Source organism: Martes martes (genome assembly GCF_963455335.1).
Source record: "Martes martes genome assembly, chromosome: 16".
Lineage (NCBI taxonomy): Eukaryota > Metazoa > Chordata > Mammalia > Carnivora > Mustelidae > Martes > Martes martes.
This window is the reverse complement of record NC_137904.1, coordinates 2,090,859-2,327,233: the sequence shown is the minus strand read 5'-3', so window position 1 is coordinate 2,327,233 and position 236,375 is coordinate 2,090,859. Positions and strand designations below refer to the sequence as shown.

Here is a 236,375-nt window from a genome sequence, read left to right as displayed (position 1 = left end):
CTATTAAATAAATAAATAAAATCTTAAAAAAAAAAAAAAGATACGAATCCCAGAAAATGAGTTTGAATAAAATGGAGGGAGGAAAAGAGGGAAAATATCTTAGAAACAGATAAGAGATCATTTCCAGAACTGAAAGGCTTGTCCTCATTCTGGAAGGTTCTACCGTGTGGGCTCAAGAGAGTGAATGGGCAGCAGCTCTTTCTGCCCTCAGGTCCTGTCCCTGTGCTTTAATAAAATCACCCTTTGGGGCACCTGGGTGGCTCAGTGGGTTAAGTCTCTACCTTCGGCCCAGGTCATGATCTCAGGGTCCTGGGATCGAGCCCCGCATCGGGCTCTCTGCTCGGCGGGGAGCCTGCTTCCCCCGCTCTCTCTGCCTGCCCCTCTGCCTACTTGTGATCTCTCTGTCTGTCAAATGAATAAATTAAAAAAAAATCTTAAAAAAAAACAAAAATGACTAGATTTTTCACCAACCACACTGAATCTTGGAAGATTGAAGGGAGAAGTGCCTGTAGTTTCCGAACGAGGGCCTCATCCACCTCCATGTTGACCTTGAACTTTCCAGCTGATAGCGTTCTCCTTTCCAGCCCACCTCTTAATCGGGCAAAAGGCCTGGCGGCCAAAGCATCCCCAGGACGGAACTGAAATTACCCCTCCAGCGATAAGGACTGCCGGGAGCCCGCCAGACCCCACCTATGAGTGGCCCCCTGATAGTGATCGACCTTGACCTTCACACCCCGACCCCAGCCCCACCTCTTCCTCACCTAACCCTACAGGTATTTTCGAAGGCTTTGGGAGACAGTGTCTCCCAAAGACGGGGTCTCCTGTCTTCCTGTCTTCCTGTCTTCCTGGTGTCCGGCTCATGGAAATCAAGTCTTTCCTTATTTCCGCACTGCTCAGCTCTCTGCCTTTGGATTTTGTCAGCGGTGAGTGGCCGAACCTGTTCTGTTGGGAACCCCCAGAACCCGGTGTTCACGCACCCCTGATTCTCTCTCTCACATCTGTATGGAGCCAAAGGACTGTCAAGTATAAGGACAGAATAACGGCGCGTGCTGACATGCAAAGTTGGCCTCTCCCCACCCTTGCCTAGTAAACTGTGGCTGTGTTCCCCAAAATGTTGGGAGTACACCAGAAAAAAGGCAACAAGATATTCAGGAAACAGTGGCTCTAATTCATGGGGGCGCCTGAGTGCCTCAGTGGGTTGAGGCCTCTGCCTTCGGCTCGGGTCATGATCCCAGCCAGGGTCCTGGGATCGAGCCCCACATCAGGCTCCCTGCTCAGTGGGGAGCCTGCTTCTCCCTCTCTCACTGCCCGGATTGTGTTCCCTCTCTTGCTGTGTGTCTGTCAAATGAAGTCTTAAATAAGAAATAAGAAATAAAAAATTAAAAATAAATAAAAAAAATAAACCCAAAATACATGTTTTTTAAAGGTTTTATTTATTTATTTGACAGAGAGAGAGACTGAGAGCAGGAGTGAGGAGGAGAAGGAAAAGCAGATTCCCTGCTGAGCAGGGAGCCCAATGTGGGGCTCGATGTGGGGCTCGATCCCAGGACCCTGGCTTCATGACCTGAGCCAAACACAGACGCTTCACCAACTGAGCCACCCAGGCGCCCCCCAAAAAACAAAACTATTTATACAAAGACTCATCATTGGGACGAGTGGAAGAGAATGGAGCTGACTAAATGCCTCATGCATCGTGTTGGAAAGTCGAAATTAACTACAGATAATATAGATATGGGAATCGAAGAATGCGCATTTTAGCCAGGATTTTGGAAATAACCTCTCCGCAAGAAATAGGAACAGAAACCCTTACCAGGGGCTGCTTCTGGGCTGCAGGGGTGGAGTAGGGTGGGACAGGATGGGAAGGGGTGAGGCAGCTTTGTTTCTGCAGGATCTGCTCTCAAGCGAATGCAGCAGTTGGGTTTGTCAAAAGAAAAAAAGTGGTGAAGCCAGATGCCTTGCGGAGGGGAGGGGAGGGGAGGGGAGGGGAAGCCGTTCAGCCTCCTCCAGGCCTGGGCTCACACCTGCTAGTGGAAAAAAACAAGGACTGGACCCTTGGAGACCTCGTCCTCAGAGCCCTTAACTTTGGCTTGAAAAACTAATTCAGTCCGCTTAACCTTTCTGGTCTTGGTTTGCGGCCAACATGAAAATTAACTTGCATTTTTTTGGACACCGATTGGAAGTGACTTGGGAAAAGCGGGAAGCGTAGGAAAAATACTGAGAGGAAATCCGCCAGTGTGATTTGTTTTCTTCTGCCTTTTCATGCTTTTCTTCTTGAATTTTCCACCATGATAACAAGAGAAAATAAGGCCTTTTTTTTTTTTTTTTTTTTGAGGCCCGGTTTGGTTCATACCGCTCACGTGCAGAGAAGGATTTCCCACGGTCTGTAAGGGCAGGGGTGCTGGGAAGCCTCCGCTGGCGGTCCTGTTTTCAGGGCCTGCAAAACTTGGTCGAATGTGTTTTTAAAAAAAGACATCAGAGGCCCCAAATGGTATCACGTAGACGTCCCAAAGCAGGACTCCATACACCGTCTCAGGGCCGTTCAACCTCCCCCAGAAATGTAACCCAGCCCTCAGCCTGGGAGTTTTCGGTCTGCGCCCGAGTGGGCCACCTGGGCTGTCCCCAGCGCCCTAGCGGGGATGAGGCCACATGCAGGGTAAGACACCTGGCTTCTCCCCTAGAAAGCTGGCCTGCCTGGAACAATCCTTTTCTTTTCCTAGTACCTCTCTGGCCCCACTCTCCTCCTGTAAGTCAACCCCTTGGAGAGAGTCTCTCCCTGCTAGATGGGGTGCTCCCGTCCCACTCACCATCCTTGAATAAAGCCAAGGAGAGGGGCCCCCGGCTGGTTCAGTCGGTGGAGCGTGTGACTTATTTTTTTTTAAGATCTTATTTATTGGACAGAGAGAAGAGAGAGGAACACAAGCAGGGGGAGAGGCAGAGGGAAGCAGGCTCCCCGCCGAGCAGGGAGCCCGATGCGGGGATTGATCTCAGGATCCCGGGATCATGCCCTGAGCCAAAGGCAGATGCTTAACCGACTGAGCCACCCAGGCGCCCAGGCATGCAACTCTTGATCCCCGGGTGCTGAGTCTGAGCCCCACAATGGGCAAAGAAAAGTCAACGAGATCTTCCAATGTACTTAGTCGAATTTTGTTTTTACGGGAGTTTACACAGACACTCCAGAATTGATCACTGAATTCACCGCAGGATTATCTTCCATGGGGAATACTTAAAAAGAAAAAAAAAACCTTTTATTTTTAATTTAACGTCACCTCTGCACCCAAGGCGGGGCTCGAAGTCACAACGCCGAGATCAAGACTCACACGCTCCACCGACTGAGCCCGCCGGGTGCCCCTGGGACATGGGAATTGCAGCGCTCAGGTCACCTGCGTTATTAAATGTGTAAAGGACGACCTCCCTTCCCGCGTGGGTCCCCTCCTCTGCTGTCAGTGCTTTACTCCCAACACCAGGTATGGGGGTTTCCACACGCCGATCCCGTGACACCAGCTGAGCGCCCCACGACCGCGTCCCCCGCTCCACAGGGAGGTGGTAGCCGGGATCCTCCAGGAGGCCGGGCTGGGTCCTACAAGGCACCCCCCCACCTTTGCCTCTGCCTCATTATAAGCACAGGCTCCCACGACTCCCTCCCCAGGTTTGATTCATCTGCTGGAGCCGCTCACAGAACTCCAGACGACAGTGTCCTTACTAAGACTTTTTAGGACAGAAGGCGACAACGACACCCGGCCACAGTGCCCGGGTCAGCGTCACTCACTGGACACTGAGCTCGTCCGCAGCTCCTCTCCCCTCCCTGGAGGCTGGGAGGTGGGGGTCGACGTCCCAACCCTCCAATCGCGAGGTCGACAGCCCGCGCCACCCGCCCAGCATCGAGAGCCCCGCGAACAGGACCTAATTAACATAATCTCATTAGCATAAAGTCGGGTGTGGTTCACGGGCGCCTTTCACCTGGTTCCGGGGATTTCAGGATCCCAGACGCGCGAGCAAATCGCAGAACAGATGTTGCCATTGTTCTCATCGGTCGGCAGATTCCCAGGGCTTTAGGAGCTGGGGGCCAGAAATGGGGACAAAAATGAAACCTGTGTTTTTATTATAAATCCCAATCCCACCGGGGGGTCCCGACGTGTTTTTCTTATGGTTAAATTGCCGTTGCACGTTTTTGGCAGGGAAGCCCTAGAATCGCTATTGTGTCCTTGCCGGCGTCTCAAGGCAGGAGACAGGACATCAATTCGTCCCATCCCTGGCGATGTTCACCGTGATCCCCTTGGCCGGGCTTCTCTACCCTCAAGTGACGGTTTTGGTCTTTGTGACCTACAGTCTCCGGAGAGACATGGGAGACCCTGCTCCAGAACCCCGTCCTCCAACAAACAACCACCGAAAAATGCTAGCATTGGTTAATGCTTCTTTCCTGCATCGGCTGTTGCTGTCGGTTTCAAAATAGTCGCTTCATTCTGCATTTCTTAACTGCGTTCTACTGGGATTTCCGTTCTCCCCCATTTATTACTTTTTTTTTTTTTTAAGTACACCCAGGCACTCCTTATGCATGTATTTTTTAATGTAATATAATCTATTAAGTCATGATCCATTTTAATACTTAAATGGTTCCAAATTTATCCAGCGGGAGATTTTTCCATCTGGTTCCCGGGTTTCTGAGCTCTTTTTTCCCCACTTCCTGTCCTCCTCCTCCTCCTCCTCCTCCTCCTCCTCCTCCTCCTCCTCCTTCCCTGTCTCTGTGTCTGTCTGTCTCTCTGTCACAATAAGATGTTCCAGGCATACTATGTCCTTCCTCAACAGCCGCCCCGGGATCAGCAACCATTTTTGCAAGGAACTCTATTTCTTGTCTTTCTTGTCACAGACAAGGGTACTGGGAAGCCAAGGTCACAGGAGAAGCCCATACTCCTGGAAATGGTGCTGATTCTCGGGCCCTTTGTCAGAGGTAGGATATGTAAATATTACAGAATAAATTTGTAATGTTACTTCTCATTCTGGTCCGACACCCCAAGGTTCATACTCATCTCCCCTGTGCCCCCCACTCCTACCTCTGTGTCCCCGCCCCCCGTCTTCTTGTTCACGACAGTTTCCCTCCTGGCCTTGACCATAATTTATATCTGTTGCCTGTGTCCCCTCGCTGGGGTGTAAAATTCCCCAAGTGTGGAGGCTAAGTCCGCCTTGTACACTCTTGTATGTCCGGTGGCCTGCTTGGTACCAGGCACACAGCAGGCACTTTGTTTATTTGATGAGTGAATGGCTTCTTTCCCTTGGTTGGTCCCAGGAAATCTCCCAAGGGACCTTTCAGGGTCTCTGCCCATACTCTCCCCGGGCGAGGGCCTCCCTCTGCATCCTAGCTGCCCCGAGCTCACCCTGACCATCATCACGTCCCCTCAGGTCACTCGACTCCCCCATTGTCAGTTTCATGGGTGTAGGAACTGTGACTCATTTACCTTTGTTTCCCAGAACCTGGCCAATGCCTTAGGCAAAGCAGGCAACTCTGTAAACATTTCTTGCCTCAAGGAATTATTTTGCTCCCGAGGCCACAATCCAGAAGCAGAGGCACCAGAATGCAAACCTGAGTTCTAAACCAGAATTCAGACCTCCTCTCCACCGCCCCCCACCCCACACCCCCCCCCCCCGCATGTTCTATTACTTTCTGAAAGACAGACCAGGAAGCGGACCTAGCTGGGAAGACTAGGGAGGGTTTGGTAAACAGGGAGGAGGGGTCAGCATGTCAAGGCTAGATGGACATTCACCAGCCTGACCCTCACCTGCTGCTTTGCCCCTGAACCTTTCTCTATTTCAGAGACCCTTGGGGCACAAGATTTTTACTTTAATCCTAGCTCTCCATCCATATCATACCTGCCCCGAACAAAGACTCAGCCCAGATGGTAACTGAGTGTCAGGAGGGGGCCAGACCCTCAGATGGGGTAGGCACTGGACACCCCCGCCTCCCGCCACTCGTTCTCTGTCCCCAAGATCAGACCTGGGTGTGTTGGCCCCCGGCCCTTGGCACCTGCCTCCGTCTTGGCCCTGAGCTGCAGCTGGATTCAGGTCTAGCTTGGCTGAGACGGGCTAGCCTCCCTTTAAGCAGGAGAGAATGTGGTAAAAGCAAACACACATCCTGACACTTCAGGGGCAGCTGCCTCAAACCCTTCTGGGATGTCAAATGTAAATGCACAAATTAGTTTAAAAAAAAAAGGGGGGGGCGTTGTATCTGCCAGCAGCCGCTAACCCCTTGGTCAGGAGTGAGTTGAGAAACACAAAACCTGGCTCTGATCTCCCCTGGTTTCTGGCCTCGGGTGGGCCACCCAGCGATCCCGGGGTCAAGTGGGTAAACGGGCTAGAAAGTCAGGCCTGGCTGGTGGCAGGGTTCTGCGGGAATGCGGAGTCGGGGCCACCCCGTGACCCACTTTAAAGTGGAGCGTTGGGGCGCCTGGGGGGCTCAGTGGGTGAAAGCCTCTGCCTTCAGCTCAGGTCATGATCCCAGGGTCCTGGGATCAAGTCCCACGTCGGGCTCTGTGCTCAGCGGCGAGCCTGCTTCCCGTCCTCTCTCTCTGCCTGCCTCTCTGCCTACCTGTGATCTCTGTCTGTCAAATCAAATAAAATCTTTTAAATAAATAAATAAAGCGGAGTGTTTTTTTCATGCTACAGTTGTTTCTGGCAGAAAAACAGGACAGAACCTAATGCACCCATTGCAGCCGTTTAAGAACCAAGCCCTAACATACACGGTTAAGCGGAAAACAAAAGTAGGAAACATACAGACGCGTCCCGTACCTGCGCAGCCGATGGGGTCTGGAAGGAGACACGAGAAAGTGGTACCAACAGTTTCTTTGGCAGGAAATGAGTCGGGTATCTGGGGGTCTGTGGTAAGAGAGAGAACTTTCACCATATACTCCCCCCACCCCACCAAGATTTATTTATTTATTAAGATTTTTTTTTAAAGATTTTATTTATTTATTTGACAGACAGAGATCCCAAGTACACAGAGAGGCAGGCAGAGAGAGAGGGGGAAGCAGGCTCCCCGCCGAGCAGAGAGCCGGATGTGGGACTCGATCCCAGGACGCTGGGATCATGACCTGAGCCGAAGGCAGAGGCTTAACCTACCGAGCCACCCAGGCGCCCTATTTATTTATCTTAGAGAGAGAGCACTTGGGGGAGCACGAGTGGGGGAAGGGCAGACAGAGAGAGATAATCTCAGGTAGATTGTTTAGAATTTACTGAACACAAGGTCTGCTGCGGGGCTCGACCTCATGACCCCCGAGATCCCGACCTGAGCTGAAACCAAGAGTCAGATGCTTGACTGACAGAGCCACCCCGGCGTCCCTCTTCTCTTTTTCTCACATACGCTCCACACCCAGCATGGCTCGAACTCACGAGCCCCAGACCAAGAGTTACAGCCTCCCCTGGGCTGGATATTTTTTTTTTAACTCTTGCGTTTTACTCCATGCTGTATAGTTTCATGTTTTAGCTCAGAGAAAACACCGCTTTCCTGTTTTATCTTCCTTGATGTTTTCCGAGGAAGGCTGGGAGGCCAGGGCTGTTATCTGCATGTTGCAAAATAAAACAATAAAACGAGGCCGAGAAGCTGGGGGCCTCGCCCCAGTCTGCACAGCTGTTCCACTAAGGGGACGGGTTACGAGCAGTGGTGAGGGTGACGGTTGACATTTCCCGGGCCTTTGCCATGTCCCAGGCATCATGCTTGGCACCGCACGTCTACAGACACCAAAGGAGTTTGTCCTAAGGACCCGATTAAACGAGAGTGTAGACAGACTCCTTTGGTGATCCTACAATGCCCGTTTTGTGGATGGAAACGGCTGACTCGGCACGGTAAGGGAAATGTGCAGAAAGCCAAGGAGCCAAGGGCTGGACCCAGGTCTCTGATGTCTGTCTGTTGCCCTTTTGGCTGTGCGTGGCCCCTCCCTGAAGCTGGAGGGCAGATGTTAGGGTGCATCTGAATTAGCCAGAGGCCTCCTGCCCACGCTCCCCCCCACCCCGGCCCAGAGTTTCTGATTCTGCAGTTCTGGGAAGGAGATCGGGACCTCGGGTCACTCCAGGCGGCTGGTGTGGGCCCATCGCTCTGAGGACGGAGTCCGCTGCCTCCGTCCCCACAACTTCTGGTCCGCTCAGGCCCTGCTGCGGGGTGGGGAACCCCCTGGGCCGAGGCGGGGCCTGAAACCGAAGCTTGGCCCTCAGACCAGCAGGCCTTAAAGCCTCCGCCTTATCTGCGGCCAACCGAGTTCTTACAATAAAACCCACCCCTGGCATTCACGAGCACAAAATGAGTTTATTGGGTGTCTGTGAGTCGCTGCTGGAATCAGCGAGGCTGGATAACCAGGGCTGGGTGGAGAACCTGCCGCACGGACAGGGGCCAAAGCTCACTGCTGAGCTGCCGGGAGAGGACACGCCCACCACAGGCCCTGTGCGCGGGCACGCGCGCGCGCGCACACACATGCACACATGCACACATGCACACATGCACACACACACACGCACATGCAGCCGGGAAGGCCTGGCCCCGTCAGCCCCGGGCAGGAGCACAGCTGGCCCCGGGCTGGGTGATGCTGATGCTTTGTTGCTCTGCCTCACTGGCCCTCAAAGTCAAACTCAAGTCCACGGGGCTCAGCCTGGGTCATGCCCCCCCCTTGCCTCCACCGTCAGCTGCCAGGGATGCTGGGAAAGTAGCCCTCGGCTTCTGAGGCCTCCAAGGGTGGGAAGCCCAACCTGGGACCGAAATACCCCCTGGCAAAAACCTACCAGACACGATGATTAGATCGTAGGCAGCCAAAGGACCCCAGATGTCGGCACTGACGGTGGCTTTGTCCTTGGGCTTTGGCAGATGCTGACACTTGCTTGTATCTTCCGTTCTTCGGTCCCGCTTGGGCTAATGAGCCAACGGTTACCGAGGAACTCTGTTCCCTGCGAAGTGGTATTACAGAGCCCTCCCCCTGCACGCACGGAGCTGTGCGAGGCAATTTCCAGATGCAGGACTTTTTTTTTTTTTTAATGTTTAAAGTTTATTTATTTGATAGAGACCACACACAAGTAGGCAGAGAGGCAGGCAGAGAGAGGAAAGCGGACCCCCTGCTGAGCAGAGAGCCCTATTCGGGGCTCGATCCCAGGCCCCTGAGATCACAACCTGAGCCGAAGGCAAAGGCTTAACCCACTGAGCCATCCAGGCGCCCCACAGGAAAATTTTTTAAAGATTATTTATTTATTTGGCAGAGCGAGGAAGAGAACAAGGCGGGGGAGGGGGGTGGGCAGTGGGCAGAGGGAGAAGGAAAAGCAGGCTCCCCACTGAGCAGAGAACCTGATGCGGGACTGGATCCCGCGACCCTAGGATTACGACCTGAGCCGAAGGCAGACGCTTCACCAATGAAGCCCCCCAAGCGCCCCCATATACAGGCGATTATAGTTGGATACAAGGAATGTATTCCGAGTTCGGTCTGACCAGGCTCTGTTCTGAGAAATCCTATCAGGCTTCTCCCCTAAACCACCACGGACGGGCAGGCCCCACGCTGCAGGGAGCTGAAAGGAAGCCTACCCTAGAGCCTTCACTCACCTGCCCCGTGGGCTCGGGGCCCGGCTCTGTGGGGCGGGGATGGCAGATGACAAGGACAAAGCCAGCGTGTGTGCATCAGCAAGTACACCTGCGTGACCAGCTGTCGTAAACAGGTGCAGGCCAGGAAGCCTGAGCCGCCCCCACTTAGCTCTGCCCCCCGGGGCATTCGGAGCCAGGAGCTCAGCAAAAGCTTGAAAGGCCACAGCACGGAAGGCAGGAGCTCGGTTCTCAGACAGTACGGTGAGAGGTTTCAAAGGAGCAGAGGTTTCCATGCTGGCCTCTGACCCTCCGGCCCCTGCCCCACTCACACCGTCCTGCACTGTGCTGCCAAAGAATCTTCCAGAAGCAGCATTTTACCAGGTCCCAGGGTGGTACCCCTCGCGGGTTCCCCTCATCCGTCTGCTCAGGCTCGTGTGCCCGGTATAAACGGGGCCCACCCGTCCTCTTGGGTTTGCTGCAAACAGGCTGGGCACCCGCTGAGGTCGGACGGCTTTGTTCTTCCCCGTCTCTGGGAACCTGCTGTTCCTTCCAGCCAGATGTCCTCCCCCAACTTCTTTTCTCTCCTAACCTTTCCCGGCCTTGCACGCTTAGCTCAGATCTCCCCGCTTTCTGACCACCCCTGTGGCTGGCTGTCCCGTTGACTTGACCCGCTCATCCATCCATCCATCCATCCATCCAACACTCAACGAGAACGTGCGGAAGCCGGGAGGTTCCGCGTGCTGTCCTGGGCGTTGGTCCTACATCGAGAACCAGAGGCTCCATAAATGCCCACCGAGGTAAGACCTCACTACGTTTGTGCCAAGGGCCCTGAAGGGGCATATGTTCCGTGTGGGCTGTAAGAAAATGTCACAGAGCAACGGAGTGCGGCCTCCCAGGAAGGAAATTCATTACGCAGCAAAACCAGAGCGACGACGAGCCAGGAAGAGAGACGTTTCCGAGCACTCCCAGCTGCAACTATGAAACTCTCGGAAGAAAGAGCCAGGGAAAAGCTTGGCAATGATTTCTAATCGTTAGGAAAATGCAGCGAGATACCACCTCGCCCCCACTAGGAAATCCACAAAAGGCCTGCGGGATAACAGGTGTCGGTGGGCCGGGATGCAGAGATGGTGGGACCCTCGTGCACGGCGGGTGGGGAGGGAAAATGGAGCGGCTGGCAAATTAAAAATAGAATTCTCCCATGATGCAGGCATTCCACTCTTGGGTCTACACCCCAGAGGATTGCAGGGAGGATCTTGGAGAGACACGCGCACACCAGGGCTCACAGAAGCAGCCTGCCTAAGAGCCAGAAGGAGGGACGCGGCCGGGATGTCCATGCGTGGGGGCTATGTGTACAAAATGCAGGACATGCACACCACGGAGTATTATTCAGCTTTAAAAAGGAAGGACGGGGTGCCTGGGTGACTCCATCAGTTAAGTGTCTCCCTGATCCCGGGGTCCTGGGATCGAGCCCCGCATCCGGCTTCTCCCTCCCCTTCCTCCCCCTCGTTCTCGAAATCTCGCTCTCTTTTTCTCAAATGAATAAATAAATTCTTTAAAATAATAAAAAATAAAAAGGAAGGACGTTCTGAAACACAGTACAACACGAGCGAGCCCTGGGGACACCGTGCTGAGTGATCAACCAGTCACAAGAAACACACATTCTGCGCGATGCCCCGGGTGTGAGGTGCCCCGCAGGGTCTGAGCCCGGGAGACACAGGGTGGACTGGTGGGTGCCGGGGGCTGGGAGGAAGGGGGTGGGGTGGGCCCCTGGTGCTTTAGGGGGAGAGAGCTTCGGTGATGGTAAGATGAACGGTTGTGGAAACGGATGGCCGGATTGGGGAAAAACCAAACCAAACCAAAAAAACCCCATTAACGATGATAAGTTTCACGTTCTGTGTATTTTAACCACAATTTAAAAGCGTTCGAAACCAATGAGAAATATTGGTTATTGAATTTAATTTATTAATTAAATTAATTAAGTCATTTAATTCTTCAATCACGTATATTTTCGGCGGCTCTGCCCCTGGCGGGCGGGGGGCGGGGCGGCCGGCGATGCCCCGGGGGCGGGACGCGGCGGGAACAGAGGGTGCGGGCGGCCCGGAGGAATTCGGAGAGGGGCTCTCCGCGGGAGCATGGGGCGGCCGCAGCCGCGAGCGCGCGGGGACACCGGGACCTCCCGGGCTGAAGAGCTCTGCTGGCCCCGCGCCCGCGACTCGGGAGGGGACCAGGGGGGGAGGCGGGACCCCTGGAAGGGGGCAGCCCGGGGAGCAGCAGGAGGGAGACGGGGCCGGCTTGGGGGGAGGCGGGTGGGGGTGCGGGGGGCGGCATCCAGGCCACGGGGAGAAGGTGACGTCGGACTGAGACGGCAGGTGTGGAGGGAGGCGGTGGCTGCAGGGGGGGGGCACGGGTCTGAGGTGAGGGGGTGGGAGGGGGGAGTCCCACCTGACAGCTGCCGTTTTATTCTGTGGACTGGGGTGAGGTCCTCAGGACAGAGCAGTGTAAACAGGAGGCCACCTGCTTGCTGCAGTCCCAGCATGGGTCCCTGTGGCCCCTGATCCCGCACCGACACTCCAGTCCCCCAGCCTGTGCCCCTAAAACATTCCGTCAGACCACATCACTCCCCCAGTCCAAACCCTGCAGTGGTTCCTGTTGTCACCGAGAGTGAAGTTCACGCCCTCACAGTGCCTCCCTGCCCTGGGTCAGCAGACCCATCCCCTCCAACCCGGGCTCTCGTCCTCTCCTTCCAGCCGCCAGAGCTCTGAGCGCCTCTGCGAGCACCGGGCACACATACCACAGGCCCTTTGCATGGGTTCCCTGCACGAACCCAGAGTTTCTCAAGTTGGCGGGTAATGACTCTTCGGGCCACATGATTCCTTGTTGTAGGCGCTGTCCTCTGCCGTGTAGGACGTTAAGAGCCTCTCCCTACTAGACCCTCCCCACCCTCGGTTGTGACCAGCAAAACTCTGTCCAGACATGGGCAAAAGTCTCCTCTCTGGGGTAGGAGGGTGGACTCAGCACTGTCTGAGGACCACCGGCCTGCCGTGAGCTTTCCCTGGCTCCCTCCCTTACTTCTTTCAAGACTTTACTCAAATCAGGGGGGCCTGCCTGGCTCAGCATGTTGGGCATGAGACTTCCTTTTTTTTTTTTTTTTTTTCAAGTTAGCTGTATGCCCAGCATGGGGCTTGAACTCACCACTCTTGACCTTGATGCCCTAACTGCTTTGCGTGAGGGGTGCCCCACAAACTTGCATCAGACACCCCAGAAGCTAACGGAGGAGGAGACACTCGGTCACGGTTCCAAGGGTCCCTGACATTCACAGCACACCTGCTGCTCAGGAAAAACTCCTCCTGCTCTGAACGGTGGGAGGGCCATGGAGGAATTTCTCTTGAAATCCTCAAAGAGTGGGATAAAGAATGACTTCCTCACCGGACTTTCGACAGCAAGAGTCTCGGGGGCACGGCTTCAAAAGACCTTTCTTCTGAGCATCCCGCAGCCCTGGGGGGTAGGGGCCGAGCCCTGACCTCTCACCGAGCTCTCTGCGTCTGCAGCTTGGCTCCGGGCTTTGCCCCAGGACAGCCGGTGTTATCAAAGGCCCAGGGAGGAGTCCTGCCTCCCTGCCGTGTTAGGAGCCTGAGGACCCAACCCGGGAGGTGGGGACAGGGGCGCCTGGAAGTCCCCTGGCGGTTGGTGGAGCAGGGACCCTGCTTCCTGGTGCACGGGCTTTGGGAAAAGCTGAAAGCATGACGGAGACTCAGTCCTGGGCAGAGGCCCCCGCCCCAAGCCTGTCCTGGAGCTCCCAGGCTAGGGTGACCCGCCAAGCACCCGGATGGCCTGGGACTGACGTGTCTCACGGGAGCCTGGACTTTCCGTGCCGGACAAACAGAAATGAGCTGGTCACCAATGAAAGGGTCTCCTTCAGACAAAACCAACTGCACGAGGGAACCCTCCTGTTAAAGGGATCGGGGGCGGGGGGGCGCCTGCGTGGCTCAGTCCTGTTAAGTGTCTGCCTTTGGCTCAAGTCATGATGCCAGGACACTGGGACCAAGTGTCATGTGCGCCTCCTTGCTCGGCAGTAGCCTGCTTCTCCCTCTGCCTCTGCCTGTCCTGCCCTGCTGGTGCTCTCTCTCTGTCAAATAAATAAATAAAAGCTTAAAACAAACTAGTATATGTTATTTTTTTTTTAAGTAATCCCTCCTTCCAGCGTGGGGCTCGGACTCAGAACCCTGAGATCATGATCCAAGCTGAAGGCAGAGGCCCCAACCCACTGAGCCACCCAGGCGCCCCAAGAATAGTGTTTTTAACAAACGGTGCTAGGCCCAGTGGGTAGCCATGTGTAAAGAATGAAGTTGGACCCCGACCTCACACCATATACAAACGTTAACTCAAAATGGATCCCAGATCTAAATGGAAGAGCCAAGCCTCTAACACTCATAGAAGAATACATGGGCCTAAATCATGGTGACCTTGGAGTAGACACTGGTTTCTTAGACGTGACACCAAAGGTTCAAGAAATCAAAGAATGGGGGGGCTCCTGGGGGACTCAGTCAGTTGAGCCTCTGCCTTCGGCTCAGGTCATGATCTCAGGGTCCTGGGATCGAGCCCTGCATGGGGCTCTCTGCTCAGCGGGGAGTTGGCTCCCCACCCACCCCCCCATCTGTCTCTCTGCCTACTTGTGATTTCTGGCTGTCAAATAAATAAATAAATAAATAAATCTTAAAAAAAAAAAAAAAGTGACACCACAAAGAAAGTAGAAAGACAACCCATAAACTGGAGAAAATATTGGCAACTCCTGTCTGATAAGGGGCTTCTACGCAGAATATACAAAGTTCTCTTACAACTCAACCATAAAAAAGGCAAATAACCCGATTCAAAAATGGGCAAATGATTTAAACAGACATTTCTCTAAAGAAATGTGCCAAACAAGCACAGTCCCTCCAAAGGTTAAACACAGACTTCCATATGACCCAACGAGTCCACTCCCCGGTGGATACCCGAGGAAATTGAAAACATGATTACACAAAAATGCGGCACATAACAGCATTATTCATAACAGACAGAAAGTAGAAACAATCCAAGTGTCCGTCCACCGATGAATGAACCCACGGAATGCAGCAGAGTCACACAACAGAATATTATTTGAGCATCAGAAGGAAGTCTTGGGGCGCCCGGGTGGCTCAGTGGGTTAAAGCTTCTGCCTTCGGCTCAGGTCGTAATTCCAGGGTCCTGGGATCGAGCCCCGCATCAGGCTCACGGCTCAGCAGGGAGCCTGCTTCCCCCTCTCCCACTCCCCCTGCTTGTGTGCTCTCTCTCACTGTCTCTGTCAAATAAATAAATAAATTCTTAAAAAGAAGTCAAAACACCAGTGTGAAGAGACAGAGAGCAAGCACCAGATCCAGACTCACACAGCCCAGATGTGAACATTTAAAACCGTGACCAGCACCCGGAACTCTGACTCTCTCTTTCCGCGTCCCATGAGGATTCCTGGGTGATGTCGCAACTTGGGAAGTTTGGACACAGGATAGGCAAGATCACATTTTTGGTGCCTTCTGTGGGAACCCGCCAGAGGCCAGCCTGTCTCCCGCATAGAACTTTCCAGTAGAGGAGGCACGGACACTTTGTGTGAGTCCTGTGTTCTGTCGTCTGTCATGCGAGTCACACAAAGGTCACTGAGGACCGTGACCATATTTCCTTTCTGGGACAGAGAATAAAAGCGGTGGGAGAGGTCATATTTGCCTCATTCCAGATCTTAAGAATGTTTCTCCATTCTGTTTTCTTTCTTTCTTCCTTCCTTCCTTTCTTTTTTTTTTTTTTTTTTTTTACGATTTTATTTATTTATTTGACAGACAGAGATCACAAGGAGGCAGAGAGGCAGTCAGAGAGAGAGAGGGGGAAGCAGACTCCCCGCCGAGCAGACAGCCCGATGCGGGGCTAGATGTGGGGCTCGATCCCAGGACCCTGAGATCATGACCTGAGCCGAAGGCAGACGCTTAACCCACTGAGCCACCCAGGCGCCCCTTTTATAACTTATTTCTTGACATTAGGTGTAGGTGCACGAAATTTGATTATTCATGACAAGTTGTTATTTTTGTTCCGTGTATGACTCTATTTTGGGGTGATTTGGGGGTGATTTTTTTTATTCTTTTTTTTAATTTTAAAATTTTATTTTAAAAACATCCACTGGGAGCCCTCCTGTACTGGTGGGAAGGCAAGCTGGAGGAACCACTCTGGAAAACAGCACGGAGGTTCTTCAAAAAGTTGAAAATAGAGCTACCGACGACCCAGCCATCGCACTACTGGGTATTTATTCCAAAGATACAAATGTAGGGATCCGAAGGGACACGTGCACCCAAATGTTTATAGCAGCATTGTCCACAATAGCCAAACTATGGAAACAACCTAGATGTCCATCAACAGATGAATGGATAAAGAAGATGTGAGACACACACACACACACACACACACACACACACACACACGAATACTATGCAGCCATCAAAAGTGAAATCTTGTCATTTGCAACGACATGGATGGAGCTAGGGGGTATTATGCTAAGTGAAATACGTCAATCAGAGAAAGACAATTATCATATGATCTCCCTGATATGCCGAATTTAAGAAACAGGCAGAGGATGATAGGGGAAGGGAGGGAAAAATGAAACAAGATGAAACCAGAGAGGGAGACAAACCATAAGAGACTCTTAATCTCAGGAAACAAACTGAGGGCTGCTGGAGTGGCGGGGGTTGGGGGATAGGCTGGCTGGGGGATGGACATTGGGGAGGGTATGCGCTATGGTGAGCGCTGTGAATTCTGTAAGACTGACCATTCATAGAACTGTACCCCTGAAACCAATAATACATGATACGTTAATAAAAAAAATAAAAATAAGGGGCGCCTGGGTGGCTCAGTGGGTTAAAGCCTCTGCCTTTGGCTCAGGTCATGATCCCAGGGTCCTGGGATCGAGCCCCACATCTAGCCCCGCATTGGGCTCTCTGCTCAGTGGGGAGCCTGCTTCCCCTTCCCTCTCTCTGTCTGCCTCTCTGACTACTTGTGATCTCTGTCTGTCAAATAAATAAATAAGATCTTTAAAAAAAAATCAAATTAAATTAAATTAAAAAAATAAAAATAAGCAAAAACAAGGGGCACCTCGGTGGCTCAGTTGGTTGAACATCTCGTCTGCCTTTTGTTCAGGTCATGATCCCATGGTCCTGGGGTCAAGCCCTGCATCGGGACCCCTGCTCAGCGGGGAGCCTGCTTCTCCCTCTCCCACTCCCCCTGCTTGTGTTCCCTCTCTCCCTGGTCTGTCTCTGTCAAATAAATAAATAAAATCTTTTTAAAAAAGATGATTGACAGATGAAAATTATATATATTGAAGGTATGCAATGTGATAATTTGATATATGTGTACACTGTGAAATGATCCCCACAATCAAGCTAATTAACACATTCATCACGTCACTTAGTCTCATCCTCGCACGTGGGTGGTGAGAACGCACGAGGCGTGTTCTCTCGGCAAATTTCAAGTACACGATACATCACAATCACTATTAACTACAGTCACGAGGCTGAGCAAGGTCTCCAGGACCTGTCCGACTTATAACTGAAACTTACTACCTTCTGGCTGACGTCTCCCCATTTCCTTCTGCCCCCGGCGGCCACTGTTCTATTCTCTGCTTCTAGGAGTTTGAATTTTTTTTTAATTTATTTTTTGAAAAATTATTTATTTATTTATTTATTTTGAAGATTTTATTTATTTATTTGACAGACAGAGATCACAGTAGACAGAGAGGCAGGCGGGTGGGGTGGGGAGCAGACTCCCCGCTGAGCAGAGAGCCCGATGCGGGGCTCGATCCCAGGACCCTGAGATCATGACCTGAGCAGAAGGCAGACACTTCACAGACTGAGCCCCCCAGCCGTCCGTACAGTTGCATTTACTCTTGAATTTCTTTTCTTCCAACAGTTTTCCTCCTGGAACTTCCCAGGATTCTAGAGTTCTGGACTCCCACACAGATACTCTCATTCCTGGGTGGTTTTCAAAATCGATGTTCTGTGGGAGGATGACATAGAAAACCCCTCCCCTGCCAACTTGCTGATGTCACTTGGAATGAATGACTGTCTCTTGCTTTTACCGCCTATATGCGAAGTGCTACAATATTGCTTAATTTTAGTTAAATATTAGCTTTACAAAAAACGGTATTGTGTTATCTTCTGAGATTTTTTTTCATTTAACATTAGATGGCAAAGAGTCGCTAAGATTCAATTGTGTCGTTGTAGGTCAAACGACTGTATAATATTCCTTTTTGTGAATATGCCACTTTTATGTATTCATTTTCCTGCCCGTGGACATTTGAGATATTTCCATGGCTTTGCTATTGTAAACACAGTTTACATGAACATGTTTATACGTGCCTCCTGGTGCCCAGAAGAAAGTTTCTCGGGGTACATAGCTAGGATTGGAATGCTAGGTCTCGGGGTACGTAGTAACCAACTTTGCGAAGTACCATTAAACTGTTCTCTGTACAAATTTACGCTCCCTCCCTTGGGCAGTACGGACCCTGGTGTCGATATCCAAATTCTTAATTGTGCCAATCAGTTGGATGTAAGTAGTAGTTAACTACAATTTTGTTTTTTTTTTTTTAAGATTTTATTTATTTATTTGACAGACAGAGATCACAAGTAGGCAGAGAGGCAGGCAGAGAAAGGAGAAGCAGGCTCCCCACCGACCAGAAAGCCCGATGCGGGGCTCGATCCCAGGACCCTGAGATCATGACCCGAGCCGAAGGCAGAGGCTTTAACCCACCGAGCCACCCAGGTGCCCCTTAACTACAATTTTGACTTGAATTCCCTAGTTACAAAGAAAGTTGAACATCTCATTATTCATTGCTTGTCTCTGAAGTCCCTAGTCACGGCTTTGTTTTTTTTTTAAAGAGAGAGAGGCGGTGTCTCTCTCTCTTTTTTTTTTTAAGATTTTATTTATTTATTTGACAGGCAGAGATCGCAAGTGGGCAGAGAGGCAGGCAGAGAGAGAGGAGGAAGCAGGCTCCCTGCTATTCAGAGAGCCCGATGCGGGGATCGTGACCTGAGCCAAAGGCAGAGGCCTTAACCCACTGAGCCACCCAGGTGCTCTCCTAGTCACGCGTTTTGTCCACTTTTCTATCGGGCGGTTGGTTCTTTCCTTACTTATTTTTATTTTTATTTTTAAAGATTTTATTTTTATTTATTTGACAGACAGAGATCACAAGTGGGCAGAGAGGCAGGCAGAGAGAGAGAAGGGAGGATGCAGGCTCCCCACGGAGCAAGAGAGCCCGATGCGGGACTCGATCCCAGGACCCTGAGATCATGACCCGAGCCGAAGGCAGAGGCTTTAACCCACTGAGCCACTCAGGCGCCCCTCCTTACTTATTTTTAGAAGCATTTAATATATTCTTTGTCAGTGCATGGGTTGCAAACCTCTCTTCCCAGTTTTGCAAGTTATTTTTTCCCTTTCTCCGTGGTGTCTTTGGATGAAAAGATGTTCTCAATTTTTTTGAAGTGATCTCTGCACCCAACACGGGGCTTGAGCCCATGACCCTGACATCATGGTCGCACGCTCTACTGACTGAGCCAGCCAGTGCCGCTTAACTTTACTTCTTTCAAAGGTATTTATTCTTTCATAGTTAGCACTTTCTGTGTGTCTCACTTAATCAATTTTTCCCTAGCCCAACCTTAGAAAAACACTGTCTGTTTTAACCACAAGTTCAACTTTTTCTCTTGACTTTTCGATCCTCAGTCCAACTGGGGTTGGCTTTTGAGTATGAGGTAGGAACCCGGTTTCATCTTCCTTCCGCACTTGGCCAGTCTTTCCCCCTGGTGAGTGGACGAGCGCCTCCTCTCCCCGCTGATCTGCCTGCATCGCTATAATGTTCCAGAATCCGCACCCGTGTCCGTCAGCGTCCGGCCTCTCCGATCTGCTCCAGCGGTCAGGGCCTCCCACGCTCCAAGAGTCCTGAGCCATCTGATTTACAATGAAATAAATATGCATTTTAAAAAATACAGTAAATCTCGATCTTTCATTGGGCAAGTCCCCCTTTCTTACTCATCTGTTCACAAGGATCTCCGCTATCGATGGCCCTTTGCATTTCACTATCAATTTCAGAGTTAGCATGTCCCGGTCCCTGCAGAAACATCTTATTATAGATACAGAAAGCAAATTCGTCGTTGTCAGGGGTCAGGACAAAGGAGAATAAGGAGGAACTGTTGATGGGTGCAGGGTTTTCTTTTCCTTCCTTTTTTCTTCCTTTTTTTTTTTTTTTTTTTTAAGATTTTATTTATTTATTTGACAGAGATCACAAGTAGGCAGAGAGGCGGGCGAGGGAGAGGGGGAAGCAGGCTCCCCTCGAGCAGGAACAAAGATGTGGGGCCCCATCCCAGGACCCCGAGATCATGATCTGGAGCCAAAGGCTCCGCCCAGTGGACTGAGCCCCGCAGGCGCCCCCGGGGTTTTCTTCTGGGAACAATTTCTCCATGCAGCGTTCAATGCCAGGAGAAGGTTATGATGATTAATTTCTGTGACGGTTAGACCGGCCACGGGGCCCAGACTCATCACGATTTCTGAGTGTGTCTGCGAGGGTGTTTCTGGATGGGGTGAGCCTTTGAATGGTGAATTGAGCAGACCAGACGGCCTACCCCAGCGCGTGTGGGTGTCATCCAGCCACTAAAGGCCTGAAGAAAACAAAAGGCAGAGGAAGGAGAAATCCACCCCTGTTTTCCCCTCACTTTTTTGGCTTGAGCTGGGACAATTCACCTCATCTGCTGTGGCCGCAGGTGGGCGTTGACACCCCCAGGGCCCCTGGTTCTCAGGCCTTCTAGACTTGAGCTAAATTATAGCACCGGCTTCCTTGGTCTCCAGCTGGGGGATCGCAGATCGTGCGACTTGTCAGGCTCCATCGTCTTGTAAGGGAATTCCCGACGGTAAATCGGCTTCGGTTGTCTTCTGTTTCTCCGGAGAACCTGACGACCAGAGTAATCAAGCAATGTCTACAAAATTCTAAGGGAAAGAAATATCCAGTCAAGCCGTGGCCCATTTTAAATGCTACAGGAGGGGCCCCTGGGGGGCTCAGCGGGTTAAGCCTCTGCCTTCAGCTCAGGTCACGATCCCGGGGTCCTGGGATCGAGCCCCGCATTGTCTGTCCTTCCCCCTGGTTGTGCTCCCTCTCCCTCTCTCAAATAAATAAATATAATCTTAAAAAAATGCTATAGGGAGATATTCTCAAAAATAAATGAATTCAAGAAACATAACAAAGCAGTAATGAACACTTTCTGAAAAATGTACTAGGCCCAACAGGAAAAAAGACAATAGTGGAGAAGCTGTGGTGAGAGGAGGAGAGATGAGCCACTTATTTTATTTTTCATTAAGATTTTATGGATTTGGGACGCCTGGGTGGCTCAGTTGGTTAAGCAGCTGCCTTCGGCTCAGGTCATGATCCCAGAGTCCTGGGATCGAGTCCCACATGGGGCTCCTTGCTCAGCAGGGAGCCTGCTTCTCCCTCTGCCTGCCACTCTGTCTACTTGTGCTCACTCTCGCTCCTCTCTCTCTCTCTCTCTGACAAATAAATAAATAAATAAATCTTTGAAAAAAAAAAAAAAAGATTTTATGGATTTAACAGAGAGAGTACGGAAGAGAGCACAAGCAGGGGGAGCAGCGGAGGGAGAGGGGGAAGCAGACTCCCCACTGAGCGGAGAGCCCGATGCGGGGCTCAATCCCAGCACCCTGAGATCAGGACCTGAGCTGAAGGCAGAGGCTTTAACCCGCTGAGCCACCCAGGCGCCCCTACACTATCACATCTTAATACAAAGTTTCAGTTGCCCCCTTACATTTTGTGCCCGCGGAGAGTGAGGGCATGGCTGAGGCAGAGACTTCACTTGCTCTGATTTCCAGAAACAAAAGGCCAGTTAACGCCGCTCCCAGCGAGCAGTATTTTCATGTTTCTCCTGCTGCGGGAGAATCGTACTCCGCCACCCCCTGAAAGTCGGGCTTGACTTCCAAGGGGATGCAATTGGAAATGAGAAGCATCGCATTTCAACAGAAGCCTTTGCAACCCCTGTGAGCTCGCCCGGCTCTTCTTCCCTCTACCAGGACCACCAGCAAAGTGGCCCCCAGGCCTGTCCCATCCGCCGAGGGCCTGGAGTGAGAACAATGACATGGAACAGAGGCCCCGGCCAACCTACAGCAGCGCAGTCTTGGTTGCGTAAGGTAGTAGACGTTGGGATCGTTTGTTACCGCAGCATAACCTGGCCTCGCCAGGCTGATATGTTTAAAGGCGTAAAAGAGATCCTTGAATATGAGCAAGTCGGTGAAGCACCCTCCTTTGGCTCGGGTCATGGTCCCAGGGTCCTGGGATCAAGCCCCGCGTCGGGGCTTAACCCACTGAGCCACCCAGGTGCCCCCAAAATAGAACTTCTAAAAAGGAAAGACTAAGATGGTCAGCAGAGGGGGAGGCGTGAGGGAAGGAAGGGATGAAGAGGGGGAGGGGACGTGTCCCGATGAGCCCCAAGGCACACGTGCACGTGCTCAATCACTGCTGTGAACCCGGAACCAACACCACACTGTATGTTAACGGCACTGAAATGAAAATGGAAAAATAAACAAATAAATAATAATAATTAGGGAAAAATGTAAAAATGGAAATGAACACAGTGGAGGAAACAAACAGGTTAGCCAAAGAAAATGGTGACTCTCAGGGCAGAGCTGAAGAAACTGGGTGAGGTCACAGAACACAAAAGAGAGAAGAGACATGAACAACCCCAACTCACGGACTTCCCCTCCCCTCGGCTCCCAAGCAAGGTGTCCAGTGGAAAGAGGCTTTTCCCAGGTCCGGCAGGCAGGAGCCCTGAATCCCGGTTGTCATGGCCCCCAAGGCTCCGTGCTGGGGGAAGATGGGCTGGAGAGAGCAGAGGCCACATCGCCACCACCCAGCGCCCAGAGGAGTGGCTCGGAGATGCAGCCCCAGCAGACAGGGCGGCTCTAAGAACAGAGATCTGACCCCTGCAGGCGGAGCTGACTTTACTTGAAACAGAACACGTGAAGTTCAAGACAAAGGGCACGCTCTTAAACAATGGGGATTGGGGCGCCTGGGTGGCTCAGTGGGTTAAAGCCTCTGCCTTTGGCTCGGGTCATGATCTCAGGGTCCGGGGATCGAGCCCCGCATCGAGCCCCGCATCGAGCCCCACATCGAGCCCCACATCGAGCCCCACATCGGGCTCTCGGCTCAGCGGGGAGCCTGCTTCCCTTCCTCTCTCTCTGCCTGCCTCTCTGCCTACTTGTGATCTTTGTCAAATAAATAAATTAAAAAAAAAAAAAAGTAAAAGGAAGCTATGATGACAATGTCTCATTAAACAGAAAATATCGGTAAAGAGGGGCACCTGGTTGGCTCAATCAGTGGAGCCTGTGACTCTAATTGGGGTCATGAGTTTGAGCCCCATGCTGGGTGTAGAGAGTACATAAAGTTTTGGTAAGGAGATAGAAATTATATATATATAGTATTTTATAATAATATTAATATTAATAAATATTAAAATATTTTATAATAATATAAAATTTATATATATGTAAAATCTAGTTCTTTTTAAGATTTTACTTATTTATTTGACAGAGAAAGAGAGAGGGAGAGAGACGGCACAAGCCGGGGTGTGGAGGGAGCAGCGAGGTAGAAGCAGGCTTCCCACTGAGCAGGGAGCCCAACAAGGGATCCGATCCCAGGACCCTGGGATCATGACCTGAGCCCGAGGCAGACGCTCAACCAGCTGAGCCCCCCCGGGGCTCCTGTGAGTAATAGCTCAGCGTTCGCTGATTCAGTGCTCACAGTGACTTCATGTAACACAATTATCACAAGTAATGAGAATCCACTGTACATACCAATGAAAAGTCTGGAAAGGAAAAATGTTAGCATCTCATAGGAAAAGTCCACTGGATAGGCTTAAGGAATAGCAGAACGTAGATAGCAGAAAAAAGTCAGTACACTCGGAGATGCGTGAGTAGTAGTTATCTAAGAACAGAGAGAGAGAAACATAAGAGACTGAAAAAATTAGTAAGAGCCTCAGGGACACATGGACCAAAATCAAAAAGCCTAATGTTATTGACTGTCAGAGGAGAGAAACGAATGGAACAGAAAAAAAAATTTTTTTGAAAGAATGGTATCTGGAAAATTCCAAATGTGGTGAAAGACATATATTTACAAAATAAAAAATTTCAGGGAAAGCCGATCAGGATAAATGTTAAAAGTGTGAAAAAGAAAAAAAAAAAAGAAAAAGAAAAAGAAAAAAAAAGTGTGAAAAGTATGCCAGTGCACACCAGAGTCAAGTAGTTGCAAATCATAGATTAAAAAAAAAAAAAAGTCTCAAAAGCTTCCAGAGAGAGGTATCTGGGGGGCTCAGACCGTTCAGCGTCCCGGGATCGTGCCCCGCATTGGGCTCCCTGCTCGGTGGGGAGTCTGCTTCTCCCTCTGACCCTCCCACGCCTCATGCTCTCTCTCTCACACATTCTCTCTCCCTCTCTCAAATAAATAAATTAAAAAAAAAAAGAGGTTCATACCCAAACCATATAAAGAGTTCATACATCTCAATGGAAATCAAACCCAACCCAGATAGTCCGATTAAAAATGGGTAAAGACCTGAATAGACGTTTTCCTGAAGAAGGTATGTGACTGGCCAATGGAATCATGGGAAGTTGCTCAACACCCCTAGTTGAGGGGAAAAGCAAATCTAAACCACAATAAAATCTTTAAAAAACAAACAAACAGGGGAACGCCTGGGTGGCTCAGTTGGTTAAGCGGCTGCCTTTGGCTCAGGTCATGATCCCAGCGTCCTGGGATCGAGTCCCACATCGGGCTCCTTGCTCGGCGGGGAGCCTGCTTCTCCCTCTGCCTCCGTCTACCACTCTGTCTGCCTGTGCTCGCTCGCTCTCTCTCTAACAAATAAATAAATTTAAAAAAAATTAAAAACAAACATACAAACAAACAAACAAAACATGGGCTCGATCCCAGAACCCAGAGATCACGACCCAAGCTGAAGGCAGAGGCTTAACCCACTGAGCCACCTGGGCGCCCCCCAGTAAACCCACTTCTGGGAATATATCTAAAGGAAACCAAAACACTGTGTCAAAGATCTGTCTGGACCCCCATGTTCACTGCTGCATTATTTGCAATAGCCAGGACATGGGAACAATCCAACCGTCCACTGGCAGATGAGCGGATAAAGAAGTTGTCTGTATCTTAAGATTTATTTATTCATTTGAGAGAGTGTGTATGAGAGAGTGTGGGTGAGGGGTGGGGGATGGGAGGGGAGTGGCAGAGGGACAGGGAGAGAAGCAGACTCCCTGCTGAGCGCAGACCCCCCCCCCCCCCGCCAGCTCAGGGCTCCATCACAAGACCCTGACATCAGAACGTCAGCTGAAATCAAGAGTTGGACGCCCAACTGAATGAGCCACGCCGGAGCCCATATATACATATACGTATATGATGGAATATTGTTCAGCCATAAAAAAGATGATCGTGCCATTTGCAACAATCTGAGTGAATTTTGAGGGCATTCTGCTAAGTGACTAAGTCAGACAGAGAACGATACTGTATGACCTCACTTATAGTTAAATCCGAACAAACCAAAAACAAAATTCATAGAAAAAGAGAGGCAGAGGCAGAGGGGAGGGATGGGGGGACTGGAGGGCGATGGTTGAAAGGTACTAACTTCCAGCTCTAAGACAGACGAGCAACGGGGCCATAATGTACAAACGACCACCATTAACACTGCTGCACCGTGTACTGGGAAGTTGTTAAGAGTAAATCGTAAGGGGGTGCCTGGGTGGCTCAGTGGGTTAAGCCTCTGCCTTCGGCCCAGGTCATGATCTCAGGGTCCTGGGATCGAGCCCCGCATCAGGCTCTCTGCTCAGCGTGGAGCCTGCTTCCCCCTCTCTCCGCCTGCCTCTCTGCTTACTTCTGATCTCTCTCTGTCAAATAAATAAAATAAAATCTTTAAAAAAAAAAAAGAGTAAATCCTAAGAGTTCTCATCACTAGGGAAAAGAAACATTTCAAAAATCTGTGTGAGATGATGGATGATGATGGAATTTACGATGGTGATCATTTCCCAATATATGTAACTCAGGTCACTATACTGTACACTTTAAACTTCTACTGTGCTCTACGCCGATCTCATTTCAGTAAAATCAAGGAGGCTGGGGGTGGGGGGAAGAATGGGAGAACAGAAAAAAAAAAGTGCTAAAATAAAAATAAAAAACTCACACCAGAATCTAATACCCAATGAGGATATCCTTGAGTAATGAAAATGAAATGGACATTTGCAGACAAAAGAAAACTAAGATCCCATGTTGCCAGCAGCTTGGATCTGTAAGAAATTTTGAACGAAGTTGTTCGGGCTGAAGGGAGGACACCGGGAGGAAACGCAGACTTTGAGGAAGGAGAGGGCATGGGCAATGCCACAGCACTGGGTAAATGTGAAAGACCCTTGTTTTTCTCTTAACTTCTTTAAAATACAACATCAATGTTTACAGCGAAAAAGCATGCCCAAGCTAGTGAAGCCATGAAAATAGTGGAATAAATCCAAAGAAAGTAGAAAGGGAGGGAACAATATAGCCTAGAACAGATATTAACTAATTAGAATCAATTAATTCAAATCAACAAAGCCAGAAGTTCATTGTTTCGAAGTGACAAGAGGGACCCCTGGGTAGCTCAGTGGGTTGGGCATCCAGTTCTTGGTTTTGGCTCAGGCCCCGATCTCGTGGTTTACAGGATGGGGCGCCAAGAGGGCCAAGGGGGCGCCTGGGCGGCTCAGTCGGTGGATCAGGTCATGATCTCAGTCCTGGGCTCGAGCCCTGCATCGGGCTCCCTGCTCAGCAGGGAGTCTGCGTCTCTATGTCCCTCCCCAGTGCTCGTTCTCGCTCTCAAATAAATAGAATCTTTAAAAAAAAGGGGGGGAGGGACTTAATGAAACTTTAACACAAATCTTTGGTGGGTTATTATTATGGACTAGACCTCAATATTACGTGGAAGAACAAAGCGTCCCAAATACCCAAAACATTGTTGGAGAACAAGGGTGGGGGAACGGTGCTTTACCAGATGTTCAAAATCTAACTAAAAAGCATAGCAATTAAATGTAATGTGGTTAAGGGGCAGCTGGGTGACTTGGTCGGTTCAAGTGGCTGGCTCTTGATTTTGGTTCAGATCGTGATCTCAGAGTGGTGAGGTAGAGCCCTGCGTCAGGCTCTGCGTGGGGCATGGAATCTATTTAAGATTCTCTCCCTCGCCCTCTGCCCCTACTCCTCACTTGCATGCACGCTTTGAAAAAGATATATATATATTTAATAATAATGTGGTAGTAACAGGGGAAGAGAAAATTTAAAAAACAAACAAACAAAAAAACAGAGGAAGAGAAAATAGACCAAAGGGACAGAAGAATCGAGAAACATTTGGAAGTACCTACAAAAACGCGTTGGTAAAGAATGTCATTTGATCAGGATGAGTCACTTCACCAATTTTGCTGGGACCACTGGTTATTTATGTGGAAAACAATGAAGCCACTTCTATCCACCAGATAAGTCAATTTTAAGTGGATTAACATTCACCTAGATGTGAGATCCCAAGCTATAAACGTCTGCAGGATACTGGCAAAGAGTAATGAATAGGGATGCATTTCTCTCTTTTAATGTTTTATTTATTTAAGTCACCTCCACACCCCGCGTGGGGCTCGAACTCACAATCCCGAGCTCCGGAGTCGCAGCCTCCCCTGACCGAGCCGGCCGGGCGGCCCGAGGATGAAGTCTACAATCTGAACAGTGTAGAAGGTAAAAAAGAACGAGTAGCTAAAAACCTCAGCAGGACGAATCTCTAAAACAATGTTGACTAAAAGCAGCAGGTCACAAAGGTCACACGCTATGATTTCATTAATATGAAGTTCCAGTACATTAAATAACATTCTGAAAGGCACTGAGATCATGACCTGAGCCGAAGGCAGATGCGTTACCCACTGAGCCACCCAGCGGCCCCTGAACTTTTAATGTTTTAAAAAATAACCCAACATTACCAACTGCGATAGTTTTATGATGTATTTATCAAAGCACAGTTGACACGCAATGTCACGCCGGTGTGAGGTGTGTGACGTAGCAAGTGGATGACTGACACGTGCCGCTGTGCTCACCCCTGTGCGGCCGCCACCTGTCACCTGGGGAGGCCACCAGGATCCCACTGGCTCTAATCCCTGTGCCGTGCCTTTCATCCCCAGGTCCTACGCGTTCCATTAGGGGAAGCCTGGACCTCCCCTCCCCGCCTCCATCATCATTTTGTTCTCGGTATCTATGGGTCTGATTTTGCTTTTGCTTTATTCGTTTTGTTTTCCTAACGTACGCTAACGTGGAGGGACCTGTCAGGAATGCTGCTCACGGAGAAGGAGCCATTTGACATTTGGCAGATGGGTGACTTCACTTAATTTTTTTCTCCTTAAAAAATTATCAAATTTATTATGTAGCACAAGCTATGGACTTAATGTTTGTCTCCCCCCCAAATTCCCATGGCTGGCAACTAGTCCCTAGTGTGACAGTGTCTAGAGGTGGGGCTCTGGGGAGGGGCTTAGGGCGTGGAGCCCTCATGATCCGGATCAATGCCCTGAGAGGAGCCCAGAGAGCTCCCTCACCCCTTCTGCCCTCTGAGGACTCAGGAGAAGACGGCCATCTGTGAACCAAGAAGCCAGTGGCCTTGACCTTGGATCCCGCCGCAGCCTCCAGAGTGGTGAGAAATACTGGCTGTTTGTAAGGCAGTCCATGGTATCGTCACGGCCCGAACTCAAGCAATCCCATTCCCCTTCAACAATTTCTAACCTTCTATCACTCTGTGATCGACGCAGGAAATGCCTGGGATTCCGTTCACCACGGTGGTGCTCGCTTCTCGGTGGTGGGATTTGGGAAGACTTGATGTTTCTTTCTTTCTGCGGTGCTTGGATCTTTTATAACAAACATATAACCTTCTTATAAGAACAAGTCATTTCTTTTGAAACAATTTAAGATTGGGGTTCAATACGGCAAAATGGCATCTATAACCTGTAACCTCAGTGATCAAGTTAGATCTTGGGCTTAACATTCTATACTGTTCTCTAAAATATTCTGATTAAAAAAAATTAATTTAAAACATCCGAAGTAAAGCAGAAATACGTAGCAGGGAATGGAAGAAGCTGATACACACGTTAACAGGAAACTAACGAAAGAAAATATGGAGTGGCCAAAAGTAATAAATTATCCCTGAATCCTTTCATGGTCACTTTCAAACCTATTACAGGATCCAGAACCTTCTCACTGTTGGTTTGAGGCCAAAACAAAAACTGGTTAGAAGGGACTTGAGAAACGCGCAGGAGAAATACCGGAAGAAAATGTGCCTCCTGGTGGTGGTGTGGAGGACAGGGACGCTTCCGCCCCTGCGGCACGTGGACCTTTCTGGACTTTTCCAAATCACGGTAATAAAAGGTTAAAGAGCTGTTACGTCCAACAGTGCCTTAACAGAGGGCAAGGGCCACCCCTGGGGGACCAGAACGCTGGCAGAAAGCAGCACATGGCCCGTGGTAGGTGCTTGTCCAGAGAATAAGGAGCCGTCAGCTCTGGGTTGCCTGCCTCTTGGTGACAGGGAGTGGCCCAGGCAGGTGGCGGCCCAGGTGTACTGCCCACAATGACACACCCCGTGTGACGCACTTTTGGCCAAAATTAGTAAACTTTATTTAAACTTCAAAAAATAAAATAACAGACAAAAGGCAGCTTTAGCTTTGTTCTTCCCGAGGATCAGCTAGAACGACCCACAGCAGGAACTACCCCTATGAAGTTAAAATCCCCTCTACCCCCAATCAAGCCACAGGCAAGGAGGGAGCCTCGATGTGGGGACAGGCCTGGGGCGGGTGGGGCGGGAAGGAGACCCCCAGAGCCAGGAGAGTGGGTTCTGAGTCAGCACAGGTGGAGAACAAGACAAGAAGCCCCAGCGGAAACGGGACCAGAACGTCAACAAGAACTTTGTCACAGGCGCTATGTACAAGGGAGGCGGGCCGGGGGCCTGTGCCCCACGAGGGCACCGCTCGGGCTGCCCCGCGCCCCACGCGCCCTCAGTTCTCCTCATCGCTGTCGTCCGGGCTGATGGCCGGACTGGTGAGGCTGTAGGTGGGGCTGGTGGGCGAGTAGCCCGGGGAAGTGGGTGAGTAGGTAGAGCCTTTGGGCGAGGTGGGCGAGTAGGTGGGGCTGGTCGGTGAGTACTTGGGGGAGGTGGGCGAGTAGGTGGGGCTGGTGGGCGAGTACTTGGGGGAGGTCGGGGTATAGACTGGAGAGGTTGGCGAGTAAGTAGGAGATGTGGGGGAGTACTTTGGGGTGGTGGGCGAGTAGGTAGGGCTGGTGGGTGAGTACTTGGGGGAGGTGGGCGAGTACTTCGGGCTGGTAGGTGAGTACTTGGGAGAGGTCGGGGTGTACTCTGGGGAGCTGGGGCTGTACGAGGGGCTGGTGGGGGTGTACTTCGGCGAGGTCGGGCTGTAGCTGGGGGAGCTGGGGCTGTAGCTGGGGGAGCTCGGGGTATAGGTCGGAGACTGTGGTGTGTATCGTGGGCTTGACGGGGAGTAGCTTGGCGAGGTCGGGGAGTAGCTGGGTGAAGTTGGAGAGTAACTTGGAGAGGTTGGGCTGTAGTTCGGACTCGTGGGTGTGTAGTTGGGACTAGTCGGGGAGTAGCTCGGTGACGTCGGACTGTAGCTGGGAGACGTCGGGGTGTAATTGGGACTGGTTGGAGAATAGTTAGGGCTGGTTGGCGAGTAGCTTGGGGATGTTGGCGAGTAGCTTGGGGACGTGGGAGAGTAGCTTGGGGACGTGGGAGAGTAGCTCGGGGACGTAGGCGAGTAGCTGGGAGAGGTGGGCGAGTAGCTGGGAGAGGTTGGGGAGTAGCTGGGAGAGGTCGGGGAGTAGCTGGGAGAGGTCGGGGAGTAGCTGGGAGACGTGGGAGAGTAGCTCGGGGAAGTTGGAGAGTAGCTGGGAGAGGTTGGGGAGTAGCTAGGAGAAGTTGGGGAGTAGCTGGGTGAGGTCGGGGAGTAGCTAGGCGAGGTCGGGGAGTAGCTGGGTGACGTGGGGCTGTAGTTGGGACTGGTTGGAGAGTAGGATGGAGAGGTGGGGGAGTAGGAAGGTGAGGTCGGGGAGTAAGAGGGACTCTGAGGCGTATAGCCTCCAGGGGAGCGAGGCTCATAGGCGGGTGATGTCGGGGAGTAGCTGGGAGACATAGCACCACCTGTGGGAGAAAAAAGCCAGGAGTTTAGGGACGGAAAGTCACCCCGAAGGAATGATTGGGGGGGAAAGAACTTGGCCCCGACTGACAAGGACAGCTCACCTGGCGAGGGGATGTACGGGCTGGAGGGGCCGGGCGAGCCCGGGGAGCCCGGCGTGGGAGACCAGGCGGGCGAGTAGCCGGGGCTGAAGCCGCTGGCGTCGGAGGCGGCGCTGGGGGAGAAGCCGGCTGCCCCCGGGGTCATTCCACTCCCTGCGAAGTGCAAGAGGAGTTCAAACCAGAGCTGGAGCCCAGCGGCGTCCCCAGAGCTCCCCGACGGGGCGCCACCTCAGCCCCGCAGCCCACCCGCCTCTGACAACCCAGACAGAGGCCCTTCCTCGCGGGCCGGGTCACTCACCGACACTGGGGGACCAGGCGCCGTAGGCCGGGGTTGCGCCCTGGTTCCAGGGTGTCATGGCTGGAGAAATCCCTCCCATGGGGCTGGGCGCCGAGCCGAAGAACATGCCAGTGGCTGGGGAGAAGCAGGGGGAGTCCTGAGCACCGCGCCCGGGGACCGGCCTCCCCCCCCACCCCGCCAGGTCTGGGCAGCGGGGGCCCAACTACTCACGTCCGGCGGCCCCCAAGCCGGGGATGTTGGTGGGGATCTCCATGCCGTACTTGCACTTCTCGGCGTCGAGCAGGAGGTCGAAGCAACCGGTGCCGGCCGGGGCGAGCTGGCCCAGCATGATGTTCTCCGACACCCCCTTCATGGGGTCGCTTTCTCCGTGCGCGGCGGCCTCCATCAGCACGTCCACCTGCACCACCGGCCGACGGGGGGCCCGTGAGACAGCGCCGCACCCCGTGCTCCGAGGGGCCGCTGCCCAGGTCACTCTGGCGCAACCCGTCTTCCTACAGCGCTCCCCGCCCCCTCTCCATCCGCCCCCCGCTGCTCCGTCGTTACCGTTTCCTCAAAGGAGCATTTCATGAGAGGTCCGGTATCCTGGCGGTTGACCCCATGTCGGGTGATGGCCATCAGGTGGCCGCGACAGGTCATGGTGTCACACAGCAGAGCCAAGTGGCGGTAATTGACGTAGGAACCGTCAAAGGAGATAACGTGGTACAGCTCCCGCTCCAGAGCCTTCCGCACGGCTTCAATGCCCAGCACCTGGCACGGCGAGGGGGGGAGTGAAGGGACAAGACTGAGCAGCTCTGCTCTCCCCCAGCTCCTCCTGCCACCCGGACCCGCGGAGGGACAGTCAGGGGTCGCAGCCGCCCGCACTCAACGCGGGACTCAGCTTTGGACAAACTTGAGCGAGCGAACGCCCAGAGAGAAGGTGGGGGCCGCTTCCTGTCGGACACCCCGGGATCCCGGAAAGAGAGCGGGGCAGCGGCGCGTCGGGGGCTCACCGTGAAGATCTCCACGATGTCGTTGGACGTGGTGCGCACGGGGTCCACGTCCTTCTCACTCAGCACGCGCATCAGGCTCACGCCGTCCGTCTCCAGGATCCACTCCTGCAGGGCCTTGAACTCCCCGTCCTCCGTGATGATGATCTTCTTCTTGTTGTCCGTCTGCGGCAGGTGCATGTACACCTGCAGGGGAGGGCGTGAGCGGCGGGGAGAGGGGGCGGCAGAGAGGGGGCGGGGGCGGGGGCGGGGCGCGCGCTAACCTTGCTGATCTGCTCAATGCCCTGCAGGGTCATGTCGGTCAACATGTTGGACTCAATGCAGCGCAGGAAAACGTCGTCGTCCATCTTGTCCACCACCTCCTCCTCCTGCAGCGAGAGCGAGGACCCGGTCCTGGACCTCTCCTCCTCTGTTCCCACGCTTACCCCGGACCACAGCCGCCCCGGGAGCCTGAGAGGCACATCAGGCCCCAAACTCTGCCCTCCGTGGTCCCCCTGACATTACTTTTTAGCCAGTTTTCGTGATCCTGAGAGACCCAGGGAAGGCTCCCGCAGCCCGCCTTCCCGACAGGCTTTCCAGAGCCGGGGCGCTCCAAGGGCCCTGCTGGTGCCTGCGGCCCCTCCCAGCTCGCGGTGGCCGCCACCTGGGCAGCAAAGGGCTCCCGTGGGCAGCCGTCCTCTCCTCCCGCCGAGACCCATCACGACCCCTGGATCTCCTCTCCCACCGTTCAGCGCGTGTTCGTGCCCCAGGCAGCCGGGAGCCGTGCCCAGGACTGAAGCCACCGCTCCGGTGCCCTCTCCGGGCCCGCGGCACCTGCTGTCACCCGCCTTCCGCAAGACGCACTAGCCCTGCCCTCTGCCCTTTTGAGGGACCCTCGCGGAGGGACAGCCCAGGGCCTTCCCTGCTTCAACGCCACCTGTCGGGGCCACACAGCTGCTACCTCGGCTTTCCAACATTTTTGCTGCTACGAGTTTCGGAAATCCCGGCCGGCTTCCACGCCGCTTTCACGCCTCTGGTCACCAGACAGGCTGCCCGGCACCGTCCCGCTGCCCCCCGGTCTCCTCACCTCTTGCATCTTGTTCTCGTCGCTGTTCATGATCCGGATGCGCAGCACCAGCTTCTCGGCGTTGTCGTCGTTAAAGATGCAGTTCAAGTCGTCGCCGAAACCTGGTGCGGAGGAGGGGCTGTGAGAAGGGCGGCGGCCGCAGGACTCTCCCCGATGGCGCTCTTCCAGCTTCCCCTGCCCCTCCCAGAACCCTCTAGAAGAAAGCTTAACACGGAGCAGGCCCCATGAAGGCGGAGGGTGGGGGAGGCTCACTGGGGACCAGCAGGCGGTGCCGCGACAGATGCGGAGCCCGGGCAGACTCTGAGCTGCGCCCGCCCTCCCGGCCTTACCCGCGTTGATCTTCTCGGCAATCTGCTCCATGGTCAGCTTCCGGTCGGTCATGTGCTTCCGGTCCAGCTCCACCCGCAAAAGCCAGGGGGAGATGCGGGCCACGTCAAAGTCAGGCATCTCATAGTAGACATTCACCCATTCCTGATCCTCTGCCACCACCGTGCTCTGGGGGTTGGGGTCGTAGTAGATGGCCGTGTTGGCGGTCACCTTCCTCAGTGTCGTATGCTCCAGACGGCACAGAATGTCCTGGGAACAAGAGGCGGTGGGGACACAGGCATGTAGGGGGCTCTGGAGGCTTCTGCGAGCCCTCCCTGCAGAGATGAGGCGTTCAAGGGTGAGAGCGCTCCCCCTCCGGCTCCCGCCAGAAGCCGAGCCACCCAGCCCCTACCTTGGCCCTCTCAGCGTCTCGAGCGGACTGGCCCAGCAGGAAGACAGTGAGCGAAGGCGTCTTCGGCTTCTTGGAGATGTTGATGAGCTCCTTGAGACGGGGCACACCCAGGGTCACGTTCTTGGCAGACACGCCGGCATAGTGAAAGGTGTTCAAGGTCATCTGGGTGGCAGGTTCCCCAAGGGACTGTGCGGCCAGGGCGCCCACCATCTCCCCAGGATGGGCCTACGGAGCAAGAAAAACTGGCATCAGAGAGAGCGAGCACCTCCCTTCCGGCGAGGGACGACGAGCGGCAGTCAGGACGGCGACACGGGTGCTGGGACAGGAGAGGAGCCCGACACAGCGAGTCGGGATTCTCGCGCCCCTTCCTCCTCACCTTCCGCTCCACACGCCCAGGGGGCGGCCCTGGGCCACCTGAGACCCTAACTTCTAGAGCGTGCTCAAGTCATGGGCTGAACACTGGGTCGCGTCAGTGCTCCAAGTGGGGCGCTCCCCGAAGTTTCTGTTCACTGAGGTCACGACCACACGCCATCAGCTCTAACCTTCACACGAGAGAGAGTCCTAGTGCACACGGCCAGCGCAGGCGGCAACCGAAGGCTCATCGCCGTCTTCCGGCTCGGCACCTCGCTGCTCCGACCACAGAGCGCTCCTCTGTACGGTGCCGGCAGTCCTGCTTACCCGTCCGCGGATGGGTGTTCTGGCTGTTTCCGCAGTGTGGCTGTTATGAACAACGGGGCCACGATCGTCTGTGTGCTGCGTTTTTGTGCACACGCTGTCCAGTCTTGGGTATGTTCCTAGAAGTGGATCTGCCGGTTCAAACGGTACCTGTGTCTACTCAGCCGAGGAGCAGCGGGCTGTGACCCCCCAGTGGCCCCGCAGTGGCTGCACCACCTGCAGCAGCGGCCCAGGAGAATTCCCACGGCTCTATGCCTCGCGCACAGCCTCTTTCCATCCTAACTCAAGAGGCATGAGGTGGTGGCTCACTGGGCTGCAGCTGCATTTCCTGGGCAGCTCATGACGCTGACCACCTCTTCTCGTGCGTTTACTGGTCACTTTCATATGTTCTTTGCGGGAAGGTGTCGACCTAAGGCTTTAGCTCTCTCTTTGTTGCTAACTCGCAGCAGTCCTTTACGTATTCTTCACGTGGGATGTGCAAAGCTTTCCCCTGGTTCTGGGTCGTCTTCTCACTCTCTTGCCAGTGTCCTCAGCACAGGATTTTCATTTGGCTGAAGCCCCATCTGTCTTGTTTTGTGCTCTTTAGCCGGATGCTTTCCGTGTCAAACCAAAGACTCTGCTGTCTAATCAAAGATCATGAAAATTTACCCCACGTTTCCTTCTAGAACTTTTTACAGCTTGAGCTCTTATATGTAGATCTTCAACTTATTTTGAAGCAATTTTTCTACACAGCGTGAGGTAGGGATCCAACTTCAACATTTTGCACCTGCATGGCTAGCTGTCCCGGCACTATTATTTTTTAAAGTTTATTTATTTGAAAGAGAGAGAAACGGAGCACGCGTGGGAGAGGGCAGGATAAGAGAATCCCAAGCAGAGCCCCCAACCCCCCGAGCTGAATGCAGAGCCTGACATGGGGCTTGATCTCACAACCCCTGAGACCATGACCTGAGCTGAAACCAAGAGTTGGATTAATGGGCTGAAGAACCCAGTGAGGCCCCCAACATCATTTGTTGCAAAGACTTATTTTCTCCCGTGCAAGGACTTGGCACTCTCGTCATAAATTTAACAACTGGAGGGGCGCCTGGGTGGCTCAGTCATTGAGCGTCTGCCTTCGGCTCAGGTCATGATGCCAGGGTCCTGGGATCGAGCCTCGCATCGGGCTCCCTGCTCAGTGGGAAGCCTGCTTCTCCCTCTCCCACTCCCCCTGCTTGTGTTCCCTCTCTTGCTGTCTTCATCTGTCAAATAAATAAATAAAATCTAAAAAAACCCAAAAAAACAACTGTAAACGTGAGGGTTTAACTTGCAAGCCGTCAACTCGAGTTCCGTGCACCCGTCCCTACATCCTCAGGTGAGCACCGCGCGATCCGGAGACGCGCAGCTCTACGGGGATATCTGAAATCGGGAGGTGGGAGTCTTCCAATCTTGTTCTTTTTCCAAACTGTCTGGCTACTCTGAATCCTCTGCAATTCCCTATACATTTTAGAATCAGCTTATACATCTCTGCAAAAAAGGCAGGTGGGCTCTGACAGGGACAGTGCCCGGTCTGTAGATCACTTTGGGGATTATCGCCATTTAGCAGCACAAATCTTGTAATCCGCGAACACCCGATGTCCTTCTGCTCACTTAAGCCTTCCTTCTTTCAATCACGTTCTATGGTGTTTCCTGATGCGTTTTAACTATTTGATTTATAAAACCGGATTACCACGCACGTACTCAGAGCCATGCCTGTAAGACATTTCTATCTTCCCACTGCCCTGTAAAAACCTCCCTTAGAGACAGTGACGGTATATCCCAGTATGTCTGAATCTCTTTCCTGCTCACTCCCCCAGTCCCTTACCTCCACCTAAACCGGAATTCCGCACACACCAGGCACTTTCAGAAAAGAAAGAACGACCCTCCCATTTCCCATCTCAGCCACGTGGCTTCTTTCCGGTACGACTGCCCGTCCTGGAGTCGTCACCCATCTGTCCAAGGCCCAATGTCTGCGTCTGCGACATGGAAACAGCCCGCCAGGGAAGGAGGCACAAAGCCCCCCACACGGGACTCGGCAGAGCACAGACCCTCAGCGACCGAGAACCACACCCAGGCACTGGTGGGCGAAGGCAGGCTGTGCTCAGAGCCCAGCTGAGTGCACAGGTCAGAGGAGAGGAAAGCAAGGCTGGGCTGAGACCACCACTTACGATGGCTTGGTTGAACTTGGACTCGATCTCCCCGAGCAGCCAGTCGAAGGCCTCCCCGCTGAGCCGGAACTCCTCGGCCATGCGGCGGGAGCAGAGAGTGGAGCGCAGGTGGATGTTGAAGAGGAGCGTGGCGTTCTCCTGCGCCTGCCGGCTCAGGGGGTCGTCCCCATTCACGATCACCAGCTTCTTGCTCAACTCCTTGACTCCTGGGGGCCAACGGAGGTCAAGAGAGGGTAGACCGTGGCCCGGCTCACTCCGGTCCCGCAGCCCGGCCCAGGGGTCTCCGGTCTCCGGGCCGCTACTCACCCTCTACGACCTTGATGGGGTGCAGGTCGGACGGCAGACGGGGGTTGATGTGGAAGATTTTCTGAGCGTTCCAGATCATGCGCAGCAGGTTACAGGGCAGCACCACCTGAAGGGGGGCGGCCGGGGGTGTCACGAGCGGGGCACGGCCGCACAAGGGCAGTGGCGCCCCGGCCCTGCCTTCCCGCCTCTCGCACCTTGCTGTCGCCGGTTGGGAAGATGACCCTGAGCACCTCCCGGTCCTCGCGCATGCGCTCGAACTCCCGCTCCAGCTCGTTCTGGATGTGTGCGTTGCTCAGCACGTCCTTCACCAGGTCCTCCTGCAGGGTGCGCCGCAGCGCCCTCTCGTTCGTGTAGTCGAAGCGGAACCTGCCGGCGGCAGGAGGGGTCAGGGGCAGGTGGGCCCAGGCCCGATCCCTGCAAGGAGCACCACGAGGCTCCGAGCCGCAAGGCCTGCAGAACGGGGCTTTGGGGCAAGCGTCCGGGGCAGAGAAATTCAAGGTCTAGGCCCTAGGACTGCCAGCAGGACCCGAGCTGGGGCAAGGCCACCTGAGCTTGCTCGGACACCATTGGGCACCGGGCGGGGCGGGTCTTATGTCGGCCCCCAATGTGCACCTGCCGTCACCAGGAGTGACAAAGGGCCCTAAGAGGGCAGGTGGCCGCAAGGCACACGCTGGGCAGGCAGCGTCTCTGCACGCAGGGAGGGGTGTCCTAGGAGGCCAGCCAAGAGCCCCAGGGTCAGGACCCGCCCGCCGCAGCCTCCTCACTTCTTCTCAAAAGCCTTGTGCGACGGCTTCAGGGTGGCCAGGTTCTGGAACTCGACACTCTCGCCGGCCAAGCCGTCCTCGCCGTAGCGCAGCTGCACCACCTGGTTGATGGAGTTGCGCACCGTGGCGTCGTACTTCACCATCACCGACTCCATGGACTTGATGAGCCGCCGCTGGATGTACCCTGTGCGGGGGGAGGGGTATGGGCCCGTGTGTAGAGGGCGCCGACGCCGCCACCCACCAACCCTCACAAGAGACAGCAGACCCCGGCCCCCATGGCCCCTCCATGAACGCTGCACCCACCACCAGCTGGAGGCAGGGCCTAGAGGAGGCCCCCGGGAACCAGCCCCCAGGGGACAAGTCGCCAGAGACCTTGGGCCCTGTCCCTGCCAGGGAGCGCTGCAGGGGGCCGTGCGTGTCCCTCGGGCCGCCTCCCCAGCTCCGGGGCTCCAGCTGCTACTCTTTCCAGGAGAGACAAAATCCCGGGCCCAGGAACTCCTCTCCCCCCCCGGCCCCCCCCGGCAGCAGTGCAGGCCAGAAGGCCTCACCAGTCTCAGCAGTCTTGACGGCCGTGTCGATGAGCCCCTCGCGACCCCCCATGGCGTGGAAGAAGAACTCGGTGGGCGTGAGGCCGGCCAAGTAGGAGTTCTCCACGAAGCCGCGGCTCTCGGGCCCGTAGTCGTCCTTGATGAAGTGAGGCAAGGTCCTGTGCTTGAACCCAAACGGGATCCGTTTCCCTTCCACGTTCTGCTGTCCGACGACGGCAATGACCTGGGGAACGAGGGGGGATGCACCTGACTCCCTCTGCTCAAGGAGCCCGCGCTCCCAGCATGCTGCCCCGTCCCACCTTCCCCACCCACGGCCCGCATCTGGAAGGACGAGGCTCCCCACCTGGGAGATGTTGATCTTGGAACCTTTGGCCCCAGACACCACCATGGACTTGAAGTTGTTGTACTCAGACAGGGACTTCTGGGCAGAGGAGCCGGTCTTGTCTCGGGCGTCGTTGAGGATGCGGTTCACCTGGTTCTCAAAGGTCTGTCGCAGGGTGTTCCCGGGGGTGGGCTCCAGCTCGTTGTTGTGAGCCTTCTCGATGACCTGGGTGCGAGGGAGGCGGCAGGGCTCAGCGTGGGCTCTGTTCCTCCTCCCCTCACACCCACCCGGCTGTCACTGACGTCCCCTCCAAGTGTGGGAGCGACTGTCACTGGGTCTCGGCCAGCCTTCCTACTCACCTCAATCACATCCTGCTTGGCCTTCTTAATAGTGTTCTGGATGTCCTGGTAGGTCTTGGAGTCGGCAATGGAGTCCCCAATGCCAATGGTGTGACCTAGGGATACGGAGCGGCATCACCAACACCCTCCTTACGCTCCCCCCAAAACCTGGAATGGAATCACAGCCAAGACACTTGGCGGTGGGACCCCAAATCCAGGCAGGAAAGCAAAGGATGGAAGAACGGAAGAGGCAGTCAGGACTCCAGGAGCGGGCTCGCCGGAGCCCTCCGCTCACCCTCGATCAGCAGCCAGTTGTTGATGACGGTCTGAATGTTGGAGTAGAAGAGGCGAGTGACGTCGTGGCCCATCTCCAGGTAAGAGATGTGCACCAGCGAGCCGGCCGACGTGCCCAGAGACTTCTTACACAGGATGCCCATGATCAGCTCCCCGTTCTCCACCACCACCTGCGCACAAAGCACCCCATTCGAGGCCCCCGCGGTGGCGCCCCTGTCCAAATCCTGCCCCCACCCCCGTGGTGGCACCCCTGTCCAAATCCTGCCCCTACCCGGGCGGAGGCCGGGTCCCACCTTGGTGTCCCCGGGAGAGATGTGTTTGTAAGGACCGCTGTCCTCGTCATCGGGATGGGTGCTGTGGGTGCGGATACAGTTGATGTGGCCAGGGATGATGAGGGAGAAGATCTGTTTGCCCGTCCACAGCGGCCGTGGCTTCAGGATGGCTGGCTGTGGCACCTTCCCGTCCCACGTGGACAGGAACATCAGCAGGTTCATCACCTCCCCCTGCACCAGGACACGCAAGGGCAACTTTCAGCCCCGGGGCCACGCCGGGGAAGGTCGCAAGCCCGCAGGGGAGCGCGCACTGGGGAGGCAGACGCCAGGGAGAGGGTTTCCCAAACTTTTAATGACAAATTCATTATAACCATGAGACTCTGCCTCTCTCTTCTCTTGAACGATAAACATAAGCTACTTTTAATAATTATAAAACGACTGGAGTGCCTGGGGTGCTCAGTGGGTGAAGCCTCTGCCTTCGGCTCTGGTCACGATCTCAGGGTCCTGAGATAGAGCCCAACACCGGGCTCTCTGCTCAGCGGGGAGCCTGCTTCCCTCTCTGACTCTGCCTGCCTCTCTGGCTACTGGTGATCTCTGTCAGATAAATAAATAAAATCCTAAAAAAAAAAAAAAAAAAAAGACCAAAGGAAAAAAAAACAAGTAAAACGGTAACCAAATTATCTGTTTCCCTTCACCTTTGCTTCCTAACAGTAGCTGAAATTACATATCTTAAGAAATTAGATGGGGAAAAAACAAAATAAAATAAAAAGCTGAATTGGGCGCTAAAGCCACAGACCCTTTCTGGCCCCTGACCTTCCTAACCGCCTCCCCTCTCCCTCCTGGCACACAGGTCAACACACACATCCCAGCTCTTCCTCCCCAGCATCCCCTCGCCACCCCGATCACAGCGCCTGTCCGAGCTGGGGCCCCTCCCTAGGAGCACGTACCCGTTCCAGAAAGACGTCCCTCTTGGTGAATTTGCGCACCGCCGTGAGCGTGTCCTGCACGATGCCCATGACGGGCCGATTGCTCTGCGGGGTGACGATCATGCGCGGCACCATGGCCAGCTCCTGGATCTCTGCCCGCGTCTCCAGAGACTGGGGCAGGTGCAAGTTCATCTCATCCCCGTCGAAGTCCGCGTTGTAAGGAGTTGTCACGCTGCAGTGACCGAGAGAAGCCGGGCTCGGACCCGCCACAGGGAAGCGTCAGGCAGCCGCTTGGCCCCACCCGCCGCCCACGGCCAGGGGACGGACCTCAGATTTAAGCGAAAAGTAGACCAGGGGAGGATGCGGACCCGATGCCCCATCATGGACATTTTGTGCAGCGTCGGCTGGCGGTTGAAGATGACGATGTCTCCGTCGCACATGTGCCGCTCCACCTAGGGAAGCAAGCAGAGACTCAGAGGAGGGGCTTGCCACGAGCAAAGGCCGTGGGCCGGAAACGCCCTGCAGGCGGAAAGAGACGACGGAAAGGAGCACCTTCACGTGGAACCCGTAGCGACTGGCCCTCTGGGCCAGATGCCACAGGATAAAGCACAACATCCCCCAGCCTCAAGGGACTCTGGCGCGGGGGTGGGGGGGGGTTCCCAGACACTCCGCCCGCGAAGGCTTCTGCTCCGCTCCTCCCTGACTGGCCATATACACGCAGGGTGCCGCACCCGGGCCAGCGCGTTCCCCGCCCCAGCCACCACAGATCGCTGAGGACAGCAGGGGTCTTTCAGAGACGCCCCAGGCCTGGACCCTAGGGAACAGGACAGCCTCCGAGGGGCCCTGGTCCAGAGAGCTTCCTGCTGGGGGCAGGGAGAGAGGCCCCGGCCTGCCACGTGCCTTGTAGCCGGTCTGCAAGTGAAGGTCACTGGGCTTGGGGTGGAAACGCAGGTCGATGCGGTCGCCGTTGTCCCGGATGATGTACTTGGCCCCCGGGTACTGGCTGTTTCCCCTGCGCACCAGCTCCTGGAGTCTGCAGAGGGCGGAGGTGCGCTGAGCACAGAGCTCCCCGAAGCCGTTGCCGCCCGCAGCCCAGACCCCAGCGGAAGCGCTCTCTGCCCCGGGCTCCCAGCTCCCCGCATGTGTCCCCACCATGCCCCTTTGCCCCCTCCCCCCACCTGCATCCCTGCCCCAGCCGGAGGCCAAGCCCACCTGTCTATGTTGAAGGGTGTGACAATCTCCGCGAAGGTCATGTTGGCGGCGATGGAGCGAGGCACGCCCACTTGGTCGATGGAGAGGTTGGGGTCGGGGGTGATGACGGTGCGCGCCGAGAAGTCCACTCGCTTGCCCATGAGGTTCCCTCGGACCCGGCCCTCCTTGCCCTTCAGCCGCTGCTTCAAGGACTTGAGGGGGCGCCCCGACTTCTGCATGGCCTGTGAGGAGACGGGGTGGGCGCACCGCACGGTCAGCCCGGGCTCCCCCCGCCGCCTCCCGCTCGGGCGCAGGGCGGGCGGTGCGGGGACTCACGCGGGGCAGGCCGGGCAGCTCGTTGTCCACCATGGTGGCCACGTGGAACTGCAGGAGCTTCACATCCTCGGCGATGACGTGCGCCGCCGCGCCGTTCTGCTCATTGCGCCGCAGCTGGTTGTTGATCTTCACGATGTCCGCCAGCTTATGTGTCAGGTCATCCTGCGGCCGGAGGACCGCACGGTCACCGCCCCGCGGGCCCAGCCGCTCACCTCCCACACACGGAAGCACTGCCGTGATCTCCAACCGCACCCCGGGCCTCGTGCGACGGCACGCGGCCGGCAGGCGGCTCGGTCCCCTGGGCCCCCGCGCTCCACCCCGGGGCTCCTGCCTGCGTCCGCCCACAGCCCGGGAGCTCCCTGGACTCGGGCAGCCCGCCACCCCGCGGAGAGGCGTGGTCCGGGAGCCGCTGACCTGGTTGCGGGCGGAGCCCTGCATCACCACGGCGGGCCGCACGGACAGCGGGGGCACGGGCAGCACGGTGACGATCATCCACTCGGGCCGTGCGTAGCGGGGCTCCATGCCCAGCACGAAGCACTCCTCGTCCGAGATGCGCTTGAAGATCTCGTGCACTCGCTCCGGACTCAGCAGGATCTTCTTCTCCTGGGAGTCCTCGTTGACGTGCTTCCACTCCGCGTACAGCTCCAGGCCCGAGCGCCGGATCCGGGGCTGGTACCGCCCGCAGCCACCGTGGCCCTGCCGGGGACAGAGGGGGCCGTGAGCGCGGAGACCCCGCCGGCCCTCTGCCAGCCTCCCCCCGGGGCCGGCGGTCCCGCCAGCCGCTACCTTCTCTTTGGTCAGATCCTCGTCGCCCTCCTGCTGCTCCACCCCGAACTTGTTGTCCATCTCCTCGCCGCCCTCGCAGATGTTCTTGCCCTTGCACAGGTCGTACACGTGCGTCAGCCGCTTCTTGGGCTGCCCCTTGGACTTGGCCAGGATGTCCTTGATCTTTGGGTTGTTCTGGGGACAGAGAAGAGCAGGGTCGGCCGGGCCGTGCCTCGGTGCCCCCACGGAGCGACCCCTCCCCCAGGCCAGGGCCCAACCCCACTCACGGAGTCCACGAGCAGCTTGGAGCAGAAGAAGCAGACGCAGCGCAGCACCTTCATCGTCTTCACCAGGAAGCCCACGTGGAACACAGGCTTGGCCAGCTCGATGTGCCCGAAGTGGCCGGGACACTCTGTCATATTTCCTGCGGGGACACACACCTCACACCCTCGTCCTGGCTGGCACCTCAGAGGTCCCCAGGGGTCCCCGCCCCTGGGCCTGGTGGTCAAGGACCCGAGCCTCCCGCCCTCCCGTGGGAACCCCATGCCAGCCCCCAGCACGCACCTGCACAGGTCTGGCAGCGGCCGGTCCGCTCGATCACCCCCTGCCTCGGGTCCATCAGCCCCCCAAGCTTGGGGCGGCCTCCCTCTGTGGTCTCGGGGTATTTGATACCGCCCTCTGTCACAGACATTCGTTTCTACAGAAAAAAAAAAACACACAAAAAAACCCAGTAACAACTACATAGGATTCCTGGTTTCCAGCCTTCACATACAAAGGCCTCAAAGGAGAAGGGCGCACGAGTGGGTCTGTGCTTCTGGGGGTGCCAGCGCCGAGTATCGGGGGTCCTGGTCTCTGTCCAGGTGGGAGAGGGTGCTCAAGATTGCGTGCAGCCGACCCTGGCCTCCATATAAGCCGCCAATCTCCCGGACTCAAACCCCACACCCCTCTGGTTCAATGCCAGATCGCTGACATCTATAGGATTTATCAGCCCCCCCAAAATAAGTTGTTTCAAGGAGGGGTTAAAAAAAAAAAAAAAAAAAGGCAATGCCTTGCTTCTTCCCCAAAGCTGAAATCAAGCCCCAAACCCGTCCCTGGCAGGGGACAGTGCTGCAGCCTGCCAAGTCACGCCTGGCCCCTAGTTGCAGCTCCTGAAGCCCGCCACTGCTCGCCCCTGTCCTCGTCACCTCCTCCTTCCCAAGGGCCCAGCAGCCTGAACCCATCCTTGCTCAGATGGAGATCCTGGGACAAGATGGGGGGGCAGGTGCTGGAGCAGAAGGGTGCCCCAGGAGAGAGGCAGAACCGAAGGTGGAATCCTGAGAAAGGTGGGGCGTCAGACTTGAAGGACCCCCTGGGGGAGGGAGGCTGGGGCTGGGGCAGGTGACGGAGCTCAGAAGCAGGTCTGGCCTGAGAGGTGGGATGAGAAAGCCTTAGTTCTCGCACACCGAGAGCCAAGGACTTTGACATTAGCTGGGTCTGACCTACTAAACTTCCAGAGGGACGAACTTGAACTTAATAAAAGCTTCGCCCCGCGTGTCCCCTCGTGCCAGGCCAACCATCCTCTGTGCGGCTTGTTTCCCTACGCCGACCCGCTCACCTTCTAGGAAGGAGGTCCTGTCGCTCGGACAGGAGGAGCCCGAGGCTGCGTCAACTGACTTGTCCAAGACCTCCACCTCCGGGGGCCAGGAGGACTCAAACCCAACCCTGTCCGGGCCCAACACACATCTGTCCCGCTGCTCCGAGCTGCAGCGCGGACACAATGCTCGCCTCCCTGGGACTCGCCTTCTGGGGCCCATCGCAGCACTAGGGGACTCGTCTGCTCCGCACGGCTAACTGGTAAAACACACATCGCTGTCCGCATCTCACAGATGACGACACCAGAGGCCCAAGGACAGGCAACTAGAAAGCGGCAGAGCCAGGATCGCTGTGCACTGCTTCCACGGCATCACAGGGGGCAAAGGGAAAGGAGCCCCTGCCGGCCCCCCGCAGTGATCTGTGCCCCCCCCCCCGCCGGCGCCGCAGCCCTGAAAGCAGGCCCGAAAGACCAAGGAGCGGCGCCCTGCCCGGCACACCGCCCCACCCCGAGCTCGTCCTCCTGGACGTGGGGGACCACCTGCACCTGCATGGGAGCCCCTGCTGCCCTCCCACCTTCGTCTCCTTCCCGCTGCCCCTCGAACTCCGCTCTGCCCCTGGGTTTCTGCTCACCCACATCCTCGAGGCAGCGGGCCTACCGTCCGCAGCGCTCCCTCTACCCCGGTGACACCCTGATCTCCGCCTACAGGCCTCCCCTTTCTCCGAAACTCCGGATTCACGTATCAAACTACCTACTGAATCAAGAGGCGCCTGGGGGGCTCAGTCAGTTGAGCGTCTGCTTTCAGCTCAGGTCATCATCTGCAGGTCCTGGGATGGAGCTCAGCAGGGGCTCTGCTTCTCCCTCTCCCGCACCCCTCCTTGCGCTCGCTCTCTCTAACAGACAGACCGGTTACTGGGGCGTGGGCTGGAGCCGGAGGCCTCTGGTTCGCCATCCCGGCTCTGTCACGCGGGACCATGTTACGTCGTGGACCTGCTTAAGCCCAGGGCGAGGCAGGTGCTCAGGAAAACACCTGCCCTGATCCCATCTTGCCCCCAGCACCTGGCACGGGTGGTCTGCGCCTCCCACCAGCCTCGGAGCCTCGGCCTCTTCTCCAGGCCTCCAGCCACTGCCTCAGGCCGGGCCTTCCCGCACAGCTGGGCTCTCCTTCTAACGGGGAATCCAGTCTTCACACCCTCCTGCGCTGGACAGGACAGCTCACGAGAGGGTTTCAGGATGTTTCCACGTTCCTTTCTTTTTCCACCTTAGGAACGGAGTCCCCTGCGGTCCTGCGTCACCGGGTCCTCATACCTGCTCTTAGCTCGTCCACACGCCCTTCCCCAAGGCCAACTGCTGTTTAAAGACTCAGCTCAGGCCCCGCTCCTTCCGGAAAGCGTTTCGGGAGGCCCCTGCGCTTCCCTAATCCTCCACCACTGCCTCCCCGGAGAGTACCAGCATCTCCCGGCGCCGGCCTCTCTCTGTCCTCCCGGGTCCCACGGCTCCTGGCAAACTGTCTGTTAGACTGAACTCAACTGCCAAGGCCCCCGGCTGCCGGGAAGCGCCTTCAGAGAGCCTGGAGAAAAGACAGACGGCTGTGCCCAGCCAGCCAGGCCGGCAGTGCCCCCGTAACGGATCAGAGTGGCCACTGCGGAGCAGAAACCAGATGCTCTCTCGATGCGGGAAGTTCCGAACGCGCTCACCTAGACGACCTGACGAAGCCGCAGGAAGGCAGGCCGGGGTGACAGTCCACACAGCCGGCGCCCCAGCGGCGCTGCGTCTCCTGAGACACAGTAAAGCCTTCGCTCCCCTTGACGGGCACAGGAGGGCAGAAGCAAGCCTGACTCCGGCTGCCAGGAAGGTCACCGGCGAGGGAGCGGAGGGAAATCACGCTCAGAGCTCCGCACCTCGCCCTGCCGCAAGGCCGTGCCCACCAAGCCACCCACCTGCTAAGGACTCTTCTGCTTCCAGGCATCAAGATGGGGCCAGGGGCTGTCCTGGAAGGTTCTGGACTCTCTCCCTACCACAAGGTAACAAACTGTCACTTCGGATTACATACAAACCACGTTAGCCCCCAACCCTTCCTCTCGCTACCGGTGTGAGAGGGGTTCGGCGCCCAGTGTCGTCTGACAAGGGCTAGGGTCCTGAGGGGCGGCTGCTCCCAGGGGCTGCCCGAGGCCACAGGACAGACGCCTGCCACAGATTCCCCGCAAATATTCTTTCTCTTTAGGGGCACCTGGCTGGCTCAGGGGAGGAGCGTGTGACTTGACCTTGGAGTCCCGAGTCCAAGCCCCACTCTGGGCGTAGAGATTACTGAAGAATAAAATCTTAAGGGCACCCGGGGTGGCTCAGATAAGCGTCTGCCTTCGGCGCAGGGCACGACCCAGGGTCCCGGGATGGAGCCCTGTCCCACCCCACACGCCAGCAGGGCTCTCGACCCCACCAGCCGTTCCTGTTTACTCGGCTGTCTCTCCCACTGGACTGCAAGCCTCGAGGGCAAGGATCAAGGCTTCGTTCGCTTTCTATCAGCACCTAGCACCGCGCCAGTAAACACTTGCACCGTGTGCAGGAAATCCCACCCTTAATCCCCCCCCTTTTTTTTTAAAGATTTATTTATTTGTTAGAGAGAGAGAGAGGGGGGCACGGTGCAGGCACGGGGAGCAGCAGGAAGAGGGTGAAGCAGGCTCCCTGCTGAACAAGGAGCCCAACGAGGGACTTAATCCCACAACCCTAGGAACATGACCTGAGCCGAAGGCAGTCGCTTAAGGGACAGAGACCCCCAGCCACCCCCCCGCCCCACCGATTATAAATAACTTGAAGACAAGAATAAGCTTCTGGTCCGCCAACATACCGCACATCTAGAAGGGTATAGAATGTTCTAAATTCTTCTTGGAGTAAACTGGGGTATAAATAAATAATCTGGTGCTCTTCACGATTGACAATTGCTGTAATGAACAGGAGCCAACTTCTTCCAGCGTGGCCGGCTCCCTGCTCTGCTGACTTCCTAGCAGCTCTGCACAGAGCCTGAGCGCGGGACCCTCCCCGCTCCCTCCCCCTCAGGACTCCGGAACATCCAAACCGCAACATCCAAACCAACATCCAAACCGCACTTTGGCGGAGAGACCACAGCTCTGTCTTGCAGCAAATTCAAGAGCCCTCAGGACTTGACACACACCCTCCCCACGACTTCTAGAACACACAACTCTTAAACGCTCTTAAACACTGCCTGTACCAGAAGAGGCTCCTTAGCCACCCCACTACGCCCAGCGGAGTGATCTGCTCTTCCCTCAGACATAGGAGCACTGTCCCAGCTGCGAATGCCACAGGGAGAAATTAAAGGGCCCCCCCCCCAGCGCCCCCACCAGAGATGGCCTCTGTTTTGTGAACAGCCAGCCCCGGGTTTGTAAAATGCAGACACGTTCTCACTCTTCCAAGAACACGGCCTCACTCTGCATCCTGGCAACTTCCTTCTCAGATCCCTGCACTTCGGTTCACAGGGCCCTTGGGGGCTCAAGTGCGTCAGCAACTTTGCCAGCACTCCCGGGGTCCAGGGCCAGACGACTTAACAAATATCTATGTCCCCTACCACTTCGTAGCCATCTCCAAAAACACGCATAAACAGAGATTTCAGGGGCGCCTGGGTGGCTCAGTGGGTTAAGGCCTCTGCCTTCAGCTCAGGTCATGATCCCAGGGTCCTGGGATCGAGCCCAGCATCGGGCTCTCTGCTCTGCGGGGAGCCTGCTTCCTCCTCTCTCTCTGCATGCCTCTCTGCCTAGCTTTGATTTCTGTCAAATAAATAAAATAAAATAAAATAAAATAAAACAAATAGAGATTTCAACATATTAAAGAAATATCGCTTTTATTTCCCAAATAACCACAATGACACTTCCGACACCTGTCGGGCCGGAACAACCTAGCAGATCTTAGAATCCGATGGGACAGCACCACCCTGATTTTTTTGGCCCGTGTTTGGGAACTGCTAAAGACCCAGCTTCCCCGAGATAATGACGTCACTGAAAGAGATTTGGCGCCACCTAATGTCGAAAGGGAACTATCAGGAACTCCCAGTTTCCAGGACAGCGGACCGCAGCTCATCTTGTACTTCTCTTGGAAATTTAAAATCTTTCACTGGGCCTGAGAGCCTGCTGCGGCGGCACAGCACGGTCTGGGAACAGGGGACTTAGCCTGTTGGGAAGATCTGTTCTAGTCTAAGAGCACACCCCGAGGTAACTCCACAGAACTCCTCTATCAGTAAATACGGAGGCAATTTACAACTTCCAACAGTATCATATCCAAACAACGTTGTGATGAAAACCCTTCTACATATACCTTTGTGTCCTTTCCAATTACTTCCTTCACTCACTAATTTAACTCATTCTCATTACACCATGATTATGTACCAGGCACACTTTGAAATCCTGAAATTACACAGAGGTGAGCATAGGGTCCCTCGTGAAATTTATGTTCTCCTGAGAGCAAGAAACAGAAAAACAGATCCTTTCAGAGAATGCCAGACTACGCACTAAAATAAAGTCAAGACCGGGGTCAGAGGTCTCCCCATGGGCTCAGTCAGAAGAGCACGCAACTTTTTCTTTTTTTATAATGATTTTTAATTTATTTGACAGAGAGAGAGAGCAAGAGAGGGAACACAAGCAGGGGGAGTGGGAGAGGGAGAAGCAGGCTCCCTGCTGAGCAGGAGCCTGATGTGGGGCTCGATCCCAGGACCCTGGGACCATGACCTGAGCTGAAGGCAGATGCTCAACCATGGAGCGGCCCAGGCGCCCCGAGCATCAACTCTTGATCCTGGGGTTGTAAGCTGGAACCCACGCATGGTGTAGAGATTACTTAAAATAAAGACCAGGGGTTACAGGATGCAGGGGTGATGCTATTTAAACAGGGTGGTCAGGACAGCCGTGCTAATGATAGGACAGAAAGGAGTAAGCCTGGGTAGGTCTGGGCAATGCTGTGCTAAGCACCAGGAACAGGGAGTAATAAAGTCCTTGAGGCAGGACCGAACTCTCGGTGTTGGAAGAACAGGCAGGTCGTGGGCTTAAAGACCCAATGAGGAGTTTGGTTGGTAAAGAGCTGGAGAGGCAGGCGGGGCCAGATTAGCCAGGACCTCACTACAGCTCCGAGTAAGCAGTGTGGATCCTCTGAGAGGATTCCATGCAGGGGAGACACGATAAAAAAAGGGCTCTCTAGCAGCTCTGCGAACTGTGGAAGGAACAGATAAGGGCTAGGGCTAGAGCAGTACCCATGGGAAAGAGGATGGTGGGCTGGGACATGGTGGTCCAGATGGACGTGGTCATAAATGGCCGGATTCCAGGCACGTTTGGAAGGCAGAGCTGACAGACTGACAGATGGACCAAGGGGAAGTTGTGAGAAGAAGTAGCAAAGATGCCTTTTCGGTGTCTGGCCTGAGTTAGCGGGGGAATGGTATGGCCACTGTGTGTTTGCTAAACCAGGCAAGACCCAGGGGAGGGCATGCTCGAGAGGAGAAATTCAGAGCTTTTTCTTTAAGGACAAAATTTCAGAAGTGGTAATGCTGGACCAAAGAACAAACATCAAATGACGGACAGAACTGTCAGACTGTCCTCCAAAAAGGCTGTTGACAGTTTATCCTGCTATCAACCATATGTTAAGCATGCCTATTTCCCAATACTTTGGCCAGTAGAGAAAAATCAGATAAAGGAAAAAACTTTAATTTGCGTGTCTTTATTAGTATTTTCTTATTGGCCGTTTGTAACTTCCGGGAGCTGCTGATTTGTATCCCTTATCTGTTTGTCTAGGTGTGTGCTTTTCCTACTGATTTGTAACTGTTCCCTGTGTATCAAGAAACCTAACCCTGACTATCACAGTGCAAATATCGTTTCCCAATCTGTCTCTTAGCCGTCCATGGTGCCCCTGAAAAAGACAAGTGACTCTTATTTTTACACAGTGAAATGTGCCCTGTTCTCCCTTGTATACAAAATGCTAGGGCTTCTGACTGGCTCGGCCGGAGGGGCATGTGACTCCTGATCTCCGCGCTGTGAGTTCGGGCCCTTGCTATGGTGCAGAGATTACTTAAAATCTTAAAGGAAAAAACGCTTCACTCAGTGCCTGGCCACATGGTAGGCACTCAAAATTTACCGCTAATTCATTCATTCATTACCACGAAGGGGTTCTGCCCCTGGAATCAGCCCCCACAAGCCTTCTCTATTGCGCTGGAGCTCTGCAGTTTCACTTTTTGGATTTAAAGCTTAACTACACCTGGAATTTATGCTTTGGTATGATGTGAGCTCAGGAGGCTCGTAACTCTCAAGCGGCTATGCCTTGTCCTACAGCAAAAGGGTCTCCAGCCACCTGGCTCCAGCCAGCTCACTCCACAAAGGAGTGGGAGTCAACAGCAGCTCTCCCCCAAAACCCCCTCCGCCCTGATCTCTCCCGCCCTCCTCCTTAGCCCTCCCCCACAATCAGCTTTTCAGAGGGCAACCAAAGCACTACTAGTTTTGTTTTGCTTTTAACGTAAACTTGAGGTCACTCTCCGGCTTACAATTCTCCAAAGGCTTCCTCTTCAAAATGAAATTAAACTCAGGTTCCTTACTATGACTTACAACATCCCACCAGGCCCGCCCACTCTCACGTCTCTCCAGCCCATTTTGCTAACTCTCCTCACCCTTCTAAACCCCAGTCGCACTGGCACTTCTTCCCGCCCCTGGGACACACCAAGTTAGTACATGGCTCCCTCGGGCCCTTTGCACCTGCTGTCTCCTCCGTCTGACAAGCTCTCGGTCTGGGATCAGAGGGGGCTTCCCGCACCCTGACAACAGCCGGCCCACAGGAGCCTCACTCCTCGGTAACTCCCCTTCCCGCCATCCAAAGCACTAGCCAAGAACTCAGCTGTCTGGTTTGCTCCTTTATTTGTATGTTGACTGTCGGCCTCCCCCGCCCCCCCCCCACGGACACTGCCCGTGGGAGGCAGGGTCCTCCTGCGTCTCGTCGGGTTCTGCAACCTCCGTGTCTGTCGCGTCTATCACACAGCGGGCGCTCAGTGAATAGCGGTGGAAGGCGGCGGGGCAATAGAGATGTGGGGTCCCGCTTCGCATCCGAACTTGCACAGCGCCCCGCCACCCCACCCCACCCCGGGGCTGACCAACTGTCGTTCGGAGTCGGGGCGCCGATGGCGGCGGCCCGGCCCCCGTCCCGGACACAGCGCCGAGCTCGCTCACCCTCGCGACACTCGGCTCCGGCGGCCCGTCCCCCTGGCGGCCACCGTCGGGCCCCGCCCGCGCCGCGGCAGGGAGCAGAGGGCACGGCCGCTTACCAGTTCATCCGGACTGAGGACTCCGAACTGCACTCGCTTGATGGTGCGCAGCGGGCATGCGCTGTCCCCGGAGGGGGGGCCGCCCCCGTGCATCGCGGAGGCCGGCGCGCTGCGCAGGCGCAAACCTCTCTACAAAAACCCTGCGCCGCCTCCGCCTAGGTGCTCAGACCCCGTCGGGGCGGCCGCCGGGAAGGACCTCCCCGAGTTAGGAGGAAAAAGCCGGAGGAGGGAGAGGTGGGGGAGGGAAGGAGGCGGGGAAGTGAAAAAGGAGCGAAAGGAGCTCTCCTCCCCCTTTCCGGAGATTTTTCGTCTCCCAAAAAGGAAAAAAAAGAAAGGGGGGGAAGGAAAAGGTTTCGGGGGGAGGAAGGAGAAAAGGGGTAACGAATAAATAAGTAACCGGGCTCCTGAACGGCAGAGGTTACGGCAGTTTGTCTCTCCCCCTTCCGGGAGCCGCCTTCTTCTCCAACCGTCCCGGCCGCGCTCTCGGCGCTTCTGAGGAGCGAACTGGCCGAATGACGCCCTTTATAGACTCGCCCCTACATCCCCGCCCCTTCCTTTCCCGCCCTCCCTTGCGCTACGGGGTCGCCTGCGCCGGCCTGCACGGAGCGCGCGCCGGAGTCGTTGGTCGGCCCTCCCCGGCTCCCTGGTTGGGCGACCTTTAGAAGGGACGCGGGGGAGGGGAACGTGTTTTACCCCGCCGCCTGCCCGCTCTGCTCCCTCCCGCCCTGAGATTTAAGTCTAAAGAACCGAGGTGGAATACAGGCCGCTTTTATTCTAGTTTGGACCGTGCTTTCGTCCTCAGCAAAAGTCTCCCATGAATATTTCCCCCCCTTCCCTCCGCTGGAAAATGGTCTGTTCTGCGAATCGGTAATGAAGGAGGCGGGGCCGGCCGGATCCTCCCAAGAGGGTTCCGGGAGGGGGGAGCGCCGGGGGCCGTCCTCGGTCATGAATATGCAGTAGCCACGCTGAATATGCATGAACCGATCAAGATGGCGAGGCCAATCGCTTGTCCGGAAGTAGCTGGTATTTGTCGAGCGGCCTCCTGGGACGGATGGGCACCTCCCGGCCTCCCAAGGAGCGCTGTACGGAACTCTGGCCCGGGAGCCCCCGGCCCGAGCCGCCCGAAGAGGCCTCCGCTCAGGGGGCCTCCTCCGGAAGGAGGCTGGCCACTGTCCGGGAGAGATCACGGGACCGCGACAATCCAGGAAAAGCAGATTAGCCACGGGGCGGGACACAGAAGTCCTGGGGGATTCAGGGTCAAGGCGTCTAAACGTTAGGAAGTCCTACCCCCTTCCAGAATATTTCAGAAACCAGATTGGCGGGGGGGAGGGGGGCAGGGATCCCAAGGGATTCTCCAATGAGAGCAGAGTAGGACTTTCACTCCTTCCAAAGCAGAGATGACACCAACTGTACAGCCACATTCAGAGTGATCCTTGTTTGATGTCAATGTCACGTCACCACCCGGGGGGGAGGAGGCATAACCATGAGGGAAGGAAACGGTGTCTCGTGGGCGGGGGGAGGGAGGCACACCCCTTGACCCCAGCTGCTGGCTCTGTCCTTTGCCTGAAAGCCCCCCCAAACACTCCGGCCCCAATGCTCTTCTCTCTGCTGCTGAGGGGAAAATCCTCCCCATGGCTCATGGCGGGCCTGCCTCTCGGCCCCTCCGTTGGCTCCTCCGACCTCACTTGCCCTGTAGTTATGCCCTGATCCCCAAGCCCCAGCCTAGACTCCTCGTGTTTTGGTCCCCACACTTGTTCCAGGTCTTCTAGGCAGAGCCCCTCTCCACCCCTGACTGCAAGGGGTGTCCCTCTCCGGTATCAGCTCTTTTCCGGTCGCTGCTTCTCCCATGTTTGTATTCCAGTCTCTCCTCCTTCTATTTTCCCCTGCCCCCCCCAACCCCCAGGCTCTCCGGTCGGATCTCACTCCTCCACCTGCCCTTCCCTCTCACAGCTGAGGTTCTGGGCGGTGATGATGGCGATGCTGCCCAACACCACCCCTGCCCCCATGATGTCAGAAGGCGCCACGGTCTCATAGAGCACGTAATACTGCAGCATCAAGGCCACCACCACCTCGGAGTGCAGGACGGCGCACACCAGGGCGGGGTGGGCTTTCGTGACTGCATAGCTCACGCACACAAAGGAGACCAGGGCGAGGATCCCCACGGCCCCCACACAGCTCCAACTCAGAGGATCGCTGGGCAGCACAGGGGTCTGCAGTATGAAGAGGCCTGGCACCGAGCCCACCAGCCCCACCAAGCCAAACAGGAAGGCTACTGTCGGCAGGCAAGAGGGGAAGTCCAGGGAACGATAGACCAGGAGCCCCAGCGACAGTGCCAGGCCGCCCAGGAATGCGAGCACGTAGCCCAGGGCGGTGTAGAGGCCCGTGGTCCCCTCCTGCAGCGTCCCTAGTCCAGGTCCCACAATGATGATGAGTCCCAGGGTGCTGCCCAACAGACCACACCAGTCGTAGCCGCTGAGACCCTGGCTCTCGAGGCAGAGGGCGAGGAGGGCAGAGCAGACGGTGGACGAGCCCTTGCGGACCGTGGCTGCGTTGCCAGCAGGCACCACCTGAACCGCGCTGTAGGCGCACCCAATGCTGAGGACGTTGAGCAGGGCGTGGAGGCAGGCCCGGCCCCGGACATCGGGAGGTCCCAACAGGGGGTCACCGCGCACTTTCAGTAGCAGGGCAATGGGGAGGTGAAAGAGACAGCGACAGATGAGCAGCTCCAGCGAGGGTAAGCGGGAGGCCTGGTAAGCCATGCGGGAGAAGGGGCCCACAAAGCCAGCAGGCAGGCCCCCGCCCAGCAGGGCCACGAGCAGGCCCTTGGTGGCATCGGAGGGCCGGCAGCGCTGGTGCGAGGGGAGGCTGGCCGGAGTGGAGGGCGGCGATGGCTGGGTGAAGTCGGGCAGGTTGAAGTAAGGGTGATTGCCAGCCTGTGGGGGAGAAAGGAGCCGGGGCATTAGGGCAGCCATGGCCCCGGGGAGCAGAGGGTGGGGTGAATGCCAGGATGCGGCCTGGGACCTCACGGGACGGTAGCGGGGTCGGGCTGTCTTGCTGAGAACCCTCGGGAGCTAGAAAGGGCCCGAAACTGGACGAGGGGGTACAGTGTGGGCCGGGGGCCTCTAAAGCAGGAAGCAGGGGGTAAGCGGTCTCGGAGTATCGTGTTTCTCTGGGTAAGCTGTTCGGAGAAGAAGGAAAAGGACCCAGGGGGGCTCTGTTGGTTTGGGGACGGGAAGGCAGCCTCAGATGCTGGGCGTCGGTATGATGTCACAGGTTCCGCGGACGCCTGGGTACACCATTGTGAGTTTCATCTGTGGGTGTCTCCAGGACAGCTGGGAAAGTTTGAGGGGAAGGGACAAAAGGGAGCGGCCAGGAGCTCCGGGAAGGGGGCCGTGCCTCCCCGACCCCCACACTCACCATCTTTCCTTGGACTTCCTCCTCTACTCCTGGCTCAGGGGCCCTGGGCCCTTCGGAGCTCCAGCCCTTGTGACCTGGCTGGAGTGGGAGTGGGGTTCTTCCCTGGAACCTTCCTGAGGGGGGGGGGTGGGAGGTTCTTCCCTGGAACCTTCCTGAGGTGGGGGTGGGCCTAGTTTCTCATTGTTTCCAACCCCGCTGGCTCAATGTCCGTCTGGCTCCGAAGATCGTCTCATTCCTTTTTTCTTTTTTTCTTTCCCTCCTTCTGAGTAGCTCTGTGATGAGACTTCTTTGGCTTTATGTAACTTTGCTTATGTACGTCTCACCTTGTTTCGGAAAGGTTTTGCGGGAAGGAGCTCTGAGGGCTGGCTCTGGGGTCTCCCCAGCTCTGAATTTTTGAAGGCCAGGGAGGAGTCTCGGGGACTGTCCCTCCGGAGTTTCAGGAATGCGTGTTTCTTCTGTGTGTGCTCGCACCTGGTGTGTTGGTGGTGGTGTCCCAGGAGGCGCACACCAAGGCCTCTGCATTTATGCACCAGTGTATAGATGTGGAGGTTTCTGCTGGTGGGGACAAAATTTGAGCTGCGTGTTCATCTGCACCGGTAGTCATTTCTGTCCGGCTGGGGCCTGCCTGGCCTGCAGCCTGGTGGGGGGCTCTGTGCCTTTCTGGGGAGGGGGGGTGGGCATGTGCGTGTGTCCAGGGCCTGCCCCGTGAGTGTGCTGAGCCTCCGTCTGCGGGTCCCAGTGGGCCGGATCGCGAGCCTGCCATGTTGTGTGTCTGCGGAGAGGGTGTGCGTGCCCCGGGCGCTGGGCCCCGCCGAGTGAAGGGCGTGGGGTTGGGGGGGGGTGCGTCCCTTTGCCAGGGAGTGGGTGGTCGTGCGGGCTCGCGGGGGTGCCGCGGCCAGACCCGCGCCCGCTCGGGGTCCACCCGTCCGGCGGCCCGGCGCGGCGCCGTTTCCGTCCCGGGATCCGTCCGGGCCGAGGCCGTCGGACGCGCTCTCCCCGGAGCCTGAGCCCGGAGCCCTGCGTCGGTGTCGGCTGCGCTGCGCCGGCCTTCTCTCGGCGGCGGCGGCGCTGGGGGGGTACTGTTTCCGGGGGTGGGGGTGGGGGTAGGACCGGGGCGGGGGGAGCCGATGATGTCAGCGGCGGCGGCGGCGGCGGCGGCGGCGGCGGCGGGGCCGGGCCGGGGCCGGGCGCTGGGGGGGCCGGGGCCGGAGCCGGAGCCGGAGCCGGAGCTGGAGGCGGGCGAAACCGGAGCGGCCGGGGGCGGCCACGGGGATGAGCCGGGCCTGGCGGACGCGGCGCCATCGCAGTCAGGTGGGCCCCGGGGCGAACCGGGCAGGGCCAGGGCGGACCGGAGCCAACAGCCGGGCCCCCTCCCCGCCTGCCCGGCGCCGCGGGGGCCCGGGCCGCGCCCCGCGCCGCGACCGCTCCCCTCTGGGGTTGACCTGGGGGCTCAGGGGTCGGGGGCTGAGTCTGGCCCCGCCTCCAGGCGCGCGCGGCGCTGGGGGGCGACTAAGGGGGCCCCGGTGCGGCGTCCGACCCGGCGGCGGCCCGGGGGCGCGATCGCGCAGGGCCGGGGAGGGGGCCGCGCTCCCTCCCCTCCCGAAGGGTTAATTCTGCAGCCCGGCGCCCCCCACCCCTCCGTGGGGCAGGTTGGGGGTGGGGTGGGGCGGGTGTGAGCCCGGGCCGGCGCTGCAAGCTGCTGGGAGGGCGATGGCGTAGGAGCCAGGCAGAGAGGGGGAGGGGTGGGCCGCCCAGCGCCCCGGAGTTGTGGGGTGTGCGGGGTGCGCAGGGCGAGCAGGGGCCCCGGAGCCGCCGTGCCGTCGGGGCAGGGTTGTGACTGTGAGTCCCGGAGATTGTGTGTGTCCTGCTGTGTTGTGGGGCAAGGTAAACCTCTCCCCGGGCACCACCGTTTGCTGGTCCGGCGGCCAGGGGTCCGGGTAGGGCCCTCCCTGAGCCACGGGGACAGAGAGCCTGGTGGAGGGGTGTCCAGGGGTGTGGGGCAGAATTACAAGAGGTGGCCCTGTGGCTCTGCGTGACAGGTCCGCATAGGAAAGCAGGGCACAATCCACGCGGAGTTTTGTCAGATGTGTGGTTTTATGTATGTTTGCTGCTGGCATGTGTTTTCTCGCACACATGAACTATTTATGAACTGTTGTTTTCTGCGCAGCTGGCGTGGTTAGGGTATGTGCTGTGTAGGGCACCTGGGGGCGGCGGGTATGTGCCCGTCTGGAGGGGGCTGTTGTGTACCTCTGAGTCGGAAGGTGTCACGTCCGGGTCCCCTTTCTGTGCCCTGCTGAGGTGTGGCCCCGTGTTGGCGAGGATGGCCCGCCCGCAGGGTTTGTGGGTCTGCTTGTTGAGTGAGTTGCACGGTGGGGAGAAGCAGGTCTCGAACTCAGGTCCCCAGGATCTGTGGCAAGTGAGAAGCCCCCAGGGTGTGTCCCAGGTACTTGCGGGGCCGCGGGCCCCAGGCTGGGGGAACGTACAGGTTGTGTTTATGGGATCGTGGGCAGCCAGGCGAGGGCAAGGTTGTGTGTCTGTAACATTCTCTATGGGATTCTTTTGTGACGTTGTTTGTGGGAGCCTGTCCGTGCTGTGGGGCTGGGAGGCGAGCCGGTCGGAAAACACTTGTGGGGAGGGAGGTGGCGTGACAAGGGCAATGTGGGCCTCAGCCTCGGGAGATCAGGCGCGAGCTGTGTGTGCGTGCCTGCCTTCCGTGCGGCTCAGCGGCCGTGTGGGGCTGCCGTGGGGATCTGTTATGAAGGAGGCAGCGAGATAAATATGGGGCAGAGCAAGGGCAGCGGGCGGGAGGCCTGGGTGTTGTTGGGGTGGCCCGGCCGGTCTTTGTGCGGGGTCCGTGTCAGGGTCACCGGGAGGAGAGGCCTGGCGGTGGCAAGGAAACTAAGCTTGGCCCCGGGTGGCTTCTTGGCCGTGTTTACGTAAAGGCCGGGTGTGACTCTTGTCACTGACATGGAAAAAAGAAACACGAAGTTTTCAGTCCCCTCCTGCGGCTTCACCCTCCTCTCTGCCCCCCCCCCCCCGTACCTCTGCTTTTCCTGCTCTTCTGTGACGCACACGGGGCCGCTCCTGCCCCCGTGGAGGGGTCTGGGAATGGAATTCACTCACGAGGCAGATTGCTCAGAACAGGTTTTCCTCACCTGTGTGTGTGTGTGTAGGAGTGAGAGGTGTGTGTGCTGCGCCTGGCCTGGCTGGGGGGAGGGGGGCGGTGCGGTTACGTACTGGGCGGGGAGGGGGTGAGGAGGGCGCTGGGGCCAGGCCCTTTGGTGCCATGGGTGTGGGGGGCTGCTGGCCGCTGTGGGAGGCCGACACAGCGGGTCCATTATGGCCTGCTGGAGGGGAGCGGGGCCTGGACTGGAACTGAGGGGTTCTGGCCTTGAGGGAGCCTCCGTTCCTCATACGTAACACGGGGCTCGATCCCTGCCCTGCCTGCTTCTGACAGGGACGTAAGTGGCACATGGGAAACGTGCCTGGAAGGCAGCTCCAGTCTAGGGGCTCTGCCGGTGCCAGCCCCCCGTAGAGCCCCTTCTCAGGGCCAGGCCCATAGCAATGGCAGTGAACTTGGATCGAGCATGCACAGTGTCCCGGGCCCTGTTCTCCGTGCTTTTCCACATCCTCATTCATTCACTCTTTGCAACACCCCGAGGAAGGAGGTGTTCGAATCATCTCCCTTTTTCCAATGAAGACAGCCGAACCCAGAGAAGTTAAGTCATTTGCTCAAAGCCACCTTGCTGGTAAGAGGGAAAGCTCTAGATTCTGTGTTCTTCCAGGCTGTTCTCTGCTGCCTTTCTGAATGAAGCTTTCCGCGGGCCTCTCTGTGCACCCCCCCACACACACACACTTCTCCCCCGTTTCTGCAGAACCTAGCACCTGTACCAGGCCAACTCAGAAGACCAGCATGTTTTGACAATGATGCGAGGAGTCCCAGCCCAGGCAGTGAGGACCTACAGTTGGGTGCTGGGTGCTGGCCACAGGGGTACCCCGTGTTGATGAGCTAGGCACAGGAGAGACTGTCCTTGGCCTGTGGGTCAGGGAGGGCCACGGCGGAAGTGACGTTTGAATTACATTTTGGAGGGCTTCGGGGAAGAGGTTGGGAGAGGTTTCGTCTTTGGCAGGAGAGCCGGCGCAGGCAAAGACGGGGGGGCCGGGGGCCACATTAGGTGGGAGAGCCCCCCGGGTACCTGAAGGGAGTCTAACACAAGGCGGGATTGGAGAGGAAGATTGGAACTGGACCCTTGCATGGCTGGCTGAGCCGTCTGAATTTTACCCCCGAGTGAGTGGGGGCCAGTGAAGGTTTTCAGCCCAGGGCCCATAGGCCCCGAGCCGGCTGGGGACAGGAACCCTTGGCAAGAGGAGGGCTGGATGCCGGGAGGTAGGCCCGGAGGCAGGGGACTAACCTTGGGCCAGGCGAGTGTTAACAAAGGCCTGAGCTAGTCCAGGGGCCCGAGGTGGGTGGAAAGGAAGGCTTCCAAAACCATTCCCCAGCCTGGCGGCCGATCCGACCCAGCCTGGTGAGGGCTGGACGCGGGGAGCCAAGGAAAGGGCGGAGTCAGACGTGACACAGTTAGGGCTTAGCACGTGAGACCTTAGTGGTGATGTCTGTCACCCGCTGGCCGCCCGTAGGCCCTTCAGAGCAGGATCCGGTGGTCTGGCAGAGGGGAAGGAGTTCGTATCCAGGTTCACATGAGCCCGGGTCTGGATTTTGACTCTGGTGCTCACGTGCTACGTGACCTTCAGCAGGGCATTCCCCGCCACCCCCGCACGCCCCACGAGTCTCAGTTTTTGGATCTGTAAAATTGGGATGTTACAAATACCAGCCTTAGAGTAAATCGTGCGGTGCGACAATCCACGCAAAAACCCTGGGAGCATATCGGGCAAACTGTATGTGCCCTAATCGTGGTCGTGTCATTCTCCTCCTCTCCAGCTGCTGGCCGGTCGGTCCAGCACTGAGGCTGGCGTCCTTCTGGAGAGCAGACAGACCCCGGGATGACTTTGAAGGAGACAGATCCATTCATTCCCCCAGATGTTTTTGAACTCTCCCATTACGTACGGGACCCCGGTCTCAGCCGCGGCGACAGCAGTGAGCAAGCAGGGGACACCTCCCTGCCTCGGAGCTTACATTCCGGAGAGGAACGAGCAGTATGTTTCGCTAAGTGCCAAGTTGGAAAGGAGAGGAGAGGGCTAGGAAGTGTAGGGAGGTGTGGGCGGCCAGGAAGCCCTCCTGGAGAAGGGGACTTGGGGCAGTGCTTCAAGGAGGAGGGGCAGCGAGGCGTGGGGCTATGTGAGGAAGAACATTTCAGGCAGAGGGAACAGCAGGAGGCGCTCAGAGCCCCCCCCCCCCCCGTCACACCTCTCAGGCCACATAGCCAGTCGAGAACGGGGAAACCGTGAAAACAAATAAAAAACGAAAAACCACAGAGCCACCAACCTGCCCTGAGCTTGATTTCTGCCTCTTCTTTACCACATCCCTCCACTACTTTCCAGGACTGAGTTCCAAGATAATAATAAGAGCTACAGCGTTTGCTGAGCACTTAACCGAGTATCAAGTACTGTACTAGGTACTCCCCATCAGGAGCTCGCTTGATCTCCACAGACAGCCCTCCGAAGCGAACGACTCGTTATCCCACCTTACAGACAAAGAACCTGAGAGAGAGAGAGGTTAGGGAACTGGCCCAGGCTCACAAAACTCCTGTCTTCACCTCCCGTAAAACCCCGTAGGGTGGTTGCCAGCGATGGGCAGTTGAACTCTGGGGAGCTGGGTCCCGACCCCGGCTTGGTTAGCAGCGAGACGGGGTGGGGGTGTCAGATCGCCCCACCACTGCATCCTCCCCCCTTTCCGGTGAGGAGTTTGGCGCATTGCAAGCCTCCGTTTACTCATCTGTACTGTGGGGTCGATGACAGACCGCACTGTGGCTGTCCGGGGTCCTGTTGAGTGTTGACATGAGTCGATGCAGATAAAATGCTTTGCACTGTGCTCGTCACACAAGGATTTCCTAAATGACAGCTACAGGGACCGCGATGAGGATGTTTGGGGGATCTCTAAGGGCCGGGCGGGCTTCGGACCTCCGTGGTTCTCAGGAGCCCTGACAGGCCTTGTGCAGGTACCTTGGCAGTCAGCACCCAGCCACGGGGCGGTAGGCGCCAAGGCCACGTGCCTGAGCAGGTGGGCAGGCCTGGCCGACGGGAGGAGCGGGGCTGGAGGTGAGCCTCCGCTGTGCGCCCCTGTGCAGGCCTGCTACCTCTGGAGGAAAGAGTCCCTCTTCGAATTTTTTTCCCTTCCTCTGATTTTCACGATTTTCACAAAAGGTACTAGATGGGCAGGTAAATAGGTTAATAGCGAGTGCTGTTAAAAAAACAAACAAAACACCACTGGTTCTCTACTAGAGAACTACTTATCTACTTCTGAGAACAAACATGGGGGGTTTTCGCACACAGACCAATTCTCGGACGCCAGCTGGGGGTCCCACAATTCGACTCGATTCTGACACTGTCTCCCTGGAGGTACAGTCCGATCCCGCAGATTAAGGCCCCTGAGCCGGCCCGCTCCAGATGTCAGCCGTGAGTCTGGGCCTCCCATACTTCTGGCCGACCAGCTATACGTCAGGGTTCCCCGTGACCCTCTCTTCAGCTTCGAGAATTTGCTAGAATGGCCGGTAGAACCGGGGGAGATGCTTACTTCGGTTGACTGGTTTACTGCATGATAATTGCATGATAATATTGTAGCCAAATGACAAACTACAAATGCTGAAGTCTGGAAAGGTCCTGAGCTCAGGCCCTCCTGTCTCTGCCAGTTGGGGTACACCGCCCTCCTGGCAGGTGAGTGCGTCCACTGACCCAGAAGCTCTCCGAACCCCGTGGTGGAGGCTTCGTCACGTAGGCGTGGTCAGTTATGAACTCGGTCCCCGGCCCCTGTCCCCTCCACGGAGGATGGCGGTGAGCTGAAGGCCCCGAGCATCTAAACGTGGCTAGGTCTTGGGGGTGACCTGCCCTCACCCTGAAACTCTCCGGGAGACCACCCAGGTCACCTCACGGAGAACAAAAGATGCTCCTGTCACCCAGGAAATGCCAGAGGATTTAGGAGCTTGGTGTCAGGGACCAGGGCCAAAGACCAAATATTAGCACAAAAGGTGCTCCTAGCCCCTCTGTCACTTGGGAAATTATAAGAATTTTAGGAGCACTGTGTCAGGAATGGGGATGCAGACCAAATATACCTATTTCCTACAGGGTCACAATATCACAGCTAGAAACCTGTCGTCCTTCCTGGTGAACACAGATCCAGTGAAGAAAACAGGCTTCCTAGCCGGACTTGCCCAAATCAGACCCCAGCCAGGCTACTAGCTGGTCATGCATTCTTGGGCCAGCTACCCGGCATCTCTAGCTTCAGGCTGTCCCCCCCCTTTTTTTTTTTTTTTAAAGATTTTATTTATTAATGAGAGCACGTGAGAGAGCGAGCACAAGCAGGGGAGTAGCAGGCAGAGGCAGAGGGAGAAGCAGGCTCCCTGCTGAGCTGGGAGCCCAATTCGGGGCTCGATCCCAGGACCCTGGGATCATGACCTGAACCGAAGGCGGACGCCCAACCGACTGAGCCCCCCAGGCTGTCTGTTTAAAACAGGTACCTGGGGCACCTGGCCGGCTCAGTCAGTGGAGCGCGCGACTCTTGGCCTCAGGGTTGTCAGTTCGAGCCCCGTGTTGGGAGTGGAGAGGACTTAAAAATAAAACCTCTGCGATGGGGAAGCCGAGTCGCTCCCTTTAGAGTAGTGACGAGGAGCGGAGGGTCATGCGAGTGAAGCACTTCGGTCTTGGGGGTCCCAGCGGCCCAGGAAGGGGGGAGCCCTCTCCCTTTCCTCAATTTTACCCCCCAGAACTGGACACAGGCCTGCACATGGGGCAGCTTCTGTAGGATTCCGGCCCACCTGCGATCCAGCAGCTTGGGGGAGCACCTGACCCGTGCTGGTGTGTGCGTCGCACTTGGGGTATTGGAGCTTTTGAACAGCACCCTCTTTACCACCTTCCTCCTGCTCCAGGAGAGGAATCAGGGCCGTCTTTTTGGGAACATGACACGAGTTGTGGCACGGAGGCCTTGTGGCCCAGATAGTATGACTAATAGAAGGGTTTTGGTGGAAAGGGGGGATTTATGAGAAACTCCTGCTGCACGGTAGCTCAGAGGACACGTGTGGCCCAGGGTGTGGGGAAGGAGAGGGTTCTGGGGTTTCCTGGACGGTGGACCAGAGGGGCCTGTGCTCAGCAGGCCCCCGCTACTCCCAGCTGTGTGCGACTCTGTGGCCCTGGAACCCAGATCTTCCTCTGAGAAATGGGACCCCAGAGTCCCGAGGGTGCCCACCACCGGGGGGAGTGGCTGTGGGGGGCTTTCTGTGCAGTGACAGCCACAGCTCACGTCAGGCTCGCCCGCTGCTCCTTTCGGAGGGCCCTCTAGCAAGAGCTGAGCTCAGAGATTGTGTTTCCCTTCCTCCTTTTTAAGCCAAAGCCCCAAAGCCGCCAGCCTTCAGAGTAAAGGAGAGGGACCCAAGCTGCTTCGTGCTGGCTCTGGTGGCCTTTCCAGTGCCCTCCCGAGACAACAAGCTGGCGTATGTATGTCTCAGTCAGTCTGTGGTCCCTGCTGGTCCCCAGGCTCCAGAAAGCTCCTCCAGGATACACGGGGCTGGGGTGTGCTTGTGTGTGTGTGGGTGTGGGTGTGGGTCCTCTGCTAGATCCACTGTCTGGCAGTTGGGCCCAATAAAAAAGCTCTAGGAAATCTGTTTTGATATGCAAATGAGGCAATTATAATGAAAGACAACATGCAAATCTTTGATTTTCTTTGAGCCCCGGAAGATTGGGCCAAAGGGACTTGAGAGCAATCCAAGAGGCTTCCCTGGACCTATGGGACTGCGCTACGCTGCTGTGTCGCGTGGAGGTGAATCAAAACGCGCAGATTGTCTCGTGCGGGTGCTTCTCGGGCCGGCAGAACAGGGCTGGGCACCGAAGAGCGTGACCTCCAGCTCGGGCCGGAGGCAGCAGCCCAAAGCCGGACGGGTCCCCGGGAGGGGGTCAGCCCAGCAGCCCGGGCATGTCCTTCCTTGACCCCCCGTCCTGCGCCACCTCCCCCCTTCCTGGGGTCCTTTCCGTGCCAGCTCCGCTCCTGAGGACGCGGTTTGTGTCTCCCCAGAAGGAAGAGGCCCCGCAGAAGGGACTTGCTGAGCCTCCCCCGCTCTGCTCCATGTTGGCTGTGCCCTCAGGTGAGGCGGCGCGAGGGCCCGCGGCCCGGGGAAAGGGGGGGGACCGGACACGGGGCAGTTTTCCGAGGCCGCGGAGCCCCGCGAAGTGGTCAGTAGGCGTGTGCGGGGCGTCCTCCTCTTCCCGGGAGGAGAGAGGTGGCCACTGCTGACGTCTCTGGGCTGCGACTTTGGGGCCTTTGACCTGTTGACCTTCATCTTGACCTGGGCCGGCCCTGGCCTCTTCCAGCCGCGGGTGTTTGGCGTGCCAGGGCTGGGTGCCGGCCAGGCGAGCGTGGCTGAGGTCAACCAACCCCTGCCTTCTGTGGCCGGAGGTTTGTCACTTTCTCCAGTCTCTGACCAACAGACCCCCGCCCCCTGCCCTCCCAAGTCCCCTCCCTGGTGTCAGAGGCCCTCCCCACCTCCCCCGGGCCTCTGACGTCCTTCCCGGGCCTCTTCTCCCCGGTCCAGGCTGGCGCCATGCCCCCCCCAGCAGAGGTGACGGACCCGTCCCATGCCCCCGCCGTCCTGCGTCAGCTCAATGAGCAGCGGCTCCGAGGCCTCTTCTGTGACGTCACCCTCATAGCTGGAGACACCAAGTTCCCTGCTCACCGCAGTGTCCTGGCGGCTTCCAGTCCCTTCTTCAGAGAGGCCCTGCTTGCTTCAGCTCCACTCCCCCTCCCACCAGTTACTGGGGGCCCTGCCCCCAACCCGGCCACCACCACAGCTGCCTCCTCCTCCTCCTCCTCCTCTTCTTCCTCCTCCTCTTCTTCCTCTTCCTCCTCTTCCCCCCCTCCGGCCTCACCCCCCACTTCCTCCCCACCCCGGGTCCTGGAGCTGCCAGGGGTCCCCGCAGCTGCCTTCTCTGATGTCCTCAACTTCATCTATAGCGCCCGGCTTGCTCTACCTGGCGGCGGAGGGGACGGGGCAGCGGTGGCAGAGATCGGAGCTCTGGGGCGGCGTCTGGGCATCTCCCGCCTGCAGGGCCTGGGGGAGGGAGGCGATGCCTGGGTACCTCCTGCCCCAGCACCCATGGCCACCTCGCAGCCCGAAGACGACAGCTTCGGGCCCGGGCCGAGGCCCGCCGGGGAGTGGGAGGGGGACCGGGCTGAGGCCCAGGCCTCTGACTCGCAGGCCCCCCTGTCCCGGCGGCCCCTCCCCTGCCCGCGCTGTGGGAAAAGCTTCATCCATCCCAAGCGGCTGCAGACCCATGAGGCGCAGTGCCGCCGCGGGGCCGGCACCCGGGGGTCTGCGGGGCTGGCCTCCGGGGGCTCGGCCCCCAGCGGTCCGGCCGGAGTGGATGCCTCGGCCCTGCCGACGCCGGTGGGCTTCCGAGGTGGCCCCGAGCACGTGGTGAAGGTGGTGGGCGGCCACGTGCTGTACGTGTGCGCCGCCTGCGAGCGCTCCTACGTGACGCTGTCCAGCCTGAAGCGGCACAGCAACGTGCACTCGTGGCGCAGGAAGTACCCGTGTCGCTACTGCGAGAAGGTGTTCGCACTGGCGGAGTACCGAACCAAGCACGAGGTGTGGCACACCGGGGAGCGCAGGTGAGCCGCTGGCCAGGCGCGGCGGGGTGGGGGGGGTGGGGGGCTGCGGGGCTGGGGCCGTGGCCGGGGCCGCAGACTACAGGGGTGTGGAAGGGTAGGAGCTGGACCCAGTAAGTCGTGGGGAATCCTGCCTGCTCACCCCCTCACCCCTGCTCACCCGCTCCTCGTCGCAGGCGCAGCCGCCTCCCTCCAGCCTGGGCTCTCCCTCCCCCGATGCTCACTAGCACCTCTGGGTGCCTGGGGTTGGGCCTGGTGCGGTGAGGAGGGTCCCCCAGGAAGCTGCCCCCGTAGGAGGAGACGGTGGGGGGCGCAGGCAGGCCCAGGGGGAGTTGTAAGGTGTCTTTCCCCCACCTGTTCCTGCTCGTGAGACACCCCCCCATCCGTCAGCGGGGCTTCAGAGAAGGCTCCGGGGGTCAGGCGAGGCGCGTGATTATTCCCGGTTCGCAGATGGACCCTCTGGGGCCCAGCCCCTCACAGCCAGTGGGGGCACCGAGCTAGGGCTGTACCTCCCGGGAGGCTGGCAGGATGGGACCAGCGGCATGAAAGGAGGGCGAGCGCCCGGGTGGGGGAAGTCGTAGGTCTGAGTGCACGATGCGGGCAGCTGAGACCGGGCTTCGGGGCCCCCTGATTCCCATGTCCCCGTCCCCACCCTGTTCCCTGCTGTCCCGGCCCAGGTACCAGTGCATCTTCTGCTGGGAGACGTTTGTCACTTATTATAACCTGAAGACCCACCAGCGAGCCTTCCACGGCATTAGCCCCGGGCTCTTAGCCAGTGAGAAGACGCCCAATGGAGGCTACAAGCCCAAGCTTAATACCCTCAAGCTGTACCGCCTGCTCCCCATGCGGGCTGCCAAGCGGCCCTACAAGACCTACAGCCAGGCCGCCCCCGACGCCCCCCTCTCTCCAAGCCTCAACACACCGGCCCCGGTAGCCATGCCTGCCAGCCCCCCGCCCGGGCCCCCTCCCGCCCCCCAGCCCGGTCCCCCGCCCTCCGTCATCGCATTTGCCCACCCTGCTCCCTCGGTCATTGTGCACGGGCGCAGCAGCAGTGGTGGCGCAGGGGGGGGGCCGGCCACCGCGGGGGGAGCCCAAGCCGCCTCGGTCATCACTTACACTGCGCCCCCGAGGCCCCCCAAAAAACGTGAGTACCCACCGCCTCCCCCCCAACCTGCAGCCACGCCGAGCAGCCCCGCTACCGCGGGCGGCCCGGCCACCGCCGCAGGCCCGGCCACAGCCACGGAGGAGGCCAAGGGCCGCAACCCACGGGCTGGAAGGACTCTGACCTACACGGCCAAGCCAGCCGGCGGGATTGGCGGGGGTGGGGGTCCCCCTGCGGGGCCTGGCCGGGGCCCCTCTCAGCTCCAGGCCGCACCTCCACTGTGCCAGATCACTGTGCGGATCGGGGAGGAGGCCATTGTCAAGCGCCGCATCTCAGAGACTGACCTGCGCCCCGGGGAGCTGAGCGGGGAGGAGGTGGAGGAGAGCGAGGACGACGACGACGACGAGGACGACGACGACGACGAGGACGACGACGACGACGAGGAGGAATCGCGGGCCGGCGGGGAGGACCAGCTCTGGCGGCCCTACTACTCCTACAAGCCCAAGCGCAAGGCCGGGGCGGCGGGCGCGGGCAGCGGCGGAGGCGGCGCGCTGCCCCGAGGCCGCCGGCCGCCGCGCTGGAGGCAGAAGTCGGAGCGCAGGAGCTGGGAGGACGCGCCGGCCGCCGAGGGCCCCGCGGGGCGCGCCCGGGCCGAGCGGAGGCACCGCTGCGGGGACTGCGCCCAGACCTTCGCCACCGTGCGGAAGCTGCGCAAGCACCAGGAGGCGCACGGCGGCGGCGCGCACGGGGCCCGCGGCGGCCGCAGGCCCTCCAGCCGCTTCGCCTGCCCGCACTGCGCCAAGGTGTGCAAGACGGCGGCCGCCCTGAGCCGCCACGGGCAGAGGCACGCGGCCGAGCGGCCCGGGGGCACCCCCACGCCCGTCATCGCCTACTCCAAGGGCAGCGCTGGCGCCAGAGCCGCGGATGTCAAGGAGGAGGCCCCCCAAGAGATGCAGGTGTCCTCGTCCAGCGGGGAGGCGGGGGGCGGGAGCGCCGCTGCCGCCGCGGAGGGAGCGCCCGAGGCTGCCTCTCTGCAGGACCCTGTCATCTCGGGGGGTGAGGAGCCCCCGCTGGTGGCGGGAGGGGGCACCTATGCCTATCCGCCGGTGCAGGAATTTCCGCTGGCTCTGATCGGGAGCGGCAGGGAGCCTGGCGGCGGGAGGGGCAAAGCTGGCAGCGAGGGGCCGGTGGGCGCTGGGGAGGGGGACCGCGTGGAGGGGATGGGGGCTGCCAAAGTCACCTTCTACCCAGAACCCTACCCGCTCGTCTACGGCCCCCAGCTCCTTGCCGCCTACCCTTACAACTTCAGCAACCTGGCTGCTCTCCCGGTTGCTCTTAACATGGTCCTACCTGATGAGAAGGGCGGGGGGGCCCTTCCCTTCCTTCCAGGGGTCTTTGGCTACGCAGTCAATCCTCAAGCCGCGCCCCCTACTCCCCCAACCCCACCTCCCCCGACTCTTCCTCCACCGGTCCCCCCTAAGGGAGAAGGGGAAAGGGCAGGGCTTGAGAGAACCCAGAAGGGAGATGTGGGGTGAGCTCTGGGCCCACCTCCCCCCTTTCACCAGATACCACCCTCCCTGAACCCCCTGCCACTACCAGCTCCCCGGCTTCCCTGCCCCTTGGGAGCCCCTCCACACTCTTGTGCAGGGACTTGGGGGCCCCTGGAGCTCAGGGGTCAGGCTGCTTTGTGTGAGATTGTAGTTTTGCCATCTCCTGGGAAGGGATCTTGGGTGGTTCCCCTCTCAGTTCTCCTCCTCCAGGGAATGGCCTCCGTGAGGGGCAGGGCCAGCTCCCATCCTTTCTCCAGCCCTCGGGGCAACTGAGCAATATACTTACATGAATCTCTACTCACGGCCCCCACCAGCTCTGAATGTCTAACCCACCCTCCTGATTCGTAAACCCGGGGGGAAACCATCTCTCTCACCTAGTGACCTCCCCTCATTCTGAAGCTTTCTCTAAGCCCCTGCCTAGACGCTTCCTAGCACATTCCATTCTTCGTGGCCCAGGGCCTGGACCAGACCATTGTGATACCTGACCCCCGCCCATCTGGGAGCATGGCTTCTGGTTCCATTCTTCCCAGGGGTGGGTTTCTGCGTCCCTGTCTCCTTCACGTGACGATGCCATGCCTTCCTGGGCTCCCATGCCTTTGGGTCTTCCATATGGCTCCTCGCTCTCCTACTCTGGAGATGGCCTCTTCCGATTCAGGTCAAGGAGGTGTTGCCGGGAGGGCTAGCCATCTGTTCCACGGCTGAGCACTTTCCCAGCCCAGGGCAGCACGAATCTTGGCCCTGTCTTGACCCCCAAATCCAGTGAGCCCCAGATTCTTCCAAGGCAAAGAGGTGAGCAGATCGCACCTCTTCCTGCCTCTACCTATGGCCTCTTCTGGGCTAAATCAGATTTGGGGGTCGGGGCGGGGGAGGAGCTCCATATGGGATGGGGAAGGGAATCTACTTTCTCCCTTTTTTTTTTTTTTTTTTTGGTTTTTGCTTCCTGATGGTTTCTCCCAGACTAGACCAAATAGCCAGAAAAGTGATGGGGGTTGGATGGGTGGCTAAGCCCAAGATTTGCACATGACCTCCCATCCTTACCTTTACCTCCATCTTCCCCAGTGTCGCTTCCCTCACCATTCACTCCAGGTGGTTTTTGGGGAACCATCCTACTCCCTTGGTGGGCTTTGGGGTATCCCCACCAACTTTTCCTCCAGAATAGCACCTTACACCCCATCTTTGACTCAGTTCCCCACACCCAAAGATCCCAGCCTAGGGATGGGGTGCAGGGACCTTAAACAGTCCCTAATCCCTAATTTGCACTAGTTAACCCTGGTCAGGGGTCCCTATGTTTCCTTCCAGCGGGGGAGTTGAAGAAATGTTTGCTCCTAATTCTCTTTGACGACCGGGCATCCCCACTCTGTGATTGGATGAACATTTCCCAACCCACCCCCCCCCAAAAAAAAAACAGCTCACAAGGGGAGAGCCAGTTTGGGGGAGCAAATCTGGTAAATGGGAATTAGAGGAGTGCAGTTTAAAAAGGGGAAAGGCTGCCACCATTTAGATGGGAGCTTTATCCCAGCTACTGTTTTCCGGGGCCAAGATGGCTGCCCTCTTTCTCGGCTAAAAGGGCAAGATCATGGCTTTTGGAGGGAGGTGGGCTTGGGGGAAGGACCAGGAGCATCCTCCTGCCTCGTCTTACCCTCCGCGTCTACAGGAAGGGGGAGGTTTTTGACAGGCTCCTGAATGTTAACCATGGAGGAGTGTCATTCCTTCTCTCCTCCTCTGTCTCTTTGCACTTTTCCTGGTCTTGGCCACAGTCCGAGTGGAGTTTCCTACTGAATGTACCAAGTTCCAATTTTTAAGGGGGTAAAATGCTTAAAACGGGAAAATGCAAAAAAAAAAAAATCACTAAAAAGTTCCCACAAATCTCGTTTCTGGCACTTTAGAAAAACTGCGAAAGAAAACATAATAAAGAATACATATATATATATATATATATATCTACACACAAATTTTATATATATATATATACACACACACATATATACACACACACATACACACATGCACACAACACACAGCGGACCCACAAGAGAGACAGAAGCCTTGGAGGCAGGGGGCAGACGCGATGACAGCTCCCCTCTATCCTTAACCTGTACTCCTCTGAGGCAGAAAGGCACAGGAAACGGAAGGAGTTGAGGACGGACCGGGGGATTTGCGTTTCAGAACAGGTCAAAATTCCAAAACCACGGACATTTTTGGGAGAACTGAGATTGCAGACGTTTATTTTTTGGGCAAATATGATTTAGGAAACTAGCTTCCAGCATTTGATGGTTCTGGGCAACAAACGAGGTTGTGACAAATTGGAGATTAAAATACGTGTATCCGAGCTGGGGAACTTAATATTGTGAATTTCAGACGTTGGAAATTTGGGATTTTGCAATTTCGTCTTTGGAAAATGATTCAAGTCTTGTCAGTTTGTGCCCTCTTTCCCGGTGTTCCCTGGGGAGAAGGGTGATGGTGGAGTGGAAAGGCCACTGGCTCTGTGCCACAGCACGCGAGGTTTAGAATCCTACAGACTGTAGCTCTATATGTAGTGAGGACCCAGATTTAGAGAAACTGACCAATATTTATCTCCGCATCTGTGTGTGTGTCCAACTCTCTAGGCCAATAAACCAACAAGACAGACAAACTGTGCTCCGCAGTGAGATGCCAAGTGCACTTCTTTGCGGGGCTGGCGGTGGGCTGGACGGAGATGCCCTTCCCTTGTCCCCCCGTGGGAGCTGGCTGGCTGATCCCTGAGAGCACAGCCTCCAGCCGCCGAGGAGGTTGAGGGCTTGGGGACCCTGCGCACCTCCCTGTAATGGCTGCAGCCGCTAGTGCTCGAGCTGACTTTGGTCTGACCTCCAGGCAGACACATTCACTCAGCCCAGTTCGCACAGCCTGCTGGGCACAGGATCCTACTGTCCGGCGCGCCTTACACCTGGCACCACTCGTGCTCCAAATCGAAAAGCAGCGGGCATAAAATGAGGGATGGTCGTGAGAGATGACCACCTTTTCTTTTCCTACTCCTGGCCTCTCATTGTCTTCAACTGCTTATCACCACGCCCCTCCCCTTAATGTTGTCTAAGGTTATGGAGGGATGGGCAAGTCAAACAAGCCAAGCTGGGCAGCTGGGCAGGGTGGGGCGGGGGTGGGGGGCTGGTTTGAGGAATTCTGGAACAAATACCTTGACCAGGGTAGGCAGCCACACTCACACGGCCCTAGCAGGTTGCTGCCAGCAGGGGAATCAGGCCTGGTGTTACCACAGTTTTAATTTTTTTTTTTTCCCGAGAGAAGCCAGAAATACAAATTTCTCTGTGCAATATCCAAATTTTTAAAGTAGCTAACTCACACTAAAAATTGTGCAGGTCAACAACACAGGTCACACGAACACACCCGTTTGCAACCTCTGATGTGTACTGGGTAGAGCCTTTGCTCCCATCTCATATGACCCTCAGACTTGGGGACAGATACTATTCTTAGCTCCATTTTACAGTCTTGGAATCTCAGGCCCGGAGCGGTTTAGTACCTATCTGAAGTTTGAGCACCGAAGCTGGAACCCGAATGAAGGTTTTTACAGTGCTCTTTCTCCCGTCAAATGCATCCTTTCACTTACTACAAAACAATAAATTACGGAAAAGTAAAAACAAAGAGAATGACCACTAGTCTCAGCAAGCAAACATAAGCACTGATAATAACTGGTGTTATTTCCTTCCAGGAAAGAAAAAATCCTTAATCACTCAATGACTGTGAAGCCCCTACTATCCCATAGGTCAGGCCCTGTACTAGGTGCTGGAGATATTACAGCAAACACGACACAGTCCCTGCCCTCCTAGAGCGTACAATCTACTTCTCATTCTTTGTTCCATGTCCCCGGCGACCTAGCGTTGACATCCAAAGAAACTTCTACAAGAAACCAAAGAATAAATAAACTGATAGTGCATTTCTGTTGGGGCCCAAGGCTTCATTCGGCCCCGTCCCCCTCGGGCGCTCTCCCCAGAGAGGCAATGATGTGCGAAGCCTGGATTCCTAGTGGAGTCGAGAGGGAGAAAGGGACAGGTCTTGGGAGTACTGCCCACTCTCAGCTCAGCTGGCCGAGGACTCGCGGCTTGGCCCTCTGTCCTCAAGGAAAGGGGTCAGCGGGGGGCAAGTGGTACGAGGCGTCCAGGAAGATGACGAGGGTCCCAACGCTCGTGAAGATGATGAAGGTCCACAGGAAAAGGCGATCCACTACCATGGCCACAAACTGCCAGTCTTCCTTCAGCTGGGGGTAGGCAGAGTAAACTGTCCCTGAGCTCCAGACCCCCAGGAAAGGCCTGCCCTGTACCCTTGCCCTTGTCCTACCGCTCAGAGACAGGGGCGGGCCGCGAGACGGAGGAAAACGGAACTGCGGGCGACGGATGGAGCGAGGAGCCAGTCAGAAAACAGGGGGGCGGGACCAAGGGAGGCAAGCTTCCAATCAGAAGCAAAAGCGGGTGCTGGGGGCGGAGCCGCGGTCTGCGGGTGGAGCCAAGGCCACCCAGGCCCTGCCCTGCTCCACCGTCATTGGACTTACCGCGTCGTGGTCCTCCTGTTCCTGCAGCTGCCGGGCGATGTAGCCGATCGAGGAAACGACCTCCCGTAGCTCGGGAGGCAGGCCCACAGTCCGAGTCGGACCGTCGATAAGTCGCCGCAGGTCCGGGGCAGACAGCTCAGGCTGGAACCTGGAAGAGGCGGGACAGTTGGGCCACGCGCTAGGCTCCGTCCCGACTCCCTCCTCCAACACTCTTGTCAGTTTCCACACCGTGAGAAGGCCCTTTGGGCTCTCCCCGCCAGCGGCGACCTCGCCAGCCTTCCGCAATTCCTCCCATCTTTCTACGCTTTAGTTTCCGCCTTTCCGCAAAGTAGGCGGTGGAACGGGGGTACTACAATTCCCATGATCCTCAAGGGCATCTTCCGGGACCTCACGCCGCCTGCCTCTGCACAGTCTTCTGGGAACTGTAGTTCCCGCTCTCCCTTACTTGTAGGCGACGGGGAGTAGGTGCTACCTGTTGGGTTTGGGGAAGAGAAAATCGTTCGGTGGCTTCCGGATGAAATATTCATCTGTTCCCCGACCCCAGCCACTTCCTGGAGAATCCCGGAGGGCCACAGAAGGTGGCTCCGGCATCAGGTCTCTCTCGGGTTTGGGCCTCTTCAGACCCAGGTATAGAGGGAGTTTGTGGATGAAGATCTGCAGAGTAGAAAGGCGAGCTGGCAGGGGCGCTCATGGTTTCAGTTCGGAGGGGAAGCCGCCCGCCGACCCCATCCACCCGCCCATCCCCGCGCCTGCGTGCGCGCGTCCCGCCAAGCCACGCAGCCTCAAGAGCTCCGAAGTGGGTCGCGGACCCTGGAAACGTGTCCCTGGAACCCCGGATGGGCAGTGCTGACGAAGGAAGGATGGGATCTAGGACATGACAGTGTCGGGGGGTAAAGTCGACTGCACAACGTTTCAACACCCAACAGGCCTCGGCACCGAGACGCTCCACCAGGAGCTGTAGTTCTCCCTCGGGTCTGAGAAAGTGGAGGTTGAAGGCGGTAGGAGGGCTGCAGGGGCGATACGGGCACAGAGCAGCGAACGCTAGCACCGAGGGTTAACACCGAGGTCCGTCTTACCCGGCGGACCCAAACGGGCATTTGGTGCGTGTGCGGTGAGCGATGATGCAGGTTGAGGACGACGACGCTGAGGATGACGGAGAAAGTGACGAGGACCATGGTAAACATGAGGTACTTGATAATGATGGGGACAGACAGGGAGGTCTCAGGAACTTTGTCCGCCAGCAGCAACAGGAACACGGTAAGGGTGAGCAGGGCAAAGATGGAGAGCCCCATCTTCTCTCCTTGCGGGGCAGAGAGGAAGGCAGAGGGTCAGGCTTTGCTAGAAGGCAATTTCCACGGCCTAATCAGTGACCGTGTTTCCAGTCCACACAAGCACAGGCTTTGGGAAGGGCCAATTGCACGCAGATGACTCCTACAGTTATACCTCCAGCCCGGACTTACTCTCCTAAACCCGGGACTTATAGCCACCTGCTGATTGAACGTCTCCGCTTGGATGTCCAGTAGACATCTTAAACCTGTCCCAAACCGAATCCCCTGATCACCGGCCCCTCCCACAGGCTTCCCCATTTCATGAATGACCAATCCTGGGGCAGGCCAAAATCCTGTCAGTCATTCTCAACTCTCCAAACTCTTTCTCATCCCATATCCCATCCACAGCAAACCCCACTGGCTCCACCTTCAAAATATATCCCTACAAAACACCACGAACTCAGATCTGAGTTTTTATAAAGGTCTCTTCTTCGCTTCATCCTACTTCCCCCTGCTGACTGTTCTCCGCGGAGCAGCCAGATTTGAGCTTGTTAAAATGTAAATCAGATCGTATCACTTCTCTTCTCCAAACCTTCCCCTCGCTTGCATGTTCCTGAGCATCAAAGCCAGACCTCAGCGTGTTTGACTGTTTGACGAGGTCTTCTTCCCATTATCTCTTTGACTTTATCTCCTACTGTTTTTCTCCGGCTTCCTTCATTCAGTTATCCTGGCTCGCTCTTGAACATGCAAGACTCACTCCCACTTCTGGGCCTTTGCATTCATTGTTAACTGCGCTTGGTACATCTTCCCTCAGATATCTCTCTGCCAGGGTCACTGTCTCAGCCCCTTCAACTCTTCCTTCAAATATTGGTCAAATATTTCCTTTTTATTGAGGCATTCGCTGGCCATTCTATTTTTTTCTTAAAATTTTAAGTAATCTCTACACTCAGCGCAGGGCTCGAACTCACAGCCCCGAGATCAGGAGTCACGTACTGTACCGACTGAGCCAGCCAGGGGCCCCTGACCGTTCTATTTTATTTTTATTTATTTATTTTTTTAGAGAGGGAGAGGGAGAGAATAATCTTTTTTTTTTAAGATTTTATTTATTTATTTGAGAGAGAGAGTGAGAGAGAGAGCACGAGAGCTGAGAAGGTCAGAGGGAGAAGCGGACTCCCCATGGAGCTGGGACCCCGATGCGGGACTCGATGCGGGACTCAATCCTGGGACTCCAAGATCATGACCTGAGCCCAAGGCAGTCATTTAACCAACTGTGTCACCCAGGCACCCAAGAGAGAGACAATCTTAAGCAGGCTCCACACCCAGCATGGAGCCTGTCTTGGGGCTGATCGTCACACCCCTGAGGTATGACCTAAGGAGAAATCAAGAGTCAGGCACTGAACCAACTGGGCCACCCAGGTGCCCCCTGTTCTATTTTAAATTATAACCCCAACGCCCAGTCTCATCCTCTCTACCGCTCTTCCTACTTTATGGTCCTCCTTAGGACCTGTCCTCTTCTAATATACTATCTAATAGATATATTTGCTTTATTGACGGTCTCCCCACTAGAATGTAAACTCCACAAGGGCAAGGAGTTTTGTCTCTTTTATTCACTGATGGAGCCCCAGTGCCTAGCACATGACAGATACTAAACAAATACCATTGCATGAATGAACAGACCAACCCTTGTAGCCCATTTTAGCACCTCAATAGCAATTTGAAGGATCTAAAAATGAAACAAAGTATATAAGGGGATGCCAGGTGGCTGATTATTCCCGGGACATAAAACAGGCACCTCAAACTTCAAGGAAGGTATTGAAATAAAAAAACTTTTATGGTCTACTCTACTTAAGTCCTATAATATTGGGTTCCAAGGTTTGCCCTGCTCTGGGTGGAAGTAGTAGTTACATTTGGAAGATTGTTCTAGAGCTGGATCACTTTCCTTCCCTAGACAGAGAACTCGATGCCAGAGAGAAGGAAAGCATACTTTAAATGCCAGAGTTAAGGATTCCAGTCTGGGAATCAGACCGGCATCAACCAGAGTTGGAATCGAGATGCTGCCTGTCTCTGTAGCTGAACTGGGGCAAATGACTTAAACTCTCTCAGCTTCTCTGACCTCCTCTGTAAAAGGGGAAGACAATTCAGCACTCAGCTCACAGAGTTGTTCTAAAGATTAGATTTGACTTAATGTAGGAGTGCCTGGCTGGTGCAGTCGGTTAAGGGACTGACTCTTGATTTCTGGGGGGTCTTGGTCTCTGGGTCATGAGATCGAGACCCGTGTCTAGCTCTGTGCTGAGCCCAGAGTCTGCTGGAGATTCTCTCTCTCTGCCCCTCCCCCCTTATTAAAAAATAAATAAATAAATAAGGAATTGAGTTATATGTAACATGTTCATTGTACTACTTATAGCCAGTGCTCAAAAATAGTAAAAATAATGCCAACACTTACATAGAATTTACTTGGTACCAGGCATAGTTCTATTAACTCAATTAATCCTCAAAATAATCCTATTAGGTGGGGAGAATAGGAAGGAATTTGCCCAAGGTTACTCTGTAACTACATTATGCTTCCTCCTAGAGAAATGTTGCTGTTATTTCCAAAGGAATCTCCAAAGGGCTAGTAGGTGTCTGAAAAATAACAGGGAGGTGTGGGGGGTGGATACCAGGACTGGGGAAAGTGGAAGGGAGCGTTGTCTAACCCCAGGAATTGGCTGGTTCCAAGGATGGGATTTTAGGATTCTGGAGGAAAGGGTTCAGGAGTTGCTAGATGGAGAGAGCTGGGCTGCAGAGCCCCCCACCCCACCGCACCCCCAGACTGAGGTTGGAGGGAAAACCTGGATCCAGGAAAAGCCTCTGGCTGAAGGCAAAACCTGGGCAAGATTGCTGCAGCACAATCCATGATGGCTTGGGCTGGCCCAAAAACCTTGCTTGGATTCCGGGTGGACAGGAAGCTGAGCAACTGGTAAGAAGGTGGCTTGTCGGCTCTTCCTCCCTTACCTGCATCTGGTGGCAGGTAGAAGACGAAGATGGCCAGAAGAGTGATGAGGATGCATGGGGCAATGACGTTGACCAGGTAGAAGAGAGGCTTCCGGCGAATGATGAGGTAGAAGGTGACTTCTTCGCGCTGTCCTTCCCCGCCTCCCCTAGGATCCATGGGAGGCTGGATTAGCCGAGAAGGCTTGTGGATAATTTCCCATTGGCCATTCTCTGGGAGGAAAGAGGGGAGAGAAGAAAGGGACACAGATGTGGGACCTGTCCTTATTGTGGCCAGATATGGCTTGCTCTGCCACATCCTAGACCTGGGAGTGGCAGATGGGATAAGACACTAGCTGTGGACACTGGGCCGGGCAGCCCATCTCTGATGAACTTGAACGAGTCTCCACTTCCTTATCTGCGAAATGTAGAGAATCTCACTTATCTCGCCGACCCCACAGGGTCGTATCGGGCATTGCTGAAGGAGGGTATTTATCAGCCTATTAGAAACTGGAAATCATAGAGCCCACCGGTGGGGGAGCCATGCCCACTTACCAATGAAGGTCCCCTCATGGATGTGCACTTCCTGCCGCTCCTGCTTGTCGGGACCCAAGCCGGTCCGCAGGCTGACCTCTGAGCTGTCATAGCTGTAGGAGCTGAACACCATGGTGCAGTTCTGCCAGTCGAACGGGAAGTAGGTGACCTGGATGGAGCGGGGAGTCACCGCAGCTGCCAGAGAGCTGTTCGCGGCTGGGGGCCTTGGGAGGTCATTAGGCAGGTAACAGGGACATAGGGTCACAGATGAATTGGAAGGTTATTAAGGGAGGCTATGGGCAACGGAAGCGAGGTCACTGAGAAACCCTGCAGGTCAGCGATCGTGGGCAGAGAAGGTGAAACCACGCCAAGTCAGGAGGATGGGCGCTATGGGAGGGTTATGGGGGATGATGGAGGAGGGACGGGAGTCGCTGGGGAATCAGGGTTCCCAGGGGAATCCCGGGCACCTGGATGCTGCAGCTGCTACGGTAGAGGCCTGGAGGCTGCCAGCGCACGGAACCATTGGAGGACACCACGACGTTCAATTCCAGGGCAACGTCAAAATTCCCGTCGTTGCTGCGGGGGCGGAAACTTCTCAGCGGGAATCAGACCCCGCCCCCAGGAGACCCCGCCCCCAGAGACCCCGCCCACCTCCCGGTCTTGGGGAAGAGCCTACTTGTTCAGGAGCACAATGTCCGGAAGCCACACGGATTCAGCCGTGATGCGGAGTGAATCGATGCCCTCGTGCTGCGCGGGGTCCCAGCTCAGCCTGTAGTCAGTCCACTCCTGTGGGAGCAGAGGCTGAGGGGCTGTCGGGGGCTGGAGCCCGGGAGAGGACGTGGGATGTCCGCAGGAAGCCGGGGAGGGAGGGCAGGGAAGGGGAGCCGACAGGCCTGGGCTATGGTTCGGGAATTCGGGGTTCTGGTTCCGACTGCACCTTTACTCGCTGGGACCCCATCAACTAATTTCCCCTTCTCCCGCCCCGGGCCCCAAATTTTTGATCTGTAAAAATGAGGAGATGGCACTAGCTAGCCGCTAAAACAGTGTTTTTCAAGCTGCAGTTCGCGACCCTTTAGTGGATCAGAAATCAAATTCGTGGCCCCAAAACAGTGTTTTTAAAAAATTAGAGTAAGGAATGCGTGGAATGCAGCTCCCAGAGTAAAGGTAGGTATTGTTTCCTGAAGCTTCCGTTTCCGTTCCGTTTTCTGAGGTCGTGATGCAGGAACTGCTCTCGAGCCGGACATGGGAGGAAATTGGGAAGGCAGCGGGACGCCCTCTCCCACCCCGTGGGGTCTGCATACCAGGTCTAAGTACACCTTTGTGCTCATCTCCTCATCCTTCTCGTTCTAGAAGGGAAAAGTTTAAAGGGTAGAGGTGACGTGAGCAAAGAGAAATGAAGGGGCTCGGCGGGTCAAGGTCTCTCTGGAAACCCCCGTTTTCCAGAGTCCCCCTCTCTTGGCTCCAAGCCCCTCCCCCTAGATGCTGCGTTGGTTTGAGCCCCGCCTCTACTTCAGAAACTTCCGGCGGTCTACAGCGCCAGCCAATCCGGCTGCCAGCCCGCTCGCCCCCCCCACCCCCCCACCCCGGCCCCGCCCCGGGCCCCACCCCCGTAACTCGTCCCGCGCTGAATCTCCGCCGGCTGTTGTTTCGCAGCCCGATCCGGCGCCAAGCTCCGCCCCAGCCTGCGACCCCGCCTCAAGTCCCGCCCCCCAGCCAGTCCCGCGGCCCCGGCTTCGCTTCAGGGTTCCTCGCCCTGCCCGGCTCTACCCGCCGCCGGTCCAGCAGCCACGCCCACAGCTCGTCCATGGGTCCGATTTCGACCCGATCTCCGCTAACCGCCCGTCCATCTCCCGGCCTGGCCTCGCCCTACGCCCCGCCCCCAGGCGGCCCTCGCTCCCGCCCCGCCCAAAGCCACGCCCCCAGCCGGTCCCGCCGGCCGGACCTCAGCCCCGGCGTGCGCCCTCACCAGGCTGATGAGTTGCGCCAGGGTGAGGCCAATGCTGACCCCGACACGGTCCCCCACCTCCCGCGCCGGCCGCACCGAGCTGTCATAGCCAGAGAAGAGCTTCTCGCGGAGCCGGCCCTCCGCCTCCGTGCCGCGGACGCCTGGAGGAGGGGAGCTCGAAGTGAAGCCACCGTGCCCGGTCACGACCCCTGGCCCCGTCACTGCCCCCCCGAGGCCCAGACGTACCCGGGGCGAGCGGCGCCCCTAGCGCCCCCAGCACCAGCAGCAGCAGCGCCCCTGGGGTCATAGCCCGGCCGCGTTGCTCAGTGAGTTAGCTCGCTTCGCCAGCGCAGGGGAAGTGACGAGACGCCCAGGAATGTGCACCTGTCGTTGGGGGGCAGCCGCCAGCCCACCCGCCCCGCCCCTGGGACCTGGTCCCGCCCCAAGCAACTGCCAATGCCCGCCACCCATAGATGACAGACGACACTTCAGTTGTATAAATCTTCTTTAATTGAGAAAGCATGGAGTGGAGACCCCGTCCCCTGGGAGCAGCCAGGAGATGGGTTGATCCTGAGCGGGGTTCTGTGCGGGCCAGGGGAGTATGCACCCCTCTTGCAACAAGCGAGAAATAGAGCCCCTCCCTTTAGGGTCTCCCCGGGTCTGAGGCTACTCGGAGTCCCCCTCCTAGTTCACTGGTGGGCTCCTGATCTTTTTCAGGCCTGCCCCTAGCTCTCCACGCTTTTCAGAAAAATCTAGTCAGGCCCTTTTTGGGTACCTAAAACTTAGCTGAAGTTATAAGCTGTAAGGTAAAGCAAGTTCTATTAAGTTAGAAGCTCTGGGGTTATGTGAGGTCTCAGAGCCCAAGAGGCCCTCACCGTCCTTGGCCTGACTTGTACAGGAGAGGGGCAGAACTTATTGCTGAATTGGGGTCCTGCACTGGGGATCAACGCCGTGTCCTGTTTGTTCTTTTCATTCTAGATCCATTACCTTAGAGACCTCAGCTTTAAAGGGGATCTGGAAGGAATTCCTGCTGAGGTAGCTAAGTGTTCACGTGCCCCCAACCCGGGCACAGCCAAAATAATGCCACGGTTTTGGCCCCTTGGCCATCCCAGCTCCCCTGCTATGAGCAAGGATTCCTTCCCAAACTCCTCTGCCCTTCCTCAGACTCTATTTCCCTGGCAGGACCCCAGCTGAGCTGCCCGAGCTGGAAACAGCATGTAAAAATAAGGTTAGCGTTCTATAGGAAGAATTGGATTTTTAGAAAGTCTAGGAAAAACCAGAAGTGTTTCTTGATTCATCAACAAAGTTCTTGGTGAATCACAGCTGGGTTCTTTCCGGAGCTCACCTGTGATGGGCGTTACTAGAGAAGGTAGGAGGGCAGGTCTCTATGAGCACTAATATGGCTGTATAGGCCCCGGTTCCATGCTGGAGGGAAGGGCTGAGAGTCGTGGTCTATGTCCTAGAGCTGAGATTCCGAAGGACGTATGGCTCCATGTGCGTCTAGAACCCCATGCTCTAGAATCGGGTGTCTTTGGGATAAGAAAGTTAAAACTGTGGTGATCTGAGACTGGTCCTGGTTCAGGCCAAGGCCAGCAGCTGGACAGGGCTCAAATCTAGCCTCCCTCTACCTGGAAACCAGGGGTCCATCTGGGTCAAGGACAGAAGCCTGCTGGATCCACAGTGGATCCTGGCAGCATGCCAGCATGCCAGCACAGAGCCTTAGTGCAAAAAGGGCCCTGGCCAGGGTGCCTGGTGTTCCAGAACCGGTCCGGAACAAGGCAGGAGGTGGAGTCGGGCAAAAAGGAAACTGATCCTGAGCTCCCGTGGACCTATAAATCTATGGCTCAGTGGCAATGAAGAGGGCATAGGGCTCCAGGAACTGACTGAGCCCGGGGTGCTGTTCTCTTGGCTTTGGATCCCCCTTCGGGCCTTCTTGGGAAAAGGCTTTGGGGGGCTGTGTGGAAGGAAAGAAGTGATCAGCCAGGACCATTTTCAGAATCCCCCTCTCTGAACTCCTCCCAGGAGCTGGAAGCCTTGGGTCAGGGGTGGTGGGGAGTCACAGCCAGCCCCTCGGCTCCCTCAGGATAGAGCACCCGCTGGGACTTGGCTTCTCAGGGCATGAGTATGGCAGCAGGGATGGGGGCAGGGCCAGGAGCAGGGCCGGGGGACAGGCTGTGACAGTGGCCGGCTCCGTGCAAGGACAGGGAGCCTCCACCATGGACTACATTTCAGGGGGCAGGGGGGCTAGAAGGGGAGGTCTCAGGGACACTGTGGAGAGAAGGCTCCCGGTACATGGCCACTGTGAAGGGGAGAGAGAGGAGCAGGAAGCAGAATTAGGCCCGGAGAGAGCTAGAAGGAATCAGAGCTCTGAAAGGGTGCCCTTCCCCAACACTCGTCCTCCGGGAACCCCAGCCCACAGGAGGAGGGCTCCCCAAACCCCCAAAGGACAAAGCCTTCCCGGCTTGACTTGGCATAACAGGTGTCCTCCTGGATACTTGCAGGCCCTGATTTGCGTGTCACTCAATGTCCACGTCAAGGCCAGTACCCTCCCGTGTGGCCGACCTTTTCCGCAGTCCCCACTCACCCTCCAGGAGCTTGGGCACAAAGTGGGCAGCTGCCTTGGTTTTCTTGACTCGATTTCCCTTCATGACTCGGCCCTCCTTGTCCAGGCCCAGGTACCAGGCCCGGCCCGAGCGGCGCTGGCGGTAGAGCGCGGAGGCATAAAGAACGTAGTAATTCTCGAAGACGCATTCCTTAAAGCGACACTCAGCTGTGAAATGTGGCTGAGGAGACAGAGACCCAGAAAGGCCCACAAAGAGACACAAAAAGACGTATCACTGGACAGAAGGGGGCCCTGGGAAGACCAAGAGCCAGGACAGAACCCACACATTTGGGGCTGGGAGGGCCCACTTCTCACTCCATGCAGACACCGGGAGAAAGGGAAGGTGAGGGAGAGTCTGGTCGCCCCGTAGATTTGGGGGGGCAGGGGGCTGGAATAAAAGGAAACTAGACTAGGGGGGGCAAACCCCAGGCCACTCATCCTCGCCGTCTCACCGAGCTGTACAGCAGCCCCTCCGCGTTCATGGCCATGTAGTGACCCAGCTTGGCACTCTGGATGGTGACCACACGGAGCCCCACAGGGATCAGGTTGAAGTGGGCTGGGGGTGGGGAGAGGGGGGGCATCAGTGCTGGGGGCCTCAGACCCGCAGCCCAGCTCCCCCCCCCCAGCCCAGTTCCACCGCTTCCCTTGGGGGCCAAAGAGCCAGACAGAAAACACAAGAAAGTGGGAATAGGATAGTCCCCTCCTGTCCCCGCATTCTCCCTTCCCACCCAGCCGCTGGCCTCCCCTCTCACTGAAAGAGCTGGTGTCCTCTGGGGTCCCCTGAATGCTCCCATCAGGATTCGCCTGGAGGTAGAAACCTTGGCGGCAGAACAGTTTGGTGACGATGCCTTTGAGCTGAGGCTCTGGAGAGAGAGAGAGAGAGACATTCATCTTCAAAAATGACATCTCTGTTCCCAGAACCATTCTTCCACTTGGCGGGATGGGAGGAAAGAAAGAGGGGAGAATGCTCGGGGAGGTAGAGGGTCCCAGGGCCCCAGCTCTCTGATCCTCCAAGCAGGCTCTCTCCCGCCTCTCTCTGACTCCGGAGGAAGCCCCGGTGTGGGTCCCTTCTGCTTCCTCTAACCCCCAGCTTTCCGCTTAATTTATTGAAATTTATTTAAATGGCTTAATTCCTACTCTACAGCTCCACCAGAAGTGGGGGAGGGGAGATGAGGGAAGAGGAAAGGGGGAGCCATCAGAAGGCAGAGGACGGAGGGAGGCAGGCAGGACTGCAGAAGGGCCAGTGTTTGTGACTGTGGGGCGGTGGCGAGGTGACCACAGGGTCGGGGCGCCCCCTCAGGAGTGGGGGTGGGACGGGGCCCGACGCTGACTCAGCACCTGCTGCTGCGGCTGCCGCTCGCTTGGCGCGGGCCTTGCCTTGGCCCAGTGCCGGCCTGTCTGACACTGACCCATCTGTCTGTCTGTCTGTCTGTCAGTCCGCAGGCTCGCGGGGGCCCGGCCCTCCCTGAGGCCCAGCCTCTCCCCTGCAGCCAGGTAACCCGCCCAAGGTGGGGGACATTCGGTACCAAACCCTAGGAAATGGGGGAAGGGGGCCGGGGAGCTGGCCAGGCGGGCGGAGTCACGTGGGGGCCGGGTCCCTCTCAGAGGGTGGGCTGCGGACCGTACCACTACGGAGGGCCGGCGACGGGGGGGAGGAGGGCACGAGGGGGCTGCCCCTGGGGGATCTGGGAGCAGGCGGGAGCGGGCCCAGAGGGACTCCTGCCAGTCGTGCCTGGACGGGGACCACGCGCCAACCCTCGCAACTCTCCCGCCCGGTCGCTTGCTCTCGGCCGACTTCCCCGTACCCCCTCGGAGGTGGTACGACCCCCCAGTCTCCGCGCGGGTCTCTCGCCCCGTACAGGGTCTGAGTTCCTCGCGGCAGAGGGTCCCCCCCCCCCCGAGCATGGGGGAGCCGCTTTCGGAGCCGCGTAGGGGGTAATGGGGGGTGGCCGGCGCCCCTCTCGAGGCGCAGGTCACCGAGGAGGGCGCACAGAGGGGCGGGCCGGCGAGGTAGCTGCAAGGACACCCGGGGGAGAGCTGGGGAGATTGGCGCCGAGCCAGGCAGGCTCGGCCAGCAGGAACGGAGCCAAGGCGTGGAGGAGCGGGAGAACCGGGGCGGGGGCGGGGCTACCAGAGCTGCAGAAACCCTCGGGGTGACCCAGGCGTCCGGAACCCCCAGGCCCCTCCGCCCGGCGTTGAAAGAATCGCGAGAGCCGGCACGTAGGCGGTGGACGGTGGGGGTGGGGACTCCTGCGTTGGGGGGGGGGGGCGGCGAGCCGGAGCCGCGAGGCTTGGGAGCGCCAGACCTAGCCCCCCAAGCCTTCCCCTTGCCCTCGACAGCAAGGAGACTCCGGGTTATGGGCAAAAGAGAAGGGAAACTGAGGCATCGTCTGGCAGAGACTCTGTGGTCCTGACCCACCCCCTTCCACTTTCGGGGAACCCCCCTCAGTCGGGCCCCATCCTTCGGAGTCCCTGGCCTCAACCTCCCAGGCGGAGAGACCCCAGGCCCGGAGACCCCGCTCCAGCCACTCACCAGGGCCGCGGTCCGGCCGCGCGGGCCGCCCCCCGCACAGTCGCACCTTGGACAGCAGGATGAGGAGCTGCTTCTGGCAAAGGGACTTGGTGCCGCGGGGACACACGCGCCGCTGCGCCGACACGGGCCGGCTGCCCCCGGGCTCGCGGACCTCCCGCTTCTGCCGGATCAGGCTACTGGCCAGAGCCGCCATGGCGCCCCGGGAGGAGACACCCCCAAACCGGCAGGGGCCCGGAGCGCGCTGGGCTCCTCAAGAGAAGCCCGCTCACCAGGGCATCCTCTCGACGCTGGGGTCCCAACTCACCGCCTCACCCACCGGACCTGAGGATAAGCCCCAGACCCCCCACCCCCCAGCCGCCAGCTCCCACCCTTGGGACCCGTGCTAGCTCGACTGGCCCCAGCGCCCTGTGTATCTGTTGACCCCACCCTCGACTTTTGTCCCCCTACTGGAAACTACCCTGTTCTTCACTGTCCCTGTCCCCACTTCCCTTAGGCCAAAGTCAAGACCCTCAAAATTTGCAAGATGTGGTTCCAATAGTCCCAGGCACCTTTCCACCCTATTTTGGGGACCCGCACTCCTCCCAAATCCACTCTTGTAACCTAAAGGGTGCAGGTCATTAGCCTTGACATATTAGCTCAACCCCATCCCTGCTGGGGCACTGCCAATGTCAGTGAGGAACTCAACCTTGGTGTCTTTGCCACCCTCTAAGATCCCCCACTTTTTTCAATGAAGTCCCCCCAAACTGTCTGGGGAAACCCAGGCTGTCCCCACTCAGCGATTAGGGGTTCCCAGACCCTGTCTCTGGGCCATACCTTTTTTTCACCAAGTCACCTCCATTTCTAGTGGTACATGGTTCCAGCTGCTGCACCCCTTTCCTCACCTCGTCACCCTCCACCCCTTTTGAAGTCACCTCCAAATCCGCCCTTCCTAGGGCTTGTCTGGAGGGCTTCTGTCACCTCGAGATAAGGAGCATCCGGGTTTTTTTTCCCCCCCCTGGTTGCCCCTTAATTTCCTCGGGGACAGCTGGTGCTGTTTAGATCCCACGCCCTCCAATCCAATCAGCCCCCCGAGAGGAGTGCACCCACGTTATCACCGGTTCCCAACTGTGAACAGGCCCCCTACAAGTCGGAGTGCATCAGGGCTTTCTGCGACAGGGCTTCTCGTCTTCCCCGGGACAGCCTACAGCACCCCTCTTCCTTCCCCGACGCCCCTCAACCTGTCCTGTCTTGTTGATCCGGCGACGGGTGGCGCTGGCTCCGGTTCCAGGCTCCTCCCTCCCTGTCCCTCGCCAGCGGAGCTTCCCCCCACGCCGGGCTAGGCGCCCCGGACCCCAGGAAGGAGGAAGGGTGTCTCTCCGCAGAGCGCCCTGGTCCGGCGAAGTCAGAGCACCGGGCCGGGCGGCTGGACCAAGCAGAGCGGCGGCGGCGGCGGCGGCAGCGGCAGCGGCAGTGGGGAGCTGAGGCGGCGGCGGCGACAGCAGCTCCCCCTCCTCGGAGAGCCGGCCCGGGGGCGGGGCAGGGGGCGGAGACGCCGGGAAAGAGGGGGGTGCAGCCGGGCGGGCGGAACCCCGGGGTTCCTTGGAGGCAGGGAGTGGGGACGGTCTTAGAGGCAGGCGGAGCCGAGGCAAGGCCGCACGTCTTGGGGTTCAGAGGAGGAGAGACAAGGAGGTGACCGCACTGAACGGAACCCTGGATGGGAGGAGAGGTTGAGCTTAAGATGGATGGAATGGCGGACGCTGGGAGAATGGAAAAAGGGACCCTACTGCCCGGCTTGGGAGGGCAGAACTGAATGAGGAAAGTGGGGTCTAACTGCAGAGGGGAGGGGCGGTGGTGAGATCCAGTCCGGGGCGCAACCTGGCCTGGCCTTCTTAATCTCTCCGATTTTGTGCGAGCCAAACTGGTCAGTCCCTGGTCTCCACACCTTCCTGCTGCGTTCTGTCAGCAACTATGCACCCCCACTCCTTCCCTACTGACTCCTAAAAGACCATAAAAATTGGGAAGATGGTGGCCGGAGGATACGCCGATCAGGGAAGGGTGCTGGCCACAGATCTGGGGAGTAAAGGGGCCAGAAATGGGACGACCGGTGCCAGGGACGGGGCAGGAGGATGGGGAGGAACCCGCGAGGCCTTCTCGGCGGTGCTCTTCGGACCCAGGACGCTCAGTGTGTCCCCTGGGCGAGGGGCTAGCAGCCCCCGCCACATCCCCCTGGCCAACAGAAGCACCTTTCCACGCGGGTAGGAACAGCGTCTTTAATGGGCCCCGCCTCCCACGCCAGCTAAGCCGCCCCCCTTGCGTGCAGCCTTCGCCTCCTCCACCGCGGCGCGCAGGGCCTGGGCTGGGTCCCCGCGGAGCCGGGCCAACGCCCCGAGCAGCGCAGCAGCGCCATCCCCCGCGCGAAGCTTCTGGCCGCTCAGAAAATAGTGGGGCAGCGTCCCGGCCTCGAGCACGCGGCCCAGCTCATCCAGCAGCCCGAGGCAGCAGGCGCCCGCGTTCTCGGGCCGCGCGAGATAGAGCGCGGGCAGCCGCTCGCAAGCCCAGTAGAGCAGCGTCCGCAGGAGGTAGGGCGCCGCGGCCCGGGTCCCAGCCACCAGCGGGCGCAGCAGCGCCTGGGCCGCCGCGTGCGCTTGCAGCAGCGGAGCGGGTATGCGCGCCTTGAGCGCCAGCTCCTGGCGGGCGAAGCAGAGTTGCCAGCCGGAGGCGCCCGGCCCCTCGGTGTGGCCGCCGGGCACCACGTAGAAGGATGACGACTCGGGGGCCAGCGGGCCGGCCCACGAGTGGCTCCGAGCACCCTCGGGCCAACCGGCCACGGACACCACGGGAATCAGGTCGAAGAGCAGGACGCGGCGCGGCGGCCCCGGCGTGGCCAGGAGGACGGTGGTGAACCCCGCGTGGCGGGCGGCGTGGACCAAGCGTGGGGCACCCGGGACCGGGAACAGGGACTCAGCCACCGCGGCCAGGGAAGCAAAGAACCACGCAGCCACCTGGATGGGGCAAAGTGTGGGCCAAGCCTCCCAGTCCTCCGACGGCTGTAGGACTGGGCTGAGGACGGCTGCTTTCCTGACGTCACCATTCAGGTTTTTCAGTGGGGTGGAAACGCCGGGATCGATTCCGTCTTGCTCAGGCAGCTGGGGCCCCGAAACGTTACTAGAGGGTTTTTCCAAAGACACATTTGGCTCAGGTTCAGTGACATAACCGTGCTGGTCCATGGAGGTTTGGGGGCCCTCGGAACCTCCTTCACTCTCGGTTCGGTGGATGGAATCACGTCCTCCTGGGACTGGAGGTCCTAGGCAATCCCGCCAAGCCTCCCGGATCGAGGTTCCGCGGACCCGCTCTGGGAGGCACAGCCACGCGGAACAGGACTCCACATCCAGTTGGAGCTCCTGCCCAGTGCCGTCTAGCGAAAACACGGGCACTAGGAGTGTAAAGCCGGCGTCGTAATGAGGTCCCCGGATGTAAGGACCTAGGGGTGCAGGTCCCAGATCCAGGGAGCCCTCGCGAATCCCACCACGAAGCAGCAAGAGCTCTGCTTGGGGAGGAAACCGGGGGTCCCGGCGGTGAACGAGACCTACGGGAAGAGACGGGTTCGGCAGGGCACGGCCCAAGGCCCGGGCAGGGTGGGGTGGGGCGGGGCGGGGCTGAAGGCTGCGAGCGGCCGGAGGCGGGGAGAGTGACTTACCCAGCAACGAGAAGACGAAGTCCTTGGCTCGGAGGAGGTCGGGCCCCGGGTTGGGCGCGTCGGTCCAGCTCTCCTGCACACCGAGCTCCTGGATCAGCTGCGTTAGTTCCTGCAGCTGCGCCCCGGAGCAGAAGTCGATGTCGGTGAGCGGCCGGGCTGGGGCTGGGGGCGGCGGGCCCCACCAGGGCGCACTCCCCCAGACCGCCGAAGCCATGTGGCTCAGCCGTTTGGGGCGAGGGAACACCCGGACGGGAGGACGCTTAGACGGGCCGCACCTCCGCGGCCGAAAGTCGCCCGCGTTCTTCTCTCCTCCCGAGGCTGCCGGAGTGCCCCAGGCACAGTTCGTCAAAGGGTCTGCAGCTGAAGGGCTCTAAATTTAGTCTTGAAACCGAACAAATAAATACCTCCAACGCCGTTGCCCTTTTCTCAAATACTGGTCCCCGCCCCCGTGGAACGGCTCACCTGACTCAGCAGGTAAAAAGTAGCTGTTGGGCCCTCCGACGGGATGTTGATAGTCGCCGCCGCCGCCCCTGGCCTGCCTCGCCTTACCTCTCTTTCGGGAGCCGATTGTGGTCTGCGGCTGCCCTCTTAGGGAGAGCTGCAAGGGGTAGGCAGGCAGCGGACAGCAGGATTCAACAGGTACCTTCTTCCTGGAGCCCGAGGCCACGCCCCCAAGCCGGGGCCACGCCCCCTTCTGGGGCCGTCCGGGCAGTTCCGGCCCGGCCCCGCCTCCCGCAGGAGATCAGTCGCTCGCCGCGCCGCCGAGCTCTCGCGCTGTGCTGGGGGTTGTAGTTCGACTCTCCGGAGCTGCCGGGGCGTTGAGGCCACGCCCCTGCATCCTTTCCTGTTCCGCTGAAGTAGTGCCTGATGGAAGTTGTAGTTTCTGTGGAGATCAACTCTTGTGACTTTCAAGCCCAGGTCAGGCCCACGCGAACACTCCGTGGGGTTGGAACAGGATGGCTCCGAAGAGCAAAAAATAAAGGCGGACATACCCTAGGGGTCTGGGGGCAACAGGGGCCTCCGCATCTCTTGTGGGAGTAGAGGAGCCCCGGTCGCTTAGATCTAGGAGGGGTCATCCACGCAATCATAGCTTCATTTGAGAGACGAGACTGCTGCCTATAAAGGCTGCACATGGTAGGGCGCGGCCAGAGAGGTGTTGGAGAGGGGCTCCCAGCTGGGTGCCAAGGCATCCCTTCGGGGTCAGTGTCAGGCAAGCACACACAGGTGGTGACCCAGGAAAAAACATCTGGCTCAGGAAAGGGACATAGGTATTCGCGATGCCCACCTCGGACCCATGAGTGCTGGCGGGAAACACACCTCGGGATCGGCCAGCTCGTGCGGGCACACGGAAGTGTTATCAGGACTGAAAATCAAGTCCGGAGGAAAATCCCAGCTGGGCTGGGGCAGGGCAGTGGAACACTGTCGGGAGGAGGAAATCACCTTCGGTGACCACGGCCACCAGAGATACAGCTCTAGCCCAGGATGAGACTGGGACCCAGAATGAGAAGACAGAACCACAGGGAACCAGGGACAGGCCTGCAGACCAGGCCAATCCACCACCAGATCAGGACTTCTCACATTCCCTCAGCACCCCTCCCTGGAAGGACTAAGTCCAAGGTGAGGTCGGCCCACATCCGCGGCAAAGAGCTGCGTAGGAGGGGACTCTCAGAATCGAGCTTGATTTGGGGAGCCCCGATCTCAGGGGTTCCAAGTCCCTGACAAAGAAACCTCTTCGCCCTCAGCAACCTTGAGGCCCAAAACACAGCCCAGAACGGGGGAGGCAGGTTTCCATATACCTGGTTGTGACCCGAGAGACCAGATGGGGAAGACTGAAGGCTAGGCTCTTTCTCACAGTCTGGGGGGCTATCGGGTATAGGGTGTCCCTACTCCTTCCCTCCTCCCCAGAGGGTGGCGTCTCAGTCACACTGAAAACGAATAAGTTCTCTGGGTTCTGTGCGAGCTTTGAAGATGCTGGGTTTGAGTGACAAGGGAAAGGAGAGTTTCTGTAAACTCTAAAGCATTGCTGTCCGATAGGTTTTTCTGTGACGGTAGAAAGGTTCTAAGTCTGTGCTGCCCAATACAGTAGCCACACGTGGCCACTGAGCACTTAAAATGTAGGTAATGAGACTGAGGAACAGAATTTTACATTTTTCTTTTTTTTTTTTTCATTTTTTTCTTTAAAGTAGGCTCCATGCATGCCTAATGTGGGGCTTGATCTCCCGACCCTGAGATTGAGAGTCACATGTTCTACTGACTGAGCCAGCCAGGCGCCCCTAAATTTTAATTTTAATTAATTTACATTTTAACAGCCATATTTGGCTCATGGCCACTGTATTGGACAAGGCAGCTCTGGGCCTTGGGGATCTGGGGTTCCACCACACAGGGATGCAGGAGAAACAGCGGCAGGGATAGAGCAGCAGCCCTCATCGGAAACCGTGGGGGGCTACAGCATCAGGAACAGGGCTAGGGTGGGATGTCCCCAAACCACCACACAATCGTTCTCTCGTCTCTTTATTCCTGATGCACCTTTGTCCCCTCTTTCTCCAAGGTTCTCATCACACACTGATATCCCCACTCCTTGGTCGTCTCCGGGGGGCTGCTGCACGCCTCTTGGCGACTGCGTCTGGGAGACAGAGCTTCACACTTGTCCCTGCCCACCCCAAACTGTCTCTGGCGGGCATCGAAGACCACATGCCCGACCCGGGTGCCTGACCCAGGGCAGTAGGGCTTCCAGTTGACTTTGGGAGGCACAGACATCTGGCGATAGCTCTGGGAGGCTGAAGGCACCGGATCCACGGGACGGTACGCCCAGTCTTGGCCACCTGCTCGCCGGGAGGATGACTGCAGCTCAATTAGCAAAGGGACCTCTGAGAAGGTTTGCAGGTCATTGTAGATCACCACCGGGGGCCTGGGCGAGCTGGAGTTCTGACTAGGGGGGACAGGAGGCCACGGAAGGCGCTCTTGTGGGTCTTCCTTCTGGGGAGCCTGCTCGGATGCACATGACTTCGGGCACAGTGAGGACTTTGGGGTCTGAGGGAGGCCCAAGACTTGGACTGAGTCTGTACTTAGAGCAAGGCCTGGGTTCTTGAGGTGGTTGGGATGTGAGATAAGGGGTGAATCCTTGTGGAAGCTGGATTCCCTAATAAGGCTTTGAGTCTTGGGGAGGACATGGTCTTGGGTAAAGGCTGGGCCCTTATGGGGGCCAGGATCTTGATTAATTCCTGGGTACTGGTGGAAGTTAGGGTCTTGGGTATATTCTGGGCTCCTGTAAATTCCGACGTCTTGGGTCCGGCCACATCTCCTTTCGACTTCAATGGCTTGTGTCAGGCCTGGATTCTTAGGGAGGTCAGAATCTTGAGTAAGGCCTGGATTCTTGTAGTCTCCGGAGTCTTGGGTAAGGCCTGAGCCCTTATGGAGACCCGAGGTTTGGATCAAGCCTGAGCACCTGTTGACTCCAGAGTCTTGGTATGGGCTCTTCTGGGGGCAAGAATTTTGGGGAAGGCCTAGACTCCCAGAGACTCCCAGCTCATGAGCATGACCCGTGATCTTGTAAATTCCAGAATCTTGAGAGGGGCCCGCGCTGTTATGGAGGCCTGTTGTCTGGGAGAGATCTTGCCTTTTATGGTGTATAGTCTCTTGGTTTTGTTCTAGATTCCTATAGACTCCAGAGTTTTGCATAAAGCCTGAACTCCTCTGAATGTCAGAAGTTTGGGGAAATGATATGTCCTTGTGGAGGTTACAAGGTTGGGCGAGACACGGGCTTCTAAAGATACCTGCATTTTGAGTAGGACCTAGGCTCTTTTGGGGGCCAGAATCTTGAGACGGGCTCGGACTCTTGCAGAGAGAAGGGTCTGGAGTAAGGCCTGGGGGCTTGTTTAGGCCTGGATCTTCAGCAAGGCCTGGGTTCCGGGGAACTCTCAAGTCCTTTGAAAGGCTTGAAGTCCTTTGGAGGCCAGAATCTTGGTTGAGGCCCAGACTCCCCTGAAGTTTAGGGGGCTGGGGTGGAATTGGGGGTTGGAAAGTCTTGGAGAAGTGCAGAGGGATGGGGAATTGGGAAGGGGAGACGGACTGAGAAGACTTGGAGGTGGGGGCAAAGGTGGGGGGTCGCACTGAGGCGGAGAGCTGCTGGTGGTTGGAGGCTTGATGAGGGACAAAGGATCTGGGGGACATAAGAGGCAGAGAAAGAGTACATGGGGGAGGGATGGTGCTCACTGAGCTCTGGGTACTGGTCGGAGAATGAAAGCAACGCTGAGGAGGTGTGGCCTCCTTGGAGTAGACGAGGAATTTGGGGTAGACCGGAGTCTGAGAGTCTGTGCGTCTCCTCCCCGAACTGCAAGGATGGAAGCTAAAACAAGGGAAGGTCTTGGGCTGTAAGAACTCCTCTTTGGCATCGTTCGAGATCTTCCATTCCACATTCCCCAACTCCAGGTAGCCCAGGACGGAGCCTGTGGAGGGCTTGGCACTGTCCCTGTTGGGTTGCTTTGTTGTTGGCTCCGCTGTACTAGAGCTGTCCAGACCCTGCCCCTCTTGGGGCCTGGGGAGGGTGCCCACGTCCTTTCTGGAATACCCAGAGGGCGGAGGGGGGCACCCATGGTGCATGCTCTGCTTCACCCTGCGGGCATCGTAGACCACGTGGCCAGTGGAGAGGTCTTGGCCAAAGGCAGTCAGGGTAGAGGGAATAGGAGTTAGGATGGGGGTACGGGTGGTGACAGAGACCGGAGTGGGGACAGAAGTGGTCGTCAGGGTCATGACCAGAGCTGGGCCAGGCGCTGGGACGGAGATTGGGCCAGGGGCTGGGGGAGGGGCTGGGGCAGAGGTGGGAGTGGGCACCAGGGGGTGAGGTACATGCGTGGTGGTTAGATGAGCATGAGCTGGAGTGCACGCTGGGCCGTGGGCTATTACGCGCTCAGGGGTATGACCCAGGGGATGGGCTGAGGGGTGCTCGGGGTTCTGGGCCTGGGCAGGAGTGGGCTGAGTGTGCTCAGGGGTAAAGCCTGGGGGGAAGGTATGGGCCTGGACTGCGGTGTGCTCGGGGCCATGGACCAGGGCTGGGGTGTGTTCAGCGGCATGGGCTTGGGGGGTGATGTGCTCAGGGGTGAGGGCTACGGAGTAGGTATGGGCCTGAAGGGAGTTGTACTCTGGGGCTTGGGCTGGGGAATGGATCTGGGCCTGAGACAGGTTATACTCAAGGGTGTGAGCTGAGGAGAAGGTGTGGGCCTGGGGGGTGGTGTGCTCGGGGGCGTGGGCTGGGAAGGAAGTATGGACCTGGGGGGTGGTGTGCTCAGGGCTGTGAGTTGGGAAGGAGGTCTGGGCCTGGGGGGTGTGCTCAGGGACATGGGGTGGGGTGGAGGAGTGGGCCTTGGGGGTGGTGTGCTCAGGGGTGTGAGTTGGGAAGGAGGTCTGGGCCCTGGGGGTGGTGTGCTCAGGTCCATGGGCTGGGAGGGTCTGGGCCTGGGGGGTGGTGTGCTCGGGGGTGTGGGCTGGGAAGGAGGTCTGGGCCCTGGGGGTGGTGTGCTCGGGGGTGTGGGCTGGGAAGGAAGTATGGGCCGGGAAGGAAGTATGGGCCTGGGGAGTGGTGTGCTCAGGGGTGTGAGTTGGGAAGGAGGTCTGGGCCTGGGGGGTGTGCTCAGGGATGTGGTGTGGGGAGGAGGAGTGTGCCACGGGGGTGGTGTGCTCAGGTCCATGGGCTGGGAGGGTCTGGGCCTGGGGGGTGGTGTGCTCGGGGGCATGGGCTAAGGAGGAGGCACGGGCCCTGGAGGTGGTGTGCTCAGGGGTGTGGGCTGGGAAGGAGGTCTGGGCCCTAGGGGTGGTGTGGTCAGGTCCATGGGCTTTGTAGGAGGTCTGGGCATGGGCTGTGGTGTGCTCAGGGGTATGGGCTGGGGAGTGGGTGTGGGTCTGGGCGGGGGCCCGGGGTGGGTCGTAGTCTGGGGTGTTGGTCTTGCTCTCATGGGCCAAGAGGAGGGGAACCACGTCCACCGTGCTCATCCTGGGGAACTGGGAAGGTGTCTCGTGCCTGGAGACAAAGGGGGCCTGGGCCTTTAAGGCTGTGACCTGGGGGACTTCCCCAGCTCCCATCGCCCCCTCCTTCCACGGTGCCCAGGGAGCGTCTGCGGGAGCCCCAGTGCGCCCACACGGAGGCGGCACCCAGCAGCACCCAGCAGCTGCCTCGTCGTTCGTGTCTGGAATCCAGGAGCTGAGGTGGTTAGGGCGCCCGGCCAGGACGCCGGGGCGACGGCCGAAGCGGGAGGAGACTCTCGAGCACAGGTTCTTGGGGTCCATGGAGCAGCGGGTGCACATGGGATGGCCACCTGCACAGCTGGGATGCTTGTCTGCGGGCACAGTGGGGAGGGGGCAAGGCCAGGGCTCCTGAGGGGCTGGGAGAGGGGACGGGTCCACATCCCCTTGAGGCCCTGCTGGGGTCCACTCACCTTTGGGGAAAAAATGATGGAAAAGGATCCGCAGGGAGCTCTTCAGATGCCTCCAGAGCTGAGGGGAGCAGGGTGGGGGGGAGCCCGGACGTGCGGTGAGCCCTGCCGCCCAGCCCGTGCTCAGCCCCATCCCGGCAGCCCACCCACGTCGGCCCTTTCCCACCGCGGGGCTCCCCCGACCCTGTTGCCCCCGCCCTGACCAGAGTCACTACGTTGATCCCCACGTTGAGCAAAATGACGCTGCCCAGAATCAGAAGGATGGAGTCTCCGAGGTCCTGACACTTCCTGGGGTTAGTGCCAGAGCACACTTGGGCTCCGTGGTGGGCTCGCTCACCCATGGCCGGGGGTCCCAGGACTACCTGGGCCCCCCCGTGGCCCCCACATGCTCACTAGGAGCCAGACTCCTCTCGTGGGGGAGGGGGCGAGGGACTGGGTCACAATGGGGCAGGTGTTGGGTCACAATGAGGGAGGGGAGCAAACGGAGGGCCTAGGACGGCCTGCTCTGGTAACCAGGTTCTCTGCACCTGAGCCCCAAAGTCAAGCGGGACTGGAAGCCAGCGCCCTGCCCTGGGGCCCTCATTCCTCCTCTGTTCCCTCACTGCCCTACCTCGCTCCCTCGGACACACACACGGTCCGTCCCCTCGGCCACTCCCGAGGCTGGGAAGACCTTGACCTCAGAGCCTTGACCTCCCTGCCCTCCATGGGGTGGGTGGTGGCCCTGGATCTGAGCGGACGTAGGACTGAGCCTCGGAGCCCACTTACGGATCGGGGAGGGCAGCCGCCCAGAGCTGCTCAGACGCGGGTGGTGGCGGTCCCCCGGTCTCCCCGTAAGGCACGGGGCGGGACCAGGGTCCCGCCAGGGGGGATGGAGGCCACAGCCACGGGGACGCAGGCTGAGGAGGAGGGGCCCTTCCCAGCCCCAGAACACACCACAGTGCTTCCTGGACTCCGTTGCTCTTTATTCCTGCCTCTCCGCGCCCACATCCCCCCGCTGTGGCCGCGGGTCAGTGAAGCTTCCCGGTCCGGCTCCGGTGCAGCGACGGCCTCGAGGCCGAGGCGGAGGGCGGGGGCAGCGAGTTGGCCCGCGCTCGGCTCTCCTGCACCTGCCGCTTTAGCTCCAGGCTGTCGTAGACCTGGCAGCTGGCAGTGCCCCCCGGGTTCCTGCTGAGCGGCAGGAAGGTCGGCTGGGGCTGGGGGGGCTCGGGGACCTGGGCTTCGGGCAGGGGCTGGGAGGAATGGGGGAGCAGGGCCGAGCTGGGGGCCGGGGCCCGTTGGTAGGTGGTCTCGCCCAGCATGGTGAGGGAGGTGGTGGTGGTCAGAGGGTGCCGAGCGGGCAGCGCCTCAGCCCACTCGGCCGCCCGGCGCCGGACCTCGTGGGGCTCGCGGGCGTTGTAGCTCAGGTGGCCCATGGACGGGTGCGGGCTGCGGCTGGGCTGGCTGTAAGCGTGGCCGGGGACGCTCCGCCGGTGTGCCTGGGGGGAGCAGTGCTCACGGGCCTCGGGCCGGGAGCCCCGGGGCACCAGGGCGGGCGGGGGCTCAGAGCCCTCCAGACCCCGCCGCCGCTGGTCCCAGGAGTCGTAGAGGAGCTGGCCGCTCGAGGGGTAAGGGCTGTACCCCACGGGGACCCAGGAGGGATTGGGGGGCAGCCGGCGGAGGGGCGGTGGAGGTGAGGCCCACTGCTCTACCTCCATGCTGCCCCAGACTCGGGACTGGGAGCAGTGGGGCCCGCACGACTGCAGCCGCAGCTCCGACTTGGCCTCCACGCGCTTGGGCAAGCGGCGCAGCTCCGGCGAGAGGTAGAGGGAGGGTGGGGGCAGACTGGCCAGGATCCCGCCGCGGCGGCCCCACAGCCCCACGTTGGAGGGCAGGCCCCTCTGCGGGTAAAGCCCTCCCCAGCCACCCCGTGGGTACTTGGGGTGTGGGAAGGCCAGGTCCTCCTCCTCCAGGAAGGAGTCCAGATCCCCCCCGAAGGAGGGCACCACCCGGAGCTGTGACATCTTGCGGCCCTGACGGTGGCTGCGGAAGGCTGAGCGGTTGTGGCAGAAATGCTTCTGGTTCTTCAGCCCCCACTGGTGGCTGCAGGAGTCCTGGTGGTGGTGGCGGCCGTGGCCGTGGCGGTGGCTGTGGCCGTGGCGTTGGCGGGGCCCGCGGCTGCGGGGGCGGCGGCGGCGGCGGGGGCGGCAGCGGTGGCAGGAGCGGGAGCTGTGGAAACGGTGGTAGGAGGAAGAGGGGTAGCGCGCCGGCCGGGCCAGCTTAACTTCCATGGGCTCCAGGGTGCAGTGGACGTGGACGTCTTGGGGCTTCGCAGGGGGATCCTTGTTGGGACTTTCACAAGGCTGGGAGGTTTCATCTGGGGGTGACAAGAGTCCGTGAGGTCGGGACGACTGTCAAAGGAGCTCGGGGTTGGGAACAGGACGGCATGGGTTTCTCGGGTTGTGGTGGTGACATTCGGGTGGGGGGAGGGGGCCGTGTCCCCGACCTCTCTTGCTGCCATACTTACTTTTCTGATTAATCCAAGAGATCATCTTGTCTAAGGCATTCTGGAGCCCATGCCACATCTGGGGGTGGGGTGAGGTGGGCGTGAGGACCAGGCGGCTCTCTACCTGCCCCCGCCCCCGCCCCCGCCACACTCCTACCTGGCTCCCAGCCAAGAGCACACTCTGCAGGTGCAGGCGCCCACCCTCAGCCCTCTTTGCCTGTGGGGGCGGCCCACCGCCATCACTGACCATGGTTACCACATTGATGGCGATGTTCACCAGGATGACGAGGCCCCCCAGCAGCAGCAGCACATCTTCGGGATCCTGCAGATGTTCCTGATACTGATTACAGCACCCCACGTTGTCATACCAGAGCTGGTTTTCCATGGCGGGGGGGCCCTAGGGCCACCTGGGCCACCGCCCCCCCCCCCGAGCCCCGACCACACTGTACTCATGCCGGGACCTGGGGACAGCTACCAGCTGGTGAGGGGCCTGGGTCATAATGAGGCACACTGTGGGGAGTCACAATGCAGAGGTGGCCACTCTTACCCACTCGGCTCGCCCTTAGATGGCCGTGGCCGCCCTTGGCTGCCACTTGATGGGGCCCCCGTCCCCGGATATCCCAGAGCTCAGTCTGTCTCTGTCTCCCACAGGGGCCTGCTTAAGTCGACACCCGATTCGTGAGTTGAAAATAGGGTCGCTATAGTTGTAAGACGGTTTTCACAGGGCTTGAACGGTCCATAAAGAATTTCCTCCAAGTTGTCGTTCTCATGAGACGTCAAGGCAGCTTGTGGAGATGGTCCCCTCGACCCATGCCTACTTGGGGCCAGCAGCTGGGGTGACAGCAAGAGTCCCCTCTAGGGCAACCCCACTGTGCCGTTCCCTCCCCGTCCTTCCTGTTTCCCTGTGATGATTCCTCTAGCACCTACCCTCCCCCATCCCTCCTGGCCAAGGGTTGCAGCCAACATGGTGCGGTCTCCAAGCCCACTGGCCCCCTCGCTTCGGAGCAAGACTGACTTCCCACTCGCCCCGGGTTGCTTTCATCTGCCAGGGACCACTCCCGACTCTGCTCTTTCTCCTTCCTAACCAACTGCCCTCCCACTGACCTAGCCCTCCCAGCCGGAGAACTGTTAGATGCCCCCTTAAGAAAACCTCCTGAAATTCACAAAGCACAAACAGGTGTCATTGTTGACAAAGGAGAGTTGTTCAGAAGCAGGTTCATCACTGGGGCCCCTGGAAGTGGCGCCCTGGGGCCCTTGAGTCATTTGTCCGCCCGATGGGTGAACAACTCGACGGAAATAAGGCAACGCCCAGTGGGCGTTTCCCTTCGAGCCCCTAAACACGGAGTGGGTGCTCGATACTCACTCACTGAACGGAATCAAAGTGATCAATGATGTCGGCTGAAAGCGAACAGAGCAACAGGCCGATTCACAGAAGGCCTGTCTGTCCACATTCCGTGCACGCATCTGCTACGGAAGGTGGGGTCCGCGTCCTTCGGCCTGGGCGCGCTCACGTGGCTTGGGCTCCCAGGCGCACGGGCGGCCGCGTGCGTGTGTCCACGTGTCTGTGCATGCGCGTGCGCGCGTGCGTGCGTGCGTGTGATGCGGGCCGTCTAGGAGCAGGGCAGGGCCTGCGTTTTCCTGCTGCGTGTGGATGGGATGCTCTGATGAGTTCCCGTGGTCGATTGAGGCAGGTGGGAGCCTGAGGGGCCAGGCTGACTCTGTGTGACCGTGAATAAGTCACTTTTCCTCCCCGAGCCTCCGTCTCCTCATCGGTGACAGGCAGGTGCTAATCGGAGCAGTGAGGTCTCAGAGGGCAGCCCTCGAGAATGTCCCCCGTGTGTGGTCCTCGGCTCCAAGCCTGCTCACGGCTACAGGAGAATCCAGTCCTGACTGGGGCGTGGGGAGGCCTGGACGTCCTCCCTCCCAGCAGCACCGCTCAAAGAAACCAGGGCTTGGAGGGGGGCACACATCACACCTGGGGGCTGCAGCCCAGCCCTGGGCTCCGGCCGAAACCAGGCCGCTGAGGGGCTAGGGCCGCAGGGGTGGGGTCTCCCCTCTAGTTGCAGGTCAGCATAAGGATCTGGGCCGGGACCTGGGGGGCTGCTGTGGGCACGAAAGAAGACAGGAGAGCGGCAGGTGGGAACCTGCCTCATCAGGGGCTAGGAGACAGCTGCGGGCAGGGCCCAGGGAAGCCAAGAGGTTGACGAGGGTCCCTGGGGCTCCTGAGGCTCCTGTGACCAGGGAGACCCTTCTCCGAGTCACCGGGGCCCCTGGGCACTGTGGGGGCCCTGGCTTCCCCAACACCACCGCGGACCACCTCCTCTTTTCCTTTTATTTTCGTCCCAGTCACCTCTCTGTCACAGAACGGTACACCCAGCCCTTGCTCGTCCCCTCGACGGCGTTGCTGGACGGGGAGCCCAGGGGGTAACAGTGGGACAGGGCCTCCACCTCGCGGGTCAGCTCCCGCAGCCGCCGCCGCACGTCTCGGGCGTCATACACTACGCGGCCCGAGGAGCGGCGCCGGGGGATGTCGGGGACGTGGGCAGGGCCCAGGACCGGCGGTGGGGCCGCAGGGGCGGGGGCGCACGACTCCGGCTCAGCCTGGGCCCCCGGCCCCACCCCGCTGTTCCTGTGGCTCAGGGCCTGCGGGCTGGGGGGCGGGGGGTTCACCGGGTACACGTAGGCCTCGAGGCCTAGCTCTGAGCGCATCTCCGCTTTGAGGGGTCCCCCCTCCACGGCCTGCTGGAAGCGAATGGTCTGGGGAGGGGGCTCCGCGGCGTCCTGGGGCCAGGGAGCCCAGAACCTCTGCGTGGGCTGAAAGCCCTGCCAGTCTGCGGGCTGATCCCAGTGGTGGGAGCAGACTGCTGGGTGCTGGTGTGGGGGCTTCTCCTCGTCGTCCGTGTCGGGGACCCAGGCTGCCGGGCGGTGGGCACGGCGGCCTGAAGAGCGGCGGTGGCGGTGGCGGCGACTGGGCGGGGGGGTCACGGTCATTTTCACAGGGTCCATGGTACATCGGAGGTGGACTGCAGGGGCGCTCTGCTTCGGAGGCTGGGGCGGCTTCCCCGGGGAGGATGGCTTAGAAGCTTCTGTAGATCAAGGAGAGGTGGGAGGCTGGTGGGAGGCTGGTGGGGATGGAGCCGCAGGGGGGGAGGCCCCACCGCTGAGAGGGGAAGGGGCCGGCTCTGGCTCAGGGCTGGCTCGCCAGGTTCCTGCCTCTTCTGTGCCCCCCGCCCCCAACCCCCGGCCCCCCCCCCCGCTTACCTTTCTCATAAACAATATGGAACACTTGGTGTAAGAAGCCACGGAGTCTGCGCCAGAGCTGGGTGAGGGAGGACACAGTGACCCCGGGCCGGCCCTGGCCACCAGGCCTCCCGCCGCCGCCGCCGTCCGGCCGGCGCCCACCCACCTGGCCCCACCCTGACCAGCGTCACCATATTGATGCTAATATTAATGCAGATGATGAGACCCAGCAGCAACAGGATGGAGTTGCCCAGGTCCTGACAGTTGTTGGTGTTGGAGCTGTGATACGACGCCCACCCGGGCCGTGGCCGCTCAGCCATGGCCATGGGGGTCCCTAGGGCCACCGGGGCCCCTAGGCCCCCAGCCCACTGTGCCCACAGTATCCAGCCAGCCTGCCTGCCTGCCACAGGGGCTCCTGGGGGCAAGCGGGTCACAATGATGCCGGGGCGCTCCCTCACAATGTGCCAAGAGGCAGAGTCTTGGGCTCGTGGGTGGCCCTTCAGCCTGGGCCCAGGCCTTGGCAGAGGCCAGACCCTTCACCTGGCATGCCTGTCGCCTGGTCCAGCCCGTGCGCCCCCTGGCCTGTCTGGGGTCTGCCCCCACGAGCCCACACTCTTCCTTCTCTATACCAGCCTCAGGCCTCTGCACACACCTGGGCCCCAATCGGAACTCCCCACACAACCCCACTACCATGGCAACCGTACCCCAGCACCCACTGCCCCCTTTCTGTGCTCTGAGCCGCTCCCCGAAATGGGCTGTGGGCTCAGACCACTTCCCTCTCCCTCACCGGCCGAGTGGAAGCCCTGAGGCTTAGTTCCTCGAAGCGCCCCCCGACCCACCATAGCAGGCACAACCAACAGTTAAATTTTTATATTTACAATATTCTCTTCATCTTTTGCCAGGTTTAAAAATGTGTACAGAGCCGCGAAGGGTTGGGGCAGGGATGTGGGATTGTCCGGGGGTTGTTCTGGGGAGAGGGGCTGGGCATTGGAGTCCGTGGCTGAATCATGGGGTCCCCCAGCCCCCCTCCCATGCCCCAGTCTGGGGGGGGCGTCTGTCTACAAGGTTCAGGGCCCAGGTCCCTAGCATTTAGAGGGCATGGCCATTTGGAGAGGAGCTAGACCAGGCAAGGGGAGGGGTCAGAAAAGAACTAAGTTTCCATGGGGGGAGGTGGGAGAAGGGACAGTCAGGAGGCAGAGTTCTGGGGAGCCAAGACCAGGGATTCCGGATTTGGGTGTCAGTGGGAGACAGCCCCCCACCCCCTATTCAAGTTTGGCACTAACGAACCCGCCCCCAGCAGACAAGGACTTTCCTCCACTGGTGTCCCTTAAAACCCTACCTGACACCGTTCTTCTCCCCAGAGGCCCAAACCCTTTCTCCCCAGGTGGTTCCTCTCCGGAGCGGTCACTGCACATGACCTTTCAGATTCGCCCTGTGCTATCCGCCCAAGCCCCGTCCCCCACCGCCCCCTCCGTCTGTTCTCTGCACTGCTGACCTCATTCTCTCCCCAGCCTGTCCCGTGAAGCCTTTCCCCCTGCGCCCTCTTTCCGCGGCTCCTTTCCTTCAGCCCTGGCCGAGGGAAGGGGGGCCTCGTCAAAGAAGGGGGTGGGCGGCTGAGGGGAGAAGGTGTTCTGACACTGACACTGGGTGGCTTCAAGGAGGGAGACAGAGAAGGAAGGAGGGACACTGAGGCAGAGAGGGAGGGATGAGACACAGGGAAGGGAGGAGAGACACAGGCAGGACCCCTTTCGCTGCCACTTCCGTCCCCCATATCCCATTTGTCCCCATAATTTACCTGCCCTGGCCCAGGCCTGGGGAATCCTTGGAACATTTTGGGGGTCTCCCCCCCCAAACCCACCTAACCCAGTTTGGCACGGGTGAGCGGTGGTCTGAGAACTGAGGGAAAGGCTGTTCTCAGACCCCAGGAAGGGCTTTGGTCAAACATGCATGGCCTCCGCGGGTGGCATGCCACGCCCCCCGACTTGACCGCTCTTGGGTGGGGGAGAGTGGCCGAGGTCTGCCCCCAGGATTTGTACGTCCTCCCCGCTCCGCTTCGCTTCGGTCAGTCTGAAGTCTGTTCCCACCTACTGGGTGGTGGGGAGGAGCTAAGTGCTAGGCCTCATGTCTGGGGGACCTCGGGGGAAAGCTGGCAGGAAAGGGGCCGTCTGCATGGGAAAACACACATCCACATGCAAGAACATGTTTCCACTCAGAGAGATGTGTCCTGGACCCGTGGGAAAACAAGTTCCCAGGCAGCCCAGGGACCCACGGATCTCCTCCCTTCCCCCTGGCAGGGAATCCCACCCGGAGCACTGGCTTCATCTGACATCGGCCACGGGGGATAAACATGCTTTGCTGGGGCAGGTGGGGGGGGCACGCAGTGGGAGGGGGGGGGACGACTTGATTTCCTCGGTTCCTTCCCAAGGGTCACTGTCCGGGAACACACCACTTCCAGGGTCTCCATGGGGTGGGGAGGTGGGGGGGGAGGAGGGGGAGAAGGCAGGAGGGAATGGGACTCTGGGGTACAAATCCCCGCAGGAATTCTTTTGAGGGGGTCAACATGTGTCCAGGGCGGCAAAAAAAAAACACCTCACCCTGCACATGGGAAAACACACCCCCTCGTGAGAAAGCACGCCTCCACGTGGGAAAACACGTCCACGTTTCCACACACCCAAGACTGGTGTCCCAATGGAGGGGCCGGAACACCCCCCAGCTGTTCCGAGGCCCCGGTCCAGAGATGAGGACGGGCCTCTCGGCATGGGAAAGACACGCATCCCGGTGCGGAAACCCATGTCCACCTGGCGCTCCCGCCGCGGGGCATCTCCGGCGCGCGAGAAGCCTGTGGCCAGTCCTCCTCCCTGCCTTCTGAGCCGCACTGCCCCCCGACGGCGGCGGCGGCCACGGCCACGGCCACGGCGATCACGGCGGCGGCGGCGGCGGCGGCGGGGAGGGCTGGGAAGGGGGGCCTCCCCCGCCAGCCTCCCCCTATACCCGAGTGGTGGAGTGGGGGTGCGGTAGCGTGTTGTTGTGGCTGGTAGCGGTGGGGGGCGGCGGGGGGAAGGGCCCGAAGGGGTGCAGGGAGGGGGGCGGCGGGGGCGGCGGGGGCCCCAGGCCGCTGGGCAGCAGGGTCAGGGCCCCGGGGGCCAGCAGAGGTACGTCGTCCGGGGCCCGGCGCAGGGCCAGGGTGTAGTCGGGCGGGCAGGCGGGGCGCAGGGCCTCGGCGGGGTCCGCCCCGACGCCCCCGGCCCGCTTCAGCTGCAGGGACACCAGCTCCTCCTCGGGCGGCAGCTCGCGGCCGGCGGCGGGGAGCAGGGGGCCCCCGCCCGGCACCCCGGAGCCCGAGCCGCCCGGGGGGCTGAGCCGCCGGCACCGCAGCTCCTGCCGCCGGTCCCGCTTGTAGTAGAGCGCGGCGAAGGCCAGGATGTTGAGGAAGAGGAGCGAGGCGCCCACGGCCACCGTGACGCTGAGCTCGGTGGAGTAGTCTCGGGAGTCCCCGGGGAAGCGGTCGTAGGCGCGGGGGCCCGGCTCGGGCTCGGGCTCGGGCGGCAGCGTGGCGGGCGGCGGCGGGCGGCGCGTGCCCGGGGCGCCGGGGGGCGGGCGCGGCGGCCAGCGCGTGGCGTAGGGGGGCAGGCGCGTGGTGGTGGTGAAGAGCTCCGTGTGCAGGTTGTGCAGGTGCGGCACGAGCTCCAGCCAGAAGGCCACCTTGTTGGCGCGGTAGTTGTCGCGCACGCGCGGCTTCAGGCCGATGTGCAGGTACTGCTTCTCCTTGCTGTTGAACTTGCTCCACACCACCTCCTCGAAGCGGTTGGGCTTGGTGTGGATGAACTTGGTGTCCTGCGGCACCGGCTGGTTGGGGTCGCTGCGGGCACAGGAGGGCGGGGCGAAGGAGGAGTGAGGGGGAGGCCCGGGCGCCCGTGTGGGGGAGGGATGGGCAGGGAGACCCACAGAGACGCTGGGGGGCAAGAGGGCCCTGGGACAGAAGGAAAGGCCGAGAAGCGAGAGGCAGAAGAGACAGGCAGAGGAGAGGTGGGAGGGGCAGGCAGGCAGAGGTGAGGTGGGAGGGGCAGGCCGGCGGAGGTGAGGTGGGAGGGGCAGGCCTGCGGAGGTGAGGTGGGAGGGGCAGGCAGGCAGAGGTGAGGTGGGAGGGGCAGGCAGGCAGAGGTGAGGTGGGAGGGGCAGGCAGGCGGAGGTGAGGTGGGAGGGGCAGAGACGGGCAGAGATGAGGACAGAGGGGCAGAGACGGCAGAGATGAGGACAGAAGGGCAGAGACAGAGATGAGGACGGAGGGGCAGAGACAGAATCTGAGACTGAAGGAGAGAGACAGTTAGGAACGGAGAGACAGAGGCAGGGGACAGCCAGCCAGGGTGAGAGCAGCAAGCAAAAAGTTTGAATCAGTGGATTCAAAGACAGAGAGATGTAGATAGTGACAGACACGAACCCTCACACAGAGGCACAAGCCAGGGCATCAGAAGGAGAGCAGAATGCCCGGAGAGAGGGAGGAAGAGGCCAGGAGAGACAGACCCGGAGCCAAAGCTAGCGAGGAAGCCCAGGCAATGATGGAGGAATGACCGTGTGAGGAGTGGGGGGCGGGGCGCTAAGGATGGCGGGGGGGGGGGGGGTGCACGCCTTAGCCTGCAGGGGGGGGGTCCCCCCAGCCCCACTGGCCCTCACCCAGTCTTGGCGAAGTTGGTCCAGTAGGTCATGACCACAGCGCTGAGCATGACGTCATTCTTGGAGAAGTTGCAGGGGAAGAGGTCAGTGGCACCCACCATGGGCACGCCAAAGACGTAGGGCAGCTCGTCCCCGTGCGCTGCGTCTGCCCACTCGGGCCGGCCCTCGGCCTGGCAGTGGTGGTAGAAGGTATAAAAGTAGACAGGGGACTGGTAGTCAGCGTGTAGCTTGGCGGTGGCCACAGCCGGTGCCACCCACTGGTGGTCTGTAAAGAGCGCCAGCAGGGTCTTTCTCCGCATCTCGCCATTGTCCCGGTCGGCCCAGTCCGTGTACATGAACTTGATGGTCTCCCGAAGCACGTCCTTGCCCTCCGGGTAGCCGTACAGGTTGTCCACAAAGTTGGAGACGGTGAAGTCAAAGGCGCTGGCGGACACGCCATCCTCGCTCTCTGCGGAGTCCTCTACGAACTTGAGGCCCTCTCCTTGGTTGACGCCAATGAGCATGTCATAGTTGAGGAATTCTCCCTGCTGCATGAGGATCTCAGGGTCATCGGGGACGACGTCACCGTCCACCACGGGCCCGAAGGCGATGTGGTAGCTGGGGAGAAGGGGTCAGGGTCTCGTCACCTGCTCCCTGGCCTCCTCTCAGCTCCTAGCCTGCCGGGCCCTTCTTTCTGCCCCGGGCAAAAATCTCCTGAGTCCTTCGGGGCACGTGGCCTCTCGGGGAGTCTTCCCTGATGCGCCTCTTGGCCCCTCATGCACCCTTGCTCTGTTTGGGCGCCTGCACTCGGGACGGGCTCCCGAGGGAAGGAGGCTGGGCCGGCAGAGGGGCCGGAAGCCGATCGGAACGCCCGCGGGCACCTCTCACCCTCAACGTCCTGGGAACCGGCAAGGAAAGTGGAGGCCCAGCCCTGCCCTCTCCCACCCCCATACCGGGCGGGCTGCACGTCCTGGTCCACCAGCTCCCGCGAGGGCTTCCGGCGCAGGCACTCCACGGCCTCCGCGCTGTCCTCCCGGTCGCAGCCCACTTTGGCCGCCAGCAGCCGCGTGTACTTGAGCGGCTGGTAGTTGACCGACCAGCTGGAGATGGCCGTGCCGCTCTGCGCAATGGCCTTCTGGAACAACCCTGACGGGACAGGGCGGGCTTCAGGCTGGGCTGCGTCTGCCCAGGGCGGGAAGGGGGGACCTGGGGGGGGGGGTGTGTGGGAATGGGGAGGGGAGGGGCAGGCCACGGTGGGGGGGGGGTGTGTGTACCTTCTGAATGGTGAGAGAGGATCAGAAGGTTGACACAGGAGGCCCCTGCCCCTGATCCGAAGATGGTGATGCGCTCGGGGTCACCCCCAAAGTGGGCGATGTTCTCACTGAGCCAGCGCAGGGCCTGGATCTGGTCCAGGAGTCCGTAGTTGCCTTTGGCCGCCTGGTCCCCGGTGCTGAGAAAGCCTGGAAACACAGGAGGAAAGGGGCTTCCTGGGGGTGTCAGAGCACCCTCGCCTCCTTTCTGGGCAGCTCCGTCCAGCCCAGAAGCCATTCTGCTTCCGCGGGGTCTAGAGGAACACCGCCCCCCGCCCCGCCCAGACTCCAGGTCCTCGAGTGCGCTGCCCACCCTCACCGAGCACCCCAAGCCGGTAGTTGAGCGTGGCTACAATGACGTTGCCGTAGGCGGCCAGGACGGAGCCGTCGAACATGTTCCCGGTCCCCTCCATGTAGGAGCCGCCGTGCAGAAACAGCATCACCGGCTTCTTCCCGGAGTCCCGGATATCTGCGTGGGGAGGGGGCGGGCGGTGGGCCGGGGTTGGGGGACAAGAATACGGTCAGACCGGCCCCAGCACCGCCCAGCTCCTGGGCCTGCAGAGGACCAGCCCGGAGCTCAGGGGACACGTCTCTCCCGTCCCTGCGGGGGGGGGGGGCAAGACCGGATTCCCCTCCCTCCCTCCCCAGGAGCCCTGGCCGAAGGTCCCCCCCCACCTCCTGCCGGCCTGCCCCATGGCACTCCTCCGAATGCCAGACAGACCTTCCAAGAAGCCTAAGAGGTGGGGGGGGGGCCCTCCCCAGGGCATCTGCTGGATGCAGGGGACCCCCTCCCCACACACACACAGCAAATCTCCTTCCTGCTCCCAGGAAGAGCAAAAACTCCCGAGGCTGACTCTAGCGCTAGAGATGCTGGGAGGGTCCGGGCCGTTCCTCAGACTCAAGCCTTGGGTCTCAGGTCCACGTGGCAGCCCGGTCTGTGGGTGAGGGGTGCCAGCCTAGGGTCCCTGGGGGCCTGGTCTCCTCCCCGCCCTAATTCCTTTCTAGGTCACCTCCCCAGTTACCATGGCAACCCCCAGCCTAATTACCGTGGCAGGAGGAGGCGGGGTGGGGACGAGCCTGCTTGATAAAGCCAGGGTACAGCTCTCTAGTCCCAGAACCCCCCCCAACACTGACCCGACCCTGGCTTCTGCACTAGACACCCCTCTTGCCCTGTCCCCAAAGGATCCCATGAATCACCGGGCTGAGGCCTGACGGATTCCATAAGAGGGGACAGTCTGGGAGGACTTGCCACGGCCCCCAAGGCAATACCAAGTACCCTTCCTAGCAGCTCCCCATGATTCCGCCACGGCGCTGGGCTGGGGTCCCCCACGGTCCACAGGCCCTCCTCTCTTGCGACATTCGCAATCCCTGACTAGCCCGGGCCTCCAAGTCCCCAGCGGCTCTGCTCGCCTCCGTCCTCCCGCTAGAAACTTTCTCCTGACAGAAGGTGAGCCCACAGGACACTGAGAGGTTCCCCCCACCCCTGCAGACAGCTTGTGGCCTCCAGTCTCTTAAGACCTTCTCTGCCACCTCCCTCCACTGGTGGGCTCTGCCCTCTCCGTGTCCTCCCCAAACCCTGCTCTTGCCCTCCTTCTGGAACCTTCGGTGGCCTTCCAGCCAGACTCAGGCGGGAGCCTCCTCCCTGCAAGACCCTCTCTCTTCAAGTCCTCAGTTACCCCCCTCCTCCCCACCCTGCACCTCCACTCCCAGTGTGGGGGGAGGAGGGGGTTGGAAAGGGAAGGAGCAGGGAGGGGGGGCCGGGGCAACAAGAAATTCAAAACCAACAACCAAAAAAACAGGATCAAGAAAGAAGAAAGAAAGAAAAAAACAACAACAACCAAAAAGCGAGAAGCTCTCGGGGGGGCAGATTCAACAAGAAAAGAAAAAAAAACCAAAACCAAAAAACCAAAACCAAAAAACCAAAAAGATCCATTTTTTTTTTTTGGAAAAAAAGAAAAAAAGAAAAAAGTTCTTTGCATTTTTTTTTTCAAAATTTTGTGGTGAAACTTCAAGATATTGGGCCCTGTTTTCAAAAATTTCCAGATTCTTTAATGCGCTTTAAATGTTTGCATTTTCTGCGTCTGACAGGCTTTTGAAAATTTTAGGTTTGTTTCTGATGTTTCAATTGTGCCATCAATTTGCCAACTTAAATTTTTTTTTTTCAAATGTAGTTTTACTCCAAATTAAAGTTGGTTTGGTTTTGTTTTGTTTTTTCAAATGTTACATGTTGCAAGTTTCCAAACAGTCCGAATTGCTGCCGAACTCTAAATGTTTTATCCAATTCTTTGGTGGGTTTTTTTTTTTTCCCCTCTGACATTCCAATTTCTTTTTTCACTTAAATTTTGGCTGTGTTTGGCTTTGCTTGCAGGTTCACTAGTGGGTCCAACATTGTTCAAATTTCGTTTGAAGTTTTCGTAATTCTTTTTTCCAATTATTACAAATTTTTCTTTTCTTTTCTTTTTCGTTTTTAGTTGGGAGAAACGACTGGGGGGGCCTTGAGGGCCGCGGGGGTGGGAGGGGCATTTAGTTAGGGGCGGGGCCTTGAGCGTCCTCTAATCAACAACCACATGCAGCAGCGGGGTTTTTAAATCTACCTGTGTCTGGCGGATTGAGCGTCGCCTCGTCACGTTTTTTTGTGAGCGGACCTAAGACCGGGAACACAAAACAGAGAAAAAAGGACAATTTTGTGGGGAAAGATGGGGGTCGGGGGGAGGTGGTGGATGGGGAGGGGAGGACAGAAAGCAGAAAAGGGGAGGGTGGAGGGCAGAAAAAATAAGCCAAAAAAAGCAAAATTCGTTTGCAAGAAAAAGAAACCAAGAAAAGAGAAAAACGTTTTCTACAACCCAAATTTGTTTCCCCTCCCCGGAAAAAGTCATGCCCCAAAGAAAAGGCTGGGTTTGGGGGGTGGGGTGGGCTGCCTGAGTGGGCTGAGGCCTGTTTTAAGACATAGCGACTTGGCTTGGAGAAGTGTTTGCTAATTGCTGGAAACGAAATGGTGTTAGAGGTGGGGGTGGGGTGGGGAGGGGAGGCCCGCCCCAAGCCCCAAGCCCCAAGCCCCAAGCCCCAAGCCGGGGAGGCCATGGCCAGCTGTGCCACCAGCGCCTCCACTCACACTGGGCCCTCTCCGGGGCCTGCCCAGCACCTGCCTGCTCCCCCAGGCTGCGAGGGAGGGGCGGCAGCAGAAAGGGCCCATCTAGAAGATCTAGAAGGCAGAGCGTAGTGTGGGACTGGGGGCCGCCCGCCCCTGCAGCTCACGGCCCCTTCAAGCCCTTGGCTCCCCCACTGGAGTGCTGGGGCCAGGTCAGCAAGGGCCGCCTGTCCGCCTGCCCAGCGTCTCACCCGGCCAGCATTCCTCTCCCATCCGCACTCGGGGACCTGGCTTCTCACCCCACCTCCCCGATGTGGGGCGAAGCAGGGAAAGGGGTCATCAGGTCTTGCCCTCCTCTCCACCTCTTCCCTCTGCGCCCCCCAACCTCATCCCTCACCCAGGCCTATTCTCCCCCCACCAAGAACGGTCAACTCGCCACCGGGGACATCAGCACCTCCCGCCCCCCGGCCCACCCAGTCCCCGGCCCAACACTGCTCTAATGCCAGAAAGCCCCCCTCCCCAATTCGGGGTTCAGTCCACAAATAGGGAACAGGAAACACAGCGCCCTGAGCCACCCTGACACATAAGCGGCCAGGAGGTGCTGGGAGGTATGAAGTGTGCCCCTGGTCACGGAAAGACCTCAGGCAGGGCTCAGAGTTTGGTTCCAGGCTCCTTGCAGAAGGGGGAATCGGGCCAAAAAGCTGGAAGCCAGAAAGCAGAGGGGGTTCCCCTCGCTGATTGGCTTCTCATTGGCATGGGGAGGGATGGGTCGGCGAGGTCCAGGCCAGCCTCTGGAAGGCTCCTCCCAGCTGGTGATGACAGCCCCATAGGGACCCATTAGGATTGGGGTCTGTTCTCTACAACAGGATGGGGATGGGGATGAAGTCAGCAGGGCACGCGTGAGCATGAGATTAATGTGCGTGTGTGTGTGTGTGTGTGTGTGTGTGTGTGTGTGCGTGCTCATGCCTGAGTCAACCTCTTCCTTGCAGAGCTGGTGTGAAGATTCAGTGAGATCACCTGCATGTGTCAGGCCCCAGGCAGGTCTGTGATAAGCGATGGTTAAAAATACAGAAGGTGTGGGCATAGGTGCTGTGGGGGCAGGGTGGACATTGTGTCTGGAGGTGCTGGGCTGGACAGCCCATTGGTGGGAAGTCTGGGCTGGATGGTCCATGTGAGGGGCGAGGGGATAGCCCACGGAGGGGGACACCGGCGTGGCCAGCCTACGAGGAGGCAGGAGCCGGGGGGAGAGCCCGCGAGTGGAGAGCACGGAGATGGCAGGCTGTGCGGAGGTCCTGGGGTGAATGATTCAGAGGCCATTGTGGAGGGCAGGCTGCTGGGGCAGGGGGCCCACGAGAGGGCAGGGGGATGTGGAGTGGATGGCTCTCCCGTGGAGGGCGTGACGGTGTTGGGGAGGGCGTCCGGAGTGTATTGGGGTTAAGAATGGGATGGGCACGGGGTTGGAGCGGGGGATCCTTGTGTGCGCTGCGGGCCTGGGTTGCGGAGGCATGGTTACCACGGGAGGGGTGGGACTGGGTTAGGGTGCACGGCTGGTAGGAGGAGCAGAGGGTGGATGGCTGGTACCCGAGGAGCTGGGAGTGAGGTGTTCGAGTGCTCGATCTGCGGGAAGGGTGTAGGCTTGCTGGGCGTGCTGTCCCAGCCCGAGCTGGGACACAGGGGGTCTCTAGGCAGAGCTGGGGTAAGCGATGCTAGGGAAGTGTTGAGGGCTTTGGGCACTGTGGTGTGAGTGGCCACATGGAAGGTTACTGGGGCCAAGGTCTCTGTAGGGGTGTTACTAGGACACATGACCTGTATCCGGGGATACTGGCGAGCACCGGTCTAAGTGGGCAATAGGGTCCACGGCTTCCGAGAGGCGCTGGGGTGTGTGCTGCGTGCGGGCACTGGGAGTCTGGCTACGTGGCACATTGGAGCACGTGGTCAGCGTGCAGGCTGGTGAGGTTCCTGACCCTGCGTGCGGACGAGTTGCGGTTCCCGGGGTATCACGGTATGTGCGCCCCTGACGTGCAGGTAGTGGGGGCCTACGGAGTCCATACAGGGCTTCCTGGGTACCAGGCCTGTGTGTACATACAGTTGGCAGAAAACGGCCTGCGGGGGATGTTGTAGGAGTGGGGGGGTCCCTGTGGCGGTGCTGGGGTGTTCTGAAGTAGTGATACGGAGAGTCAGAAGGATAACACGGGGCTGTTCATGAGGTTGGGCTTGGGGCCAGCTGAAGTCGGGCTGAGCACCTCTGCAGGAGACAGGCAGGTACTGTGAGATATAGTCCCGGGGCTGAAGGCTGGCTGGTGGATGACCTTCCAGGACGTTGTGCTGGGGGCTGGGAGCACTGCGGGGGCAGGGGGTGAACTGGACAGCTCCTTCCCCAGGAGAGCCGGTCGGGGTGGGGGGGGTCCCAGAGCCCAGAGGGAAAGATGTTCTCATGAGGATGGGTGGGCTGTGTTGTGAATGAGGGGGGTGTGTAGGGATCAGGGGACAGAGCTTTGGAAGGAAGGAGCACTAAGCTCGGGGCGGCACTGGGCGTGCAATGGTGCAACACACGGAAGGGTGCTTGTGCACCCCGGGAGGAAGAAGGAGACTTCTCTGTGGTCTCTGAGCTGTAGAAGGAACCAAAGGGGGTACTGCTCAGGGACAAGCCCAGGTCTGGGGTGGGAGGTGGGCCAGCGCCGGAGTGGGCGTCTAGGCAGGGCCAGATGCTTCCAATGCCGGCTCCCCGTCAGGGGCCAGTGTGCGTGTGCCTCGGCGGGGATGGGGTCTTTAAGCCCAGCTTGGTACCTGCGGCTCGCCTTGCGGGCACCAGGACCTTCCGGGGTGGCTGTCTGCGGGAGTGCTCCTGCGACAGCCTGGGAGGGCCCGCGCAGCCTACAAGGACCCGCGGCCTCTCCCGGGGGGCCCGGCGGGTCGCGCAGGGCAGGGGGTCTGCGTGCACGCGTGTGGGCTGCGTCCGCGGGGTGCCCAGCCTGGTGCCCGCGCCCTTACCGTCCTCGGTGGGCACGTAGAGGTTGAGATACAGGCAGTCTTCGCTCTGGTTCTGCACGTAGGTGGCGGCCGCCTCCAAGTTGTCGGTGAACCACACGGGCAGCATGATGGCGGGCAGCGCCCCGTGCAGGTTCTGCGGGCAGGCGGGCGGCAGGGTGGTGGCGTTGCGCACGCCGGGCCACGAGGCGGGGGCCTCGGGCGGCTGGAAGCGGCGGGCGCCCAGGGGTGGCGTGGCGTAGGGCACGCCCAAAAACTGCACGACGGGGCCCAGGATCTCGTTGTTGAGCTCGCGCCGCACACCGCGCACTCGCCCATAGGCCGTGTTCACCACTGGGAAGCGCTCCTCCCCGAGGCTGCTGAGGCCCAGGCCCGGGCCGCCCGGGGAGCCGCCGCTGGGACCCCCTCCCCCCCGTTGAGCCCCTGCCAGCCCCACCAGACACAGCGCCAGGAGCCACATGCTGATCGGGGGACCCCCCCTCCCTCCCCGGGACCCCCCCCCTCGGAGAGAGAGAGAAGGGGGGGGAGAGGGAGGGAGGCCCCCCCTCGCCCCAGTAGGGAGGAGGGGGCGGGGGAAAGGAGGGAGGAGGGGGGTGGGGAGGGACCTGGGTTAGACTGGACAGAGAAAGGGTCTGTTCCTCTCCATGGAGGGGGCAAGGGGTGGGGAAGGGGAAGGAAGTGGGAGAAGGTGAAGGCAGGCCGGGGCTGCGGGGCGGAGGGACGGGGTGTGCAAGAGACAGACAGACAGACAGAAAAATACAGAGAAGTGGAAGAAGGGAAGGGACATCGGACAGGGCAGACAGAAGGGAACAGGGAAACAAGAGACAAGTGGTTAGTGACTTGGAATTCAGACCAAGTTGCCCCCCTTCTGCCACCCTCAGGCCCCCTGCCGCCCCCACCATCCCCAGCAACCCCCATCCCCAAAGCAGGGACCCAGATAGAAAAGTCTAAGGCTAGGGATAGGGTCGGGACGTGATATACGCCCAGGACAGCACCAGAGGAGGAGGAGGAGGGCCAGCTCCCCGGACCCAGCATGCCCCCCCGCCTTCCAGCTGCTTTATCCCTCCCAGGCAGGCTCTCCTCGGGGACTCAGGAGTCCCAGTTCCCACCTCCCTGGGAGGGATGAGATAGACAAGGAAGAGAAAATAAAAATACCAAGTCATTAATTAGCAGGAAGTAGCAGGTTTGTTTATACGTGTTAATTACTCCTGAGCTGTAATTTCAGGGCACTGAACCCCCACTCCAGGCCATTCTTGGGGCCACACAGTCCGAACACCTTTTCCTCCCTTCAACAGCCCGTTCCCTAAGGATCTGTGCACCAGAGGAGGGGACGGATCCCTTTCCCCCCAGGTCTTCGTCGTTTCCTCCATCAGAAGTTAAGGTGCCTTGAGGCAGGGGCTGGAGCAGGGAGGGGATGCTGCTGGAGGGGCAAATCCAGGGACAGATGCGTGATCCTGCAGCCGGTTGCTGGGCGACGGGATGCTGCCCCGCAATGTTACCTCGGCAACCGGCTGCAGTTTTAACCCTGGAGGGGGGTCTGGGGGAAGAGGGGAAGGGGCTGGCTTGGCTATGGGGTCCGTTCAGGGCAGGAGGGCAGAGGCGTGAGTGAGAATGCTAGAGTTTTCCCCAACCTTAGCAGAGAGAAAGAAGTGTATATATTGAGGGGAGCGGGAGATTGGGGCATAGAGAACCCTAAAGACCCGCCTCTTGCCCCTTGTCGGCCAATCAGAGGCTAGCCCTAGTGACCAGGCCTCTGGCTGGGGAGAAGGGGTGCTGAGGTGGGTTTGGAGGGCATCAGATGCAGCCACCGACACCCCCCCCCACACACACACAGTGTCGAACAGCCCTGGAGCCCAGATGCCTCTTCCACGCATGGTATTCTGACCCACGTCCTGGGGGGCAAACCTCGGCTTTTCTTCTCGTCCCATCCCAGCTCTTTACCTCCCCTTCCCCTTGCCGGCCCCCCCACAGTTGCTGTTCTGATGCCTGGATGCTCAGGACAGCAGGGGCAGGAAGAGAGAGACAAGATCCGACCGAAGGGGCAGACACCCAGGTCATTTCAGCAAGCCCCCCCTGCCCCCCCCCCCCGGCAGCCGCCAGAGCTGTTTGCTGACGCGGGCTTTTCGGAGCCAGGCTCTCTGCAGGTGTCAATTTATTCCAGAGATGAGGACACAGGAATCCTTACCACACACACCCAGTCATGCCCTCCCCCTCTCCAGGTCCTCTTGAACTCCTGTCCCCCATCAGCAGGAGGGGGCTTGGGGCTGGCTCCCTCAGGATCTCCTCTGTCCGTGCAGGGCTGTGTTCGGCTTCCATAGCCCTACCCCCCCACCCCCTCCTACTAACACGGTCTGACTCTGCCCCCCCCCCACTTCAGGTACTTTGGGCCCCGGGCCTCCTGGCTGCCAGCTTCTTTCCCTTCTTCCCTCCCACTGGAGCCCTCCCCCCATCGCTCTCCCCTCCATAGCGCTCCCTGAGAGCATCTTCCCCGGCCTCTTCCAGCTTGCTCCGGCTTCTGCCTCCAGTCTTTTTCCTTCTCTCTCCTCCACATCTCCCTCCTCAGCCGTTTCTCATCTCTCTCCTTCAAACCTCTTCCCCACGTTTCTCCCTGAAGCCCCTTCTCTCTCTCTCTCCCTCTCCCTCTCCCCTCATTCCTACCTCTGTCTCCCCCATTTTCTCTCCCCATCTCTGTCTGCCACATCTTACTCCCCCTCCTTCTCCGTATCCCTCTCTGGCTTGCTCTCTCCATTCCTGCCCGGGCCTGACTCCCCCAGCCGGGGAGAATTGAGGGAGGGGGGCTCAGGCCGCAGCCCCCCCCTTCCTGCAGTGGGGAAAATGGCTTGGCCGGGAAGGGGAGAAGGAGGGGGAGGGGGAGATGGGAACACACGGGGTCTGTGGGCCCATTCAAAGGATCATTCATGGGCTGGAGAGAGGCAGAGACAAAGAGACCGAGACGCAGAGACACGGCGAGAGCATCCCTAGGCGGAGACACGCAGACAGAGCAGGCTGGGGGGAAACCAGGCGCAGGGCGAGAGATGGGGAAAGGAGACCCCAGTGGACCGCCACGCACCCCCCTCCTCCCGGCCCGGCTTAGCTCCTACCTGGCTCAGCCCTGGGGCCGTGGTGCCTCCATCCAGGGCTCCGAGTAGGGGGCGGACGGGCTTCGGGAGGGGGGCGGCGGCCTCTGAGCCCCCGCGGCCCCGCAGGCCCAGCCCCCGCCCGCAGCGCCTCACCGGGCGGGGGAGGGGGATCGCCCCAGCCCCGGGGGGCGGGGCCGGGATCCAGTCGATCCCCGGGGAAAGGAGAGGTAGGGGATGGGGTCAGGAGGAACCCAAGAACAGGGAACCCCGCAGTGGGGCCGGAGGAGCGAAGAAGGGGCAACAAGAAAGGACTGGATTGGGGATCCACTGGCTCCGTGGGCCGTCTTCGAGGGACCAGAAGGTGGTACAGGCGGAAGATCCTAAGGGATCGGGTGCGGGAGGAGGTGTCCACGGCAATCCCCAGGGGCCCGGAGCCCGGGAGCGCAGGATCTGCGGTGCAGGGGCCGGGATCCAGCCGGAATCCTCGGGGAGGGGGAGGGATCTAGTCGATCCCGAGGGCGGGCGGGAGGGGGAGGTCCAGGGAGTCAGAGGAGGGCGGGAGTCGAGTCTGAAGCCCCAGGGTGGGGGTCGACAGGGCTCCTAGTAGGGGAAGCGGGGGTAAGGGGGAGGCTTCGGGGGACGCTCAGCAGCCGGGAGGCCCGGACTCCTGGCTCCGCGCGCCAGGGCCCACCCGCCCCGCGTCCATCCCAGCCCGAGAGTGATGATCCGCCGGCGGAGCAGCCGCAGCAGCCCCGCGCGTCACCGCGCGGCCGCCTCCCCCGCCCCCTGCGGAGAGAGCGGCGCACACCCCTCGCTCGCACCCGCCTGCCCGCCCGCCCGCCCTCCAGAGTGTGGGGGGATTGGAGACGGTGGAAGGGGGCGGGAGCGGACAGACCGACGGATGGACGAAACGGGCCAGGGCAGGGTGGAGACATCCCCCCTCCCTAGGTCTCCCACCCTCGGGGCTCTGGGGGTTGGTGGGTTGGGGGCGCGGGGGTGGGCGGGGGGAGACTGTAGGGGGCGGAGCATCATGTGAAGAAGGCGGGGCCTTGCATCTGTGGGAGGAACCATCTCGACAGTGGGCGGGGTTTGGCGGCGATGGGTGGGGCTTGGCTACCCGAGCGGCCGCCTCTTTTTGGGAGTGGGTCTGGTTTAAAGCTGGAAAGGAGGAGCCAGTGGGGAAAGGGGCGGAACTTTGCGTGGGGACCGGGATCTTTGGAAACTGGCCGGAGGTGGGGGGGGGTAGGTGTTAGAAGAAGCGATCAACTTTGAAAGTGGGCCAATCCGTGACGCAAATCCTCTAGTCCCGCCTCCCAGCCCCGCCCCTCAGCGCTCGGCTCCTCCGCCCCTAATTGGTTCCCGTTTCTCCGCCCGCCAGACGGCTTCGCCACTCAGCCGAGGTTTTACAAAGGCGCAAGTACCCGGGTGAAGACCCGGGCGCTGAAATGAACACGGCCTGGATTGGGCACTTGTGGACTTCATTTGCATGGGAGACCGGGATTGGCTGGCCTCTCGGGTGGCCTGGGCGGTGTTCGTCCGGCGCGTGACCGTCCACTGCCATGGCCGGGCCGGGTGTTGCTTTCCGCCGCTTGGGCGCCTTGTCCGGAGCCGGGGCCTTGGGCTTGGCCTCCTACGGGGCGCACGGTCAGGGGCTGGGGACGCAGCTCACACTGCGACGCCCGTTGCGGGGTGGGGGGGGGTGTCTAGTGCAGGGGTGGGGCCTGGGGGAAGTGCCAGACAGCCCTCGGAGCCCCGACCCTTTTACAGCCCCTCCAGCCGGGTCCGGTTTGGTTCCCAGCAGTGCCCGTGCGTGCTTCCACCAATCAGAGGCGTCCTGGGGACACTCCTTGTCGCCAGGTCCCCCTGGGTCCCGCCGGGAGCTGGGGCGGGCGAGGCCGGCGCTCCGACGGGTAACCTCTGCCTCTCCCTCCACAGGCGCCCAGTTTCCGGATGCCTACGGGAAGGAGGTGAAGTACCCGCGCTGGGGCTCCCCGCCTCCGGGTCTCCGGGCGCCCAGAGTCGGGGGTCGCCGCGGGGAGCCGCGGAGGGGCGGGGCGCGGGGCCCCGGAGCGCCGAGGGCGGCCGGCCTGAGCCGTGGGTGCCTGCGCGGGAGGCCAGCCCGACTCAAGTTGGGGGCCGAATGGGATCCAGGCTCCCGCGTTGCTGGGGAAATGGCACCCACCCTCACCCACCTTTCTCTTTTCCTTACAGCTGTTTGACAAGGCCAACAAACACCACTTCATACACAGCCTGGCCCTGTTAGGGGTGCCCCACTGCAGAAAACCCCTCTGGGTAATCTGACCCCACGCCTAACCTCGACCAAGCCCCACCCGCTCGCGCTCGGTCTGCCCATCTCTTACTGGCCTGTGTTCTTGTATCTCCTTCAGGCCGGGTTACTGCTGGCCTCGGGAACCGCCTTATTCTGCACCAGCTTTTACTACCAGGCTCTGAGTGGAGACCCCGGCATCCAGACTTTGGCCCCTGTGGGAGGGAGCCTGCTTATCTTGGGCTGGCTTGCCTTGGCTCTTTGAGCTTCTGTGTGTTTGCTTTCTGGGTACTTCTTTGAGAGTTGGAGCAGGGAGGGGATTAAAACAAAAAGACAAATAAAGTCACTTGAGTCTTCGTTCATCTTGGAGGAAGAAAGGTAGGGATGGTCGACCTCTGGACTCCCCCCTTTCCCAAGACTGAGTCTTGGGTCTGGGGATTCTGTTCAGTTCAAGTTGACTTGTTAAGAGGTTCTTAGACCGGCGGGCATCGGAGCTGTAAAGTGCTAGAAGCCATGCAGAGTCTTACTGGAGTGTTCTCTGGCGCCTGGGATTCTGTGTTCTGATAAGCTCATCCTGTGGTTCCGATGCTCACGAGAACTTGAAGATGACTTTAGGGGGGTGGTTTCCAGCCCTGGCAGCCCCCAGATTTACGGAGCCTTCACTCTAGCAGTCAGGCCACACAGGTGGACGGCCATTAGTTATAAAATACTTTGGGGTTCAACACAGGGGCAGATCATCGTGTATGGGGGGGGCAGTCAGGAAATGCTTCACGGTGCCCGAGCAGAGGTGGGGAAGGGACGAGTAAGGAGCTTCTCGACTTTCATTGTAGGTGGGTGGTTTTTCAGAGGCAGGAGAGTGAGAAAAGGGGGCCAGGCAGGCTGGCGAGGCACCCACGGTAGGTAGGGAACCGGAAGAGATGCAGGGGGCAGCCAGGGCCCGTGAATTAGTCATCGTGTGTCAGACACACATTGCAAGGAAATTTAAGTCTGAACAAGATAGACGCCATCGTTTCCCCGTGGAGTCGCCCGTCTAGGAGTAGAAACGGACTTGAACAACTCAACATACAAATGGGTCATTGTGAGTTGTGCTTCGTGCTTGAAGGAAAAGAACAGGGAGGCAGGGGGACAGTGGGGTAGTGGAGTAGGGAAGGGGAGTAGGGGGGTGGGAAGACGTCACAGAGGAAGTCCATTGAAGCGGGAGCTAATCAAGTACGAGGTTGGACGGGAAGCATATATATTATATCTTTTTTTGAAGATTTTATTTATTTATCCGACAGAGAGAGGGAACACAAGCAGGGGGAGTGGGAGAAGGAGAAGCAGGCTCCCCACTGAGCAGAGAGCACAGTGCTGCAGGGCTCAGTCCCAGGACCCTGGGGTCATGACCTGAGCCCAAGGCAGACATTTAAGTGAGCCACCCGGGCTGCCGAGGGGAAGCGTATTCTAGACAGGAAGACTTGCCTTCAAAACAGACCGCAAAGAAGCCGTTCAAAATCCTTGAGGCAGGAGAAAATCAGGTGCGCTGGAGAAGGGGCAAAACCAGTGTGGCTGATGGGTAGTGCCGAGGGCCCCAGATCCCGGATGCCCGTGCGGGCCTTGCAGGGAGTGGTAAGGCACTTGGAATTCATTTGTGACGCAGCAGTAAATGGTTGAAAGGTTTGAAGTCAGAGAATGCTAGGATCTGATGTATACGTTTAGAAGACCTGGAGAACCCATCGGAGGAAGGCGGGAGAGGAGGCCCAGGTTCGAGATGATGGTGGTGGCTTGTCTTAGGGTGGAAGAGATGGTCGGACGGGCCCAGGTCAGAATGCATTTCGAAGGTGGTGCCGATGGGACCCGCTGATGGACTGGATGTAAGGGCCGAATGAGTGGGAGCCTTCCGGGTTATACACCTGCTGGAGGTGCGGTTACTCGGATGAGAAAAACAGGCAGATCGGAGGAGGCGGGTCGGCAGGTGTTGGACGGGCTGCTTCTGAAATGTCTGGGACACATCCAAGCAGGTAGTTGGGGAGCTCAGGGAAGTTCTGGACTCAGGCTCACACATCGCCCGCCGACCCTGGCTGGTCTTCCTTCCCACCTCTTCCCCATAAATGCCCTGGGAAGGATCCTGTGACTCGCTAGGACCTCTGGTTGTGCGATCCAGCGGATGGCTTTCAATCTTGTCGTCTTCGGCCTCTGCAGCATGGGACACAGTTAGCCACACTCCTCGGAACGCGACCTTTTTTTTTTTTTTAAGATTTTATTTATTTATTTGACAGAGAGAGACACAGCAAGAGAGGGAACACAAGCAGGTGAGTGAGAGAGGGAGAAGCAGGCTTCCCGCCGAGCAGGGAGCCCAATGCGGGGCTCGATCCCAGGACCCTGGGGTCATGCCCTGAGCCGGAGGCAGACGTCAACGACTGAGCCCCTCAGGCGCCCCACAACCTGTTGCTTCTCTGTTGCTTCTCCAGCTTTTCCCTCTCACTGTGGCTGACCTACCAGCTTCCACTTCGCCGGCCAGTTTAGATCCATGGTTTTCAAATTTCAGTGAAGAGTTAGAACACCTACGTGTATGTATTTTAACATCAGCTTTGTTACTTTCCATGTTTGTGTGTTTCATCGAGTGCTTATCTGTGTGGTGTGTTGGAGGCACGTGCTTAATTTTTCCGAAGGTGTGCATTCAAAAAAGTACAGGCCGTTTCTCTAAATGAGAGGATTTGGGGGTAATCTCCTTGAGCCCCCATCTTCAGTTATAATCTGAATACTTTTAAACCTAGGATTTCTGTCTCCCGCCCTAGTCCTTTCTGAGCTCTGGACTCCTGTAGCAGTTGCAGTGTGCGAAAACGTTCCGTGGGGACCTGAAGGACGCGGTGAGGGGGCAGGGGTGTGTTCCAGACCAGGGTAGAAGCTTTTGAGGCAGCCCTGAAGCTGACAAGAGCCCAGCAGACTTGAGACCTGAAAGAATTCCTGGAGGCCGGGGGTGCCTGGGTGGTTCAGTCGGTTAAGCCTCTGCCTCCAGTTCTGATCATGATCCCAGGGTCCTGGGTTTGAGCCCCGTGTCAGGCTCCCCACTCAGCGGAGAGTCTGCCTCTCCCTTTCAAACCTTTTTTTTTTTTTTTTTGAGATTTTTATTTACTTATTTATTTATTTGACAGACAGAGATCGCAAGTAGGCAGCGAGACAGGCAGTGAGAGAGAGAGAGAGAGAGAGAAGCAGGCTCCCTGCCGAGCAGAGAGTCCGATGCGGGGCTCGATCCCAGGACCCTGAGATCATGACCTGAGCCGAAGGCAGAGGCTTAACCCAATGAGCCACCCAGGCGCCTCGTGCCTCTCCCTTTCTATCTGACTGCAATTCCCCCTGCTTGTGCTCAGAATCTCTCTGTCAAATAAATAAAATCTTTAAAAAAGAAAAAAAAAGAACTTTTGGTGAATGGCTTGAAGACCAGGAGAGGATCGTAGTGAAAAATGTGGATACCGGGGGCCGAAGGGTGGGGAGCCTCGGGCTGAGAAGTCGGGCTCTCTTCTGAGGGCAGTGGGGAGCCACAGAAGCATTTATATCCAGGGAGGAGGCATGAGTTGAGGGGTACTAGTACAAGATCACAATATTTCTTCATTTTAGTGAGGACGAAAATGCAGCCTCAGAGGGACCTCCAGAGAGGCCCAGAGTGCTCCGTGCGGAGCCAGCACGGGATCCCCAGGCTCCAAGCGCCCGGTCCGGGGCTCATGCTGCATTTCCATCTTCACCCCAGGCAGCGCGTGGGCCGCGGGGAACCTCCACGTGGAGGAGACCCCAACATCGGGAATGGCAAGCTTCCCTGTACTGTGATCCTTAACACTTGAGCTTGACCCTGCCAGTGCGGGAGGGGGGCCCTTGAAGAACCAAGATAAATAAGGCCCGCTTAGTAATTGGTCCCTGTTATCACGGCGCCGCTGTTTCCCAGTTCTTGCGGGTCCTACAAGGCTACGGGACGTGAAGCTAGCGGAGGGGAAGCAGCTTGTCCGTCTCACAGCTGGGTGTAAGCCAGGATCCAAACTCCCTTCTGTCCAGCTCCCTGTGCTAAGTCCTTTCCTTCTCGTACACGCCAAGACATTCAGACTTCAGCAGTGTAGACAGACCCTAGCAAAAGCAATTTGTTCCAGCGGGATCGGTGTTACACGCAGGTAAGGAGGCAGGCTCCTTTTGCTTTGGGGGACTGGTAAGGCTTCTGCCCACCTGCAGGGCATCCGCGTGAATAGTTCACCCGAAGAAAAGGGACAAACTACACTGGGAACAAGTCAGGAGGGAGAACAGAAGTTTCTGGAGTGCAGGATGGAGTGGGCAGGCAGGCAGGAAATGAGCGAGAGGAAGAGCAGAGCGCCGTCAGGAAGGGCCTCCCGGGCCCAGCCCCAGTCACCTTTGCTTGCCTGTTTTCTCACATTCCGTACCCAAGCAAAAGCATCAAGGCTGGTTGGCTTAAATGCAAACCCGGAATCTCACCAACTGCTCCTCACCTACCACTCGGGCCCCTGGTCCAAGCCCCCATCACCTCCCACCTAGTTCTTCCAAGAACTTCTAGTTCTAGTTCCCTTGCCTACCTACTCCAGACAAAGCAGCCTGAGAGAGAGGCACCCCGACACTGGGGTCCTCAGCCTTTAGCTGCACATTAAAATCTTCAGAGAATTCTCAAAAAGGTCTCCTATCTACACCTGACCCCAGATATTCTAATTGAGTTGATAGGACCCGGGGCCCACGCAGAGGTATTTTGGGAATCTCCCAGAAGATTCTCCCTTGTGGCCAGAGTCGGGGACCCCTGATTGAGTGCGTCAGTTTCCTGTCTCCGTCCAAACCCTGCAACCCTTCCCATCTCACTGAGTCCAATCCAGTGGTCTGCAGGGCTGCACGTGGTTCGGGCTCCTATGACCTCTTACTTCTCCCTGGTTCCTTCCATCCCGGCTGCACTGGCCTCCTTTCTGTCCGTCGAACAGGTAAGGCAGGCTTCTCCCTCAGAGCTCTTGCCTTTGGCATTCCCTCCGCCGGAAATGTTCTTCCCCAGAAGTCGGCCTAGCTCGATCCTTGACCTCTAGGTCTTTGTTCAACTCCCACCTCCTCAGTGGCACCTTCCTCGCCCACCCCCTTCGGTAGCGCCACTCCTGCCCACCGCCCTGTATCCTCCTCACCTTGCCCCGTTTTTCTTCAGAGCACTTGTCACATCTGCCCTCTAGAATATTTTACGTTTTCTGTCTCTTCTCTACTAGGATGCAAGCCGTAGGACATCAGCAATTTTTGTTAGTTTCTCTTTTAACTGCTGTAGATTCCTGGGCGCCCAGGTGGCTCAGTCGGTGAAGCATCTGCCTTGGGCTCAGGTCAGGATCCCGAGGTCCTGGGATCGAGCCCCGCATGGGCTCTCCCTGCTCAGTGGGGAGCCTGCTTCTCCCTCTCCCTCTGTTCCTCCCCGTGCTCGTGCTCTCTAATAAATAAAAATCTTAAGAAAACAAACGAAAACCCACTGCGTGTTCCTATCAGTGCTGTCTGACACAGAGTCTCTGTTGAGTAACTGAATTTCCGTATGTTTATATGGTTCGGGCCAAGTCGAATCTGAGGTACTAAGGGGTACCAAGGGAGAGGGCAGGCACTTGGGTCTGAAGTTCAAGATGAGGAAAGCTGTGGCAGCAGCTGACCAGTCCAGAGAAGCATGGACATAGGGGCAAAGGAGCCCCACCGTCACCCCCAAACCTGCTTCTCCCTGTGTCCCTCTTGAAGGGTGACCTCAAGGGGTGACCTGGTCACCAGACAGGGGCTGAACTCCTCACCTCCACATCTCACCCCCCCCAACAAGTTCTATGTTACCATCTAAGTGTCCCCCAAGTTTGCCACGTCTATCTGTCCGCACTAACACAGCATCCTCTCCCCCAGCGACTGTCCCGGGTGCCTGCACGCTCCACCTTGCGGTGTAAGTGGTTTTTCTAAAACACAGAATTGACATTCTCCTTGGGTCTGAAAGTGTTGCGGTGGGCTCCGTGCGGTCCCCGGGGCCAAGTCCCGGCTCCCAGCAGGCCCGTACACGTGCGCTGGCCTCCCTAAGCTCCTGTCTTCCCGCTCGGCCCGTAGGGCCCCAGGCCCAGGGCGTCCTCGCAACTGCGGGCCTCTGCTCAGGACGCAGGAAAGGCCACTCTTCTCGGGAGGCTCTCCTGCCAACCGCGCCTCCTCCGCCCCCCTCCCTGCGCCACACGGTCACCGCTGACACCGCTGGGCGGCCTGTCACCACGTGGCCTGGGGTTCCTGCAGGCACTACTGTAGTTGCGAGGTGTGTGCGTGGGTGACTGCGGCGTCACGGAGAGGAGCCCGCGAGGCAGCCCCCGGGAGGCCGAAAGGGAGCCGGGGACCAGCCCTGGAAGCCAATGAGGGAGTGTGAGGGTGTTCCGCTGCGTCAGCGGGGCCCGAACCGCCCTTGGGAGGAGGAGCCTGGGGTCCAGCGCGGCGCAAGCCGCCCTCGCTTCCCACCCAGGGACACGGAGCCCTCCGCGCCCGCAGGCCTGGCGGAGTCGCAGGGCTAGGTCTCCGCCGGCGGCCCTCCCCAGGCGAGCGTCCCCCGGCCTAGGGCTGCGGAGCGGAGGAGCAGGGGGCGCCGACCGCCCCGCGCAGCCCGTGGTCCACCGCCGGCGGAGAGCCGGCCTGCCTTGTGCGCAGGCGCGCCGCCCGGGCCCGGAGGGGCGGGGCCCGGACGGGTCGAGGGGCGGGGCCAGCTCTCGGGCCCGCCTCCCCGAGCTCCTGCGAGCGGCCGGGAGCTGGGCACCGCAGCTCTGCCAGGGGCTTCAGGTGAGCCGGGGGCACCGAAGGGTCAGGACGCCTCCCCGGAGGTCGGGCCGTTGGTCGGGCCGCGGGTCCGTCTGTCCTGCCGTCTGCCAACAGCCGCCTCCGCGGAGAATGGGAGAACAAAGGAGGGGGCGATTCTGGGGCCCCCTAGGGAGTGCAGGGTCGCAGGTACCCCGCCCTGCCCGCTGACAGTTTCGGTTTCTCCCTGAGTCAGAGGCGCCGCCCGAGAGACCCTGGGCCGGCGCGGGCACAGCCGCCTGTCCGCGTTTGCCTGTCCGTCTTTGTGTCTGTCTCTGTGTCTGTCTGGCTGTGCCCGAACTTGCCTCCGCCGCTCAGGCTGAGCCTCCCGGACACCCCGGTATCCCGACAACTCGCCCCGCTCCCATGGCAGGTAAGTGGGCGCCGGGCGGAGGGTCTCCGTTATCCCCCCACGGACTCGGGAGCCGGGCGTCGAACCCATCCTCCGGGAATGTGCTCCGACTGGCTGCGCGGGCCCCTCCCTTCCTCCGGCAGCCGCCGCCCTGCTCCCCCGCCGCATCTCTCTCGGCCTCTTCCCATCACACTCCCCCCGCCGCAGCCTCGCGGCCCGGGGCCTGGGGGAAGGGGGTGAGGCCGCGGATCCCCTTCTAACCCTCCCCTGTCCCCCTCGACAGGCTACTTGCCCCACAAAGGGCACGCCCCTTCACCCCCACCTCCCTACCCTGTGACCGCGGGGTACCCGGAGCCGGCGCTGCACCCCGGGCCCGGGCCGGCGCCAGTGCCCGCCCACGTACCTGCCCCTGCGCCCGGCTTCTCTGTCTTCCCCTCGCCCGGCCCCGGCCCCGGAGCCCCGGGGCCTGCCGCCCCGTTCTTGCCACTGCCGGGGGTGCCTTCCGGCCTCGAATTCCTGGTGCAGGTGAGTGGGAGGGAGGAGGGGTGGAGGGAGGAGGCGGGGACCCTGGCGTCCGGGCCAGCCCGCTGACATCTCCGCCCACCCCACTCTCTTTGCAGATCGATCAGATCTTGATTCACCAGAAGGCTGAGCGCGTGGAAGGTGAGTGGAAGGGGGAGTAGGTTGGGCCTCGTGGCGGGGGGGCGGAGAGGGCGCCCTCTCGGGGGTGCCCGTGCCTGAGCCTCGGCCTGTCCCCCGTGGCAGCGTTCCTAGGCTGGGAGACCTGTAACCGGTATGAACTGCGCTCGGGGGCCGGCCAGCCCCTGGGTCAGGCGGCCGAGGAGAGCAACTGCTGCGCGCGTCTGTGCTGCGGCGCCCGCCGGCCCCTGCGTGTCCGCATGGTGGACCCCGGTGACCGCGAGGTGCTCCGCCTGCTCCGCCCCCTCCACTGTGGCTGCGGCTGCTGCCCGTGCGGCCTCCAGGAGGTGGGCAGGGAGGGCCGGGGCCTACGAGGGGTTCGGGCGGGGGGCCAGGCCATCGTGGGGAGGACCACTGACTGAGCACGGTCCGCTCGCAACGAGGCGTGGGCGCGGGCCGGTGAGATGGGCAGCCGTGAGGGCGGTGACAAGTGGTCTAGCGAAAGGGACGGGAGGTCTTGTGCGGGCAGACGGGGGACGGAGCCCGACCATGGTGTGAGAGCTTGGGCCGGGGTGCCCTGGCTCGGCTGACCCTGTCTGCCTCCCACTCCAGATGGAAGTCCAGGCTCCCCCGGGCACCACCATTGGCCACGTGCTACAGACCTGGCACCCCTTCCTCCCCAAGTTCTCCATCCAGGATGCCGATCGCCGCACCGTCCTGCGCGTGGTGGGGCCCTGTTGGACCTGTGGCTGCGGCACAGACACCAACTTTGAGGTACCGGGAATAAGGGGAGATTCCTGGGACCTTCGTAAACCCAGATGGCAGCTTCTGTGAGGTGGGATGGCCAACACGAAGGCCGAGGCCCTGAGCTCTAACATCCAAACCCACCGTGACTCGTACCACACTTCCAGGGTTCCTCCACTCAGGAAGGGATGTCCCTGTGGTCCTGAGAAATGAAAGCTTGGCAAAGAGGGTGTCATCTTAGGGACCAGTGCTGATGGTCGCCAGCAGCCCCATGTGGAAGGGGAAAGTCTCAGGCCGGCTGGATTTAGGGCAAGTCCGCTGTGGGCTGGACCCACGTGGCTGCTTTGCAGGAGTCTGTGAGCCCAGACCCAGGAGCAAGTACCCGTGTGACTTGCTAAGATCCTGCGGCTCGCCCCGGCCACCCAGAAGTCCAAACAGCCCCTCCAGCCGGGAATCCGGGTGATCTATATCCCTGTCATCATGCACTTCTGTCATCCGCCGGGAGAGCCCAAGTGCTGGTACTCTCAGGGGAAGGTTTCTAGAAGACAGGCATCTCACAGACACTTGAGTTCCCTCAGGGATAATCACCCATACAGATGAGGGAGGGAAAACAGGTAGAAGCCCACAGACGTCCCAAGGCTGTTGATGAGGTGTCGGGCCTAAGCCTGCTTTTAAAATCGGAGTCACCCCGGTGTGTGGGTGGAGGTTCCGTGATGGGAAGATGACCGGGTGAGCGCTGGATGGGAACGTGGGGACCTCGGGGCCCTCACAGGGCCAGCCTCCCTTTTACCTAATTGTGAAGGATCCCTATTTGGGGCTGCAGTTGGGACCCCAGGGCTGGCTGGGAGAAGCCCTTCCTCATCCTGAGACTGGTCTGCGGGAGTGCCCCAGCTCTGGGGGGCAGTGGGGGAAGGTGACGGGAAGGGCATCGTTCCAGTCATGAAGACTAAGCCTAGGAAAAGGACCAGGGGTTCACTGTGAGTTCCCACCACAGCGGCAGGGGCTCTTGCTGCTGGGCCCAGGGAGGCCCGTGGAAATCTGGGTCCTCACAGGCCACTTACTGCTGCCCCCCATAGAAGCGGGTGGACGAAGCTGGCATGTGATGTTGGACAGGGCCCGTCCTGCTTTGCAGATTCGAGGAAAACCACCCCTTCAGGCAGCCACAGCCTTCCAGGAGCCTGGGGGGCTCCTAGAGCTCAGCCTGCCCGGCCCCACTTGACCGGGCTACTGTGTTCAGGGCACCCATGGCACCCACCATAGGTGCTGGGTACTTTGGTAACCAGAACGAACCCAGCAGGCAGCCCTGCGCTGAGACGAGCCCATCACACTTCCACGTCTCCCACCGCTGAGGTTCTGTTCTCACGTGTGGCCTTTTAAGAGCCACACATCAGAGCCCGAATTCTGATTTTTGCTATACACACGCAGCATGACCTAGGCTGACTCAGTTTCCCCCGATGTCACAGGGAAACCCGAGGCTGTCGGAAGGATTCCTGGAGTGGAGGGCCTGCATGGTTCGCGCGGGGTGATGGTGGGGGGTCAGTCGCATCCTTCCCAGTTGGGTTCTGCCCCCCCACCCCCCACCCCCAGGTGAAGACCCCGGATGAATCCCGCAGCGTGGGCAGAATCAGCAAGCAGTGGGGGGGGCTGCTCCGAGAGGCCCTCACGGATGCAGATGACTTCGGCCTGCAGTTCCCGCTGGATCTGGACGTGAGGGTGAAGGCCGTGCTGCTGGGAGCCACGTTCCTCATCGTGAGTTGGCCGCCCCGCCTCCCCTCCTGCCCCTCTGCTCTCACACCAGGCTTTGAGCTCTGGTGACAGTGCCCTCCCCTCAGGACTACATGTTCTTCGAGAAGCGAGGAGGCGCTGGGCCTTCGGCCATCACCAGTTAGAGGCCACCTCGGGGTGAGGAGACCATCACGTCAACGGGGATCCAAGATGGCGGCCTGCCCCAGCCCCTCCTCATAGGCAGCCCCTTCCCTCGATGCACATTACAGAGGACAGACAGGGACGCCTGAGAGTCTAGGGGCCACGCGGCCCTACCCCTACCCTCATTCCCCAGCCTCCTTCACCTCGGCCCCCAGAGAAGGGTATATAGGAGAGCCCTGCCCCTGCGACCTCCCACCACCGTCTCTGGCGAGCCCCCAGTGCACAGGCATATCCGCTTTCAGACTCTCCCTCCCCTCCCCGTCCTCTCACCGCCTACCAGGCCTCTGCTCCACGTGTGGTCTGTGGAATCCAGAGCCCTGGGGTTTTCTGCCAGACCCGGGGCTGGGGCCCTGCGGCACCAAAGATGGCGGCGAAGGCCGCTCTCCCCCCCCCCCCCCCCGCACCGGCTTGGCCAGCGAGTCCAGCCTCAGACCGTGGGCCTCTGAGGGGGGGATCCCCGCCTCCCCGTCAACAGCTGTAGGGCCTGCCCTCCGGTGCCAACGTCCCTTCCCCTTGGGCCCTGCCCGCAGCCGGCGCTTAGCAGCTCCCGTGCCTTACGCAAGCATCCCATCCTTTCCTCGCCCGGGGAAGGAGGCTGCACCTTTGTATGTTATATTCATATAAAGTTTGTAACTTTTTGGATACTGGGAGATGTATGTCATGAGAGAGTAGAAGCGCGGGTGCGGGAAGAAACCCAGGGAAACAGATGGGCCTGTTGTGGGGGGGGGGCGGGGGGGGCCCGTTTCGCCATCCAGGCTGCCCAGGTCCAGTGTCCTTGAGTTCAAGAGGGCAACGCCATCCTCCATCATGGCCCCACACTGAGCCAAGCAGTCTGGGCCACGTACCCCGAATCCGTAGGGAGGCTTCTGCTATCTGCGATGGCTGTGCGCACAGTCCGGCGTGGGGAGGCCCGGCCGCTCGGGACGGCTGTCCCCGAGGTCCGTCTCCCTCCTGAGCAAGCGGAAGCTTCCTGTGCGTGTGACGTGGGACAGCTCTGTCCCTCCAAGTTCTCTTGGTTGGGAATACGGTAGGCAGACCGGACTAGATCCTTCTATGAACCAGCCAAGGGGGCTGGAGCCTTCAGAGGCCAAGGGGCCCGGGAGGAGATGCCCGCCCATGCTCGGCCCCAGCTCCTGCTACAGCTGCTTCTGGCACAGTGTCCCCGGGGGGGGGGGAGTTCGGCCCTGGTGGGATCCGTTCTGGTTCCGCTTGGTCCCACACGGCCAGGCCATCCATCCGGGCCGGTATCCACGCCCAAGGGGGCAGCGCTCAGGGCCGAGCCAGGACATAGCGACTGGCCGCGGAGAGATCCCACTGGTAATGCTCCAGGATGCGTCGGCAGTCGGCTCTGGACCGGCTGCTCAGATGGTAGAGCTGGTCCACCTGCGGGGCGGCAGGGGGGACAGTGAGTGCCGGGCGGCGGGTGGGGGCCGCGGGGGCGGCGGGAACCCGAGAGCAGCGTCTGGCTTTACCTTGAGGTTCCGGATGGCAGAAACCACGTCCCCCCCAGTGGCCCTTAGTGCCGCGTGGCACTCCTGGTGGGTGACTCCGTGCACGCTCAGCTCCACCTGCGGGGTACAAAGCCTCGCTCAGGCCGCTGCCCCAGCCCGGAGCCCCCTCCGGACACCAGCCACTTCAGGGAGAGCTCACCTCCGTGACTCTCCTCTGCAGCTCGGGGTCGGGCAAGAGGCCTCCAGAGGGGACGGTGGCTTTGCCAGCGGCAGGCGCTCCGGAGGGCTGGCTGTGGGGGGGTTCCCTTTTGGGCCAGGGAGGCCGCTCCCTGGGGGGCTGGCTGGGCTGAGAAGGGCTGGAGGCAAAGGGAGTCCGGGATGGCAGGCCCGGGGGTCCCTGGGGCACAGCTCTGGCATGACGAAGTTCGGGGGGGCTCGAACCACCCCCTGTGGGGCGGGGCCCCAGGGACAGAACGGACTCCAGACTCTTGGAAATGACTGTACGTTGAGAAAAAAAAATAGAGCTTGAGAGGGAGCACAGGCGCAGGGCCCTGCCTTCTCCCCACTCCGTGCCCTGCTCTTGGGGTGACCCTCGGCTAGGGGTGCAGTGGGGTGTGCCCAGCAGACACCCGAGTCGAGGCAGGGGAGGCCCCAAAAGGCCGAGGTGGCAGGAGCTGGAGGTGGGGTGGGCAGTCCCCCTAGTGCAGCTGGGCTGTCCAGTCAAGCACACCAAGGTCGGGACTCCAGGAAGGGGGAGGCTCGGAGAGTCGCTCTTGATCTCCTCAGAGACCCCGGAGGCCAGGTCCCCACCAGCCACACCCACCTTTCATCCTCTGCAGGGGCACGTTCCTGTTCCTTCTCTGGGCCCGTGCAGGAGGTAAATCCCGAAGCTTTGCCTTCCCTCTGTCCCTGTGGGACACAGTGATCCCCTTCACTCTCCACACCCCCGCCCCTGACCTGCCTAGCCATGTCCCCTCCCCCAGAAATGCTGGGGGGCTCTCCCAGGCAGGCGGAGACTCAGAGGGGACCCTCCAGCTGGGAGCCGAGCCCAGCCTTCCCTCCAGCCTCTCCCTAGCCCCCTCCCCAAGCTTCCCTTCCAGAGAAGTTGTAGGACTTGGTTCCCCCAGCCCAGCTGTGTCCCCCCACGCCCCACCCCACTGTTTCAGGTGCCCACCCATCTCCGCTTCCCTGCTGTCGCTCTCCCGGGGCAGGGGGGACCCTCTGGACCGGACGGGTGGCTGGTGGGCCCCCCACGTCTGCCAGCGTCACTGCCGAGGCCGGGAAGCTGCCCACTTTGAGTGTCCGGCCGTTCTGGCCCTTCCAGGTCGCGGAGTCAGGGCTGTGGGAAGAGGCACTGGTGAAGGCGCCAGGCGGGGGCTGGGTGAGAGCCCACATTCAGCTCGCAAGCATCTGCCTGGAGGAAGGGAAGCTTTTTTTCTCCAGAACACAAAAGGGCTCTATGGGCTTGGTGGCTCCAGCCGGAGGCCACCACGATGGTAGTGCAGCTCTCGGGGCCCAGTGGGGAAGAGGGGAGGCAGAGGAGCCGGGTTCAAGGAGCTGGGGAGCAGCAGGTCGGACCTGCGTCAGGAAGGTGGGCTGGGAGACCTCCTCCTGGGGACGTGTGGGTGGAACGAGGCTCTCACCTGCCCTCGATGATGGTGATGGGGTCACCAGTCTGCATCCTTAGGGCGCCTGGCTCCATGACATCCTGGACACAACGTCCCTCGGGAGGCCAGGCCTGCAGAGACAGGAGGAGAGGGTATCAGGGGGTATGGCCTGAGTCCAAAGGGTAATTTCGTGGGAGCAGGGAAGAAAGGAGACTCCTCTCTGTTCTTGCCCCCAACAATGAAACCCGTTCCAGCTAAGTCCTCGGTCCCGGACCCAGGGTGGGACTGACCCCGTCCCCCGGTTGTCATCCAGCAGGGGAGGCAAGCCTGGAGTCCGGGCCAAGCTGGACACAGCCCAGGCCAAGCTGGACACAGCCCAGGGGTCAGCGAGCAAAAAAGGGGGGCCCTGTCTCTACCTAGGAGAACCAAGGCGAGTGTTGTCCCCTACGCTGCTTTTACTCCACACACAGCTCTGCCTCCCGGGGCCTCCAGAAATCTTCCATTTCTTTCCAGCCCCACTGCCTTGACCGTGAACCAGACATCGACATCATTTCATTCCTGCTTTGCAGCCCGTCACCTACCTGCTCTTCCCATGTTCTGTGTCCTGCCTCCCATCCCTTCTTGCACCAAGCCAGAGCGACAGAGCACATAACGTTGGCTTGTGACCCGCCCCCCCCCCCCCCCCCCCGCTCAAAACCCTTCCATGGCTCCGAGGTGCCCTCGGAGTAAAGACTGAACTTCAACAACAGAGTTCAGTGATTTGGGTCATTTCACTGGTTTAACTGACCTAAGACCGCGCCTCTGCTTACTGGGTGAATTTAGGCAAAGCACTTCAATGTCAATGCCGTAGCTGCCCCAGCGGTGAAGGCCACGAAACAGTGGCCTTCCTGGATGGTGAGAATGAAGTGGGTGGTGGTGCAGGAAGATAGTCTAAGTGTCTTAGCTGGTACCTTCCACCGATCAAGCGCCCTGTGTTAGCTCTGCTTATCTATGGCTCCTTCCGTATCCCCGCAGGCGCGCCCCTGAGGTCCCCGCACTGTCTTCCCTGGGTTGCCGGCTGAACTGCTTTAACCTCTGCCTGGAGACACCCACAGCCGCCCGCTGCTCTGTGCGCCCCCTTTTCTGGCCCAGCCCCCAGCCCTTGAGCCTGCATCTGTGTAGGCCAAGCTGCCTCCCCAGGTCTCCGAGCGCCCTGCAGGTAGAGCCCGAATCTGCTGGTCTGTCCCAGACCCCAGCCCGGGAGTTATCTGTTAGCCTTGTGTGTGCGCAACTCTGGGAGAAAACGGGGAAGCAAGACGGGGTGTATGTGGGGAGGTAGGGGCTCCCACCTCTTGGAGCAGCCCCTCCAGGTAAGAAAAGCTAGGCCGGTCGGCGGGGTGGGGGGCCCAGCAGCGCAAGGCGAGGGCGTAGAGCGCCCTGGAGCAGAGGGGAGGCCGAGGCAGCCGGGCCCGGTCCTGCTCCAGCCGCTGCAGGATGAGGTACGGCGGAACCCCGGCCCAGGGCTCCTTGCCCCCGGAGAACATCTCCCACAACGTCACCCCAAACATCCACACGTCGGACGCAGAAGAGAAGGCCCCCTGGCGCAGGCTCTCCGGCGCGCACCTGCGGAAACGCTGCTGAACTGGGCTGCCGAGGGGGGTCTCCCCCAGCGCGACCTCCGCGCCGCCACCACCGTCCTCGGCGATCTCCTTCCCAAACCCTTCCGAATCCTCGTCCCGGCCTCCCCGAGGGGCCTGGCGCGCGCGCACCGCCGGATCGGCGCCCCCTCGGCCCCTCACCAGGCGTAGGGGATGCGGCGGGGCCCGCCCATGACGTAGCGGCCCCGGGCTCCGCGCAGCGGCCGCACCAGCCCGAAGTCCGCCACCTTGACCGTGCGCGGGGAAGCCAGCAGCAGGTTGCGTGTGGCGAGGTCTCGGTGCACCAGCCCGCGGGCCCCCAGGTACGCCATGGCCCCCGCCAGCTGCCGCAGGAAGAGGCAGAGCAGGGCCACGGGCAGCGGGGGCGTCGGGGCCGGCGCGGTCAGGCGCGCGTGCAGGGAGCCCAGCGGCGCCAGCTCCATCACCTGCCGGGCCAAGGCGCCGCGTGAGCGGAGGTCTGCCCCCCTCCCCGCCGCCCACCCCGGCCTCTGGCCCCCTCCCTCCTTCCCATCGCGCCCCTGCCCTGGGAGCTGCTGTCCGGGCCGGCTCACCATCTGCAGAGGCTGGCCCAGTACCAGGCCGTGCAGACGCAGCACGTGTGGGTGCTCCAAGTTCATCATGACGGACACCTCTCGAAGGAAGTCCCCCAGCTCTGTGCCCACGGGGCCCTCAGGACCCACCCGGAGGGACTTGACAGCCACTGGGACCTGGGGCGTCATAGGGAAAGGACACTCTCTGGCATCCAGAGCAGAGAGGGCATGCAGGGCAGAGGGGCAGCCAAAATTTTAAAAAAAGAAAAAAAGAAAGAAGCAAAGACCAGAGTGGCAGCTGGCCCCAGCACCCAGAATAAAGGAGGCTCCCTGGACTCACACTCTGGCCACTGGGCAGCGTCCACAGCCCTCGGTGCACCACGCCAAAGCAGCCAGAGCCCAGCAGCTCCCCTCTGCACACAGCACTGTCCGGGATCAGACACTTGAGTCCCCCCTCAGGCTCAGGGAGGGACAGGGGGCTGTCCGGGGCTGAGGTGGTCTCCTTCTGCTCAGGTGCCGAGCCCCCAAGGATCTGAAGCAGGGGTGGGAATTGAGTGTGTGGAACCCTGTACCACTCCTCCCTGACACTCGGCCTGCCCCAGTCCCGGGCCTAAGCTGACCCTTGAAGCCTGTTGCCCCCCCACCCCAAAACACACACCTTGTAGACCCAGTTCTTTGACTTGAGCCCCAAACGGTGCTTCTTCAGAGCCTCGGCAAGTCTGCGCTGGGCTGGGGAAGGTCAGAATCAGGGGACGTGGGTGGTACATGATGGCCATGGGGGCAGGTGGGGACGCAGAAGGATTTACAGGCCAGAAGAGGGCTGGTGGGGGGCAGGCAGAGGGGGGTTTGAAAGTATCAGGCTGAGGGAGAAGAGACCAGGGGCCCCTTACCAGGCCGGCCCATTCCAATGCCATCCAGGTCCTCGGGCCTGACAAAGTCGAAGTGCTCCGGCCGGGTCACATTAAGCTCCTCGAGGATGGGTCGGTAGAACTGGGCCAGCTGGATGTCCCGGAGCAGCCTCAGCAGCCACAGCGAACTTGCCTCAGGGAGCATGTCTGGAGAAGGCACCCCGGAGGTCCATGCATCCAGCTCCAGACACAAAGCCGATGGGACTCCCGGACAGCAGAAACGGGGCCTCGAGCTCCACCCCTCGACCCCATCAGACACACTCCGGTGCAGAGGGAGGGATGCATCAAAGAAAACCAGGAATCAGGCCACTCACAGAAACCCCAGGAAAAATGCTCCCCACACCCACCTACCGTCCCCACCTCACACTTGAGATCCCAGAGCTCGGCAGACCTGACGTATGTTCCTCTTCCCATTCTTGAGATAGGACGGCACCCTGCCCCTGGACCCCTAGGACACCCGGGTACCACATCCCTGCCGGGGATGCCCAGATATGCTAACCACACGGTGCCTCCGCCCTGCCGATGCGCGTGCCCAGACACATGGGTACCTGCCTCCATACTCAAAACACTGCTACACACACACACACACACACGGAGACCTACAGACAGGCTGCAAAAGACGGCTGAGCCACCCAGACACATGGCCTTTCAAGTCCAAGACGTTCCAGAACGCTGCCGTGAACCATGCCTGTGTGCCTACCGGTGACACTGAGGTTCACGGCCTCCGAGATACACCGCCCCACGTGTCGGAGACATCAAGGTCCACAGAAACACAGCACATGAGACGGCCAGGGGCCCTGCGCACACACCCCTGACATACGGCCCCTCGGCTCCCAGATGCCCAGGCTCACCGCCTGGTCGGCACCCGAGGCAGCCACGCCTGAAATCACTGGGCATTTGTGACTGGCGGTCAGGTGCAGGCTGAGCTAAGCTCGGGCACTGCCCAAGGAGCCAGGTGCTGCCGGGTGCACAGTCCCTTCCACACCCACCTGCGCTCAGCTCCAGGAGCCCTGCCCGCACCCCTGAGTCACTCAATCCGACCGGGCTTCCAGGCAACTCCCCCAGTCTGAGCTAACCAAGGCCGGGAGCCGTGGGCGCTGGAGGCCTGCACCGCGCTCTCCCTTACACGCACCTGGACCCCCCCCCCCTTTAGTTAAACCCGGACGAAGGGCTGAACTAGGGACTGGGCGCGCGGAGGGGCGAGGAGGGAGGAGGCCGGGACCCAGGGAGACCGCCAGCAAGGTGAAGTGGGGACAGCACCCGAAGGGGGACGGGAGGAAAGGCAGCCGCGGAAGGGAGGGGAGGCGAACAGGGCATCCGCGGACGCACCGCAAGCGACGGCCGCTCCTGCAGCCCCTGTGCCCCGCGTCCGCGCTCCGCGGGACCCTCACCTGGCGAAGGCGGAAGCGGCGGCGGCGGAGCCACCCTGGCCGCAAGCACTAAATCCCGGGGGGCGGGGCCAGAGCCGCGGGGGCGGGACCGCAGGCCGTGGGGGCGGGGCCTGGTGCCGCGCGGGGAAGCCCCACCACGCCCCTCGCCCCCAACCCGGGAAGGCCTGAGGCGGGGCGGGCGGGGGGGGGGGGCTCCGCCCCCGCGGCCGGCCGGCCCTCCTCCTCCCGGCCAGACCCGGAGAAACCCTTTTCCCGTGTTTTCCCTCTCTCTTCCTCTACATCTTTCCCGCCTCTTTCAAAGAACTTTTCATCCCTCCCAGACTTCCTGGGACCTTGGGATCCTGTCCCCCGTGTCCCCTCTCCCCAAATCTTTCACCTCTCCCGGCCAGAGCCCCACCCCTTACGCGGATCAGCACCAGATGGAGAAATGGTGCCCAGGCCCTCCCTGGGAATGTGAGGCTAAACAGGACCTCGACCCTGCCCCCAGCAGGGGAGGGGGCGTCCTAGCTCCCATATGGGGGGGGGGCGGGCAGGGTAGCGCAGGGCGCTCTGAAATGGAACCAGGGCGGACAGGTGTTGCTGGTGCAGGAAGTCAGCCCTCAGCCCACGTGGTCTAAGATTGGAGCCGTTGTCCCTGGCCCGGCTCTGAATATTGGTCCAATGTGCTGCCGGGAAAAGGGACCTTTTGGGAGCTCCCCAGGGTAGAACACGCGGGAGGTCTTGTGTGTGGGTGGGCTCCTGCCCCCCATCCCGGCTTGGTACCTGGTCTGGGTGGCCAAGGGCAGCACCCCATGCTTTAGGGCACCCCTCCCCATAACTGGCACTTAACTGACCAGTTCTGGCTCAACCCTCCTTCCCCCACGTAGTCTCTGCACACTGGCTGCCAGGATGGGGGCCACAGGTTGAAGTCCAGAACCTCCAAAAAGGCTCTGAGGAGGAATGTCCCTCTCCTTTTCCCTCAGGGGTGCCAGGGAGGAAGTCACGAGTCTCAGGACATCTGGTGTGTCTCCTTCTGTCCCAAGGAAGGATGTGCAAGCTGTGCCCACAGTCCCACCCCCTCTTGGTAAGCATACAGGATATTCCAACACTGATGGGAAAATTTTTATGATTTACAGTTCAACCTGTTTGGTTTCCTTGCCTTCTCTTGCCCTCCAGCGAGGCCAGCTTATCACACTATAATAGCTCTCTCCACATCTGATGTCCCTGCTATACTGTGGGATCTGCATGGTAGGGGCTGGGTCTGTCTTGTCTATCCTGTTTTTTTTTTTTTTTAAGATTTTATTTATTTATTAGAGAACGCACAAGCAGGGGGGTGGGAGAGGGAGAAGCAGGCTCCCCACCAGCAGGGAACCTGACTCGGGACTCAATCCAAGGGCCGTAGGATCATGACCTGAGCCAAAGGCAGATGCCCAACCACTGAGCCACCCAGGCGCCCCTCATCCTCCTGTTCCTAGTTTTAGTATCTGGGACAGTGTAGGCATGTAACAGGTACAGTGCATATTGTTTGTGAAGAAGTCTGGTCAGTCTGTCATTCCTCTGTCCTTTCTCCCTGCTTTTAAGACATCATTGGTATTTTGTAGTTCTATTAAAAAATATCTAGGTATGGGGGTGCCTGGGTGGCTCAGTGGGTTAAAGCCTCTGCCTTCGGCTCAGGTCAGGATCTCTGGGTCCTGGGATCGAGCCCCGCACCAGGCTCTCTGCTCAGCGGGAGCCTGCTTCCCCTTCTCTTTCTGTCTGCCTCTCTGCCTACTTGTGATCTCTGTCAAATAAAGAAATAAAAAGTTTAAAAAGTTTAAAAAATATCTAGGTATAGATTCTTTTTTACTCATTCTGATCAGTGTGTTGTATTTCCTGTATCTATGAATTCATATCTTTCATCGGTTTTGGAAAATTCTCAGCTAGTATCACCTCAAACATTATTTTTCCTCCATTCTTTGGCTCTCCCCTTTGGGGACTCTGACTAGCATTATGCTAGATCTTTTCATTCCATCCCTCATGTTGTTTAAACTCTCTTCTATATCTTTTGATCTTTGGGTCACTGTGATGCCATCCAGGTAATCTCCTTAGGTCTGTCTTCCAGTTCACCAAGTCTCTCTTTGGTTATGTCTGATGTGGTGTTCAATCCATAATCTGAGGGGTTTTTGTCATTGATACAAACACTGGCAACTTTGTATGCTGACAGTACTTTATTGAGATATAACACATTTAGGAACATGCCCAGATTTAACTGTATAGCTCAATGCATTTCTTTCTTTCTTTTTTTTTTTTTTTTTAAGATTTTTATTGGGGCACGTGGGTGGCTCAGTGGGTTGAGCCTCTGCCTTCGGGGTCCTGAGATCGAGCCCCGCATTGGGCTCTCTGCTCGGCGGGGAGCCTGCTTCCTCCTCTCTCTCTGCCAGTCTCTCTGCCTACTTGTGATCTCTCTCTCCCTTTGTCAAATAAATGAATAAAACCTTTAAAAAAAAGATTTTTATTTATTTAAGAGAGAGAGAGAGAGTGCATGAGCAGGGGGAGGGGGAGAAGCAGAGGGACAAGCGGACACCCTGCTGAGGAGGTAGCCCTGAAGCAAGGCCCAGTCCCAAGACCCAAGACCATGACCTGAGCTGAAGTCAGGCATCTAACTGACTGAGCCCTCCAGGTGCCCCAGCTCAATGCATTTCAACCGATGTACATGTGTATTGATGCTGATCAAGACCCAGAACATTCCAGCGATCCTGGAAACTTGCCTTGTGTCCATTGTTAGTCAATTCCAGTGACCATTCTCATGTCTAAAACCCATAGATCACTTTTTTTCCCAAAGATTTTATTTATTTATTTGACAGAGAGAGAGATCACAAGTAGGCAGAGCAGCAGGCAGAGAGAGGAGGAAGCAGGCTCCCCGCTGAGCAGAGAGCCCGATGCGGGGCTCGATCCCAGGACCCCTGAGATCATGACCCTCTGAAGGCAGAGGCTTAACCCACTGAGCCACCCGGGCACCCCCATAGATCCCTTTTTCTTGCTCCCAGCCTTCTTATCGATGGAGTCACAGGCTGTAATTGCGTTGGGCTTCTTGGACTCAACACGTTTTTTGAGACTCGTTTTGGTGTTGTCCGAGTTCTTGGTGGGAATCGCATGGGGAATCTTCGGGGAAGAACGCGTGACACCTGATTTTCCTCCAAATGCCCAGCGTCTTCACAGATCTGGGAGCACCGGAGGTCCTCCGGGAGTTGAACACATACGTGTGGAGGACATGGGGATATAGGAAGTCAGCTGCTGCCAGAGAGGCCGGCAGGAGCCAGGTCAGGCACCATGTCGTCCTTCTGCAAGCTCTCACTGTGTCAGGTTCTAGGGAACAAGCAAACACGATCGCTTCCCTGGTGGGGTTCACTCTACAGGGCCTTGGAGAGCACGGTCAGGAGCTTGGGCCTTAGCTGAGGGCTCTGATAACCGCTGGACGGTTTTAGGAGAGGAGTGAGAGAACCAGGCGGCTGCGTAAGCAACTGGGGAAAAGGGAGAGAGGAAGGACGGGGAGCTCCGGGAAGAGGTTCTCGCCGGCTCAGGGGAGAGAGGCTGGCCCTGCTGAGACCTTGGCCACGGGATGGAGCGGGGGTGCAGATAGGGGGCCTCCCCGCCTGGACTCTGGGCCTAGGTCCTGTGCTCCAGCAGGAAACCAGACCGTTTTTCCAGCAGGAAACCGGACGCGGAGGCTCAGCCCCACCTTTGCCTTTAGCTTGGAAAAAACCCAGGGAATGAGAAGCCTCTTTTTTCCTCCCGTTCTCGCTCTTCACGTCTTACTTCTGCAGTTAAGCTTCTCTCATCCCCACCTGTGTGGGAAGTGCTGCCTGACCGCTCTCGGGGGGCACCCCTTCTAAACTGAGATGCGGCGTCCTGCTAAGCCTGGAGGCCCGGGTCGGGCACCAGTCCCACTCGGTCTGCCTTTCCCCAACCCCGGCCCTGCCCCGCGGGCTCTGCATCCGAGAAAGATGAGCACATGCACACCCCCGGCCAAGTCTCTGCCCAGAAGGCAGGGAACCAGAAGGATAAGCAAAGAGGCTCTCTGGTATCTTCCCCACCTACTGCCTTGGGTTGGGGGTGGGGGTAGGGCCCATCCTTCTGCGGAAAACTCTCCTCTCCTACTGGGAGCCGCATCAGCACCCCCACAGCCTCTCCCTTCCTGCTCTGCTCCCTGAGATCGCGGGCCTGTCCCCTGCCATCTTACCTATGCCAACCTCTCAACAGGGGAAAATCCCTCTCTCTCTTTTGGGCCTTTGTGGGGCTGTTCCTATCTGGCTAAGAGCAGGAGGCCTGAACCCCGAGATCCCTGCTTCCCGTTATCGCACTCATTGCTGTTCTGACCTTGCCAGTAACTTGTCTGTCTCCGCTGCTCGATTCCAAGCTCCAGGCAGAAAAAGACTCGATCTTGTCTGGGTGTTGCTCTGTCCCTCCTGCCCAGTCCAGGGCCTGGCTCACAGGGTAGGTGCTCAGTAACCTTTTATGAACAAATGGGTGAGACGACGTCATCTGGGTTGGGGGAAGCCAAGGAGACTTTTTGACATCAGGAGCTCCTTTGCTGGGAGTGATGCTGATGTGAGAGCCCGAACCCACCCCCCCCCCCGCCCCGCCAGCATTGCCCGGTGAACCTGTCCCTGCCCCTCTCCCCGTTTGGCCTCCCGTGACTGGCTCTTCCTAGACCCTGGGGTGAAACCCTCCCGTTCCATCACCCTGTCTCCATCCCCCGGCTCCTGAAGGCCCATCCCTTCCCAGTTTGGATTTGCCTCGCTAGGGTCACCAGCCAGCCCACCATGCTGTACGTCCCTGCTGGTTTGCTTTCCGAAGTAGGAAGTGCCCTAAATCCACCCTATTCCTCTAAGGTCACCAAGGAGCACAGCATAGAGCCCACCCCCGGGGTCTGACCGCCGGCATTGGAGTCTCGACCCTGTCGCTTGCCATCGGTGACTCTGAGCAAGTTACTTCCTGTTTCTGGCTCCTGTGTCCACGTGTGCGGCAACCAGAGTGGAGGCCAGCGACCCCCCCATCCGGATTAATGTCGTCGTACACAGCGCCCTCCCGGGGGAGCAGGGCCGATCTGGGGCATCGGAGGGATAGCGCAGAAAGGATGAGCCCATCCAAGACGGTGTGGCTTCCGCCTTCCTCTCTCGAGCCCCTCCCTCTGGGGATGTCCGGCCACTGGGTCATGAAGAGGCACAAGCGGTCCTAGGGAGAGGCTCCCCACGCCGAGGGACAGAGCCCTCTTGCCCACAGCCAACACCAACCTGCCAGGCATGCGAGTGAGCCAGCTTGAAAATGATCCTCCTGCCCCGGTCAAACCTCGGATTTCCGTGACCCTGACCGACATCCGGACAGCACCGTCCTGGGAAGCGGCAAGCCAGAACCACACAGCAAAGTTGCTCCCGAATTTCTGATCCGCAGAAACTCTGAGATCAGGTTTATTGTTTTAGGCCATTAAGCTTTGGAACAATTTGTTACGCAGCTGTAGGTGACTAATACAGAGCGTGAAATGCTTGGAATCACGTCAGACACGTCGTCGCCCTCCGGGGTGGCCAGCGTTCACGTTCGTTTTACAGGGAGGAGACAGAGTCTGGGGCTGGCGGGTGACTCATAGCTGGAAGGGCACAGCGAGTTATGTCGTGAACACAGGGCCCGTCGGTGCCAGGTCCTCGGCTCCTTGATCTGCCCCACGGTTCCAGCGATCTGCTGCCGAGCCGTAAGGCCTGGAGGCACGCGTCAACTCTCTGATCGTGCTCCTGCGGTCCGAGAATCTGGAGTTCCACCAGGACAGGGTGGGGATGGGTTTTCTCTGCCCGACTGGGTCTGGAGGTGAGTTGACAGCTGGGGGCTGTCTTATCCTCCCACGGGGACAGTCGATGCTGCCTTTTGACCCCAGCATGGACCCTCCACGTCGCCGGGGCTCCTCACCGCATGGCGACTGGGTTTCTGAGTGGATGTTCCAGGAGACAGAGGGCAGAGGTCGCCAATTTCTTTAGGACGTGGCCCAGGAAGTGTCCCAGTGTCACTCCTGGCACTTTCGGTGGGCCAGCGATAGAGGAAAGCGTGCACAGACCCTGCCTGTCCACAGGAGACGTGTCAAAGAATTTAGGGGCCGTTGTTTGAAACTGCCAGAGCCTGAGTGGCCTCTGTTCTTGGATGAGGGGCTCAGGGAAGATTTTTTTTAAAAAATATTTTATTGGGGCGCCTGGGTGGCTCAGTGGGTTAAAGCCTCTGCCTTCGGCTCAGGTCATGATCCCAGGGTCCTGGGATCGAGCCCCGCATCGGGCTCTCTGCTCAGCAGGGAGCCTGCTTCTCCCTCTCTCTCTGCCTGCCTCTCTGCCTACTCGTGATCTCTATCTGTGAAATAAATAAATAAAATCTTTTAAAAAATAATAAAAAAAATTTTATTTATTTATTTGACACAGAAAGAAAGCACAAGCAGGGGGAGTAGCAGGCAGAGGGAGAAGGAGAAGCAGGCTCCCCGCCAAGCAAGGAGCCCAACACAGGACTTGACCCCCGGACCCCAAGATCGTGACCCTGACCCGAAGGCAGACGCTTCACCAACTGAGCCACCCAGGCGCCCCTAGAGGGAAGGTTTCTAAGGAAACACCACCAACCTCATGTAACATGTGCCACAGGAGAGACGTCTAGGGAAGGGACACTCTGCTCTGCTTGAGGAGCTCCAAGCAGGCTTCTCGGAAGAGGTGACGTCGGAGCCAAGAGAGAAGGGCATCGGGGTATGCGGATGAGCCCAGGCAAAGGCAAGGAGCCGGGAGCAAACAAAGGGTTTGGGCAACTACTAGTGGTGCAGTGTGGCTCTGGGGTGGGCAGAGCTGCGGAGACACAGAGCCCCAGGGATGTGTGGGGACCAGACTGCAGAGGATCACTCACAGCTGAGAAGCGCGCACCCTCATGAGAGCCAGGGACTGTCCATCAGACACTTAGCGCTGCCGTTAACCTTGAGGGAGACGCCAAAGAGGAGGGGGCGGGTCTGGGAAGGAAGTGGGTTTGGACTGGGAGACTCCGAAAGGCTCGTGGGGCATTCAGGTAGAGATCCCACTTAGAGCTGGGTTTGGTCAGCTCCGGGATGAGGACCCCATAAGACGTGGGGAACCTTGAATGTCAGGGTCAACGGCCAGGTCTATATTCCATAGGCAGGAAAGAGCTAGGGAAGGACTTCAGTAAGAGATCACAACGGCTAATGCTTAGCGAGGGCCCAGCACGTATTGGGCGCCGTCCCAAGCATCATCCCTGAACTTATCTGAACCTCACAGTAATCCTATGACGGTCAAGCGCTGGAAGAGTTCCCCGAAGTGAAGAGATCACCGCTGGTGATATAGAACATCATGCCACGACGTGTCTTCGATGGCGGAGCTGTTAAAATGTAAACAGAATAAAAACAGAAAAAGCCATCGAATCAATGAACTATGTGATTTGCCTTTCAAGGAACGGAGAAGTTACAATAACTTGCCCGAGGTCCGGTGAGACGCAGAGCCAGGATCTGAAACCCCGACTATGAAGCCCGACTATGAAGCCCGAGTACTGAGCCATCTTTTGACGCTGGACGGGACGCCGTCCGCAGTGGGGCGCTTCGAGAAGACCCGTGTGGCCACGGAGGGTGCGGCGGCGGAGAGGGGAGTGGGCTGTCAGATGGCACCCTTGGGAGACTGGAGTCTGCAGTCAGAGGGGTCTAGAGTGGGCTGGGGCCACGGGACAGGAGGGCACAGACAGGGTAGAGGTCCTCCAAAAAGGGGCAGAATCGGTTGACCCACTGGGCGCTGAGTGTGAAAACAAGGACAACTCCCACACGTGGAGCCTGGAAAATGGGTACAGGGTCGGGGGGGTACGAGGCAGCTGGCGCAGACCAGAGGGAAGCCGTGGGGCCTGGGTGGCCGTGGCTTCTCATCCCGGCTGGGGCACTCACTAGGCGTCTGTCAAAGGAATGGATGAACCAGCTGTATGATCTTGGCCAAGTTGTGGGAATTTGATATATGATCTCTGAGTCTCTCTTTTTTTGGGTGTAAAATAACAGATTGGACTAGAATGTGTGAAATAAAATGGAAGGTACTTTCCTAGAAGAGGTAGGCATTCCTCTCTCCATGGGGTGTGCTTCATGGGCACCCCAAAACAGGGGTTCTAGCCTTGGCTAGCTCTAAGATGAACCGAGGCCCCATTCGACACCACTAAATCCAGCATTCCTGGGCATAAGGAGGCCCAGGGACGGATAACTGGTGGGTTGTTTTTGTTGGTTTTGTTTTTTTTTTTTTTTAATTTTATTTATTTGAGAGATAGAGAGTGAGAGCGAGCATGAACCAGGGGGAGGGGCAGAGGGAGAGGGAGAAGCCGGCTTCCCCTGAGCAGGGAGCCGAACATGGGGCTCGATCCCAGGACTCGGAGATCATGACCTGAGCCGGAGGTCACACCCAAATGACTGACCCCCCAGGCGCCCCAGGACGGGTAGTTTTTGAAGCTGCCCAGATGATTGCAATGGGCGGCTGGATGACAGCTTTTACTCTGGAGCCTCCAGGTACCCAGTTTGAAAACCACGGGTCTAGGTGCAGGCCGGGATCCCTTCCAGGCCTGAGACTGAGACTTGCGGCTGGTGACAGGCTAACTCTTTCTATGTTTGATGAAACATAGAAAGGGTTTCCACCCACCCAACCGAAACCTTCTGACAGCTGGGGGGCCAATGCCAGGGTTTCTCCAGCACACACAACTGAGGTCCTGGGACGGGAGAATTGTTGGAGAGGACTCCCCTGTGCGTTGTGGGGCCCAGCACCCCCGGCTTCCACCCACTGGATGCCAGGAGCACATCCCCCTATCGAAAACGTCCCCAGATGTCGCCAAAGGTCTCTTGGGATGGAAACCGCCACCCCCGCCGAGAACCACTGTGCCACCCTGAGTCCCCCGTCCCCCTCTGCCCTCCCCAGTTGCAGACAGAGGCCAGGCAGGGGTGGAGGCCATCTGACAACAGGTTTACTTGGCCTTGGCAGGAGGGACGCCTCTGTGGGAGGCCACGGCTTCACAATGTTAAATGGAGGGAGAGCCGGCCAGCAGGCTGACTGATGTGGTCTCAGCTCTAAAGGGAGGGAGTTTTCCAAAACACTCATTCCCGGATTCCCAGTCAGTCACAAGAGGGCCAGGAGGAGCTTCTGGGGCTGGCGGCCCCTGCTTTCCGAGAACAGGCGGGAGGGCGCGTGGGAGGGGTGGCGAGGAGGGGATTCTTTCCTTCTGTAGATAATTTCCTGGAACCAGCGGCTGCTGCTCCTGTCTGATGAGTCGAGGGCTGGAGGGGAGGAGATTTCCAGTTGGGTGCCTGGGTCCCGGGAGGCCCTGTGACACTGGGATCAAGGGGACGTCTGGGCTTCCCGGTCTGGAAGGCTGAACCTCGCGGATTGGAACTAAGGGGCTGGCTGATCCCCCTGGAGGGAAGTGGAGGTTGTGGGTTCGTGGTCTTTAGAACCGGAGGCTGGGAGGCCGTCGAAACCTTCACTCGTCCCTTTCTCTTCCAAGTAACTGGACCTGAGGGCAGAGAGTGGGAGGCCTGGGATGGGCAGGGCAGGGTGGAGTCGGGGGAGGAACGGTGGGGGAAGGTCCCCGGGGGGCTCAGAAGTGCCGAGGCCCCTGCCGCCCTTACCCCGCCCCCGACTCACTCCACCATGAGGCTCAGAACACCCAGCAGGAAGGCAGACACCAGGAGAGCGAGGAGCAGAACCCTGGCTTCCCAGAGGTCGTGACTTCCTGCAGGGAACCCAGGAAGCAGTGAGAGGCCCGGCGACCTCGCCAGCCGTCGCGGTGTGGGCGGGGCGGGGGGGGGGGCGACAGCTCAGAGACCTGAGCCCGGGGAGGCCGGGCAGAGGGGCAGAACCTGGGAGGCAGCGCTTTCGGGGCCAGCAGCAGACGTCGAGCTCCTGGCAGGTGGAGCAGTTGTAGACGACGGTGCTGCCCCCTGCAGGACACAGCGGGGACGAGCTGGGGCGGGGGAAGCCCAGGCCCCGCCTCCCAGAGCCCCTCCCCGCCCCCCCCCCGCCGCCTCCGCCGCAACCGCCAGGCTCTTCTCGGGCACCCCAGATGCCCGCGTCCTCACTACGCTTTCCTTTTCTACTCACGGCAGGCAGGCGCGCAGAGAGCTGAAAGCAGAGACAAGGAGGGGTGGGGGGAGGGGAGCCGCTCGGCCACGCCCCCCCTCCGCCAGCGCCCGGGCGCCCCCCTCCCTGGCGGCATCCGTACCTTCCCTGGTGTAGGCGGGGAGCTTGGTGTTCTGCAGCCAATGGCGATACAGAGGGAGGGAGGAGAGAGACCCTTTGATCTCTGGAGAGACGGAGGGCAGCGGTGTCTCCCGGCGCCTTGCCAGGGCGGGCTCACCTCCACCCTTCCCAAGCAGCACCTTCCCGACGGCGGATCACACCTTCCTGGCTCCATCTGGCCGCCTTGCCCCTGCCTCCCCGCCCCCTCGCGGCTGCCCCTCCAAGCCCCTGGGTCGTGCGTTGCCCCTTGGCCTCACCCATGACCCTCAGGACTCTGTGAGTCTTCTCTATGACATTGTTCATGGACGTCTCATCTGTGGAGTCGGGCGGGGACCTGTGATTCTCTCCGCGCGGGGAGAGGCCAGAGTGTCCAGAGAGGCCTGTGGTCTGAGGGGGCAACTGAGGGGCCCGGCTGGGAAGCCACAGGCTGCGCCACTGTGGGTGTGGTGGCCCCTGTCCCTGGATGTCTGAACTTACCTAAGGCAAAGGCAGGGAAGCTCCAGGAAGCCCTACAGTCCTTCCACCGAGCCTCTACGCGGCTGCAGAGTTTAGCCAGGCGGCCGGCCAAGTCACGGTCTGGGAGGTGGCAGAGGACACAGGCCTGGGCGGTCGCCAGGAAAACTCCACCTAAGGCCAGCATCCACATGAGGCCTGCTGGCGAGTGGCAGACGGGTGCCCGCCCCACTGAGGCCACGAAGGCCTCTGAATGCTATGATCCTAGTTCCAACTCTTTGCCTGGAGATTGGAGTGTGTTCCAGAACAGTGGGGGATTCTAGAACATTCTGGAATGGTCCCCCTGTTCCATCTCTGGCTGGGGCAAAGGTGGGGCCCAAGGAACTGAGGACCAGAAGACCAGGGCGGAGAAAGCAGGGCTTCTGCGGCGAAGGGCACAGCGCCCCCCAACCTGGCCCTCAGCAGTCTTGACAAGTTTGAGGTTCCACAAAGCAATTTTATTTTTCTTCTTGTAAATCATGACCGGCGATAAATAATGAGCGAGTGACTCCCCCGGTGAAGAAGCTGTGCGTGAGTCTCCCGTTCGTGGGGGAACCCGAAACCCCACCCCTTCCCCTGTCCTCCCCCCACTCTCCCCACCTCTTCTGTTCATCTCCCCTCTGCTCTGGGCAGCCTGGGCCTTCCCAGCCATCTCCTAGCAACGTGCCCATAGTTGCCTTAGCAACAGAGAGTTCTACACGGGCCTCCTAGGCCTGGCTGGGCCCAGGGACTTCTCTTACCTTCCACCCGGAAGATCCTAGTGGCTCAGGCCTCCACCGGCCTGTCCTGCCTACGTGGTGATGCGAGCACACATGCGTGTGCACAGCTCCCCCACCCCTTCTGATGAAACTCCTCACTCTCAATTTACTCGAAAGAGTTGCCGGGCAACCCCAAACCGGCCTGGGCACGCAGAGCCCATGGATACCATCTCTGGCAACGCAGACAGGAGCCCGGATGGCCGAGACCCACACGTGGATCAGACACACTGGCTGGCACACGTGAGCACGTGAACGAAGCAAGCCCAGGACCCGAGCAGATGCCGTCCTCATCCCTGCGGCCGGCTCCAACAATATGGGGCGCTGGAAAACACTTGGGTGTCTAGAGTATGGGTATTCTCCCCAGTTCCCTATGCCGACCTAGGGTAGGGTGTAGCCTTTCTGTCTCCCTTCGTAGGTGACCTGAAACACAGCAAAAAATCCCCCTTCCCATATTCTAGAGTGTTCTGGCCTCTCTTTGGTCAGGCCAGAGCAGGCCCATTCTGCAGCAGGAGAAGCCACGGTCCAGGAGACCACATTACACCTATCCGAAGTCCTTCTCCCACACTTCAGTGTCCCTCCAGGGTCTTGCTAGGCTGAGCCTGGGCAGAGAGGTGTCCCGACTTTTCTAGAACCTTGAATACCGAGCTCCACGAAGGAGACGCTAGAGGCCGCCAGTCTCCGTCAGGAACAAGCCTGGGAACCTTCCCCACCCATCCCAGAATGAGCACCAGTCCAGACCCTCCCTGTGGTTGTGAGCCCTCAGCGTGCTCAGACTTGGGAGCTGCTGCCCACACCTGGGCTCCAGTCAGGTGCAGCGAGAGCCCTGACTCTCACGGCTCCGGAGGCAGAGCTAAGAGGCTTCAGGGGGGTCTTCGTTCCCTTTGCTGTCCACCCTCTCCCCCTCCCTGGCCGGACGGGAGGGCGGCGGCGGGCTCAGTGCCGCACAAAGCGCAGAGATCGCGAGTTGAGCAGGTCTTCGGGGTCAGGGAAGACGGAGTCTAGACGGAAACCGTGCTCCAGAGCTACCCGCAGCACCTCCTCCAGGAAGCCGGGTGCGCCCACCACCTCCCGTAGCTCTCCGGGCCCCCCAGTCCATAGAGGCTGCAGACCCAGTCTCCTATACTCCGCCTCCGGGAGTTCTGCGGGACAGGGCGCCCACTCCAGACGAAAGTGCGGGCCTCCCTCTGCCCTGCCCTCACTGGCCACCCCAAATCGGGCCCGCATGGCCCCCAGGCACTCGGAGTCCGTGCAGAAGATGTTGGCTCGGAAGGTATCCACCTGCACAGAGCTCAGCTCGTAGTGGTGCGGGCCCCGGCGCGCGGAGAAATGCACCAGGCGGGGGCTGGCATCTACATCTGCGTGGAGCAGGGCGGCTGTGGGTACAGGGGTCCCCCGAGAGGCCTCCAGGTCCCGCAGGGCATCCAGGAGGGGCTGGATCTGGTAGAAGTCGGCCTCTGCCCTGAGAAGGGCTGTCTCCCCGTACCCGCGGGGCAGGTCCAGGCGGCCCAGCCGCAGGAAATTGAGGATGTGCCGGAAGGCCTTGCCATCTCTGTCGATGAAGTAGTGGCCGCCTCCCTGGGGGTTGAGGTTGGGAGGTATGGGGGTGCCCGCCCTAAACATGGCCCCCAGCATGGAGTCTGGGAAGCGAGTCAGGGTCTCCAAAGTGGTGGAATAGAGTGTGCCCCCCACATTCAGGGTCACAGGGCCCCCAAAAGAGGGGGGCGAAGAGGGCACAGGAGGAGGCGAAATTTTGGGGGAGTACAGGAGACACCGAAAGAGAAGAAAAGGCGGAACTCCCTGGGTGTGGGCAGAACTGGGTCACCAAGTTCAGACTGTCTCAGGGTTGGATGCACAGGTTGGAGCACAAGGCGGTAAGATCTGGGGTTCACCCCAGCTACCTTGGTAGTGGGGGAGACGGTTTCCGGGCACAGACACGGCCGAAAGCTTGAGAGAACGCTTGAACAGCGCGGAAGCCAGAGAGGGAAGGGAGACTTCGGTCCAGACGCATTCGATTCTGGGCGGAGGGTCAGCAGCTGGGCTCTGAGGGCTTCAGACAGCGAGTTTCCGGAATCCAACCAGCAGGTGACGGTGGCGAGCACGGGCCGACCCTCGGAAGGACCCAGCTTCCGAGTTCTCGGGCAGATCGCCGTCTCCGCGGGCGAGTGCACGCAGGGCCCCGGGAGCCCGTCGCAGGCCTGGCCTGGCTCGGCTCCGGCGCGGGTCTCGGGAGGCCGAGGCGGGGCTGACGGGAGCGGCCGCGGAGGTGCCTCCCTAGCGGCCGGGGGCCGGGGATGCGCGCTCAGCGCGAGCCGGGACCACCGGAGGACTCTGATGGGAGCAGCCGGGAGTCTCGCGACCCGAGCGCCGCCGCCTCCCCGAGTGTCGCCGCAGCCGCCGCAGTCCTCTCCGCCCCCAGGAAGTGGCCTAAGGGCAGCGGCCGGGGCCCTTTAAGAGACAGCCCCGCCTCCCTGGCGCCCCGCCCCCCGCCCCCGCGGGGCTCGCGCGCGGCCCGGGTGGAGGCGGGAGCCGAGAGTCAGGAACCGGAGAGACGGGGCGGACGGGCAGGGCGGGCGCTGGCGGGCGCTTGCGGGCGGGGGTGGGGGCCCGAGGGTGACTCAGGTGCGTCGCTCCGGATGTGGCCGCGACCGCCCCGCGGGTCCCCAGGTGTGCCCGACCTCACGTCTGCGGCCCGGCGCGTGGCCCGAGGCCCGGCCGTCCCGGGTTTGGGGGCGGTGTCCGCCCGGTCGCTCCTGTCGGGAATTCCCGAGGGGGCGGGTGCTGAGCCGCCGCATTCCGGGGATGCCTGACGGCCGGGGTGGCCGCACCCCGCCTCTCCGGCCCGGCCCGACGCCAGCTGCCCCCTCCGGGAGGCCGGCCCCCCAGCCCACGCGGGCGGCCTCTCCCCGGCCGGACGCGTCTGGCCACGTCGCCCGAGGCCGAGAGCCCCGCCCCAGGCCCGCCCGGCGCCAGGGCTGCGGCCGGTGCAGCCACTTCGCCGGCCGGGAGCGGCCCCTCGCCGGCTCGAGCTCGCAGACCCCCTGCGCGCCCGCCGCCCGGTCCGGCCCGAGGGAGGCGCCCTGCGGGGGAAGCACGACGCGAGGCGCACAGCACGGAGGCTTTAATGGCCCAGGGGCGGCGGGGGTCAGGGGGGCCGGGGCCGGGGATCAAAGCGTGTGGAGGTCGTGACTGCGGCGGCTCAGCTTCTCCGGGTCGTCCGACGCCATGAGGGAGAAGTCGCGGAAGATGTCCAGATACGTCTCGTCTCCTGAGGGGAGGGAGGCCGGGCTGGGCGGGCGCTCGGCGGCGTCGCGGGGACGTGCGCCCTCCCGCGCGCCCGGTGCGCGTGTGTGGACTCGGCCGTGGACGTAACAAGTGCGGCCCGGCGGGCCTTCAGGGCCCAGAAGCCCAGAACTGCAGGGCGGGGCGGGGCGGGGCGGGAGGCTCTTTACCTGCCTGGCCCTGGGCCGCTTCCACCTCTCTCATCTTCGCCAGCCGGAGCCTGGAGGGGAGGAATTACGGCCCGGAGACGCTCCCGTGGCGGCCCCTCTCCCAGCTGCCCACCCTCGGAGCTGCGGTGGTAAAGTCACCTGCTCCCCCGGGGCCAGTGCTTGCAGACGCGCACGGGCCACGAAGCCCCTCACGCGGGCGGACCTCACCATCCGTGGACCCTGCCCGCCCCCCCTTCCTGCTCCACGCCCCTGTCTACACTCGCGACAGCCTCTCCCCAGCCAGGTCCCGGATCCCGCCCGCTGCTCCCACCGCTCCGCGCACACGCGGGGCAGGGCGTTAGCTCCGCCCCAGGTGGGTCGGGCAAGCGCTAGCCCCGCCCCCAGGCCTCCTTACAAGGTGACGATGTCGGCGTTGGCCGTTTCCATGGCGATGGTCAGAGGGTCTTTGCCTTCCGAGTCCCGAGCTCCCAGATCGGCCCCCCGTTTCAGGAACAGGCAGGCCAGCCTGGAAAGGATAGCGAGGTTCAGCCGGCCGCTCACCCCACCCGCAAGCCGTTCCTTCCCGCAGCCGGGGTCCCTGCCCGCCCCTACCCCGTGTGGCCCAGAATGGTCGCATGGTGCAGCGGCCCCCGGCCATGGTTGTCCGCTTGGTTCACGTTCGCCCCGTTCTGGAGGAGAAACTCACAGGCCAGAAGAGAATTCTGCACGGAAGGGTTGAGAACGGGAGAAGGTAGCATCTTTAGAAGCTGACCCAAGATGGTTTAGGATGGGGTCCGTCCAGGGGCCGGGGTACGGTGTGTCAGGCTCTGCTCTACCCCTTTAGCTGTACTGACCCGTGAAGTCCACAATACAATCTCATGAGGTGTGTTACCCTATTTTACAGATGAGCGAACTGAGGCACACAGAGCTTCACAACCGTGAGCGGTGGGAGCTCGGATTCAAACCCAGGTGGTCTGCTCCCAGACCACACACACCCCTAGCAACCAGTGTCTCTCGGTTATCAGTCCTTATGGGGTCGGAGGAGGGGTGAGAGGTGGGCCCCAAATCAGAGAGGGATCAGAGGGAAGGAGCCTAAGGGTGGGACGGGGAGGTCAGTGAGACTCACAGCAGCTGTGGCCTGGATCAAGGGAGTGGCATTCTCCCGGCTGGTGTTCACCCAGTTCACATCAGCCCCGTGGGCGAGGGCGTCAGCCATGGTGGGGAGGGAGGGAGGGTGCCCAGCAGCTCGAAACAGCAGGGCCCCGGGGTGGAGGCTGCCCAGGTCCTCGGACGGGGGCTCTGGTGGAGGGAATCGGCTGTGAGTCTGGTACGAAATCCTCGGCACAGTCCCCAGATGCTCTACAGGGAGGCCTGTAGGACTCCCAGGACTGCAGTGGGAGGTGGAGGGTTGGGGGGTGTGTGCCAGGCCCGGGGGCCTGGGGCAGGGACAGCGTCATTCATTTACCTCTTCCTGTTCAACTACCTGCGCGGCCCAGACATCTCCAGTGAGCAGACACTCAGCCTCCGCGCCCCGTTCCCTGCACTCCGGCCAAGCACACGCCCTCCGCCCACCTCTGGGGCCACCAGCGGGCTCCTTCTCACTCCTGACTTTTCTCATGCAGTTGAGACCCTCCCTGCCTATGTCCAGCCCTACAGTCCCTCCCGTCCTTCACTTAACCCCTGAAACTCTGGCCTTGTGAAAAAAAGAACCCATGCGGGTGTGGGCCGCCCCCCAACCCTCCTGTGCCTCCCGGCAGAGTGCTGGGCTCGCAGCCGGGCTCCGTGAATGTCTGAGCAAGACTATACCTGGCCTGGATCTGAGGCTCCCTGGCCGGGGCCTGACGGAAGGCTTGGGGGGCAGAGGGGGCTGCCCCTTGGGGGGCCCCCGGCCGCCTCTTCGCCCCCGAATCTCAGGAAGCTTGGTCAGGAACTTCTTCTCCACGTACTTGGCATGAATCCAGGCCTCCTTCTCCTGCCTGGCAGAGCATGGTGGGGAAGAGGGGGACCGTCTCCCCTCCTCCGGCCCCAGACCCTCTTCCTTCCCGCGAGCACCTCCACCCCACCCTCACCGGGAGCAGCTGGGCCCTGGCTTTTTCACGGCCATGGCCTCCACGCGGGCCTCGTAGATCTGGTTGATGACGACATTCCCCAGCTCACACATTAGCTTCCGGAGGCGCAGGCAGAGGCAGAGGCAGACAGGTGGGAGGGAGGTGAGCGTCTGAGCCCTCGGGGCACGCCGCTCGGAACTCACCCCGTCCCCCCTTCTCATCGCAGCGCCCCAAGTCACCTTCACCAGCTCTGGCTCCCACGAGTCAAGGGTCAGAGACCGGACTTTGGAGAAATGAACCCCGAGGCTCCTGGAGGGCCAGAGTGGGGGTCAGGCCCGCTGTGGGGCCGCAGGCGCTGACCAGGAGGCCACAGGGCTGGGGGCCGCCTGGCCTGGCTCGGCCTACTGCTCCCTCTTCTCCCTTCTCCTCCAGGTCAGTTTTCAGGCCTCATCATTTCCAGCCACCTCCCTTCTCTCACCCGATGGTCCCCCCCACCCCCGACCCCCGCTTCCGTCAGACTCGCAGAGGCCTTGTGACCTCTCCCCGCTCTCTGCTCTTCGTGGGTTCCCCTGCCCTCAAGAGCCCTGACCCCGCACCCCAGTCAAGCCAATAAGCTCCTCCGGCAGGACCAGGACAAGGTGCCCTGCCTGAGGTAGGGGAGGGTGGGAGGGAGGGCGGAGCCTGTATGCTGGGCTCCGGCTGGCCCCCTCCCCCTCCCCCAGCAGGACGGAATGGGGCCCCGGCGGGGGGGGGGGTGACCTGTGGATGCCAGAGCACTGGATGCAGAGGGTGACGCCCAGGTTGATGCTGGCCCACTCTGGGGCTGGCTCGCGGCAGTCACAGCACTGGGCATTGCCGTCCACGCCCTGCACCTGGGCAGCCACGTGCCCCACTCCACCGGGCTCCCTGCCTCGGGCCATCCCGCCACAGCCCAGGGTAGCCGAGGAGCCCGCGGCCAGGTATCCCGAGCCCTGGGGGAGACAAGGGAAGAGAGAGTGGCCCCGGGGCCTGGGGAAGGGGTGGGCCTCCCCTCCCCGGGGACCCCCGTTCCCTGCACCGTCCACGGGAAGGCACCTGGCCGGGCCCCCGGGGGCTGTCATCCAGGCGGGCCTGGCTGAAGGCCGAGGCGATGCTGCTCTGCACGGCGCTGACCCACAGGTGCAGTAGGCGCTCGGAGTCAGCCTGCAGGAGGCAGGACCTGCAGGAGTGGGGAGCAGAGGGGACAGTCTGAGGCCCGGGGAGCCACGTGCCGGGGTCGGCGGGCTGACATGCTACCCGACGGGGCCCAGTCGTCCCGACGTGCGAAACACCAGCCGAATAGAGATCTGGGACCACGTGGTCCAAAATTTCTAAATATACCCCATCGCCCCATCCCCTCCCTCCAAGACACCCCCCAGATGGGCTCCCCCCAGTCCAGCCGTCAAAGGGTTTTAATGCCTGGTGCTGCATGGGGACGTCCAAGATACCTCTGCGATGGGCCCTACACTCACTTGCTGGGGGACACGACCTCAAAGCAGAACCGCCTCTCCGAGTCCGGGCAGAGCTTCACCGTGCAGAGGCGAAGGTCGTCCACCACCACAGTCACAGGGTCCTGGAAGGGGAAGGTGACCAGGGGCAGCCAGCCAGCCAGCTGCAGGGTCCCTGGGCCCCGGCGTGCGGGACGCCACCTGCCTACCTTGTACTTCTTCTGGTAAACCAGTTGGTTGCTCTGGATGGTGAACCAGCGTCTGCAGGAGGCGGAAAAAGACTCATGGGCGTGGGGGGCATTGGCACGAGCTCGGGACAGGGACACTGGACAGGCTGTGCCCTCTGCCCCATAGGGATGGCGGTGAGAGCCGGGCGGACCCTCCCATCCTGTTGGGAGGGCACAGGGCTGTGCCAGCGCGCACAGAAGCTGCTCACACCCCGGACAACCCGGGTTTGAGCAATTGTGAAGACAACTTTCCAGTAGATGGCAGTAAAATGCTTTTTTCCAATAAAATTAGGCTCCTGCTATCTTTTTTTTTTTTTTTTGAAGTATTCACCACACCCACGTGGGGCTCGAACCCACCGCCCCAAAAATCTAGAGTCCCAGGCTCCACCAACTGAGCCCGCCAGAGGCCCTGAGTCGCTTGCCAGTTTCTTTGACAGATGGAAGTATCTTAGGGAAGGGGTGCCGTCTTCCAATTTGCGCAAATATCCTCTATGGGAAGGAGCCGAGTCGGAGCGGGTGACCCCCCCACCCCCACCCCTGCAATGGTTCCTAAGTCCCCAGGGAAGCCCGCAAGGCCCTCTTGTTGGCTCCGGCTTCATCTCCCCCTCCCCGCGCCCTCCTCCCTCTCTCCGTCCACACCCCTGTGCCCCTCTCCGTCCCTCTGACCCTCCGGGCTTCGGTGCTGGCTCCTCCTCCTGCCCAGAACCTTCTCCCCCCAGGTGTCCTTCAGGTCTTCGCTGGGAAGCCATCACCTTCGCGTGAAGCCGGCCCGACCACGCTCTCTAGGACCGCAGCCCCTCACCAGCTCTCTGCACCCCTGCTTTCCCAGGTTTCCAACCTAACAGGATTGACTGGACGGCTTTGCCGCTGGGGATGGAAGGTCTGTGGGGGCAGCGGGTTTTGCCTGTTTTGCCACCACTTAGTACCCTGTCACCGCTCAAAAAACGCTGAGTGGAGCGGGTTTGGGCGATTGGGGTCCCCCCCCCGCCCCTCACCTGTTCCAGGTCTTGAAGGCGTTGCTGGCCCGCTTGAAGAGGTGGCCCTCCAGCAGCAGCCCGCCCGGCCCTTCCTTGAGGCTTGGCTCTGGCTCCTCCCCCCCGAGCTCCTGGGGGCACAAGGGGGTCAAAGGGCAGCTGAAGCGGGCAGAGCGGCCGGAGCCAGGCCCCCCCGCGGCACCCCGAGGCCCTCACCTTCTGCTTCAGCAGCACGTGCCTCTGCTCCGCGTCCCTCCTCTCGCGCGCAGAATTCAGGACCAGCTGGTGCAACTGGGCGGAGGAGGGGACATTTCAGGTATCCCCCGACCTCCCCCCAACCCGGCCCGGACAGGCCTCTCAGAGCCCCCTCCCCTCCCTCCACCACCAGCCTGCCCACCCCGGTCCCCACCGCCCGCCCGGGCCCCACCTGGGCGCCCAGCTCCCTGCGATACCGGGCCAGCCGGCCCAGCTCCTCGTGGCCCTGCTGGAAATGGGTAGCCTGGGCCTCCACCAGACGCAGCACCTGGGCGACAAGGTGGGCAGGGTGCAGAGCTGACAGGGGACCCTTCTGGCTTTCCCTCTCCCCTCCCGGCCCCCATCAGCAGGCTCCTCCCCACCCCGCCCTCGAGGATGCCAAACTCACAAACTCCATGATGTCAAACTTCCTCTTGTCCTCAATCACGTTGATCTGAGGGGTCCCCAAAATACCTCAGGTCAGTCTTGAAAACACAGCGCCCCTTCCCAATGCATGGGGGCCTTGCCAGCCTTGAGGGGCCAGAGGCCCTTGGGATCCCAGGGGACGGGGAGGGGAACAGGTGGCGGCAGGCACCTGGAGGGCATAATCCAGCGCTCGCCCCTGGTACACGGCCCTGGCGGTCTTCAAGGCAGCTCCCGCCTCTTCTGCCTCCTGGGCCCGGCGCCTGGGGACCTCGGCGTTGTGGATGAGAGCAGCCTCCAGGCTCTCGGCCCCCCTCCAGAAATCCCGGCGAGCCTCTCGGAACCCCCGGAGCCCCCTGTGGTGGAGGGAAGGGGTAACGCACAGAACAAGGTACCCCCACCAGCCCCCGCAGAGAAGTCCCAGGTGGGCGGCCCACGCATGGCCTTCCAGTCCGGACTCCACGGGGGTGTGGGGATGGGGGACAGCAGTCAGGCCATCAGAAACCCCCAACCTCACAGCTCCGCCATTCAGGGGGGCCCTTATGGTGGCGGGAAGAGGGACAGAAGACTGGTTCCCCTCCCAACTCACTCCTTGACCAGGGTCTGGATTTGCTGCTGCAGCGTGTGCTGGGTGGCATCTAGAAGCTCCTGCGGGGGTGCGGGGAGCAGAAATGGGCAGGGGAGGGTCAGGCCACAGACAGCGCTGCTCCCCACGACCAGTCCCTCCTGCGCCCCCCTTACCGCGTGGCTGTCCAGCTTGTGGTTAAGGCTCTCGGTGAATTTGTCCAGACACTCCTGGGCACGGAGAGGCAGAGACAGAGTACCAGGCATGGGCCGGCGGGCTGTCTCAGGCCACAGCTCCAGCCCTGCTCCGGCCTGGCTCCCCGAGACCCCAGGCCACCCCTCCCCCTCCAGAGGATCTCTGCACTGCAGACCCCAGCTGGCTCGACATACCGCCATCATGGGCTCTGGGGGACCCAGGCGGGCCAGGTCACAAATGCCCGCGACGAAGGTACGGCCAGCGGCAAGGTAGTGGCGCCCACTTTCCAGAAGGCCATTCCCCAGCTTGAGGAGCTAAGGAGCAACGGGGTTAAGGGGGAGTTACGCCGTGTGCCGCACAGTGCCGACACCCCCACACTGGGCGCCCCTCGTCTCCCTTCCGCGGGAGGGCTCTGGGGGCCCATTGCGTCTGGCCCGAGGAGGGTCCCCCTCTGGAAGAGCCAGGCGGCTGAGTGAGGTCTCCTGACGTCGGGCCCTAGTTTGGGAACCACTGTCCCCGAGGTGACACCGCTTGGCTCTGACCCGAGGCAACACAGCTGGGACAGAGTGAGTGTGTGAGGAGCCCTTCAGCTCAGCCCAGGGGGCAGGAGACCACCGGGGAAGTCGTGTGGGGGAAATCCCGGGGCGGCGGGGGCTCTGGGGTCATCAGTGAAATTTGGTTGAACTGAGAGACACTTTCGAGGGCTGGCGAAGGCCGCATGGAAATAGAGCTGGACCTGAAGGTGGCCGACAGGGTCAGTCATGGTCAGGAGACCAGCCACGATCCGACCTAATCAAGCACCACTACCAGCTGTCTGTGGTCAGGCGCAAGGACCCAGACGCTCACAGTGTCACTGGCTGCAGCTGGGATCCTGAGTGTCTGTTTCTTCCCTACCCACCACCCTTTCCCCAAAAATGAGCCTTCCTGAGACCGAACTAGGGATAAACTGGTCCATCCGTGCCAACGGAAGAGTGCTCAGCGACGCAAAGGCACGGACTATCCACACAGGAACTCCTTGTGCTGAAACGTAACCACCTGAGTGGACTTCAAGGGCATACTCTGAGAGAAGAAAAAGAGAGAAGCCACAAAGCCACATAATGGACGGTTGCACTTATGGAACATTCTAGAAATGGCAGAAGTCTGGAGAAGAACAGATGAGAGCTTGCTGCGGGTGACAGAAGGCAGGGGAGGGTGACAGAAGGCAGGGGAGGGTAGCAGGACAAAGGGCTGCACCGAAGGGTTCCTTCTGGTGGCAGAGTTTTGTGCTCTTTCCCCCCCTTCCCGCCTTCCTTCGAGAGACAGAGAGAGAGAGAGAGAGAGAGAGAGCACATGAGGGGTGGAGGGGCAGAGGCAGAGGGAGGGAGAGAATCCTAAGCAGACACCACACTCTGACCAGAGGTAGATATGAGACTTGATCCCAGGACCCTGAGATCATGACCTGAGCTGAAGGCAGACGCTTAACCCACTGAGCCACCCAGGCGCCCCTATTTTCGTGTTTTGAATGTGATTCTGGTTACAAGAACCTATGCATGCGATTACATGCCATTGAATTACAGACAAAGACTTGTTGAAAAAAAGAGCACAATCGACCTTGAACATGGGTTTGAACTGCGCTGGTCCACTTCTAAGCAAACTTTTTTTGGATAAATACAGTACAGTACTGTAAACGTATTTTTTCTTCCTCATGATTCATTGTTTTGAAAATCTCGTTTATTTATTGTTTTCTTTTAAGTAAACTCTACATCCAACACGTAGCTTTTTTTTTTTTTAAGATTTTATTTATTTATTTGGAGAGAGAAGGAACACGAGCAGGGGTGAGAAGAGAAGCAGACGGAGAAGCAGATTCTCCTCTGAGCAGGGAGCCCCATGTGGGACTCGATCCCGGGACCCTGGGATCATGACCTGACGCTTCACCGACTGAGCCACCCAGGCGCCCCCACCCAACATGTGGCTTGAATTCATGACCCGGAGGATCCAGGGTTGCACGCTCTCTGGACTGACCCCACCAGGTGCCCCTCTTTCCTTCTTTCTCGATAACGCTTTCCTCTAGCTCCCTTTATTGTAAAAACAGTATACGTTACATATGATACACACGAAATGCGTCTTCATAGACTGTGTCCATTATTGATCAATGCGGGCTATCAGTAAAGTTTTTGGGGAGTCAGGAATTATATGTAAATTTTTGACAGTATGGAGGGTCAGCGCCTCTAACCCTCAGGTTGTTCAAAGGTCAACTGTATATACAAAATGGGTAGAATCAAAGTAAGGTGTCTAGGCAGTTCCTTGTATCATGCCCTCATCACTTTCCTGGTTTGGTAACATACTAGCCTTATACAAGAGACCAGCACTAGAGGAAGGTGGGTGATGGGTTCGTGGGACACCCCCCCCGTGCTATCTTTGCAACTTCTTGCAAGTCTGTAATTAACTCAGAAAGTCTTAGGGGTGCCTGGGTGGCTCAGTCACTTAAGCGTGTGATTCTTGATTTTGGCTCAGGTCACGATCTCAGGGTTGAGGGATTGAGTCCCGTGTGGGTGGGGAGGGGGAGAGGAGAGGGTCCACATTCAGCAGGGAGTCTGCCTGAGAGTCTCTCTCTCCCATTCCCCTGCTCGTAGGCACTCTCTCTACTGCTAAAATAAATAAGTGTGTAAAAAAATTTAAAAATTATATATAAAAATATGTTATCTATTAATTGGTGGTTGGCTAACTTTCAGACTGTGGTATAGGCACTGAGGACTGAGCAAAAACAGAACATAAAAGTCCTTCGTGGCACTTACGTTCTAGCGGGGAAAAACAGACAAGAACACATATTGGCAGGCGCCTGGGTGGCTCAGTGGGTTAAGCGACTGCTTTTGGCTCAGGTCACGATCCTGGAGTCCCATGACTGAGTCCCGCATCAGGCTCCCTGCTTGGCAGGGAGTCGGCTTCTCCCTTTGACCCTCTTCTTTTCATGCTCGCTCGCTCGCTCTCTCTCTCGCTCTCTCTCTCTCACAAATAAATACATAAAATCTTAAAAAAAAAAAAAAGATACAAATTGGCAAGTGTGACAGACATGCTCTCAGATGACCCTGGACGGTCCCCTCCCTTGCATCACCCCCCACCAGTGTGAGACACGCGACTTGATCCTACCCCAACGGAATATGGCCAAGGGCACGAGACAGCGCTCCTGTGATCAGGTCATGCCATGTGGCAGAGGGAGGGGACAGCCACCCGAGGCTCCTGTGGCTGCATTTCCATCCAAATTGATTTCACCTTGGCAGCACACACTGGAGAGACCCTTCCGAGGGCCTTGGCTGCCATGACATGAGCTGCCCAGGGCGAGGGCCACATGGCAGGGGACCGTGGGCAGCTGTGAGGAGGAGGAGGTCTCAGGGCTGCCCCGGCAAGGCCCTGGAGTCTGCCAACGCCCTCAGGAGCTCGGAGGGGAGCCCTGCGCCTCAGGATGGGGACTGCAGCCCGTGAGCCCCTGAGCAGAGCCCCAGCAGGGCTGTGCCCCCATCCTGAGCCTCAGACACTGTGCTAACAGGTACAGGCTGGGTTCTGTCACTCCCTTTGCAGCAACTAGTCAGGGCGGGCAGCAGAAAGCAAATGTGGCAAATAAAGATCCCCCGGGAGAGTGGAGTGAACGCTACAGAGAAAAACCAAGCGGGGGAGGCGGTAGGGAGTGTGCCCATTTTATGAAAAGTGGCCCGGGATGGCCTTCCTGTCCGAGGTTTAAGTGTCTCACTCACTGGTTTATCTCCCCAAGGCCGGCTACGGGCTGCCCCGGGGGCAGAAACATCTTGCAGTCCTGGTGTCTGGAGGCCCAGGGCCCAGGGAAAGGCGAGGCTCGAAGCTGACCCAGGAAAGCCACAGGGAGTCTGGTCTTCCAAGACCCTGTGCTCCTTGGTGGTACAGAGCCCCCACCTCCTTTTCTCTGTGGCCCCCAAAGTATTCAGCCCACACGGTTAGCATTCAACAACGGCCGGAACTCGTCGGGGTTCTCCACTTTTCTCCCCAGCCCGCCCCTCTCATCTTAACACCATCCTGGGTCGCCTCTCCCCCGTCACCTTTTCCAGCCGGGTCTCCAGTTCTGACACCTCGGCTTCCACCAGCTCAATGGAGGCTCTGGGAAGAGAGGCACGGGGTCACGGGAACAGAGTTTGGGTGCATTGGGTCCGGGCCCCCCCGGAAGGCTGGCGTTGGGGTTAGTGGGTAATGGGACAGACAGAAAAACTGATGGGTGAAGGGCACCTGACCACCCGCCCTCTTGGGCTCCCTCCCTCTGCTCAGTGTGGGAGCTCGTGGGGCCCAGGCCGAGCAGGAAGGGTAATGGGAGGGTGGATGTGGCCCAGGCAGGAAGTTGCTAACCGCCCCAGCAGGTGCTGGGGGAGGGGCAGAGGTCCCCGGGGACAGGAGGAGAGAGTGTCAGCTCTGGGGGGAAGACAGGCTGGACCGGACCCCTCTGCCTGGAGAGAGGGTGGAGAGCATCAGAGCCCGGGGTCGCCTAGTGGAGGTGCTACTTGTCCCTTTGTGAACTTGTCCCCTGGAAGGACATCTGGCCTGGGGAAGGCTGTGTGCTGTGTGCGTGGTGGCTCTGTGTGTGTGTGTTGGGGGGGTCGGGCCTCACCCCCCTGTGCCCCCCAGACCTGTCCACACTTACCGGAAACGGGGTGAGTCCTTGAGACACTCCTCGAAATCCAGTTTGACGGTCATCTCAGCTTGTCTGTCTCGGGCCTGATGGGCGGGGGTACACGGTGGAGATGCTCCCTGCCCCAGGAGGGGTTGATGAGATAGGAGGAGGGGGTCCTCTCCTGGGGAAGAGTCTGGGGGGGGGCGCCCAATTCCTTCTCCAAGGGTAAGGGGTGTCTAAGGAGGACCTCTTTCCTCACACTTGCTGGCTGCACCGGGAGGGGCAGAGGCGGGGCCAGACCGAGAAGCCACAGCCCCGCCCACTGAGACTCCGCTCTCCCCTTCCTACTGGGAACCCTGGGCCCTCTGCCTTTCTCCTTGGGGGACACGGGGTGGGGGCGCTGGCAGATGTAGGCTCTAGTCCTGATTCCGTCTCTCGGAGGGACCCTGGGCAAGCTCGTTGATTCCTCAGGTTAGCTCACCTGGAAGGTGGGGATGATGCCCCCCTAACCCCCAGGCTTGTTGGAAGAACTAAAGATGCTAACGATGGTACATATAAGGTTGGTCAAGCCACACCAAGCGCCGTCCCCCCGCTGCAGGCCTGCTTCTGGGCCTTGAAGGCCCTTGCTGAGTCCGGTCCGCCAGGCGCTCCCAGCTTTCTTCTCTGCTCTGCTCGCTGTGGTTTCCTGTGTGCGGAGGTCCCTCCCTCCGCCCCTGTCCTCCGCGACTGAGCAGGCCCATCCTCCGTGAACGAGTCACAGCACCCAGGCTCCTGCACTTCTCTTTATTGTCCACCTGGAAGGGGTGAGGCCTGGGAGATGCTGTCCCCCACCCCATCCCAGGCTGGCTACAGTTTTCATTGTCTGCTTTCCTCCTCCTGTGTCCATTGAATCTGCAGGGTTTCATCTGGACGGAGAAAGGAATGGGTCACTGGCTGTCTTGTAACAGATGGGAGATCTGGCCCCTGTCCCCCTGAAACTCCCTAGAAGCTACCCACTCAGGCCCTCTCCCTCCCTGGCCAGCGCAGGCAGCCCGTCACCCCTGCCTGGGCTCACATCTGCACTGGTTTTGGTGTGGAGAGTGTGGGCTGCTTCCAAGTTCCTTCTCCAAGCTTTCTGGGCTTCGCCAGTCGAGCCCTTTGGATATCACCCACTGACACCAGCCTGACTCTGCTCTGTCTTTGGAGGACAGGGCGGCCCCTGCAATGCGGTGAGTGGCAGAGAGGAGTCAGGGAGGCGACGTGGGGCCAGCGGGTAGTCCCAAGGGAGAGGGGGTCCCCGTCCCTTCTGAGCCTCCCTGGTTCCTCTCTATACAACTTGGGCCTTGCACACCAGGATGCTTGAGGCCGCTCTTGGCATCTGTTGCGATCTACCCGGTATGCAAAGAAGGGCGGTTGGGGGGAAGGGACCTGGCCAAGAGCCAGGCCTTGTGGCCCAGTGCCCTCACCAGGCTGTGATGTCCCTGCCAGGGACTCTTCGGAGGCCCGGGGATCCTGAACGGGGCTTCCTGTGTGCTCCAGCAGACGGACCTCAGTGCCTGTGGGACTCTCAATCACCCAGTTAAGATCTGCGGAGCCTGGCAGGATCGGGAGGTCAAGGTTGGGGCACCCCTCAGTCTGTTGGTCGTCGGCACCCCCTGCCCCGGGCTGACCCCGCCCAGCTCTCACTGTCCCGCTGCTCGGGCTCATCTTCTGTGTCCTCCTCAAGCTCTGGGTGGGAAGAGCATCTGAGGTACCTTCCCTTGCTATAATACTCCTTGCGCTGCCGATCAACATCCTGGTCCCACGCGACGGTGGCTGGAGGTAGGGACGGATTTCTGAAGGGAGGGGGATCTGAAGAGTCATCCCCATCACGCTGAGTCTTCCAACTGCCTGGGGCATCCAGGGATCCACAGGCGTCCATAAGAGCCCCCCCTGCACAGGGGAGCAGCTCAGGCCCCGGGTTCTCATCTCCATTCTATGCCCTCGTCGCATGTTAGGAAACCCCAGTGAGCTCTCCAACCCCCACGCCTTTCTCGGGCTTCCTGAGGGTCGTGCTGAGGACCCCACCCCAGCTGTTTTCTTTTTTTCTTATTTTTTTTAAAGATTTTATTTATTTATTGGACAGCGATCACAAGTAGGCAGAGCGGCAGGCAGAGAGAGAGAGAGGAAGGAAAGCAGGCTCCCTGCTGAGCAGAGAGCCCGATGCGGGGCTCGATCCCAGAACCCTGGGACCATGACCTGAGCCAGAGGACCATGACCAAAGGCAGAGGTTTTAACCCACTGAGCCACCCAGACGCCCCCAGGTGCTTCCTGTCTTCCCTGGGCTTGCCTCCCATCACCTCCCTCTCAAGGCCCACGGCTAACCCTTGACTTCTGGGACGTGGTTCCTGGTCACCAGGCCAATCTCATCTTGGACTTCTGTCTCCACAGGCCTGGGCTCCAGGACCCGACCGCCGCTGCCCAGACTGGAGCCGGCCCCATGGCACGGCTTGTTCTTACTGAAGGGAAGGCTTTTCTGAGCCCTGAGGAACTTTCCCTCATCGTAGTGTGACTTCCGGTGCTTGTCAAAATCACTGGAGTCTGTGGGCCATGGTAAGAGCTGGGCTTTCCCGCCAGGCTCCCCCCGCTGAGGGTTCACTCTGCCTCCCCTCTCCACTCAGCCCCCACCCCTCCTCTCACGTGTCTTGGAAAAGATGTGCGAAGACTCTGAGCTTCTGTTATTACGGTACCGCAGGACCTTGGGGTAGAAATTGTCCATTGCTGCAAACCTGAAGGGGATGGAGACTAGTCGGCACCAAAGGGGAGGACAAGGGGGGCAGCCTCGCTGGCGGGCTCTCTCCCACCTTGGCCTTGGTCAGTCCTGATAGGAATTGAAGTTCCTCCCATTCTGGTGGCCAAAAAGCAGAGGGGGCTCTGACCTCAGGGGTGGAGGAAGGAAGAGGCCCCACATCCCTACTGATCTCCGGTGGGCCTCTCACCTTTCGGCCAGGGCCTGGGGAGTCACTGCGTGAGAGAACGCCCCAGGCAGGTCCTCATCACTGTCCTGCAGCCTGCAGCGGACCGACAGAGCAGGGCTGAGAGGCGGGGTACCAGGCAGTATCCAGTCCCTGAGAGCTCTCTGCCTCCCCAGACCCCCTTTGAATAGGGAAGGGTCTGGGCTGAAGGCTAGGCTGCGGGCTCCGCACCTGTGGTAGGGGGTGCTGGGCTCATCCACCTTCATAAACCCATAATCCTTGTCAGCGGGGTGGTAGGTGGCCAAGATGTTCATTTCATCCCACCGCTGGGACTTTTTCCTGGAGTAGGGGAAGGACACAAGAAACGGGGAGGAGACCTCCCGACGACCTCTTCCTTACAGCCCTCCCTCATTCCTTCAGTCATTCAAAACATTTTCCTTGTACCCTCCCGTCGTGTCAGAGGCAGAGGAGCCTGGGGATCCGGATTACACCTAATGACTCGCACGCACTGTGTAGCCAGCCTGGGCCCGGCACCCGCTGCTCTCCGCAAGGCCCGGGACCTCGGGTTTCCCACCCAATGGCCCTCGGCCGCCCCGGCTTCCCGGTTCTCGGGACTCCACCCCCTCCCGGAGCTCCGCCCCCGCCAGTGTCCGGCACCCTTCCCTCGGGGCTCGGCGCCGGGAGCCGGCCGCGCTGGATTCCGTACTTCTCAGCACTGAGGGATTTCTGCATCAGGATGGTGGTGCTGGTCTTTAGGATGCTGCGGGGCCAGTCCTCACAAGGTTTGTGGAGGTTCAAGCAGGTTGACCCGGAGCGCGATGGACTGCATTCCCAGCTGTACACCCCAGAGCCCCCCGACCCGGGGCTGCAGGTCCCGCACACACTGGCTTCAGGGAAGGGGGCATGTAATCCGTCAGGGTGTGTCCCCGACCCGGCGCTGAGGCCCGCAACCTCCCCCGGGTGCCGGTGGGGCCCCGAACCGAGGACAGCTACCCCCCCCCGGTGGGCCGGCTAGAACCAGGACCGCAAGTTACGATTTCCCCGGAGTGCGGGAAGGGCCCAGAACCCTGAGACGGGACCACCCCGGACGGCGGCCCGGCGTCGGCCTCGCCCGCTCCGATTCCTTCTGGCACACCCTTGGGTGTCGCTCCCGGGGATTCCCCGCGGAGGCCGCCAGCAGCCCCCAGAGCCTCCCGCCTCTCCATGGCCCCACCCCGGGGCCGCTCTCAGCGGCCCCGCCCCGCCCCCGGTTCCACTTAGCCCCGCCTAGCGGCCCCGCCCCCACCGCGGCGGGCCGGGGACCGTCGGGCTGAGGCCCGGGTGTCCTTCCGCTCTGCTCCCTAAAGCCGCGGCCCCGGAATCATGCTTTATAGAGGGACCTCGGGCCGGGGCCCCTCCCTTTGTGTCCCACCCAAAGGCTTCTTTCTTTGTCTCCGGGATTTGTTCCCGCCCTTCTTCCCCATCACCGCCTTCATCCGCATTATCCAATCACAATCGGGGTCCTCGTCCGGGGCCGAGAAGCCTGGTTGTGACGTCACAGCCCTCCCACCTCCGCGCGAGCTCGGGGTCGGGCCGGGAGCTCGCTCAGAGCTGGGGTTTGGGGGCCGACCGTCAGCCGTCGCCGGAGACCGCCGGCCAGGGTTCGCTGGACTCTGTCCGCGGCCTTACGACTTAAGGGTGTGGCTGGATGGGAGTTCAAGGTGGGCTTCCTTAGAAATGCCGCGGGCCCTTGTGTCCCCCCAAGCCGGCCCGCTTTGCCTCTCACGAGAGGGGCGATACCAAGTGGAGGCGTGGCGACCCTATCGCGAAACGGGCGCTCTCGGGGTGCGCGGGGCCGAGGTTTTCATGCACAAAGCTACGGCGTCCCTTCTCCGAATCCCACGGACGCCGCGCTCCGGACCGTAGAAGGCGCCGCGGAGGGGACGCCCGCTCTCCCCTCGCCGGAAAGCGACGATCTCAAGGAGTCGCCTGCCTCGGCGAGGGCGGGGCCGGCGGGGCCGCTGTCGCAAAGCTGAAGGGGGGGGGAGCCAGCACCCCCTGCGTCGTAAAGACGCCTGCGGCCGTCGTTTCTACCGCTGTCGCAAAAGCTCCCTGCCCCCTGTCTGCACGGCTGTCGGACCCACTCCGTCACCTCGCCGTGCCGTAAAGCAAGCCCGCCCGACCCCGTCGTCCTTCCGTTCCCACCGTGGTGGTCATTAATTCCCCAGCCCGGGATGCGCCGTCGCCCGGCAGTGCCGTAAAGCATACCCGGCCCCAGCCCCGAGTCCTGTTCCCTCCGGGTGTCTGTGCACCGCGGTTGCCACGGTGCCGCCAAGCGCGGCTGTCGCGCGGCCCCGGTGTCAGCGGCAATGGCGGCGGGGTCGGGTGGGAGTGGGGGCTCTGGGGGAGGCCCCGGGCCGGGGCCGGGTGGGGGTGGGGGTGGGGGCCCCGGCGGGAGCGGCGCAGGGCCGGGGTCCGGCGGGGGTCTGGGCAGCGGCGGGGAGCTGCACCCGCGCACTGGGCGCCTGGTGAGCCTGTCGGCCTGTGGGCGTACCGCGCGGCGGCAGCAGCCGGGCCAGGAGTTTAACCACGGGCTGGTGTTGAGCCGGGAGCCCTTGCGCGATGGCCGCGTCTTCACCGTCCGCATCGACCGCAAGGTGCGGAGCGGGGCCGGCGGAACCGAGATGTGTGGAGGCTGGTGGGAGGGGGCGAGCGGGAGACACGGGGCCGGACAGCCAGGCTGGCTCGCATCGCCGGCTGCCGAGAGGGCACCGACCTGCGGGGCACCGGGCACCGGGCGGGAGGGGAGCATGGAGCAGAAACGTTCGCTCTGGCGGGGAGAGGGACGAGGACAGCTGGCGTTTCCTCAAGACCCAGGGGCAGGGCAGGGACGCCGGGCTTCGTCCCCAGGAACGGTTAGGGACCAGATCTCCCGGGATCGTCCCTGGAGGTGGAGGATGGAGGGATGTCAGGGATGTGATGGGAAGGGAGGGGAGAAGCAGGGAAGGACCAACCACTGGCGGATACGCTCCCGCGGAAAGATGGGTGAAGACAGACACGGGGAGAGGGAGGTGTGCGCTGTGTGTGTTTTGGTGAAGAGGCCAGGTGCTCCGAGGTGGGATCGCGGAAGAGGTGGGCTGTGAGTGCAGCCGACCCTAGGAGAGACTCGGCGCGGGGAGGGGAGTGGGACCCCAGAGCAGGGAGTGTGGGCATGGAGAGCTGGGAACCCGGTGGCTGAGGAGCCACGGAGACCACTGCTTCGGGTCTCCAGAGAGAAAAGCCAGTGAGTTGCAGGGAGATGTGGGAAGAGGGGGACATGGTGGTCTGGCACATGTGGGTTCCTAGTGGTGGGAGACCCACAGGGGCCCATCCTGAGCCTCTGTCCACCACCCTTATCACAGGTCAACTCCTGGAGTGGCTCCATCGAGATCGGGGTGACGGCACTGGACCCCAGCGTGCTGGACTTCCCGAGCAGCGCCACGGGGCTGAAGGGGGGCTCATGGGTGGTGTCAGGCTGCTCGGTGTTGAGGGACGGACGTTCTGTGCTGGAGGAGTATGGGCAGGACCTGGACCAGCTTGGGGAAGGGGACCGTGTGGGCGTGGAGCGCACAGCTGCAGGGGAGCTGCGGCTCTGGGTGAACGGGCGGGATTGCGGGGTGGCTGCCACGGGCCTTCCCGCTCGCGTCTGGGCCGTCGTGGACCTTTATGGCAAGTGCACCCAGATCACCGTGCTGCCCCCTGAGCCGGGTTTCAGCCCCCCTACTCCCATCCCCACACCTCCCCTCGAGCCCTCCGCGCCCCCCGAAGATTCTGCCTTGACCGAACAGGGGACCTCTGGGGATGAAGGTGAGAACCCAGGGCAGTGGTGGAGGGGTGGGGCAGGGGGAGTGGCTGAAGGAACGGGAGAGACACAGTGACAAACGAGGCTGGGTGTGAGCAGGGTCACTCAGACCCCACCCCGGCCCAAGTCTGTTGAAGGGGAAAGCAGGGGCTAGAGAGGAGGGGGGGCTCCTGCAGCAGGGGCTGAACCCTTATTCCCCTCCCATCCCACCTGGTCCCCAGCCTTCATGGTGTCCCCAGCGCAGGCCCGGCCGGAGACGTTTCCTAACAGCCTTGAGTCGCATAATGGTGAGGGCTTCTGGGAAGCTTCGGGAAGGGGAGCGGGAAGTGAGGTGGACGAGGCGAGGGGAGGGGTCTCCGGAGCAGGCCAGGGGGAGAGTGGTGAGCCTGAGGAGGTGGCGCCTCATTCCAGCTTCCCCCCCCATCCCACTGCCGCAGACTTTGCCAGCATGGAGCTCTCCGAGGTGGTGGGCAACGCCATCCTGTCTGCCTACAACGGGGGGCTCCTAAATGTGAACCTGAGCTCCCCGCCGGCAGGGGAAGGACTGGGGTCTGGCGGTGCCGCCACCTCACCCGTCCTCACTTCCAACGATGCCCTGCTCTTTCACGAGAAGTGCGGGACGCTCATCAAGCTAAGCAACAACAATAAGACCGCCGAGCGCCGCCGGCCCCTGGATGAGTTCAACAACGGGGTGGTCATGACCAACCGTCCCCTGAGGGACAACGAGATGTTCGAGGTGTGCGAGCTCCCGGGCGCTGGCTGGCACCCCCTCCTCCGGGACCCAAAGACGGGCTCGATCCTTGACAGTGGCAGGGGGTGGGGGGGCAGAGAACAGCCGAAGGTCCCTTCTCGGCATTTACCCGCCGCGTCTCCCCCTTCCTGCTGTCACTCCCCGCAAGATCCGCATCGACAAGCTCGTAGACAAGTGGTCGGGCTCCATTGAGATCGGTGTCACCACCCACAACCCCAACAACCTGGAGTACCCAGCCACCATGACCAACCTGCAGTCAGGTACCAGCCCCCGGCAGGGCGGTGGCCCCTTCCTCGGGTGAGGGCCGCCGGGGCTCTAGCTGGGCTGTCCCCCCTTCCTCTAGGCACCATCATGATGAGCGGCTGCGGGATCCTGACCAACGGCAAGGGCACTCGCCGGGAGTACTGTGAGTTCAGTCTGGACGAGCTGCAGGTAAGGGGGGCAGGGTGCAGCGTGGGGGCCCCTCTCTGGGGCCACCCCGTCCCCCGCTTCCCTGCCCGGCCCCACGGTCTCTGCTGCAGCCTAGACCAAGGCTTCCGCCCTCTCGCCCGAAGTTTCTTTTTGAGAAGGTGGGGTTGTCCGACGGTTAGGCTTGCAGATCTGGGGAGTCGGGGGGTCACTCTCTTTCACCGTGTGACTGTGGGGCAGTGACCCGAGGCGAGAAGCTCGAGGGTTGTCGCCGGTAGGGGGTATTTTTTTTTTTCCTTCTTTCTTCTAATGTCTTAGCTGAGCTGGTTAGCGTTTTGTAAACTGCTTGGAGAGGTGGGCGAGGTGACGTTTATTTATAAGGTGGCTTCCCACCGGGAGCTGGGAGCTGGGAGCGTTCTGGGGGCTCGGGACTCCGGCATCTCTGCAGCCGTTCCCCTGCGGCCTGGGCGGGAAGACAAGCCTGGAGCCTGAAGGGGGAGTGGATTCGAGACCTTTGTTTTTCTGCTCTGGCTAGGAAGGTGACCACATTGGCCTCACGAGGAAGTCCAACTCTGCCCTACACTTCTTCATTAACGGCATCGACCAGGGTGAGGGGACGCCCAGAGTGGGCCACCGGCCCAGGCTTTCGGGGGTGGGGGCTCCGGACCTCCTCGTTCTGCCTCTCTTTGATGCTGGTCCCCCCACATTCCTCCCACCCAGGCGTGGCTACCCCACTGACGCCCCCAGTGGTGTACGGTGTGGTGGACTTGTACGGGATGGCCGTGAAGGTGACCATCGTCCATAATAACAACCACAGCGACCGCCTGCGCCGGAACAATGCCATCCTGCGGGCACTGTCTCCGGAGGGGGCCCTCCGCCGTGCCGCCCCCACCGCCCAGGCTGAGCCCGAGCGCCTGCTTTTCCACCCCAACTGCGGGCAGAAGGCAGCTATTACCCACGAGGGACGCACTGCCCTGAGGCCCCAGTATGGCCCATGGGGTGGGGAGAAGCCTGCAGAAGGGGCTCTGATGGGGTTGGGGGGCGGGGGGGTGGAGAAGCAGGAGGCGGAGGGATTCTGACCTGGGGAGCTCCGGATGGGTGAGCGGGGAGCCTCGCGGAGAGCGCAGTTTCTCTGGTTGACTTGGAACAGTGGGCGTCAGGCGGGCATCGCTGGGCTAAGCTTGGGCATGCTCGGAGCGTGGGTTCACACCTGAGTCCCCGTTCGCCGTTCTCAGTGCCACTGATGACTTCAACCACGGCGTGGTGCTGAGCAGTCGGGCCCTGCGGGACGGAGAGGTGTTCCAGGTGCGCATCGACAAGATGGTGGACAAGTGGGCCGGCTCCATCGAGATTGGGGTCACCACCCACAACCCCGCCTACCTCCAGCTGCCCTCCACCATGACCAACCTGCGCTCCGGTGAGCTCCCAGTCAGGGCAGGGCCAGGAGAGGGTCCCAGGGAGGGAGCTGTCCCCAGACCCCTGACACTGGGTCCCCAGCTGGGGCGTTCCTGATCCCGCTGGTGACGACTGCTTCAGGGGCTGAGCGCCGCCATGTGGACTGGGCCTGTGGGGTGCGGGGACGTGCAGTTTTCTTGCCCGGCCCTGGGAAGAGAGCTGACCGTCACACAGGGCAGGCTGGGCCAGCAGCCTTGGGGAGGGGCATGGGGAGCGTGCAGTGGAACAGAGCCCTGGTCCCCGCTCATGTCCTCTGCCACTGTCTGTCCCCCTAGGGACGTGGATGATGACCGGGAACGGGGTGATGCACAACGGGACGACCATCTTAGACGAATACGGGCACAACCTGGACCGCCTCAAGGTGGGAGAGTGGGGGCACCGCCGGGGTGCGGCACGCGGGGAGTGGGGCAGGCGGGGCTGCCGTCGGACCAGCCCCCCCCGGGAACTCTGCCTGACTCCTCACTCCAGCCCCCCTTCTTCCAAGGCAGGGGACACGGTGGGCGTGGTGCGGCGGGAGGACGGGACTCTGCACTTCTTTGTCAACGGGATGACTCAGGGCCCCGCGGCCTGGAACGTGCCCCCGGGCGTCTACGCTGTGGTGGACCTGTACGGCCAGGCGGCCCAGGCCACCATTGTGGACGACGTGGGTGAGGGCCGGGGCCGGGGCCAGGGTGGGGGGTGGCCTCGGGGGGCCTCGGAGACCGCTGCAGCCTCACGCGCCCCATCCCCTCTCCCAGAGGTGCCCCCCGTGCCTGAGCCGCTCCCCGAAGGGAACAGCCAGGTGTCCCCCAGCTCCCCGTCGTCGGGCGCCGGCGGCTCCGACCTGCGTTTCCACCAGCTGCACGGCAGCAACGCCGTCATCACCAACGGGGGCCGCACGGCGCTTCGCCACAACTGCCGCAGCGAGTTCAACGACGCCATCGTCATCTCCAACCGGTCAGCGTGGGCGCTGGTTCGGCCCCCGCCTCCCGCTGCCTGGCCTCGGCCACCCGCGCGGGGCCCAACTGATGGCCACCGTGTCCCCGGCAGGGCCCTGCGGGATGGAGAGCTGTTTGAGATTGTCATTCAGAAGATGGTGGACCGCTGGTCAGGCTCCATTGAGGCTGGTGAGGGGCGCGTGCGTGTGTGTGTGTGCGCACGCGTGTGTGCCGGAGTGCTGCGGGCGGCCTGTTGCGGGGGGCTTGGCTCTGACCCCTGCCGGCCTCCTCCTAGGAGTGACTGCTATTCGGCCGGAGGACCTCGAGTTCCCCAACACCATGACGGACATCGACTATGACACCTGGATGCTGAGGTTCGGCTCCCTGCTCAGGGGCGGCTGGGCAGGCTGGGTGGTGCCGGTGAGGACGCGGGGGGCCAGGCGTGGGGCCTGTGGTGGCCGCGGATGAGGACGCCCGTGGGGGTGGCTGCCCCTGCCCTTTGCCGCTGGCCGGCCCTCCCGCCTCCGCACGCGCACTCCGGCGGCCCCGCCGGCCCTTTTCTGGGGGGGATCTCAGAGGGCTGGGACGCAGGACCGGGTATCCAACCCCAGGCTGAGATCCCAGTCCGAGGCCCGGAGTGGGGCGCTCAGCGGCCCGTGCGTGTCGCCCCGCAGCGGCACGGCCATCATGCAGGACGGGAACACCATGCGCAACAACTACGGCTGCGACTTGGACGCGCTGGGCACGGGCGCGCGCATCGGCATGATGCGCACGGCCAAGGGCGACCTGCACTACTTCATCAATGGCCAGGACCAGGGCGCCGCCTGCTCAGGCTTGCCCCCGGGTAAAGGTGACTGCTCGGTGGCGCTCGGCCTGCCAGCCTCCTGCCGGCCCCGCCCGGGCCGTCTGGCCCCTGACCCCTTCCTCCTCCACCCAGACGTGTACGCGGTGGTGGATCTCTATGGCCAGTGTGTCCAGGTGTCCATCACCAACGCCACCGGCCCCATGGACAACAGCCTGGCGACCAGCAACACCGCCACCGAGAAGTCCTTCCCCCTGCACTCCCCAGGTTCAGCTGGCGGGGAGGACAGGCGGGCGGGCTCTGCTTCCTCGGCGGGGGTGGGGGGGGCGGCCGGCAGCTGCCCACCGGGCAGGGAACAAGGGCAGGGAGGGAGCCAGGGTGGGACGCCCCCAGGAAGGGGGGAGGGGAGGGGGTTCTGGCTGGAGCGTGGACTGGGCACCGCCCCCCGCCCAGCAGTGGGGCCCGTCTGCTTTGGGAACGGGTCTCCGTGCAGGGAGAGGCGTCCAAGAAGCGACGGCCAAGGGGGCCTTTAGGGCAACTTGCCGTTTCACCCGAAAGCTCTGTGCCCGGTGCTTTCCGGAGCCTGTGGCCCCCATGCTGCCCCTTCCGGGGCTCCCGTCTCTCCGCAGCGGCCGGCGTGGCTCACCGCTTCCACAGTTCTTGCGGCAAGAACGTCACCCTGGAGGAGGACGGCACGAGGGCGGTGCGCGCGGCCGGCTACGCTCACGGCCTCGTCTTCAGCACCAAGGAGCTCAAGACGGAGGAGGTCTTCGAGGTGGGCGGCGGGCTCGCTGCCGCGGGGCCGGGCTGCTGCCGCCCGTCCCCGCGCCCGCGGCAGCCCCGTGCTCTCTGTCCGTCAGGTGAAGGTGGAGGAGCTGGACGAGAAGTGGGCGGGCTCCCTCCGCCTGGGGCTGACCACACTCGCGCCCGGGGAGACGGGGCCCGGCGCGGCCGGCGGCCCGGGGCTGCCTCCCTCTCTGCCTGAGCTGCGGACAAAGACCACCTGGATGGTGTCCAGCTGTGAAGTGAGGCGCGACGGGCAGCTCCAGAGGATGAACTATGGCCGGAACCTCGAGAGGCTGGGGGTGAGGCAGCCGGCTCCCGGGTGGGGGCGGGGGTGTCGGGGGGCTGTGGGCCGAGCCCCTGGGCTCATCCGCTCTGGGTCCCAGGTGGGGAGCCGCGTGGGCATCCGTCGGGGCGCCGACGACACGATGCACATCCTGGTGGACGGAGAGGACATGGGGCCCGCGGCCACTGGCATCGCCAAGGTCGGTCCGAGCTGTTCCTTGGGCTTGCAGAGCGGGCTTGAGGTCCCCCACGGGGCTTGACTCCCGTGTCGTGTGCGTGCCCCCAGAACGTGTGGGCCGTGCTGGATCTCTACGGGCCGGTACGGAGCGTGTCCGTCGTGAGCTCCACGAGGCTGGAGGAGCCAGAGGGCACCCAGCCGCCTTCTCCCAGTTCAGACACTGGCAGCGAGGGCGAGGAGGACGACGACGGGGAGGAGCACGGCCTGCGGGTGAGAGACCGCGGCGGGGCACACGGGGCCGGGGGACACCAGGGTGCCCTGGGGTTCTCTGATTCCGCCCCGGTGGGCAGAGGCATAGACGCAAGCCCTGTGTAAATGCCTGGGGGGGGGCGGGTTGGCTTGGGCCTGGCACGGGCGGCCCCGGCAGCGCCGTCTCTCCTCCGCACCAGGGCCAGAATGAAGTGGCCGTTATGCCCATGGCCCTCGAGTTCCTGGAAAACCACGGGAAGAACATCCTCTTGTCCAACGGGAACCGCACGGCTACGCGGGTGGCGAGCTACAACCAGGGCGTCGTCGTCATCGGCCAGCCCCTGGTGCCCCAGCTGCTGGTCCAGGTGGGCTCCTCTTGCTCAGGGTCCCTGGGGACCAGCCCTCCTGGAGAAACCCCCCCCCCATTTGAGGACAGAGTGGAGGCAAGCCCCCCGGAGGAGCTTCCGGGCCTTTGGTCCGTACCCTGCGGTAGGATCTGTAGATCGATTCTCAGGAAGCGCCCCTCCCTGTGACCGGTGAGGGGAGCAGAAGTGAGGGACTCGGGGAGTCCCGAGAAAGATGCGCAGCCCTGCATGTGCATGCCGGGAGGGCTTGCCCGAGGAGGGGGCTTTTCTGCTACCGACGAAAAGATTTAGTTAGCCCGCTGAAGGCAGCCTCTGGGGACAGGCACCCTTGCCCGGGCGACAGCACCAAAGCTGACACAGGGAAGGAAACCAGTGAATCTGCAGTTCGCAGTCCCTCCGGCCTCAGAAGGGGCAGCACCCCTCCCTGCCCGGGGCGGGGAGCCCGGCACCACTGGGTGGCCTCTTCTCAGGGGGCCGTGACTGGGGAGTAGTAGTCGCCTTGTCCTCCAGGTGCGGATAGACTCCCTAAACCGACAGTGGACATCTTCGCTGGTCCTGGGCGTCATCACATGCCCGCCGGAGAGGCTCAACTTCCCCGCATCAGCCTGTGGCCTCAAGCGGGCGGCCTGGCTGCTGCGGGGCCGCGGCATCTTTCACAACGGTCTCAAGGTGGCTGGGGGGTGGCGGGAGGGGCTGGGGCGGGCCCAGAGGGAGCAGAGGGGCACCCAGCCCTGGTGGGGGGGGGGTTTACAGCTATCAGGGGCGCTGTGTGGGGAGACCCTCTAGTGGGTAAGCAAGAGCATGTCATCATCTAGACTCAGGCTTGTCAGGGCGCCTACATCCTTGCCATTCGGAGTGTGGCTGTGGGGGGCCGGCGGTTGGCGGGTAGAGTCTGGGCAGGGGGCGGGCCTGGAGGCAAGGCCCAGGCATGGGCAGCCCTAAGTGGAGCGGCGCCCAGCGGTGGCCGCTGCCTGTGGTCTGAGCTCTGGGAAGACAGTAGGTCTCTCCCCCCCAGATCTGTGAGAAGTTCGGGCCCAATCTGGACACGTGTCCCGAAGGCACCATCCTGGGCCTGCGGCTCGATGGCTCTGGAGGGCTGCACTTGCACGTGAATGGGATGGACCAGGGCGTGGCTGTGCCAGATGTGCCCCAGCCCTGCCACGCGCTTGTGGACCTCTATGGGCAGTGCGAGCAGGTGAGCAGGCTGCCGGCGGGGTGGAGGCAGCGCCGGGGCGCGCGGGGGGTGGGTCTCCCTCATCCCGCCTCCCCTGCAGGTGACAATCGTGAGTCCCGAGCTGGGAGCTACCAGTGGAAAGAGTGCTGGCACCCAGGGGGACATGGAGAAGGCGGACATGGTGGACGGTGAGGCAGCCCCCAGATCCCCAGGCTCGCGGCCCCGCGGCCCCCGCTGCCCCCGCAACCCTGCCCCTTTCCGCCCTCTCAGGCATCAAGGAGAGCGTGTGCTGGGGCCCTCTGCCCGCCACGGGCCCTCTGAAGAGCTGCGAGTACCACGCCCTCTGCTCCCGCTTCCAAGAACTGCTGTTGCTCCCCGGTGAGTCCTCGGCCCCCCAGAACCCGCTGCACTCCCTGCTGCCGGTGCGGGGCCGTGCCGGGAGCCCGCGGGACCAGCGGGAGAGGAGGGGATGCTGTGTGCTGGAGACCCGGGGTGGGAGCCACAGCGACTGCCTCTCGCTTTCCCGCAGAGGATTATTTCATCCCTCCTCCGAAGCGGAGCTTGTGCTACTGTGAGTCTTGCCGGAAGCTTCGAGGGGACGAGGCCCACAGGCGCCGTGGGGAGCCCCCCCGGGAGTACGCTCTGCCCTTCGGCTGGTGCAGGTTCAACCTCAGGTACTCGCGGGCCAGGGTTGCGTGTCTCCCTTAGCGCCTGTTTCCCTGGTGACGAGGGAGGCTCCCGTGGGACAGAGGATGGTGTCCGTGGGCCAGCTGCCTGTGTCCACTGTCCCCTGGGTCCGTCCTAGGGTGAACCCGCGCCTGGAAGCTGGGACGCTGACCAAGAAGTGGCACATGGCGTATCACGGGAGCAACGTGGCAGCAGTCCGGAGGGTGCTGGACCGAGGGGAGCTGGGAGCAGGTACCCCGGGACCAGCAGAGGCAGGGCGGGCGCGGTCCGGGTCCCCAAGCGTGTTCCTGACCCGGCTCCCCCACAGGCACCGCCTCCATCCTGAGCTGCCGGCCCTTGAAAGGCGAGCCTGGGGTAGGGTTTGAGGAGCCTGGGGAGAACTGCGCGCCCCCGCGGGAGGAGCAGCCCCCTCCAGTGCTGCTCTCCCCCTCCCTCCAGTATGCTGGGGCCGAGACCCTGGCATCCAAAGTGCAGTGAGTACAGGGGGGCGGGGTCTCCACGGCTTGCCCTCCGCCTTCCCACTGGGACACTCTAGAACGGTTAGCTTTGAAGGTGACTAGCGCTACGGGAATAAAACAGTGCAACGCAGTGGGCCCCCCCCGAGCGGTTGGAGCACGGTCAGGGCCTCCTTGGGAAGAAGCTTTGAGCAGAGGCCTGGAGAAGAGGGCCCAGCGGGCCGGCGGGTGGGGAGACGGTGGCCAGAGCCCGGCCACCCGTGGCAGGTGGGCGTGACCCCGAGGCACGGAGCCACCGTGCGGGTCGCAGGGGCAGGAGGAAGCCCGAGTTCCTCACAGCCGGCTTTCTGCTCCTTGCCCGACAGATTCCGGGACCCCAAGTCCCAGCGGACGCACCAGGCCCAGGTGGCGTTCCAGGTGTGTGTGCGCCCCGGCTCCTACACCCCCGGACCCCCTTCGGCCGCCCTCCGAGAACCTCCCGACCCGCACTTCAGCCCCGCCGAACTCGAGTGGGTGACCAAGGAGAAGGGGGCCACGCTCCTGTATGCCCTGCTGGTGCGGGTGGAGTGAGGGCCGGCCTCTCGACGACAAGCACAGTGGGGCCCCGGCCCGCGGACTCCGAGTGCCGCCGGCCCGACTCCGCACCCCGCCCCGGTGGACGCGCCCGGAGCCCGCCCGCCGCGCGCTGGAAGGGGAGCGCGTCTCCGCGTGCAGGGCGCGCGCCCCCCGCGGGGCTGGGGGCCGGCAGCGCCCCTCATGCACTGACTTGGAGAACGCGACTCCCTGGACTCCCTCCCCCGTGTCACTTAATTTATTTCCGTTTTCGTTCCTGTTACTGTGAATCCCGAGGAGCCCCTCCCCCCACACCGCCCCGGACCCCGCGCCCCTCCTCGGAGCCGCCGCCGCTTCCCGGGCCGCCGGGCGGAGAAGGGAGGGCGGGCGCGGGGAAGGTGGGCCTCTGTACAGTTGTTACGGACGCGGGGTTCCAAGGAGCCAATAAACGCCGTCCCGGAGCGCGAGCCTCGGCCTCTCTCTCGCGCCGCCCCCCGCCGAGCCCCGGGTCCGCCCCTCCGGGGGCGCCGGACGCGCCGACGGGGTTTGGCCGCCCCCGGCACCCGTCGCGGCCGCTTCCGCCCTTCCCTGCGCCCGAGTCCCGAGGCCGCCAGCCGCCCCCTGCTCCGGAAGGAGTCGGCGCGGCGGCCGGAAGTGACGCAAGCCGAAGCGCGCAGGAGCCCCGGGGAAAGCGCAGCGAAGGCGGGTAGGGAGGGGCCGGCGGGGCGGGGGGCGGGTAGCGCTGAGGCCGGAGACCCCTGCCCGCTGGCGCACGCGGGACACCCGAGGTCGGCCGGGGGAGAGGGGGAGCGGGCGCCGGGCGCGTGATCCCCCGGGGCGGCGGCGGCGGCGGGCTTCCGCCTCGGCCCGCCCGGCGCGACCCTCCTGAGCGCCCGCGTCCCGGCAGGCCCGGTCCGAGGTCTGGCAGTCCGTGACAGAGCCGGGCGCCCACGGCCCGAGCGCCCCCGGCAGCACCATGCCGGCGCTCCTGGAGCGCCCCAAGCTTTCCAACGCCATGGCCCGGGCGTTGCACCGGCACATCATGATGGAGCGGGAACGCAAGCGGCAGGGTGAGCCGGGCCCGAGCGGGAGGACACACGGCCCAGGGCGGCAGCGCTCCGCCGGGGCCGGCCCCCACCACGGGCGGAGCAGCGCGCCACGGCCGCGCGGAGAGATGGGACGGGACGGCCCCTCCGGTGGTGGGAGCTGGAGGCCGGGTCTGAGGTCCAGAACCCTTGGGTCGGGAAGCACCTTGGAGAGCACCGAACAAAGCCTCCCTCCCCGTCCCCTCCCGACGGAAGGAGCCATTGCCGAGGGGGCATAGGGGGCACTGTGACAACCGAGTTTGCAGGAGCTCGGTCTCTGACATTCCGGTACTCTAACCACCCTGCCGTCGTCCCGTTGTGCCTCTTCTCCAGAGGAGGAAGAAGTGGACAAGATGATGGAACAGAAGATGAAGGAGGAGCAGGAGAGGAGGAAGAAAAAGGAGATGGAGGAACGAATGTCACTAGAGGAGACCAAGGAACAAGTAAGCGGCCCCTCGATCTCTCCCAGCTCTTTCCTCCTTTGGTTCTCCTGTCTCCAGCCCATCTCCCCTCCCTCCGCAGATCCTGAAGTTGCAGGAGAAGCTGTTGGCCCTACAGGAAGAGAAGCACCAGCTCTTCCTGCAGCTCAAGAAAGTTTTACACGAGGAAGAGAAACGGAGGCGAAAGGAGCAGAGGTGGGACTGGAGAGCTAAAAATAAAATCAGAGCAGAGTGTAACTAGGATCGGGTAACACCAGATCCGTGTCTAATGGCAGAAGAGGGGGCACTCGTCCTCGTCCTTGATTTTGACCTGCCCGCCTTTCACCGCAGCGACCTGACCACTCTGACGTCAGCCGCGTACCCGCAGAGCCTGACGGTTCACACAGGCACACACCTCCTGAGCATGCAGGGTGAGGAATGAAGACCCCTGAGTTAGAACGTGCCCTCCTGGGGGTTGCAGCCGCCCACTTCAGCCTCACGAAGCCCCTCTCCCTGTCTAGGGAGCCCTGGAGGACACAGCCGCCCGGGCACCCTCATGGCGGCCGACAGGGCCAAACAGATGTTCGGACCCCAAGTGCTGACAGTAAGGAGGAGGACCGGGTGTGGCGCGCACTGGTTTCCTGGCTACTTGCACGCAGACCCAGGCGCCTTCGTGCTACTCGCGTCCCAGTCGTGAGCGTTGTGTGGCGTTTTACCACATAGCGGACGTGGGGCACACGCAGGGCGCTCGGGGCGCTGCTCTGGGGCAGTTTCCCGCAGCAGCCAGCGCTCCTCCTCCCTCCGTAGACCCGGCACTACGTGGGCTCAGCAGCGGCTTTCGCGGGGACCCCAGAGCACGGTCAGTTCCAGGGCAGCCCTGGTGGTGCCTACGGGACCGCTCAGGCCCCACCGCACTACGGTCCCACACAGCCGGCCTACAGCCCCAGCCAGCAGCTCAGAGGTGAGTAGTGGGAAGAGAGGGAGGAGCCGGCTCCCCCAGCTGCGGGACGGAGGCCCGACCGCCTGTGCCCCTGCCTCCCTCAGCGCCTTCGGCGTTCCCGGCAGTGCAGTACCTGTCTCAGCCCCAGCCCCAGCCCTACGCGGTGCACGGCCACTTCCAGCCCACCCAGACAGGTGAGGCCGCCCCTCGCCCCGGCCCTGGCTCCCAGCATCTACCCCGCTGCCCTTTCCCACGCTCTACTCAGGCCGCACACGCCCCCTTCCCCTCCTAGGCTTTCTCCAGCCTGGCGGTGCCCTGTCCTTACAGAAGCAGATGGAACACGCCAACCAGCAGACCGGTTTCTCAGACTCTGTGAGTATGGCGTCTTGGGAGGTCAGGGGCAGCGCTCTGCCGAGGGGCGCCCCCGGCTGCCTCAGGTCCTGACTCTGTTCTCCGCAGTCCTCCCTGCGCCCCATGCATCCCCAAGCTCTGCATCCAGCCCCAGGACTCCTTGCCTCTCCCCAGCTCCCTGTGCAGATGCAACCAGCAGGAAAGGTAAGGACGGGAATCCCACTCGAGCGAAGCTCTGCGCTTCCAGGGAAAGGACTGGGTAGGAGGGGCGGCCCCCACCCCTCCTTTTCCCTCTCCCTGGGGAGGGGGGGGCGCACACCGACAGAGCCCCCCTTCCCCCACCACCAGTCGGGCTTTGCAGCTACCAGCCAGCCTGGCCCTCGGCTCCCCTTCATCCAGCACGGCCAGAACCCGCGATTCTACCACAAGTGATCTTCCGACTGTCTTCCCGCTGACCCCCAGCCCCCGCTACGGGTGAGGGTCCCTGGTGTGTCCCAGTCCAATAAAATCCACCTCACCACCCCCCGCTGCTGTCTGTGTTGCCTCCCTGCCCAGGCCAGCACTGTACGGACGGGGAGGGGTGGCAGGCAGGTCACAGGGAGACAGTGGGTGGGTAATGAACTCAGCCGCCAAGTTCAGTGTCCAGTGCCTGTGGTTTCTAACTTTTATGTTCTGATCAGCAAACACCCATTTGATTCAAAGAAGCAACCGAGTTGGGGCCTTCATATTAAACTTGTAGTTTTATTCAGGTTTGATTTTAACAAATGTGTCGGGGAGAGAGCCCACAGGAAAGGGTGAAGCCCATGGGGGCAGGGCCCTCCCAGATGCCTGAGGAGGGGGCAGGTCCCCTCCCCTTTCCTCCTCTTCCCTCCCCAGCTAACGGGATTTGGGGAGAGACATAGGCAGGGGAGGGGGCTGGTCCCCCATCTGTGGGGTGGTGCTTGGGGTAAAGGGCAACGGGGAAACAAGGGACCAGAGCAGGACTGAGTTCAGGGAGGGCACAAGGATCATTTGCCAGAATCCACAGCTTTCTGATTCCAGATTGAATTAAAAACAAAAACGAAAAAAAACCAAAACAAAACAAAAATCCCATTAAACCACAAGCAGCACCCGCCCCCTCTCCCTGACCAGGGCTGTAGTGCGAGGGGAGAAGAGGAGGGCAGCTTCACCAAGGCCAAGGATCACTCACTCCTGGCCGAGGGAGCAGGATGAAGGGCAGGGGCTCCCCGACAGATTGAGAGGGGTGTGGGGGAAACCAAAATAAAACGTCAAATAAATTTGTGTAGGAGGAGTCCAGCCAAGGGCCAGGCCAGAGCTGGGCCAGGCTGGGGGAGGGGGCCTCTGCAGGCTTGAGGATCACTGCTGCCACCACCGCCACCCTGGGGAGGAGAGAGACCAGGTGAGGCAGGAGAACACCGCCCCCAGGAAGGGTGAGGATCCTGCAGGGGGCCGGGAAGAAGTCCGGAATGATGAGGGACGAGAGAGGTGGTTTTCGGTGGGGACAAGAGGTGGGCTGGGGGGGCGTACGTCACATTCACCTGGGAGCCGGTTATTTTGCCATGGCCTTGATTGCAACAGCTGCCTCCTCTGTCATGGCAGACAGCACCGTGATCTGTGGGTGCAGAGGGCAGAGTCAGAAAGGGGCTCAAAGAGGCAAAATGCAGCGGGGCAGACGACGGGGGGGGGCACCGTACCAGGATCTCTTCTCCACAGTCGTACTTCTGCTCAATCTCCTTGCCGAGGTCTCCCTCAGGCAGACGAAGGTCCTCTCGCACCTCCCCGCTGTCCTGGAGCAGTGATAGATACCCGTCCTGGATGCCAATCAGCTGGGGGCAGAGAGGGGAGCAAGCTGACAGTTGGCCCCAACAGGCAGAGGATAAAGGGTCTGAGTACAAACAGGGGCTGCAAACTGCTGACAGCCAACTCCCCGCTGCCCCCCCCGCCCCAGCACAAGCTCCTCTGGTCAATCTGTTAACCCCCCCACCCCCGCCGAAACCACGAACCCACCCGTGTACCTGGAAGTCATTCCTTTTGATGTTGGGGACATCCATATTATGAGTGGACGGACAGATGTCTTCGTATTTCTTGCCAGTAAAGATGTCGATACCAACCAGGTGGACCTGCATGTACGCATCACATGAAACAGAAACCCAGCCAGGTCCAGGGCGGAAAGAGGAAGGCGCGGCGCCCTGATAGGCGGGAAGTCAGACTAGGCTGTCGGGGCAAGACTGGGCGAGGCAGAACCAAGCAAATCTACTCAAGAAATAAAGCGTCCAGCAGGAACCAGAAGCACACAGACCCCATTCAGGTTGGGGGTGACTGACAAGGGAAACCGCAGGGCACGCTTGGGGCCACCAGTTACCCTGAGCTACAGGACACTGTCCGAGGAGCCCCGGGAATGGAAGACTACGTAAGACCTTTGAAAGAGCATCTGGACATCGAGATAAAAAGCACAGAACTGGAGACGACAAAAAGGAATGAGAAAGGAAGAGAACAGAAAGACGAATTCAGGGATTACAAACTGCCCCAGGGAGTAAGAAAATCAGAAAAGAACGCAGACAAGGATCTAGACATGAACGAGGAAATCCCAGGATGAACGCCAGGCCAAGGCAAGTCAGACCAACTAGGGAACAAAACCCTAAGAAACCCAACAAGGATGGACCAAGTCAAGTTTTCCAGGGGAAGGCGCAGTGGGCTGAGCCTCTGCCTTCGGCTCAGGTCATGATCTCAGGGTCCTGGGATTGAGCCCCGAACTGGGCTCTCTGCCTACTTATAATCTCTGTCAAATAAATAAATTAAAAAAAAAAAAAAAAAAAAGGTCTTCCAAGGTAGAAAACTCTTAACTGACATGGAAGCACTAGCCAGAACGTCAGGATCCAAGAACGTGAGGGGGCGGCTCAGGGGACTCAAGGGGAGGGGGCAGGCAGAGACTCGGCATCAGAGAGCCAAAGGCAAAGCTGGTGCAGACTGTGGGACAGCAAGGCGACTTGGAGGTTCGGAGGTATCCTGGTGCTCTCCAGGAAAGGCTGCCTCCAGCATTAGGCCTGGAGAAACCCTGGGAACAAAGACTCAGGGGAAAAGAGGCAGAAAGTGAAAGCCAGGAGGAAGGAGCAGCAGCTGAACAGAGCACCCAGAAGCCAGAGACTCCCGGAAGAGTGGAAGAAGGGAAGGCTCACCAAGGAGGAGCCGAAGCCCTCAGAAAGGTACAGGCGGAAAGTATCCAGGGCTGAGTGCGGAGCACAAGAACAGGACGGTAAGCCAGCGCTGAGGAACGGAGAGGGCTGGGACCGAGGACGGCTTGCTGCTGGGAGCCCCACGGATACGGGCAAGTGCGGGGAAGGCAAGATGCGGAGAGATCAAGTTCTAACCTTGGCATGGCCATGCTTGCCCGTCTTGGAGGTAGACATCTCCACGATCTTACATGGTCGGCCTTTGAGCACCACGAAGCCGTTCTTACGTAATGCTGAGCACTGCATCGGAAAGGTGGCTGAGGCCCCCGCATCTCCTGTCTCGAAGTCCAAATCATCTGCCATTTTAAGAGGCTTCGATTCCAACTAGAGTCAGAAAGAGAACCCCAATCAGTCAGGGTGGAGGCCAACAGAGCCCTACCACACTCCTCTCTGGACACATGGCTTCACGCCCCGCCCCCAGCCCTTTCCTTTCACCACCACCAAAGGAGAGGCACCAGGCCCAGATTAAATACTGACCGGAACCACAAGCACCTAAGACCTGCTGCGTGTCTGGGAGTGGTGGGGGACGGAGGCTGGACCCGCAGCCCAAATGAACGCTAAAGGGGTGGCTGGGGAAAGGCAGGCCGCAGGGAATCAGGATGTGCCATCCCGGAGATGGGCCAAGGCTGACTCCGGGGAGGGGGAAGACTCAGGTGTTACTTGCCACTGAAACCAACCACCCCTCTTCCCCACACACAACCAGGGCTATAATTAGGTGAGCAGCCATGAGCCAGCAGAAGGGCGGGGCTATCGTGGGGGGGGGGAGAGGGGAGGGTGGAGACCGGAGGACAGGGCCCCACCCGGCTCTGTTACACCCCCCACCCTATCCCCACACAGGCCAGTCACTGGCACAGGAAACCACAAGGCCTCTTTGGGGGATTCCCGCCTCTCCAGCACGCATTTGCACACACAGCCGGGGAGGGGGGGGAAGCAGAGTTGTTTTCGAACTTCTCCCCCTGCCAAACACCTCCATCTCGTTTCCCAAAGGGAACCCAGGAACCCGGCCTCTCCGCGAGGGCCCTCCCACTTTTCCCAGGATGCACCGGCGCTGTCGGCTTTCGGGCCGGGCCTGCGGGCTCCGTGCGGAGCGGAGGAGTGGGGAGTGGTGAATGACAATAAAATGAAAGCAAAAGGCTGGTGCTAGTGAGTAGTGGAAGTTCTGCCGGGCGGGCGGCGCCGGCGCTCCCCAGCCCGACGCAGCGGCGCGGGCAGTGACAAGGTGAAGCGCACCGGGCGCGGCGCGGAGCTCTGCGCCCCGGACCCGACGGCGCTGTCGGCTCGGCCCGCAGGAGTTGGGCTGCCGTCCAATCGCCGGGGTCTCCCCGGTTCTCCGGCCGCCCGGCACGGGACCGCACTACTTACACCTGCGGGCCGCCTCACTTCACAGCGGAGTTGGGGGCAGAGCTCCGGGGGCCCATGGGGCGGGGGAGCGCTAACATATGCCCGCAGCGGGCTCTCCGGGGTGATCAGGATCCGGGCCTCGGGCTTCCCCCCTCCCCAAAATTCCAAGCTCCCTTGGGCGCTCACGAGGACTCCCTCTCCCCGCGCTGGGGGGTTGCCGGCTCCCGCCCACCATGTGGCCTCCCGGGGCTTCCGGTGGCGGGGATCTGGGGGGGAGGGGTCCCCGCGCTGCCATGCGGCCCCCGTCCACATTCGGCCATGCGGCCTCCGACCCCGAGGGCAGCCGCCGGTAGGGGACACTTCCGGTGCCGCCGGCACCCCCTCCTCAAAGGCCACGCCAGGCCGGAGCCACGCCGCCTCCCCTCCCCCCCGGCCGGCCGCCAACCCCCCCTACATGCCCTCTCACCGAACAGCCCCCTCCCCCACCTCACGTGGCCGCGCGGCGCCCGGTTCTCAACGGCCCAGGTTCCCTTGACCCGGCGGGCCGATCTGGCCCCCGGCCCTCGCCCCGGCGTGGCCGCCCGGCGGCCTCTCCCGCGTGGCGGCCTCGCGGCTCGCCGTCCCCCGCCCTGCGTCGCTCCAACGTCACCCAGCCGGCCCCAACCGTCACCCCGAGCGCCAACCGGGGCGCGGGCGCGCGCCCGCGCCTCTCCGCACCTAGCGCGGCTCGCGGACCGAACCCTGTGCCGCGGCGGCCGCCGCCGCTCCCCTCTGCCCCCTCCCCGACCCTCGCGCAGTTCCATTTCCACTCCCAGGCCCAAGCCAGGGTTCCGCGCACGCGCGGCCTGCCCGCTCTCACCTCGCGCGAACGCACTGACTCGACCCCGTCCGCTCGCCGCGAGCCCAACCGCTGCCTCCGAGCCCGCTGCCGCCGCCGCCGCCGCCGCCTCTACCGCCGCCGCCGCTGCTGCACACGGGTCTTAGTACGCAGGCGCCGACTCCCCACTGACCAACCAAGCAGCCCTGTGACAGCCGCGCAAGCGTGCTATCTATCCCCTCCGCCCTCCACCCCCGCACTGCGCAAGCGCAAAGACCCTCCCCGAGCTCCACCCTCCCTCCCACCTACCCTTCCAATGACGCGTTTGCGTGACCCCGCCCCTCACCAACCCAGAACTCTTCCCACAAGTAGGCAGTGCGCAGGCGCACCCGGTTTTTCAAGCCCTTCAACCTCCTCTTCCCTTCCCGTGATAGACCACTAGCCCTACCGGACAGGACCTGCGCCTGCGCAAAGAGGAGCCCTGCGCTCCACACCCTCTGAAGGGAACGCCTCGGCCTCAAAGCGCATGCGTATTTGGGAATCCTGACCGCCCCTTCCACCTCAGACGTCGTCTGTACGCCGGGCGTTGAAAAGACCACGCCACTGTGTCGCTGGTCTCGGCGAGGACGCATGCGTCCGGGGAACGCCCCACCTCGGCTTTCACTGGACTTAAACGACTCACACGTTTCAGAAAACTTGCACTGCGGGGTGGGCCCCTCGTCTCGAAGCCCATCCCCCCTTCCCGCACATGCGCGGGAGGGCTCTTTCCGCACACACTTCCTAGCGCGCTGGTGTGGTCGGGTTACCGCCCAGCTCAGCTTCACCACCCTGCGCGGCCGGCCTCGGCTCGGCCATAGAGTTCCAGCCGCGGGCTAGAGCGGCCGCGTGGCGGCCACCATCTTGTGGGAGCGCGGGGTCCGGCTGGCCTCCTGCGGCGGCCGGAGGGGCGGCGTGAGCCTGTGCCCCGGGGAGGCTCCCGGGCCTTTCTCCCCTCCCCTGCCCCAGGGGCTCCCTGCCGTCTCCGAAACCGTCGTCTGCGAGCGCCCTTAGAAAACCGAAGGCGGCGCGTTCAGTTCCACTGCCCTCCCCGGAGTCGCGGCGGAGGACCGTGAAGCGGGAGGCAGCCTGTCCCTGGGGCTGGACCCCCCGGCCCTCCTCGTAGGGGAGGAAGCTGCCCTTTGTAGTCTGGCACTTTGTAGTCTCCCCCGCCCGGCTCCCGGCTTCTGGCGGCGCGGCGGAGAAGCCGAGCTGCCGTCACTCCCGGGTCCCTCCTCGCCACGGGCCGCAGCACCTCCCCTTCCCTCGAACCCGAGACCCCCAGTTGCCTGGGCGCATCGCGGAGACCCACATCCGCTCTGCCCCCAGCCGCCCTTGTCCCGGCGACCGAGCAATTCCCGTCCTGGGCACGTGCCCCGAGTCACAGACGGGGGCTCCGACCTCCGCAGGCGAGCACGGGCCGCGGCGCCGTGCGCGGCCGCCGAGCACCCGTCGCGGGGGGACCCGGCGCGGTCTGTGCCCGCCGCGGAATATTATTCAACCACGAAAAGGGCCGCCGTCTTCCCTGCCGCGGAGTGACCTTCAGAAACAGCTCGCTCAGGGAAAGAGCAGACACTAAAGGTCCCAAAGCCCACGATCTGGAGGACACGAAATGTCCGGAATCGGTGAATCCGTCGAAGCAGCAGTAGATGGGTGCTGCCGGGTGCTGGGATGGGTGAGGGGAATGGCCAGTGGGGTTAACGGACATGGGGTTTTACTTTAGAGTGATGAGATGTTTGGGAATTCAAGAAAGATGGCTGCAGAACGTCGTGAATGCACTAAATGGCACTGAATTGTTGGTGTAAACAGTTTTACATTATGTGATTTTTCACCTCAATTTTTAAAAAAATCCTTCAGGGATCTTCAATGCAGCTTTATACATAGTAGGCCAACAGCAGAAGCTACGCGAATGTCCACCAGCTGAGGAAACTATAAATAAAATAGGGCGCATCCGCACAATGAAATATTATTCAGCAACAGAAAGGATAAACGTTGAAACATTATGCTCAGTGAAAGTCAGTCACAAAAGACCACGTAGTATATAATTCCATTTACAGGAAAAGTCCAGAATAGGCAGATCCGTGGAGACAACATAGATCAGCAGTTGCCTAGTGTTGAGAGGTTGGAGGGAAATGGGGAGAGGAGAGTGGCTGCTGATGGCTACGGGGAAAAGGGCAGAGGATGACTTTTAGGGTGATGAAATGTTCCAACGTGGATTGCAACATGGCTGCGTTCTTCAGATGTTAAAACACTGATTTAGGGGCACCTGAGTGGCTCAGTGGGTTAAAGCCTCTGCCTTCGGCTCAGGTCATGATCCCAGGGTCCTGGAATCGAGCCCCGCATCGGCTCTCTGCTCAGCAGGGAGCCTGCTTCCCTTCCTCTCTCTCTCTCTACCTACTTGTGATCTCTGTCAAATAAATAAATAAAATCTTTAAAAAAAAAAGAATTTCCATTCAAACTAAAAAAGGCACAAATCATCTTAATAGAAGACTGAGTTCTACACATTCAGAGAAAGAAAAAGGCAAAATACCGTACAGTATTGTAGAGAGATGAGATGATTCTTACCCAAAAGAACCTTCCTTGCCTTCCGTGTGTGGAGTCCCCACCATCCAGGGCGCAGTCCTCTGCTCCGTGAGCCCTCACATTTTCTGCGGCCAGTCCGAGTCCCTTCTCGAGGAAAACCTTTCCTGACCTACCAGACTTGTTCGGCTTCTCACCTTCTGTGTTCTCGTAGCAAACGTGACAGCCTCTGCCACACACTGTTCACATCCATTTATTTGTGTAATGGCTTTGCTAACGTCTGGCCGTCCCCATTAGAATAGAACCTGTGTAATAAGGTTGGGATCCTGTCTGTTCTGTTCATTACTGTGTTCGCAGCTCCTAAAATTGTACCTGGCAGGGGTACCTGGATGGCTCAGTCGGTTGAGCGACTGCGTTCGGCTCGGGTCATGATCCCAGGGTCAAGGGATCGAGTCCCACCTTAGGCTCCCTGCTCAGAGGGGAGTCTGCGTCTCCCCCCCCCCACTCCCCCTGCTTGTGATCCCTCTCTGGCTGTGTGTCTCTCTGTCAAATAAATAAATAAATTAAATCTTTATTAAAAAAAAGTTTCTCTCTTGAGAACTGATTTGAATACAATTGATCAGATCGTACCTTAATGGCAAGTCACATTTCTTTCCCACCTTCTGGGATTACACCCACTCCCCAAGATTAAAATTCAGACATTCGGGCAGAACTCTCCAGAGACCCTGCTGTAGACTTTCCACGGCTTTGGAGGCTGTCCTGTGATTGAGCTCATTGTTTCCTCATTTCTTTCACAGAGGGTCATCATTCGGAGGGCACCCATGTTCTGCTGAGAAAGAAGTTTGCCAGATGAGTTTATATCTACTCTGGGAGACTTTCTAAACCTTCTATTTCCAAGTAATTTTAAATCTACAGGAGGGTCACAACAGTCGTTTGAGGAACACTTTAAGGAACACCGGGGAAACCTTGAATGGGAGCCCGTGGTGTGGGGGAGGCTGCTTGTATACGTAGGTTTAAGAACCAATTGTACGCATCTCTCACTTTTTAAAAAAAGATTTTATGTATTTATTTTACAGAGAGAGAGAGAGCGCGTGCACAAGCAGGCAGAGGGAGAGGGAGAAGCAGCACCCTGCTGAGCAGAGAGCCCAACTTGGGGCTCGATCCCAGGACCCCGGAAGACAGACGCTGAACCGACTGAGCCACCTAGGTGCCCCGTGCATATCTCTTCCTCACTAATATCTCTTCCTAACTACACGTTCAATACCGTCTTACTGGTAGCTTGAAATTGGCCACGATGCAAGTATTTCCAACCACGGAAACTGGCAGGTGCTGTGTGCTGACCCAGGGGTCCCTCTGTCCAGAGCTGGTTGTTAACGACTCCGAAGCACAGCACTGACGGATAGGGAAGGTGGTTCTGATGCACACAGAGTAGTGTTAGGTCAAGATAGTCCAGGATAGAGAGAGATGGGTTGAAGGCGCGAGGGACGGGAGATAAGAAGGACCTCAGGAAGCTGTCGTGTGGTTCAGGGTTTGGTCTAGGAGTTAGTTCCCTTGGAAAGCAGCGTTTTAGTAACTGGACCTTAAAGCATGGGTGAAATCTTGGGAGGAAAGGCAGAAATAAGAGTCGAGAGGATTCCTGGGGTGCCTGGGTGGCTCAGGTGGTTAAGCGTCTCATCCGCCTTCAGCTCAGGTCAGAGGAGCCGTAAGGTAAACCGTGGGCTCTGGGTGATCACGACAGGTCAATGTCAAGGTAGATCCATCAGCTGCAACAAATGTCCCACTCTGGTGGGGGATGTTGGTAGAGGCAGGAGCTGCGCGTGCGTGGGGACAGGAGGTGTATGGGAAACATTGAGGTCTCTGCTCCATCTGGCAGCACATCCAAAACTGTTCTGAAAAATCAACTTCTTCTGTAGGGGAGGGGGGATGGAGCTGGGCTGGGGGGGGGCAAGAGACCAGTGGAGATCCTCAAACAGGTAAGCAAGAATGAAGACCTGAATCAAGACCCTGGAGGTGAGGTCGGGAGGAGGAGTGGAGCGCCAGAGACGTCTTCGAGAGCTAATTGATAGAATTTAGTGGTTAACCGAGTGAAGAAGATGAGCTCAAGGAGTAGGTCAACGGTGCCTTCGGTCGATGTGTCTGGGGGACAGACCGTATCGACACAGTCATTCCCGCAGGGAAATGCAGGGATTGGGAAATACTGTTAAGATTCTGGGATCCTAGAGCACCTGGGGGGCTCAGTCGTTAAGTGTCTGCTTTTAGGCTCGGGTCATGATCTCGGGGTCCTGGGATCGAGTCCCGCCTCAGGCTTCCCGCTTAGCGGGGAGTCTGCTTCTCTCTCTCCCCCTCTGCTGCTCCCCCTGCTCATGCGCTTTCTCTCTCAAATAAATAAATAAAATCTTAAGAAAAAAAGATTCTGGGATCCCGAGGTTCTCAGAAGCCAGCTCGGATGGGATGTGCGTGTTAGTCTCAAGCCAAGCCGAGCTTGGGAAGGTGGGCAGGGCTGGGGTTGAGGACCAACGTTCTGTTTTCAGTGGGACTTGTCCCTCACAGAAAGGGAAGGGGCTCCAGGTGTGTCAAGAGAATGATGAAAAAGATTCTGTCAAATTTTATTATGAAAACAACCCTTTTGTAAAAACATTTTGGAAATAGGAAACAGATAAGCCATAAACCCAATGCCCGGAGGCGACTGCTATTAACGTTTTACCGTATTTTCCTACAAACTTTTTGCTGTGCCTTTTAAAAGATACTTCTGAGATCACCGTGAACAGATTCCCTGTTGCAGGAGAGGGTAAATTAAGTCAGTGAACAGAAGCAAATCCCCAGATAGAAAGAAAGCAGGAGAGGGTCGGAGGTGGGGTCCCCTGGGGGTACAAATATCTCACAATGAGAATTTATTCCTGTCAGCGGATCTGGGCAAGGATTATTGAATTCTTCCGTCTACCCTCAAGGGCTTGCATAAAAGTCAAACACTCCCGATTGAACCTTGAGAATGGGTGAATGGGAAACCCTTTGGGCCAGGGGCTCTGCTACCGAGACCAGGACCTTATCAGATAATCAACACTGAGCCTTGGTCTTGGTGCTGAGTACCTAGCGTCCAGCCCTGGTGAGTGATGGGTTAATGAATGGGAGTCGGTGTGAGAGTAGGAGGAGCTCTGAGAAGATGCCCGGGGGATCTTTGTGATGTGGACCTTGCCTCTTTGGAGGCTAGGAAAACGAAGGTGGAGGGAGGGTCCGAGAATGAGGTAGGTTTGGTTCTGGGCCTGGAGGAAAAGCCCTACACGAAAGTCCTGGCCTTGCTGAGTCTGGTGCTCGAGAAAGGAGTCAGCAAGGTTTGTAGAAACCAGACCAAGAATGTAGGGTCCAGGGCTGGGGACAGAACATAGACCCTGGCCGTGGGGAAAGGAAGCCCAAGGAACCAGGGGCAAATGCCTGCAGTTTTCCGGGTGATCATTCATTCATTCCCTCTCCGGGTAGCAGATCCTTGCTCGGTGCCAGGCCCTGTGGACAGGCCAGGGAATTCAGAGGGGCCAGGTGACGGCAGAGCAGAGAGATACGGCCCGGTGCAGGGACAGCGGTGGCTCAGTGAGCGCCGGGACAGGACCCAACACAGCTGGGCAGCCTGGCAGGTCTCTGGCGGCGGGAGAACTCCGAGCAGAGGACCCTGCGGAAGCTCAGACCCTCCGTAGGACGAGGGAGGGTCCAGGAGTTCTGTGTACGGGGGATGAAGAAACGTTAGCCGGTGCCAACCCTTTGGAGCTGGTCCAGACCCAGGAAGAGTATCTCAGACGGAAGAGAGGAGGTAAAGGGCAGACGGGGCCTCTGGTCCGGCATCTCCAGTCCCGGGCCGCTCACCGGTGCTCGATCCCAATCCTAACCCCATTCCTGGCGACCTTCTGGCCCCCGCGGCCAGAGCAGGGGTCTGGCTCGGCCTCCTGCTCTTGCCCAGGCCGCCTTAGAGGGCATCGTCCATGCCTCGTCCCCTCCGGACTCGCCCCTCCCTCCCCAGCTCTTGTCCTCCAGACCACGCGGCCATCTACCCCGCCAGGCTGTGACACCGGGCCTTCCCCTCCCCAGCGCCCACCACGGAGCTGGGGCGTGTGCCCGGCTCTGGATGTTCACAGAAGGAGCAGATGGTGTGGGTGGGGAGAGGGCGCCCAAGCAGGAGAAACATCCCGAAGCCCGAAGCCCGGAGGGAAACCAGAAGGAAAGGGGGGCGAACAGCTCAGAGACGAGAGGGATCCCCCGAATCCTAATCCGTCCAAAGGGGAACGCAGCCTCAAAGGTGGGACTTTGACAAAAAAGAGGATTGCCCTGCTTGGGGCCCAAGCCTCCTACCTGTTTGGAGGGGAGGCGAGGTCCCTCCTTCCCCCTTCTCCGGAGGAAGAGGACGGACGACCCCCAGGTCAGCCCTTCCGCGCAGGTGAGCCGGCCGTCTCGGGGGCTACCTCGGCTGCCCCGACTGAGCTGTGATCTGAGTTTGATCTGAAAGCCCCAAAGACCGGCCCGCCCAGAAAAACGTCCCTCCACCCTCACTGTCTTCTGGAGCCTGCCTGGGAAGCCTCGTGCCACCCCTGGTGTCAGGCCCTTGGGGCCATCCGATGCCACCGAGGAACCCAGGAAAGGGCTTTGGACAATCACTCAGGGGCCAACTCAGCTCAGGACAAGTGTCCACCTGGATTCGTGGCCTCTCCACCCCCTGTTGCTCTCCAGAGCCACTGCGGGCCTCCAGCACTTGCCAAACCCTGTCAGGCCTTTCCCAGGCCTGGGTCACTTGCTGCCTCCCTTTGGCCTCATCACTCAGCCTCTCTGGTTCTGCTTCCCGACCTGGGAGAATAGAGAAAGCCACTCCCTGCTTCCTAGAGCCCCCACCCCACCCTCTGGGGCATGGCCCTGGCTTGTCCCCAGCCCCCAGCCGCACACCCATCTCCAACCCCCGTGTGAACTCTCCTCGCCCACGTTTCAAGCAAGACGCACGCCAAGCGCCCGACAGGTTCCCTCCTCTAGGGTTTGTCAGAAAAATAAGTGGCATCACCACCCCCCCAGCCCTGGACGTCTTGATCCTTGTCCCCTTGCGTCCGTCCAGCCTACCACCAACTCCCGCAGATGCGATTTCCGAAGCATACTTCAAAGCGGTCCGTTTTCTCCATCCCCGCTGCCCCGACCCGAATGGGCACTGCCTGCCTCGGGTTTACCTCCCGCAGGGCCGCCCAGGGAGGTGTTACTAGCAGTTGGAGCTGGGGAAGTTGTGGGGGGGGGAGGGAGGGGTGTATGAGAAACTCTGTATTTTCCACTCAGTTTTGCTGTGAACCCAAGTGGTTTGATAAGTCAAGTCTGTATTACGGGGCGCCCGGCTCGCCTGGTCGGAGGAGCACGCGATGGGTGATCTCGGGACCGGGAGTTTGGACCCCACGTTGGGTGTCAAGATTATGCAGAAATCTAATCCTTAAAAAATAAAGCTTATTTAAAATGAATAAATGGTTGGGGCACCTGGGGGGCTCCGTGGGTTAGGCCTCTGCCTTCGGCTCGGGTCGTGATCTCAGGGTCCTGGGATCGAGCCCCACATCGGGCTCTCTGCTCGGCGGGGAGCCTGCTTCCCCCTCTCTCTCTGCCTGCCTCTCTGCCTGCTTGTGATCTATGAAATAAATAAGTAAAACCTTAAAAAAAAGTAAAATAAATAAATGGATCAGGTCATTGGATTCACTCCCCCTTTTACAGCCCTCAGAGCATCCCTGTTGCTACTGGAACAAAATCCAGACTCCAAGGCATTGGTTCCTTGGGCTTTGCCTTTCCCACCATCCCCCAGGTTCACTAAACTTTTTTCTCCCATAGGCTCAAGGCTTTTCTGCCTCAGGCCCTTTGCACCAGCTACTTCAAGCACCTCTTCTCCTCCTTCAGGTCAAAGCATAAACTGTGACATCCCTCAGGGCCCTGTGTTCCTGAGCACTAGTGGGAGGGGCAGAGGGAGAGGCAGGGGCAGGGGCAGGGGCAGAGGCAGAGGCAGAGGCAGAGGGAGAGGGAGAGGGATTCCCCAACCGACTCTACGCTGAGCACGGAGCCTGACCAGGAGCTTGATCTCAAAACCCTGAGATCAGAATCTGAGCTGAAAACTGGGAGTCCGACGCTGAACCGATTCTGTCACCCAGGCGCCCCTACCTGAAATATTCTTATTCTTTTTAAAGATTTATTTATTTGCGAGAGAGAGAGAGAGAGAGAGAGAGAGAGAGCGCACACAAGCAAGGCGAGCAGCAGAGGGGGCAGCAGACTCCCCGCTGAGCAGGGAGTCCGACGTGGGGCTCGATCCCGGGACCCTGAGATCACGACCTGAGCTGAAGGCAGACGCTTCACTAATCGAGCCCCCAGGCGCCCCTGGAATATTCTTAGAAGACTTGCAGAGTTGCCAACAGGGACTGCGGTCGTCATCGAGGCTCCAGGTGCCCTCGTCTTCGTCCCTCCGTGGCCAGAGGAAGATCCTCAGTAAATGTCAGGGAAACTAATTCAAAGCGGGATTCCCCAGGGAGGCTGAGACTGAGGTTTCAAGAGATGGTTGTGCAGCAACAGCGTCTTCTAGAACGTCCCGTGTCTGTGTTCGAACCTCAGCCGCTGTCCACGGGTGGGTTTTGTATTTCATTTTAATTGAACTTCAGTAGCCACAGGGAGCTAGTGGCTGCTCTACCGGGCAATTTGGACCAGGGTCCGAAGACCCGTCGAGAGGGAGTGCTTGGGGCCTGGATGGGCAGGGCCTTGGCAGCCAGGACGAGAGGCAGGGCCAGCTCGGGTCTTTAGAGCTAATTCAGTCTTGGGTCTTTGACTTTTACCTACCAGCGTTTCCTGGGAAGTCACAGACACATTTCAAGCAAAACAGTGTTTCATTCATTCGATCCTAAATTTGCTTAATTAGTTCATCTTGTTTGTTGATCTCTCACCCCATTTCTATCCCTTCCCTCCTACAGGCCATTGTGCTATTGTATATCTTTCCATCTTTACGGATTCTGACAGCTTGGAATGCCTAGGGGCAACTGGCTAGAGCGAGCTGGCTGGGTCTGCTGGGAGGTGGGAGGCGGGAGGGACCCAGGATGGACACGCAGGGCAGGCAGTGATTTGTTGTCTGTGGGACGGGGTGACGGGGTCTCGTAAGTGAGCGAGACTGTGGTACATCCCTTTCGGTCCTATTCTTTTTCTCTAAGTGCTGTGTTGGTAGGGTCCATCCGCGTGGCCATAGAGCATCGGACCTGTCACTTCTTTCTTTGAGAGAGACAGAGCGTGAGCCGGCAGGGAGGGGAAGAGGCAGAGGAGGGAGCAGGCACCCCGCCGAGCAGGGAGCCCGATTCGGGGCTCCATCCTGAGATGCTGAGATTGTGACCTGAGCTGAAGGCGGACGGTTCACGGGCTGAGCCAGCCACGTGGACACCTTCCGCTTTCCTCAGCACACCCCCAGGCCGGACACTGCCTCTAACTACCCACCTCCCCACTCCCATGACCGGCTCCTTGCAGACCTTTTGCAAAAGAACCACGTGCCCAGTGGATGGACCGCAGGCCATAGGGAATGAGCTGGGCGTGGCGCCTGGTGGCACAGTCGGTGGGGCGTCCGACTCTGGGTTTCAGCCAGATCCTGATCTTAGGGTCATGAGATCGAGCCCCGTGCCGGGCTCTGTGCTGGGTGCAGAGTCTGCTTGAGATTCCCTCTCCCTCTGCGTCTGCCTCTCCCGCCCGTGCTCACTTGCTCGCTCTCTCAAATAAATAAATTAATCCTTGAAGGTGTCTAAGTATTGGGAGGAAAAAAAATTGCATTTCAGAAAGATGTTTCTGGCTGTCATCATTACTTCATTTACAAACCTTCACTGGTCCCCTGCTAGAGCTTGGGTACAGTCCTTGGCACCGAGACAGACAAGATCTCAAGCTCGTACATCATAAACAAGAAAATGGGGGTGCCTGGGGGGGCTCAGTCATTAGGTGTCTGCCTTCAGCTCAGGTCATGATGCCAGGGTCCTGGGATCGAGCCCCGCATCAGGCTCCCTGCTCGGCGGGAAGCCTGCTCCTCCCTCTCCCTCTCCTGCTCCCCCTGCTTGTGTTCCCTCTCTAGCTGGGGTACCTTGGGGGCAGTCCCGAGAGGGGAGGGCAAGCTGGCAGGGGCTGCCGGCGGTGTGGACTGGGTGGGGATGGTGGGACTCATACCTCTGGGTCTGGATATGGGAGCCCTTTATCAGGACAGGGGACCCTGGGGATTTGCGGCTGGCAGCTGGCCATCCTGGGTCTGGAGCTCAGGTGACCCGGGCTGGAGGGACAGACTGGGCAGTCATCTGGGTTTGGGCTGGCTCTGGGTTCCCTGGGACGGCCGTATCGAAGAACCACAATCTCGGTGTTTAAAAAGAGAAATTTCTGGGCACCTGGGTGGCTCAGTTGGTTAAGTGAGTGCCTTCCGCTCAGGTCATGATCCCAGGGTCCTGGGATCGAGTCCCGCGTCGGGCTCTCTGCTCTTCAGGGAACCTGCTTCTCCCTCTGCCTGCCGCTCTCCCCTGCTTGTGCACATGCACGCGTGCTCTCTCTCTCTGTGTCAAATAAATAAAATCTTAAAAAAAAAAAGACAGGGGCACCTGAGTGGCTCAGTGGGTTAAAGCCTCTGCCTTCGGCTCAGGTCATGATCTCAGGGTCCTGGGATCGAGCCCCGCATCGGGCTCTCTGCTCAGCAGGAAGCCTGCTTCCCTTCCTCTCTCTCTCTGCCTGCCTCTCTGCCTACTTGTGATCTCTATCTGATAAATAAAAAATCTTAAAAAAAAACTCTATAAAAAAAAAAAGACAGAAATTTGTGCTTACGGTTCTGTAGGAGGGAAGCCTGAAATCCAGATGTCGGCAGGGCTGTCGTCTCCCAGAAGAAGCCACTTCCGTCTTCCAGCTGCTGATGGCCCCAGGTGCTCCTTGTAGCTTGTGGCACCGGGGCGTCGGCCCGTCCTCAGGGGGCACCCTCCCTCTGCGGCTGCCTCTACATGGCAGTTTCCAGTTGCGCTGGGTGAGGGGCCACCCTAGTGACACCCCCTGAACCTGATGACGCCTGCCGACTCTATTTCCAAACACGGTCGCAATTCACAGGTGTGGGGATTAAGACTGCAACATAGGTTCCTAAGGGGACACAAAAGAGAAGTCATAGCGTCAGAACAAGAGAACTAGGGGCTCTGACCTTTAGGAAGGCTGGTGAGCCCATGGAGAAATCTGAGAATGAAACGGTCTCCAGGTGCACCTGCCCCATAGACCGAGGTAGAGAAACAAGGGCAAAAAGGTGTCTGTCGAACTAGGTGGGACCGCAGGTGTCAATGTCTTTCCCGGATGCCAGGCCAAGGGAAGAAGCAGAGCCCGGGTAATGCAGACAGGTTTTCAAGAAATTTGGTTTGGAAGGAAAAGTGTGACATATGGAAAGAACTAGAAGGGATGGAAAAGTATGGTCACAGCACAGCGGAAGGAGGCTGGTGACTCAGAAGATATGCCCTGCCTTTGAAGCCCTGCTGGCTTGTTCCGTGGCTGTGTGGTCTTGGGCTGGTTGCTTAACCCCCTTAGCCTCAGTTTCCTTATCTGGAGAATGGGGATAACGATGGCACTCCCTTCCCAAGGCTGTCATAAGGAATTAACGATTGAGGGTATCTAACATGCTTAGCTCGGGGTGTGGTGCATAGGGAAATGCTGAATCAATATTAACTCATATTACGAACAGGACAAGACAAGGAGGAGGTTTCCAGAAGGAGGAGGTAAGCAAAGTCAGAGGCAGAAGAAAGGTCAAGGATCTGGCAGCGCTCGCTGAGCGTGGAAGTGGGGACTGGGAGCAGAGGTACTTGAGGTTGTAGGTCTGGAGCAGCTGAGAAAAGTGAGAGGAGGTGTGGGCACCGAGAAGGTGTGTGTGTTGGGGCAGGGAGTCCCGGGAGCATCTGGGACGAGGGGCACAGCCGGCACCAGCTTCTCGATCATTCAGTGTCTCGGTTTGATACCAGCATCTTCACCTCCGCTGTGCTACGCCGGGGCAGCCGAAGGAAACTTCTCCAGGTGAGTGATGAACGCAGCAGAATGACTGTTTGTGGGTGCGTGGTGATGTCAGCGAGGAGCAGCGGGTGGGGAGGCAGGAAAAAAAGGGGCTTATATGTGGGCTCTTCGGGTTTCAGGATCCTGGGGGCAACTGGCTGGAGAGAGCCGGCTGGGTCTGCTGGGAGGCAGGAGGGGCTCAGGGATGGACACGCAGGCTGCAGAGGGGACAGGTGGCCGCCAAAACCGATTAGGAAGGGCTTGGGGACCGTTGCCGAAGACATCTCCAGGAGGGCAGGGAGAAACCAGATTTGGTAGGGAGGGAAGGAAGGAAGGAAGCAGAGGCCATGAAGACTGCTCCGGCTGGCGTGTCTTTGATGGGGCTGCGAAGGGCGAGGACAGCTAAGGAGACGGGGGTGGGGGTGGGGGGTGTTGTTTTCATTTTGTTAAAAACAGTGAACAAGACGAGGCAAAACATTGAACTTGAGGTGGACAGAAGTGAATGGAGAGAGAGTGGCAGGGGAGGAAGGCTTTGGGCTGGAATCCCTGGAGTCCTTCCTAGCTCTGGCCGGTAAACAACACTTAAATCACCGAAAGAAATCGCACGGGGGAACCCTTCAGGGAAATTAACTGCTTATCTCGGTGGCATCTGCTAATTCCTGTCTGCGGAGATAAAGAGTGTCAGTGTTCATGAGCAAGAGTTCCTAACTGCCCTACCCCGGGATCTCCTAACACTTTCTTAACCTTACGGCAGGCAGGGCTCCCCCTTCCTGCGAGCTTCCCCTCCTCTCATAGTGCAGCGAACCAGCCCACACCAGAACTCGCTCTGCACCTTCCCAGCGCTCCCTCTGCTGCTGGGGCCACCCTGTGTGGTCTCCTGCTTGCCTTGCCCCAGCCCTGCCCTCCTGCTTCTGCATTCTTCCAGGCAGGGGCTGGACACAGGAACCTCGGTCCTGAACAGCCCGAGGGAGGGCGGTCATTTCTGCATCCTTCCCGGCCTTGCCTGGTGATTCTCGCGCTTCCCCCCTTTTCTGTCAGCGCTGAGACAGAGAGAACCGTCGCCTCGGGAAGGACCGCAGGGGTGGGGCGGGCGGGGGAGCAGGTGCCCCGGACCGCGAGAAAGCCGGCGCCGGCGCCTCCGGGAGCGGCCGGCAGAGGGCGCGCCGGCACCGGGATCGGCCGCGGCTGGAGCGCGGACCCGGGGACAGGGGACGCGCACGTGGGGCCAGCGGCCCCTGCCCGCTCGAGGCCGGCCGGGGCGCAGCGTCCCGGCTCAAAATACGCGGCGCCCAGGTCGCGGGGTGGGGCGGCCCCCGAGGGAGCGACTTCTGGAGCCGCACCAGGCCGGGAGCGACACGGCAGCTGGCGGTGAGCGCCCGGGCCCCCTTGAAACCGGGGCGGGCGTCGCGCGGGGACCCCCGTCTTCCCACGTGCGGGGCGGGGGCCGCGCAGCTTTCGAGAAACAGCGAGCGGCGCTGCCGGCGTGCAGCACGCCGAGTCCTTGCGCCGTGCGGTTCACGGCCGGCCGGGCGGGCCGGGGCCGAGGGAAGGGGCCGGGGCCGGGGCAGGCGCGCCGGGGGAAGCATGAGGCTGTGCCCGTGAGGTCGCGCCGAGGGCCCCCGACGCGCGCAGGTGGAGGAGCCCGCGCGAAGGCCTCAGGCCGCAGGGAAAGGAAGAAGGCGGGCGGAGCGGCCCGGGGCTGGCCGGGCGGCCGCGGCGCGCGGGACCCCGAATCGGCGGGGAGCCTTCGGGCGCCCGGGGGCGGCTGGCGGGGACCGGCTCCCTCGAGCGAGGTCGCACGGCCGCGGCCGGGCTGAGGGCCGCACGGAAGCGCAGCGCCGCAGTCTACTCTGCGGCTTCTACCTCGACAGCAAGACGGAGCGCGACCGCGAGCATAAAGTCGTCGCTCCACGGCGCGGGCGGGGGCCGGCCCGGGCGTGCGGGGCGTCCCCGGGGACGGGCGGAGTGCGGGCACCCGCCGTCTCGAGGGCGGAGGGGAGCGGTGCCGCCCGCGGCCCGTGCGGAGGCTGCCGGCGCCGGCCCCGGCCCCCAACCCGGGTCGTCAGGGGCAACCCCGGAGCAGCGCCCCCCGCCCGGCCCTGCGCGCAGAGGCCAGGTGGCCGTTGGGGCGCGACCAGCCCGTTTGATTTCCCGCGGCCGGTGGAGGGGGGCGGAGGGGGAGGGGGAAAGGGGCCGACGGCCAATCGGCTGGGCTGGCGGCGGTCATGTGACGGGGGCGGGGCGGGGCCCAGGTGTACTTACGGGGCAGCGAGCCGGGGCCTCGGCCTGCGCGCGAAGTCCGGGAGGCGTGGCCGGCGTGCGGGCGGGGGGTGGGGCTGCTCCTCCGATTGGCCTGTGGCCGGGAGGCGGGGCCTGCGCGCGCCGCGATTGCGGGCTGCGATTGGCCTCGGCCCGGGGCCGGCTGCCGGCGTGCGGTCGAGGCTCGGGGCGCGAGGACCGAGCGGGGCGGCGGGTTCGCGAGCCGGGGGGAGGGGCCGGGGCGGTGGCGGCGGCGGAGGAGGTGGCGGCGGCGGGGGCCGGTACCGGACCCGGCGGGATGAGCGAGGCGGAGGCGGCAGCGGTGGCGACAGCTGCCCCCGCGGCGACGGTGCCCGCGACGGCGGCAGGGGTGGTAGCGGTGGTGGTACCGGTGCCCGCGGGGGAGCCACAGAAAGCAGGCGGCGCGGCGGGCGGCGGCGGGGTCGGAGCCGCCTCGGGCCCCGCCGCCGGGACCCCCTCGGCGCCGGGTCCCCGCACCCCTGGCAACCCGACGACGGCAGCGTCGGGGACCCCCGCGCCCCCGGCCCGGAGTCAGGCGGACAAGCCGGTGCTGGGTGAGGGGCGGGCGCGTGCCAGAGCCGCTCTACGGGGTCGACGGGCTGGGGGAGGGGCATCGGGGAGCCCGCGCGGTCCCGAGAGCCGAAGGCCGGCCTGGCCCCGCGGCTCCAAGGACTCGCTGGGCTGGGGGCAGCTGAGCTGAGTGAGTTCCGCGGGCGGCAAATCTCGCTGTGCTTTCCCCGCTGGGGGGGCGTGGTGGGCGGGTCCGGCTGGGGCCTTGGGCCTGGCCCGGCCCCGCGGCGGGACCCTCGGCCTCGTCCTAGCCGAATCTCAGCAGGGAAGCAGGTGCCCTGGGAACCCTTACCCTGGGAGGGCCCGGTGAGTACCTGGTTCTGGGCGCAGGGCATGGATTTGTAGCCCACGAGGAACCCGACTTCGAGTTGGAAGGGTCTTGGAAGCCCGGCCCGCTCTGCGGGCGCGTCCATTTGGTGGACGTGAGATCAGAAAGCAAGCCTTGGAGCTCCTGGGAGAAACCGGTGGTTTGAAGTTACTTGTAATCGGTAAAGGGGAGGCAGGCTGGGTTTGCAGAATCTCCAAACTGAGCCCCACTCGTCTCTTCCCCCATCCTCCTGCCCGCTGCGTCTCTGCCTGCCAGCAATGCAAGTCCTGGGCACTGTGAAATGGTTCAACGTCCGGAATGGTTACGGATTCATCAACAGGTATCTGAGAAACGCGGGGAGGGGGAGGAAGGGGCGTTTTTCTGAACTGGCCGGTGGGACTGGACACCCTCCCGACCCTTCTCTCCCCGCTGCTGAGGCACATGGTTGCAGTGTCCAGCTGACGCTGATTGAAAGTCTTTAGCCGTGGGCGAGACGAAGGCGCCTGTGCACCTCCAAGGGCAGCAGAGAGTTAATGACCTAGGAACCTAGCAAACCTGGCTCTGGGCTGCCCGCTCGCTGGAGTCTGGCTCACCTTGCGGTTTAGTTTGCCTCGCCTTTGGGGCAGAATGTACCTGCTGTCTTCGCCTCAGGGCACCAGGCTGGAATTCACACTCATTTCCGCTTTCGGGCGCTGGAGGAGCCCTCCCCTGACTCATGTCCCATAGAGGGCTGCTGGCTCATCTGCATCCCCCCACCTGACCCTGACCGGGCTGAGGCTGGGGAGGGGCGCAGCGGGCGGCCGGCTGGGGAGGGAAGCCAGCCCCTGCACAGGCTGCTGCTTTCCTTCATTTGGGCATCTCCAACCCTCCCGTTCTCGGGGAGGGGCTACAGTGGCAGATTCTGAGCCCAGCCAGGTCTCCCCCAGTGGGCCCTTCCCCAGTCTGGGCACCCTGCCCAGCCCAGCCCTCCTGGGAGGCCCTAGTTCCCTCTTAGCAGGCTGACCTTTGTGCAGATCCAAGTGCCTTAAAGCCAGCGCATTTGATCTAGGGAAGGATCCTTCTCTAATTCTGGAAACCGAGGGCTCCTGGGAAGTTCTGGAGAAAAATCTCTCCATTCTCCCCTGCCCCCCATGGGGTGCTAGGATAAGCTGGGGTGTTAGGCAGGTCGTGATCGAAAATGGTCAAAAACACTCCTCTTTCCCACCCTTGGTCCCTTGGTATGTTGGGGTGGCAGTGGCTGACCATGGGGTTCACCTCTGGGCTGAGGGCGAGAATAAAGTATCGGGGATGTTTAGAGCAGCCCCTGGGAACACTGTCCTTTTCTCAGCCTCGTTCTGCACCCCGACCCCCCACCCTCGTCCACACTTTCTCCCTCCTTCTAGACTATAGAAGGGAAGACCTGGAGAGGAATTTTCCAGCCGTGATAGGGGCTGGGGCGGGGGTGTTGGCCAGAGGTAGTTGCTCGGCACTGCCAGGTTCTAAGGTGCCCCTGGGGCAGAGAAGCGAGTCCTCCGCAGGTAAAGAGCTGGCCCAGCGTCTTCAAGGTGACTTTGCCTCCCCCTCCGCCCTTAGGAAGCTCAGGGTTTTCACTGAGGTTTTTGCTGTCCTTCCCTTCATACCAGCTCCGGGCTCTTACCACTCCCTGGGCCCGTCTACCCACCCCCCCCCCCAGGGAGCCCGGGGAGGCGGGCGAGGATGGGCCTGCTCCTTTGGGGTCTGGCCACCCCGGGAGGCCTCCCCAAGGCCCCTCCCAACAACCCCTCCCGTTCTGCAGGAATGACACCAAGGAGGATGTCTTTGTTCACCAGGTAAGAGCTGGGGGGCGGGGAGTGGGGCAGAACGCACCCCCTCCCGGAAGGCCTTTGCCATCATCTGCCTGCTTTCCCCTCGCAACGGCATGCCCGCCAGGAAGTGGTCCCCTCCTCCCCCTCGCCTCAGGTGCCTGTATTAACCGCCATTGGCCCCACGTGTGTCACGCGGTCTGCGTGAGAAATGCGCTTGTTGCCCCCCGGCCATGGCGTGCTCACTGCCCATGTTGGGACCTGTTACTCGAGAATGAACCCTAGGCCGTGTTCTGAGGGAGAGGACACAGGCTGGAGCTACTTGCGGTGGTTCTCAAAGTGTGGTCCCCGAGGCAGCAGCGGCACCGCCCCGGGAACCCTCGCCGGCCCCAGGGCTGCTGCAGCGGTCGGGCTTGGGGGTCGGGCTTGGGGGAGGGGCCGCCGTCCGTCTGAAGGGGTCTCCAGGTGATGCTGGTGCGGCCGCAGCTTGAGAACCACTGCTCTGGGGGCGGGAGCTCTCGGGTAAGAAGCGCCGGGCACTGTGCCCGCTCTGCAACTTAGGACGGTCTCTGCCTCTGATTATGCTTTGAGTTCCTGCTTCTGGCCTCCCTTTGGGAAATCCCTGAGGGCTGAAGGGAGGGGGGGGCGTGTCCCAGGGACAGTGCTGAGGGCGCGGGTGCTGGGAGGCGTCTGGTTTGCCTCTGGTTTGCCTCTGGTTTGCCTCTGGTTTGCGGCTTCTCCCCCACTGAACTTGGCCTGCCTCTGTGCTCTGCGCTCCGCCCTCCGGCCCGGCCGCACGCTTGATGGATGGTGAACAGAACAGAACGGGGTGGCGGACCCAGCAGGGGTGAGGGAGACTCCGGGCCTGCTGCCCTCACCTTTCTCATGGCCTTTCCTCTGCCAGACGGCCATTAAAAGGAACAACCCCAGGAAGTTCCTGCGCAGCGTTGGAGATGGGGAGACAGTGGAGTTCGATGTCGTGGAGGGAGAGAAGGTTCGGGCTGGGGCGGGGCTGGGGCGACCCTCCCGAGGGCCCCCTTCCTCAGGCCAGTTAGCCCAGGCTGTGGGAGTGGGGCAGTGCTGTCCCGAGGATGGCTGAGGCCTTTGCCAGACATCCTAGAGCCCTTGATGACTTCCGGGCTTCTTTGTCATGCGCCAAGCCCTTCTAGTGGGTTCTACAGGAGTCCGGAGCCTGCCCTCTTCCTCCCCGACCCCAGCCAGCAGGGTCCAATAGCAGCTACCCAGGAAGGGCGAGTTAGAGAGGGGCCCTGCCTCGAAGCGTCCACAGGCAGCCCCGGGCCACTGGAGGAGGGCGGGAGACTGCGGCCTGGAGGGGCTGCAGGGCAGCTGGAGGGGGGGCGGGGAGGCGGGTTTGGGGGTGTTGGGTGCACAGCTGGGGCGAGCTCTGCCGCGCTCCCCGCCTCTCCCCAGGGTGCCGAAGCTGCCAACGTGACCGGGCCTGGGGGCGCGCCCGTGAAGGGCAGCCGCTACGCCCCCAATCGGCGCAGGTTCCGCAGGTTCATCCCCCGGCCTCGCCCGGCCGCCCCCCCACCCATGGTGGCAGAGGCTCCATCTGGCGGGGCGGAACCGGGCAGCGAAGGCGAGCGAGTTGAGGACTCGGGGCAGAGGCCCAGGCGGCGGCGCCCCCCTCCCTTCTTCTACCGACGGCGCTTTGTGCGAGGCCCTCGGCCCCCCAGCCAGCAGCAGCCTATAGAGGTGGGGGTCCCAGGGGTGTGGGGCTGCTGCCGCACCCGGGGGAGGGGTGGACACAGACCTCTGGGTCTGCAGGGAATGGGTCCCGACGCTGGGGGCCCTGGATGCCGCCGCCCCTCCCCCACTCCCCCGGGCCTGTGCGTGCTCCTAGGGCACCGACGGGGTAGAGCCCAAAGAGACGGCCCCATTGGAGGGGGACCAGCAGGGAGATGAGCGCGTGCCCCCTCCCAGATTCCGGCCTCGGTACCGAAGGTAAGGCTCCGTTCCGGGGCTGTGTTCCCCTTGCTGTCTGGCATTGGGGGGGTGGGGGGTGGAGAGCGAGGCTAAGAGGAGCCTGAGGCTGGCGGCAAGGGGCCAGGGCAGCTGAGAGATGGCCGCTTAGGTTCCCCGGGGGGTGGGAAAGCCGGCTGGTTCCCCTCTTCTGGGGGAGCCCTGGGAGGGAGGGAGACAGAGCCCACCAGCTCTCTGCCTGCTCCAGGGTCTCCCGCTTGTCTCCCCAGGCCTTTCCGCCCCAGGCCACCCCAGCAGCCGACCACAGAAGGTGGGGATGGCGAGACCAAACCCAACCAAGGCCTCACTGATGGTTCCCGGCCTGAGCCCCAGCGCCCACGAAACCGCCCCTATTTCCAGCGGCGGCGGCAGCAGCCCCCCGGGTCCAGGCAGCCTACAGCCCCGGAGGTGAGGACCTGGGCTGCTTGGTGGGGAGAAGGGGAGTAAGAGAAACAGCCCCAGCCCATTTCCGTTCCCTTCTCTGCCCCTGCCCCCCCCCACACCAGGGAGCCCAGACTGCTGCTGCTGGGTCCTCTGCCTTCGGGCAGGCGCCCCCCCCCAGACCCCCTCTCACTCTGCTTGGAGCCCCAGCCCTCCTGCTTGTGGGAGGAATGGGAAGAAAAAACGCGGAGGAAGGTTAAAGTTGAGGGTTCTCACGAGTAAGAGGGTCTCAAATGACCAGCCCTGTTCTCTCCAGACCTCAGCCCCCATCAACAGTGGGGACCCCCCACCCACCATACTGGAGTGACTCCAACACGAAGGACCCCCAGAGCTACCATCTGGTGAGCGGCTGCGCCTGGGCGGCAGGCCCGGAGACGGGGTGCTGGGCCTGAGGAGGGGTCCCCCATCACGACTTGTCGCTGTTTCTCTCTCACGCAGGTTATCTGCCAGTTTTTCCAACCGCCCTGTACCCCACCCAGCACCCCCTGCCCCCTTTCCCAGAATTCATGACATCAAAACACCAGCTTTCCCCTTTTCCCTGAGACTCAGGAGGGCCGAAGCAACAGCCTTTTGCTTTTTCTCTGTCCTCACCAAGGGCTGAAGGAAGGGAGCCATCCTACTGTTAAGAGGCACCACGTCCCTCCCCTAAATCAGGCTGCAAAGGAACCAGCCAGCTCCTACCTCCTCCTGGTTGCTTTTCTCTCCCACCCCAGTTTATTTTTGGTCTCTCCTCTAGCCCCTACTTCTGAAGCCATTTAATGAACTGTCATGTGCCACCCGAGCCTCCAGTAAAAACAAAACCAGGCTTTCCCCGTGGTCTTGGTGTCTGCCTCTTTTCTGTGGACTAGCCGGTACCTCCCCGCCAACGGGGGCGGCGGAGGGTGGGGGGCTGGCCGGGCGGGTGCGAGCCCTCCTCCCCCCACCCCGGGAGATTCACTTGTCTGGTCCCTACCCTGGGGTTGACCTCTCCCCTGCAGGAATGTTCTGGAAAGTGCCAAAGGCAGTGGCTGCCACTTGGGGCTGCAACTTACTGAGCATTTACTGTTCGTAAAAGCAATGACCAGGGGCGCCCAGCTGGCTCAGTCGGTAACATGGGCCACTCGGTCTTGGGGTTGTGCGTTCAGGCCCCGTGTTGGGTGTACAGCTTACTTTAAGGGAAAAAAAAAAGGGCAATGACTAGAAGCAGATGTGGGGGCAGAGTGAGCACAGCCACAGGATTCTTGGGCCTCGAGCTAAGGCAGGGTGGAGAGGGACAGCAGGATGCAGAGGGGGACCAGGGAGCTGCAGTCCCTGTCTAGCCCGTCCCAGGTGCCTCCACGACAGGACGCAGGTCACAAACAGTGACTTTATGTACGGATCTATATATATATATATGTATATATATACATTTAGTACAACAGACACTTGGTTTCTTCTTTCTACCCCTTCTGCAAACATATACAAAAATATCTGAGGGCTCCTCCCACCCCATGTTTACAGGCAGCCTTTCAAACTCCTCTTGCCCTTAGTTGGTCAGAAGCTTGTGGGGAGAACATCCTTGAAGGCAGAGGAGAAGGGAGCGGGGGGCAGTCCCTCTCACCACACATGGGCACACGGCCCTCTTGCCCTGGAAGGTTGAGCGAGAGAGCCGAGCCTGCCCGGAGAAATGAGCTTGGCCTTGGGAGGGTGCGTCCTCTGTCTGGGAGGGGTCAAGGCGGGACCCCCTTCACCCAGAGTCTATGTGGCAAGAATTCAGAGAAAGTGCCCGCGAGGAGGAGGAGTCCGAGGTGGCAGAAAGCTACCTTCTCTGCTCTGGTCCTGCTCCTGCTTCTGTCCAACCCTGGGGGCTCTCCTCCCCACAACCCCCTTCTCTAGCAAGGGGCAAGAATATTCCGGAAGGGTGGCCAGGTGGGGGCGGCGTGGGCTGCGGAGGAGGGAGGGGGGGAGCCCAGAGAATGGCCCACCCTGATGGCCACAGCCTAACCACGACATAAATAATCCAAGAGTCACACGAGGGGAATGAGGGGTGCTCAGACCATGGTCCCCTCCAGCTTCCCACTTCTACCAGGCTGCAGGGGTGTCGCCCTGGGAGTAAGGAGGGAGAGCGGGCCGCAGGGCTGCACAGGAGAGGAGGGGTCCCCGGAGGCGCGAGAGCACGGCCCCTCAGTCGTTCTCGTCGGGCCCCAAGTACTCGAGCTCCGTGCTGGGTTTCACCTCCTGCTCTAAGAGGGACGGCGTCCGGCGGAAGTCGGCCGAGATCTGGTCAAACGTCCGGCCTCGGGTTTCAGGCACTTTTAAGAAGGTGAAGACGAAGAAGCCAAGCAGGAGGATGGCGAAGAGAAGGAAGACGTAGGGCCCCATAGCCTCCTGGCACGGGCGGAGAAAGGGGTTGGTGGAGGGGAGGGCGGGCGTGCTCTCGGGAGCGGGCGCCCAGGGCCCCGGCGGGTGGGGGCGTGGTGGACACGCAGGTGGCTCCCTTGCGGGGCCAGGGAAACCGGGAATGAGTGAAGGAAAGCTTCTCTGTCCCCCGCTCCTAACACCTGTACCCCGTTTCCCGCCCGGAGCGCAGTAGGAACCCGAAGCCGATGGTTTTACTCTAAGTTGGGCCGCACTTGGTTTTGAAGACCCCTCGCTGTTAGCCCACGTCCCTCAGTTCCCTTCTTTCCTCGGACTGTGGGTGCTTCTCAGGGCCCACGTGGTCCACCAGAGTAATTCCCAGCCAGGAGGGGGGAAAGCAAGCGGGCTGGTTGTGACGTGCCCCGCTCTGGCCTAAGGAGACGGACACAGGGACGAGGCTCAGACCTACCGCCACATACTGGAAACCCATGCCAATGATGAAGTTGCACGTCCAGTTGGAGAAGCCAGCCACGGCCATGGCCGCTGGCCGGGGGCCCTGGCTGAACAGTTCGGCCACGATGAACCAGGGGATGGGGCCAGGGCCGATCTCAAAGAATGCCACAAAGCCAAAGATGGCCACGATGGAGACGTAGCTCATGGCAGGAACGCGCTCCTGGGGCAGGCGGGGAGGGAAAGGAATTCAGGCTGCGCGGAGACCTGAGGTCCACCCCTCCGGGCCGCTGGTGGACGAGCCCACCACCCCAGGCTGGCGCGGGCCTCTGAGCACGGCCGAGCGTCCACACCCAGCCGGCTGTCGCACTGCTGCCCTACGCAGAGGATGCGGACGCCCTCTCGGTCAACGTGGTCCATCCTCTCCTGGTTCTGCAGCAGCCCCTGGGGAGTGGCCGTTCCTGGGACTGGACAGGGGCTCTCCGTCCCGGCCCCCAGCCTTGCGCTGGAGCTTCCTCCCAGAGCAGGCAGCAGGGCAGCCCGCGTGCCTCGGGAGCACCCGGTCGCCCCGGGGATCACAGGCAGGTGTTGAGGGTTGGCCCCGGCTGGGCGCAGAGCCTCCCGGGGCTGTTCCCGGGGGGGCTGGGCCGAGGCCCCCCACCTTCACCCCACCCACGCCCCGGTTGCCCCAGGCCTCACCAGCAGAAGCAGCGCCAAAGTCATCAGGATGGCGCAGCCGCACATTCCCGCCAGGCCCAGGAGGTGCAGGGTCCGGCGCCCAGCCCGCTCCACCAGGAACACCTGCCGGGAGAGTCAGGGCTCAGTGGGGGGCCTCGGCGGGGGGGGGGGGGCCTCTGGAGCACAAGAAGTGGGGGGGGACCCGGGGGAGGAGGGTTGGGGCATCTGGGGATGGAGGCGGCACCGTCCATTACCGACACCAAGGTGAAGACCGTGTTGACCACTCCGGCCCCTATGGTGGCGTAGGCCGGCTGCCCCACCCCCGCCGACTCAAAGATGCTGGTCGAGTAATAGAAGACCTGCGAGGGGAGGAGAAGGAAGGGGGCTGGCAGTGCGTCCCTCGCTCGCCCGCAGCCGCGCCACGCTGGGACGACCCCGCGCTGGATCGCCGGATGGCCGGGGGGCGGGCTGCCGGCTTCCCTTCTCCCACGCTGCGCCCCCACCCCTGCCCCGCCCGAGGCTGCCCACCACCTACGGCGTTGATGCCCGACAGCTGCTGGCTCAGCTGCAAGACCACCGCGATGACCAGGGGCTGCCGGTGGGTGCGGCTACCCAGCAGCTGGAGCAGGGACAGCGGGCGCTCCCGCTCCAGCTTCCGCTTCTCCTCCTTCAGCTCAGCCAGCGCGCCCGACACGTCGGCCCAGCCGGTCAGGCGCTTCAGACCTACAGGTGACGAGGGTCAGGCCCGAGGGGACGGGGAGGGGGAGCCCCCCCGCAGGACAGGTGCTAGAAAGGTGGGGGCAGTGGGGGGACGCTCACTCTTCCTGGCCGGCCCCTCCAGGTTCCGGATGATGTAAAGGTAGCGCGGGCTTTCCGGGCAGAAGGGCAGGAGGACCAGCTGCAGGAGGGCGGGCAGCACCGTGATGCCCAGGAGCAGGGGCCAGAGGGCGGCGGTGCCCAGCATGGACTCCAAGCCCAGCACCTGGGGAAGCGGGCGCGGGAAGGAAAGGGGGCAGGCCGTTCAGCCCGGAGCCCCCACTCAACCCCCCACCCCCAGCCACCCAGGAAGGCCAGGCCCGGTCACCTGGGCGATCAGGATGCCAATGACGATGGCCAGCTGGTTGAGCGTCCCCAAGGCACCGCGCAGGTGAGTGGGGGCGATCTCCCCCACGTACATGGGCACCAGCCCCGACGTGAGCCCTGGGCAGAGGGAAGAAGACAGGAGTGAGGGCACCTGGCCGCTCCCACCCCCAAGCTCAGAGCCAGCAGAGGAGAGCAGGGCGCCGGGCGCGGCGCGGGACGGGACCGGTACCTGAGTAGGCGCCAATGAGAAAACGTCCCAGAATGAGCATCTCGTATGAGGCCGCGGCTTTAGCTAGGCCCATGAGGGCGCCCCCCAGCACCGCCAGGATGTTGTTGACCAGCATCGCCCTCTTCCTGACAGGCAAGGAGTGGGGCCAAGAGTTGGGGTGCCAGGCGGAGGCCCCCTTCCTGCCCGCGCCAGCCCTCGCCCACCAGCCCCGTACCTTCCCAGCCACTGAGAGATGACGCCAATAAGGAAGGAGGAGATCATGCCGCCCACGGAGAAGATGGCCACGGAGAGAGCCCAGAGGGTGGTGAGGGTGCCTGGCGGGATGGAGCCGGGTCCCTCAGGCCCCTGCCTCCCCAGCCACGTCTCATTGTAGCTCTGTTCAATCACCTGGTGTGGGGGGGGGAGACAACGGAGGGGTGACGGCCTGCGGAGACCTCCCCCTCGGCTCTCCCACGCTGTCCCCCGCCCCCCCCCTTGTTCAGACAGCCCACTCTGCCCGCTGCAGGCCCCTCACCTTCTGCGGGGCATTGATGACCCCAATATTGTAGCCGAACTGCAGGGAACCGAGCACAGCAGAGAAGACAGCAAGGACCAGGGTCCCAGTGACTCGCTGCTGGGGGGGTTCCCCGTCCTGGGTGGGCAGAAGCAGAGAGGAGGCGGGTCACACAGAATCACGATTTCTTCCCTTCGTCCAGGGGCCCGGGCCCTGTTGGAGCCTGAAGATGCTGGGCTCCATCCAACATGTTGGCCGAGGGAAACTGGGCCATATTAGGAATCGGACGAGGAACTCAGTGTAAATAGCAGTAGTCACCGGGCATGTCACCGTGCATGGAGGAGAAACGGGATGTCTGAGTCCAGCGAGCTGAGAAATGTTTGAAGATCTTGGCCTCACTGTTTCTCGGTGACCTTGGGGCAGGCTTTTGGCCTTAAGACTGGAGTTCAGATTTGTGTGACCTTGGGCAAGTCACTTTCCCGCTCTGAAGCTAAGGTTTCCTCTGGGTCAGGGGCCCTAGGAGTGATGTTGCCTGCTCTGCCTACCTGTCCCTGAAAACGAGAAAATCAAAATCAAATGCTAAGGGGATTCCTGACCACGCAGGATTTATAAACCGACAAAGGCCATATCACCGGCCTCTGTCCTCTTCCGTCCCCTCTGGGGGTGATCTCAGAGGGCTCCTGGAGGCCCCCAACACGCCCAAGAAGGACAATTCCAAAAAGGACATTGCGGTCATTCCTGCCCGCATAAGGCCCTTGGGGTGGCCGTCTCTGTCTCCGCCCCGGGCTCCCCTCCCCCTCTAGGCTCCGCCGCAGGGGGCGGGGGGCCGTGCCCGGCTTCTGCCTGGGAGAGCCGTGCCCAGGGGATGGGGGCGGGAAGGTGGTGCGAGGGGCGGTGGCGGCGGTGGCCGCTCGCTGGCGGCACACACTGTCTCCAAGCGGAAACCTGAGCTGGGGGAGGGGGGGCTGACACTCCCCTCAGCCCCTCCACCAGCCATGGGGCCAAGGGAAAGTTCAGCGTCCTGGAGGACGGCCAGGAGTGGGGGTGGGGGCCCACGAGAGCCTCTGCTCCTCGAAAAACTTCCCGCGAGCCGGGACACACGGACAGCTCCAGGAGGGCAAGACCAGCCCGGATCTGCTTTCTCGGGCTGGATCTGGGGCAGGGTGTCCCCCGATCCCGGCGCGCCCCGCCGCGTCCTGGAGAAGGGGGCGAACCCTGGGCTCGGGAAACCGCGGGGCGGCCCGTGCGCCCGGACGGTCCCCCCAGACCCACTCAGCCTCTTGGAAGGACTGGAATCCCACAGTCACGGGTTGTCCGGCCCGGGTATAAATAGCCAGGCCCCCCCCCCGCCCCCACCCCCTGCGCCTGCGCAGGGACCGCCCCCTAGCTGACCCCAACCGCGACCCCAGCCCGAGAAAAGCGGGCCCTGCGCCCCCGTCCCGCCCCCGCACGCTGAACCCTACTTCCGAGCCGATCTGTTGGAAGCCCGACGGCATCTTGTCTCAGGAACCGGGGGCGCAGCAGCTTCAGTTAACGGAGGCGACTGGGGGTCGGCGGCCCCGGCCCGGCGGGCAGAGGGCGCGGGGGCGACGGGCGTCCGGGAGCGGCGTGCGGAGGGCGAGACTGGCGGGACCCACCGCCGCGAGCCACGGACCCAGAGAGCGGCGGGGCTCCCGGGGATCTGGCGGAGCCGCGCTTGGGGGAGAGGCCCGAAGAGCCCCCGCAACCCTCCACGGGCCACGCCCTTCGCATCACCCATTGGCCAGGAGCCCGCCCAGAAGCCCACGCCCCTCCCTAGGCCCGCGGCTCAGAGTCTGGCCCGGGGCGCGGGTTGGCCGGCGAGGCCCCGCCTCCCCAGCGTGCCCGGAGACACGCGCGGGGTGGGCGCCTGCCGGCCTCCCGCCGCGAAGTCTGGGGGAAAGGGTCCCGGGACGCAGGGGGCCCCTCCCCACCTCGCGCGGGGTCTCGGCCCAGCAGCCGGGCGTGGGGCTGGGACAGCGCCGGAAAGCGGGCGCCGCGGGTGGGGACCGCGGGGTCGGGGAGGAGGGGATGCGGCAGGCACGCTTGGCCCCGGAGAGAACTCGGGCGGCCCGGGACCGCGCGCGAACGGGCGCGCGGGGTGGCTGGGGAGCAATGGCCTGGAGTAACCCACCGCGGCTATTTTTAGCTCCCGCGTTGGGAGACGCCAAATGTCAGGTCCCCGGTGTCCCGGCCGGTCCCCGGCGGGGGAGGGCAGGGAGACGGAGCCTTAAAGGGTCCGAGACGTGCTTCCCACGTGGGGATGGCCCTGGGGCACAGGAAGTTCCGTCCCCAGCGCGTTGGGTGTCGGGGCTTGGCCGTCCTCGTTCCGCGCATCCGCGCTCTGGCCACTGCCTGTCTGGCCCTTCCCCTACCCCCGTTCCCCGCACTGGCTCCCGGAGGCGGCCCGAGGGACAGCTGGTCACACCAACCACGCCACCGGCCTGAGGTCCCGGAGCTGCCGCGAATGTGCCGGCCGCGTGGACGACTTGGACACGCTCTCCGGAGGCCGCTCCGGGTGTGAACCCCCCGCGAGGAGGGCGCGACCTGAGAGCTGGCGCGTGCGGACAGGAGCGCGGCGCGCGGCGCGGCGAACGGGCCTCGGACGCGCGGGACTGTGGTGCCACCTGGAGGGAGAGCGAGGATCCGCAGCGCGTCCGGGCGGAGCCGTCTGGGGGGCCCCTGGCCGTGGCCGGGCCACCTCTCCAAGGCTTCCTTACGTGCAGCGCAGGCCCCGTTCTGCGGCTCGGGATCCGGGGGTTCAGCTGCGGCCGGCACGGGGCAGCTCCCATGATCCGCATGTCCCCACCTGCCGTCCCTCCTAACCTCCTCTCCCCAGTGGGTGAGCATCCTGGAGGTCATGCTCCCCTCCTCCCCTCGTTCAGCAACCCTCCCCCACCCCCGCGCCCAGTCCAGCTAGTTCTGGCATCGGCATCGGTGTGTGGACCTCCTAAACGCACATTGGCTTGCTCTTCTGCACCTGCACTGCTGAGGCATCATCCCGCCACCCTTACCTCCTGCTCCTTACTTTCCCTTATGCGGGGGGGGGGGGGGGCGGAGCTCAATATAAAAAAAGCTCAAGTTCATCATGCCCGCCCCCAAAATCAGTGGTTCTTTGTTGTCCCCACTCTCGAGTTCAAACCCCTTTTCAGAGCGAAAAAGACCTCCTGCCTCTCTTGCCCCATCTCTGCCCCACCTTCTAGACTTTATCCTCACGTTCTAGTCAATCCCTAACTCCTTGTACCCAGGGCCCACCGTGCCGTTTCTCCCCTGGGTGCTCTTCAGAAAAAATGCTCCCCTCTCTGAAACCTTTGCTGGCTTCCTCCGGAAACAAAGAAAGTCCTGTGTCCCCGATGTAGCTGACTGGCATCATTTCTTCTCTGTACTTCAACCTTGAGAGAAGATCACCTTGTTTCCCTCTGTGTCCCCAGTGCCCAGCCTGGTGGCGGGCACTCAGCACCTGTTGAGTGAATGCATGATGGTCTGGTCCTTCCAGCCAAGAACGCAGCTTGGGGAACAGCCACAAATTGGCTGAACGGCTACACCTGTCTCGCTAAGGGGGTGTCGATGAAGGGCGAGGAGCTGAGCATAGCGGAGTCCCAAAGGAGCAGAAGCCATGAACTGAGGCAGGGAAGGACCAGTCTGGGAGAGAAAGGGAGAACCAGCTGCTAGACTCCTACAAGGGGTGGGGGAAGGGCAGGAGAAGGGCAAAGCCAAGCAAGGTGCCTCGGAGCAAGGAGGGGGTACAGGAGGCACAGGCAGGAGTGGAGGGGTGAGGGGAGGGAGGCAGATGAAAAGCCAGTGTAGCTGGTGAAGTTCACCGCTGGGCTCTCTCCAGGGGCACGCCTGCTCACGTTCAGATGTTTTGTTTCTGATGGGCTTCTCAGTGATGCTTCTAGGGTTTTAAGCCCCTGGGGAAAGTGCACTCGAAGAAACCAGGTCAGAACTAGGTAGAGAAGATAGTTCCAAGAGCCTGGAGAGAGGGATGGGGAAGTGGGAGAGGAGACGAGCGAGCCATCAGGAGAGCTGGAAGGGAGTTGGAGGACCGGCCCGAAAGCCGGAACAAGGTTGCTGATAGAAGATGGAAAGGGGGGGGGGCGCCTGGGTGGCTCAGTCGGTTAAGCAGCTGCCTTCAGTTCAGGTCAAGATCCTAGGGTCCTGGGATCGAGCCCCGCATCGGGTTCCCTGCTCAGCAGGGAGCCTGCTTCTCCCTCTCCCACTCCCCCTGCTTGTGCGCCCTCTCTCCATGCCTCTCTCTCTGTGTCAAATAAATAGATAAAACCTTAAAAAGGAAGAAGAAGATGGAAAAGGACGGAGAGGCACGCGACCTGGGGGGTGAGGGGAGGAAGGGACCTTGCGTGGGAGATCCGAGGGTGTGCGTGGACCTGGCTGAGTGATCGTGGCCCATTCGATAGAACCGGTTGTAGCCCTTCCTCTGCTCTGCCCTCTGCCGCGGGGCATTAATCCCTGCAGGCTTGTTTTCCAAGCTCCTGTGATCACTGCCTTCTGGCTGCGTTCAGCCCGTGATAGGTAAGAGATTGGCGGTGGGAGGGGGGGCTGAGAAAGCCCGGGGACCCCCGCAGACACACCGCCTCCAGCTCCTACTCCGCAGGCCCACTCGGCCTCCAGTTTCTGGAAGGCAGCCTTGTTTCCCGAGCTCTGACAATGCCGGGGCCCTTCCCTGTGCCTTCTCCTCTCCGCATCTTGTCTATAGATTGGGGACTTGGGTGCACAGGATTGAGTCAATGACACCGTCTGTTGTGCATTGTGTTTGTTAATCTATATCTTATTTTTATTTTTTTATAAGATTTTATTTATTTATGTGACAGGAGAGAGAAAGCACTAGCAGAGGGAGGGGCAGAGGGAGAGGGAGAAGCAGGCTTGGGAGCCTAACGAGGGACTGGATCCCAGGTCCTGAGATCATGACCCGAGCGGAAGGCAGATGCTTCACCCACTGAGCCCCCAGGCGCCCCAATAGTGTCACATTTCATTCTGGTCCTACTTACTGTCAGTAAGCCTTGTGTTTTAACCTCATTTGTGCTTTGTCATGATCAGGTTCATTGCACAGTACCCCACAGTGTCACTCACACCACGTTTTACTTGCTCACAGTCCCACCTGGGTGAGGACCCCCGTCACCCAGTCCCCGTGGCGACGCAGAATGCGCCGGTGCACATTTCAAACGAGCTGTGTTATGGGCCCCTCGGAGGACTTGTTCAGGAGATAGTCTCTGCCTCTGCGAACGTCTATTACTGATCTCTAACTATGCCCACGGTGGGATTTCTGATTCCCGGGGCATATTTAAACCCAATTTGAGTCCCTACTCCCAGCTTGCTCTGAAGAAGGACTGTCCCCATCTCCACGTCCAGCAGCAGTGCGACACTGTCCCCTGCCATTCCGGACTCCCAGCAACGGTGAAGGGTGCGGACTCTGGGCTTACACTGCCTGAGCCCCTGGGCCTGGCTCTGACACTTACCAACGCCGTGCCCTTGGGAGAGTTACCCAACCCCTCCGTGCCTTCTTTGCCTCTTTGGTAAAATGAGAAGGTGAATGATATTAACACTGACACGGGGCTCAGAGGACATTGAACCGAATTTTTAATTTTTTGCTTTTTTTCAACAGCTTTATCGAGGTATAATTGAGAAACAGTAAACTGGGCACATTTCAAAGGTCCGATTTGGGAAGTTTTGACAGATGTATACACCCACGAAACCGTGCCCGTCATCAGGAGAATGGACACATCCACCATCCCTCAAAGTTTCCTTCTACCTCTTTGTAAGCCTCCTACGGCCCTTCCACTCACGCCCTAGGCAACCAGTGCCCTCTGTCGTCCTAGAGCACTTTGCATTTTCTGGAATTTTATGCAAATAGAAACATACAGAATGTACTCTTTTTTTTTTATATTTATTTATTTATTTTAGAGAGAGAGAGAACACCTGTGAGCCCAAGCGGGGGTGGGGCAGAGGAAAAGAGAGAAACCCAAGCCGACTTCCTGGCAATGGTAGAGCCCAACGTGGGACTCAATCCCGCAACTCTGAGATCATGACCCAAGCCGGAACCAAGAGTCGGGCGCTCAACCCACTGAGCCACCCAGGAGCCCCCACGTGGGCTCTTTTTGTCTGTCTTCTTTCACTTTACAGTAATCATCTTCATTGTGTGTATCAAGAGTTCATTCCTTTTTATTGTTGAAAATTATTGATTTGATTATCAATGGCGATCAGTTTGATTATCCCATCACCTGCTGATGGGCCCTTGGATTACTTCCAGTCCCGGGCTATTATGAGTAACACCGCTGGGAGCATTCATGCACAAGTCTTTGATTGGACGCTGTGCTTTCATTTCTCTTGGAAAATACCTAGGAGTGGAACAACTGGACTATATTACAGTTGGGTCTGTAACTTGGCTCGCAGCTGTTTTCCCAAGTGGTCGTAGCATTTGACATTCCCATCAGCAATGTATGAGAGCTTAGTTTCTCCACACCCTCACTAACACTTAGGATGGCCGACACTTTTTAAAAATTTTTAAAAAGATTTTATTTATTTATTTGACAGACAGAGATCACAAGCAAGCAGAGAGGCAGGCAGAGAGAGCGGAGGAAGCAGGCTCCCCGCTGAGCAGAGAGCCCGATGCGGGCCTCGATCCCAGGACCCTGAGATCATGACCTGAGCCGAAGGCAGATACTTAAACCCACTGAGCCACCCAGGCGCCCCAGATGGTCGACCCTTTAAAATCTGGAATGGGGGCACCTGGGTGGCTCAGTCAGTTAGGTGTCTGACTCTTGATTTCGGCTCAGGTCATGATCTCAGGGTCGTGAGATTGAACCCCGTGTCGGGCTCCACACTCAGCACGGAGCCTGCTTAAGATTCTCCCTCTACTCCCACCGTCACGTGCTCTCTTTCTCTCAAAATGAAATAAATAAAATGAAGAGATAAAGCGAAATCTGGAATGGAGTACAGGAGATTTTAACCAACCCTGGTTAAGTCCAAGCATCCATCCTCTTGCCCCTTGTACCAAGCCGTTGACTTGCAGGCTACTAGAGCAAAACGTCACAGTGACGTTGACTGGTCACACTTGAAATCAGTGGCTCTTAACTGGGACCCATTTTGCCCCTCCCCTCACCCGGACATTTGGCAGCGTCTGGAGCCATTCTGGATGGTCAGTCTGGGCTCACAAGAGGGTTCTACTGGCATCTCATCGATATTCCTAAATGTCCTATGATGCCCTGGACAGTCACCTACAACAAGGAATTATCTGGCCCCAAACGTCAGAGGTGGTTCATCCCATCGCCCCATTTTATTTCCTTTTCAACAGGCACCATTTTGGTCGGCTTCCTCTCTCTAGAACCTTTTTTTTTTTTTTTTAAAGATTTTTATTTATTTATTTGCCAGAGAGAGAGAGAGAGAGAGTGAGCACAGGCAGACAGAGTGGCAGAGGGAGAAGCAGGCTCCCTGCGGAGCAAGGAGCCCGATGCGGGACTCGATCCCAGGACGCTGAGATCATGACCTGAGCCAAAGGCAGCCGCTTAACCAACTGAGCCACCCAGGTGTCCCTAGAAACTTTTTTTTTTAATTTTTAAGATTTTATTTATTTATTTGACAGAGAGAGAGAGATCACAAGTAGGCAGAGAGGCAGGCAGAGAGGGGTGGGGAAGCAGGCTCCCCGCTGAGCAGAGAGCCCGATGCAGGGCTCGATCCCAGGACCCCGGGATCATGACCCAAGTCAAAGGCAGAGACTTTAACCCACTGAGCCACCCAGGCGCCCCCTCCCTCTAGAATCTAAGCGCAGTGCCCTCGTCGTCAGTCCTGTTACCACTGTGTCTCCAGTGCTGAGCCTGGATCATTACACAGGCACGCAGGAAATATCTGTTGAACGAGTGGTTGAAAATATTGTTCATTTGTAGTTTTTTCATGCGCTCATCAAATATTTATTGGCGATAAACCCAGACGCATCTAGAGCGGGAGCCCGACATTGAATAAATAATCATGCAGAGTAAATAGTTTGGAACTGTGATAAGAACTTTGCAAGTTAAAGCTTAAATAGCGGTGAGGGAGACCATTCAGCGGGTGCTGTGACTCAGTGTGGGGCGGGGTGGTCAGGCCAGGCTTCCCGGCAGAGGTGATATTTGAGCGGATCGCCACTGCTACCGCCACCAGGCGACTGGTCAGTTAGCCAGGTAGAGGGAGGCGGGTGAGGGTGCACGCAGGACAGCATCCAGACGCAGGGAACAGAGTGTGTGAAGGGCACTTGGTGGGAAGGGAAGTCGTACACGTCAGGAGCAGAGAGAAGGCCAGGGTGGCAGAGGCACAGAGATTTTATTTATTTATTTGAGAGACAGAGAGAGTCAGAGAGCACAAGCAGGGGGAGCGGCAGGCAGAGAGAGAGAGGCGGGAAGCAGGCCCCCCGCCGAGCAGAGAGCCCAACGCGGGGCTCCATTCCAGGACCCTGGGACCACGACCTGAGCCGAAGACAGAGGCTTAACCCACTGAGCCACCCAGGCGCCCCAGATTTTAAGGATTTTAAACGGAAAGTGACAAGACCTAAGTTTGAAACAAACCAATGTTCGCTTCCGGAGAATGGGTGTTAGGAGGCCAAGCAGGGAAGCAGGGATGTGGTTTAGGGGGCAGCCGAGGTGTGCAGGCAGGGGCGGAGGCGGCGGGCCGGCCTGGGGGGCGGCAGCAAGCTTGGGGACGAGCTGGGTATAGCGCAGTAACGAGAAGCATGAAATTCTGCAGCCGGACAGCGCCTTAAAAAAACAACAACAAGAAACACAACGACTCGCCATTAATCAAAAAAATAGAAAACTAAAAACAAATGACAGATAATTCATTAAAGTCCGCATTCGAAGAGCAGGGGGATTCACGTGGTGCCGTGTCCCTTTAATATTTTTTCTGCAGAAAAGGAGAGAAATGGTTGAGAGGGGAAGGAAAACGGGTAATGGGAGAGAGCGGAGGGGATAAGGAGAGAGAAGTGAAGACGATGGGCAGGTGTGAGTCAGAGAGTGAAGGAGAGGTGGGTCAGGAGGGCTCTGGGCGGGGGGACAGGGATGCGGCGCCGCTGGGCTCCCGGGCAGAGAAGGGACTGGAAGGCAGACGCAGAGGGAGGGTGAGTGAATGGAGACGCTTGGAAGAGATGCCCGCAGGGAGGCCGGGACAAGTCTGGGGAGAGCAAGAAGCCCGAAGGCCATGTGGGAGTCTGAAGGCTGAGGCCAAGGCCACCGGGGAGCTGGACATTAGGGAGGACAGTGTGCAGAGTCGGATCCAGGCTCAGAAGGAAGGAAAGGGAAACGTGTGTATGGCTAGAAGGACGGGGAAGCGAGAAAGTGGAGGACAGGTCTGGAAAGATTCCAAGGGAGGGGAATGGCGGGTGTGGCCAAGCATCTGACCGAGGCCTTACCCCGCTCCCCACCCTCTGCTGACTTCTGGCCTCAGTGTTTTTGTCGCTTTGCTAGGAAGGAGGCTGAGGGGGGCGCGGAGAGTGATGGCCGGAGGGGGAGCGCAAAGGGCCCGGGCATTGCATTTGTCAGGGATAGGGATTGGAATGGAGAGCCAAGATGGGGTGCTGGGGCCCGGTGCCTGGAAGCCAGGTGTCAGTTGGAGGGGAAGGGACCGGGCGGCAGGGTGGTGGCTCTGGGAATAGAGACTCCAGGGAGGCCGCCGAAGCTCGATGCTGGGGAGTTCTGAGGGACGGGACCAGGGATCCTGAAGCTGGGGACGGTTAGGATAGCCAACTAGAGAGAGGGAAAGAGAAAAAAAAAAAAAGAACAAAGGGTGGGGGCGAAAGTAGGGCGGGACAAAGAACGCCCGGAGTAGAAACCAAGACTCCCTGCCGGTGGGGGGGGTGGGGTGGGGAGGCGGAGACCAGGGTCCCGGGGCATCCCCCCAGCTCCGCAGTATCCCAGGCGCACCTGCTGGGGAGAGGCGAGGAGGCGTCCTGGTGCCCGAGGGAAGTCCAGTCCGGAGGGGCTGACTCCGAGCTCGGAACTCCGGAGAAGCCTCCACCTCCCCCCGACCGGCAGTCCCAGCCCTGCAAGAGAAGGGGCGTGACCCTGGCGCTCAGGTTTCTTCCTTTTCACCTGGGCCAGGAGGGGTGGGGGCCAGGACTTCCGGCTCAGGTGAGTGTCCCTTCGGTGACGTCAGGTCACTCTCGGCCGCCCCTGCGGTCCGGCCCGCCCCGCGCTCCCGGTGCCTGCGGGGGCGCGCCCCTGACGCCCTACAAATACTCAGGTGCGCCGCACCTGTCCGCCCGCACCTGCCCGCTCTCGGCTGAGCGACTTCTCCCTCGCACGGCAGCCTCGGGCCCACAGCGCAGCGTACTTTGGGGACCGCCGGCCCCCGGGACCGCGCGCGCACTGCCCCTCCGCCTTTTGTTTGGGTAGGGTCTACGCGAGCGCCGGAGGGGACCGCCTGGCCCTCGTCGATCGCTTTTTCGACCACCAGTCCTCGGGCGGAACCTGTTCCTTGAGCTTGAAGACCCTCGCCCGCCGGAGGGAGGATCGGTTTGTGTTTTCTTCGGGTGACAACAAGATTTGGAATCACCGGACCCAAACCCTTCTCTTCGGGTGACTCGAAACTCCACCGCAAGTGGTCTTTTGTGGGGCCGACCCCCAGGCTTTGTCTGTTTTACCGCAGGGTCGCGCGCCCCGTCTTTTTGAGGGCAGAGATGGCCAATTCGGGCCTGCAGCTGCTGGGCTTCGCCATGGCCCTGCTGGGCTGGGTGGCTCTGGTGGCGTGCACCGCCATCCCGCAGTGGCAGATGAGCTCGTACGCCGGCGACAATATCATCACGGCCCAGGCCATGTACAAGGGGCTGTGGATGGAGTGCATCACGCAGAGCACCGGCCTCATGAGCTGCAAATCGTACGACTCGGTGCTCGCCCTGTCCGGTAAGGCCGCGGGGCGGACGGGGCGGACGGGGCGGACGCGCCCGGGGCGGTGGGCGCGGGGCGGGGAGCGGGAAAGGGCGCGGGGCCCCGCGGCCCGACGCCCGGGGTTGCCGGGGAGCAGGCGGGGAGGAGGAAGCGGAAGCGGCCCGGGCCCGGGTGCCAGCGGGTGCACGTCCGCCCGCCCCCCGCCGCCCGGACCCCCTCCCCCCCCCCTCCCGGCGGCCGGCGGCCGGCGGCCCGCGGCCCAACCCCCTCCAGTTCTCTCCTCCCGCGCCGGCCCGCGCAGGTGGCGGCCTCCGTCTCCCGCCCTTTTCTCCCGGACAAAAGGCGGCGCGGGGCGGACGGCGCGGGGTCGGCCGGGAGCCGGGCGCGACAGACGTGGGCCGCCGCCTGCGGCCTGTAATCTTATCGGCCGATTAGCCGAAGCCACAAACCCGGTGGCCACGATAGCGGGGTCGGCGCTGGGCGTGGGCCGGACCGTTCGGCCGCCGGGGGACTCCGGTCGCTGGCTCCGCGGGCCTCCTCGGGCCTCGTCCCCCCTTCCCCCAACCCCAGGCAGTTTCATCGAAACCCTTGCGCCCCGGGCGCGTCCCAGGGCCGAGAGAGGGCGGGGCGGGGCGGGAAGGCCGCGGAGCCTCGAGGGGCGGGACCCACCTGCTCCGTCCCGGGCTCGGGCGCCTAAGGGGCCCCAGGCCAGCGGCCCGCGGGGACTAGAAGGCCGCAGCCGCCCGCACGTCCAGCGATGAGGGCGCCCTTCCCCCTTCCCCGCAGCGGCCCTGCAGGCCACCCGAGCCCTGATGGTGGTATCCCTGGTGCTGGGCTTCCTGGCCATGTTCGTGGCCACCATGGGCATGAAGTGCACCAACTGCGGGGGAGACGACAAAGTGAAGAAGGCCCGGATAGCCATGACCGGGGGGATCATTTTCATCGTGGCAGGTGAGCTCAGCCCCTGCATCCGGGACCGAGGGTGTGCAAGGTGCTGCTTTGGGGTCTGCTAATACATCCGAACCATCCTCTCTCCAGGCCTTGCTGCCCTGGTAGCGTGTTCCTGGTACGGCCACCAGATTGTCACCGACTTTTATAGTGCGCTGGTTCCCATGAATCTTAAGTAAGTATGGGAGCCCTGCCTCCTAAGGGGACGCCAGGCCTGGGCTCCCCGGTCAGGAAAGGCAGGCTTTCTGACCCCGGCCTCCTCTCTCCGTAGGTACGAGTTTGGTCCTGCCATCTTCATTGGCTGGGCAGGGTCTGCTCTGGTCATCCTGGGAGGTGCCCTCCTCTCCTGCTCCTGTCCTGGGAGTGAGGGCAAAACTGGGTACCGTGCACCCCGCTCCTACCCTAAGCCTAACTCTGCCAAGGAGTACGTGTGAGCTGGGACCCCCCCCCTGCCCCAGCTGGGCAGCCTCTGGTATGCCCAGGTACCAGAAATAACCTGGGGCAGATCTCAGCCCATGGGCAGGGTGTGGAGCTGAAGCCTCATCACCGCAGCCCAGCACACTGTGTACATACAGTTCCCCCGGGGTGGGGGTAGGGGGAGGGGGGAGGAGGTTGGGTGTGCTTTTTGTACAGTAATAAAAAAGTATGTTTTGGAAAGTGGGCTTCTTTTTTTCCCCTTCAGGGCCTCTGCTTTCTTCCAGCCCAAATCCTTGCAGGGAACCCGGAACCTTTAAATGTACCTGCTTTGGCTTGAATAGACCCCGGATTGAGCACCAGTGGTGTGCACGGCTTTCCGTCTGCCACCATTCCTTGTCATTCGGGCCCCAACACTATTAACCCTGAAAGACTCAGGTGCTTGCGTTCCCTCAGCTCTTCTGTTTCTCAGTCCCTTCCCCCCTCTTAAATAGCTACCCCAAATCCTTTCAATAGAAAAATATTTTATTAGGCAGGGAGGGGAGGGGTTCCCATTCTCTTCACCTTCCCCGACTGCCCCTTTCCCACCTTTTGTCTTGAGGGGAAGCTACTCTCTGACTCACAGGTCACAGGGCAGGGCCTCCGCAGCCCCGGGGAACAAAGGTGGGGGCAGGGACAGGGCAAGGCCAACGCAAACAATGGGAGGATGGTTATGGGTCCAAGGTCTTTCTCCTCCTTCCAGTTCCAGGCCGGTCAGACATCCAGGTCATCATCTGGGTCTTCCTGGTCCAGGTCGTCGTATGCATCTGGCTCATAGAAGATGCGGCCGGTGGCCTGCCTGGGCCCAGGGCGCAGCAGAGCCTGCTGTCTGAGAAGGAGAAGGGGAGGATGAGTGCTGGTGGGGGAGGGGTTGGGGCTCCTGTCTGCATACTCTCTTCCTGGTGACAGACCCCCTCCTCTTCGTCCCTCCATAGCTCCCTGGTCCAAGTCTCCTTCTCTGACCTCCCTGTTCGGTTGGTGCCGGAGCGCCACCTGGACTGGGACAGACATTCTTGGACCGCTCTCCTAATGACGCCTCCCGTTCTCAGAGCTTGAGGGCAAGGATCCTGGCCGGCTTGCTTCACCCACCCACACAGCAGGCGGAGAACAGGCGCAGAGGCGCAGAGCGAGGCCGTTATTAACCTGCCCGCCACACCCATCCAGCTTCCTGTCCTCCCAACACTGTTGCCTGGAAACTTCCCCAGGGTCTGGTCTGGGCTGGTCAGTGACCCAAGGCTGTCCTGGAGAGAACAGACACACAAAGGCTCTCTTGCCTGGTTGGGAGTAAGAGTGGATAGAGAACCACTCCCCAGACTTGTCTCGGGAGGTGGACTTCAGCCCCTATAAAGTCTGGGAGGTTAACCGATAACCTGCCGGCCCTCCCATCCCATCCCAGGCCGAGGCCGGGCTCTACCCAGGAACAGGGCGCCCAGCCTCTAGCCTTACTTTTCAGAGCTGAACTGGAAGGGCAATGTCAGGCTGTCTTTGGCTGCTCGCTCGCTCTCGGACAGGTGCAGGTTGAAGGTCACATGAGCTGTGGGGTCCACCTGGAGGTACAAAGGATGCTTCCGCTCTGCTCATGGCTGGAATCCCTGCCCCCACCCCCGCATTCCCTCGTCTGGTCCCAGCACCCTTAGATACCGGGGGTGTGTGAGGCTCTGGGTGGGGCTGGGACTCTAGCGGGGGTCCCCCCTGGAGGTCCAGGCTGAAGTCAGGCAGGATGGAGAACCACTGGGTCTGCGGAGAAGACAGAACAGGAACAGAAAGAGGTTTTCCATCTCACGGAGCAAAGCAGGGAAAGGAACTCAGACGGAACAGCATCTATGTAATGAGGGGCCCGCAGCTCCTGCTCGTGCCTCCTCAGCCCTCCTTCAAGCCTCTCCCATCGGGACTCGTGCCTTCTCCCCCAGGGACTGCTCCCAGGCTTCTGCCCTTTGCCATTTCTTGGAAGGTGACAGCTGCTCCTGGTTAAGCTCACGGGATCCGAGTCAGGCCATCTTGAGTTCAAATCCTGGCTCTACCACGTCCTCTCTGGAGCCGTGGGGAACCTTCCCCAAGCCACTCAATGGGGAGAATAAAACCACCTCACGGGGCAGCCGTGAAGATTCAATGAGGGAAACGACGACACACTGGGAAGTGCCCCCGCACGTCAGCTCTCCCCTTCTGTGTGACCCTGACCTCCCGAGTTTCCCCGGGGTTCTCCTGACCTGACGGGCTGGGCGCTGTCGGGGCCTCCGAGAGAGGATGTGGGCCGAAGGCTGACCCATTGTCCCACTCAGGGTCACTTCAGCCTGGGCCAGGCTGCTCAGGGCTCCCAGCGGGCCTGCACCATGGAGCTCTCGGTGCAGCAGGCCGAGCACGCGCACTGGCTCTGCCGGGGAGCCGCCGCCTGGAGGGACGAGGAGGGAGGGGCGTGAAGGGCAGGAGGGAACATTCGGGACGGAGATGGAAGAACAAAGGAAGAGCGTGGGAGGTGAGGCCCCCTCCCGCACGGCTCTGCCAGGGCTGACCTCCCTTGGCCGGTCTCGAGGCCCTGGAGACTTCTGCCCTCACCTTGTTACTGTGAACCTGAACACGGCTCACTCGGACTTCAGTGCTCGGGAGCTCCTCGGGATGGAGTCAGCCCCTTCCCTACCTGCTCTCTGCCTACTACTGCTCAGCTTCAGTCTCTTACACACTGAACCCCTTGCAGGTCTGGGAGCTTCACACTGTGATCCCAGTCAATGCCTTTGGTTCCTTCCCTTTCTTTCTCCCTTTCTGGGCACACCGACCAAGTGTTAGGCACCGCGCCACATACTGTCACATTTCAGTCTCTACAGAGGCCAGCATTTTTCGGCTGAAGCACATGAAACTGTTATTACTTGACATCTGTGCATATCTGACTACCCACACTGACTCCTAATGGTTCACCCTAATACCACCCGTTCACCCTCCCTCTTGCTTCTATAGAGTGAACTGAAACCCCGAGAGATGAGACACCTTAACACAAGGCTGGGCGTCTGACTCCAGAGAGCCCACTGGAGAACCCACAGTATACTTCAGGGCTACTCCCAGGGCCCCTGGTCTGCCCAAATACGCCTGCTTTTTCAGGCAGCTCTTTCCTGAAAGCACTCTGTGCCTGTTCCTTTATCATCATGGCTGTTATCAGACTATCATAATTGCTTACTTACCTGTCTGTATCCTCTACGGGACTTTGAACAAAAATCTGACTATAGCTAGTCCTTACCTTTCCATCATCTAGAACCGAACCCGCCACATTGCGTAATTCTTATCTGTTGCGTGAATGAATGAAATAGGTAAGAAAGAACTTGGAAAAGAAATAGTAAAGTGATTGATAAGTGGCATCACGGTAAAGTCGGGAAGGAAGACAGACAACAAACTGATGTTATAAGGCCCAAACGGAGACCTCTAATATGTTTTTTCTTATCCTGGAAAGGGGCTTGTTCCTTGGCAGGGGAAGGTATATGGGAAGAATGAAGGGGAGTCTCACCAGGGCGGGAGTGCTGCTGGCTGAGGGCACAGAGGGCCTGGCAGAGAGCGGGACAGGGAAGGTGCAGCAGCAGCCAGCTCAGTGAATCGAGAGCGATGGTGACAGCACCAGGATCTGTCCTCCTGCACATGGCTTGCAAGGCTCCCAGGGCTCCCCCTGGAAGGGCCTCCCCAGACTGAGACCAGTTGAGAGGGTCTCTGAAGAGGTCATGGTAAATCAGCCTGCAAAGGGAAAACAGGAGACAACGTAACACTTAACACTGCCCCTCCCCTCAATTTTGAACTTCACCCTGTGATGTTTGGGGCTCTATTTTTCTGACTTAATATTCTAAATATCAGTGAAAAGGTTACCGAGAAATAGAACATAGTGTTTGAAAGCCCAGACTTTGGTGTCAGAAAGCCCTGAGCTCCAAGCTTGGCTTTACTACCGACCCAAGGTCACCTGACTCATAAATTACTTAACCTAAGGCTCAGTTTCTTCAACTGGGGAATAGGGATACCAACCGCTTGATCTTTAGAATGATGCTTGACACGTAACAAATACTCGGTAAATGTCAGCGATCGTCATCATCAAATATTTCCTAAGTGTCATTCCCCAGAGGAACAGAGAAAAGAAGACAGGACCTGTGGTTCCTGCTAGCAGAACACCTTCGAGAAGGTGGAGAAGTAAGTTACGTGGCACCACCTGCCAATAAAACAGTAACGGCAAGTGCAGGCAAGGGAGCGTGGCATGGCTTAGAAGTCCTGGGACAGGATTCATGGTGGCCAAATTTGTTCCAGACCCCCCCTTTCTATCTTTTGCTTCTCTTATAAATGTCTTAACATAACCCGTCACAACCTCTGATACAAACTTAGGGCCGAACAGACAGGCGTGATCCCACTGAGCTATCCAGACCAGAGATGAGTCTTTTCAACCAGGCACCCAGGTGGCCTCAGGAGCCTCCTGACCTCTTCCCCCACAGCAGTCTGTAAGTCCTGGAAATTCTACCTGCTAGAGTCCTTTCACGTTTGTCCTAAACTCTCTACCCTTACTGCTACTAACTTAAGCAGCAGACCCCTGCCACCTCCTAACACCACTCCCTGGGATTCATTAGGGCAGGCACTACTCCTGTCTCATTCCCTGTGCCTTGCAGCACCCGTTTCATAACCGGAGCTCAGCGCATATGCACCTGAGCGCACCTGGGAAACTGCCAGTAGCCCTCCCTCCTGGGTCTGTCTCCAGGCTGCCCCTTTCTAACCTCCTTCTCCACTCGGGACCCTTCTCCACACCGGCTGTTATCACTCTCCTCCCAAATTCCGAAATAACTCTCGTCACTTTTAGGATAACGTCTAAACCCCACTTCCTGCTCTGTCAGACCTTGCGCTATGAGGTGCTTTTTATCCGTCTCGACACAAGCAGCTCTCCCACCTCCCACAAACAGTACGCTTTCACCCACGTGCCCAAGTGTGCACAGGCTCTTCCCTCGGCCTCCAGGACAAATTGCTCAGTAGCTGGCAGCTAGGGTTGGCACAACTTTGGAATCCACGTCTGGATAAAGCACCGTGAGATTGTTGAGTGACAAAAAGACAAAAATTTTTTTATTTGTTTATTTCTTTAAAAGATTTTATTTGTAAGCAGCCTCTACACCCAACGTGGCGCCGGAACTCACAACCCTAAGTTCCAGAATAGCAGGCTCTGCCCACTGAGCCAGCCAGGCGCCCCAGAATGTATTTACTCTTATCCCCTGACGCAAAGTCGGGGGTGCCTTATCGGCCTCTTATCGCGCTCTATTCCTCTCCATTTCTTCGGTCTGTGCTTTGGATTCTTCAGATACTCACACTGCTCGTCCCTTACGAATCTGCGCCTCCGGAAAGACCTGCATCTGTTCACTCAACGCGCATCTGAGCGGCCGCCAGCACACACCGGGTTCTGCGCTTGCTGCTGCCCGCGGACTCCCCAGGAGACCCCCACATGGAATGCGCTCGCTCCAAACATACCGGCTGTTGACACTGGCGTCAAAACCTTCACGGAACTCGTCCTCGCTCACTTCGCAGCCCAGGATGTGGACCCGCTCCCCACTAAGGCAGAGATGGAGCGTGTCACCGAGTCGGGCCCGAGCCTCCCCCTCCGCCCCCCGCCCGGGGACCCCGGGGACCAGCTGGGGGACACTCACCACAGTGCAGATTTCTTGATCAGCGCCTTCAAGAGACTGCGCCCCTCCCACTCCACGGAGTCTGGGGAGAGCGGGGGACGATACACACCGTGAGAAAGCGGAGGTTTCCGTCCTCACGAGCCCCCGGAGGCCACCCCTCGCCTGGGACACATGGCTCTTCCTCTCCGTTTCCGCCCCGGGAGCCCGGCTCGGAAGCCCCTGCGCCTCTAGCCCTCACCCCGCAGCAGCACCAGCCCGCCCAGAGCCAGCACAGACTCCATCTCCAATGCGCGTCGGTCCTCCTCCGGCGCCCTCTGATGGCGTCACGGCCCGCTGGCCCGCCCCCTCCAGGGCGAAGGGGCGGGACACCCATGAATCCTCCCACCACCGAGACCGGGCCTAGTCTGGAGTGAGGCGATTATGTTCAATATCCCGGCGGGTCCTCTCACGCGGAGGGGCCCCTCCCGAGTCCCGGAGCACAGACACCTCCATTTTTTTGCACGACTAGGGCCGGAAAAGCCGTTGGGGCAGTTGTCGGTGGGCGGGGAAGGAGGCCGCACGAGCCCGTCCGACCGCCCAACCTCGGCCGCGAGGGACGTCACTCCGCCCCGCCCACGCCGCTCGGGGCGGAGCCTGTTCGCTCCCAGGCCCCGCCCCGCCCCGCCCCGCCCCGCCGCCGCCGCCTTCCGCGCTTGCGCGGTCGTGCGGCCTCGCGGGGCGCTCACTCCGCTTTCCTCACCCGCCCCCATAGACCGAGGAGGGGGAACTTTAGTCCCGGTGAAGCGAATACACGTCACCACCGGAAGCAGTGTCAGAGGGGAAGAGGAGGGGGGAAGAAAGGAGGAGGGAGCCCGTAGGGCGGTAAAATGGCGCCTGTCAGAGTGGGAAATCCAGCTGCAGAGGCTGCAGCCCCGCTCCCCAGCGGCTAAGGCACCCCCGACTTCGGGGAGGGGGAGGCCGCTCCGGCCTAGCCGTCCGCGCCCTTCGGCTCCCCCTCCCCCTCCTTGCCCGCTCCTTCGCTCAGCGGCCCGTTCGCCGCCGCCGCCGCGGCCCTCCGCGCGCCGCGGCCCCCGCCCGCCCTTTCCCGCGGGCAGCCCCCTAGCGCGCCTGCGCAGCGGGCCGCCCTCCGCTTCCCCCTTCCCCTCCCCCTCCCTTCTCCCCGGCCCCCTCCCCCACTACCCCCTCCCCCAATTCTCCATCCCCTTCCCTCCCGGTCTCGGAGGACCCCGTCCTAGCCCGACCCGTCTCGGCCCGCACCCGCCGCGAAGCCGTCGGTGCCACTCCCCGCCCATGTGGGCCCCCGCGGGCTGCCCACGCCTGTCCCCCAGCTCCCGGTTCCGCTGGGCTTTCCCCTCGCCGGGGGTGGCTTTCTGAGCCGCCCGCTCCGCGCCCCTCTCTGCAGCCTTTCCTGCCACTCGGGGCCCCCGTTCCCCCTCCCGGCGGCGGGGGGCTGCCCCCGGGGGGCTGGCGGAGCTGGGCCGCGGGGGCCCCGGGGCCGGCGGTGCCGGGGTCATCGGGATGATGCGGACGCAGTGTCTGCTGGGGCTGCGCACGTTCGTGGCCTTCGCCGCCAAGCTCTGGAGCTTCTTCATTTACCTTTTGCGGAGGCAGATCCGCACGGTGAGCCGCGGTGGGCGCTGGTGGCGGTGGGAAGCTCTGTCAGCGGTGCTCACGGGTTTTCGCAAAGTGTCGGGCCTCTGTTTGGGCTTCGGAACGGAGTCCCGGGGGCGGCTCTTCCCGTTAGAGACCCGGGGCCCCCCTCGCTGGGCCTGGGGCGGAATGGGGAGGGGGGAGACCCTTGTAGTAGAACGGAGATGGGGGTGCTCGTCGGGGTCGGGGTTTGGCAACTCTTGGGGGCCAGGGTGGTGGGTGGGGCGCCGTTTAGGAAACCGGAGTTGTTGTTAGAGAAACCGAAAGGAGGGAACACCTGTTTGATGGCACCAGCCCTGCCGACGTGGGCTTGTAGAAGACCCTCCGTGCGTTAGGTCTCCTGCCGGGGAAGAGCCCGGGCTGTGTGTCAAGGGTAGGGGTGGGTGGGAGAGCCTGTGTGACCAACAAGGATGGGAACTCGGGGGAAGCCTGGGGTGTGCGGAGAAGCGGCTGCGGGTCGCATTAAGGGGACTCCCCCAGAAAGGGCCTGGAAACTCGTGTGGCTATCTGGATTTGTCGAGACCCTGGGACCAAGAGAGGTGCTTTCACGCTGGGCTTGAGGGAAGGGAGCCCGTGAAAGTTCGGGTGTCCCTCTGGGAAGACGGGTGCCCCTCTGGGAAGACGGGTGCCTGTCAGTGGTGGATGTGCACCGGAGGGCACGCTTGCCTCCCCGGGAGACCCCAGCATGGTAAGGGACACTGTGGGCAGCAAAGTACCCCTTTGGTTCCTGGGGAACCCCTGGGTTCCCTCCCCCTGAGCTTTTCCCCAAGGTCAAAGCCCCAGCCAGAGCCCACTATCACGGAGTGAATGTGCTCCTGTGTTCTCCTCGCCACTGGGGAGAGTCCTCTGAAAGGAGTCTGGGGAGGGTTTAGTACACCGAGGTGCAGAAGTTCTCTGCTCTGTCCTCTTTGGCGTCCCTCAATACAACTTGGCAGAATAAAAGCAGCTAGGGCCTGCTTCGGCCAGACAATTTCCAGAGAGCCCTGGGTGGTGGCCATAGCAGTGGCAGTGGTGGTGGCGGTTGACTTACTGACTTGGGGGAGTGGGCCTGGCTTCGAATTCGGTGTCTCCTCTACCACTTCCTGATTTAGGGTGAGGATTGTTTCTCGGTGGTCGTAGTTGTAGGCAGGGCTGTTTCCCTGAAACCCCTTAGCAGCCAAGAAGAACTTGGGGGTCGGAGATGCTTCGATGTGTATGGGGCTAGCTCCTGGGGTTTTCTTCATACGTTACTGCTGTGCTCTCTGCCTGGCCTTGCTCCGAGCCCACCCCCTTCCCCCCCTCCAAATTTCTGTTCTGGGGGCTCATCCAGATGCTAGTTACTTGCAAAATTGCTCTCCTCTGGGCAGCGCCGACCCCGCAGCCTTTTGTCTTCCCTTCCAATCTGGTGTCTCCCCCCACCCCCACCCCCTTTCTGGCAGATGCTCAGAGCATTCCCTTCATGCCCAGCATGTGCAACCCGAGATAGCAGGGCAGGACACCCGAGCTGTCGCGGCCCCCATCCCGGCCCTCATCCCGGCCCAGGGGGAAAAGAAGGGCAGATGCCTTGGCATTAGGGGGAGAGGGCCGTGTGGTTTGCAAGGGGGTTGCCTGGTCCAGGTGAGGCTGGGGCCTAGGGATGGACTGAAGAGCATCTGTCTGTGCTGAGCAGAGGAAGGGATGGCCAGGCTTGCATGAGGGAGATCTGGGTGCTAGAAATAGGAACCTCTAGAGGAGGCCTGGAGAAGCTGGAAGGTTGAGGTGGTGACGTCCTTGTCCCTTCCTCACCTCCCTCACGGCCCTTACTTCACCCCGGCCTTCCCAACACCCCATCCGTCATGCTGGCAGATGGGGCTTTGCAGTGCTGTGCACCCTGCCCTGGGTACCGGACTAAGGAGGCAGGTCAGAGGCCTGAGGTTCTGTGCCACTTGTGACTTGGCCGGTAGAGACAGAAGCGGACAGGTGGCTGGTTAAAATAGGCCCGGTGGCCCCCGGCCAGGGGAACTTAGCTGACCTGACAACCCCTGGGTTCCCTCATCCTGCCTTCCCCTTAGGTACCCAAGGACCTCCTCCCCTGACTCTTCCTCTCAGCCCACAAAGGAATCTGCAGCTCTCGGGTCCCAAAGGGAGGTGATGGGAGCCGTGACAAAGGAGCCTTGGGGTGGACGTGCGAAGGGCCATGCATTGCTCTGTTGTGGCACAGCACGACAGTGTCCTGGCCGAGAGAGTGGGGGCTGGGGTCCGACGGCATGGGTGCCATCCTCGTACCACCACCACATTGACCCTGATACTAACCGGCCGTCCTGTGACAGAGTTCTCGGAGGACAGGCGTGATGGAGACAACACACATGCTCTCGTGGAGTTCTCACTCTAACGGGGGGCCGGGGGGGACAGACGACCGAATAAGATACGTGGTCCTGGCTAAGCCTTAGGCTCTTCCACGTTTAAATAGAGATGATGATGTTGTTGGTCTTATGTTATTCCTACGAGGGTTTGGAGGGTTCAGTGAAATAGCCCTCATTGACTTCCACGATGCCCAGCACGCAGCAAGTGTTCCTTGGCATGATGTCCTTGACAAGGGTTCCAATCCCCTCCTTCGCTATTTTTAGGTAATTCAGTATCAGACTGTTCGATATGATATCCTCCCCTTATCTCCTGTGTCCCGGAATCGGCTAGGTGAGTACGCTGGCTGGGAAGACCCCTGTAAGGTGCGGTAGGGTTCAAGGTGTGGGCTGGAGGTTGACCCCTCGCGTTGTGGTTCAGGTCAGGTCAAGAGGAAGATCCTGGTGCTGGATCTGGATGAGACGCTTATCCACTCCCATCACGATGGGGTGCTGAGGCCCACCGTCCGGCCTGGAACGCCTCCTGACTTCATCCTCAAGGTGTGTGCGGGATGGGAAGCGACGGGATGGTCCTGTCTGTTGCTCCGCTCCGACCCGGACTTCCTTTCCCAGTCCCAGAGCGTCTGGTCCCTGCGCCCGTCCTCCGGCACCGGTGGCACCCCGAAGGCGAGGAGCGGGCAGTGGGAGGGTGCGAGTGTCCTTTCAGCCTGTGCTCGGGTGCTCAGGACACCCCCGGCCTTCCCTGTTGCTCCACAGGTGGTGATAGACAAACATCCCGTCCGGTTTTTTGTACATAAGAGGCCCCACGTGGACTTCTTCTTAGAAGTGGTGAGTTCGCAGACGCTAAGGGGAGCTCTGTGAGGAAGGAATGGTCTCAGGGCTGTGGGGATTCAGATGGCTCAGAGGAAGTAGGGCCTGAGGAGAAACGGTGCAGGCGGTTTTGGAGAGGGGAGGTTGTGGGACAGTGAGAACTTGGATGGCTTCTGGGAGCTTGGGTTCGCGTGCTGTGCGGATGTAATTCTGTCCTTCTGTGGCTGCCTGATCGTCTGTTCATGCAGCTTTGTGTCTTAACGGCGTGTGGTGCCGGAGACTCTGAGCGTGGGGGCCTTCAGAATTTAGAGAGGCCCGCGGGACTGGGCTGGAGTCCTGGTGAAAGAGAACCGAGTGTCTAGAGGAATGGGCACCCCTCCGACACCTCCCTCTCCTCCACTCAATTTCAGGTGAGTCAGTGGTACGAGCTGGTGGTGTTCACGGCCAGCATGGAGATCTACGGCTCTGCGGTGGCCGACAAACTAGACAACAGCAGGAGCATTCTCAAGCGCAGATACTACAGACAAGTAAGGCGCAGCCCCACACGCAGGGCTCTGTCCTGGAGTGGGACCCTCTGGGGGCCAGGGGAGGCGTGTGGCATCACCCCCTTGGTGGGAGTTGGCTGCCCCTGGGTGTCGTGGGGACCAGGCCACGGTCACGGGGGGACGAGTCTCCCCTTGATGCCCAGCTCGCCCTACCTTCCAGCACTGCACTTTGGAACTGGGCAGCTACATCAAGGACCTCTCTGTGGTCCACAGCGACCTCTCCAGCATCGTGATCCTGGATAACTCCCCAGGGGCTTACAGGAGCCACCCAGGTACGGGACAAGGCGGCGGGTCTGGCAGGACTGGGAAGTGGTTCTGAAGAGGGATTCGGAAAGCCTGGAGCTGGGATTCCTGGTTTACTGTGGGTCAGGATGCGAGGTGTTTCCCTTTCTTCTGAGATGGTGCCCCTCCCCCACATGTCCGTTTCATAGATCGGGTGCTCCCACCACTTTTGCTTCCCTGACACAGTGGTCTAGAAGCCTCATGCTCCCATGAGATACGGTGATTAAAAGTTGATTTTTTTTTTTTAAAGATTTATTTATTTGACAGAGAGAGATCACAAGTAGGCAGAGAGGCAGACAGAGAGAGAGGAAGGGAAGCAGGCTCCCTGCTGAGCAGAGAGCCCAATGCAGGGCTCGATCCTAGGATGCTGGGATCATGACCTGAGCTGAAAGCAGAGGCTTTAACCCACTGAGCCACCCAGGCGCCCCAAAATTTGATTTTTATTTTGGAGGCTGAATCAGGAAGGTTTTACTTAGATTGCTGGGTTTGGGTGGGTCGGGAGAGGAACATGTTTTAAGGGAACGATCCCCACCCCAATTAGAAAAATTAGTCTGTCTCTTGAACTTTGTTTATTCTCATGCGCATCTCTCTGACCCGCCCTAGACAACGCTATCCCCATCAAATCGTGGTTCAGTGACCCCAGCGACACCGCTCTTCTCAACTTGCTTCCGATGCTGGATGCGCTCAGGTAAGGGAAGTCAGATACTTAGATCTCTGAGGAAAGGAGGTGGGGGAATCCCAAGAGGGAATAAAAATGTGTCCTGTTTGACTCATTTATCTCTTTTCCCTTAAGAACTTAGCATTTGAACCCAGGCCTCCTTACAGTAAAGCTCATCGCTTTTAGCCAGTGGGTTTTTGGGCACACCGGACCTCAGTTTCATGTGAAAATGGTGATCATTTCCGGCCCCCACTCCCATGAGGCCGCCTGACACCAGTGTTGTGAGGGTATCTACTCTGAGGGCACCACCAACTCAAGTTATTGTCGTCCCAGGTTCACCGCGGATGTTCGTTCTGTGCTGAGCCGAAACCTTCACCAACACAGGCTCTGGTGACAGCTGCTCCCCCTCCACCTGAGTCGGGGTGGGGGGGAAGGGAGGGTGAGCCCTCGGGATGCCGTCTGCCACCCTGCCCAGTGGTGAGGACTGTGTGTGCAGGGTCTGCCCCTCCCGCCCCTCTCTGCCCCGGGAGCCCTGCACTCTGCGTGGAGTCTGGATGGACAGTGGAGTCTGGATGGACACGTGGGCCAGACTCTGAAGCAGCCTCACTCTAACTTCGCGTTCGCACTCCCTGGAAACCCCAGACTGGGACATAAGCGGAGGCCTAGGAGAGCCGATGTCTGGTGGAGAGACAGGACTGGCCAGAATGACAGACAGACATTCGGTAACCGCGAGGCTCAAAGAAAAGCCAAGCCAGCTTTGTTGTGATTTGATTTTTTAAAAACTCTTGTACAAAACTGATCTAATTCTTCACTCCAAGGGCTGGGCTGTGGGTGGGAAACTGGGATTTTTGGGCCACTGGATTTTCCCCCAACGTGTCCCCCCCACCTTTTCCTTCTATTTTTCCCTTTTTCCTAGATTCCCTCAGACCTGTAACCAGCTTTCTCTCTCTCTCTCTCTCTCTCTCTTTTTTTCTTTCCTCTCTTTTAAACCATGCATTATAACTTTGGAAACCGAAGCTGCCCTAGGTCCTTCTCTCCGGGTTGGGAAATGAGGGGAGGAGCCTTTGTTCACACCCACCCTGTCCCCTAAGGGGCGGGGGTGGAGAAAGACTGCAGCAGGGACGAGGTTCGGGGAGAGGTGCTGTTGGCTTTGGGGGAAGGAGCAGGGAACCTTGACCTCAGACCCTTTGGCGGGTAGGGACTTGGCCACAGGATGGGTGTCCT

The 236,375-nt window shown here is 60.2% G+C and overlaps 25 protein-coding genes across 40 annotated transcripts; 8 read left to right on the top strand and 17 right to left on the bottom strand.

The window, feature by feature from the left end:
• Positions 1 to 29,258: 29,258 nt before the first annotated feature.
• Positions 29,259 to 52,239, bottom strand: POLR2A (RNA polymerase II subunit A). Its single transcript, XM_080825625.1, has 29 exons — positions 51,765 to 52,239; positions 43,462 to 43,594; positions 43,185 to 43,321; positions 42,919 to 43,092; positions 42,547 to 42,828; positions 42,133 to 42,294; positions 41,818 to 42,038; positions 41,506 to 41,638; positions 40,933 to 41,057; positions 40,627 to 40,837; positions 39,701 to 39,910; positions 39,409 to 39,577; positions 39,135 to 39,229; positions 38,797 to 39,000; positions 38,454 to 38,676; positions 37,906 to 38,089; positions 37,336 to 37,507; positions 37,142 to 37,247; positions 36,836 to 37,041; positions 33,981 to 34,205; positions 33,592 to 33,838; positions 33,263 to 33,363; positions 32,460 to 32,564; positions 32,200 to 32,382; positions 31,754 to 31,957; positions 31,421 to 31,607; positions 31,211 to 31,324; positions 30,916 to 31,065; positions 29,259 to 30,816 (listed from the first exon to the last, which is right to left on the bottom strand). The coding sequence occupies exons 1-29, from the start codon at positions 51,855 to 51,857 to the stop codon at positions 29,660 to 29,662; spliced, it is 5,913 nt and encodes a 1,970-aa protein (XP_080681751.1). The 5' UTR covers positions 51,858 to 52,239; the 3' UTR covers positions 29,259 to 29,659.
• Positions 52,240 to 53,683: 1,444 nt separating this feature from the next.
• SLC35G6 (solute carrier family 35 member G6) lies at positions 53,684 to 55,288 on the bottom strand (the record flags this gene model as incomplete). The annotated part of the gene is made up of 2 exons (XM_080825655.1): positions 55,182 to 55,288; positions 53,684 to 54,697 (listed from the first exon to the last, which is right to left on the bottom strand). Exons 1-2 carry the CDS (start codon positions 55,182 to 55,184, stop codon positions 53,684 to 53,686), a joined length of 1,017 nt encoding a protein of 338 aa, XP_080681781.1. The 5' UTR covers positions 55,185 to 55,288.
• Positions 55,289 to 56,388: 1,100 nt separating this feature from the next.
• Positions 56,389 to 68,601, top strand: ZBTB4 (zinc finger and BTB domain containing 4). Of its 4 annotated transcripts, none has more exons than XM_080825631.1 (5): positions 56,389 to 56,492; positions 64,017 to 64,107; positions 64,360 to 64,429; positions 64,877 to 65,952; positions 66,627 to 68,601. In XM_080825631.1, the coding sequence occupies exons 4-5, from the start codon at positions 64,886 to 64,888 to the stop codon at positions 68,584 to 68,586; spliced, it is 3,027 nt and encodes a 1,008-aa protein (XP_080681757.1). In that variant the 5' UTR covers positions 56,389 to 56,492; positions 64,017 to 64,107; positions 64,360 to 64,429; positions 64,877 to 64,885; the 3' UTR covers positions 68,587 to 68,601. The 4 variants fall into 4 exon arrangements, with proteins under 4 accessions (XP_080681757.1, XP_080681756.1, XP_080681758.1 ...); XM_080825630.1 differs by lacking the exon at positions 56,389 to 56,492 and adding an exon at positions 58,557 to 63,781; XM_080825632.1 differs by lacking the exon at positions 56,389 to 56,492 and adding an exon at positions 64,656 to 64,740 and having other exon boundaries at positions 58,557 to 64,107.
• A 2,200-nt stretch (positions 68,602 to 70,801) lies between these two features.
• Positions 70,802 to 80,203, bottom strand: CHRNB1 (cholinergic receptor nicotinic beta 1 subunit). Its single transcript, XM_080825646.1, has 11 exons — positions 80,099 to 80,203; positions 79,874 to 80,013; positions 79,209 to 79,253; positions 78,584 to 78,693; positions 78,375 to 78,483; positions 77,929 to 78,076; positions 77,398 to 77,607; positions 74,215 to 74,438; positions 73,611 to 73,792; positions 73,139 to 73,286; positions 70,802 to 72,847 (listed from the first exon to the last, which is right to left on the bottom strand). The coding sequence occupies exons 1-11, from the start codon at positions 80,157 to 80,159 to the stop codon at positions 72,707 to 72,709; spliced, it is 1,518 nt and encodes a 505-aa protein (XP_080681772.1). The 5' UTR covers positions 80,160 to 80,203; the 3' UTR covers positions 70,802 to 72,706.
• A 1,877-nt stretch (positions 80,204 to 82,080) lies between these two features.
• Positions 82,081 to 85,180, bottom strand: FGF11 (fibroblast growth factor 11; the record flags this gene model as incomplete). Its single annotated transcript, XM_080825684.1, has 5 exons — positions 82,081 to 82,151; positions 82,437 to 82,635; positions 82,907 to 83,010; positions 83,207 to 83,317; positions 84,988 to 85,180. The coding sequence occupies 5 exons, from the start codon at positions 85,178 to 85,180 to the stop codon at positions 82,081 to 82,083; spliced, it is 678 nt and encodes a 225-aa protein (XP_080681810.1).
• A 2,037-nt stretch (positions 85,181 to 87,217) lies between these two features.
• Positions 87,218 to 89,330, bottom strand: TMEM102 (transmembrane protein 102). The gene is made up of 2 exons (XM_080825645.1): positions 88,664 to 89,330; positions 87,218 to 88,552 (listed from the first exon to the last, which is right to left on the bottom strand). Exons 1-2 carry the CDS (start codon positions 88,875 to 88,877, stop codon positions 87,237 to 87,239), a joined length of 1,530 nt encoding a protein of 509 aa, XP_080681771.1. The 5' UTR covers positions 88,878 to 89,330; the 3' UTR covers positions 87,218 to 87,236.
• Positions 89,331 to 91,174: 1,844 nt separating this feature from the next.
• SPEM3 (SPEM family member 3) lies at positions 91,175 to 95,429 on the bottom strand (the record flags this gene model as incomplete). The annotated part of the gene is made up of 3 exons (XM_080825605.1): positions 91,175 to 94,992; positions 95,092 to 95,149; positions 95,292 to 95,429. The coding sequence occupies 3 exons, from the start codon at positions 95,427 to 95,429 to the stop codon at positions 91,175 to 91,177; spliced, it is 4,014 nt and encodes a 1,337-aa protein (XP_080681731.1).
• Positions 95,430 to 96,095: 666 nt separating this feature from the next.
• Positions 96,096 to 97,958, bottom strand: SPEM2 (SPEM family member 2; the record flags this gene model as incomplete). The annotated part of the gene is made up of 3 exons (XM_080825668.1): positions 97,818 to 97,958; positions 97,592 to 97,649; positions 96,096 to 97,441 (listed from the first exon to the last, which is right to left on the bottom strand). Exons 1-3 carry the CDS (start codon positions 97,953 to 97,955, stop codon positions 96,096 to 96,098), a joined length of 1,542 nt encoding a protein of 513 aa, XP_080681794.1. The 5' UTR covers positions 97,956 to 97,958.
• A 1,958-nt stretch (positions 97,959 to 99,916) lies between these two features.
• Positions 99,917 to 101,136, bottom strand: SPEM1 (spermatid maturation 1; the record flags this gene model as incomplete). Its single annotated transcript, XM_080825669.1, has 3 exons — positions 99,917 to 100,656; positions 100,832 to 100,889; positions 100,993 to 101,136. The coding sequence occupies 3 exons, from the start codon at positions 101,134 to 101,136 to the stop codon at positions 99,917 to 99,919; spliced, it is 942 nt and encodes a 313-aa protein (XP_080681795.1).
• Positions 101,137 to 103,795: 2,659 nt separating this feature from the next.
• NLGN2 (neuroligin 2) lies at positions 103,796 to 113,713 on the bottom strand (the record flags this gene model as incomplete). Its single annotated transcript, XM_080825637.1, has 7 exons — positions 112,850 to 113,713; positions 109,365 to 109,415; positions 107,090 to 107,239; positions 106,735 to 106,920; positions 106,414 to 106,606; positions 105,482 to 106,078; positions 103,796 to 104,669 (listed from the first exon to the last, which is right to left on the bottom strand). Exons 1-7 carry the CDS (start codon positions 113,304 to 113,306, stop codon positions 103,796 to 103,798), a joined length of 2,508 nt encoding a protein of 835 aa, XP_080681763.1. The 5' UTR covers positions 113,307 to 113,713.
• Positions 113,714 to 117,315: 3,602 nt separating this feature from the next.
• On the top strand, positions 117,316 to 118,558 carry TMEM256 (transmembrane protein 256). Its single transcript, XM_080825691.1, has 4 exons — positions 117,316 to 117,570; positions 117,862 to 117,893; positions 118,138 to 118,218; positions 118,314 to 118,558. The coding sequence occupies exons 1-4, from the start codon at positions 117,486 to 117,488 to the stop codon at positions 118,455 to 118,457; spliced, it is 342 nt and encodes a 113-aa protein (XP_080681817.1). The 5' UTR covers positions 117,316 to 117,485; the 3' UTR covers positions 118,458 to 118,558.
• Positions 118,559 to 124,654: 6,096 nt separating this feature from the next.
• PLSCR3 (phospholipid scramblase 3) lies at positions 124,655 to 129,287 on the top strand. The gene is made up of 8 exons (XM_080825670.1): positions 124,655 to 124,963; positions 125,175 to 125,351; positions 125,614 to 125,855; positions 125,951 to 125,993; positions 126,096 to 126,316; positions 126,582 to 126,743; positions 128,301 to 128,462; positions 128,546 to 129,287. The coding sequence occupies exons 2-8, from the start codon at positions 125,345 to 125,347 to the stop codon at positions 128,600 to 128,602; spliced, it is 894 nt and encodes a 297-aa protein (XP_080681796.1). The 5' UTR covers positions 124,655 to 124,963; positions 125,175 to 125,344; the 3' UTR covers positions 128,603 to 129,287.
• Positions 129,248 to 136,213, bottom strand: TNK1 (tyrosine kinase non receptor 1). 2 transcript variants are annotated; one of them, XM_080825638.1, is made up of 12 exons: positions 136,164 to 136,213; positions 134,755 to 134,919; positions 134,523 to 134,593; positions 134,205 to 134,396; positions 133,476 to 134,041; positions 133,026 to 133,299; positions 131,734 to 131,828; positions 131,265 to 131,429; positions 130,914 to 130,999; positions 130,290 to 130,588; positions 130,112 to 130,207; positions 129,248 to 130,022 (listed from the first exon to the last, which is right to left on the bottom strand). In XM_080825638.1, the coding sequence occupies exons 2-12, from the start codon at positions 134,915 to 134,917 to the stop codon at positions 129,909 to 129,911; spliced, it is 2,121 nt and encodes a 706-aa protein (XP_080681764.1). In that variant the 5' UTR covers positions 134,918 to 134,919; positions 136,164 to 136,213; the 3' UTR covers positions 129,248 to 129,908. The 2 variants fall into 2 exon arrangements, with proteins under 2 accessions (XP_080681764.1, XP_080681765.1); XM_080825639.1 differs by lacking the exon at positions 136,164 to 136,213 and having other exon boundaries at positions 133,476 to 133,759; positions 133,886 to 134,041; positions 134,755 to 135,113.
• An 8,898-nt stretch (positions 136,214 to 145,111) lies between these two features.
• Positions 145,112 to 147,044, bottom strand: TMEM95 (transmembrane protein 95; the record flags this gene model as incomplete). Of its 3 annotated transcripts, XM_080825681.1 has the most annotated exons (7): positions 145,112 to 145,673; positions 145,805 to 145,892; positions 146,020 to 146,100; positions 146,261 to 146,281; positions 146,382 to 146,462; positions 146,656 to 146,712; positions 146,876 to 147,044. In XM_080825681.1, 7 exons carry the CDS (start codon positions 147,042 to 147,044, stop codon positions 145,553 to 145,555), a joined length of 618 nt encoding a protein of 205 aa, XP_080681807.1. In that variant the 3' UTR covers positions 145,112 to 145,552. The 3 variants fall into 3 exon arrangements, with proteins under 3 accessions (XP_080681807.1, XP_080681808.1, XP_080681809.1); XM_080825682.1 differs by lacking the exon at positions 146,020 to 146,100; XM_080825683.1 differs by lacking the exons at positions 146,020 to 146,100; positions 146,261 to 146,281.
• KCTD11 (potassium channel tetramerization domain containing 11) lies at positions 146,876 to 150,063 on the bottom strand. Its single transcript, XM_080825680.1, has 2 exons — positions 147,631 to 150,063; positions 146,876 to 147,025 (listed from the first exon to the last, which is right to left on the bottom strand). Exon 1 carries the CDS (start codon positions 149,278 to 149,280, stop codon positions 148,582 to 148,584), a length of 699 nt encoding a protein of 232 aa, XP_080681806.1. The 5' UTR covers positions 149,281 to 150,063; the 3' UTR covers positions 146,876 to 147,025; positions 147,631 to 148,581.
• A 687-nt stretch (positions 150,064 to 150,750) lies between these two features.
• ACAP1 (ArfGAP with coiled-coil, ankyrin repeat and PH domains 1) lies at positions 150,751 to 162,101 on the bottom strand. Of its 2 annotated transcripts, XM_080825635.1 has the most exons (22): positions 161,848 to 162,101; positions 161,255 to 161,312; positions 157,403 to 157,522; positions 157,190 to 157,243; positions 157,038 to 157,096; positions 156,621 to 156,804; positions 156,435 to 156,479; positions 156,219 to 156,314; positions 156,008 to 156,082; positions 155,813 to 155,922; positions 154,800 to 154,851; positions 154,615 to 154,715; positions 154,199 to 154,322; positions 153,884 to 154,095; positions 153,364 to 153,433; positions 153,146 to 153,240; positions 152,883 to 153,052; positions 152,203 to 152,375; positions 151,689 to 151,798; positions 151,492 to 151,602; positions 151,098 to 151,147; positions 150,751 to 150,913 (listed from the first exon to the last, which is right to left on the bottom strand). In XM_080825635.1, the coding sequence occupies exons 1-22, from the start codon at positions 161,898 to 161,900 to the stop codon at positions 150,813 to 150,815; spliced, it is 2,223 nt and encodes a 740-aa protein (XP_080681761.1). In that variant the 5' UTR covers positions 161,901 to 162,101; the 3' UTR covers positions 150,751 to 150,812. The 2 variants fall into 2 exon arrangements, with proteins under 2 accessions (XP_080681761.1, XP_080681762.1); XM_080825636.1 differs by lacking the exons at positions 161,255 to 161,312; positions 161,848 to 162,101 and adding an exon at positions 159,983 to 160,071.
• A 486-nt stretch (positions 162,102 to 162,587) lies between these two features.
• Positions 162,588 to 165,892, bottom strand: LOC308356584 (uncharacterized protein). Of its 2 annotated transcripts, XM_080825662.1 has the most exons (9): positions 165,457 to 165,892; positions 164,982 to 165,089; positions 164,775 to 164,846; positions 164,476 to 164,564; positions 164,161 to 164,376; positions 163,483 to 163,611; positions 163,263 to 163,391; positions 162,872 to 163,015; positions 162,588 to 162,722 (listed from the first exon to the last, which is right to left on the bottom strand). In XM_080825662.1, exons 1-9 carry the CDS (start codon positions 165,480 to 165,482, stop codon positions 162,673 to 162,675), a joined length of 963 nt encoding a protein of 320 aa, XP_080681788.1. In that variant the 5' UTR covers positions 165,483 to 165,892; the 3' UTR covers positions 162,588 to 162,672. The 2 variants fall into 2 exon arrangements, with proteins under 2 accessions (XP_080681788.1, XP_080681789.1); XM_080825663.1 differs by lacking the exon at positions 162,872 to 163,015 and having other exon boundaries at positions 164,982 to 165,892.
• Positions 165,893 to 167,098: 1,206 nt separating this feature from the next.
• On the top strand, positions 167,099 to 178,097 carry NEURL4 (neuralized E3 ubiquitin protein ligase 4; the record flags this gene model as incomplete). Of its 2 annotated transcripts, none has more annotated exons than XM_080825628.1 (29): positions 167,099 to 167,386; positions 168,131 to 168,575; positions 168,792 to 168,857; positions 169,008 to 169,306; positions 169,470 to 169,581; positions 169,665 to 169,753; positions 170,265 to 170,337; positions 170,450 to 170,714; positions 170,965 to 171,146; positions 171,460 to 171,545; positions 171,669 to 171,831; positions 171,922 to 172,120; positions 172,214 to 172,290; positions 172,397 to 172,475; positions 172,776 to 172,945; positions 173,039 to 173,170; positions 173,533 to 173,678; positions 173,764 to 173,988; positions 174,073 to 174,171; positions 174,258 to 174,419; positions 174,599 to 174,763; positions 175,274 to 175,432; positions 175,779 to 175,958; positions 176,038 to 176,125; positions 176,208 to 176,315; positions 176,467 to 176,611; positions 176,743 to 176,855; positions 176,932 to 177,097; positions 177,445 to 178,097. In XM_080825628.1, the coding sequence occupies 29 exons, from the start codon at positions 167,099 to 167,101 to the stop codon at positions 177,647 to 177,649; spliced, it is 4,686 nt and encodes a 1,561-aa protein (XP_080681754.1). In that variant the 3' UTR covers positions 177,650 to 178,097. The 2 variants fall into 2 exon arrangements, with proteins under 2 accessions (XP_080681754.1, XP_080681753.1); XM_080825627.1 differs by having other exon boundaries at positions 172,776 to 172,951.
• A 97-nt stretch (positions 178,098 to 178,194) lies between these two features.
• On the top strand, positions 178,195 to 181,169 carry GPS2 (G protein pathway suppressor 2). 5 transcript variants are annotated; one of them, XM_080825657.1, is made up of 11 exons: positions 178,195 to 178,337; positions 178,539 to 178,701; positions 179,050 to 179,159; positions 179,239 to 179,351; positions 179,487 to 179,566; positions 179,657 to 179,739; positions 179,943 to 180,096; positions 180,180 to 180,269; positions 180,368 to 180,447; positions 180,535 to 180,630; positions 180,775 to 181,169. In XM_080825657.1, the coding sequence occupies exons 2-11, from the start codon at positions 178,608 to 178,610 to the stop codon at positions 180,856 to 180,858; spliced, it is 984 nt and encodes a 327-aa protein (XP_080681783.1). In that variant the 5' UTR covers positions 178,195 to 178,337; positions 178,539 to 178,607; the 3' UTR covers positions 180,859 to 181,169. The 5 variants fall into 5 exon arrangements, with proteins under 5 accessions (XP_080681783.1, XP_080681782.1, XP_080681785.1 ...); XM_080825656.1 differs by having other exon boundaries at positions 178,261 to 178,337; positions 180,788 to 181,148; XM_080825659.1 differs by having other exon boundaries at positions 178,261 to 178,337; positions 180,826 to 180,952.
• On the bottom strand, positions 181,148 to 186,564 carry EIF5A (eukaryotic translation initiation factor 5A; the record flags this gene model as incomplete). The annotated part of the gene is given in 7 exon segments (XM_080825692.1): positions 181,148 to 181,805; positions 181,965 to 182,038; positions 182,121 to 182,252; positions 182,442 to 182,546; positions 183,795 to 183,980; positions 186,497 to 186,535; positions 186,541 to 186,564. Coding segments are annotated over 6 exon segments (549 nt in total). The 3' UTR covers positions 181,148 to 181,805; positions 181,965 to 181,975.
• A 14,365-nt stretch (positions 186,565 to 200,929) lies between these two features.
• Positions 200,930 to 206,550, top strand: YBX2 (Y-box binding protein 2; the record flags this gene model as incomplete). The annotated part of the gene is made up of 9 exons (XM_080825654.1): positions 200,930 to 201,206; positions 201,806 to 201,869; positions 203,304 to 203,337; positions 204,215 to 204,304; positions 204,742 to 205,026; positions 205,175 to 205,275; positions 205,524 to 205,701; positions 205,991 to 206,075; positions 206,173 to 206,550. 8 exons carry the CDS (start codon positions 200,930 to 200,932, stop codon positions 206,039 to 206,041), a joined length of 1,080 nt encoding a protein of 359 aa, XP_080681780.1. The 3' UTR covers positions 206,042 to 206,075; positions 206,173 to 206,550.
• Positions 206,551 to 206,750: 200 nt separating this feature from the next.
• On the bottom strand, positions 206,751 to 212,681 carry SLC2A4 (solute carrier family 2 member 4). Its single transcript, XM_080826806.1, has 11 exons — positions 212,447 to 212,681; positions 211,005 to 211,121; positions 210,705 to 210,877; positions 210,491 to 210,615; positions 210,263 to 210,378; positions 209,998 to 210,160; positions 209,714 to 209,901; positions 209,433 to 209,537; positions 209,200 to 209,301; positions 208,520 to 208,723; positions 206,751 to 208,080 (listed from the first exon to the last, which is right to left on the bottom strand). The coding sequence occupies exons 1-11, from the start codon at positions 212,477 to 212,479 to the stop codon at positions 207,877 to 207,879; spliced, it is 1,530 nt and encodes a 509-aa protein (XP_080682932.1). The 5' UTR covers positions 212,480 to 212,681; the 3' UTR covers positions 206,751 to 207,876.
• Positions 212,682 to 221,179: 8,498 nt separating this feature from the next.
• Positions 221,180 to 223,468, top strand: CLDN7 (claudin 7). Its single transcript, XM_080826778.1, has 4 exons — positions 221,180 to 221,881; positions 222,653 to 222,817; positions 222,905 to 222,989; positions 223,086 to 223,468. The coding sequence occupies exons 1-4, from the start codon at positions 221,659 to 221,661 to the stop codon at positions 223,246 to 223,248; spliced, it is 636 nt and encodes a 211-aa protein (XP_080682904.1). The 5' UTR covers positions 221,180 to 221,658; the 3' UTR covers positions 223,249 to 223,468.
• A 265-nt stretch (positions 223,469 to 223,733) lies between these two features.
• On the bottom strand, positions 223,734 to 230,746 carry ELP5 (elongator acetyltransferase complex subunit 5). 2 transcript variants are annotated; one of them, XM_080827503.1, is made up of 8 exons: positions 230,485 to 230,746; positions 228,910 to 228,970; positions 228,575 to 228,814; positions 226,758 to 226,978; positions 225,475 to 225,656; positions 224,909 to 225,004; positions 224,714 to 224,814; positions 223,734 to 224,096 (listed from the first exon to the last, which is right to left on the bottom strand). In XM_080827503.1, the coding sequence occupies exons 3-8, from the start codon at positions 228,616 to 228,618 to the stop codon at positions 223,982 to 223,984; spliced, it is 759 nt and encodes a 252-aa protein (XP_080683629.1). In that variant the 5' UTR covers positions 228,619 to 228,814; positions 228,910 to 228,970; positions 230,485 to 230,746; the 3' UTR covers positions 223,734 to 223,981. The 2 variants fall into 2 exon arrangements, with proteins under 2 accessions (XP_080683629.1, XP_080683628.1); XM_080827502.1 differs by lacking the exon at positions 230,485 to 230,746 and adding an exon at positions 229,127 to 229,502 and having other exon boundaries at positions 228,734 to 228,814.
• Positions 230,257 to 236,165, top strand: CTDNEP1 (CTD nuclear envelope phosphatase 1). Of its 2 annotated transcripts, none has more exons than XM_080827505.1 (8): positions 230,257 to 230,508; positions 233,124 to 233,190; positions 233,278 to 233,396; positions 233,613 to 233,684; positions 234,077 to 234,193; positions 234,372 to 234,483; positions 235,097 to 235,181; positions 235,485 to 236,165. In XM_080827505.1, the coding sequence occupies exons 1-8, from the start codon at positions 230,407 to 230,409 to the stop codon at positions 235,543 to 235,545; spliced, it is 735 nt and encodes a 244-aa protein (XP_080683631.1). In that variant the 5' UTR covers positions 230,257 to 230,406; the 3' UTR covers positions 235,546 to 236,165. The 2 variants fall into 2 exon arrangements, with proteins under 2 accessions (XP_080683631.1, XP_080683630.1); XM_080827504.1 differs by having other exon boundaries at positions 233,278 to 233,522.
• Positions 236,166 to 236,375: the final 210 nt, after the last annotated feature.

Excerpts from the sequence above, each read along its gene's own strand:
- PLSCR3 (XM_080825670.1), top strand. Across the intron at positions 125,994-126,095 it reads GAAGGCTGAGCGCGTGGAAG|CGTTCCTAGGCTGGGAGACC; the intron begins GTGAGTGGAAGG and ends CCCCCGTGGCAG. Across the intron at positions 126,317-126,581 it reads GCCCGTGCGGCCTCCAGGAG|ATGGAAGTCCAGGCTCCCCC; the intron begins GTGGGCAGGGAG and ends CTCCCACTCCAG.
- POLR2A (XM_080825625.1), bottom strand. The coding sequence starts at position 51,857 with ATGCACGGGGGCGGCCCCCCCTCCGGGGACAGCGCATGCCCGCTGCGC. Across the intron at positions 38,677-38,796 it reads CCAAGATCAACATCTCCCAG|GTCATTGCCGTCGTCGGACA; the intron begins GTGGGGAGCCTC and ends CTCGTTCCCCAG. Across the intron at positions 32,383-32,459 it reads GCATTGAGCAGATCAGCAAG|GTGTACATGCACCTGCCGCA; the intron begins GTTAGCGCGCGC and ends CCTCCCCTGCAG.
- TMEM102 (XM_080825645.1), bottom strand. The coding sequence starts at position 88,877 with ATGGCTTCGGCGGTCTGGGGGAGTGCGCCCTGGTGGGGCCCGCCGCCC. Across the intron at positions 88,553-88,663 it reads CTTCGTCTTCTCGTTGCTGG|GTCTCGTTCACCGCCGGGAC; the intron begins GTAAGTCACTCT and ends CTCTTCCCGTAG.
- ACAP1 (XM_080825635.1), bottom strand. The coding sequence starts at position 161,900 with ATGACCGTCAAACTGGATTTCGAGGAGTGTCTCAAGGACTCACCCCGT. Across the intron at positions 153,053-153,145 it reads CCAGGGCCCAGCTGCTCCCG|GCAGGAGAAGGAGGCCTGGA; the intron begins GTGAGGGTGGGG and ends ATGCTCTGCCAG. Across the intron at positions 152,376-152,882 it reads GAGCCTCAGATCCAGGCCAG|AGCCCCCGTCCGAGGACCTG; the intron begins GTATAGTCTTGC and ends TCCCTCCACCAG.
- CHRNB1 (XM_080825646.1), bottom strand. The coding sequence starts at position 80,159 with ATGACCCCAGGGGCGCTGCTGCTGCTGGTGCTGGGGGCGCTAGGGGCG. Across the intron at positions 73,287-73,610 it reads CTCTTCCCCAAACCCAACAG|GTTCCAGCCTGAGCTGTCTG; the intron begins GTAGCACCTACT and ends CGCCTCTTCCAG. Across the intron at positions 72,848-73,138 it reads AACAGGAGGACCACGACGCG|CTGAAGGAAGACTGGCAGTT; the intron begins GTAAGTCCAATG and ends GCCTACCCCCAG.
- ZBTB4 (XM_080825631.1), top strand. The coding sequence starts at position 64,886 with ATGCCCCCCCCAGCAGAGGTGACGGACCCGTCCCATGCCCCCGCCGTC. Across the intron at positions 65,953-66,626 it reads TGGCACACCGGGGAGCGCAG|GTACCAGTGCATCTTCTGCT; the intron begins GTGAGCCGCTGG and ends GTCCCGGCCCAG.
- KCTD11 (XM_080825680.1), bottom strand. The coding sequence starts at position 149,280 with ATGCTGGGGGCCATGTTTAGGGCGGGCACCCCCATACCTCCCAACCTC.
- TMEM256 (XM_080825691.1), top strand. The coding sequence starts at position 117,486 with ATGGCCGGGCCGGGTGTTGCTTTCCGCCGCTTGGGCGCCTTGTCCGGA. Across the intron at positions 117,571-117,861 it reads GGCCTCCTACGGGGCGCACG|GCGCCCAGTTTCCGGATGCC; the intron begins GTCAGGGGCTGG and ends CTCCCTCCACAG. Across the intron at positions 118,219-118,313 it reads ACTGCAGAAAACCCCTCTGG|GCCGGGTTACTGCTGGCCTC; the intron begins GTAATCTGACCC and ends TATCTCCTTCAG.
- LOC308356584 (XM_080825662.1), bottom strand. The coding sequence starts at position 165,482 with ATGCAGAAATCCCTCAGTGCTGAGAA. Across the intron at positions 164,847-164,981 it reads CCCAGCACCCCCTACCACAG|GCTGCAGGACAGTGATGAGG; the intron begins GTGCGGAGCCCG and ends GGTCCGCTGCAG. Across the intron at positions 164,565-164,774 it reads CCCCAGGCCCTGGCCGAAAG|GTTTGCAGCAATGGACAATT; the intron begins GTGAGAGGCCCA and ends CATCCCCTTCAG.
- GPS2 (XM_080825656.1), top strand. The coding sequence starts at position 178,608 with ATGCCGGCGCTCCTGGAGCGCCCCAAGCTTTCCAACGCCATGGCCCGG. Across the intron at positions 179,160-179,238 it reads TAGAGGAGACCAAGGAACAA|ATCCTGAAGTTGCAGGAGAA; the intron begins GTAAGCGGCCCC and ends CTCCCTCCGCAG. Across the intron at positions 179,740-179,942 it reads TCGGACCCCAAGTGCTGACA|ACCCGGCACTACGTGGGCTC; the intron begins GTAAGGAGGAGG and ends CTCCCTCCGTAG.
- ELP5 (XM_080827502.1), bottom strand. The coding sequence starts at position 229,169 with ATGGAGTCTGTGCTGGCTCTGGGCGGGCTGGTGCTGCTGCGGG. Across the intron at positions 226,979-228,733 it reads GACGCCAGTGTCAACAGCCG|GCTGATTTACCATGACCTCT; the intron begins GTATGTTTGGAG and ends TTCCCTTTGCAG. Across the intron at positions 224,097-224,713 it reads TTCCAGTTCAGCTCTGAAAA|ACAGCAGGCTCTGCTGCGCC; the intron begins GTAAGGCTAGAG and ends TCTCCTTCTCAG.
- CLDN7 (XM_080826778.1), top strand. The coding sequence starts at position 221,659 with ATGGCCAATTCGGGCCTGCAGCTGCTGGGCTTCGCCATGGCCCTGCTG. Across the intron at positions 221,882-222,652 it reads CTCGGTGCTCGCCCTGTCCG|CGGCCCTGCAGGCCACCCGA; the intron begins GTAAGGCCGCGG and ends CCTTCCCCGCAG. Across the intron at positions 222,990-223,085 it reads CTGGTTCCCATGAATCTTAA|GTACGAGTTTGGTCCTGCCA; the intron begins GTAAGTATGGGA and ends CTCTCTCCGTAG.
- SLC2A4 (XM_080826806.1), bottom strand. The coding sequence starts at position 212,479 with ATGCCGTCGGGCTTCCAACAGATCGGCTCGGAA. Across the intron at positions 209,302-209,432 it reads CGGTCTTCACCTTGGTGTCG|GTGTTCCTGGTGGAGCGGGC; the intron begins GTAATGGACGGT and ends CTCTCCCGGCAG. Across the intron at positions 208,081-208,519 it reads TGGGTTTCCAGTATGTGGCG|GAGGCTATGGGGCCCTACGT; the intron begins GTAGGTCTGAGC and ends CGCCCGTGCCAG.
- CTDNEP1 (XM_080827504.1), top strand. The coding sequence starts at position 230,407 with ATGATGCGGACGCAGTGTCTGCTGGGGCTGCGCACGTTCGTGGCCTTC. Across the intron at positions 230,509-233,123 it reads TGCGGAGGCAGATCCGCACG|GTAATTCAGTATCAGACTGT; the intron begins GTGAGCCGCGGT and ends CGCTATTTTTAG. Across the intron at positions 233,685-234,076 it reads TGGACTTCTTCTTAGAAGTG|GTGAGTCAGTGGTACGAGCT; the intron begins GTGAGTTCGCAG and ends ACTCAATTTCAG.
- TNK1 (XM_080825638.1), bottom strand. The coding sequence starts at position 134,917 with ATGCTCCCTGAGGCAAGTTCGCTGTGGCTGCTGAGGCTGCTCCGGGAC. Across the intron at positions 134,594-134,754 it reads CATTGGAATGGGCCGGCCTG|CCCAGCGCAGACTTGCCGAG; the intron begins GTAAGGGGCCCC and ends GACCTTCCCCAG. Across the intron at positions 133,300-133,475 it reads CGCCGCATCCCCTACGCCTG|GTGCGCGCCGGAGAGCCTGC; the intron begins GTGAGGGGCCGA and ends GCGTTTCCGCAG.